Below are 288,358 nucleotides of genomic sequence, written 5' to 3' on the forward strand. Positions count from 1 at the left end.
GTACTGGGAAAGTTTATTTCAAGTTCTGTAAATCCATTACGTTTTGATGTATGCTATGCTTGTGTTGTCTATATGGAATATTGGAGTTTTCTTAGTTTAATTTATTTTGTAGCGTTAATATTGGAATCATGTAAAAGGAACAGCTACAATTTATACAGGTTACATTTTTGAATTTAAATTATATATCTGTATATCTGCTGTATCTTTTGACCTGTTTTGGAACCCCTTTTTTATTTTAACAAATAGTTATTTTGTTATAATGAGGTATCAAGATTACTGACAAACCATCAAATGTAGAATTTAGCCAAACCATTTATAAACATGTTTTCGCACACATACACAAAAGAAGGTTCAGATAGACATGTTGTCGTACACATACACGAAAGAAAGTTCAGAGGGTCATGTTTTCGTACAATTACACGAAAAAGGTTTAGATGGACATTTTGTTGTACACATACACGAAAGAAGGTTCAGATGTACATATTGTCATACATACACTGAAGAAGGCTCTGAGTTACATGTTTTCGTTCACATACTTGCAAGAAGGTTCAGATGGACATACTGTCATGCATACACGAACACATGTTCAGATTGACATATTGTCGTACACATACACGAAAGAAGGTTTAGATGGACATGTACGCATACATGAAATACGGTTCAGAGGGACATGTTTTCGTACACTTACACAAAAAAAGTTCAGATGTACATGTTGGCGTACATACACGAAAGAGGGTTCAGATGGACATATTGTCTTACTTATAAACGAGACAAGGTTTGGATGGATAGGTTGTCATTCACTTGCACGAAAGAAGGTTCAGATAGACAGGTTGTCGTACACATAAACGAATGAATGTTCAGAGGGACATATTGTCGTACACAGCCACGAAAGAAGGTTCAGAGGGACATGTTTTCGTATACTTTGGTTGTCGTCTTAATACTAGGTTGTATTATGTGAAATTGACTTTACAATTCTAACAAATAGCGTTCCTGCGTAAGGTTCTAATTCAGACGCATTCTATACGCAGTCATTTTCAGATTCGTACAATTAGGAGATTGACATTTACATTGTGATGGAAGTACAAATGAAACAGAAATGTCAAGTTTGACATCTGATTTGTTATATAATTTACACCCATATATCGTTAAATGAAATTGGATACCCTGCATTTAATGCTTTTTAATAATATATTGTCAAATCGCTGAAAGACCCCCTCGCAGATTATTGAAAACTATAATTCTGCATTGAAAATAATATCTTGGTGTAAATTAGATACATCAAATCGGGCTAGCGCCCTCATAGGTGTATCTAATACATACATTTATCAATGTTATTGTGCGTTATTTAAATAAGTGTAAAAATATTAAATGTTAAAAATCTTACATGACTCTTTTTTTACTTTTCCCACTATCTATGTAAGTGCTGACATCATGTATTTTTCCGAAAGCAACAACAAAAAAATAAGTTGCCAGTAAAATTTGCATGTTTCCATTTAATAAAGCATACAGTTGTATGACATTAAGGAATACATATTTACAATTTGACAAAAGTAAACTATCTTTTATACTACTAGTATTGTTTATTAACTTATTTTTGTTTAGTATTCTTTGTGTTTATTTATTATTTACAAGGACAATATTTACGAATGATGTCCTTGTACCGATGATAAAATTTAGTAAATGTTTTGACTAGTTTGTGATATCGGAAACCCTGGTATAATTATTTTTCAGTAATACAAATGTTTCTAAATATGTGACAACTTTATATGAAAAAACCTTTTTGAACCCCGTTTGCTGATAGATACTAACAAGTTCAAATGGTCCTTCTTTCGCTTTATTTTGTTGTCTGAATCTTTATCCATAGAATGTTTTATGTGAATTTGACTTTCAGAATTTCTCAAAACCAGCGTATCTGCTTAATTTGATACTGCGGAGCACTTTATGTTTTATGTAGTTTGTTGTAAACCTAATTTCCCGATTCCATACAATGTTGAAATTGACATTTAAGAATGAAAAAAATAATAAACTGTAGACACAGAGATATGTCTCGTGTTTTGCAATTGTGAAAGTATATGCAGTTTTGAAATTAAAATGTCAATATTTAAATATGAAAACTATGCAAATCATTCAAACTCCATGAACAATGACTTAACGGGCTAGGGCAAATAATATCTATGGCCATGAGATGTGCTAATGCTAATACATATGCATACCAGTTATCACTGACCTTCACCTAATGGTTCCCCATAAACTGACCTAATCACAAACTAATACATGTAAGCAAAAGTTTCAAAGTCAATAGACCATGACATTGGGGCAGCGCCGGAAAATCTTCATGGAAATATGGTGTGCCAATACTTATACGCTGCATATCCAATATCATTGACCTACCACTGGTGGTTCCCAACTGCGAAATTACAAACTAATACATTGTTGACACCGACACCAAGACAAAAACGCGAGACAAAAAGGAGTTTTGTTCTTATGAGACGGATATTTTTCGTTTGACGTCTGATTTGCCAGCAAGATAACATTATTATAAAGTGATAACAAATTCAATGAAATTAAAATAAACTATATGATCTTAGAATTAATCCTATGATCTTTGTAAAAGTTATCTACCACTTAAGAAAATTATAATGTGTTATAAATATATATTGAAGTACGCTATTACTTGACTAAATATAAGGCAAATACAATAGAACAATGAATCGCACCTAATGATAATATTTTTTGTTGATAAACGCGAAATCTAACTAACGTGTAATTGATAGACCCTTAGAACTTTCAAAGATGTTTTTTCAAGTAGAGAGGGGTTAGTAATTTTATCGCTAATTTTGGTACATTGTAGAATTAAAATTTCTGTGAATCCCTTAAATTCTTGAATTAATAAACAAAGACATGTTATAAACAATACTAGTAGTATGAAAAGTAATCAAGAGAGGCTAAAAATACCAAAGGGATATTCAAACTCAAGAGTCGAAAACAAACTGACAATTCCGAGGCAAAAATCGAAAACTACGAAAAGACAAACCTTCACTTTTGTCAAATCGTAAATATTTATTCCTAAAAAACCTCAAACTGTTTGTCTAAACTAATAATATACAAGTTGTTTTTTATTGACAAATTATCTTTTGTTGCTTTTGGGAAAACCATTGAAGTCAGCACTTACGTAGATAGTGGGAAAAGGTAGATGGGTCATATACGATTTTTAACACTCTTTTTATTTTTTGCAATGACATTTCTATTGCTAACAAATCAGACTTCAAACCTATACACTCTGTATCATTTTCACTTCCTTCACTTGGAAATGTCAATCTCATTATTGTGTGAAATTGAAAATTACCCCGTAGAGTGTTTCCCAATTTGAACCCTAAGCAGATACGTTTGTTTAGAGAAATGTTGAAAGTCAAATTCACATAAATAAAAGCAACAGTAGTATACCGCTGTTCGAAATTCATAAATCGATTGAGAAAAAAACAAATCCGGGTTACAAACTAAAACTGAGGGAAACACATCAAATATAAGAGAAGAACTACGACACAACAGAAACACAACATTAAAATGTAACACACACAGAAACGAACAATAATATAACATATAAATGGGTAAACCTAGAAAAACGCTTTGGACGCTAGAAATTTATAAAGTCTTATTTCATTCACAATTAATGCATGAACGACATGACGTGTGCCACATGTGGAGCAGGATTTGCTTACCCTTCCTGAGCATCTGAGATCTCCCCCGGTGTTTTTTGTAGGGTTCGTGTTGCTCAGTCTTTAGTTTTCTATGTTGTGTTTTATATACTGTTGTTTGTTTTTTTTTTTTGTCTTTTTGTTTTGCCATGGCGTTGTCAGTTTATTTTCGACTCGTGAGTTTGAATGCCTTTTGGTATATTTTGCCTCTCTTTTACCGATTCCCGGTATTGGATACCAAAGTTAATCTGGTTAAAATATACATTGCAAAGATTATTTAAACAATGTGCATATCATTTACATGCAGTGCTCATTTATCAAATTTTTCGTTACATAGATTTTACTCAATCTATCTCATTAACAAGAGTGCACACGCTGAAATGTCTCGCCTTCTTTACTAACCATTGATTTTATGTTTATAGTCCTAAATATAAAGCTTTACTACAAGTAACACATAAACTTAACATGATCCAAGAAAATGAGGTCAAGGTCAGATAAACCAAACGAGAAATGCATGTACACCTTACAATCATTCAATAAACCAAACATAGTTGACCTATTGCTTATAGTTGCTAAGAAACAGTCTTAACCAAGAAAACTTAACATTGATCAATGAACCATGAAAATGAGGTTAAGGTCTGCCAGACAGACATGTACACCTTACAATCAATGTATGCATTAAATATAGTTGACCTATTGCTTATAGTATCTAAGAAACAAACCTAACTATGAAAACTTAACATTGACCAATGAACCATGATGATACCTGCCAGACAGACATATACACCTTACAATCCTTCCATACAACAAATATAGTTGATATATTGCTTATAGTTGTATGAACCGTGAAAATGAGGTCAAGGTCAAATAAAACCTGCGAGGCTGACATTAACATCATAAAATATTTCGTTACACCAAATATAGTTGAACTATTGCATATAGTATTAGAAAAAAAGACCAAAACTCAAAAACTTAACTTTGACCACTGAACCATGAAAATGAGGTCAAGGTCAGATGACACCTACCAGTTGGGCATGTACACCTTACAATCATTCCATGTACCAAATATAGTAGACCTACTGCTTATAGTATCTGATATATGGATTTGACCACGAAAACTTAACCCTGTTCACTGATCCATGAAATGAGGTCGAGGTCAAATGAAAATTGTCTGACGGGCATGAGGACCTCGCAAGGTACGCACATACTAAATATAGTTATCCTATTACTCATAATAAGAAAGAAATTAACATACTAAATATAGTTATCATATCACTCATAATAAGAAAGAAATTAACATTACAAAAAATGTTGACTTTTTTTTTCAAGTAGTCACTGAACCATGAAAATGAAGTCAAGGACAATGGACATATGACAGACGGAAACTTCGTAACATAAGGCATCTAAATACAAAGTATGAAGCATCGAGGTCTCCTTGCTTCTAAAATATAAAGCTTTAAAGAAGTTAGGTAACTTGAGTTGTGTCTTTTAAATAAATCCCTTTCCAGGAAGAATTAATTATCTGGTATCACAACTAGATATAGTTCATATTAAATACACGACAAAGTTTTAACAACCACAATATCGACAGCTCTGGACGCGGATGAGTACCACCAAAACATCCAGTAAAAGTGTAACTAGAAAAAGTATGTTTGCGTATATTGTTAATGGAAACAATTAAAATTAAAGTCACAATATTAATATATATATAATTTAGGTCCTCCACCATGATAGATCCGTGCTTTACTCGCTTGGCTTTATAATAATTAATATCTATATTTTGTTTTAATTTTCTATTACATTAACTGCATATATACAGTTATGCTACATATCTACAACTCCCAGTTTTTTTGGCTACACGTGCCGTGCTTATCTTTCAAGTCATGCATGTTCAATAGCTATGTAATAGGCGTGTCAGAATCGCATTCGCGATAATGACCAGCCAGAACACACTGTTATTATTTCATTAACCAGTATTAAAAAGATAAATATAACAATTGGCGTTTATATATCTCAGTTAATACATTACGCTCGTGCATGTTCACACTCATTATACGGACTTCATTAACAGTGTTGTGATCCTTACATAAAAGCTATAAAACAGAGTTATGAGGAAGAACGACTGAAATCGACATTACATACGTTTACGGTTACAATAACGAATTGGTTAGACGATACGATATGTGTGTCTCAACTCACTAGCGACATGTTTTTGCGGTATTCAATCTTTATATGAATCCAGTAAAGTTGTCTCGTCTATAATTTAACCGTTTGTTTCCAATTCCCGATTGTGACATTTTGACTGAGTAGTTTGAATTCGCATGGCGGATGATGCATGCATAGCAGGAAACGCTTACCATGTCGACGTACCCGGTCTCGCTTCATATTATGTTCATGCAATACCAACAGATTTTGTTTGTTGCCTTGATTTTGTCACTGTTTAATCAATTTACGAGATTTGAACATCGGTCAAAATATTTTTGCCTTAACTTATGTCCTTCATGCCAATCTGATGAGTCAAGTCCTTTCTAAATGATTTTACAGTTTCTTTTTATGTTGTTCACTGTTCCAGGTTAGGGAGGTTAATGTTTAACACCTACCACATCCTATATGTGCTTATTCAGTACACGAGGCGGTAATTCATTGGTTGTAGTTGGTTGCTGTTTATCATATTTGTTTTCCGTTAGTTTGAATTGATGCTCTTTTCGTCATGTCAGGGCCTATTACAGCTGATTATACGGTTTTGCTCATTGTTGAAGGCCGTAAGGTATCCTTAAGATGCTTAACATCAATTTCCATTTTTAACTGTGTTGGATAGTTGTTTCATTTGCAGTCATATCTCATCTCCTTAAATTGACAAAACTGGTAAAATGTCTCTGAACACTAATTAGTTTTTTCACAGATAACATGTCTTGAAATTACCTTTGTGATTGAATATGTTTTCGTCAGTAATTTTTCAGACTGATAGATTGGATAAGATGGAAATACCTGTTTAAGTTTATTTCTTATTGGTAAAAACAAAAACAAACAGAAGAAGAATATTTTATATTCTATTCGATGGCTTTAGTCGTCGTACAGCCTTAAACCATGAGCAAAACACAGTTACGAGTGCAAACTGAATACCTTCGTTTTTGGATTATAGGGAAGGACTTTTTAATGTTAGATATAAACAATTTGTGCCTTCGTGCAATACAGTTTTGTTGATAATCATTGAGAATATCAATAGATTACGCTTAAATTGAGAATCTTGTATTTGTGTTTGAAACTGAGTGGACAATGCGTCTCACCATTAAGTTTTATGCTTGAACAATATGCAATTAGAGTGCCCCATTGATAATTTGTGTTTGTCGGCATTTAGTCAGAGTAACATTATTAGAAGATGTTTCCATATTATGTTTCTATTGAAAAAACTTTACATAGTAAGGCTCTATTAATTACCAAAAACTGGGGGGTGATCCCAGGTGTTCCGGAAGGGTACGCAGATCCTAATCCACATGTTGTCTTGACCTAGTGTAAGTAATAACCCGGTGATAAGTCTAATTAGGTAGGTCATATTCGGGAAAGGAACAGGGAATTGTGGTTACAGCAATTGGAACATATCCGTCATCTTCTGTGAAACAGATTTTCCATAATGGTCCGTAAAATTTCGAAAGGATGATTACAACTTCACTTGGAACTCTTGGTTTAATAGCTGCAACCCTCTATCAAGGAAATCAATGCAAGCGCTCGAATATCGTATCAACTTGGAGATTTATTGTCTATATACAGGTGCTTCTGGAATGTTCCTACATAGAAATTGAAAATAGGAAGCTGAATTCATTTCTCTTGATGGACATTTTTGTCCTCAATCAACCCTCATGTCAATTTCTAGATGTTATTCAAGATATAAGGCAGACTTAACTCTATCTGTTATACCCTTAATTTCAGGTTCGATGGGATAGATATGTTCAACATAGTCACCAAACTATGAATAATTTAGTGAGAGTACATCAACTGTTTAACGGAAAGGGAAGTTAAAGGATAATGCTAACTTATTTTCGTTCTTCCTGAGAAACTTATATATGAATACAGGAATAAGTCGGCAAGAAGTGGAACACAGTTGGTTCCCATGGGAATGGCGATTATTTTTAATAAAAAACACGTCCTCCAAATGAAAAAAATATGTTGTCAATCTAGATATCAAGCATACAGATGATTTCAGGTTCCGAGAACTTATTGTTGAATTACAGTGATTTTTTTACAAAGTACGATATATCAATCCCAAAGACAAGATACTTGTATCTGCTGTGGCCTTTTTTTTTATGAAACAAAGGAGAATCATTTTTTTCAAATTGTCTTTTAGTTTGGAATGGGGAATACTTGTACAAAGGGTAGAAAAGTCATATGGTTAAAAACGATTGCAAGATGAAAGAGTCTAGATTGTATGTACTCTAACAGATGTATGGAACTTTCAGTATCCACATCTGAATCACGCCGCCTCTAGAATAGGTAGTTTCACAATAACTTTGACAGCCGGCTTTGATGTTGATAATTTAGAAAGAGGTTCGTGGAGCACTTGGAAGACCCAGGAGTATATCTTGTTTGCAAGGACACTTATGTAATTTAGATATCAAATACAGTGAAGGAAGATCCAGTTCTTCATCTTTGGTTGAAATTCCAAAGGAACATAGTACTATGATTACTGTGAAAGTACTTTTACTCGTGGGGTACCAATTTTCGTGGTTTTCCATGGATGGCTTTATTCACAAATTTAAGTGCCCAACGAAATATAACAACTGTTGTACAAATCAAGATATGGAAAGATTCCCATGTAGGTGTAACTACTTCGATACGGGCATATAACTAGAGAATACATCGAATATCTGGAAACGCACTATGAACTATATATTCAACTTCAAACACGATTTTACCCATTTAATCTTTAAAAAACCTAAACTGTACGACATGTAGCCTTTTAGTTCTACTTAAAAAATAGTAATGATCGATAACGGTGATGATATGCGATGACGAAGTGTTCCTTTTAGCTCTTCACGATTTTCATACGAAGAAATATTAATTTCATATTGGGCTTGCTTTTTTATTCCATAAGAATTATTTCTACAATTCAAAGTACATTTGTGGCATTTTTTATATAATCGTTTTCTTTAAGTGATATGTGTATGACCCAATTAACACCTTTAATGATCGTTAATCTGTTGATTATTCGATATCGGGTTAATTAGGTCTTTCCACTTATCTGTGGAAAGACCTATTGTATTTCTTCTGATTATTAGGTCTTTATATCAAACATGTATTGCGCTTTTAAAACTCATCTTGTTAAGCCGAAGATTTTTTTATTGTAAGAGTTATCTTCCCAAACACTGTTTTTTTTTGTGAGTGTATCTCCTTTGTAACCAAAAAAGATAACGACAAAATTCTTTTTCATATTTGTTCGTTACATCCTCCGACATTTTTGGCTATTTGGATCGAAGCGATTCGGTGAAATCTTATTGGAGTTATCTTCCTTTACCAAATAAATTTGTCGTTATGAATTGTAACTCATAAACCGTAAGCCGTATAAATCTAGCGTCTTTTTATTTGAGGTCCTTGTGTCCTAACTTAGAAAATGTGGTCAAAGTCAAAGGTCAAGGTTATGTTCTCAACTTTGACTTTTGCTTGGTTTTGCATTTTCTCTGACACTTTCAAAGTAATATATAAAAGAACTAGTGCAAAATGTTTGCTTTATTGTTATGAAGATATGATATATTTGGTCTGAAACAATCCAATGACATCTTATAGGAGTTATTGCCCCTGAAAAGTTTTATTCTAAGGTAAATTGATTATCACTTCAGATTGGTACATAATTAAGCTATAAGGTCTTTTGCAAAATGTTTGGTGACATATGACCTTGAAAAAATGTTAACTGGTAGTGACTTTGACTGAACCCGAAGTAGTATTTTTTGCACATATTTCATGGAAAGGAACCTTGAAACCATATATTTCTTTAATGGGCATACATAAACCTATCATTTGAAATCGAAAGTGATATTATACAACCGAAAGAAGCAAATTATCTCCCTTATTAAAGGCATACGTATAAACAAACTATCCAATTATATATTTTTGGAATCAGTTTGAATAATGCTATCATATAATACCGGAAGTGACATTTTCTAGACCGGAAGTAGCCAATTTTCTCCCCTTTTACAGGCAAAGATATCTATAAACCATATATTTTTGGAATCAGTGTAAATACAGCTATCATATGAGACTGGAAGTTGCACATTATCTCCCTTATTTTAGGCCAAAGTATATAGAAGCCATATATCCATTGAATCAGTATGAAGAAACATATGATTGGACGCCAAAAGTAACTTTGACTAAACCGAACGTAGCTTCTTACCAATTATTTAGAAAATCGATGTGGAAAGACCTTCAATTGTTCTCTGCACAATTGGTTTTTAATTACTGTTATCATTTCTGATTACACGTGTACAACATTTAAAATGTTTACTTTGCAATTTCCGTCAATCACGAAAATTTGTAAGCATAGATGAATAAGCTTATTTCTGAAAGCAATTATGTTATTAAAAAATTGATGAATGTTCTTAATAACGAACTTAGACGAACAAGTAAGTGAAATTAAAAACCTTAATTTGTAAAGTCCCACAAATCAACATATCATTTTTTTTTTAAATCTTCGTTTCTGTTGGCTTTCTCAATTTTTTTTCAGAAAACTAAAATCCATGAATTTAAGATCCCACGAACATGTAACTTTTGCTCGAACCACGAAAATTGATACCCACAAATGAAAGTACATTCACAGCATCCAGGATTTCCTTCTTCGTAAATGTCGTGGGGTATATGTTGAATATCCGAGTGAATAGTCAATACCTTATGCATTTAAGATTTTACAAACAGTGTACCCATTAGTGGCACAAGGCTGTTGTCTGCTCTTTGGTCGGGTTATTGTCTCTTTGACACACTCCTCATTTCCATTCTCTATTCAATGCAATGTGATTTACACCCGAAGACGATGTTTTTTGGGGCTTTATCTACTGGGACAACGTTCGTGAAATCAAACAATTATTTTCATCGTAAGATTATATTTATATGTTTGATGTTGTCCGATGTTTATTTAAAAAAAATGTCTTAAAGCAAAATAAAGAGTCTCAATTTTTTGGTGTAACGTGATTATACACAATAATTGCATCATGTCGTAAGTCGTCTAGATAGTTGTTTAGAAATTTGTGCACGATTCCAGCTGTTGTCGCAGAAGAAATGACAGATCCTACAATTGGAACAAGAACATCAAACACACTTTCTAATGCCACCAGTGCAAAGGTTGCAAGAAATTTAGTATACTGTTGTCTTACGATGAACGTTATATCTTGGAGCGTTGGCTTTTTAAATAAAAGACCTTTGCACTTCAGCTGACTGTAATCAAAGTTTTGTAATAACTCCATCTGTTTTTCGGATAGCCCAAAAACTTTGATATAGTGTCTTATTTCCGCCACAATAATTCCTATGTTTATTGCAAGGTCGACAAAAGGCAACGGTATTCCTGATATAATGGAAGTTCCAACTGTAACAGCGATGGCACGTTTTTTCAGGGATTTGTATTTTTCATCGATTACTACCTCCGACATTGGGCCAAAAGAAAAGACAACAACTCTAAATTTTTCCTGGTTTAGTGATGACAGACTATCAAGAATATGTTTGTTTAGTTTATCCATTTCACCAATTGAAGGTGTCTTACTTGAAATGAGGAAAATTTCAGCAAATGTTTTTAGTTCTATGTTCTCATCAAGTGTCGACTTAAAAATCTCCCGAATCCGTGTCAATACTTCCTCTTCTGTCTCATTATTTTCCAATCCATGTTTAACGTCTTTGTCGATTTTTGACCTAACAAAAGAAAACGATTTTCCTAATTTTAATAATTGACTCGCTATCCATATATCATCTTCGCACAATACGGTATCAAAGAAAATGAAAAAATAGTCGTATTCACTTACTTTCATATTTCCTATATATGTTTGTTTCGGAAATTTTGTTGTACCTACGCCTGGAAGGTCAACAAATTCAATGTTGTCATTTTCTGGATGGTAGTAAGATGTTGGCGATTGTGTCGTATTTCCTCGTCCAACTGCTGCATATCCTTTATTACCCACCGTAACACCACGAATAGAATTAATGAATGTAGACTTTCCTACATTTGTTTTGCCAATAATTCCAAACTTAACCGACTCTGTTTTCCATTTATTTAATGTAACATCTAGATATCTTTGAAGTGCAGCTGGGCCCTCTGATTTTGCTATTTCGTAAATTTTCTGTACTTCGGGATTATCCGACACGACTGTCGATTGCTTTTGACCCATCTTTTCTTAACTGTTGAAATCTCTGAAATGAAATAACATTTAGTTATTTTATGCTTATTGGACTTTGTGGGTGTTTCTGATTTCATACTATTTCTTATTCATGAAGTTATATAATGACAGTTTCACATGAAAATTACATTACTTTGTTTAGCTTTAATAATTAACAAACGAATGGTGTGGATAACTACATGAAAATCGTCATTTGTGTGTATATTTACACATTAGTAAAAGTAGTATAGAAGTTAGTCCTACTTTAGGTTTCGTTAAATTTAAGTGGTGATTTTGGTTTTCAAATCTTGTAAAATTTGTAAAAAATTCAAATGAGAACCAGCATTTACACATATACAGTTTAGTTCCGCGGTGTAAATGGCTATAAAGCTGGGGAATATCAAAAGTTTTATTTTAAATATATGATAAAACATGGTTTCAGGAAAAAACAATAAGATGGAAAAAAGTAAGATAACAAAATACAGAACTCCGAGGAAAATTCAAAACGGAAAGTCCCTAATTAAATGGCAAAATCAAAAGCTCAAACACATCAAACGAATGGATAACAACTGTCATATTCCTGACTTGGTACAGGCATTTTCGTATGTAGAAAATGGTGGATTAAACCTAGTTTTATAGCTAACTAAACCTCTAATTTGTATGTCAGTCGCATACAATTCCATTATATTGACAACAAAGTGTGAGCAAAACAAACAGATATAATAGGTAAAAACGTCAAAAATAGGGATTTTGCAGTCAACATTGTGTTATAATCTTAATCACTATAAAATTGGAAAGATAGTAAGAATACAAGTGGAAAAAGGAATTGTAAGCGAAGCCCAAAACGTGTAACGATTTGGTAGAGCAAAAACAAAAAGAAAGTGAAGTGTATGGCTGCTTTTTTTCTCCAATTCTCTTCACTTTCTTTTTGCTTTTAAATATTTAAACATGTCAGGAGTCGTATCACTAAATAGACCGAAAGAAAATAGTCATATCCATCTAAGATGAACATTAAATTTAACAAAAGCGATCCGAGAAATACTATTAAAGCAATTCACTAATTAATGAAACAAATATTGATATAACATAAGACAAGTACAAGTTTTCTGACTTCTGACTGTCATACAAGTGGGAGGTTTAGTTAACTATAAAACAAGGTTTAACCACCGGAAAATGTATGTACCAATGTGCTTCCAGGCTTAAAATAATGACCTCCGTAAGGTCATTATTTACCCTGACTAAAATGCAAACTACAGAGTACCTAAACTTTGAATTCGTGTGTTGTTGCAAATTTGGGGTTAACTGTACAATTTTCTATCTTGAACATTTTTTTAAAGTTTAGGAAGGAACAATCCTCTCCTCCGTTTATTATTCTGAAACAAATATCATTTACTCTATTAAAAGACAAAATATTACTATTTTCTATAGGGGACAGACCTGAAGAAAAAAATGTGTTGCCAGGCATCAGAGAGAAAACAATTACAAATGTATTCTTAAAAGTTCGTAAAAAACTGTCGAAAAAATAATCTGCTTTTCCGTGTTAAAAATGTCGTGAAACAATAGAAAAAACTATAGCACCCCCTTTATATAGCTTATATGATAAGTTGTTTTAAATTGACCTGATGTTTTTCATACATCTTAACCATTCATTTGCTTCTTACTTTATGCAATTACTGTAACATTTATGTTGTAACTGGACAGTAATTTCTAACGTTTATATCTAGTTTTATTTATTCATTAAAAATGAGCCGTATGGCGTGTTTATGCCGAAACGCTAAACAAAAGAATATCCCACTACAATGTGAACTGAAAAATAAGATACAATTCCTGAAAATCTTTACAGACAATAATATTTCTTGACAGTCTATATGTCAGATAATGCATATTGTTTAGGTTTTTCATTGGATCAATCATGACACCCCTCGGTGAGTTTTATGACAAGAAAGACCTTAAACTATGCATTTAAATTGAGAATAAAAACATGGGTCAAAGAGACAACAACCCGACAAAAGAGCAGAAAACAGCCGAAGGCCATATTATCTAAAACGTATCAATTTGCAACTGCCTCAATGCAGATCTTAATTGTTTATTGTATAATTTCAAAGTGTATCTGATAAATTTTTATTGTATACAGATAACTTATAGATATTGGAAAAGTCCAAAGTTACACTTGTTGATTACTATTGTTTATAAATTGGGGTTAAAAGTTTATGCATAATAAATATTAAATATCAAATATGTTCTTACATATTTTACTGAAATAAATAAGTATATGTGTAGCTGAATTTAGTATTAAAAACTTGTTTTAACTTCGCTTCATGTAACAGAAGTACCACAAAAAGAAACAGGAAAACATACAGATTAAAGATAAAAATGGTTCCAAGCCAGTTTGTGAAAAAAGCGGATAAAATTTTTAAATTTCATACGTCCGAAGCGCTTTTGTGAATTAACCTTTATCAGGAACGCTCAAAGCCAAATATTTGAAATAAATATTAATGCATCCAAATAAAGTATTAATGACTGATCTTTGAAATGTCTCGGTTGCATTTAGCCTTTTGCATATTATTTAGATACATGGGTGGTTCCATTAGGGCATACGAGTCTTTATCGAAAAGACAGACGGACAGACGGACGGACGGGCGGACAGAAGGACGGAAAGACAGAAACAATAGAAAAAGTATGAAATTTAATGAAAAATTGAGAAAGTCAGGAGGTTTTACACATTGACCAAGCTTTCTTTATCTTATTTTTTAAATTAGTTTTTGCTGCGTTTCAACGTCCACTGCTTAACTTCTTCAAATAATTTTTACTGAACCAATTTAAAAATAATAAGGTATCATTTTAATAGTCAAAGCTAGCAGAGCACACAAAAATTGATCAATTGATAGATATATGTCACTAGTTTTAGAAAAAATATCACTCGAAGGGACTAAAATTCTACTTTGAAGCAACATGTCACATAACCATGGACCTTTGTGCAATATTTTATGGCAAATAAATACAGAATGTAGCCATGGATACACAAAAAAATATTTTTCACCATTTTTACTATTGAAAATGAAATCTATGAAAGATTCAGATTACATACATATGCACATGTGTGACACAAACAATAAGCTTATTTTATCAGAAATCCAGAAAGAAGATAAATTAACATGTTTGTGTGTCAATTCTAATCTTATTTCCTAAATGTGTAGTGCTACCTAATTACATTAACTGTACCAATTTTACTGCACCATATGCACATTTCGACAATAAATGCATCGTCAGTGAAGCTCTAATCCAACAAATTAAAGACCAAAACTAATACAAACGTTAAAGAGCTGTTAACAAATACCAAATTACTGCCTACTGGGCTTTTTTTTTGTGATACTCTTGGGGACTAACAGTCCTCCAAAAGAGGTAACGGCCAATGATAATAATAACGTTAACGTTACTGATTTCCTGCACCAGATGCGTATTTTGACTGGTAATATCTCTTTAATGTTGCTCAAACGAAAAAATTGAAATTCCAAAACTAAATACAAACTTTGAAGAGCGGATTCAACCATAAGGACCAAACCAGATAGCCAAGCCCGACAATGATACAAAGCTATACATTAGGGAGATTCCTTCCTTAATTTTAAAGTTATTTCGTCATTTTAATACAGCAAATTTAAATAGAACAATATCTGTATTTGCATGCCAGTACTAAAGTACTAGCTCCTGGGCTGGTGATACACTCAGGGACTACCAGTCTACAAGCAGAGACAGCTAATTTCTTTTTCAAAATTCGACTTTGCCTAAGGGCGGTTGAACCATAGTTTGTTAGTTATTAATGTTGTAATCTATTTACGGGTAATATTAGAAAAATCATGTCAATCAATACAATAGCAAAGACTACTGAACAGAAGCTACTCTTGTGGACTAACATTCACTATCAGGGGTTTCGACCCTTTGCTAGTAGATGATGAAATCATATATTGAAGGAGTAAAAAGAGATATGAAAATTCTAACAGATGGTCTTATCAATATGCCAGAATTATAATCTTTGAATATACGCAAATGTAATAGGACAAAACTTTGTGGCACTTAAATAATTGCTTGCTTACCTTGTTTCAAAGTCCATCAAAATGAGTCGGAATACAGAGTTAAAGATATCTTACATTTGTGGCATAATGGTTATCTTTTGTAGACCGACCTGCGATTGTGTCTATAATATGACGTAAATTTATCAATATATTACAGATTTATAAAAAATGATATAGCTGAAAATAGAACGATATCTCACGTCTCGTAAATTGAACAGTATTGACATTGATTATTGAGGACATGTTTAAGTCGGTCGCCATCTGTGCGCCTACATCCAATTCAAACAAGGACTGCATCCATTCAAACGGTTAACACCACTCGATCTATCCTATATTATTAATATAGACAACAGTTAAATTACCATGTTTATATATATCATAAATCGATTAAGAAGAAAAATGATGGTAACACGCTAAAAACTGAGGAAATCGCATGAACTCCAAAAGGAGAAATTGGGTGCTTCGACAAGGTATGTGTCTCCTGCTATCCATATATCACCGGACATGTACAGTCGGTAAAATAACAAAATAGACAATTTTCCGGGTATCTAAGGATCTAAGACAGCGAAAACATGTCGCTAATGAGATGAGACACAGATATATGGTATCGGTCAACTAACTCTTGATGGTGATCATAAAACTCGCGTAGTGTCGATTTCAGTAATTCCTTATAACTCTGTTGGAGCAGTTTTTTTTGTGTACGGATCATACCACTACTAATAAAGTCAAATTAAAAAAAAAATCCACGAGAGGAACGATTTTATTAAGAGATGTAAATGCCATATGATTGAGCAGAGAGTATGTTACTGATTACAAATCGGAAGTTAAGAATTGCAAAGTTGCAATCATTACGTTTGTCATAGATTTTAATTTCCATTTGTGTCAATATTGAAGGAAATATCAAATATATAGCAGACCTTCTAGTTTCGGTAATCGCAAATTCACTGGATATATGAAAATCAAGTTTTCACTGAAATGTAGGTTATTGATACCCAATCTATATTTGGCACAACCTTTCGGAATTTTAAGTCCTCAATGTTTTTAGCTTCGTTCTTTATTTGGCCATTAACTTTTTTAATTTAGTGACAGGACATCTGAAAGAGAAATTAAAGAACTGTGCAAGATGTTTTTTTTTTCTTTTTGTCTTTAAGAAGGTTTGTATGAATTCTGTTTCATATAAATACAAATACTAATCGGTAAATAGGAGTGCACAAATAGTAAGCATTAGAATTTCGACAGTCTGCTGAAATATCTGTCCATCAAATTCATCAAATATGTTGTTTATCAAAATTACCAGAATTATGATCTCATCCTCGGTGTATTTGTTTTTGAAATCAGTGTTCTTCACTCTTCACAAAGTATAAAAAATAAGGAGATTGGTTATGATTGCCAATGAGACAACTATCCACCAAAGTTCAAATGAAGTGGATGTAAGCAATTATAGGTAACCGTACGGCCTTTAACAATGAGAAAAATCCATTCCGTATGGTCGGCTATAAAAGGCCCCGACATGAAAAATATGAAACAATTCAATTGAGTAAATTGAGTAAGCTTTTTCATGACCCAAAACATTACAGACGTTGCATTCGATTTTTCAATTGAGTATGGAGAATAGTAGTGTATAGCGTAGAGAAACCAACAGTTTTTTCCTCAAATTTGTATTGAATGTAATTGGAGATATTGCAGAAAAGTTTTAGAATTGTTTGGAATCCAGATCTGATTAATATCGCTACTTACCAAAAAAAATGATAGCTAGAACTTTAGAAAGATGTTAAGTCGATCATCTCGACGACCCGGCTATATGTCGTTCTTTAAAATGATTTCAAAGATTAGAGGTTTTCATTGTTCTATTTGATGTTAAAGTCAAATTAGAGTTTATATCAACCAATATAATATTGATACGATATTAAAGAGTTTGTGTACTTATCATAATTGCGCTGATAGAAGGTTTCATCTTACAAGTAAGCTATGATACCAAGGGTTTTATTAATAAATATGACGTCATCCCTTCGAACATTTTACTGACACCATAATGATTTGATTGACCGTTATCAATTATCTGTGTCACACATTGTCACGAATATGTTCCAATTGTCATATATGTTCCATTCGTCGTAGTCGTATTTCTCGATTATGACATCACCTACTTTTGATTTACAATACGAATGATGACAGGTACCACAAGTGTAACAGAATCTGCTTAACCTTCCGGGGGGAAATATCACCTCTAACTCTTTGATTGTTTTGTTTTTTAGTGTTTAGTTTTCTTTGTAGTGTTTTGTAAACTGAGTTTGTTTTTTCATCACTTTATTTTTTGTCTTATGACTTTTAATAGTCTCCTTGGTCCCCTTATGTCTTTTTGTCACTTGTTATCATCGCCATTTAAGACAATTTCTATCGATTTGTAAGATATGAAAGTCTTCTTTTTGTATAACTCACCATCTAGACAGTATTCCTTTTTTTGTCTTCTTTTTCAGTTGTCTCTGAATGCTGTTAGTCAACGTATTTAGTCCTGTCATGAAGCACCATCACTGGATATCATTTCTTACCATTCCGCCTTGGTTTTTGGTACTCTCGTGTCATTCAATCTTATGTTTTAAATGTTGTTTTACTTTTCGTTCTTTCCCCCATAACAGCTTGTATCTTTTATTGACATATTGAAAATTTGTTTTGCATTGCGGCTTTGTATCTTCTCTCCATTTTCCAATTATCAAAAGTATTTTTCGAAATTCAATAATGAGCTCAATAGACAGTGTTTCGCGATATTGAAATGATCTATAACAAACTTTCTAAAAATTCTCCGTTGATTAATTAAGAAATTATCTAGATACTAAGATTCAAACTCCCTCAAGCAAATTTGACATTTGATGAAATTGGATATTCCTTGTATATGCCTTTTGGTCATATAGCTTCTCATATATTCAGGTTTTTATACAGCATTGGTTTTAAATGGGGTTGAGAGTTTTTGATGAAGGTAAATCCAGAAGGGCGCTTTGGACGGACGAAATTTTTAATTCATGTTTAATTATATTTATGATATTAAAATGTGTAAATTTCACACTTATATATATATTTTGTATTTGATAGTCTACCTTATAACTAATATACTTAAAATTAGCATAAATGATGTAAGCTAAGTAGTCTATTAAAAAAGCATTTAGTGCAATACAAATTATTTAATTAGATTGACATATTGGCAGTGGTTCGATACCATTGCTGGTTAACTATTAGTCACTAATGGTATATTATCAGCTCAGTAGTTAGTGAGTCAATTGTGATTTGATTTTTAACATTTTATTCTAAAATTTTCCGTTGAATAAATAGGAAGTTATTTGAGAGAACAAGGGTTGATGTGGTTTCATTTTGCTAAACCTTTGGTATTTTTATCAGCTTTTCTGTGCGTGTATTAGGTTTTGGATTTTCAAACAATTCGGTTTCAGGGTTCATTGAAAAGACATTAATTTTCGAAAGAAGTATCTGCTACAGTAAAATTTGTTCTTTTGCGCTTTTCTTGATATATAAAGTGTTATTTTCATTTCTTATATGATGTTCTTCAAACGCTTTGAGTACACACCCGTGGTAAATTCGATTATATTCATATATGTCAGCTGATTTATTTGGGCTGTTCCAAATGTACCATTGTACGTCGTATGCTTTTTATGAATGATTTATCTCACGTCAGATGGTGTAATTGACGTCATTGAACGATGACGTTAGATTGTAAGGATTTTACTTGAAAATGCACGAATAAGAAACCGAAAGTCGTCAAAACATTAAAACATAAACAGACCATGGTAAAAATTTGTATGATGTCCATATCTTCTTTAAAAATAAGTGAGATTGTCAATTAAATTAATCCAAATCTGTCTTAGTGTGTTATTGTATATCGTTAAAGAATATCACTTATTCAATTTTGGTCGTAGTTTACGTCAATATTAATAATGTGTTCAATTAAGGGAACAACATACATTTCCCTTCAAATAGAGCGCTTCGATCCAAAAAAGTTGATGTCTTTGTCCTATTAGAATAGAAATAATTCATGGGGGCTTAGATTTATACTGATTTTACCACGGGTTGGCCCTTTATGCTGATTTTTAACCCCTCGCTCTCATTTGTGGTATTTTATTTAGCATTAAGGGCCAACCCGTGGTAAAATAACGATAAGTTAAAGCCCCCAATGAATTATTTCTTAACTTTTGTTATTGATGACTATGTTGATCAATTAATTTCAATTGTATTTTTGTAAAGGGAGGTCGGGGATACCACATCCGAACAAGGAATCAGAATTAGGTATAAGGGAGATGCCTTTCTTAATTAAAACAGATTTCCAAAATTATGTTCAAGCCAGTACCGACGTTTGAAGCCAAATTATGCATCAGCAGAGATATCACTAATCATCAAACTTTGAAATATTCAGTGAAAGGACATCTTCGAACGTAAAGTTATTTGATAATGCTAGCTTTTTCCATCCTTTCTAGAGAATTTTCTAAAGTCTGTTTCATAAAAAAAAAATACAGATCACAGTTAACTATCAAAAGAATGAAACACAATAAACAAAAACAAAAGACGACTACCAAACTACACAAATATGTTGCCCATGAATAAAACTAGCATACGGTTAGTTTCAGAGAATCTTTACAATGAAAAAAAAACTTATATAAAAGGTTCAATCTCATCAAAGATATCAGTCCTATAATGTTGTAGCACCAGAAGTGCGTTTCGTCTAAATAACTCTTCAGTGGATGGTCAAATCAAATACGAAGTTGAGATAGGTCAGCAACACAGATTATAAATACTCTAACATAACTTAGGTTTTTGTGGTATCCACAGGTGAGTAAATGACACGTCTAAGGACTAACAGTTCACCACCCAGTGCTATTAAATGAAGATAAAAAACCACTTTAATTTAGTGCTTTCGATGCGCTTTTATAAATTTACCTTCATCGGGAACACTCAAATCCAATCATTTCAAAGCCAAGGATTATAAAACATAATCATGCGAAGAGTTATCGTATCAAAGGGACACATAAAATTAATTTGAGATCAACTTTGCCTGAGGGAGTTGGAACCTTAGGTTCCTAATAATATCTTAAATTACCAACGGCGAATTTAAGACAAGTTTGTTAAAAGTCATATCACTACAGTAGCACTGACTACTGAGTTGGTGATACTGTCGGGTTTTAACAGCACGCCAGCAGTGCAAATAAATGCCTTAACATTTGAAGGTCATTAATGTATAAGACCTAAATACGCGAAGAGCTGTATGACCAATGGGACCAAAGTTGTTTAATTTTGTTCAAAACTACAAAAACTACAACATAACCTCATTTTGAGATCTTTTCATTAGTATTCAAATATGAGCAAATTACATTTGAGTCACAACGGCACTTTATTATCTTTAACTATATACAGGGAATACGTACCATACGTTTCAACTAAAATGTTAGACGTAATGACTTACTATGGCGACTAACGTACACTCGGTTGGTAACTTCTTAAATTGTATTACACAACCGACACTTAATTGTTTACGTGCATATTGGCATTGCAGCTACTTTACTCCAAGCTTATTGTTTCAACCTTAACGAACAAAGGGATGGTGCAATAGTGGATTCCCCAAAATATGATACCCATCCTTAAGATGGTATTTCACACAAACTCGATTTGTAAATTCGCATGAGTTATAAGAAACAATCAACCCATAAAGACTTCTTTACCTAGGAGAGAAACATGATTTTATTTATCAAAAGAAACTAAAATTGGGATTTAATAACATAAACGATACAAATTAAACCACACCAAATGCGCATTTCGACACCTTATGTCTCCTCGGTGATGCTCGCGGCATCCTTTACAGACACTCTCTAATAGATGAGCAAAAAGAACTGTACTGTAACTGTATATGTAGAATGGCTATTGCGAGTTTCAATCAGAATGTTACAAACTGTGCCACCATGTACACACATGTTTAGTAATTTAATGCTCAACGTAATCCCAATACCAAACTCTAAGAGCCCCAAATACGTTATAAAACTATGGCGCCTCACATGCTCTTGTCAGGAATAACAGCTTTTCTATTTACATTTTATTTATCAAAAGAAACTAAAATTGGAATTTAATAACATAAACGGTACAAATTTAACCACACCAAATACGCATTTCGACAACTTATAACTCCTCGGTGATGCTTGCGGCATGTTTGAAATGTCTTAATCATTTAAAGACACTCTCTAATAGATGAGCAAAAAGAACTGTACTGTAACTGCATATGTAGAATGGCTTTTACGAGTTTCAATCAGAATGTACCAAACTGTGCCGCCATGTACACACATATTTGGCAATTTAATGCTCAACGTATTCCCAATACTTAACTCTTAGAGCCTCAAAGACGTTATATAAACTTTTCTATTTACATTTTCGTCATGGGCATCAGACAACTATTAACCAAATGGTAAAAGACAAAGATAAGGATAACTACATGTCATACAACTACGATATTAACAGTGAAGAAATACAAAATTGTCCAAGGTCTGTTGTAAATTCGTGCATGCAGAAAAGAACAGAAATATATTTTTATGAATTTTCATAACTTTTAATAAACAATTGACAGGTCTTTCAACAATGACAAAACGTATACGGTATATAGTGAGCTAAAGAAAGCTCTGCGTGACAAAATGGAAAGAATTGAAAAGAGAAGACCATCGGCGAATTATGCTAAAAACAATAAGCCAAAAATTAATATGACATATATCAACAACTGAATTACAGCTCCTGATTTGGAACATGCACATAAAGAATGTTGCGTGGTTAAAGTTTTTTTGTGAGCGCTGAATCATCCCCTCTTCTGGGATAGTTGTGTAACAGCATAGCTTAAGAGCAAACTTTAAAAATCAGTTGGAAAAGTTTGACTCATCAGATAGCACTTCTTGGAAGCATTTCACCGATTCTACCCAATTTGAAACGGGGTTAGGTCATCATTGGAAATACACAAATTGATAAGTAAACTGTTCTGCTTGAAATCAGCACGACGATAACTAACATCTTACTTACGGAACCAGAACAACTTCTTGTCTCGATACCATAAATAGCCTTTGAGGACGAAAATCAACTCGTTGGTCAGATAACGACCGAGAAATCAATTCAGCTGTCAAGGTTGCAAAAACAAATGCATACAATTACCTGAGTGTACCGGACTCAATACAAAGTCTGGTGGATTCAAGAATTTCTCTGAATTGAATGCACTTCTGTCACCAAAGGCAAACTATGTAACATCTAATGAGAGATTTTCGAATGACGCAAAATTAGCACTGGAATTAGTACGACTTGAAGTTCACAGGGAAGTATTAAATTGCAAACACCAACCTTTTTCGAAGCAAAGCCCGATGGCCATCCTCGGTCCGGTTTTGGACATGGAATGACTACTTCGGGTAGGAGGCCGCCGTATCATCAAATCTTACTTAAAAAAATCGTATAGTTAGTGAAAAGGAACCATCCTCCAATCTGGGCGTCATCTTATGGTAACGCCTTTTGTCCGACACTGCCATGACAAGATCAAACATCAATGTCGCCACTTCAGAGTTAGAGCAACTAGACCCACAGGATGGAACGTTTTGACGAAACGCTTGATTTTGTCTGATACTCTCAAATATGTGACATTAAGCAAACTCAGAAGAGGACCGAGTACTAACTCTCGTCTGACTAACCATCTTAGACCGTAATTTCCGTTTATCAACATTGGAGGAAATAGTTCATTCCGTCAGAACAACAATGGAAATGAACCACAGATTGCTGCCATCTCGTCGGAGACGTACTTCTGCTAAAGGACAAAAAAACTGTGTCGTACCCAGTTTCTCGTGTGATCAATTGCTAAGTGGAATAGTCTTTAGTTGAGAACCAACATTTCTCATACGACTTATTGTGGACAAGATTCCTGTATATGATATTTCAGTGTTTATAGTGAAGCTATGCATTAAAAAGTAAAATTACAAAAATACCGATCTCCAATGAAAATTCATAACAGAAAGTGACAAGTCCATTATCAGATGGCAAAATAAAAAGCTCAAACACATCAAATCAATAGAAAATAACTGTCGTATTTCTGACTAGGTACATGCATTTCCTTATGTAGAAAATGGTTGATTAAACACTAAAAATAGTGATTTATATTTTGTATTCATATACGATTCATTTATGGAATAGTGATATCCGATGGATATCAGATGGAGAGTAATCTGTAACCTCGTTGATCAATATATATAGTTCGTTTGATTATATTGTCGATCAGTTTACGTGTTCAACGGACAATGCTATCATTTATATTTGACATTTTGTATATTATATCATTTGTTCAACACATTGTAAAATTTAAGTTCATTTTGTATTTTCAGTTTTTTTACCATTTGTTTGATTGGTTCAAAGATTGAACTATCAGCACCTGATAGTCTTATTTTGCTTGAGTCCAATCGTCGGTTATACTTAATGGTCTGGCCATTATAGTGTGTTCAATATATCAAAGGATTGACATAAAAAATGAAAAATGTATGGCCATTTTACCAAGTCTATGTAAACGCGTGCCAATGCGTATGTAGACATTTAATTGCCTTTCAGCCTTCTTACAGATATTAAAATATGTTAATTAAAATGAAATTTGAAATCAATAGTGACATCTAATAGTTCGACCTCATCTTCACATGATAAAGATAAACCACTTGAATCAAAGATGACATTACTCGTGTGTTCTTTTACCAAAAGATCTAGAGATTGCTTGAAATTTCTCTAGATTGGCTTGCATTTAATCCATGAAATTAAGAATTTGCTATCTACCTCCAGTGATGAAATGACTGACTGGAAACATTTATCAGTCAGTTTGACAGAATTTAATCATCTGCATATATAATTATACAAAAAGCATTTCCGTATTTACAATTAGAATAAATAATGGATAATAAGATAATAATATTGAAAAATATGTCGCCTTGAGGTACCCTTTAAAAATGTATGACAAACTACTCAGGTTTTGACCGATTTTCACACATAACTTCCTGTTTGTAATAAAACTAGTTAATGCAACTACTAAAAAGGACTTTGACAGCCCATGTGTTTTTAATTTCAATAATATGTAAATAGCACATAGCTGAGATGATGATAGAGCAGATTGTCACCCCGAGAAAACATTGTCAACTGAGGCGAAGCCAAGGTTGACAATGTCTTTTCGAGGGGTAACAATCTGCTCTATCACCCTCTCAGATATGTGTTATTTAATTTATTATACTGGATGTTCTGTTATTACTGTCTATTAAATTTCAAATTCAACGTAATAAACTATGTCGTCTTGTACATAACAATCATCCGTATTTATTAAAGCACATACTTGAGCAAGCGTCTCCGTGAACGGTAATAGAGTCTTTGTCATGGGATAGAGTTAATTGTCACCCTCGTATTAACCAATCAAAATCTGGAATTTTGACATGAAGTATAATAACAGTAAATGTTCAATCATACGAAAAAGAGTAAACTTACACCCAAATCCTGACCGAAAAAGGCGTTTGAGTGCTAATTGTTGAAGAGCGTACGTTGACATTAACAGCCTTATATTTTGGTCTTTGGTAAATACTTATAGAAGTCCAGTCGACAATCATACCATAGCTCCCTATTTTCATAGTATAGCGTACTGATAGAACGAGTGCCCAGAACATTTTTGCATTTATTACTTTTATTCGACATATGCTTTGAATGGAGATAATTTAAATTAATACTATGTATTACTACTTAACTAAAAAAAAAGATAATAAGACGTTAAAAAAATAAGACGACAGATCAAGTTCATTAAGACATGCGGGCTACTACTCGAGAGCATATTTAATATTTACTTTACTTTAAACGGGCGTTAGGTGTCAAGTTCATGTTCTCCTATTTGACTCAAATTCTCATATATGATTTATAACATACTTAAACGTATATTCAAACTACAAAAAAGTATAAAATAAACAATTAACAATTCATGGACTTGATTAAACATATCAGGAATCCGTGCGTATTAACCATCGAGATGACCTCCGAAGACTGCCGACGATGTTCACTGACATGTGAATGCAAAATTAATACAACAACGTTGGTAAGACATCGGAAAGATACTCAGATGTTTTTATCTGAATGTTGTGTTACTAGTATTTGAACACAAAACGTAATTGTTTTCTTTTATCCTAAACAGAATTATTTTTTTCAAGTATTTTTTATTTTTGTTTATCGGAATATTTGGTTGACGAAATGTGTTTAAAACTACATATCATCTACTTTTTACTAGACATTTTTTTTAAATCAGTTTGAGGTCATCAATCTATAAAAAAAAAAAAAATACCCTTTCACCTACAGTTTACGTTTTTTTTTTTTCAAAATGTGATGTTAACAGCAGTATATGACATTACTGCACAAAAACATCTTCTACTTTGATAACGCAATTATCCTAATTATTGCTTGATTATTTGGATATGAATTTAACAAAAAAAAGGTTTCTGCAAATATTTTATGAAAAAAAAAACGAATGAATATTTGAAAAAAAATGTATTTATAAGAGTGTATATAAAATTATAAATGATTATAAATCCAAACATTCATCACGTGCAAGCTGAATTTCATGCTGAGTATTAATTGATAGAGAATGAGTAAGATCAACATCACGGTGTATCATCTCCACTGGAAATTGGGTATATACGAAGCGGAGTGAAAGGAGAAAAAAAATAAACAAGGTTAGAAATCCTTTGATTTAAACCATTTCTACTGTTTTGGTGAAGTGACCGCTTATGAAACAATTGTATAATAGATAGTGCTTTAATTTTTTATGCCAACAAGTAACAATCAAAGACAAGATTTTGTGTTATGCTTCACAACTGTGTACTTGGTTCAGAAAATGTCGAGGTAAATCGCCCTCCTACCTGGCCAGATATTCAACTGTTTGTCATTCTTTTTCAAGACAAACTTTTAGATTATGATAGTGTGACATCATATTTACCAACATTCTCTATTAAAAAGATGTTTTCTAAAGAATATCGGTAAAAACCAATCAAGCCTAGGGTACGGCAACTTGCTCATGTTTACAGATTTACAGTACTTGAACTTGTTTTCCAACTGTATGGCCACTTGCTAGTTTTAAAAAATGTATATGCCGTCCTTTTCAAGAAATAACGCTATAAGTTCGAGTACCTAATTATGCATTATATTTCTTATATATCCGAGTTTACATCAGATATGAGATACAATGTAATGTAGTCGGTTCTAATACATTGAAAAATCCGTTTATCTTTTCTCTCAGTCATACAATTATGATATTAAAACAAAATTTAAATTAATTAAGGGATTACAATTGAAATTTGAGACATGCAACAACGGATAAATGTTTTGACTTTCTTTTACACTTTTGCTGTGTCTTTGACAGGCTACTCGCGATCGTTTGGTTAAATGTTAGCTGTCCTTAGCATAGCAAATCTAAATGATATTTTACACGCACATTTTATTAAACTCATCTTTGCTAGCCAAGGGTTACGACCCAGTCCGACTAGATCGGAGACCTATAATTGCTTAAATCTGTTTCATTTTGAATCTGTTAGATAGTCTTCTCATTAACAATCATACCACATCTCCTTGTTTTATAAGTATTATTGAACTAATTTTTTTTAACATGACTACAACCAGTATGCTAGTTTAAAGAACATTTCTAATAAAAACAAAAGTTCTTTTTATTTAACAAAAAAGGTACAAGCTCGCGACTTACACTGTTTGAAATTTTTGAAAATAACATGCTATAAACCATTATTTTGAGAAAGTATTGATATCGCAGAATGCTATACAAGGAATGCAAATCCGGCTGCCACTTCGGCATAGACTATTTATATAAAGCCTTATAATAGCAAAGATAGAAGACCTGGATACGCATATCTTGTATTATATACATAACAATTGTGATGATATTTCATAATTAATATGCTGTTTACTTATTTATACACTAGAGCTAGAAGTTATAATTCATCTTTTAAGTTAAAGAAATAGTCACATAAAATCAAATAATGGCATGTGAAAATCAGTTTAGATTCTAATGGTGTTTTTCTTGTAAATTCTTTGGAAAAAATCCACAAAATAGTAAAGATTGATTTTTCGGAGTGGCTATTTGTCCGGCTAGCCGGACAAATAGTGCTGGGGCTATTTGTTCGGCCTTTGCAATGCTCATGTCACAAATTCATCAAGGGCGTGTGTTATATTATCTGCAGCAGCAGCAGGTGTCAGCGTGAAACCCGATCACTGAAATGCCGGATAATGACTGAACACGGCTGTATCAATGTCGGTGATAAATTTCCCAGTTTTTAAGCTCTGAATACGCGAATTCGACAGTATGAACTTCAAAAAAAGATCGAATTCTATAAAAGGGATTCAAGAACAATAGAATCCGCAAGGAAAAGGGGAATTAATAGAGAATTGAGCGAGGACCTCAAGTTTTACCAAATCCGATATAGCTGTATAAACGGCGGAAAAGAACACCAGAGCAAGACTAACGGAGGAAGACCTAAACAAAGGTATATTTATACAATTAAAAAAGTGAAAAAATAAACATATTTGAACGATTTTATGCACACAATAATATTTTATTTCTGATGAGAAAAAAAGGGGGGGTACACCCACCACCCTCAACGACCGACCTGAATCTTATAAAGCTGGTTTTACCTTTTATATAAAGGTTGACGATATTTTTTACGTAATGAAAATGAGTAATTTATCATTTGGTGTTATCCCTGATTTTCCTTATAAAGGAAGCTGATACGGAGATTGTAAGAATAAAAATGATCAACACTGTTGGTCGGTTACTGTTCCTATCACATTTGTTCGCCAAGCCGTTCAGAAGGACCACAAACATAAACCCATTTATAACATTACTTTAAAGAAATTCTGGTAAGAGGATAACCATTTTGTGGAAGATGAGATAGAGATCGTCTGTTCAAATTATTTATAAAATGACCATAAACCCACTTATTCATGGTATGGCATCAATATTTCTGACCTGACACTACGTACTTTTAAAGCCTCATCAGAGGCCGACCTTTCATATGTAACATTGTAGATAGATGTGTGTCTGTTTCATAACAGTTTTTTTTTCTAATTAACTACACGTGCATATAGGTCTACGTTGTAGCTAGTCTTTTTACAGACTAAAGAAACTGACCAAGTAGATCAGCACCTTTGTTTAATTATTCATATATATAATGAAAAGTCTTATTGTCTTTATTTCCGTAATCTAATCTATCATAAATCTACACGAGATCTAATAGAGATAGTAGTTATCAATGCTATATATTGTTTAATTCACAGTAAACTGTCGTGTATGGTTTTAGCACCTATTTGATAATATACAAAAGTCTTCATGTTTAACAATTGAAGAGGTTTGTATAGATACCATGTCGGGTATATGCATGAATATATAAGGAACCATTATATTATCCCTTGTACGTGATCTCTTGAAATAAATTGGCATCACGTCTTTTTACATCTGTTTCACAGTATAATGATTGTATACTAAATCCTCCCGTGGTGGGGTATTGTGAATCCATGTCTTCGACTTAATGATTAATTATCATGTTGCTAATATTCTTATTGTTTTTGAAACCCATATCTGGTTTAGTTTTGAATATTTTTTTGGCAATCGGATCTTTCCGAATTATATACCAAAATTTTGTTATTACCGTTTTAAGATATTCAAAATATTGCTGCCATTTGTTTTCTTATATTTTGTTTCTTTCGAAGTTTTAGCTGTCTGCATTTATGCTTACTTTGTCTATCTTTTTCGTTAGGGTGACACCGGCAAAACATTTTATCTATAGAACGTATAAATACGACTGTTACATTAGTACATGTTGTTATTGTTTCTAAGAATTCTCGTACCTTCAAAATGAATTAAAACAATGTACTATTTCAAATAGTTGTTCATTTTGTTCACCTTCTTTATTAAATATATTAAATCCATCATTTCTCATTCTTTAGTGGAATTTAATATTATTTTTGTAAGATATTGCTTTATTTTTTTGTTTTTAATTATGGTCAAATATAGCAATATCAGATATTTCCAGGGAGGCAACTCTGTCCATTGAAACGCCAACGATCTGTTGATAGTATAATAGTATAACTTCTATAGTTCATTGACAATCATATTAGTTTGTAATGCTACCTTCAAGGGTTTGACATAATAATGAATTATCGATATTAGTTGCTTAACGTCCAGTTGCAAATATTTCATATATGTTTAGGACTATGATATAGTGATGACATAAGGTTGTTTGCTAGTATAATAGTATAACTTCCATAGTTCATTGACAATCCTATTAGTTTGTAGTTAGGACCATGCTACCTTCTAAGGTTTGACCTGATACAGCTATGACTTATTGATTGTTGTTGCTTAACGTCCAGTTGCAAATATTTCATGTATGTTTAGGACTATGATATAGTGATGACATAAGGTTGTTTGCTAGTATAATAGTATAACTTCCATAGTTCATTTACAATCATATTAGTTTGTAGTTAGTTTCCATGCTACCTTTTAAGGTTTGACATGATACAGCTATGACTTATTGATTGTGGTTACTTAAAGTCCAGTAACAAATATTTCATGTATATTTAGGACGATGATATATATAGTGATGACATAAGGTTGTTTGCTAGTATAATAGTATAACTTTCATAGTTCATTGACAATCCTATTAGTTTGTAGTTAGGACCATGCTACCTTCTAAGGTTTGACATGATACAGCTATGACTTATTGATTGTTGTTGCTTAACGTCCAGTTGCAAATATTTCATGTATGTTTAGGACTATGATATAGTGATGACATAAGGTTGTTTACTAGTATAATAGTATAACTTCCATAGTTCATTTACAATCATATTAGTTTGTAGTTAGGACCATGCTACCTTCTAAGGTTTGACATGATACAGCTATGACTTATTGATTGTTGTTGCTTAACGTCCAGTTGCAAATATTTCATGTATGTTTAGGACTATGATATAGTGATGACATAAGGTTGTTTACTAGTATAATAGTATAACTTCCATAGATCACCGACAATCACATTAGATTGTAATTAGTTCATGTTATATTCGTTGGTTTAACATAGCGATGAATTATCGATTGTTGGTTGCTTAACGTCCAGTTGCAAATATTTCATGTATGTTTAGGACTATGATATAGTGATGACATAAGGTTGTTTGCTAGTATAATAGTATAACTTCCATAGTTCATTGACAATCATATTGGTTTGTAATTCGTTTCCATTTTACCATCTAAAGTTTGACATGATATAGCGATGAATTATATATTGTTGGTTGCTTAACGTCCAGTGGTAAGTATTTCATGTATGTTTAGGACGATGATATATATAGTGATGACATAAGGTTGTTTGCTAGTAAAATAGTATAACTTACATAGTTCATTGACAATCATATCAGTTTGTAGTTAGTTTTGATGTTACCTTCTAATGTTTGACATGATATAGCGATTGTATTGATTGTTGGTTGTTTAACGTCCAGTTGCAAATATTTTATGTATGTTTAGGACTATGTTATAGTGATGACATAAGGTTGTTTGCTAGTATAATAGTATAACTTCCATGTTTTAGTTAAATATGATTCGGCATCATTTTCCAGTATATATATATATATCAGTGTCTTGTATGTTATATACATACATTTGGATCTGTATTATTTTATTTTATTTGTATTCATTACTTTATTGTGTTTAGGTAGATCTTTGTTACTTATGTAAATTGTTATAGCTATATAGTAGATCTATGTTATTTACATCAATAGTTAAATATATATTGTATAAGAATTACAGTATTATATACATAAAGAAAGATGTACAGTATCATATACATATAGAAAGATGTATACTATTACATTGTGCATATAGTATAGTGTCGTACGTAGTTTCTCGATCAGAAATACGTCGTACCATAGCATAAATAAGGATAAAAAATTCCATAATTAAATAGAACCTGATTCAACGGGTGAGATCACAACTAGTGAAATATTCACCGTATCAAATTGTTTTATAAAATGACCATAAACCCACTTATTCATGGTATGGCATCAATGTTTCTGACCTGACACTACGTACTTTTAATAATAATTGCTTAATTCTTTAGAATTTAATTTGCAATGCTTCGGGTTCTTTCGGGAATATTCCCAGGTAAACCCTCATCAGAGGCCGACCTTTCATATGTAATATTGTAGATAGATGTGTGTCTGTTTCATAACAGTTTTTTTTTTTTTTCTCTAATTTACTACGCGTGCATATAGGTCTACGTTGTAGCTAGTCTTTTTACAGACTAAAGAAACTGACCAAGTAGATCAGCACCTTTGTTTAATTATTCATATATATAATGAAAAGTCTTATTGTCTTTATTTCCGTAATCTAATCTATCATAAATCTACACGAGATCTAATTATACATAGAGAAAAGGTCATATTCCATGTCAGGAATGTTTGAATCATTTGAATTTGTCGTAACATTGGATCTGAGATTATTTATTTATTTAATAGAGTAGAGCCAGTAGCCCCAACTCACGGACCTGTAAAGGTGTAATTCGATTGGTTGAGTATTTCTTATGCGTATATTGCTAAATGTATAATTTTTAAAAGTATAATAAGAATAATAGTAAAGCTGCTTCAAATTAATAAATATTTTAGCCTCCAATATGTATAAAATCCATTTAGTCCATTTTTCTAGAAATATGTCACTTTTTTCGACCTATTTTCAAAATTTTATATGTGGCGCCTACCCTCGTCCATTGGCATTTTGGTTGCAAAATAAAGAATATAGTATATGAAGAAACAAATATGTGTAGGCGAGTGTAGGCCACTGTAAACTTTTCAGAAACTGTTATAAATTTGCTAAATTATGCAAAAAATAATGTTTTAACGAAATTCACCTTCATTTATGACGTCACAAATACATCACTAATGACGCAATCAGTCAAAATTGTCTGTAACTGAAATAGTTGGATATTCTAACATATGTTTTCATCATGAGTTAGTGAACCATCTCCTTTTCCGTTGATAAGTTAAGAAATCTGGATTTCTAATGCAAGGTTGACCATAGATGGATTTAACTATCTTTTTGGTCTCTTTTGGTCTTTTAGTTCTCCAATTCTTTAAACATTATTTTTTGGTTTGAGTTTTCCTGATGAAGCTTATCCAGAAAATTAGAATATTGAATCTCCATTGTTTTATAGAATTGGTTTATGTTTGTACTGAAATTGTAACCGCATCCCGTCCTCTTTTCTAGAATATAACCTGCCGAATGAGACTTGTCACCGGGTTTGTACTTAAATGAGCAACACGACATATGCCACATGTAGAGCATGATTGATCTGCTTACTATTTAGGAGCACCTGCAATCACCCCGGGTTTTGCTGGGGTTCGTGTTGCTCAGTCTTTAGTTTACTATGTTGTGTTTTGTATAGTGTTGTTTGTCTTTTGGTCTTTTTTCTTTTTTTTTCATGGTATTGTTTACGTTTGTCTTATGAGTTTGAATATCCCTTTGGTATATTTTGCCTCTCTTTAGGAATTGCTGTTTCTGTAAATGTTTATTGTCAAATATCAATTGATAGAAAAGGGAACAGCTTCAATTATTAAAATACCTGTGTTTTGCTACTACAGCGGTATTTTGTTTTGTTTTATTTTTAACTTTTAATACCACCCTCAAAAACGATGTTGCCGAATTTCGTTGGCCCAGAAAAATAAAACGTTTATTTTTTTTTTAATCCTCAACGTGTTTTACTTTGGTATTTAATAGAAAGATACCGTGCAGTTTTTTTTTCGATTCTGTAAATCTATTACTCATTGATACATGTTGTGCTTGTTTTATATATGTGGAATAGTTGACTTTCGTAGTTTTATTTTATGTGAGGGATTAAATTTTGAATCCTGAGAAAGGGTATAATGCAAAAATGTGTACATTTTACATTTTTCGATTTGTCATTCTCAGTGCTGTTTTATTTTACCTGTTTTGGAACCATCTTTTTCGTAACAAATTTGGATTCTGTTATAACATGTATAATATCATGATTGATTGATTGTTGTTTTCTTAAGGTCTAGTGGTAAATATTTCATGCATGTTCAGGGCGAGCACAAATTACCAGTAAATACAATAGGTAGGTCCTGTAATAGATGGCGTCCGGGATGATGGTCAGTGGGAAATATGGACTGTCACTTGAAAATGAGGTTATATTGGATAGGAACAAAAAAGTTACGGGCCCCTCAAATAGTTGTTGCCAGGCTTATTAACGCGTAGAGAGCATGGCAGTCTCTTACGAGGCTTCGGATTAAACATACCCATTGGGCCGGACGTGACTGCATACTTGTACATCGCGCACAGCTAAATGGAAGCACCATTTCGGCATGTTTTTACTGCTGGTCAAGAGCAGGCCAAATGGACATATTTTTATTCCCATTCACCCTTGGGGGTTGTTATAATATCAAGATTATTGACAAACCATTAAATTTAGAATAAGTACCATTACAGTTGTTATTACAAAATCATGTATAAAACATTTATATTGAAAATCACAATTTGCATCTTGTTTAGAAAGATCAACGAAACATGTTGATAGATGAAGCAAAAATTCACAAAAGATGGTTCAGCAGGACATATCGTAAATTTTGGTTTACGTCTTGAATCTTAGGATTTATTTCCCATCCGGAGCACCCCCCGATAACCCCCGAATTTTGGTGGAGTTCGTGTTTCTCAGTCTTTAGTTATCAGTCATACACATACTAACAATACCCAAAAAAGAGAATTTTTTAAGTATTCTGTCTGTATTGTGTTTGACAGAACCTCGGCATTCTGATCAATAACATATTTTTTAGATTACAAACTGTTACTTTTAGGAACAATCACGCATTGTTTATTTTCAAAAATGTTGTTGTAAACATTCTTAATTGAACCATTATTTGTGAAACTGTAGCATTGACAATGTACATTAAAACTGTCGATATCATATAACTTCATTACACCAATAATCGTCCAAAATATTGAAATGTATCTGCAACGTGATTATTTACTCGCAGCATGTTTGAAGACGGTTACCTATCGTGATAATTCCGGATTGCCTTTTTTTTTTTACAGCATTCGTTGTGTGAAACATGATATCAAGCAAGAAAGTAAGTTTGAAAAGTAAGTTGTTGACGCAACCATAACTTTAAACAGACACACTAAAAGGGAAAATGCATAGTAAAAGTATGGGTGTTATGTTTGTGGAACAGATTTATAAATAAAGATTAATTGAGAAACCATTTGGGGGAACACACCACGGATAAAAAACAGAGATGTAAAATCTGCAACATTAACTTTAGAGCCGACATAAGAGCGATATCAACATCTCCCGGCCGGCTAAACGTTAGCTGTGAAATTTCCTTTTAAATGTGTCTGCTTAATTTTTGCACCTTTCACACGTTTATATTATTGATAAGTTATGCTGTAAATTAACGTTATCGGTTATCTTAATGCAGTAAAATTAATGCATACATGTATATGTGCAATATTTAGCTGCATACTATCTACATTGCATTATATCTACATTATTTTCTAAAAGATTGGATTGGTGGAATATTTTTTACCTAAACCTTTTTAAGAATTCAACAAAGAGCCGAAAGCCTGCAGTGACAATAACTACCTCTCAACTTGTGCATAAGAATGTCAAAATATATTGATAAGAACATAATGATGGCGGGCGTGGTTGTTTACCCTACGTTGGTTTTCAAGTATTGTCTGTTGCAAACATTACGATCATTATCCTGTGCATTTTGTTTAGCTTCGTGGGGATGAAATGCAATATATTTTCTTGTTTTTGGGGTTTTTTTTTAACTTAAAAGATCTTGCAAAAAATTTATTTTATGTCGCCAAAGAGGAATATGACAGTTTTGATGGTTGTTTGTTTGTTTGTTTGTTTGTTTTTGTTTTGTTTTGTTTTGTTTTGTTTTTGTTTTGTTTTTTATTTCATTATTATTTATTTATTCTTCAAGTAGATGGCAACAGAAGAATACCAATGTTCAAAATGAATAAATTGGATTCAAAAATAGCTTAAATGCATTAGACATACTATTCTATATGTCTGCTTTTCTTATAATATTTGTAATATTTGCAAGTAGAATATACAGTAAAAAAATGACAAATACATATACATCTAGTTATCCAAGATGACAAAATTCTCTTTTGTTATTTTAACAGTTTATATATTTTTAATTGCTTGCAAATATGTCTTGAATCGTAGGATTTATTTCCCATCCGGAGCACCCCCGATAACCCCCGGATTTTGGCGGAGTTCGTGTTTCTCAGTCTTTAGTTTTCCGTGTTTTGTCTTGTAGACTGTCATCACTCTTTGTTATTTTGCCAATATGTTGTCAGCTTGTACTAAAAACCGCTGTGATATTTTCCCAATGATAGTTATTGAGTTATTGAGTCATCGATACTAAAAGAATAGTCATCTTAAACACTTTAACACAGATGTTAATTAAGGAGCGTTATCAGTGATACACAGTCTAACAATACCCAACAAAGAGCATTTTTGAAGTATACTGTCTGTATTGTTTTTGACAGAACCTCGGCATTCAGGCCAGTTAATGACGACCATAACATATTTTTCCGATTGCAAACTGTTGCTTTTAGGAGCAAACACGATTTTTTTTTTCAAAAATGTTCCTGTAAGCATTTTGAATTAAACCATTATTGACCAAACGTTTGTGAAAATGTAGCATTGAGCATGTACATCAAAACTGTCGATTTGATTACTTAATAATTGTTACACCAAAAACCGTCCAAAATATTAAAATGTATCTGCAACTTGACTATTGACTCACAGCATGTTTGAAGACGGTTACCTATCATGACAATTGCGGATTGCATTTCTTTTGCAGCATTTTTTGTGTGAAACACGATTTCCAGAATATGAAATAATATCAAGAATGTAAGCATGAAAAGTGCGACAATAAGTTGTTGACGCAACCATAACTTAAAAAAACAGACACACGAAAGGGAAAATGCACAGTTAAAGCATGGGTGTTATGTTTGTGGAACAGATTTTAAATATAGATAAAGATTAATTGAGGAATCATTTCCTTTTAAATGTGTCCATTTAATTTTCGAACCTTTAACACGTTTCTATTATTTATTGGTTATGCTGTTTATCACGTCCCGTAAATTCCTAAAATTAAACGAGACTTATCTTGGTAAAGTCGAAGTTTGATTGGAGCTCTATGAGTCATGAGACTCACTGAGGTATAAAATGAGATAGTGCTGCGCAGCTGCGACCTTCAGTTTTGAAACGGATTTTTCTGTTGAATTTTATGCATTAATATATAAATACAGTTCAAAGTGTATCATATTGTTCTTAATAAGTATATTATAACCAAATAAATAACAAACTGCATGACGTAATAAAATGCATTATGAATTACTACTCCCTCTCAACATGGTGGGTAGGGAGGGCATTTTATTCTTCAGTGAGTCTCATGACTCATAAAACTCCAATCAAACTTCGACTTAACCAAGCTGAATCTCGTTTAATTTTAGGAATTTTTCGTCATGCTCACTTCCGGTATAAAATGAGACTTTAAAGGAAATTGATCAAAAAATCTCCCTCAATCAAAAGAAAGTAAAAGAATTAAAAATGCTCGCTGTATTGCTGCTTCAGTACACCTTCTGCAAAACCATCTTTCACAATCTTCTTATCATAGAAATTAGCAAATGTTTTGACATTTGACCATCCTGCTTTCTTTAAGATTTCATCTATTGGAACGGCATTAAATTTAGCTTTAGAAGTAGAGGCCAATCTAACACTGTATGAGCCGAATATTTTAGTGTCTATTCCTGAACGAATAAGGACCACCTTAATCCATCTTGAAATTGTGTCTTTAGTCACATGTTTGTGAGGTTTCACATAGCTTATCAAAAGTCTTGAACTTGAAGAATCACGCATGTTTTTAGTACGAAAACCGTAAATACACATAATCTCCTATTTGGAGGATAAGCTTTACAGGTTATAACTGGCTCATTATAGCCTGGACGACTTTGTTTAACCAAATCGTCAATTTAAAAACAAACTCTGATTTTAACTTATTTACATTATTTATACAAATCATATGATAGAACTGACTGAATTCGAGTTGCATTTGTCAAAACAAGCAGCATAGTTAGCTTTAGTGTTAAGTCTTTTAAACTTATAAATTTTAGTGGTGATAATTTCCTTAAGAAATTCAATACTATCTGAACGTTCCATATGCAAGTTTATTTCGGACGTGACGGACGAAGATTAAACAATCCTCTTAAATATCTGATAATTAACGGATGCTGACCAATTAATATCGAATAAAATTTTAGTCCAAGTGCTGACAAAGCGCTTCTTGTTGTATATTGATACTGATAAACACTAAGCCTTTTTCGAACAAACTACTTAAAAATTAGATAACACCTTCTCTAGACGCTTGACATTGATTAATCCTCCATTTTTTGATGAATGTATTATACTGGTTTTTTTTCGTGGAGTGCTTCCAAGATGACATGAGTATATTTTTTTGATGTATTAGAAAGTCCTCTACTTTCAAAATTTTTCCTGACACTCGACATGCAAGAAGAGTAAGTGTTTTGCCCAACGGATGTTGTCGGTCTAGATGAGGAAGAGTTAGCATTTTTTTCTTTCTGTTGATAACTAAAGAATTGTTTGTTAAAATTTCCATCAATGCTGGAAACCAGACTTGTGTTGGCCTGTATGGAGCTATCATCAGTCCTGATGCTTTGTCTGTCTTGGTTTTTCGAATGCAATGATTCAGTAAGCTAAAAGGGGAAACGTATATATAAAATAAAAATTTTCCCAGTCAACAGTAAAAGCATTTACAAAGTCTGACCGAGGGTTAGGTTGCTATGAACAAAATTTTCAACCTGACAATTCAATCTTGATGTAAATAGGTCGATTTCTGGTTTTTGCCAGATTTCACACAATTTATCAAAAAGTTTCTGATTCAGTTTCCATTCTAATTGATCATTAAACTTCCTTGATTTCAAATCTGCTAGTGTATTTAGTTTGCCAGGTATGTGAGAGCATGAAAACAAAATAACCAAATTTGTTTGCTGACTTTATCGCATGAGATTGATTTAATACCACCCATATTGTCGATGTAACTCACTGCAGTGGTGTTGTCGCAAAGTATCATGATATGGTTATTACTGATCTCCAAACTAAAAGCTTTTATTGCTAAAAATATGGCCATCATTTCTAGAGTATTTATGTGATTGCTTCGTTCTTCAGCTGACCTCTTACCACCTACACTTCTTTGTCCAAGGACAGTGCCCCATCCAAGTAAAGAAGCATCTGTTATTATCGTGACTTTTGTTAACTCATGTCTTATAACTCTATTTTGGTGATGAATATTACTGGACCACCAATTTAAGTCTTCTCTGATGTAAGATGTGATTTTCATGAAAGCCTCAAAATTGCTTAACAATTTTTTAAGAGAAAATATTTTTTCTCTTTCAATGTCACGATAATATAATCTAGCATGGTCGACAGATGAAAAACTAGAAACAATCAATCCTAAAACTCTAGCAACTTCTCTGATTTTTTCTGTATGTTTATTTTGCAACTTTTTACATTCATTTGCTATAATATCTTTTTTCCTCTTGTGAAAGTGAAACTGTCATTGTCTCAGAATTTATTATGTTTCCAAAAAATATTATCTCTTTAGTTGGTATCAAAACAGATTTGTTTTGTGTATAACAAAACCAAGTTTTGACAATTGAGACCTAGTTGCTTTAATATTTTCTGTATATTCATTCTAGCTTTCTCCACAAAGAAACTTATCGTCAATGTAACCAACACTTTTGTGTCTTAGTTATCTCAAAGAAGCATACACTGGTTTCAGAAGTTTTGTAATTAACCGTGGTACACAAGCAATACCAAATGGAAGACAGGTATATTGATATATTATTCCCTTCCAATTGAAACCCAAATATTTTTCGTCTTCTTCTGCAACCGGCACGCTAAGGTAAGCATGTCTTAAGTCAATTGATCCAAAAAATGCATCTTTTGAGATTAAGTAAAGTGCAGATTCAAAAGTGTCCATTTTAAAATGTTTGTACGGAATATATTTATTAATTTTTTTTCATATTTAGAATCACTCTAAATTCTCCATTTTCCTTAGGTCTGACAAAAATTGAGGACAAGAAAGTTAGTTTTTTTTTATTTTGTGCCTCTTTAATAGAGCCAATTTTCAACAAATTGTGAATCTCGTTATCAATTTCTTCATTTTCATTTTCATTAAACATATTCTGAAAAGGTGCCTTCGATTGGCATGGTTGTTTACTCTGAATAAATTCAATTTTACAGTGCTTTATAAAATCTAAAATATTTGAATCTGCAGTGTTTTTTCCCATTCATAAGAATAATATTTCAATCTACCTGCCTCAAATTGCAAACTAACCGCATTACTTTCTAGGTTATGACTCCGGTGGGTTTTTTTTTTTGGAGGTTCATCTGATGATTGGCTACTTCCAGAACGGTAACCACCACCTCTGTGTGAGCCGCGGCCTCCTCTGCCGCCACGTGACTTTCTATCGCCTCGCCCTCTACCGAAAAAGCGAGAACCACCTCTATTGGAATGGAATCTATTATTCCTATATCCACGATTGCCGTCATAGCCTCCAGAGCCAGACTGAATTTTATAAGTGATTTTACTGCAATCTCCAAACAGGTTAGAGGTGTATTCAACTGAATGTGAACATACATGTTTATATTCATTACACTTTTCAGGTTTCATGAGTTCACGTCTAATGATGTCAACTTTCCTGTTAGCATGACAAAGTATAGCTAGTGTGTCATTGCATTCATCTATAGCATTATTATTTTCATCTGTCGATGACATTTTGTTAATAGTCTTTACAAACACGTTAGAAGCTTTGACTATAGCGTTTTGTATTACCTGAATTTTTCTCTCTACAGATTGTGCTTGTGGTGATATTATGTTCCATATAAGTTGATTTGTTTTTACAGTGGCTAAACCTTTTTCAGGATGTGGAGTATTCTCGTTGTTTGTCAGTTCAACGAACTGGTCTTCATTAATGCCGTTACGAAACAAATCTGTAACATTATCAGCAAGGGTTACATCAATTTTAGCACCTTTAGTTTCACGAGTCTTAATTCTCTTTGACACTGAAGCAAATTTACTGAAACTAATGTCATCAGCCTTACGCTTGCTAGGTTGGCATCAACCAGATAATGGACTTCATATGTATCATCATAATCATCATTATCATGATCTTGAGTATCCTCGTAATCATTGTCATAATCTGTCATTCTAGAGGACTTATTTTTAATCTCCTGACCCTGAATGTTCTGAGTTTTTTCTATTCATTTTAGCATCGCTGAAATCTGGGAGTTTTCATTGTTATTGCTATCATTTCTAGGACCATTTCTGGCAGATTGGGTATCAGACTGATCACAGTCAACACGTGGTGAAGGTACAATTCGAAACTCGCTCCCTTTTGCCTGGCTTCTTTTCGTAACCGAAGCTTTACCTTTACATTTGTTCAAGTTTCTTGCCTTTATCTGAGGCTACCTGTTTATCCATATTGTCATCGACAATGGATTTATAACCATTTTTATCTGATCCTTCTTTGCGGATCATCTGTTCCGCCATCTTTTTACTCTCCCTTTGCATTAGACAAAGTTAGACATTATTTTCGTATCTAGAAAATTTTCGTATTTTTAATTTTTACAGCGTAAAAATTATATATAAATGACAATTACTGTCATTAAACTATAATAAAATTATAGTTTCTTTTTTATTTATCATTTAAAGTCAACTTCTTTGACCTAAAAATTTGTATGGTCGCTCGTGGACAACGTCCGAACTCTGTTAGCGACGCAGGCACACTAACAGTCGCAGCACTATCTCATTTTAAACCGGAAGGGAGCATGACGAAATAAAATTAACGTTATCGATTATCTTAATGCAGTAAAATTAATGCATACATGTATATGTGCAATATTTAGCTGCATATTATCTACACTATTTTCTAAAAGAAAAGATCGGTGACATATTCTTTACCTAAAACTTTTAAAGAATTCAATAAAGAGCTGAAAGCCTGCACTGACAATAACTACCTCTTAACTTTTGCATAAGAACGTCAAATTATATTAAAAGAACACAACGATGGTGTAGTAGCAACTATTACAATCATTATCCTGTGCATTTTGTTTAGTTTCGTGGGTTTAAATACAATATATTTTCTTGTTTTTTAAAACTTAAAAGATCTTGCAAAACAACAAATTTATGTCGCCAAAGAGGAATATGATAGTTTTGATGGTTGTTTGTTTGTTTGGGGTTTTTCTTGGCTTAAATTTGTATTTTATTTCATTATTGTTTATTTATTCTTCAAGTAAATGGCAACAGTAGTATACCAATGTTCAAAAATGAATAAATTCGATTCAAAAATAGCTAAAATGCTTAAGACATAATATTTTATATGTCTGCTTTTATTATAATATTTGTGTTCGTCTTAACCAGTCTTTTAACAGAAAGAACAGTGTATATATGTAATATACAAAGCCTTAAAAATAGTTTACTTGAAAATTTACATGAGTCATTGTGTTTTTAACTCGTATGTCATTACGTCATTTGAAGGACATTCAATGATATTAAAAAGATCAAGATGATATTAATGATGAGAAGAACATCACCATCTCTATATTTGGTATTCACCTTAAAACAAGGTAATAGTAACAAAATAGCACGTGATAGTTTTGTCTACCTCAGTGTGGGTTTTTTTATTTTTTATTGTTCTAAATCCTTACAAGACTGACATTTCAAAGAAATGAAAAATAGATATGATTGTGTTAATGTTTAATTTATTTTGTATTTAATCCATTATGTGTTTTGTGGTCATCAAGGATAACCAAAGTATATAAATAAGACGTCATATGATAAATGTCATTATCATTCTTAAATACCATTAGACATGTCTTTCTTAAAAAAAGTTTAAGGAAACATTTAACTGTTTAAAAAATTTGTCTCCGGCCTCTAAATACAAAATCGACGATGAGGAAGAGTTATTGTTTGCCTCCATTAATCAAGGCAACTTTAAAATGGCTAAAATATTGATCGACGGGAAAATGAATGTCAACTGGCGAGATTACTCTGATTCTACACCTTTGATAACGATATGCAGAATAACAACCAGAATTCAGGAGAACGATGACATTGTTGGCTTTGTCAAGTTTCTTTTAGATAGAGGAACAAATCTTCATTTCACAGATATATATGGGAAAAGCGCTTTTGACTACGCCAATGGCAACTCATTAAAACGAGTTATAGAATTGTTTAAAGAATACAATGAATTGTGAGTGATCTGTTTAAGTGAAAACAAACCAAAATAGTTGGAACTATGATTTTCGAATATTGAACACAGATAACGGTTGAAAGTATAAATACATCCACTCAAATCATCTAGGTTCTACATACCTGGGCTTCATTCAGGGCGACCACTTTGAAGTAAGGAGATCAAACACAGAGAAAACGATACCATCAGCTATTTTTATAAAGTAGAGAATACAGCAAAAGGGGACAAAAATATATAAATGTAGTTATCCAAGATGACAAAATTCTCTTTTCTTGTTTTAACAGTTTATATATTTCAAATTGCTTGCATATATGTATTGTTATATATAAATTAATTCTGAAATTACTAAGAATCAAGGGTTCTAACTGCCTAATGCAACGTTGATATCAGTTGGTTTTAGCTATTCGTTTAGATCCCTTTTGGTCTTGTAGATCCTCATTTAATTATACATTTTTGGTTTTGGGCGTTCCTGATGAAGGTAAATCCGGCAGAGCGCTTCCAGAGCACTAATTTATGAAGTGTTCTTATCGGTCATTAGAACTGGAAGTACAACAAATTACTTTGTTTTGTCGCAATACAAGAAAACATGCAATATGTCTTCAAACGGGGACAATGACCTAAGAGAAAAACACTCCGTTTCAAAGAAGATGTCGACGTAACGAGCTAGTAACAAAATTTTCAAAAACAAATTAATTCATTTTTAGAAAATGCACATTGTATAACAGAATAATTAGTCATATGATTGTGCCGGAAGTTAAGTTAGGTTGTTTCTGTAATTTTTTTATTATCAACTAACAATGACTTTATCTGCCTCATTGGTGAAAAAATACTTTAGCATTAATGAACCTCCATATTTGCTACAGCGAGGCTTTCTGTTTGTTTGATAGTTTAATGTCTAAAAACCACTTTTAAACTTGACGTTGACGAATTTCAATAGCCCTGAAAATTTTATTTAATCATCAACGTGTAAAAATTGGTATACAACAGATAGGTACTGGGAAAGTTTATTTCAAGTTCTGTAAATTCTTTATTTTTTGATGTATGCTATGCTTGTGTTGTCTATATGAAATATTGGAGTTTTCTTAGTTTAATTTATTTTGTAGCGTTAATATTGGAATCATGTAAAAGGAATATGCTACAATTTATACAGGTTACATTTTTGAATTTAAATTATATATCTGTATATCTACTGTATCTTTTGACCTGTTTTGGAACCCCTTTTTTATTTCAACAAATAATTATTTTGTTATAATATCAAGATTACTGACAAACCATCAAATGTAGAATTTAGCCAAACCATTTATAAACATGTTTTCGCACACACACACAAAAGAAGGTTCAGATAAACATATTGTCGTACGCATACACGAAAGAAAGTTCAGAGGGACATGTTTTCGTACACTTACACGAAAAAGGTTTAGATGGACATTTTGTTGTACACATACACGAAAGAAGGTTCAGATGTACATATTGCCATACATACACTGAAGAAGGCTCTGAAGTACATGTTTTCGTACACATACTTGCAAGAAGGTTCAGATGGACATACTGTCATGCATACACGAACACATGTTCAGATGGACATATTGTCGTACACATACACGAAATAAGGTTTAGATGGACATGTTTTTGTACACATACATGAAATAAGGTTCAGAGGAACATGTTTTCATACACTTACACAAAAAAGGTTCAGATGTACATGTTGGCGTACATACACGAAAGAGAGTTCAGATGGACATATTGTATTACTTATACACGAGAGAAGGTTCAGATGGACAGATTGTCATTCACATGCACGAAAGAAGGTTCAGATAGACAGGTTGTCGTACACATACACGAATGAATGTTCAGAGGGACATACTGTCGTACACGAAAGAAGGTTCAGGGGGACATGTTTTCGTATACTTTGGTTGTCGTCTTAATACTAGGTTGTATTATGTGAAATTGACTTTACAATTCTAACAAATAGCGTTCCTGTGTAAGGTTCAAATTCAGACGCATTTTATAGGCAGTCATTTTCAGATTCGTACAATTAGGAGATTGACATTTACATTGTGATGGAAGTACAAATGAAACAGAAAAGAAAAGTTTGACATCTGATTTGTTAAATTATTTACACCCATATGTCGTTAAATGAAATGGATACCCTGCATTTAATGCTTTTCAATAATATATTGTCAAATCGCTGAACGACCCCCTCCCAGATTATTGAAAACTATAATTCTGCATTGACAATAATATCTTAGTGTAAATTAGATGCATCAAATCGGGCTAGCGCCCTCATAGGTGTATGTAATACATACATTTATCGATGTCATTGTGCGTTATTTAAATAAGTGTTAAAATATTAAAGGTTAAAAATCTTACATGACTCTTTTTTTTTTACTTTTCCCACTATCTACGTAAGTGCTGACATCATGTATTTTTCCGAGAGCAACAAAAAAAAAAGATAAGTTGCCAGTAAAATCTACATGTTTCTTTTTAATAAAACATACAGTTGTATGACATTAAGGAATACATATTTACGATTTGACAAAAGTAAGGGTCAACTATCTTTTATACTACTAGTATTGTTTATTAACTTATTTTTGTTTAGTATTCTTTGTGTTTATTTATTATTTACAAGGACATTTTCCTGAAAATAAAATTCAAAACTTACAAGATTAACAGTAATTTTGATTCCATACAGTACCACAATTGTCAATAAAATTACTAACCCCTCTCTGCTTGAAAGGTCTAATGGTATCCCAATTTCATTTTCGCTATATTTCGCGTTTATCAACAAAATATGTTTTTATAATTATCTATCATTCATCATTCTGTTGCATCTATCCTATATTTAGTAAAGATGTAATATCGTACTTCAACGTACATTTATACCATGTTATTATTTTCATAAATGTAAGAAAACTTTTACGAAGATCATAGCACTTATTTAACGATAATGTACCTTAAATATGTGAACACCATAATAATGTACAGCGACACTTATCTTGCTAACAAATCAGAAATCAAACGAAGAATATCTGTCTCATTAAAACAAAAAAATCATCGATATTTCCTTCATTGTTGGATGTCAATCTCATACGTGTATGAAATTGAAAAATAAGATATCCAAAATTACTGCATAAAAAAAGAACTTTGCAGTATCAAATCTAAGCAGATGCGCTCGTCAAGAGAAATACTGAAAGTCAAAATTCACATAAAACATTCTAATTATAAAAATGTAAACCAAAATGTACGACAGCATGATCCTTTGAACCTATTTCATGTATAGGTTTAATCTATCAACAAAAAGGGTTCAAAAGAAATGTTTGGTGAAATAGAAAAAGCGAGACATAGACGTGCTGTTTTCGGCATCCGTGGCGTCAACAATGTATAAGTTTGTGATTAGTCAGTTTAAAAGGAACAACTAGTAATAGGTCAATTGTATTTGGCAGTTGTATTGGCATTTGGCACATCTTATTTCCATGAAATTATTTGGAACCGCCCCGTCAGTCATGGTCTATTGACTTTGAAACTTTTGCTTAGTTTATATGTATACGTTTGTGATTGGTCAGTTTAAAGGGAACCGTTACTGGAAGCTCAATGATATTTGGTATGCAGTTGTATTATCATTGACGCGTCCATGAGATTGTTTGGCTCCTTCCCCTCAGTCATGGTCGGGTTGTTGTCTCTTTGACACATTCCCCATTTCCATTCTCAATTTTATCTATTGATTTGAAACTGTTGCTTGGTTTACATGTATTATTTTTTTTGTGATTAGGTCATTTAAAGGGGATCCACTTGTGTCAGATCAATGACATTTGGTATGCAGATGTATTAACGTTGGTACATCTCATTTCTATGGAGATTATAAGACCCCATCCCCTCAGTCATGGTCTATTGACCATAAACTTTTACATAGTTTTCTTTTATGATTATATGTTTCTGATTATCTCAGTTTAAAGGGACTCACCCTATAAATCAACCAATTCATTCTGACATAACAAACACGAAACTAGGGTTTATTGATGTGGATCTGAACCAATTTCAAGATATTTAAATATTATCAAATTGCACGGAATTGGCTGACCCTCGGGGGTTACACTGGATAGCGTGATGTCATCTGCATATGACAAACAAGAAAATACCTGGTTTCAGTTTGGGATCTCAACCATTTACAAGATAACTCAACCATTTGCATTTATTTATCATGCAAGTACATCAGGCAAGGTTGACCTTATATGAATTTAGGCATTTTAGGTTCCATTTTGATTATATAGCTACTTGCGATTCTACGTAATTATTAAGATTAAGAAAACTACCAAAAATCAAAATAACACATATAACATTTTATAGTGATGTGTTTTCTTGTGGGTGGTTTTCCTAATACAATAAGACTTAAACAGTAGCTCTTTTGATTATATACGTAAAATAAATTGAGAATGGAAATGGGGAATGTGTCAAAGAGACAACCAACCGACCAAAGAGCAGAAAACAGCCGAAGTCCACCAATGGGTCTTCAACACAGCGTGAAAATCCCGCACCTGGAGGCGGGCTTCAGCTGGCCCCTAAACAAAAATGTGTACTAGTTCAATGAAAATGGACGTCACACTTCACTCCAAAACATTTAAATGAACTAACATTAAAAAAAACATACAAGACTAACAAAGGCCAAAGGCTCCTGACTTGGGACAGGCGCAAAAATGGGCGAGGTTAAACATGCTTTGATAGATCTCAACCCTCACCCTATACCTTTAGCCAATGTAGAACAAACAAACACACAGTAATACGCACAGTAAAAATCAGTTTAAAAGAAGTCCGAGTCCGATGTCAGAATAGGTAACAAAAGAAACTGAGCAAAATGACAATGATAAATAAATTAACAAAGGACTACTAGCAGTTACTGACATGCCAGCTCCAGACCTCAATTAAACTGATTGAAAGATTATGTCTTCATCACATTAAAAATCAAGCACAATCCCTCCCGTTAGGGGTTTAGTATCATACCATCAAAAATATATGAGAAGAACATAACCCGTATCATGCCAACAACTGGTTTTAGAATAAATGTGTTTATTTCCGATGCAAAGTCCTTATGAGTGAATCAATATTAATTATACTGATGTCAGGTCATTAAATATGGCATATTTTGGTATTAATATTGATTCACTCATAAGGACTTTGCATCGGAAATAAACACATTTATTGTTCAGTGGTCAAAGTTAAGTTTTTGAGTTTTGATATTTTTTTCTAATACTATATGCAATAGGTCAACTATATTTGGTGTATGGAAATATTTTATGATGTACATGTCAGTCTCGCAGGTTTTATTTGACCTTGACCTCATTTTCACGGTTCATTCAATTATGAGTAATAGATCAATTATATTTGTTGTATGGAAGGATTGTAAGGTGTATATGTCTGTCTGGCAGGTATCATCTGACCTTGACCTCATTTAATGGTTCATTGGTCAATGTTAAGTTTTCATAGTTAAGTTTGTTTCTTAGATACTATAAACAATAGGTCAAATATATTTAATGCATAAATTGATTGTAAGGTGTACATGTCACAAACACAACATAGAATACTGAAGACTGAGCAACACGAACCCTACAAAAAAACCGGGGGAGATCTCAGATGCTCCGGAAGGGTAAGCAAATCTTGCTCCACATGTGGCACCCGCCATGTCGTTCATGCATTAATTGTGAATGAAATAAGACTTTATAAATTTCTAGCGTCTAAAGCGTTTTTTTTGGTTTACCCATTTATATGTTGTATTATGTGAATTTGATTTTCAACATTTCTCTAAACCACCGTATCTGCTTAATGTTCAAAATGGGAAACACTCTACGGGGTAATTTTCAATTTCACACAATAATGAGATTGACATTTCCAAGTGAAGGAAGTAAAAATGATACAGAGTGTCTAGGTTTGAAGTCTGATTTGTTAGCAATATAAATGTCATTGCAAAAAATAAGAAGAGTGTTAAAAACGTATATGACCCATCTAGACCTTTACCCACTATCTACGTAAGTGCTGATATCATTGGTTTTCCCAAAAGCAACAACAGATAATGTGTCAATAAAAAACAACTTGTATATCATCAGTTTAGACAAACAGTTTTAGGTTTTTTAGGAATAAATATTTACGATTTGACAAAAGTGAAGGTTTGACTTTTCGTAGTTTTCGATTTTTGCATTGGAATTGTCAGTTTGTTTTCGACTCTTGAGTTTGAATATCCCTTTGGTATTTTTCGCCTCTCTTGATTACTTTTCATACTACTAGTATTGTTTATAACCTGTCTTTGTTTATTAATTCAAGAATTTACAGGATTCACAGAAATTTTAATTCTACAATGTACAAAATTAGCAATAAAATTACTAACCCCTCTCTACTTGAAAAAACATCTTTGAAAGGTCTAAGGGTCTCCCAATTACACGTTAGTTAGATTTCGCGTTTATCAACAAAATACATTATCATTAGGTGTGATTCATTGTTCTGTTGTATTTGCCTTATATTTAGTCAAGTAATAGCGTACTTCAATATATATTTATAACACATTATAATTTTCTTAAGAGGTAGACAACTTTTACGAAAATCATAGGATTAATGCTAAGATCATATAATTTATTTTAATTTCATTGAATTTGTTATCACTTTATAATATGTTATCTTAGGAGTGAATCAATATTTATACCAAAGTATGCCATATTTAATGACCAGACAGAAGCGAAATCTAACTAACGTGTAATTGGAAGACCCTTAGACCTTTCAAAGATGTTTTTTCAAGTAGAGAGGGGTTAGTAATGTTATCGCTAATTTTGGTACATTGTAGAATTAAAGTTTCTGTGAATCCTGTAAATTCTTGAATTAATAAACAAAGACAGGTTATAAACAATACTAGTAGTATGAAAAGTAATCAAGAGAGGCGAAAAATACCAAAGGGATATTCAAACTCAAGAGTCGACAATTCCAAGGCAAAAATCGAAAACTACGAAAAGACAAACCTTCACTTTTGTCAAATCGTAAATATTTATTCCTAAAAAACCTCAAACTGTTTGTCTAAACTGATGATATACAAGTTGTTTTTTATTGACAAATTATCTGTTGTTGCTTTTGGGAAAACCAATGATATCAGCACTTACGTAGCATCTGAGATCTCACCCGGTTTTTTTATAGGGTTCGTGTTGCTCAGTCTTCAGTTTTCTATGTTGTGTTTGTGACATGTACACCTTACAATCAATTTATGCATTAAATATAGTTGACCTATTGCTTATATTATCTAAGAAACAAACTTAACTATGAAAACTTAACATTGACCAATGAACCATTAAATGAGGTCAAGATCAGATGATACCTGCCAGACAGACATATACACCTTACAATCTTTCCATACAACAAATATAGTTGATCTATTGCTTATAGTTGAATGAACCGTGAAAATGAGGTCAAGGTCAAATAAAACCTGCGAGACTGACATGTACATCATAAAATATTTCCATACACCAAATATAGTTGACCTATTCTAATAGTATTAGAAAAAAAGATCAAAACTCAAAAACTTAACTTTGACCACTGAATCATGAAAATGAGGTCAAGGTCAGATGACACCTACCAGTTGGGCATGTACACCTTACAATCATTCCATATACCAAATATAGTAGACCTACTGCTTATAGTATCTGATATATTGATTTGACCACGAAAACTCAACCTTGTTCACTGATCAATGAAATGAGGTCGAGGTCAAATGAAAATTGTCTGACGGGCATGGGGACCGTGCAAGGTACCCACATACTAAATATAGTTATCCTATTACTCATAATAAGAAAGAAAATAACATTACAAAAAATGTTGACTTTTTTTTCAAGTAGTCACTGAACTATGAAAATGAAGTCAAGGACAATGGACATATGACAGACGGAAACTTCGTAACATAAGGCATCTATATACAAAGTATGAAGCATCCAGATCTTCTTGCTTCTAAAATATAAAGCTTTTAAGAAGTTAGCTAACGCCGCCGACGCTGCCGCCAAATCTCTATCCCTGTGTCGAGCTTTCTGCGACAAAAGTCGCAGGCTCGACAAAAACCAGTTGAAATTTGATATAAACAACAACATCGTCTATAATTGTTACGAAGTGACTTAACAGTGTTCTTCATATACTGTTTTTAAATGTTAGAAAAACATAAATTACGAGGATGAGACAATTAGACTACATCTTAACAAACCTGTTACAACCCAGGAGATGTTTTTTTTCTAATAGTCGCGTAATGGTCTTTATTTTTATGCATTACCCTTTCGCTTGTTAACAATTTCGTAACTGTGAAATTTGTAAAGCTATATTACAAATGTGCCAACCTACAAAGAGGTAGGGTCAATTTTTTATGAATTGTTTTTATAAAAGTCTTCTAAATTAACTCTAAGCTGGACTTTTACAGGATTTTGGAAGCTTTGGCTATTTTTCAAACAAATGAATAAAATGGACAGGTTTACCTAAACCTAAATTCAATCGAAAGTTAAAATATGTACTGCCTCTTAGATGTAAAATAAGTCATTTGCTTTTGAATGCTCCTTGATGCTGAATATTGCAAAATTACGTCACATATGCAACATTGTATCATACTTTTCTATAATAGCGATAAATAACACCGAATAACACTTTGATTTTCATATATTTGACCTAATAATTATCTGATTGTGTTTTTGGATTAACTGACTAAACGTTAAATATAATTGTATGTGAATTTGACTTTACCAACTTTATTTTCCTATGTTGAATACATATGTGGCTTTACAAACTCTTTGGTTCATATGAATTTTGTGTATCAAATGGCGCATTTGAATGTTATGTTCCAAATGTTGTAGTTGAATTTTGCGAGAAAAAAAAACTCAATCTTTAGTTCTACAATTTGTGTGTGTTTTTTTGTTACAAACTTGTTCATCGCATTGTTGTTTGTGCATATGACTTAACAAGAGTGCACAGTGACTACACACGCTGAAATGTCTCGCCTGTTTTACTAACCATGATGGATTTTATGTTGATAGTCCTAAAGATAAAGTTTTAATTCAATTATCACATAAACTTAACGTTATCAATGATCCATGAAAATGAAAGTCGAGGTCAGATAAACCAAACCAAACAGACCGTTGGTTTTCCCGTTTGAATGGTTTTACACTAGTAATTTTTTGGGGCCCTTTATAGCTTACTGTTCGGTGTGAGCCAAGGCTCCGTGTTGAAGACCGTACTGTGACCTATAATGGTTTACTTTTATAAATTTTTACTTGGATGGAGAGTTGTCTCATTGGCACTCATACCACATCTTCTTATATCTATGTACACTTTACAATCATTCCATACACCAAATATAGTTGACCGTATTGCTTATAGTATCTAAAAACAGATTTAAGCAGACAAACCTAACATTCACCAATGAACCATGTAAATGAGATCAAGGACGATATCTGCCAGACAGACATGCACTCCTTACAATTATTCCATACACCAAATATAGTTGATCTATTGTTTATAGTAAAGAAAAACAGACCAAAACACAAATACTAAACACTGACCAATGAACCATGAAAATGAGGTTAAGGTAAGATGATAACTGCCAGACAGACATGTACACCTTACAATCGTTCCATACATCACATAAAGTTGATCTAGTGCTTATAATATTCGAAAAACAGACCAAAACATAAAAACTAATCAAAGCTTCCAAATTCTTCACAAATATAAAAATTTGATCAGAAAATTCCTAATCTTTTTTTTTATGCAGTGCTCTCAAAATATGTCCATTTTGTAATCTAATATATTTTTATATAAAAACAAAATGTGGTATGATTTTTGCGCCTGTCCCAAGTCAGGAGCCTCTGGCCTTTGTTAGTCTTGTATGTTTTTTTAATTTTAGTTCATTTATATGTTTTGGAGTTTAGTGTGACGTCCATTTCCACTGAACTAGTACACAATTTTATTTAGGGGCCAGCTGAGGACCACCTCCGGGTGCGGATTTTTCTCGCTGCGTTGAAGACCCATTGGTGGTCTTCGACTGTTGTCTGCTCTTTGGTCGGGTTGTTGTCTCTTTGACATATTCCCCATTTCCATTCTCAATTTTATTTTTATAGTATGTACTTTTATTATTGTTGTTCAATGCTGAATTTTCATTTTTTCTTGAAATACGTTTTTGTTGGATTAAACAGGAATGAGAATGTTTCAAGCCTATAAGTGTGAGAATGTAAAACGTTTCTCCATTTTCTTACTAGTACTTGACTTCAGAATAGTTTCACATGTCAAGATAGTGTCTATTTAATTGAAAAGGACAATCATAAACTTGTGCACATTTTATTTTATTACTTTGAATGTCTAATGAGATTCTCCATTTCATGAAGAATTTAGACTTTCATATATAAAACAAAATATACAGAACATGCCATCACAAGTAGAGTGGAGTGAAAAGAGATATAGATATATTTGTTGCAGTAAACAAAACCTACAATTATCGATATTTATCTTTCAAAATAAAAAAATGATCTTATGTCACCTTTATTTTCAATATAGCAACTAAGATCACTGACACAAAATAAATAAATGACACTATAATAAATAATGTACCATGTATCGACCATTTTTCTTGCAAAAGGAAAATTTTACTTACAATATTCAAATAGCTTTTCCAAGTTTCTAGCTGTTGAAAACAAAGCTTTTTTCAGGCAGAAATCATGTCATTCATCATGCAAAGCAATGCATTTACCTTAGCCTACATGTAAATACACATTTTGATAATTCACTACCCACATTCTCTGTAACCATTTTTTTGTTGTCAAACTATACAAGTGTCTGAAAACCCATCTAAAAGGTTAACCAAACCATGCATACCCTGGATGCCTGCCTACACCGACTGATTGGCTGCTGGTGTTTAACTCCACGTTCAGCACTATTTGCTGTATTGTGTCCAGGTGTTTAACTCCATTTTCAGCACTATTTCCTATATTGTGTCAGTCAGTTTTTTATTTGTGAAGGAAGCCGGAGTGCACAGGGAGAACCACCGACCTTTGGCAGGAAAACTGACACTCCTAGTCAATTAAGATTGGAGTAGAACGCACCTGCTAGTGCGGTATTTGAACTCACAACATCAGTGTTGACAGACTTGTGATACAGTAGATGAACTACTTTGACCACTCAGCCACCGAGGTCCCTTTTCTACACTGAACACTTGTCTCAAGACATAGGGCATGAACACTCTCCAGTAAATCCAATAGTGTATACCTAACAATTGTTTAATCCAACAAAAAAAAATCTAGTTCTAAAGACTTTAGTTTGATTAATTTCTTTGTGTTACTACTCTTTCTCTTTAATATGTAAAAATGCAATACAATGAGAGATAACATAAGAATGGAAACAGTAAATAGATTCAGAATTTTATATTCTTTATTTATCTTTGCATTGTATAATTTTAAGTCACTTGGACCATGTAAGACAGAACTTGATACGAACACATAATATGAACCCAGATAGTTAATAAATTAAAGTATCTTTTTTTTAACACTTCTACACTCTCTTTTCAAAATTTTCTACAACTTAATGATGATTGATCGTTGTTTGCGTAGTGTAGTGTCTTTCCAACTTAAAACTTCTAATACAGTGTATCACAGCAAACCCATATATGTATTGACATAGTTCATGCAATTGGTTATTTAGTTTTATCAAAAGCTATATGTAACATGAGTTCACAAATTAAATTGTCAGGTCAAGATCTCTTTAACTTTGGTCAAAGAAATTGGTCAGCTGCTCATGTCAATGTAAAAGTAATGTTTTTTACATTTAACCTATTTTCAACCTATCATATACAATTTCTAAGATACATGCTAAAAATTTACATGACCTGATGAAAAAAAGGTCAAGGCCATATGGCAAATGGACATACATGTCCTCACAACAAATCAACATACCAAATCATTTATCACACTTTCATGTAGGTATGGAGGAACAGATCTCAATCCTTCAAAATTAACTTGTTCACTGTAGCAGTGTTAGGTCATTAACAACCTCCAAACAATTTTTTGTCATTTTAGATGAAATTAGGGAATGGATATTGAGGTTATTTGCAAATTGTTAATGCTGTTGTCACCACCAGTAAAACAGACAAAAAATGTAAGGTATTGAAACCAGATTTCTTTAGAATTCAGGTAAATATAAGGTAAACTCACCTGAATCAAGCTATTTTATAAGATCAAAACTGATTTCAATATATAATAAATTTGAATAATAGATCTTGATAGTTTAAACTGATTTCTATAGTTGCAAGAAAATCAATTAGGGAATTTTATGCTGTAAATAGCCTGTAAGTGGTGCAACTATGCATGAAGCATGTGCAACAATATCACCTTAACCATTGTCTTGCAAAAAACAATTAAATGAATAAGATCCAAAGTGAAGTATGTTTCATGTTTTAATATAAAAAGTACAAATGGCTGTTATCTTGTGATAAAGGCAAACATTACAGAATTATAGGAATTTTTCCATGATTATTAATAGTAATAAATTAGTAGCAATAAGGACTTTCCCACACAGTTGGAAACTTTGCAAATAGGAAATCAACTTAGCTCCTTACGTTTTCATGTATTTATACATCTTCAGTTTTCAAATGTTTTGATTTGAGTGTTCTTTATAATGGTAAATCCAGGAAGTAAATTAACATTATAAAGTGTTATTTTCATTTTACAGATTGTATGCAAAGTTATTTGGTTGTTGTTTCAATTACATTGACTCAACATTTCCTTCTTCTTTAGTAGCTTTAAAAGAATAAGATTCATAATATTAAGTTACTAATGTTTCAATTGTTTTGGAGATATTTTTTGCAATTTTCAAGATACCTACATTAGTGGTATTGTTATTTTTTCTTACCAATGAAAATTGGTATCACACCAATATTAAGTAAGCCATAATATATAAAATATGACTGACGATGAGTTTTTGACCTCTTTAACTGATCAAATGCTTGTATTCAGTACTTCTTTAAAATAAATGTTTACTTCTATAAACTACAAGAAATGGCAATAGGATATACATCATGTACATGGGTATGGCTTAAGGAGGGATACTTAGGTTAAGGGGAAATAACTCTTACAAATCACTGGTACATTTGTGTCAACCATTTTCATATTTTAATTCTAAACTTCTAAGTAACACAGTTGAATTCTGCTTCACATGAATACTTTAAAAGCATTGATGAAACAGACAATTACAAATGCTTTAGAGATTTAAAGAGTTATTCCCCTTTACTTTGGCTACTCAGTTAAATGAGAAGGTAAAAATACAAGTACAAGAGATCAAAATATACAACCAATACAGACTAGGACGAGGTAATGGTTATTCACCGGTGAAAAATAATATATACAAATCACAATATTTCCTTGTATAACATGGAAAATTTTTAAATTTATACTTTTATAAAGTTCTTCTCTACAGGCAGAAAGGTTGAAATATGATTATTTTAACACATCAGTTACATTCTTTGAAGCCAGTCTGTTTCAATATTGACTTTTCCTTTCTATGAGTTAAGGTCGTAACATAAAAATATATTCAATCTCTCACATTAAAATTCATTTTCAACAATGTTTTAAATACAAAAATTACATTTATATATTAATTTTTCTCACATAGATATAGGAAGATGTGGTATGAGTGCCAATGAGACAACTCTCCATCCAAGTTACAATTTATAAAAGTAAACAATTATAGGTCAAGGTATGGCCTTCACGGAGCATAGGCTCACACGACTGTTCACAAAAAATTGTTTTGGATTGGTTTTTTTTCATAACAATAGAAACTATGCAAAGTAACAATTAACCTCACTGGTTTCCTTCTAATCTCTTTACAATCATTTTCTAATTTACCATTCAAATATTTTTCAGTCGAAGTCTTTTTAACCTTTAGTCATTACTAAATGAACTTCAAATATACGAGAAACTTGCATTTATTCTGATAAACAATCAACATGTAAAATTTTAGATGAGGTATGATTGCCAATGAGACAACTATCTACCAGATTTTAAATGACATAGATGTAAGCAGCTTACTAAGTATTGTCTTTATTATACAACTTCAGAAACTGGAGTTTATTATAATAAACAATATAAGTACTGTCTCACAACTTTAAGATCAACCAAAACAAACTGATTACAGATAAAATCTATTGAAACTAATTGTACATTGATAATTTGTCATGTTAACATTACATTTGTTGTGAAGAATGCACAGTAGGTGGACATTCAAAGACCATAAAAGAGTAGGTTCACGAAAGGCTAAAATTGACCATTTAATTTTTGTTTTAATATCTAGCATTAAAGCCTTTGAAATTGATCCATTTAAGAACCAATTAATAGCCTTTTTGCTATATAATGATAAAGTTGAAATTCAAGGCCATATTATCAAATAATAACCTGGGCAATGAATAAATAAATCTACATAGATCTGTTGTATAACCAATCAATCAATTTTTCAGAATTACTATAATTGTGAAAATCAAATGTAATCATGTGAAGTGAACTTGGCCTCATTATCTAATAAGAATATTGTGAACAAAAAAAACCTACATGAAAACAATCCAAAAATTAGTAAAATACAATTTGTAATAATCTTTGACCAGCAAAATTTGACTTGTGTACAAAACCTAACAATAGCACTTATTTCATCACAAAAAAAAATTATAACAAGAAAAAATAACAATATCAGTTTTGTCTCTCACATAGTTTTCAATTCATCATCCATATACTTTTTTTACAACACTGGAAAAAACTTACTAGTGAGATCAAAAATTGTAAAAGAATACAAAATACAATGTGTATGCAGTTAAATTACCACAGACACTTAATTATCACGATTTTATGCTGAAATGAAACTGATTACTTAATAGAAATTCACTTTTGAAAATGATCAATGATATAAGAATCCACATTTTGGAGGTCATAAACGCACTGATCAGTTACTATGATATGTATAGAAAATTAAGCCATCTTCCTAAAGAAAATATAAAAGCTTGTATTTAGTACTGTCATTAAATGACAGCATAAAATATTAATATATTAATCTTTATAATTCCTTTATCCATTTAATATCACTCATTTTTTAAAGGCTGAATAAACAATAATAAAGAAATTTTAATGTGACGAAATAAATGTCCATGGTAATTTAAAAGTCATTGCAGACATATCAGAAATTGAGCAAATAATTTTTTAAATATTAACAATAAACTACAAATAACTAACAACTATGAAGCTAAATTTGCCCGGGCTCTTGGTGTCATTTTCCGTAATCGTCCCCGACTACTGACAGTGACAACAGGTGTTGAAGGTTCAGAGTCTTCCGAGTCGGATCCTGATTCTGATTGATCCTCATCCAAATCACTTTCCTGAGTATATTTTATTGTCCTTTTACCCTTATTTCTCGTACTACGAACAGGTAACTCGCTGCCATTGCCATAAGTGTCTATTTGTTTAGTACTCCTTTTAGGTCTCCTCTGACTATCGGATGGTCCTGCTCCTTCTTCACCGCCTATATTTGCTTTTAATCTAGGTTTTCTTCTATGATTTGGCACTTTGACTGTAGGAGCTGATTGCACTGTTTTGTAATCACTTAGTGATTCAGTGTCAGAACCTGAACTGTTACCATGAGAACAACGACTGGATGAAGATGACAATGATGATGAGCGAGGTCTAGACTTTTCATTTAAATTAGATTCAGAGTCTGAAGATGATGATGATGAATGTGAATTTTCCTGATTTTTGTCATCGTCTGTAAAAGATCCATCGGCACAATATCTACGAAGTTTGATAGATCCTGTTGCTGCACGAGTTGTGTATGATTTGGATGATCCACCATTTGTTAGTGATGGTTTTGCTGTAATAATAAAATGTACAAAAAATAAACAATGCACCTTTGTTTTCAGTTTAAACATAAATACAGTCATACCTCTTAGTATTATACTTTATTGGCTCAAAAACTTGAGGAAGTTGAGATATTTTGTCAGTCCTGTATTGTCCCTTTTGTTCAATGCATTTCTAACTCTAGAGTTGAAATCTGTTGAATCGATATCTCAGTAAACTTCAGTATATTTCGAAGTCCCCTCAAAGAAATTGAACAAAATTAATCCAGTGTATCAAAGTTCGCTGTAGAAGTAAAATTTGGAAGGAATAGAAATTATTTGGTCCTTTCTATTTCCAACTTATCGAGGTTTAAATGTAGATAGATCCTCTTAGTCTACATTTTGGATTAGCATACAATTTAGAAACCCTCTGTTAGGGAGCTACCATTTGATTTTTATGGGGGACTAGGATGAAAAATTTTGTCCTGCATTTTTTTTAGTTGTAATCTCTGTCCTGCCTTTTTATTTTTCACTCTATTCGGTCCTGTTTTTTTTTTTATTAGTTTATCCTGACTTTTTTTACATAAATTGTCATCCAGCCTTTTTTTGCCAAGTTGCTCATCCTGCCTTTTTTTTAACTCAAAACTCCTGTCCTGCCTTCTTTTCAAATTTCATCCTAGCCCCCGCCCACCACAATAAAAATCAAATGGTAGCTCCCTTAGCTTAAACACTTTTTTTCAGACAAAAAAATACCTCTAAATATCCTATACAATAAAGTGATGTTGAACAAGAACTTATTTGGCTGATATTCTCTTATCCATATGAACACCTGCTTTCAAATTGTGTTTTTTTTATGACAGGGGTTCATAGTTGCCAACTCACATGATATTCGCGTGTAATACACACTTTTTCAACAGTTTACACGCAAGGATTTTGTCACATGGCCTGTACATGCTTTTCGCAACTTTACACGCTATTACACGCTTTTTCGTTGATTTGATTTTTTGGTCGTTAGTGAGATCGCAATTCACGGGTGTTTTCATCAATAGACGATGAATCCCGAGAATTTCGAAGAAATAGTTACGTCGCCATTGTTTTTATTTACGATATGGACGAACAACAAAAGCCCTTCACTTCAGGCAGGAACATATATATGTTCCCAGCTTCAGGTAAGTCTGTTATTAGGTTTAAGATTTTGTTACTTCTTTCTCTCAAATTCACTTTGAGGCAATGACCAGCAGAAAGTGGTCACTTTTTGGACCTGTACTGTCGTCTAAAGAGCCGAGTGCTAAGCGAAAACGATACCAGTGTATGTACCAAAAAAGTTGGGAGTCTGTTAAAATCAATCAAAAGAAAGTGATCGAGGGCCGAACAATGCATTGTGCACCCTATGTTACTCTCATATTTATATTTGATCATCTGCAAACATTATCAATCATTTGCAATCATAACAACATGTGTGGAGGATGTACTAATTGATAAAGCATTCAATGGTATTCAAATGATTTTTCTTTTTTCTTTTTCAGTTTCAAATCTAGCCAACAGATTTCCACAGGCCATGTGGGAAGGGAATATCACAAAACTGTTGGATCAGTTCTCTGAGTACCATCTTTTTTCTGATGAACTACCCAGTTTTGACCAGACAATAGCAACATATATAATTTGTGGGGAGCAATAGCAGACATAGATGACATTTTTAATGGCAAAAAAAATCCATTATATATATGACATTCTTTCAAAGCTTGCTATTTAAACGTTAAAGCTATTTTAGTTTTGCCAAATAACAATTCTGACTGTGAGAGAGCATTTTCAATTATAAAGAAATTTACACTGAATTCAGATCAAAACTCAATGATATATTGTGTGCCTTGTTATCATGTAAACAAACTGGCAGTTATTTTGAATATTTGCCTAGTAGTGTTGTTTTGAAAGCAGCAAAAACAGACCACTGTTGAATGCAATAAAAGTTTACAGTAGAATATTGTTGTTTTATATTAACAAATTTGTATAATGTTCATATTAAAAAGTCAGCAACTACATCACACATTTTCACACGCTTTTTGACATGTCATGTCATGTCATGACATGATTTTTCATTGTCAGAGGTTGGCAAGTATGCAGGGGTTGCTTCTGTCGAGTTGTGGATGTTTGTGCAAGTAGATAAATATACCTCAAATTGGCATCGCATTCTGTTAACACAGAACACATTTTTAATATATCGAGTTGTTTTGCGATTAAAAAGGTAAGGGCTAAGAAAAATAGTTGTCATCTAACAAGAGTACACACACTGAAATGTCTCATCTGCTTTACTGATCATAATTGATTTTATATTCTTTTAACATAATGGTTTTACTACAAATATATCATAAACTTAATGTTTTCTTTGATCCATGTAAATGAGGTTAAGGTTAAATAAACTCTGCCAGACAGACATGTACACCTTACAATAATTCCATACACCAAATATAGCTGACAAGATGCTTAATTATCAAAAAAACAGAAAAAAAAATGAAAACTTAACATGGACTGACCATCAAATCATGAAAATGAGGTCATGGTCATTTGAAACCTGCTAGACAGGCAAGTATACCTTACAATTATTCCATACACCAAATATAGTAGACCGACTGCTTATAGCATCTGAAAAACTAGATATGGACAATGCCCCCCTCTGCTCTACCATATGCATGAGTATAATTTCACATACTTTAGATTTGACAAATAGTGATGTCAAAGTACAACTTGAAATTGGTGTGCTGTCTGTAAGACACAAATGATGCCCCCACCTGACCAAAAGAAATTATAAATTTAACACTATGTATGATGATCTATCTTTTATTTTTATTCTGAGTACAAAAAAATGGCTAAGTCCAAATACCTGGCATTTTGAGAATATTTGAAAAAAATTAAAATCCTGTAGAAATGCACACTTCTATTAAGTGCAGAAACATCCTACAAAGTGTTAAAGCCATAGCTCAAAAACTGTAGGAAGAGATAGCCAGACATATCATGTATCTATATCTGGACAGACTAACAGCAGACAGACGGACAGGGGTAAATTAATATGCCCAACGACATTTTGTAGCGGGGGCATAAAAAACCTAATTATGTAACTTTAATTTTGATCACTGATCGCCGTAGAGGTCAGGTGAACCCTGTCTGAAGAACATGTAGACCTTGCAAGTATCCCATATACCAAATATGATTATCCTATTACTCACAATAAGTGATAAATTCACATGATAGAAAACTTCATAACATAGGGCATCTATTTACAAGGTATGAAGCAATCAGGTCTTTTACCTACTGAAATACAAAGCTTAATACAAATAGTTTATGTCGCTGCAGCCAGATTAGCATACTTAGGTCTTACCTGAAAACAAAATTCATAGGCAAGACAAAAACTAATATTTCCCTTGTTAATGGGAGTAGTAAAACTGACTATTGCACTACTCTGATGAAAATTTTACCTGGAGATTTATTTCCTGCTGTCCTCTGTGGCCTCTTGCTGACCTTGACCTGTTCCTCCTCATCTGTGGTTTCTAGTTCTGTTTCAGAATCATAATGATTAGATTCCACAACTGGTTTTTCTGTAACATAAATTTTGTTTGTAATTGGAAAGAAGTTTCTTCCTGTTCTAAATTTTTATAAATAATTTGGAAGTCTTTATATTCCAATATTTGAAACATGAAAACCTTTCATTATCATTTGCATTTCAGAAAAATCCAACAGGGCAAGAATTTTTGTGGTTATGTTCAAGGATTTGTCCTATTAGCATGTTTTACATTCAAAAACATATGCAGGATGTGAAATTACAGCCATGAGCTGAATCCACTAGTTTTCCTGTGGAGAAAAACCCTGGAATTTATCAGAAATGTTACGGTTAGCTGGCTACACTTATGCTACGCTACAATAATTGGTTTCTGTCCAGTAATGGAAGATCAATCCACCATCAGTTATTTGAGAGAGTTAACAAAAATATATCATAACAAGAGGCTGCCAGTTTGACAGCAAACCGGATTTTCCTGCTTGAAAAAGATGTTTGCAAATCTGGACCCCCAAACAGGATCAAGTTAAAAAAATAAATGAATTTTTGTAACGGTTCAGAAATGGAAAGGCCATAACCAATCTTGACCTATTTATCATCATGATCATAAGTGACATAATATTGGAATTTAAGAAAGTATATAAGTACACACACATTTGTTCAGCAGAGGTGGGTAGGCAGACATCATTAAGTCAATAATGAAAGAAATATGTTTATGAGATTATAACCTTATTAAATATGAAACCATAGAATCTTGTGGTCACTCCAATAACAGAAACCCACTTTCAAACGGTTGTTGTATTGCAATATATGAATGGTTGATGGAAGAATGATTGTGAAATTCAAACTTTGACCTTCTTTTAGTCACCAGAAACAACATATCTAAATTCGAAAAGATTTCGTCAAAGCGCTTTCAAGTTATTGCACGGACAACACTCTAAGTATCACTTTTTGCTACTTAAAGGTCTACAACTCAACAATGATAAAAGCTAAAATTGTGAAAATCCAACTTGACCATCATTTAGTCACAGGAATGAACATATATGAATTTGAAAAGATTTCGTCCAAGCGTTTTCAAGTTAATGCATGGACACTGTTTGGTAGCCGCAAGCCCCCCTGCCGTACATCACCAAATTAATGACCAATATTTTCCTTTGGAAATCGAGTTTATCAAAACTTTCAAATGAGCTCCCCCATTTATGAATTTGATGAAACAAATTCTACATTCCAAAAAAATCTACCACTGTTTTCCTGTTCTAAAAATAAAATCTAAAAATTGCCAAAAGCACCTGATGGGAAATGTAGTACACAATTAATTTTCAGAATGAAACCTATGTACTTGGTCCATTACAATATGTTCATTCTAATTTTTTGTCATCAAATACTTTGGATCAGCCTTTTGAAATATACAATGTATGTCACCATTATACACAAAACAGACCTATCTCAACAGGAAAGACGACTTAAATAAAGTTAAAATACACAGTAAAGTAAGACATATTATTTTGTGTTTATAAGACTTCTTTTTTGACTGACAGACCCAAACTTTTTAGATTAAAAATCTTTAAACCAACAAATTCAAAAACTCTGGTCTTAAAAAGGGGTGTCTTAATTTGTATCCTTAACTTACTTGCAGGACTAGGAGCTGCTCTTGTTGCTACTCTTACACTCCGGGAAGAACTTGGGCCTGTGACATCTACTTCAAATTCAGTAGTACTACTAACAAATCGTGATCTTCTGCCATTACGGAGGGCTGAGGTAGATCTTGAAGGTCCAGGTACTGACACTTTTGTATCACGTGATGTACCAGCTCTTGTTGAGTATGAGGTAGATGGTTTGATTCTGCAAATTTAAATCAAATTTGTTTTGAAATGCTAAAATGTTGCAGTTTTCTCAGGTCTCAAATACAAATGCAAAATTTGTTCATTAATTAATATTAAAACGCCAACTTCTTCAGACAAAGTTGTCCTTAGATGATTTCTGCTGTGTTAAGGTTCATTTGGTTATGACACTCTGAAATAATATGAGCTGTGTCAGATAGAAATTGTCCTTATGTAAATGAATATCAATACATCAGTTAACCTATTTCGATTTGAAAAAATCTATATGCAAAGTCTGTAAAAATTGAGTTTATTATAAGGACCCTACAAAACAGACCAGAATTCATCTTTTAATTCGTTTTTAAATGTCTTAAACATGTACATATATAAGTATACGTGCACTTGCATAAGGTCAATTTCCATCCACCACAGCTCATATATATATATATATTTTGCTTCACAAACTTTTGGTCCATAAGGTACATGATGGTTAAAAACATGTGTTGTGTACAGGGAAGTCTCGATCATTATATTACTTATACTGATACAAGTGCCTTTACTATGTATTAAAGAGCATCATTATTTTCAGATGAGTAGTTTTAAACACTAAAAGTTTAAATTTACTTTTTAGACTGTATAAATCTTCTATATACATTATTATATATATTGCGCTTTTTATCCAACGCAACCATAGGTTTGAACGTTGTTTACAATTTAGACTTGTTTATATTTTTTTGTTTGGGCTTGTATTGTAGTTGCCTTCGGGTTTATATGATCCGTTCATCCTATTTTGACTCCTCAAAATTCAAGAGTCTATACTAAATTGAGGTAAATTGTATGGCTTTTCAAATACCGTTTCGATTCCTAACATCACTGAAGAGACATTAATTGTCGAAATCCAGATATGGTGTACAAAAACCTTTGCACATTTTGTTTGCAGTATATCATCTTTTCCGCAAGTTTATTGTTTTCTGTTTAGTATTAAATTTATAATTAAGATCCATTTATTACATCAGTGATCCGTTTATTTGGCAATCGCCAATGGCAGTCAGCAGGGTTTAAGAACATTTGTTGTTCGACCTGTTAGTCAAATGCGTTTTGTTAAAATATACTTGTTCGCTTTTTTGGTCTTTTGGAAAATATTGTTTGTGCTGTATTTAGACCACTCTAACAAGAAATTTGTTTTGCATGCACACGTATAAAAATTGCGGTTTTTATCCAACGCAATCATAGGTTTGAACTTTGTTTACAATTTAGACTTGCATATATGCATCTATATATTTACACCAGTTCAGAAAATCTAAGAATTCAGCAACATTCCTGAATTTAGCTACTCAAATTTTATAACTTTACTTGGGATTCATTTTTATTATTATTGGAATACCAATTTTGGTTGATGTCGAGAGTATAAGTGAACCATGAACTTAAATGTTCAACAAGCTTTCTCAAGACTAATATACAGACTTTGGCAAAACGGCGAAATCAAATATTCACAAAGATATAATTTTTCTTCAATTCACGAAAATTGGTACACATGAATCTAAATGAATCCACTATATCATTTTTCCTAAACTGGTGTCAATGGAAAATTCTTTTTTGTAACAAATTTATTGACTGGATGAAAAAGTTGTGACAAGTGAAAAATTTGAATACAACATATAATAGTTAAAAATAAGTTGCCAAATTTTGCAACAAAATTCTTTTTTGGCAACATTCCCAAATTCTGAGATTCAATGTGTTTTCTTTAAATGTGATACAAGTAAACAATATTTACCCCTAAATATACCCTATATTTTCAATTTTTTAAACTTTTTAAAATTATCTTCATGATAAAACTTCTGATAATACATTTACTGACAGACCATGCTGACATTAAGACATGATTTCATATACTGTAAATTCAGAATTTTTTGCAATGATTTTATTATTTTGAAAAAATTACAACAGGACAGTTTTGGAATATTAAAACTTGTATTTAAAATTCTGATAGCATTATTTGTATGCAACATTTCCTGAAATCGCAATAATCAATCTCACATTATCTTCCATTGTTAACAATCACAATAAAAAAATGCACGCAAAATTTTAATGAATTTGTAGCATCTCATTCAAGTCTGAAATATTTGGAATCTACAAAGATAATTTACCTTGGAGAGAAACCTCTCGGTGCTGGAGATTTCTGACTTCTCTTTACTGCAGTCTTCCAACCACTTATTATATCCCTGATCTGTTCCTCAAACATGGCAGACAATCTCAAGGTCATTGTGTAGATCTGCCAACAAAATAATGACATCAACATATATCAGATAAAACAATATATCCTCCTCTTTTCTTATAACTAATTCATTCCTTTTATTCATATAAAGATCAAAGTATAAGGTAAAACTTTGGGAGTTCCAAAAAATTCTACGATTTGTAAAAAGCTTCTTCATCTAAAAATAACTTAAAAGACATATTTAGGTTTTTACATATTCCTCTAGAAAGACCTTTTGATTAAAAATAATTTACCCCAGGAAGCCCATGCCATATACACATAAAGTTCAATTTATCATTACAATTTTCATTTTTTTTAATAACACAGGCATATAGCGAAGAAAAACTAACTTTTAGAGTTTTAGTATCCCCCACCACCCATTATTTTTATTTTCATTTGTAACAGAATTGTAATTGCTTCCACCTGTAATATCCAACAAAAAAAAAATATCATGTGGGGTTTAAACCTCTCATTCATTTATTTCCTGGAAAAGCCCTAAACAGTTTTTAGAGCAACTTTTCAGTCCAAAGTTTGTCAATATCAAGTTCTGTTGAATTCAAATACAAATCTGTCACTATCAATGATTTTTCACCTGATATGAATGAATTTCTATGCATAAACAGTCCTTTTAATTTTTACCAATAAAATATTTTAAATGATAGTCTCTTACCCTTGCCCTTTTGTTTGTATTATACAGCTTGGAGTTTGTAAACACCTGGCGACAGTCTTTACACAAGTCCTGTGGGTTGTCGTAATAATCATCCTGAAGTTTCTGTCTGACTGAGACTAAATCCATTGGATTCATAACAATATCAAAGTAACCCTAAAGAAATAGAAACATATAATAAGTCAATATATACATTTTGTACTTATCAGGTAAATGCATGAAGAAATTTCAAATGTACATGTTCATTGCAAGCCTTTTTGTGTTTTGAATTTAGGGATCAATCTCCAAGTTAAACTTTTTGTTGTAAAATACATTTTTCCAGAAACACATGTCTTGTATTTGGAAATCATATCTTTGTTTGTTTTGTTAAAGTTTGTTTTTTACATTTGTACATATGCCATTAGAAGTATATGTCACCAAAATAGTTCTTAATAGATGTGAGTTATAATGATTTGTAGAATTTTCATGGTGTTTGAATTCTTAATTCAATAGTTTCATTTATAAAAATAAATCCAAGAATAATTGTATTGAGCTCAGTCTAAAATCCGTGCTTTTGATAACCTTCCATAATAAAATGCTTTGAGGGGTACAGCTTGTTACAAACACAGAGGTCGAACCCTGAACAGTTGGGGCAAGTATGGACACTACATTCAAGCTTGATTCAGCTCTGAATTTGAAGATTGTGATTAAATATTTGACAAAGAATAGGTTTCTGACACAGAATGAATATGGTCAAAGAACTGAAAAATTTGAAATTGGACTTTTACATATTATGGTCCAATATCCAAAATCTAAATACACAATTAGATTCACAATATCCAAGTACGCCAAGAATTTAATTTATCTATTTATTAATGGACAATATTTAGCTAAGATTTTAAAGGGATTCTTTCATCAAAATAAATAAATATATGTATAGCATTCTGAAAATTATTTTAAACAGAATAACAAACAAACCTAGCACGAAGTTCTTCAAAAAATTTACCAAAAAAAGATTCAGCATATAAAAAAACCCAACAATTCAATTTTTGTTGAAATCAAACAAAGTTTAATTTTGGACCCTTTGGACCTTAATGTTGACCAATTTGAAAATCGGCCCCAAAATCATAAATCCAAATACATAGTTAGATTTGGCATATCGAAGAACACCAAGAATTCAATTTATGATGAAATCAAACAAAGCTTTATTTTGGACCCTTTAGACCTCAATGTGGACAAATTTAAAAACGGGGCCAAAAATCTGAAAATCTAAATACATGGTTAGATTCAGCATTTAAAAAAAACCTCATTGAAATTGGTCAAAAAATAAGCAATTCATAGAAAGTATTAGAAAAGCATTGTTTTGTTTTGGCCCCTTTATCATAAACAGTTAGGGCCATAACCCTCATAATCCTAACCTTCCTTTTGAGGTATATATATGGAATCTTGTGGTACAATTTCATAGAGATCCATACACTTATACACAAGTTTTGTCCTGAAACAAGAAAAATGCTTGTTTTTGGCCCCTAATTCCTAAACAGTTAGAACATTAACCCCCAAAATCAATCCTAACCTTCCTTTGGTATGGAACCTTATGGTACAATTTCATAGAGATCCATACACTTATCCTGAAGTTATTGTCTGAAACCAATTATCTTTGGACGATGCTGCCACCTTCATTGCCTACAAAGTCTTACCATTATATGACTGCAATAATTTTGTGGTCATATAAAAATGGATAGCTAGATGATCAATCTACAACAATATGAAATAAAGTACTCACTGGAAGTTCATTAAGACCAACAGGTCGCCTGAATGGTTCGGAATCTTCACATCGTAACATTGTTTCCAGTAACTGACGACATTGAGATTTCCAAGCATTAGGGTCTGTGATACCAGTTTTTTTTCTTTTCTTAGTCTCTGGCAACTCATCATCAGACTAAAATTCATACAAATTGTAGCAATTTTTGTTTAAGCAAGTGATAAAAAGAATCGTCATATTTGAATCCACCTTAGAAAAGGTACAAACAAGCTGCAGTCTGCATCGGAACAATATTCCGTGAGAATTACATACTTTTAATGAGTGTCTAATCTCTGATCACATAGACAGTAATCCCATATTAAAATCCATATTTGTGTGCAGCTGATGAAATCTAATCAGTTTATTACAACAGTTATTTAAGAAATTGTTAGCTTTTACCATCAAAATATTTCACTTGTAACAGCCTATCTCAAGTGATTTCATCTTGGTTTTGAATATCATTTTGAATCGTTTAAACCTCAAATACAGATCAACCTTCTTCCAGTTTTTGTTCGTCAAAAGTTTGACCTCTTATGTAAGTTTATGTATGTAGTACTAACCCGCTTCCTTTTCCTAGTATCTGCTGTATCCTCTGTGTCAGAATCAGAATCAGACGATCCCCAGTTAAATTCCATTCCATGAGTTAAGTTACTAACTATTGACATTGGATCACAACAATCAGTATCACTGAAATGAATTGTACATATGAAAGCTATAAAAAATATATGAAGAATGTGTCCATGGGACACAGATGCCCCGCTTGTAAATATACGGCAAATTCAAAAAAATTTCAATTTACAAAGGGACATAACTTCAGAACAGTGAAAGTGACACCACCCAAATTCAACCTTGATCTGTGTTTGGTGGAAATAAGCATTGTGTATAACTTTCATATCATTTGGTTGAGGCAAACTTAAGTTAAGTGCAGAAAGTGACACCACCCAAATATGAACTTGATCTGTGTTTGGTGGTAATAAGCATTGTGCATAAGTTTTGTAATATTTAGTTGAGGCAAATTAAAGTTAGAGAACGGAAACTTATTTTGGGAGGGATGGACGGAAGGACGGATGTACAGATGTACAGACGTACAAGGGTAAAACTCAATGCCCCCTCCGCAACAACGGGGCATAAAAATATGAGAGGTACTGTGGACTCATTTATTTTTCGTGGATACCGATTTTCATGAATGACTTGATTGTTGTTAAATTTCTGACCAGTTGAACAGTTTGATTTTATCTGAAACAAATTGCAATTGGGCCAGAATTTTGAATGACTCTTACAATCAAGTCAATATAGCATGTTTCTTTTATATAATCATAACGGAGCTCTCTGGATGTTATATTATAAAAGGAGTAGATCTAGTTTAAATTTCAAATTCGTATTAAAATTGTTATCATCACAAGAATCATAGGTAAAACAATGACTTGATAGAAAATATGATTTAGTTTGAAAATTTATGTACATGTATGAGCGTTCTTATTATGACTTCAAAATTAGCATAAATTTCAATGAAAATAGTCCAATTTCCATAGGTTTTCAGGACTGAAAACATATAGCACATACATAGACAAAAAAACAATTGTAACATAACATTTACAACAAATAACATATCTGAATTGAATATTTAGTTATCCAAGATTCTATTTTTCTTAGGCCTAAACTAGATTAAAATCAAGGAAATTTTGTCAAATGTGAACCAAAATCTATATGTTGCCCTATTTGGTGAGTAAATGTAAAATTTTCTTCAGAAAAATTGAAGACTTCACAAATTGTTCTTTTGCACTTTTATTCATTAACTTTTTTCATCTCATATGGAGGCCAAATAAGATTCTTACCATACCTATCATTTGGTTTACCCTGCTACTTGTTAAAATATGTCTCTTTGACAAAATGCATTTAATATTACTGTGAAAAGACCTGTATTAATGGAATCTTAACATAAAAAGATACAAATTTCAGTGAAATATGACCAAACATGGCTTTTAAATCTCTCATGACTTTCTGCAGTCTTGAAATATGTCCTACGAAACATAAAGGCAAACTAATTAAACAGCTCATACAAAAAAATGTGTATTGGCCAACAAACAATGTACATCACAAACAACAGCATTAAATTTGATTGTACTTACTTAATAAATCTAAGTAAAGCTTCCGTTAAAATTTTAGCACTTTTAACAATAGGAGTACCAGCTTCATTAAACGTAACAGCATTAGTCTCTATGTAACGTACATCAAACTGGAGGGCGTTGACTCTCCTGAAACAGAAATTAGAACTGTCAATTCATGAGTGTTTCAAATAAGTGTTCCATTGTGTATGGAAAGTTTTTTAAAAATTGTTCCTACATATTGATCACTAATAATTCAGTTCAGAAAATAAATCTTTTTATATAATGTTCTTGACCTAATTTGCTTGTTGCTATGAAAATACATTTCATTTTTTTTTAAATATTTCCTCATGGATATGTTACACTTAAAAACGTAGATCTATAGGATGTAATTGGTGAATTCCTCTTCTTCTTTTTTCATTCCTTTTGTTTGTTACTTATCTTTTTTTCTAATCCTTTTTTAAATCTGCTCTTTATATAATGTCTAATGTTTCCAACTTTAATGTATTGTAATTATAATATTTCATATATTACATAAATTCTACCTCCTGAGCAGGAGACAGAGAAAAGGGCAGACAATCCAAGACATTTTAAGAAAGGCTCTCACCAACATTGGGAGAGTTGACATTGATGGTCGATGACATGTTGATTACTTACCTATAAAATCTATTTTCTAATCTAGATTTGATTGTAGTTAAATCCATAGGATATTCAATAATTATTCCATAGATGGGAAATACATTGAGATCAACAGGTGTTAAAAAGGGTTCTGCCACGGAATGTTCCATTATCATTTCCATTCCTCGTATAATTCTGTCACATTCCTGGTCTCTAAAGCATGATGGCCACTCTCCTGCAGAGGGCGTATACATGAGAGATATTATTTCATCTTGAGTAACAGGAACTCCCCCACCTGGGTCTTCAGGCATACCTGAAAAATAGAAAATATCATAGAAAATTGAAATAAAGAAATGACCTATCCTTGGTCTTCAAGCATACTCCACAAAACAAAGTTTCTTAAGTGAGATATGACCTCTTCTGAGTCTACAGACATATCAACTTTTTGATTTAGTGAACATCTGAAATTATTTGTATCAGAGTTTGGATTTTTGTTTAAAGTTTGAATTGTTGTATCAAAGTTTGGATGTTGTTTGTATCAATTTTTGAATTATTTGGATGTTTGTGTCAAAGTATGAATCTTTGATAAAATATTTCCAATGTTTAGCTTTAGAATAAATATGCTATAATACCATTCACTGATGAAATAAATGAAATTCTAAGACTAAAAGAAGACAACTTGGTACTTTTGTGTAAAGTATTTAGCATAATATGGTTCCAAATTCAGAATCCATTGTAAGTTATTATCAACTTCTTAAATATCAATAAAAAAAATTTAAATTACAAACGTTTGATATATAATGTAAATTTTGGGAATTTCATTTTCTACAAATATTCATTAAGATTCATATTCAAAGTTTTTCACTAAAGTTATATTTTCCCTACACATCAATATTTTAACAATTTTTTCCCTTAAAAAGTATTGAAATAATGACCAATTTTTCAATCATGATCCTGATGTATAACAATACATTTTATCTGCAATCCATTGGTTATTCCAAATGCACCGAGCCTTAATCTTGCATGAAAGTTAAAATTATGCATTTTATTGACAAACAGCAAGCAATAAATATAAATGTTACTGTGGCATCCAAAATGACTACATGAAATAAGCTTGTACAACACAAAATTGTGTGAATGGGTGTTTTAAACATTCTAATATACACATGTATTAAATATATAATTTTTTTAAAACCTCTTGTAACAAGTCCTACAAGAGGCTGAAGACTTTTAACATATTGTTACAACCTTCAAGCTCTTAGTGAATAATTGGTTTGAAAAGCTATGATTCCATATTAAATGGATGACTTCTTGAGGAAATCTTATCTACATGTTTTGAATTATTCTTCAACTGTAAATACCTCAATTTCTTAAAGATACCACTGTTTTCTTTTAAAAAAATCCTAGCAAAATTCATGTTCTATCATTTCTATAAAGTATAATGTCATGCTACTAAATCCAAGCACAGTTTTCATATTAAGTGATGTCATTTTTAGTGTCCAGACATTAAACCAAATTTTGAATTTCAATAATTCTCTTCATAAATTCATTTTGTTCCATATTTCAATTACAAAAGTATTTTGTCTGATAAAATTAGAACAAGCCTTCTGAAACATTAATTTACATACATCTGTATTTAATTAAGATTCCTTGGCTTTGTGGCATTTTTCTTTCAAAAGCTAAAATAAATGCCTAATGAAATACTGATAAACTGTCACCTATGATGTATGAAAATATAAATTTGTTGTGTATTAGGCTTTTCTGGATTTACCTCCATAAAGAAAACCTGAAAGCCTGGTGTATAAATACTTGCGGAGCTATAAAACCCAAACCTAAACAAAATAGTAAAAACTGTTGAATGTTAACTTTGCCTTTATAACACTAACATAAAATTAAGAAAAAAGAAAACTTATCTTAATGAAACCCTGTTCTTATAGATATTATCATTATCAGGGTACCTTGCCTTTAAAACTGTAGCATTCAGGACATTGTTAACAGTTTTAGTGCAATAAATTCATTATCAAGTGTTGAAAAAAAAGAACAATTTTGCCTGAGGGAATTGGAACCTACCTTCCTTAAAAATTTCTCAATTAATCAACAGATGAGTACTGACTGCTGATGAACCTGTTTATATAAGCAAGGAATAATTCTTGCCATCAGCTGGTTTATGCTTTAATGCAACTGAATGTTAAAAATTGCAAACAAATTTGGCAGTTTTTGAGGATATGGCACAATTACTGCTTTTTGTGTGTGCTGTAACTTTATGAATACTGGCTTTGTGACAATACTGTACCAAATCAATATATTCAATTGTTTAATTCAATGTATTACTAGTAAGATCAAAATTTATAACAAGCAATGTATTTCACACCTAACCAAAACAAGTTAAAATAAAAAAATAAAGTGAAAGCAAGACATCCAATTCAATTTAATTCAACAGAAAATTTGGCTCAAAAGTATACATTGTATCTATATTCTCTAGATATCTTTTGGATTTTAGTGTAAAGGGTTACTGTCTTATTGATGTTTACCCCTCATCTCTTTTTATTCAACCCTATCATGGCAGGGGCAGTGCGTTCAAATCAATCTTTATTGACTATGCTTGATACATGTAGTATTCCTGTCAAAGGTCATAGTTCTTTCCCACATCGTCCACCAATAAAAACTTGTTACCATGATATAGCTATAAATGCTTAAAGTTGCTTTACACGCCAACTATCAATCACTCAATCTTTTTATTCATATGCTACTTTATAAGCCTATTACTAGTAATATATTTTCTTCCAGTTGGATACACTTTTTCAATAATTATCTGAAGTCTATAATTAATTCAACAAGTAAATGTATTATTGGTCACACGGGTCTAGAAATGCAGTCATCTAAACTTCTACTGTCCTAGAGTAAAATCTCTTCTGAGGGTGTGCCAATCTGGCTGATCGGAAAGTCAAAATACATAGCTATGTCTGATCAGAGTTAACAAAGATCAATCGGACTATGCTGGGAATGTACCAGACTTTTCATGTTTAAGAACCCTGCAATAACTTTTCGAGTCTATATATGATCTGTTTCAATGCAAAAATTTCTTACTCCTATCTATTGTGCCAAATTTTCTGGAGTCAGGTTTAATTTCTGTTCTTAAAATATGTATGATTTTTGGTATTGGATTTTTATACAAACAAAAATTAAATTAAATAGATAATAGCTTATACAAAATTAAGACCAGATCTTAAGTTATGATCATCCATTCAGTTTTGAATTGCTTCTTGGCAAGAATTATTACCTTGAGGAAACTAGTTTATCTATAGAAAAAAACCAACAAAAAGTAACTAGCAAATTCTATCAAGTAGTTGTCAACATTTTGCACTTTCTTATATATTTTCTTGCAAAGGAATACTATCTATGAAAAAGGCACTTGAGAAAGCGAACTCACTGGTTCTTAAATCATGTTCCAATATGGTCATCTTTAAAAAAAAAAAGTGTAATATCTCTTTTATCGAAAAATAAAGATGAACCAACATGAAAATTAAATTGGGAAAACTTTATATTTTTTTAAAAACTTTTTTTAAATTCTCTTTATAGTGTACGAGACTACATCTATTATTGCCAGCAAGACAGTGAGATAAGCATGCTATCTTACCCCTATGTCCTGGTCTGCCAGCTTAAAGGAAGAAAATCTACATTATACTTTTTGTTTGATTTTGTTGACTTTTAGATTGATCATGAGAAATAAATTATCTATATATCGGTAGTTACTGTCTCTTTACAGATTTTACTGCTATTTAACACTGTAGAACTTTTTTTGTATACCCCTTCAATTACAAATATTTATCATAGTTTTGTTGTTCTAAAATATCTTCTAAATATTTATCAGGACTTGTTAATTTGTAAATTTTTTTTATTCCAACAATCATATACTGTAAATTCAGAAATTATTGCGAGGTTTTTATTATTGCGAAAAATGCGACAGAGTTGTAAACGCAATAATTTAAACTCGCATTTTGAAATATTTTACATGAATAAAACAGAATTTTTCTCAAAATCGTAAAAATTAAAATCGCATTTAAGTCTAAAATGACAAAATCGCAATAATAAATGCACGCAATAATTTCTGAATTTACAGTATTTCATTACCACAATTTATGTATCAATCAATGTTTGTGCAAAACCCAAAATTTTATAAAGAAAAAAAAATATCAAAAATTTCCTTAAAGTGTCATTTGTATAACATTCACATTATGACTTCAAAACTTCAAAATCACATTCCATTTTATCCCAAAATCAGGTAAATGCACAAGTTAGACAAAAATTTTAATTCATACTTCTGTATATTCAGAAATTTTTGCAATGTTTTTATAATTGCGAGATAGGTGTTCCAAACATATTTAAAAACTTGCTTTTTAAATTTTAATAGCAATATTTGTATGCAGCATTTCCTGAAATTGCAATAATTAAACTTGCATTTGTGTTGATTGTCACACAATCGCAATAATAAATGCACGAAATATTTTCTGAATATACAGTAATTTTGTTCAGACCAAGGAATTTACCAAAAAATACCCATCAAATATACTTACTGCAATCAGCTATTGGTTCCATGTCCCATGGGCTTATCTTTTCTGTTTCTCCATTATCCCAACTAAAAAAGAAATTGTATTGTTATGTCATGATACAAATCTTGTCGTTAAACTCATCTACAATCTGATGTCTTAAAATTGTAATCATGCTAGTTCTGAAAAGGGTTACCCTTCACTCGAATTTGAAAGGAATGAGACAACAACATATACATCATATCCATGTTGCAAAAAGGTGATGGCAGACATTTAGATAAACAGGTTAAAGATTATACTCTAAGTGGGTATAATTAAACTCTCTTTTAGCTAACAAAAAGTGATTCGTTAATTGTAGCAATTCTTTACAAGTGTACATAGGAGCCTGTTGTTCAGTGGTTGTCGTTTGTTGGTGTGGTTCATAAGTGTTTCTCGCTCTTTTTTTATATAGATTAGACTGTTGGTTTTCCTGTTTGAATTGTTTTACACTAGTCTTTTTGGGGCCCTTTATAGCTTGCTTTTCGGTGAGTCAAGGCTCCGTGTTGAAGGCCATTCTTTGACCTATAATTATTTACTTTTTACACATTTTGACTTGAATGGATAGTTGTCTCATTGGCACTCATACCACATCTTCTTATTTATATATAGAGACTTACTGAACAAGAAAACACTGAAACATGCTGTCTGGGTGTTCTTCTTGGAATGGAAACTGTTCCTTTATAGAACCCATCCACCAGGCATCATCAATCATTGACCTAAATCGGTCACCTGTTTGTAAATACAAAATAATAATAAAACTGTCAATGCACTGCAAATTCAAATGCTGCAATTTGACTTACTTTTATATCATTGTATGTATATTGGAATATGCACCACTTACCATGTATTTTAAAACTTGTCTTTCAGAAAACTTGACATTGGGTGATGTGAACAATCAGTGGATCATGACTTAGGAGTTCGCCTCACAATTTTTTAAAAATGAATTATTCATATGCTGATACAACATAATTCTTAATATTGATGGTCAATCTTTAAAATATATTTTGATTTATTCATATTCCTGACATTAGTGTTGGGTAAAACTTACAAAAGTTTTGTATTGAGTTAATTAACAAATAATTTGCAAACAAACTGACAGGTTGACATGTCAAGAACAAGAAGTTGCAGTTGATGTCATGCAAAAGTATATACCAACTGGCTTCATTGACAAATAATTCCATGCTCATTTGGTCAAAAAGACGTGACTACCAGACAGATCTGGAAAATAGAGGCTGAAGATACCAAGGGCCTGATATTCAAACTCATAAGTTGAAGACAAACTGACAATGCCATGGCAAAAAAAGGGAAAAAAAACAAAAAGAGACAAACAACAGTCCACAAAACACAAGATAGAAAACTAAAGACTGAGCACCAACAACCCCACCAAAAACCGAGGGTGATCTTAGGTGCTCCTGAAGTGTAAGTTCCCAACTAAATATCAAATCATTCATTAATACAGAAGCTGAGTAGTATATTAAGAAACTTAATGAAGGATGAACTGACTGATTGATAAGGTGACTGCAGTATAACACCCACTCTGTCACACAATTTCATCATACATTTAACTCCATACTGCAAATGTCATATTTGCATAATAAAAAAGTAGACCTTATCAACTCTTGTTTCTATACAGTCATTGATTATATAAAGCAATCAGGTTAATATGTTTCTATGACATTGCGAAAGAATGCTGGTTCACAGAAGTTTTACATTGTCCACTTCAAATTCATAATTGTTGCTTTTTACCTTAACTATTTCATTTGGAACAATTTTAAAGAGTTGGTTAAAGACTATACATTGTCTTTAAACAAAAATTTTATTTTTACTCGCCTCATTACAGGACAGAAATGCTGAGCAAAGCTTCATATTCAACCTATTTCAAAGCCTTGTACAAATAAATTAAATATTTTTAGCAAATGTACAGTTATTCTATATGTCTCTACCTTAAAATTCAATACAATTGTTGTTCCCTTTTCATCTGTGGAATTAAAATTTTCAGCATTTCACAATCTAATGAAATCTGGATGATATTGTCAAAAGCGTACATCAAAAATTGTAATTTGCTAACAACTGCCTAAACAATGAAAATTTGATGTAACACTATCTTAATTTGGGGTACAACAAACAAGTTACCCATAGTCCTTTTGATTCGTAAATAATTTAATTTTGGATGTAACATGTCTTCTGATTGGCTGAAAGTGTTTTGTCTATCAGCTCATAGACATAATTTTGTCATGTGACCGTGACGTCACCAACGTTTTTTTTTCAAAATTTATTCCTTAAAAATGGAATTTAGAATTAAATTACCTTAAAAATGGAATTTAGAATTAAATTATAAGGACTGACTGTAACATTTTTTCTGTCTATTCAAAATAACCTAAAAAATGTGGTGCACACTTTTAAATAACCTGCAATGTGGGTTATTCAGTGTGCACCACATTTTTTATGTTATTTCTTCATAGACAGAAAAAATACTACAGTCATTCCTTAAATGTTGCATTAGATAGTGGAACATTATTTTACTAAGACAATTTGGTATACCAGGAATAATAATGAATCCATAGCAGTAGTATTACCTGTTTTCCACTTTCTCTGCATGGCAATGTCATAATTCTGTCTTAGAACTAAGAAATCTATCACATCAGGCATGTCATGATATCTGTAAACATATATATTAGTACATATTAATAGAATCTTAGGGATGTCATTGTATACCAGTTTGAATTGTGAAAGATTGAAGCTTCTACATAATCGGCGTTTTTTTGTGGTTTGTGCTGCTTTAGTATTCTGCTTAGTTTTTGTTTATTTGATTGACCTTTTTTTCATTTTGGTCATGGCATGGTCAGTCTTTCTTGGACTTATGCTTTTAGACTGTTCCCTTGCTTCTTATTCTATATAATAAATGAACATTATTATATACTTAGTAGTAAATACAGATAAATTGTATGTGTAATACGGTCAAAGGCAATCGTGCTGTATCAGCCATTCGTGATGATATCGATATCAGTCACGGTTGTAAAGGCTTTATCACAGCTTGAATCTGTATGATGTCACGTTATCAATTAAAGTCACTGTTGCAAAGGCTTTATCAAACTCCTAATCTGTATAACGTCGTGTCACATAAAAAACATCTACTTGCGATATATAACAAAGTGTATATGATATGGCTTTTTCAAAATCACACACCGTATCAACCCTCAACCAATATAATCCCTCGAGCAGAGCTCTCTATAAATACAATATTAAAATTGTATGATACTGGTAATTCATTCAATCTTTATTGCAATACAACATCTATTTTCAACAATGTAAAACATTTCCTTTAACAAAAACCCAAAAGACAACATGAGGGCAACAAACAGTTTCCAACAATAGACAATTGTCTTTACAATATGTCATGCTCTTAATCGCCAAGAGATTGAAAGAGTTGTCATTAATTGAACAGAGACTATAAAGGTCTGCCATCAACATGTGGCAGGGTTAAACTAGGTAAAGCTTGAACATGAGGGAAACAAGTCTCTTGAATCCAAAATTACTTCCTGAGTGGGAAAGGAACTAACTTGATTGAGATTGAGCCTCCTGTTGGTTTCCCTGTTGCTGGATCAATAAATGCCAGCTTCAAGCAGACCATTCTGGGTGGACGGACTTCATATTTTATTCCAACAACTCTCATTAATTCTTGCTCCTAAAATATATTTGAAATATGTTGAAGTATTTGAAAGATTAGACAAGTTTCCTTTCCTTTTAATTATTCAGTATACATATTTTTTTCAAGAAAGATTGTTTAGGTTGTTCAGGATAAAATTGTGTACAAAAAATGTTAAATTCAGTCTTTAATTTATGCTTCTTTCAAGTTACAAAATTAAAATGTATTATAATTTGAATTCTATGTGACAATAGTTTAAAATACCTACCCTAATACTAGGCATTTTATGCCATGGTAGGTTTTTGTTTGGGTCTATCTTGTAGGCATTTTTCCTTACTACTGCCTGGAGGTAGAGGTCATGACCTTGTCTAAAGTACATAACCTCATCTCCCATCTGAGGAACATATGGGGTTTTACGAGGTTTTGTATCAGTTAGCCATTCTGATGGACGGAATTCTTCAGGCAGTTCTTGTATACCTCCCATTTTTTTAACGATTTTTTGCCTCCTCTGAAAAATAATACCAAAATAAGTGTATAGAACATAGAATATTTCATTTTTTACTGTATCATACTTCTACCCAAGGGAGGTAACTTGGTTGTCATCTAACAATAAGAACTATTGATTGTATATACTTTATTACCTTAATACCTCATCTGTTACATGATATCAAAGTATTATTATTTAACTACTCTGTTATTGAACTTAGTATGATGAAAACTGCCTTTGCAATACAAAAGTGTCAACTCGGCCAATACAGGATTTCGGAACGTCTCTAGTTTTTAGATCGAAAGTCATGATAAACACAAACTTAATGTCAACTGTCGTTTTGAAGACGCAGTTTTATTTACTCACCATAAACATGCCTAAACGTTCATTGTGGCAAATATTTCAGGCTAAAAACAGTCACATTAATTTCAAATAGCATTTTGTAAGCAGAAAATTGAATTATTTCAGGTTTTTGCAACGAGTCTGTAGATTATCACAAAACTCAGTTCTTGTCGACCTCATAACTATTTAAAAAATTTTATCAGTTTAATGGGTGCATTTTGATTTACTGTTTACTTTCGCTTCTCATGGTTTTGTTAGGTATCATATATTTTTCAACCCGAACCGGCATATGGATTGTTGAAGGATGACCAGTAATCTATTGTTCAAGTCTTTGTTCTTTGGTCATGGTCTATGGATAGTTGTCTCATTGGCAATCATATTCAACTCCTAGTTTTATTTAATCCTTTTGTTTCTGAATCTCTCATGCAATGGCAGTACCTTTCCGATTACCATTTATATGTTGCGTCTAAATAGATCTATGTATTGTAACACTTTATAGTGACTGAAAAGGGTTAACAAATCATCAAAAAATGTAGAAGACACTTCCAAAAAGCACCAGATCATTTGACATTGCAGCTTATAAAAGGAAACTCAGATTTGGATAGTTCAATTTGAAGGTAAAACATGTAAATATCTTGTGAAAGGAAATAAAAAACAATAAAAAACTACATAATTGATTTGGAAGCCAAGGTAACCAGAACTAACAGAAATTTCAATTTTGACGGCCCCAAACAGTAAAAATATTTGTCGGTCATTGGGTATGACACAAAGACGTCATTTGCTGGACCCTCTAAAATTCTTCCCCCTAGGTCCGACAGGTCCGATGATCAGCTGCATCTCTGGAAACGCTGTAGTTAATTAATAAAGATATCGTTACATGATTATTTCTGTATTGGCCTTGTTATTGGTCCTCGGCCCACTGTATTGGCCTTCAGCTTCGCCTCAGGCCAATACAGCAAGCCTCGGACCAATAACAAGGCCAATACAGAAATAATCACGTAATAATATCATATTATTTGCAATAAATATGTAGACAGAGAATGTTAATTAATTTCTGTTTCTAATTTTAAAAGCCAGGAAAAAAACATTTCCAAGTCACCAGTTTTACATTTTGTAGACTTAACAACTGTATTATTTAAGTACACCAGTTATACTGCTTTTCAAATTTTTTAACCAGCAGGTTTTTATAATCTTTAACAATACTCAGAACTATAGTTTGAAAAGCCAAAAATAGAATAAATACAAGAGGAAATCAAGAATTGTAAAGGCAGTTCTGTCTGGTTTTAATTTTGCCTTGCCTTTGTAAAACCATCAAGTCATTTTTTTTTTAATTGTTTTCTGTCTAAAATACATACTATCGTTTTCTTTGTGGGCTTAGGTTCTTTCTTCTTTGGTGCAGGTTTTTTCCTCTGAGGACGAGGAACTTTAGCCTGGAATGTTGAGTCCCTAGCTTCATCCTTAGCAACATCATGTAAGTAATCACTATCTATATCTTCTGTCTCAGAAGAACTGATCTTTCTCTGTTTACGTTTCCGCTGAGATGTCCGCTTTGGTGGTTGTAAATTGTTACCCGTGTCTCCCATCCAATCAGAATATTCACTTGATTCACTGTAAAATAATTGTAAAACATAAAATCATCTCAACCTTACACCAAAACCAATGTATAAATCAATTTTCATGCAAGTCATCAATGGAAATCAATTTTTAGGAATAGCTGCTTTAAATAATATCTGATGTTGAAACCAAATTGCTCATGTGTCTGACAGATCTATAAAGTGCTAACACATTACAACTCATCACTGTCAAGCTGCTAACCAAAATGAAGTCATTCTGTTCTGTAGTACCTGAGAAGTGTGTGACGAAAATTTCATTGGATTCTTAGATTGATATAACTACATGAAGATTAATACCCCAATATTTTTTTTCCTATTTAAATTTAAAAAAAAAGAAAGCTTTTAAACTGTTGTTGACAGTCATTGTCATTTTTACAAATGTGAGCTGACACAAGAAAAGGCAGACAAGTACCTTACCCATCACTACTGCTATTCCATAGATCTGACCCTGATCCATCTTCTTCCTATTAAAAATATGTGTTGTTTATACTTGTGTAAATTACTGATGGGAACCAGGAATGAATTTCTCGGTTAATGATTTAAAATTATAAAAGACCTACATATCCTTTTTGATTAGTTCATTAATGAAATAAAATGTATCAAATGAACCACCTAAAACTCAGTCTATTTAAAATATCTATATTAAACCTCTTTTGAGGGGTTAAAACCAACACATAAAACTTTGAAGTTCCTATGAGATGATTTACCATATTTGTACCAATAAAAACAAGATATAGTGTCAAAGTTAATGGGACAACAACTTTACAACATTATATCATCAAAACCATACATCTATTATATAAATAGAAATGTGTGTTTGCTATCTCATGTTGACCCCACATTCTAATTCCAATCCAAAGTATTGGAAAACAGTAAGTAGGTGTCTAACAGGTTCCAAAAGAGCTCACATGATCATTTCCAAGCTGTTACCAAATTAAAGTCAATCTGTTCAGTAGCACCAGAGAAATGTATCAAAATTTTCATATACTTAATGATTTTCGAAAAAGTGGCCTTTTCATACAGACTCCTTTTATTGCATAAATCTATGAACAAAACAATGATTTAAAGGCTAAGCTGGTACCTCTTCTTCAGTGTCATACAAAGCTCTGGTAACTAGTCTATTGGTAGCTGTCTGTTCATTCTCTTGTTGAGCTGGACTAGCAGGTTCTTCTATCACTTTCTTTTTCCCTTTACCTTTCTTTGGTGTACTGGCTGTGCTGGGCTAAAAATAAAATGAATCATTTAATATATTGTTCACATTATTTTTCAGAGTTGACTGGACTGGTCAAGATGAAACTTTACCATAATAATAACCACTATGTGTAGATGGCATTTGCAATTTAAATGTTCAAAATGGCTGCCATTGTCATGGAAACAGCAAAAAAGTGAAAAAATGGAATATTTTCCTAAATAAATGAAATTTTACAGAAACATGACCTGTCATGCATATATGTGCAGTTAGTGTTTAAAAATTTCAAAATAGTTACCATTACAATTGAAACTGCTTGTTTTGATTGACATTCACTATTGTTGCAATTAAAATTCTATATATAATTTCTTTTCTATTACATGTTTTACATTTAATATATATTAATGTCGTCTGCAGACAGAATGTTAAACCACTATAACAAATCAAACTTAATGTTAACAAAAGAATAATGGAGATCTTATTACATAATGCAAACTAGGTTTTTTCTTCCTTTCTTCTAAGAATTTCCTCATTTCTGCTTCTGAGTGGGCTCTTCTTTCTTCTTCATTTTTCCTGTAACATTAATTTATATTTTACATTGTAACTGTATCAAATTCACATTTAAGCCAATTGTAAGTGTAAACTTTACTGGTCAGATACCAGCTACCATTACCTTGCATCTTAAGCAATAATGAACATGTTGCACAAATAAATCATACTGCTGTCAACTTCAGAAAAAGAGGATTGTGTTAAAGAATCTATATTGTTTGATTTGATTAAAGCCAGTTAAGGAGTTGTCTGTCCCTGTATTACGTGGGCAGCTATGCATGCGGGGACAGGCAGTCATTGGTTCATGATTTCCTTGATTTAAAATACAATAACTTATTACTTAGCTTCATCAATAGTTTATTTTTTGTACAGCCAAATCTAATCTTTGAATAATTTGTTCTTTCAAAGAGAAATTAAAGTTTCCATTGAATTGACTCCACAGAGAACAATAGCTATTGTATTTGTTCAATGGGATGGTTCACTTTGCAAAAAGTTAAATAGCCTGAGAAACAACAATAAATGCCAAACTGATTCTAGATCTCTATGAAAATATAAAAAAAAATGAAAATTGCTGGTTTAACCAGAAATACTGTAGAATCTATCCTTGCCATCAGAAAAACTTCATAATAATAAAAAAAAAATATATCCCATTAACAGCTCAATCTACTAGAGCATTGAGTATCCATATCACATCCAAGTTGCCATTTTGTATCAGCTTGAAATATTGAATCTATTTAGTACAATTGACTCATATTTGTAGCTGTAACTGCAGGCATATATTTAATATTAGTAAAACAATAGAAACCTAAATACCTAACAATAAAAACAATAAATTGGTAGAGTGCAAAGTATTTTATGTAAGAATGTCCTAATACTTACGACAACAAAGAAGGATCCAGTTCCCTAACAACTATCCTACGACTCCATGCTGCTATTTCCGACTGTGTAGCCCTCTGTTCTATATTGCTTAGTGATTGTCTTACACCTTCAGTTTCCCCACTTCTTCTGATACCAACTCTTGGCCCAGTGTTCCCAACTGTTAATAACAAAGAATTTTTTTTTCACTTTCACCTTGCAGATGCTATTGATTATATGTTAGAAAGAAAACCTTCTGGTAGTAGAATTTCCATATAAAAGGTATAGAACCACTAATTCAGGCCCGGTCCGAAAGAACATACAAGAAAGTAGTACATATTTTAAACAAAATAGTTCCTACGCATAGCTGTATCTTTGTCAATAGTGGGAATATTTGGGTAGTTTTAGTATCAAATGAAAGCTTGGGGACTTGGGATCACTGTAGAACCCTTGTTGAAAGTTTTATTTGAATAATAAAGAAGTATATGAAATTTTAATAGGAGGGCTCATTTGGCCTGTTGTTCAGATCAGAAGTTCCTGTTTTTGTACTATCAAACTTCCGGGAACCAGTACACTCTAATATGCAATTAAAGGTATGTTGATTTTTTCCGCACAAGTCAGCATAAGGTACAGTTTTGACATGAAATAACTGCCACTTTATTTGAACTTAAGACAAAGTAGCCATTTATGCTTGAAATTGCAGAATTTAACATAGAAAGCAATGGGGCTATAAATTAGTGGTTTTATACCTATTACTGACAGGCATGTGAGATTCTATTTTTAGAAATCATACCCTTTACAGTGAAAATTGGTCACATTTGTTGTCAGAAATCATGTTACATTATTTTTTTTATGTAACAATTATGTTAGTGTCAAATTACAGCCCTCAAATTGCTACAATAAGGTAGTTTAGCCCTTTTTGGTCATTTAGCATGCACACAGTTAAGATTTTACCTGAAATTTAAATTTTTGGATTATCTAACACTGAAACCAATGAAACTTGTATATTATGACTAGTTTATAGTATAAATATTGTTTTTGGTCAAATTATCTAGTGAGTGTTCAAGTTTTATTGTGTTTCTTGGTGAATTATTTATTTCAAGGAAAATTGGTGTATACTTATATAGGAATTCCAAAATCTCTCTTGAAATGCATTTTATAACCATTTTAGCAAGTTGTCTAGCTTAGAAATACATAAATTGCTCTTGTTGATCCATGTTTATACATAAAAGTATGTTTTTTTTACCAAATCACTCTCCTTTTCCAACATGTAGAAAAAAGGGGGGACAAAATTATCAATTATATTTTATGTTTGGACCACTGTATTTATATTCAAGGAAGAATCGCTGATAAAAATAAGACATATAGGTAAAAACACTGTTATTTGAGTAGATATTAACAAATCAGAACTGGTAAAAATTGAAAAAGTGTCATATCTGTCACTATTGGTATCCATATGTAGTTTTCTTTGTTTAACGCATATGTTACTACCAGTCCAATTTGAGCTTGAATTCAGTGATATAGTGTTTTGACAAAGCTTTATGTGTTTTTCTATGCTAGAAATAGATCATAGAAGGAAATTAAGTCAAGCAGAAGTCAATATAACAAGTTTGGTGCTGTTATAGGTATAGAACCACTAATTCAGGCCCGGTCCGAAAGAACATACAAGAAAGTAGTACATATTTTAAACAAAATAGTTCCCACGCATAGCTGTATCTTTGTCAATAGTGGGAATATTTGGGTAGTTTTAGTATCAAATGAGAGCTTGGGGACTTGGGATCACTGTAGAACCCTTGTTGAAAGTTTTATTTGAATAATAAAGAAGTATATGAAATTTTAATAGGAGGGCTCATTTGGCCTGTTGTTCAGATCAGAAGTTCCTGTTTTTGTACTATCAAACTTCCGGGAACCAGTACACTCTAATATGCAATTAAAGGTATGTTGATTTTTTCAGCACAAGTCAGCATAAGGTACAGTTTTGACATGAAATAACTGCCACTTTATTTGAACTTAAGACAAAGTAGCCATTTATGCTTGAAATTGCAGAATTTAACATAGAAAGCAATGGGGCTATGAATTAGTGGTTTTATACCAAAAGGACCTGGATTGTGCTCCTTCATTTCTGTATGCTTTAACATTTATGTCATTTTTCTCTATTTCTTTGTATTTAATTTTTTACTCATTTTTCTCTTTTTTTTTATATTTTAGTACCCCATTAGTCTCTATTCTGTTAACCCCATCCAGACCCTCATATTCTTATGTTTTATATGTCACTGGAAAAATCCTTCTCTAAGTTTATGTACATGTTTGAAGCTAGACCAGAGAATTTCCAGAATTTTTTTTTCAACAAAATCGATTGATATGCAGCAAAGATAGACACATCTGAATATATGTCAGTATGCAATTCCAAACAGACTTTATTTAAATATAAACATTTAATGCAAGTACATCAAGTAGACTGGACATATATGTGCAAAAATCATACCTGCCAACCCTCCCGCTCAAATGGCAAAATTCCGGAAATCTCCCACTTGCCGGTACGTTCGCGCGAGGGAGTACAGAATCTCCCGCTTTTGGATATTTTAACTTGAAAGACCTGTCAACATTAATTACGTTTTTGTGTCACTGATGAGGGTAGTTGTTACCTGTAAATCACAGACCATGGGAAACTAAACGGCTTCACCTGACAGCTTGGGTGTCAAACATAATACTAATTCACAATCATTAACGACTTTTACCTCAAGCTTTGTGTATTTGAAAACACTTCAAAGAAATTTCGGGTAAGATCTATACTTCTATTCAATGTTTTAATTGAAATTTATAAGGAATGTATTGAACTAATGTTATGAAAATGTGAATGTGCATACATACAATGCACCATTAGGTACAATGTGACATATCACTGGAAACAGAGACATATCTTTGAAATTTGCTGGCCTGATTGGACACACATGTCAAAAATGATGAGAGAGGAAATAAACAAACAACACACCTTGTATAGGATATGAAATAAAGTATAACTATTAACTCTTATATGTGTTTTGTAGATGAATAAATAAACAGGTCATATATTGGGTCCCGGTAAAGTGAGAAACGGAACAGAAACGAAACAGAGCGAAACGAAACAAAACATGGCGAAACGAAACGAAACACGACGAAACGAAACGAAACATGTAAATTGAGAAACGAAACACAACGAAACGAAACAAAATCTGTATTTTGAGGAACGACCTATAGAAAATCTTCCTGACATAGCCGAAGATCAATGTGGGTTTAGAGGGCCCTTTTGATTGATATCATCTAATCGTTTGCTTAAAAATCGTCAAAAAAACAACATTGGTGGTATGTTTATCTTTCGGACAATTATGCCTCCCCCTTTCCTTAAACTCTGGATCTGTCTCTGCTTTTTTATATATGTATACAAAAGATCTCGTTTAATCCAAAGAGAACGTGTGATTAACGGTTTATTCGAACACACATTACACACTGGGATTAACTTCACTGATTGCCGCACTAGAAAGAAAGCATTACATACAAGTTCTATTGTGCTTTGTATTTTTCTATGCTTTATAGTCCCACACATTGTTATCATTAATAATATTATGATATATTAGTATGTATAACTTTTCATTCGATCACGTCTGTTAATATCATTGTATATGCAATAATCTGCAATAGATTTTTATCATTTATTGTTTATGAGTTTGTGCCAAGAAAGGTATTTGTTTCATGAATGAAACACTTACATGTACGTATCCCAAGTTGCGCCCCTTTTATAGCAGACTTGTTTTTGTACTGTTATGAATCAGTTTATGACCACACTAAGTAAAGACCCGTCAAAATTGCATTTAACTGATAAATTCAACAACACTTACCTTTATCTTGATGATATTTTTTCGTTAAAAAATCAAGAATTTTCTAAATATGCTGCCGAAATTTACGACAAAAGGGACGATTTTTAGTTCCCGATTGTTATTTTTCCCTTTTTGGATGGTGATGTTCCATTGGCACCATCTTATGGTGTTTGAATTTCACAACTCGTTCGCTATGCCCGTGTCTGTTGTGACGTTTTTGATTTTAACGAACGTAATCTATGTATTACGGGTAAATTATTAAGCCAGGGACTTCGTTACCACAAATTACTTAAAACCTTTACTAAATTCTTCCATAGATATAAAGATTTGGTTTTGAAGTTCAAATGGGATAGCACATCCTAATTTTTTATGGAAATTTGTTGTTTACCGTGCCCGGAAATTTAGAAACGATCCTGGTAAACTTGTCGATCCGTGATATAAACTTATTCTAAAAGGTTACCAATTCAACACTGTAATTAGATCATTGAAAATTGTTTTATTGGTATCAATATTGATTTTGTTGTCAGTAAATTAAAAGCAAACTAAATATTATTGTTATATAATTCATATACACATTCATGGATCTACAATCTGTCAATACCTGTATCTTGGCATTACACAAGGTCGTGTTTTTCCTCTGACTGTTTATGACGTCTATACACTAAATCCATTGGATGTTGGATGCGTACAGATTGATAATTTAGTCTTAGATGCATGATTTTTTTATTACTTGTAATTGGCTTTGAACTAGCTGTCAGTAACTTCGAGTACTCTCAGATCAGTACTTAGTGTCTTTTTGTTGTTGGGATATACAAGTACCTGGCCACGTCCACTCTGTGTTTTTGTTAGATGTATGTTATTTGTATCCATCTGATGAGTTAAGCCTTTTTCAACTGATTTTTATAGTTCGTTCTTATGTTGTACTGTTACACCACTGTCCCAGGTTATGGGGGGGGGTCCCGCTAACATGTTTAACCCCGCCACATTCTGTATGAATGTGCCTGTCCCAAGTCAGGAGCCTGTAATTCAGTGGTTGTCAAATGTTGAAGTTTTACATATTTGTTTTTCGTTCATTTTTTGTATATAAATTAGGCCGTTAGTTTTCTCGTTTGAATTGTTTTACATTTGTACGTCATTTCGGGGCCTTTTATAGCTGACTATGCGATATGGGCTTTGCTTATTGTTGAAGGCCGTACGGTGACCTATTGTTGTTAATTACTATGTCATTTGGTCACTTGTGGAGAGTTGCCTCATTGGCAATCATATGACATCTTCTTTTTTATATTCGCTACATGTACACTCGGTGATATTTTTAAAATTTTATATGGAATTACACTCCTTTCAAAATCGAGGGTCCGCCCCTAAAGGTAAGAGTACTTTTGAACTGTGCAGTATATCTGAGGTAGTAAATGCACAACTTTGCTGTGCATTATCTAGATTATAGCACAGTAAGAACAAAGAGATTTTACTCATGTCATGTGTTAAGTATCCATAGGACAGTATGACACGCTTAAAATATCAAATTTTCATGTTCACTGAATCGCAAATTATGGTTCAAATTCCTAATTTGGCATACATTTCAAAAAGAACATGTCATAATGAACATGTGTATAGTTTCAAGTTGACATGAACACAACTCCATTGTAATTTAATCTATCTTAACAAACAGAATAAACCTAGTATCAGACGGACGGACTGACGGACGGCAGCACAGACCAAAAAAGATTATGCCCCACTACCGTAGGCGGTACATAAAAATCCTAGTCACAAAGGTAAGAATGGCCAATTTTGTTTGAGGCTGATATTCAGACGATCCCCAGTAACAGCTATTCTAATTTCAATGTTCCCTCATTGTTGCACGTGACAAGAAGCCTTGATATTAGAACAGGCTCTGTAGCATAGCTGATGCACCTAAGCCTCACATTTAACAAAACAAGTTGAATAATTGCAACTAATGCACGAAGATACCAATGTAAATGACGAGTAATTTTTTCAAAGTTGAATGGAATATTCGGTGTCTTCGGCTATGCACATATCTCGTCAGGAAGATTTTCTATATGTCGTTCCTCAAAATACAGATTTTGTTTCGTTTCGTTTCTCAATTTACATGTTTCGTTTCGTTTCGTCGTGTTCCATTCGTTTCGCTGTGTTTCGTTTTGTTTTGCCATGTTTCGTTTCGTTTCGTTTCGCTCTGTTTGGTTTCTCACTTTACCGGGACCCTCATATATTTCACTTGAAAATGTCGTTCGTGCAAAATCTCCCCCTCAGCTGTCATAGCTGAGGGGGAGATCTCCCTCTTTGAAGGTTTCAGAGGTTGGCAGGTATGGCAAAAATAGCAACAACATAATATAAAGCTGTTAAAAAAACCAGTAAAACTCTTTAACTGATAATCATTTTTGTAAAATATTTTCCTTTCATTTTTTAACTTGAGCAGACTTATCTTTTTTATTGTAATATCCACAATGAGACAATATTCTTATATTGAAAATTTCCATGACCTTGAACAGTCTGGTATTCTAGAAACGTCTGTTGTGGAAATTAGGTGGGTTTTTGAAAATAGCATCATGCTACGGACTGTGTAAAAAATCTAATTACCAGAATTTGATCTATTCACTCTTAGTTGTGCCCCTGGAGGAGGGGGAGAAGCCAATGGTGCCCCTCCCTGCTGTATTATCCTATTATCTTGCTGCCTCTGTAATTCTCTTATCATTCTATCTATACTGGCCTGTCCAGATGGTCCACCTGGAGCGTGCCCTGAAGAGCCTCCTAGAACATGCCCTGGCAGTCCAGCTGGCGCTTGCCCTGGTGGTCCACCTGGAGCATGCCCTGATGGTCCAGCTCCTCCTGCCTCTGGTTCTACATCTCCTAATACTTCCTGTTCACCTGAATAAAAGATAAATTTCAAAACTCAATCAACAACTCCTTATTTTTTTCTTGTTTGATTCAGTTAATTAAGGTAGATAGGGTGTCTTCCTCCATCTTGGATTTTGTAATACCTGAAAACAATCGGTCTAGATCTTTAATAGAATATGCAAATTTTGAGAGTAGTAGGTAATTCATGTGTAAGAATTTTCATTTCAATATAGAAAATGACATGTTTTATCATATTTATGGTTGTATTTTACAAAAAACAGAAAACTTTTGTTTGATTCAATTTTTTCCAACTTTGCCACATAAGGGGAGGCAACTCAAATGTAAGGGCAGATAATTCAGATAAAGGTACTTTTACAATAGAATGTGTTAGGAATTTACCTATTTTATTATGTAGCAAGAAAACGAGTCCGGTGACCCCATTTTTTCTTTTTCTTATCTGAAAGCATAATATTAAAGCTATCTTCTCATATTTTATCTCAAAATTCTATGGTGTAGTTTTCGTTTTATGGCAGAAAATTGGGTTTTCCATGCATAATCTATACAAAATCTGTTAATTTTGAACAAGCTGTAGCGTGAAAATAAGCCCCGTGACCCATTCTTTTTATCATTTTTTTTTAAAAAGCTTGATATAAACTACATTTTGGCAAATTATTAAAAAATTCTATGGATTATAATTTAGACACCCCATCTACCTTAAAATTGTACGATCAATGCTTTTATAAAATAAGATTTTTTATACAAAATAAAATTCAACAATACATTTTAATGTTCTTTTTGTCTTAAGAAATGTACACACACATTTGGTTTTAAGTCATCTCTCGAGAGACCAACTTACAACCATTTTTTACACCATGCACCTAACATGTAAAGACAGAGATGCTAACCACAACACCAGATTAAATCCTCAATAAAGGAAGTTTCACTGAGGTAGTTTTACCTTTGCTTGTCATGAAAGCTTTTTAATTAGCACCTGTCTGTTACATGCACTGTGTTTGATGTGATCGGGACCTTTTGTTACTATGGTTTAAATCTACTGCAGGCATATGGATCTATATTATGAAATCAATAAAATTTTGAATTCTTATATAGATTTTCTGCCTATGAAAGTTTATATGTAATGAATCTTGACAGTTCATCATCAAATCTAACCTAATTGAAAACAAAACGTAATGATGTAAATAAAAGACAAAGTGGAAAATTTATTCTACATGCCACTTAACTTTCTTATAAGGATATTAGTTTCTTATAGGAATACAATTACATTCAAGCAAAATGGTTTATACGCTTACCTTCTTCATTAACTCCCATCTGGGGAATTAACTGATCGTCCCTGTTATGTTCCCTCCCTGGGACTAGTTTCTGTAATCTGGGAGGGTAGGGATTACCATCGATATCAACGAGGAAGGGAGGAGGCATCAGATGTGGGGGTTGTTGGGTCTGCTCATCCAGAACATAATTATTAGCATCCCTCATTAGGGGTCTATAGTCTGTATGGAAAAATAATTCTTGAGGAATCTGAAATTACAGAATGTATGAAAAAAGTTCTTGAGGAATCTGAAATTACAGAATGTATGAAAATAATTCTTGAGGAATCTGAAATTACAGAATGTATGAAAAGTCATTAATTGATCCTGAAATAGCAATAATAGTAAAATTCTTCATTCCTTTTAAAATTATGTGATTTAAGTTAGTAAGTGAGGGCTGTTCCATTACATAGTACCCAGGGAAGGCACTTTGAAAATGGGGTATACTATAAGGCAAGTTAAATAATTTCACATACTTTTTCATGGTACAAAAAAATATTTGACAACCATGATAGTTGAGGTTCCAGGGTCCTATGTATGTTTGTATGAAACAGTACTGAATAGCTGTATAGGATTATACAGTTTGGTCATTTAAGTGAGGATATATCATATGGGATGTAACTGTAATGTCATAATTGACAGATTATATAAAATAATTATCATAAACTGTTATCACAGAGATATGTCTCGCCTTTTTGTAATTTTGATAATGCAAATGTTGAAATTAAAATAGCAATACTTTAACATGTAAGTTATGCAAATATTCAAAGTCGATGAACCATGACTGAAGGTACATGGCTAAACAATCTCCATGGAATGAGATGTGCCAATGCTAATACAACTGCATACCAAATATCATTGACTTATTATAAGTCGTTCCCTTTAAACAAACCTAAACACAAACATTAACTTGTAAACTATGTAAAAGTTTCAAAGTCAATGAACCATGATCAGGGGTGGGGCTATATAATCTCCATGGAAACGATACTTGCAAATGCCAATAAATTTGCATACCAAATATCATTGACTTAACTTTAGCAGTTCATCTTAAACTGATCTAATCACAAACTAATACATGTAAACTAAGCAAAAGTTTCAAAGTAAATAGACCATGACTGAAGGGGTGGGGCCAAATATTCTCCATGGAAATGAGATGTGCTAATGCTTATACAACTGAACACCAATTAACATTGGCCTACCACTAATGGTTCCCCTTGAACTAATTTAATCACAAACTAATACATGTTAACTTAGCAAAATTTTCAAAGTCTAAACACCATGACTAAGGGGGCGGAGCCAAATAATCTCCATGGAAATGAGATATGCCAATGCTTATACAACTGCATACCAAATATCATTGACCTATCACTATTGGTTCCCCATAAATTGACCTAATCACAAACTAATACATGTAAACTATGAAAAGTTTCAAAGTCAATAGATCTTGACTGAGGGGGCAGGGCCAAATAATCTCCATGGTAGTGAGATGTGCCAATGCTAATACAACTGCATACCAAATATCATTGACCTACCACTAGTGGTTCACCATGAACTAGACCTAATCACAAACTAATACATTGTTGACGCCGCAGCCGCCGGAAACAGCATACCTATGTCTTGCTTTTTGACTCCGTCAAGGCGAGACAATAAAAACCAAACAAAACTAGAAATAAATGAGTTCTTCTCTTTTAAGTCTCACCACTTCTCCCTATCAGTTTCAAAAAGAGAAGTCACTTCTCCCTATGATTCTGATGTAGTGTGAGACCTGCAAGGTCACTCCTTTCAATGTTTAAAATGTTACCTTTTTATGTATTTCACTACCACCAAATCCAAAATTTAACATATGACCATGAGAATCTGTAGCAGCAAAGCTTAAACCATCAGGACTAAACTTACAGTCAAACATAGACCCATGCCCTTGGCCTTCAATCTACAAAAAATGAAAATATTTAACAGTGATAAAATTGATTATATCGATTGATACAGAATCCCAAGGAAAAACATAATCCTTTTAGTATATCACTACCAAAATTAAAGTTAACAAAATCATTTTATACCACTTTAAAATCTATTTAAACAATTATGGTCTATCCTAGTATCTGCAAGATTCATTCACAGCTTTTCTATGATCAGGGAGATTGAGAGATTGACATATGGTACAAACACTTGTTTATTTTTGAAAACCATATGTTGACCTCTAGGAGATTTTTCTGTAAACATGGTATGTTGTGTCATTGATTGCTGCCTCATTGAAGTATATCCCTCATCTCATATGTATATTAAAAGTCATGTTCATCAGTTGTACAGGAAACAAACAAGCACTTTGTAAATTTCACAAAAAAATCAAGACCCTATTTTTAGGAAACTCACCTTTTCTGTCCAAATAGTTACCAAATAAACTTGTAATCAGTCTTATGTAGACAAAACATGCATCTGGCATACTAAATTATAAGCCTGGACTCTTTTGTGAGTTTTTATTAAATACATACCATTTACAAGCAATTAATATAAAATGCACCAAAAATAATACCAATTTTTAAGACAAAATCTCGTTTTAATCTTTATAGTTCAAAATAAACTGACATCAAATACATACCATATTAAAGAAACTTTTGATTTTAACCCCTTTCTGAATATCCCAGAGTATCACATGACCATCGTGACCAGCACTGAGGATGACTCTAGGATCCCATGGGCTACATTCCAATACAAATACTTCATCTTCATGGTACTGAAATATAACAAGCAAGTAATGTAAAATTGGTATGTATTTGTCTACATAAGACTTATTAACATTAAATTATTTTTACAATTTAATATAATCCTGATAATAGATGAAGGCCATCTTTAATACAATGCACTGTTCATAAGAGGATGCTGATGATGTTTTTACCCTCATATTTCAAAAACTATTTTAAATATTTTCATTTTTCTTCTGATATACTATAAATTTAAAAAAAAAAAGTCCATGCATTAACTATTGTGATTGTTTAACAAAGGACAAAGATGCAAAATTAATTATTGCTATGTAAGAAAATGCTGCATACAAATAATGCTATCAAAATTCAAAAGTTAACTTTTTAAAATCCAGTCGCAATTTTCCCAATTATAAAAACAATGCTTAAATTTTTGAATTTACAGTACTACTTTCCTTCTATTGTATTTAGAAAATACAAAATCTAGTTTGGGAAAGGCACACCCTTTAAGTCGTAGCTATAGAGTTTGTTCACTTAACATGATTAGATGATGATATTGTCAATAGTGCTTATCTGTTGTCTTAGCTGATTGTATAACATATTGTCAATTCAATTAAGAAATTAAAGAACCTTTGTGAGCACGCTCACATACCCCATGCCCCCACATTGACATTGAGCAAACAAAATCTCACGAGATGCCTAAGTGTCACAGACTCATAATTCCTACAAAAATCAATTGATAAAAATTTCTTGTGGATATGCACATTTATATTATGTCCTTATTATCTACAAAGTTTCATGAAATTCTGTGGTGTGGTGTCAGATGAGTTGCTGTGACAAGAACAGGACTGACGGACTGTAGTATATTGAGGTCACAAAACAGGACTGACGGACTGTAGTATATTGAGGTCACAGTCTCACAGAACAGGACTGACGGACTGTAGTATATTGAGGCCAAAAAGTTCAAAGGGGCATAACTCCTAGAAAAAAAATTGAATCATAATTTCCTGTCGATATGCACATGAACATAGTATGTCCTTATTATCTACAAAGTTTCGTGAAATTCTGTTGTGTAGTTTTAGAGGAGTTGCGATGACAAACTGTTGCAGTAGTATATTGAGGACAATAAGTGCAAAGGGGCATAAATCCTAGAAAAAAAATTGAATCATAATTTCCTGTCGATATGCACATCTACAAAGTATGTCCTTATCATCTACAAATTTTCATGAATTCTGTTGTGTGGTTTCAGAGGAGTTGTGATGACAAGAACAGGACTGACGGACTGTAGTATATTGAGGCCAATAAGTTCAAAGGGGCATAACTCCTAGAAAAAAAATTGATTCATAATTTCCTGTCCATATGCACATCTACATAGTATGTCCTTATTCAGTCAGGGGACTTATTGAAATAAGTGATTTTTAAATCACTTATTTAAGTAGCAAATTCGAAGTTTTGTCACAAATTCTGATTTTGTAGTTTTACCAAAATTTTAAACACATAGGTTTAGATAATATCTTTTCATTTGTAAAATTGAAAAAAATGAACTTTTTGCTTCTTTTAAGCAGCAAGGTTTATGCCTTTGATGCAATCATTTAGAAGCAAATTCTATTTTAGTTGAAAAAATGCTATAAAAATGGCTGTACATAATGAACTGATACTTTCTTAACAGATTTTTCCCAGCAGTGGGAGTATTTTTCCTGTAAAATTCAAGGTTTCATCTTATAGATTATGTAATAAAATTCTACTGTTCGCGATCAAAATTTCACTGTTAGGGGGTGTTGAAATTAGTGGGGGTTATTAAAATAATGATACTTAAAGAAGTGATTTTTTGGAAGGAAATTGAGGTATGATACTTAAACAAGTGATTTTTATGTCATTATTTTCGATTTAGTACAAGGTCATCACCTGACATGACCCGGTCATCCTATCAACACAGATGTTGGTTCTGATAATTTTAGCAACATAATTAGTCCCTGGATCATTAGTATTCTATATTTAAAGCTACAATACAATTAAATCACTTAGTCTAGTGATTAATTTGTACTAATTCAATAGGTGATTATTAAAGAAAGACAACTCTTACTTCCAACCTTTATGGACATAATGTTACTTGAATCAGTGATTTAGAAAATCACTCATTTAAGTAAGTCCCCTGACTGTTATTATCTACAAAGTTTCATGAAATTCTGTTGTCTAGTTTTAGAGGAGTTGTGATGACAAGAACAGGACTGACGGACTGTAGTATATTAAGGCCAATAAGTTCAAAGGGGCATAATTCCTAGAAAAAAAAATTGAATCATAATTTCCTGTCGATATGCACATCTACATAGTATGTCCTTATTATCTACAAAGTTTCATGAAATTCTGTTGTGTAGTTTTAGAGGAGTTGCGATGACAAACTGTTGCAGTAGTATATTGAGGACAATAAGTGCAAAGGGGCATAAATCCTAGAAAAAAAATTGAATCATAATTTCCTGTCGATATGCACATCTACAAAGTATGTCCTTATTATCTACAAATTTTCATGAATTCTGTTGTGTGGTTTCAGAGGAGTTGTGATGACAAGAACAGGACTGACGGACTGTAGTATATTGAGGCCAATAAGTTCAAAGGGGCATAACTCCTAGAAAAAAAATTGATTCATAATTTCCTGTCCATATGCACATCTACATAGTATGTCCTTATTCAGTCAGGGGACTTATTGAAATAAGTGATTTTTAAATCACTTATTTAAGTAGCAAATTCGAAGTTTTGTCACAAATTCTGATTTTGTAGTTTTACCAAAATTTTAAACACATAGGTTTAGATAATATCTTTTCATTTGTAAAATTGAAAAAAATGAACTTTTTGCTTCTTTTAAGCAGCAAGGTTTATGCCTTTGATGCAATCATTTAGAAGCAAATTCTATTTTAGTTGAAAAAATGCTATAAAAATGGCTGTACATAATGAACTGATACTTTCTTAACAGATTTTTCCCAGCAGTGGGAGTATTTTTCCTGTAAAATTCAAGGTTTCATCTTATAGATTATGTAATAAAATTCTACTGTTCGCGATCAAAATTTCACTGTTCGGGGGTGTTGAAATTAGTGGGGGTTATTAAAATAATGATACTTAAAGAAGTGATTTTTTGGAAGGAAATTGAGGTATGATACTTAAACAAGTGATTTTTATGTCATTATTTTAGATTTAGTACAAGGTCATCACCTGACATGACCCGGTCATCCTATCAACACAGATGTTGGTTCTGATAATTTTAGCAACATAATTAGTCCCTGGATCATTAGTATTCTATATTTAAAGCTACAATACAATTAAATCACTTAGTCTAGTGATTAATTTGTACTAATTCAATAGGTGATTATTAAAGAAAGACAACTCTTACTTCCAACCTTTATGGACATAATGTTACTTGAATCAGTGATTTAGAAAATCACTCATTTAAGTAAGTCCCCTGACTGTTATTATCTACAAAGTTTCATGAAATTCTGTTGTCTAGTTTTAGAGGAGTTGTGATGACAAGAACAGGACTGACGGACTGTAGTATATTAAGGCCAATAAGTTCAAAGGGGCATAATTCCTAGAAAAAAAAATTGAATCATAATTTCCTGTCGATATGCACATCTACATAGTATGTCCTTATTATCTACAAAGTTTCATGAAATTCTGTTGTGTAGTTTTAGAGGAGTTGCGATGACAAACTGTTGCAGTAGTATATTGAGGACAATAAGTGCAAAGGGGCATAAATCGTTGAAAAAAAATTGAATCATAATTTCCTGTCGATATGCACATCTACATAGTATGTCCTTATTATCTACAAAGTTTCATGAAATTCTGTTGTGTAGTTTTAGAGGAGTTACGATGACATGAACAGGACTGACGGACTGTAGTATATAGAGGCCAACAAGTTCAAAGGGGCATAACTCCTAGAAAAAAAATTGGATCATAATTTCCAGTCGATATGCACATCTACATAGTATGTCCTTATTATCTACAAATGTTCATGAATTCTGTTGTGTAGTTTCAGAGGAGTTGCGATGACAAACTGTTGCAGTAGTATATTAAGGCCAATAAGTGCAAAGGGGCATAAATCGTAGAAAAAATATTGAATCATAATTTCCTGTCGATATGCACATCTACATAGTATGTCCTTATTATCTACAAAGTTTCATAAATTTCTCTTGTGTGGTTTCAGAGGATTTGCATTGACAAGAACAGGACTGAGGGATAGACAGACAGACGGACGGAAGAGGCAAAAACATTATACCCGACCCAAAAAATTTCGTGCTTATTGGGTGGGGTATAATAATTTACTAAAGAATAAAGTTTATTAGAGATTTTAAATGGGTAGGCCATATTTTCATGAAAATTTTACTCTAGGGGAGAAAAATATAGGCTCTTTAAACTGGTAAAATTAGACATAAACCAAAGCATGTTAATTATTCCGATTGTATAAGCAAAGTTTCTTAAAAAAAAACATATACAAAAAATTTACAAAAAACACACATTAACAATTAAGAAGCAAAAATATGAGATTTTTCTAACCATAAATTAGTAATTATATTGAAACAAGAAAGCATCTTCTACCTTAAGTATATGTAATAATTTTCCAGAACGAGAGTCCCAAACTTTTAATGTACAATCTGTAACGGCTGTTAAAACATATCTGTCATCTGCATTCCATGCTACCATGGTTACACCATACTTAATTTTATCTTCTTCTGAGGTAGGTCTGCAACATAAATATGGTTAAAATACTTGCATTATATCCTTAAAAATAACACTTGTTTGAGGCAACTTAAGTTAGAGAACGGAAACTAAAAATTTTGCATTTTTTTCCATTTATAAAAGGGCATAACTGGAGAATGGTTAAAGTGACCCCTCCAAATTTCAAACTTGATCTTTATTTTGTGGTAATAAGCATTGTGTATAGAGATTTTAAATGGGTAGGCCATATTTTCATGAAAATTTTACTCTAGCGGAGAAAAATATAGGCTCTTTAAACTGGTAAAATTAGACATAAACCAAAGCATGTTAATTATTCCGATTGTATCTTGATCTGTGTTTTGTAGTAATAAGCATTGTGTATAAGTTTCATAACATTTGGTTGAGACAAACTTAAGTTAGAGAATAAAATTTGGTTGAGGCAAACTTAAGTTAGAGGACAGAAACTAAAAATTTTGCAATTTTTCCATTTATGAAGGGGCATAACTCTAGAACGGTTAGAGTTACGACACCAAAATTCAAACTTGATCTGTGTTTTGTGGTAATAAACATTGTGTATAAGTTTCATAACATCTGGTTGAGGCAAACTTAAGTAAGAGAGTGGAAACTAATAATTTTGTAATTTTTCCATCTATAAAGGGGCATAACTCTAGAACGGTTAGAGTGATGCTACCAAAATTCAAATTTAATCTGTATGTGGTGGTAATAAGCATTTTGTATAAGTTTCAAAACATTCAGTTAATGCAAACTTAAGTTAAGGAACGGAAACTAAAAATTTTGCATTTTTTCCATTTATAAAGGGGCTTATCTCTAGAACAGTAAGAGTGATGCCACCAAAATTCAATCTTGATCTGTGTTTTGTAGTAATAAGCATTGTGTATAAGTTTCATAACATTTGGTTGAGACAAACTTAAGTTAGAGAATGGAAACTAAAATTTTGCATTTTTTTCCATTTATAAAAGGGCATTACTTGAGAATGATTAAAGTGACCCCACCAAATTTCAAACTTGATCTTTATTTTGTGGTAATAAGCATTGTGTATATGTTTCATAAAATTTGGTTGAGGCAAACATAAGTTAGAGAACAGAAACTAAAAATTTTGCAATTTTTCCATTTATGAAGGGCATAACTCTAGAACGGTTAGAGTGACGACACCAAAATTCAAACTTGACCTGTGTTTTGTGGTAATAAACATTGTGTATAAGTTTCATAACATTTGGTTGAGGCAAACTTAAGTAAGAGAGTGGAAACTAATAATTTTGTAATTTTTCCATCTATAAAGGGGCATAACTCTAGAACGGTTACAGTGATGCTACCAAAATTCAAATTTGATCTGTATGTGGTGGTAATAAGCATTGTGTATAAGTTTCATAACATTTAGTTGAGGCAAACTTAAGTTAAAGAACAGAAACCAAACATTTTGCATTTTTTCCATTTATAAAGGGGCTTATCTCTAGAACAGTAAGAGTGACGCCACCAAAATTCAATCTTGATCTGTGTTTTGTAGTAATAAGCATTGTGTATAAGTTTCATAACATTCGGTTGAGACAAACTTAAGTTAGAGAACGGAAACTAAAAATTTTGCAATTTTTCCATTTATAAAGGGGCATAACTCTAGAATGGTTAAAGTGACGCCACCAAAATTCAAACTTGATCTGTGTTTTGTGGTAATTAGCATTGTGTGTAAGTTTCATAACATTTGGTTGAGGCAAACTCAAGTTAGAGAACGGAAACCAATTTTGGGACGTCTGGACGTACATTGTACGTACGTACATACGGACAAGGGTAAAACTTAATGCCCCCTCCGCTACGGCGGGGGCATAAAAAATTACACATATCAAATAGAATGCATCAGCGTTAGTTTGAAACTACTTTTTCATGTTTCCTAAACATCAAGTCTAGTACTCAAAAGGTGTTAGATGGAGTTAAAAATCCTTGTTTAAATCAATCTCATTTTGTGTAACACATTTTTGCCATTTTGGCAGTCTAAATAATAAGTTATCCAATATAACAGAAAACAAATAGGAATTGCATGCATGATCTCAATATAAAATAATTTTGTTTCTCCAACTACCATTTTAATGGAATAACCCTAAACAAAATTATAAAGTAGTTTAAATATTGCAGTAGTAAAAAGGTCATTACATTAACTTAGGTTAAAGAATGGCAATTTATACTCACTGTAACTTAGTTGCCATATTGAGTATAATAGACTTCCATTCCTGCCTATCATATCGCCAAATTCTGGCTGTGCCATCACAACTCCCACTGACAAATCTCTCTCCTGTATTACAATAGCATATACTGTCTACCCTCTCCTACAGAAAAAAAGGCGCATTATAATAATAACTCAATTTTCTACTTGTTGATTTCTGGTGCAACATATTTCATTTACCATCCTTTCTAACATTGTCTAAAGGCATTAATAACCTCAGTAATAAGGTCTCTATGCTACAAGGATGAGATTGTATTTGAGATTAGTCAATTCCTGAAAACTCCAGATTTTGAAACAAGTTATATACCTTCCATTGGAGCAGTATTTGTTCACTCTCGTGGTGAGCTATGCAAAAAGTAATTATTCCCTCTAATTACCATTTCACATTGTATTTCAACTTCTAACTTGTTATCCAACTCAAGTAAAAGCTGAAATGACTGTTTTAAAGGGTAACATATAACTTGTTAATGATTTCTTACCTGCTATGCAGTTAGCTAGTACAAACTCCTCTTAAAGGGAAGTCGAAATTTATCTTATGAGTCCATTAAGGGTTCATGAAATGCCTTATGAAAATAAGCTATATATATTATCAGTAAAATAAAAGACAGAAAAATATGTCCACAGGGTGAATTATCTCCCTTTGATTGTAGGCTTAAACACATTTTTTCCAGTGATTCTTGAAGTGTAAACTGGACCAATTCCCTCACAAACTTACAAAAGAAGTTTGGTGAACATGCTTTATAAAAAAAAAAATAACCATCAGAAGCACATGGAACTAATCATAACATAGATATCTTAGTAATTATTCAAATCATATAAATATTTTTCAATTGTATTTTATTCCCAATTCAAATATTTTTTAAATGGATAGTATCAAAAATAAAGATCATATTGTCTGTTATATACATGCATACTAACTGTATGAGCCTCTAATTCACAAATCTTCTCTGGAGTTTTTCCATGAACAAAATAAACTCTAACAACATGATCAGAACTCCCTGTGGCAAGGAATACACCACCAGGACTAAATGATGAACACAACATTTGAGCTCCAGCTCGAGACTTTTCAATAAACTTTCCTGGTTTTGATCTGAAGTAAAAACAAATGACATTTTATTGAAAAACAGTAATTAAAGAATATTTGATCAAAATTTATTACTCTGTATGAAGTTTGGATACTGTACTGTAAAAGATAATCTAACTGACAATAGAGTTCATATTCTTAAACCATCTAGCTGAGAAAGACACAAAGTATGCTATCAAAAATATATCAATGAGGGGATGGACAGGGGTAAGGGAACATTGGAATGAGGGGCATGAATAGGGAGTCAGTGGGCAGGAAGTAGGAGTCAGGGGGAGGGAAGCAGGAGTCAGGAGGTGGGAGCTGAGGGAAGAGGGGGAATGAAAAAAGGGATATGCTGGGGAAAAATAGAAGAACAAGAATATTGTGAAATTGGGTCGAATGAAAATTTCGTGCAAAAAAAACAATTGGTATTTCAATAGTTACATTCCATGAAAGTATCCTAATCTTGAAAATTATGTTTCAAATTCTTGTGTACATGTAAATGTTCCAGATTAGTTTCAGTATCATACTTTATTTGAAAAACAGCATGAATAAAATGCTTCGCTGGGCGCAGCTTGATACAACCGCAGAGGTCGAACCCTGAACAGTTGGGGCAAGTATGGACAACATTCAAGCTTGATACAGCACTGAATTTGGATTGTGATTAAATATTTGACACAGCATAGATTTCTGACACAGAATGTGGTCTAAGAACTTAAATTTTTTTAATTTACCTATTCAAACCATATTATTATTATTTGCTTTTATATATAAATCAGAAATAACAAATTTAAAATGGAAAATTTTAAAGAAAAAGAAGAAAAAAAAATCCCTCCCCCAAATTTTTTGAACCCCCATCACCCCCAAACTCAATCCCAGCCTTCCCTTTGTGGTATGGTACCTTGCAGTACAATTTCAGAGAGATCCATACAATTGAACACAAGTTATTATCTGGAAACTAGAAAAATGCTTGTTTTTTGGACCCTTTTTGGCCCAAAATTCCTAAACGTTTAGGGCATTTATTACCCCCAAACCCAGCTTTCCCTTTGTGATATGGAACCTTGTAGTACAATTTCATAAAGATCCATACACTTACACATAAGTTATTGTCCTGAAACTAGAAAAATGCTTGTTTTTTGCCCTTTTTTGGCCCCTAATTCCTAACATTTTGAGGCAATTACCACCAAAATCAATCCCAACCTTTCCTTTGTGGGATGGTACCTTGCAGTACAATTTCAGAGAGATCCATACACTTAACACAAGTTATTGTCTGGAAACTATAAAAATGCTTATTTATGGCCCCTTTTTGGCCCCTTATTCCTAAACATTTTGGGCAATTACCCCCAAACTCAATTCCAGCTTTCCCTATGTGATATGGAACCTTGTAGTACAATTTCATAAAGATCCATACATTTACACACAAGTCATTTTCCTGAAACCAGAAAAATGCTAGTTTTTTACCCCTTTTTGGCCCCTAATTCCTAAAATTGGAGTAAATTACCCCCAAAATCAATCCCAGCCTTCCCTTTGTGGGATGGTACCTTGCAGTACAATTTCAGAGAGATCCATTTACTTGAACACAAGTTATTGTCTGGAAACTAGAAAAATGCTTATTTTTGGCCCTTTTTTGGCTACTTATTCCTAAACGTTTTGGGCAATTACCCCCAAACTCAATTCCAGCTTTCCCTTTGTAATATGGAACCTTGTATTACAATTTCATAAAGATCCATACACTTACACACAAGTTATTGTCATGAAACTAGAAAAATGCTTGTTTTTTGCCCCTTTTTTGGCCCCTCATTCCTAAAATTACGGCAATTACCCCCAAAATCAATCCCAGCATTCCCTTTGTGATATGGAAACTTGTGGTACAATGTCAGAGAGATCGATACACTAACACATAAGTTATGTCTGGAAGTTACAAAAATGCTTATTTTTGGCCCCTAATTCCTTAACTGTTGGTACCATAACCCCCAAAATCAATCCCAACCTTCCTTTTGTGGTATTGAACCTTATGGTAAAATTTCATTGAGATCCATTCACTTAAACTAAAGTTAGCGTGCGAAAACCAATGTGTCTTCGGACAACGACGCCGGACAAGGACGACAACGCCAACGTCATACCAATATACGATTTTTTTGCAGGCTGTTTTCTGCTCCATGGTCAAGGTTGTTGTCTCTTTAAAACATTCCCCTTTTCCATTTTCTATTCCAACATTAAAAAATAATTCAATACATCTTTTTCTTGGTAACATCTAATACATACTCAAATTTGTTAGTTGTAACATTCCAGAACCAAAAACAAACACAGCCATCACCTCCTGTGGACATTAATATTCTATTCTCACCATGTGACTGTGGACAAAACTGTAACAGAAAATATAAAATAGTGTGTGTTGTGTACTGTTGTGCACTATGTGTAATTATTATATCTTGTGGATTAATTATTATTCCTGAGATACAACTTTTTGTTTATTCCGTGGATAAACGAGAACCATGAATTTAAATGTTCAAAGAAGGACAAATTTTTATAGGCTTGTATGCAGACTTTGCCAAAACTACAAATCAAATATCCACGAAAAATTGGTACCCATGAAAATTACTGAATCCTTAGTACACAAATCAACATACCGAATACTACTAAAACTATTTGTGTAGCTTTAACAACATAGAATCAATTTTTACGTGTTTTGACAACAGCTGCTATCTGATTTCTCAAATTCTTTGATTTCTCACACACTTTGGATGTCATTTTAAATGTACATTCTGACTTAAGGACTGCAATTAAAGGTCTGTGCTTGTTTTTCATCAGAATTTAGTTAAAGTGTAAGGTAGATAGATAACTAGCAAGGTTGGGCGGTAAATACCACCCCCGGTATTTACCAGTGGTATTTACCGGTATTTACCGCCCCGGTCAATACTCCTCAAGTGGTCAATACTGGCAAATATTGGACAATTGAAATTTTCATGGTTCTTTTGACAGATTTTACTATCAATGTTAGTTAAATCTTAGTTGATAGGGGAAATTATTTTAACTTTATTCATATGGCATGATTCAGTTTATAAAAAGGATTGATATTGGTATGTTTTATCAACTATTAGCATGAATAATGACTTATTCAGTTCTTATGGGTAATGATATAACATAGTTTAGGTATGGATATAAAATTGCTATATCAGTTATTTCAACATGTATAAAATATATATATATTTTTCTTGAAAAGGTTTGATTTTAACAGGTAAATAGAATTATCAGGGCATTACCTATTATATGGCAAGCAGGTGTCAAAAGTTTATTCAATATTACAACTTTCCCCAAATAAATGTTGACATAACAGGAAAAAAGTCATAAAAGTTATTTTTGAAGACTGTTTAAAACAATTAATTTATTCCTGACTATTCAACTGCATGATAAATATCTTCTAAAACTAAATACAGAAAATGGAAATTTTGAAGGATCTATACTTTGGCTGCTGTTTTTCTTTTTCTTTAATTTTATTCTAATAATCACTGTCCTTGATGTGTTCATGTAAAATTTCAATTTATATAAGAAAAGATAACATTAAAAAAGTCTAATTTTGACTTGAAAACTTTCATATTTTCATGACTAACAGTTATTGAATGTAGGGCTAAATATCACAGGACAGAAAGTCACAATGCAATTTTGAAAGAACTGTTTCTTTGATTAAGAAAAGACTAATTTTTAAGACATTGTTTTATTACATTTTATGAAATTACTGTTAAGAAAACAAGCTGTCATAGCCTTTTTCTTGACTGGCTTCATGGTACCAAGAAATATCTTTTGTAGAATTAATATTTAATAAATCTTCATTTAACCATGTTCATTATCAATCTCATAAACATTACAATGAATTTATTTCAAGGATTTTCCCTTACATATTCAAACACTTGTTAACTAATTAATTGTGACTTTTTGTCCTTTACAATGTAGTAAATAAGTGACTTTCTGTCCTGTGAATATATTTGTCCATTTACCCTGTAGTTGACCAGGTAGGGACTGTATTCAATAGTAATATCTTATCAAAATTTCAATTGACCAGTATTTGCCAGTATTGACCAGTATTTGCCAGTATTTCCCGGTATTTACCGGTATTTACAGCCGGCCTGGTCAATACTAGTATTGACCGCTTTTTTGCCAACCTTGATAACTAGTAATTTCATCAATATGACCATATATATATGGTCCAATAACTCACGGGTGCATTTAATTTAAATACAACACATATCTATATCTATATAAAATTAATATTTAATGTGAAAACGTAGAATATATATTAAACTATAAAACTATTTGGCAATCACTACCAATTTTTTTCATTTTAAAGAAATATTCTCAGGTACAGATGTGTCTTATCTAGGAAATTCAAAATAGGTGTAAGATGGAGTTCCAAAACAGAAAAGGCCCTCTCTCCTTTGATGTGAGAAATAATGTGAAAATATGATGAGAATGTAAAGAACGTATTTGCAAACATACTTTTTCTTTCTTACAAGAAAAATCACATTTAGATATTTTATACATATAGATCTCCACACTGCATCAAGTGTGATGATACATTATTCTCCTTCTAGACAGTTAAATTTTCAAGTTTAAAATGTGAGGCTTGTCAAGTGTTTAAAATGTCAAAATTTAATTGTCAAAGAGTTGAGAAATATTGTCTACTGTGGATTTATTACTATTCATGAGCTACAAGTTTCCTTGATTTCATGGATATAGGGTAACCATGAATTACAATGTTCAACATAGTACAAATCTTATATAGGCTACAGTGACCTATAGTTGTTAATTTCTGTGTCATTTGGTCTCTTGTTGAGAGTTGTCTCATTGGCAATCATACCACATTTTCTTATTTTCATAGTATGCATAATTTGGGAAAAACAAGATCATACAGCAACAATAATGACATTTTCAGTTAACTCCACAAAAATTGGTACTCCAAAAAAATTACTGAATCAAATATGTTGTGGTGGAATCTGTTCATCTAATGATTTTTAGATAAGTGAGCAAAGTTTATCTTTCTTTTTCAATTATCTGTAAAATGATAGTGTTCTTTAGTGCGATGTCATCAGGCAATATGGCCTTTTTGGTGACATCACAATACCGAATTCAGAGGAAATAAAGAAAATTGACATCATGACAGAATTTGACCAATAAAAAAGTGAAACCAAGCAAAACAAACTTCGATGATAAAAAAATAATCAAATGTTCGAGGGAAAGCATAAATCATCTAAGAAATAAGAAAAAATTCAATAAATACCTGTAAAGATGTTATCATTCCCGTATGAGCACTTAAAACAGCCAAAGGAGTTTTTGTTCGTAAGCACCAAACACGAATAATTTTATCACAACTACCAGATGCTAATAAAGTATTTTCATAATTAACAGCAATGTCAGTTATTTCAGAATTATGTCCCCTTAGAGTTGCTAATAGTCTACTGTTTTCAGCATACCAGATTTTTATTAAAGCATCATCAGCACCCTGAAATATATCAAAATGTAAATGATAAATGAATAGTATCAAAAATAACACTGAATTTCTTTTCTGTACATGAAACTGACAATTTCAGTTGCTAACTTATACATCATTTGGTATGTAGTGGATAGTTGTCTCATTGGCAATCATACCACATCTTCTTATTTTTCTAATGTTTGTAAATTTAGAATGTATATACAATGCTAAGTTAATTTTTCTTATGAAAGACTTAAAAACAATCTATTAATTCTTTACTTAAATGAATGTTTTACATTTGAATCTACAAATGTATTTTTGGAAAATGTAAGTTCTAAGCCAGGAACATGACAGTGATTTTTAAATTCATTTAATCTTTTAGTCATTATGATATATATTGGAGTTTGCAATTTTCGATGTTTATGGACATAATGGCCTTTGAAATTACCTTTGTATTGGTTAACATTGCTATTTTCAAATCTCATTCAAAGACCTGTTAGTGATGGTGTAGATATTATGCACCATTTCAAATGAAAGCATGTCATTTTTCACTAATAATACCAAAATATTTTCTATCATTCCATGTAAAAACTAAGCTGCACTATAAATTCTAGTTACGAATACTACTTACAGTAAATATATATTTTCCTGTTCTATCAAATGCTACACAATAAACTGCCGCCAAGTGGCCTAATTTTCTGGCATGCAGTGCCACTTTGACATAGATATGATTTGAAAAGGTATGGTCCAATCTTGAATGTCCAGACATCTCTCTGCCTTTTAATACATGGCCTGTACAAAGCATTAATATCATAATAACAAATAAAAATCAAAGATAAGCAATATTTTGAAAAGTGAACAACAAAAAAATCTTTTGTGATTGTGCTTGTATGCAATTAGAATATTTCTATCACAAGGCCTTATGGTAGTATTCTTTTTGTTAAACTGTTCATTTAAATAAAGTTATAGACACAGGTACGCTTTGATTCCCAAAGCTTTTCAACTGTAATGTCAAGAGTAAATCAATGATAAAAAAAAAAACAGTTGTTTATTGTGACTGAACGTACATCTACATGTCAGATGTAATTGAATGCACAATTATTGCAAGTATGAGTTTTTCATCAAACAAATAAAAAAATAACATGATAAGAGGAATACTAAGGTTTTTTAGAGGTTGAACCTAATTCTGATGGTATATATGTATCAATATAAGTAACTGGTGGTCATCTGGATTCCATATTGATATGAAATATTGTTTATGATTTTTACAATTATAGTTCTCTATATAGTTTTATTATTTAAAAAATTCGTAAGGGTTCCGCGGAACCCAGTGTCTCGTCTACTTTTGCTGTTAATCGCAGGCTCAACAAAAATGAGGAAAAAAATTAATTATAATATTCCTCTCTATACTATCTTTTGATTGTAAGTAGCTTCTGTCCAAGTTTGGTAAAAATCCAGGATAGTTTATGAATCTAATAAATGTTTTAAAAACTTAAAGTGCAGACTGTATGTAATGTTAACTGGAAGAAAAACTAAGTCCATTTATAGGTAAAATACGGAAAAAATGGAATTTTTTTTTTACTTTTTTACAAAATTTACTTCTGGATACTATCTTTTGATCATAAACAAGCTTCTTTCCAAGTTTGGTAGAAATCCAGGATAGTTTAAGAAAGTTATTAAAATTTCAAAAACTTTAACCACAGAGTGAATGTAATGTTTCTTGGCAGAAAAACTAAGTCCATTTATAAGTAAAATACGGAAAAAATGGAATTTTTTTTTTTTACAAAATTTACTTCTGGATACTATCTTGTGATCATAAACAAGCTTCTTTCCAAGTTTGGTAGAAATCCAGGATAGTTTAAGAAAGTTATTAAAATTTCAAAAACCTTAACCACAGAGTGAATGTAATGTTTCATGGCAGAAAAACTAAGTCCATTTATAAGTAAAATACGGAAAAAATGGAATTTTTTTTTTACAAAATTTACTTCTGGATACTATCTTTTGATCATAAACAAGCTTCTTTCCAAGTTTGGTAGAAATCCAGGATAGTTTAAGAAAGTTATTAAAATTTCAAAAACTTTAACCACAGAGTGAATGTAATGTTTCTTGGCAGAAAAACTAAGTCCATTTATAAGTAAAATACGGAAAAAATGGAATTTTTTTTTTACAAAATTTACTTTTGAATATTATCTTATGATCATAAACAAGCTTCTGTCCAAGTTTGGTAGAAATCCAGGATAGTTTAAGAAAGTTATTAAAATTTCAAAAACTTTAACCACAGAGTGAATATTTGTGGACGCCGCCAACGACGATGACGCCGACGGAATGTCGGATCGCTATGTCTCGCTTTTTCCACAAAAGTCGAAGGCTCGACAAAAATGTCTAAAATTTGTTGCAAAAAATTACACTTGATATTATAATACACTTACCAACATTTGGGATAACAAGATTGTTTGGAGGTAGAAGTGGTCTCTGATGATGCATCACAACATGAGTAACTGGTGGCCATCTTGGATTTAATATGGCTATAAAATATTATACCAAGTATAGATGTATAATATATCTATGGTGTCAATATAAACATAGTCTAAGAATATCAATCTCAAATGTAAATATAAACCTGTATGCAAAATATGACTGTTTTTGGACCCTTGATGGAACAAAACATACTATAATCATTGTGATTGTGAGCATTGAGAGGGTTAAGATTGCATCAATTTGCACTTAGAACTTAAATTAAACATTACACTTAATATTTTAAAGTCATCCAGAGCTCATACTTAAGTTCTTTTTTTGTTTCTGACTTACAGAGGTCAAATTATGTAGTATGATAAAAATGTGTTTACAATTTTGGACTTGTCCAATTCAGAAAATGACAGATTTGTTTACAACAACTAATATTTCATTTAACGGGTTTTAAAACACGTTATATGACTTTGAGTCCATCGTATATCACCTATGAGAATAAAATTTCTCAGAATTAACGAGGATCTGTGCTTTCTATCATGTCTATAATTAATGATCTTATAGAACATTTTACTATAAAATCCAGTTAAAAATCAGTTTTAGAGGGTTTTAAATTTTCTCTGTTTTTATGCCTCTCACTCATATTTTCCAGCAGAAATTAAAGCTTTGCCTAACAAAGTTGTCACAATTTCATGTAGATGCATGACCATTTTATATTTGTACATGGGGTCTTGAAAATAATCAACTTTGGTAAGATATTGTCTTGAAGAAGTCAATATTCGCACAATATATTGATTCATATTAATCATTACATGCTTAACATTTATTGACATGTTGAAGTCATTTTTTGTTTAAATATAAAGGGCAACAACCATATAAACAAGTTTAGACAACTATGAATCAAAAACAAGACTTATTTATCATGTTTATGTCTGAGATCTGACTGTAATTGTAATGTGTTGAATTGAGTTATTTCCCTTTGTCCATAAAATTTTAGGTATAACTGATTGATTGTTGTTTGCTAAAAGCATGGTTTTCAAGTTTGAAAAACAAGATGTACACATCATTACTTACCCCTTACAATCTGTTTTACAAATGTAAATTTCTCATTATAATTTTTTTTTCTTACAAAGCAAATTATAAAGCCAAATTTATTGGAATGTTTTCAAGTCAAAAAAAAATCAGTAATTGGACAAAATGAATCTTGTCTTGCATATTTTGTGGCTTTGCCATTAGTAAAATATTGTTAACTGGGAGTAAAAATATAATTTATCACACTGATCGAATACTTAAAGCAAGAAAATTGTTCTTATCTATATCTTTTTATCATTCTTTGAATCACTGATGGATTGATTTCATGTATTCACAATAACATTTCACATTCCTCTTAGGCAATATGTTTATTTACTAATCTGCAATGATGTAAGGAGTGAAAATTGAAAGATTCTAATTGAACAGATTTTCATTCTGATCTGCACATGAGGCATATTTCCAGATTCATAAAATTTGAAGGTTTTAAACCAAACAAGGTGCTTTGAAAACTCTGAATGAGACTAACATGTGTCAATCTTAACACCTTTAAAACAACCACTATGAATGTAAAACTGGTTGAACCCAAACCCATTTTGTAACTGTGTCAAGCCAAGCTAACTGGACCATGTGTAGTCCAAAACTTCTGAGCAATCACGAATTAGACCATCTGTTGTTTATCTTTGTTTTTGATTACATGTATTCACAATAACATTTCACATTCCTCATGTTCCTCTTAGGCAATATTTTTATTTAGAAATCTCCAATGATGTAAGGAGTGAAAATTCAAAGATTCTATTTGATCAGAGTGGCATTCTGATCTGCAAATGAGGCATATTTGCAGATTCATAAAACCAAACAAGGTGCTTTGAAAACTCTGAATGAGATTAACATGTGTCAATCTTAACACCTTTAAAACAACCACTATGAATGTTAAACTGGTTGAACCCAAACCCATTTTGTAACTGTGTCAAGTCGTTCATCTTTGTTTTTTCACTGTTTTTTTAAGTCAAGTGTTGGTAGTTGGTGTGATCTCTTGTACCATACAATATTTTTGGTAATGAAAGAACCTTAGTGAGCGCGCTCACATACCCCACGTCCCCACATTATCATTGGAGAAATAAAATAAGTGTAACATGTGTAAGAAAAAAAAATTGTATCAAAAAAAAAAAAATTGAATCATAATTTCCTGTCAATATGCACCTCTACGTAGTATGTCCTTATTATCTGAAAAGGTTTCATGAAATTCTGTTGTGTGGTTTGTGAGGAGTTGCGATGACAAACTGTTGCAGTAGTACATTAAAGTAAATAATTTCAAAGGGGTGTAACTCCTAGAAAAAGAATTAAATCGTAATTTCCTGTTGATATGCACAACTACATAGTATGTCCTTCTTATCTAAAAAGGTTTCGTGAAATTCTGTTGTGTGGTTTGAGAGGAGTTGCGATGACAAAAGGTTGCAGTAGTATATTGGGCAAATAAGTTCAAAGGGGCGAATCTCCTGAAAAAAAAATTGAACCTTATTTTCTTGTCGATACGCACATCTCATAGTATGTCCTTATTATCTGAAAAGGTTTCATGAAATTCTGTTGTGTGGTTTGAGAGGAGTTGCGATAACAAACTGTTGCAGTAGTACATTAAAGTAAATAAGTTCAAAGGGGCGTAACTCCTAGAAAAAGAATTGAATCATAATTTCCTGTCGATATGCACAACTACATAGTATGTCCTTATTATCTAAAAAGGTTTCGTGAAATTCTGTTGTGTGGTTTTAGAGGAGTTGTGATGACAAAAGGTTGCAGTAGTATATTGGGCAAATAAGTTCAAAGGGGCGTAACTCCTAGAAAAAAAAATTGAATCATAATTTCCTGTCAATATGCACATCTACGTAGTATGTCCTTATTATCTGAAAAGGTTTCATGAAATTCTGTTGTGTGGTTTCAGAGGAGTTGCGATGACAAACTGTTGCAGTAGTATAATGGGCAAATAAGTTCAAAGGGGCGTAACTCCTGGAAAAAAAATTGAATAGTAATTTCCTGTCGATATGCACAACTACATAGTATGTCCTTATTATCTAAAAAGGTTTCGTGAAATTCTGTTGTGTGGTTTGAGAGGAGTTGCGATGACAAGAAACAGGACTGAAGGACGGACGGACAGACGGATGGACAGTTGGACGGGTCAAAAACATTATACCCTCCGCAACTCGTTGCATGGGGTATAATTACTGTCATTGTTTTTTATAAGTTACTATATATATTAATTTCAGCTATCCTTTATCTATCAAAGTAAATTTATGTATGCATTTATTTCAACTGCCTCTTAATCATTACTGATTACATAATTTGCAATAATTCAAAATATTCATTTCTTAAAATCAGAAATCCTTCTTGTAAAAGTAAGTTAAAAATTAATCCATTTGTTCAAGTATTTTAAATTATCTCCCGTCAGTTTTTCCTTTCAAAAATTTACTTTGATAAAAAAAAGCTTAAACAAGTCAATAATCAAGATCTTTGAGCCTCTGGTGTGACCAAATAACATTTTACACTAATACAAGTTTTCCATTTAAGATCAACCTTACATAAACATTGTAGCAAAAATAATGTAAGAGTCCTTTAAGAGAGATAATTTAAATTATCATCAAAGCCTTTTGTCTATAGGGACTTCTAAACATCTTGGCGCATAAATTAACCATATAAAAAAGTGTCAGTGGTAAGTAATGAAAATTTGGCTTCTAGATTCTGCAAGTCAAAAAATTAATATACATAATGATATAAGTTTTTTTTAACTTGTACAAGTCAATAAACTAAGGGATTTACTTGAGTTCAAAATGTTTACTATTACAAGTAATTTTTTTTATTGTTTGTGCAACTGCTGATCTGAAAATATTTTATAAAAATAAAGTTCTATAAGGCACATCCATTCTTAACATGATATCTTATTAAATCAGTGATTGTTTATTTTTTTCCCAAATCTATAAATTAATTACAATAAGAGTTATCTCCCATCTCTTCATATTTTACAGTTGAAGTACTAAAAAATAAAGACAACATTTGACAATAAAAAAAAATGATGCATGTTTATATAAACATCTGTTACCTTGTTACAAAAATTTTATGTGTTTTTAATCTAAAAAAAATGTTCGACATCAAATATTTATAAAAGTCTATAGTTTCACTAAAAGTTATTTATGTATCTGATATTCAAACTTATGGGTTTTTTAAGGGTTGTAAAAGGTGATGTTGGGTATATGACAATAAGATAATAACACAAGACATTTTCTTTATTAAACTGTTCAATATACTTTTCCTGATTCTTTTTCTGAGATGTGGAGTAAACATTAACCAAACAACAAAAGTCAAAGTTTCATAAATGTTAATATATATATATATATATAATATTAATGATCAACGCCTAAATAGATTGGATGTTGATTGTTGCTATTTTTAGACATTATATAATATAAATGATATATATATTTATGTTATGTGCATTTCAATGTGGTGTTTCCAGTTTTTTATATACAATTTCTGTTTTTCATCTGACAATAGACTGTATATGTACAATAATTGTAATATAATTGGCTATGTACTTTTTCTGCAAAAAAAAACATGTTCGTGTCAACTTTTCAATTCTTTGAATTGGGAGGTCCCCTTTAATTCAAGAATTTTTTAGAGTTAAATCATTTCTGTACTTATTTATAGCTAAAATAATAAATATATAATAAAAATATAAAATAAATAATAAAATAATATATCTAGTAACTTGGCCACTCTATGTTGTATTCACAATCAAAGTTAAGCAATTTGTCAATTTTTATTTTAACTTTAAAAACCCTGAAATAGTCAAGATAGATATTGGATCTTGTTTTCTGCGAAGTGAGAGTTTTGATGTAACCCTTAGAAGACTTGTCAGAAAACAGTGATTTCTTAATCAAAAACAAAAGTAGAAGGGTCCTACCAACATCTATACATGCAAACAACAATTAATTTCACCATAGGCGACAACAGTAGCCTTTTTCAAGATACAGACTTTGGAAAGTCGATTTTTAGAACGAAACCTTGCTAGAATTAAAGAAAAATCATTCTGACAATATTTTTAGTCCAAAAAATATAGGTTACCGTTGCTTTTCTTAGCGGAATTTGTTCTTATCTCCCTTGCCTTGAGTGTACGAAGTATCTAGTAATAAAAAATATCAGCTGCACACAACGACCAATCAGGATTAGCCATACTCTTAATTCTGAATACCATGACATGATGTTATCTTCATAAAATGACTGCACCCGTAAAATCTAGTGGTTTATTGTAACCTGGAGTGTTGAAAACTATGACATCAAGAAATGTAAAACTAATAAAGGTAGATAACAATTAAAACCAACCAGATGGAAAAACATGTAAAACATATGCAACCTACCGTCTTTTGTCCTCAATAAAGAGTTGCTACCAGAACCTAGTAAAGACTGCACACCACATACACTTGGTTTGATATCTTTGTCTAATAATGGACCAAGTCTCTGACAAATGTGTAACAAATGGGTAGATGTAACATGACGATATAATTCAACCTGCAAAAATCATAAATCAATTAAATTTCCTTTAGTTATTACAATCTTATTTTACGATAACAAAAGAAACTTATTTACATTGCCAACTTCAGTATTTAGAAGATACTGTAACAGACAAATGAGTTTTAAATTGTCCATGAAATTCTACTTTTACAGAAAAGACAAATATTGCAAATTATTGTGAGGTTTTTATTATTGCAAATAATGCGACTGGGTGAGTATAGCAATAATTAGAACTCACATTTTGAAATCTGATACATATATTTGTATGCAGCTAATTCCTATATTAAGTCATAATAATTATTCTTACATTATTTTCTGTCGATATCGCATTCATAAATCCACAAAATAATTTCTTAACAGTATAAAAGACAGACAATGAATTTAACACTCAATTAGAGCAAAATTCAAAAAAAGAAGATCTTATGACTTCTTTCACCTATACATATAAGCTGGGACTATTATTTAATTAAGTATATTAGAGTCCCTGATAAAAGAAAAAAAATCTGAACGTCTTACTAAGCGATATTACTCTACATCCAAAATTATTAACTTGTACCAGTAAATAATTAAAAAAAACTTGTATATGTATTACCCCTGTGGGCTTGGACAGCCAGTATTGCAAAAATTTTTATATTGATTTTTCTACTATATTAGGGGCTTCATTCTCTGTAAATAGTTCTCTAAATGAGTATTTACCACTAAAATTATATTGTTAAATTACAAAAAGAGTATTTTTTCTTTTCTTTTTCTTTTAACTGAGAATTGCACATTTGAATCTGACAAGATTTCATGATGGAGATATTTCAAATTATTTATACTATAAAAAAAAAAAAACATTTTTTTACTGTTTTTGAAAGAACACAATTTAAAAAGTAATGTTAGTACATTTTTTATGAATATTTTTCATGTTTTGAACCTTAAATTGTTGAAATTGATTTTGAAGTTTGTTCCCAATCTATAAACAGAATTTTATATTTGCCAAACAATATATATCAGGTGTTACACCTATGGTCCTCAACAGAGAAACAACGAAAATAAGAAAATAAACTTTAGATGCGCAATGATAAGTCTAGAGATATTCAGAAGGAATTTGCTAAATATAGCTTGCTTTTCTCTCATTGGTTATAAATCTGAACCTGGGGTCAATGACATCACACATGACCTTGTGCATTAGATATGATAATGGCCTCAAAGAAATTATTACAATTTCAAAGCAAATCATGGAAACAATTGATTTTTTAATAAAACTGACTTAATTAAGTGAAAATTACGAGCATCACTAAATAATATTAAACAGATAAGACACATGAAACAAGATAAAGTAAAAATCGTCTTGAATATGGAAAAAGTAAAAAATGTCAATTTCTTGTTTTTCGAAAACTTACCAAATTTTCAAAACTTCTTTCGTGTTCCCTGCCTTCCCAGTCAATTCTTTTTGGCAAAAGCTACAAAATTTCAAAAATTCATTATTCCAAAAGTTCCGTGGAACAGTCCGTTTTCAATGACAGCAAGTAAATTCCGTTATAATTCTACTTAAATTTCAACATGATATTGCCGTTTTTTACCCGTTTTCTACCGTAAAAGCGCGTAATTTGGATTGGAAACATGTTCAATTTTCGCACACTTACCTTGTGTTTTTCTAGTTCTTTGCGAAGTGCCTGGAAAAGAAAAGGGTTAATTTAGTATGAGATAAGTTCAATGAACCCTTACGAACATAATAATGTCAAAGACTTACCTGTGCGGCATCGGAACAGGGTCCAGAAGACAAGAATCTGGCGATGAGGAAATATAACTCTGAAAAGAAAACAGAAAGACTGCTTGTACATTGGAATCAGTTTTATTCGTAGAAAATACACATGAATTCATAATGAAACCATTAATTTACCAGCTTCTATTGATGATATTTCTCTGTTTTCTTTACTTGGTCCAGGCTTCATCATTAAAACTTAATTAAACAATGAACTGTGTGGGTTATTCAATGAGCGATGGCGACGCCATTTTCTGTTTACTGCCATGGATCGAAACGCGGAAGAATAATATAATGGAAATATAAAATCTATTTTGTTTTGTAAATATGAGTATAACTTTATTCTTTAAAAGCATTATTTTATTTTCTTTATTTTAATATTATAAAAAGTGGTCAACAAATGACCAGGTAAAACAGAAATATATCGCACTATTTCGTTAATGTTTGAAATTTAGCCGAATTACAACCCGGTGCTACGTCACACAGATGGGGATAGCCCTCGCTTCGTGATTCCCTCACTTGTTCTCAGCATTTAATTAGTCTGTTAATAGCATCGTATATTGTTGGTAAAGTATTTTGTAAATTTATTGTTTTAAAAATGTTTTTGTACATCTGACATAAATTCATCATATTTACACATGATTTCTTGCAATACACTCAACACTAATGTGTATACTATACACAATATTAAGCAAAGTTTTAAATATTTTAATATTGTAATGTACCCCTTTCATAGTGCAATCATCCAACAGTTTAATAGTTTAATCCCTATTGGGAATTCCAGTTAAGAACTGTGGACAACAGTGTCAGAAAGAATAGGGAACAATTTTTATAATTGAAGTTCATATTTTCAAGTCAACAATTTGATGACATGATAAAGGTATTTGATGTTATGAACTCCAATACATTAAGAACTAGAAAACACAATGGATAAAGAACCCCAGAATCAATGAACTTAGTGACCACAATACTCATATGTAATATGTAATATGTGTACTATATAAATATAAGAAGATGTGGTATGATTGCCAATGAGACAACTCTCCATCAGAGACCAAATGACGTGGAAGTTAACATCTACGGTTCACCATATGGCCTTCATCAATGAGCACAAATTATACCGCATAGCAAGCTATAAAAGGTCCTGAAATGACAAATGTAAAACAATTCAAATGAAAAATCTGAAGGCCTGATTTATGTACAAAACAATTCATGAAAAATAAAGCAAACAAACAACAAGCACTGAATTACAGGCTCCTGACTTGGGACAGGCACATACAGAATATGGTGGGGTTAAACATGCAGGCAATCAAAAAAATTAACCCTCCCCAAGTGTTGTTGGCAAAATTAAAAAATCAATAGAGTTTGTTATTTATAACTCAATTAATGTAATTTTTTAACAATCTTTTGGTTTTATTTTCTATTTTAAGACATAATGATACTAGAAAATAGAAAAAGCAGATAAACTAAAAATTAGCCATAACATTTGGGCAGATATAAAAAGTGAAACTGTTACTTTACCTACTTTGTCAACCCAGAAACTGGCATCCCACACATACTAATGAACCCTACTTGACCAGAACACAACAGAAATTCGCATTTAAAGACTTATGTATATATCCACCTTGCTGAACAAAACGCAGTCTGAGAAGTATATATTGGAAAGTCCTTAATGGTCAAACAGTCCTTTTCAGGACTAACCAAATCGTACAAAAATAGTCTGAATTTGTTATGCATCTATTAAAAATCCATGGGTTATTTCCCTTGAATAGACTTTATCATAAAAAAAGTACATTTAATTCAAAATAAACTATAATAAAGAATTTTTAGATACAAAAATGAATATTAAAATGTTTCTCTATTTTTACAGTGGAATACATATTTTTAAAATCAATGCATTACATTTGAATTTTGTTGAATAAACGCAGCTATAATTGGAAACTACTTTAAGGTATTTTTATACGACCGCTTTTGCAGTCGTATATTGGTATGACGTTGGCATCGTCGTCCGAAGACACATTGGTTTTCGCACTCTAACTTTAGTTTAAGTGAATGGATCTCTATGAAATTTTACCATAAGGTTCAATATCACAAAAGGAAGGTTGGGATTGATTTTGGGGGTTATGGTACCAACAGTTAAGGAATTAGGGGCCAAAAATAAGCATTTTTGTAACTCCCAGACATAACTTGTGTGTTAGTGTATGGATCTCTCTGACATTGTACCACAAGGTTCCATATCACAAAGGGAATGCTGGGATTGATTTTGGGGGTAATTGCCTCCAAATTTTAGGAATTAGGGGCCAAAAAAGGGGCAAAAAACAAGCATTTTTCTAGTTTCATGACAATAACTTTGTGTGTAAGTGTATGGATCTTTCTAAAATTGTACTTCAAGGTTCCATATCACAAAGGGAAAGCTGGAATTGAGTTTGGAGGTAATTGCCCAAAACGTTTAGGAATAAGGGGCCAAAAAGGGGTCAAAAATAAGCATTTTTCTAGTTTCCAGACAATAACTTGTGTTCAAGTGTATGGATCTCTCTGAAATTGTACTACAAGGTACCATACCACAAAGGGAATGCTGGGATTGATTTTGGGGGTAATTGCCTCCAAATTTTAGGAATTAGGGGCCAAAAAAGGGCAAAAAAAAAACAAGCATTTTTCTAGTTTCAGGACAATAACTTGTGTGTAAGTGTATGGATCATTATGAAATTGTACTACAAGGTTCCATATCACAAAGGGAAAGCTGGGTTTGAGTTTGGGGGTAATTGCCCTAAACGTTTAGGAATTTGGGGCCAAAAAACAAACATTTTTAAAACTTGTGTTCAAGTGTATGGATCTCTCTGAAATTGTACTGCAGGGTACCATACCACAAAGGGAAGGCTGGGATTGAGTTTGGGAGTAATGAATCATAAGGGGGTTCAAAATTTTTTTTTTTAAATTGGTTATTTCTGATTTATATATAAAAGCAAATAATAATGATATGGTTTGAATAGGTAAATTAAAATTTTTTAATTTCTTAGACCACATTCATTCTGTGTCAGAAACCTATGCTGTGTCAAATATTTAATTACAATCCAAATTCAGTGCTGTATCAAGCTTGAATTTTGTGTCCATACTTGCCCCAACTGTTCCTGGTTCGACCTCAGCGGTCATATCAAGCTGCGCCCAGCGGAGCATTTTATTTTTTATATTTTAAATATAAACGAGTATTGTTGACAATACTAGTATAGAAGTATTGTGATGGCAAAGTTCAATTGATCCAAACTCCTTTAAATGTCCAGTTTGTTTGTTGGCCTAAAATAAAGGATAACAGCTTCCCTATGCCTTTTTTGTGCACTGTTCTGCCTTTTTTATCCATCCCTTTGTGCATTTAAGTTTTCGAATGCAAAAAAAAACAAAAACATTTTAACTACTGAAAAAGCGTTTTTGCAGGCAAAAGATATTATAAATAAAAGGAAAATACATTAACTTATTCAAAATGAAATATTTTAATTTTTTTTTATCAATCTAAACATGATCAACCTGTCCCTATTCAGACTAGTAACCATGCTAGCCTTGGTCTTGAAAACTGGACCCCTCTGCCCATAAATATCACTGAAATCCTTAATATAACACTGATTAATAGTTATGGTTAACTTTACATAAGACAGTTTCAACTTAGGTAGCAATTTAATACTAAAACCGGCTCCTGGATGGATCATACTATTTTCTAGAGGTATCAAACAAATTTAAATACTGAAAGTAAATAAAGGACTCATAAACATGATATAAGTGGATAGTAAAAAAAAATCCAAAAAAGGAACTTCTCAGGAAAAAGCTGGCATCATAGCATACCTGCCAATATACACAAATTAGGCATACACTACACAATTTTGACTCCTTGTCCTAATTGCTTGATATATAGTGAGTGTGAATAGCCATAAAACAGGTTTCCAATTTTAAAGTTTTCTCACATGTCTCAAGAAACATCCACAATCAACTTCTACATCGATATCAGAAGTCCTTCACAGCTCATGATCAGAACACTACCAAATTTGTTAGTACTTATTTGTACCTCCAGACAATTAGCAACTCAAAGAGGGTCAAGAAAGCATGTTACAGAACTGTTCATAAGACATTTTTATTACTATGAGTTAAACCAGACTGTTAATAATATAAATTTAGATACAAGTCAATGATGTGTGCCTACTTTGATACAATTTGAGCTGCAGTGCTACCATAAACATATTAAATAATAGCTTATCTGGACATTATGATTATTGTTACTGATCCTTGTATTGTTTTCAATTTAGTCTCCCCTTGACAAAGTAAAAAAGCTAGACTTACAAATAGGAGTGCTGTTTCCAACGGCAGCAGCGTCAGCAATTAGTTAAAAGTTTGTGATTATGTCAGTTTATGAAAAGTCAATAATATTTGGTACATATATGTAGTGGTATAATCATTGGCACATCTCATTTTCACGGAGATTATTTGGCCCTACTCCTCAGTCATGGTCTATTGACTTTAAAAATTTTGTATATAAAAATAAGAAGATGTGGTATGATTGCCAATGAGACAACTCTCCACAAGAGACCAAAAGACACAGAAATTAACAACTATAGGTCACCGTACAGCCTTCAACAATGTGTAAAACCCATACAGCATAGTCAGCTATTAAAGGCCCCTAAATGACAAATGTAAAACTATTCAAACGAGAAAACTAACGGCCTAATTTATGTACAAAATAATGAATGAAAAACAAATATGATATACAGCAACGAACGACTACCACTGAATTACAGGCTCCTGACTTGTGACAGGCACATACAGAATGTGACGGGGTTAAACTAGTTTGTTGGCGCCAAACCCTCCCCCTAACCTGGGACAGTGGTGTAATGGCACAACATTAGAACAAACTATGCAAAACAATAAAGGAAAAACAAATGTGAGAAAGAGCAAAAACCGACAACCACTCAATTACAGGCTCCTGACTTGGGACAGACACATATAGAATGTGGCATAGTTTACATGTTAAAGTTTGAAGGGAAACCACCTATGATGATTCAATGAAATCTTATTTCCACGTAAATATTCAGTAATGGTTCAATAATTGATCACAAGTTGTTTTTTAAATGAATCTGTAAATATAAATGTTTCATTATAACAGCTTTAAAATGTCAACATGGTTTCCTGAACAACCTAAAGCATGGTACCACAAGATGTGTATAAGGATCCTAGAGTTTGGACCAATTCCTAAACATGTAGCAGTCATAATGGATGGTAATAGAAGATTTGCTGTGAAAAACAGTATGGATAGAGCTGAGGGTCATCTGAAAGGTTTTGACAAACTTACAGAGGTATTATGTTATATTGGACTGATCATGCATGAAATATTTGCCACTGGATGTTAGGCAAACATCAATTAGTTGAAATGAAGAACTTATGAAGAATTATCTTCTATATAAGTCCAAATTAATTAATAAAACCAACCAACAAATTTCATATTCAAATCAAACTTTTTGTTAGGCAATATTCCTGGTGAGCATGGTGAGTAGAGTAGTTGTTCAAAATTGCTCCACTTTCACAAAATAGATAGATAATCACTGGAATTGGATGATAAGAATTATTATTAATGCACTGCATTTGATTCATACAAACAACATTTCACCAGCAATTGACTGAAACTGTTCACCAGTGGAAGTAGATCAATATGAAGAAATGAGTTAAAACTGCAACTTGGAAAAACATTTTGGCCATTTGGTATTTTGAAAGGACACGGTTTTAAATGTGTATAAGTAATAAAAAGATAAAATGGCATGTCAAATGTTTCGATGGTATCATAGAAAGAGTCCTGAGAGGTCACAATTTTGAATGTTTTTTGTAACATGTAATATACAAAGATGTTGGTAGATTTTTAAGTGGCTTTCAGACTAACAGATAATGAGCCCATTTGAGAAACAAACAAGATACACTCTACATAACCACAGCGTTTTCTATATATAAGCTACACTGTTTCTACAAATATTTAATGTGGTTTGATATTTCCAACTCTCAAAATAACGTGCTAAACATCCTAAAACTACAATGAACTAAGCAATTGTTTGTTATTTGTTGAAGAAATATGAAATTCATGCCACCTTAAACATGTTAAATTAATGATAAGTATTCATAAAATTTAAAAGACTTTAAATTTGAAGTAAGGACTCTGCACATGCATATCATATTTTGAATGATATTGTACATGTATACAAATGTACATAATTTTTTTGTCCAAATAAGGACACAAACACACAACCCCTAAGGGCCTTTTTACATTTGTCTTAACATAAATCTGTTTTGAAATTTTATAGGTTTTAGAATGGTGTTTAGACATTGGAATCACAGAGGTAACTGTTTATGCCTTTAGTATAGAGAATTTTAAAAGATCTAAAGAGGAGGTTGATTGTCTCATGGAACTTGCCAGATTAAAGTTTAAAAGACTAATGGAAGAAAAGTAAGTTTTAAGTTGACATTGATATACATAAGGTTCACTGCAAGGACTTTATTGACACAATTGTGATTTAAAGATGTAGGGGAGATGCGATTCCTGCTTGGTTCACAAATTTAAACATAGTATTGCTCTTACCAATACAGAGAAAATAATGCGTTACTGTTTATGATTTAGAAAATAAATGATAAAATTGTAGTAAATCTGTAAATAGTGTATTGACTTCACAAATGAAGTCATTATAACCCTGGTTTTGAAGGAAAAAGGTCAAAAATGAACCATACACACGATTGGAAGGAGTTAAATATGTCAATTTTGTATCTGTTTTTCTTTTTTTTATAAAGAGTTGAATCTTTTAAGGAGAAAAATAAAAAATATGAGGATGCAACCCAGTAATAGATTTAAGCATTTAACAAGTATCATTTGATTTTCAACATACAAGTATTGCCTTTGCTTATAAATAGGTTTGCAAATTATTTAGCAAGCTCTCATATGATGCTAGAAAATTGGCATGTCAGCTTAGAAAATCAAATGTCTTAATACATGTATTTTATGATTATATTTTAACAAACATTTTGAGAAATTGTAATATATGTACATGTTTTTGTTTTTTAGAGATAAGATAAAGGAGTATGGTGTATGTGTGAGGGTGCTGGGGAATGTCAGTTTATTACCCAGTGATATACAGGAAATCATAGCAGAAGTTGTCACATTCTCTAAAGATAATAACAGGTTTGTGCTGACTTTTACAAAGAACAAATGCTTTTAAACCATAGAAACCAAATTAAGTCTCAATGGTGTCATGCTTCAAAATTATATCTGTTTTTGTCACCGAAAAATAGTATATCCCTACCATTATTTAAAGTACGAAAAGAATGTAAATCAATAGAATTAAGCCAATTGCTACCAAAAGTAGGAATCTTGATACATTTTTTTAATCTTTTAAGAAATGTTAGTGATGATTGCAACTGCCATCAAATATGTTTGTCACTGTTTTGAAAATAGGGAAAATTTACTCAAATCAGCTTGCAATCAAGATGGCTAACATATTTAAAAGAAATACTTTGAAAATTATTATTAAATAATTGAATTGAAAATTCTTTTTGAATGGTTCTAACATGATTCATTTTCAGAATTTTGCACTTTGACCCCATGAGATATACTATATTACATCACAGTGAAACAATATTTTACAGATATATTCATTGTGGAAATTAATGTATAATACATATATTTTGTATACTTGCAGGGCCATATTGAATGTTTGTTTTGCCTATACCTCTAGAGACGAAATGTGTACAGCTATGAAAGAAATAGCAGAGGGTGTATCACTTGGATTGATAAAAGACAGGTAGAGTCATGGTTCATGAGGGTCTGGATGGGGTTTAGTCTAGAGAATAATGGGCCAAAATCATAAAGAATAGACATAAATGGGCAAACAAAATAAAGATTAGAGAATAATAAGGTTCTAAAATAGAGAAAATGGCCTAAAAGTAAAGAATACAAAAATGAAGACCCCCTTTCCAGACCCTTGTTCATGATCTTAAAGGAAAAAAAATAAAGAACTGTTCACAAAACCTTTGTATTTTTACACAACCACAAGCTTTGTCTTGAGAGGAGATTTTGTCACTGGGTTATGTTGCTTCATTTTAATTAATATTGATCAGAGGCGGATTTAGGGGGGCAGGGCCCCCCCCCCCCCCCCCCTTTTGTGGGAAAAATTTGGTTGATTATATAGATAATCACTGATGCATGACTGGAGCGTGCCCCCTCTTAGGCAGTCAGTGGGCCTCCTCTTATGAAAATTTCTGGATCTGCCACTGTTGATGATGCATAATAGAATAAAGTTTTTATATTTATTACCATTAAGGAAATTCATGGTGGTGGTTAGTCATCATTGTCAAAATATGGAGTTTTGAAAATTCATTACTTTATACTTTTGATAACAATGATAAAAATTCACAAAAAACTTACAAAAGCGAAATTTATAAAACTTTTGACACTAGCAGAATTGTTGTCAATTAGTATTTTGTGAAGAAATTTTGTCGAGTCCGGACAAATCATCCAAACTTATATTGGATCTAATTCAAAATATATACAAAAGTAAAGTTCCTTTTATTTCTTATGTTGATAAGTTACAAATTGTACAGAGTTCAATGATAAGCTGATGAAAGGGGAGATTATTGTGTAGATATAACCTTACTTTCTGATGTATGATTTTGTTTAGGCTTTTAGAAAAAAGAAATACATCTATCGCTGTCCTGTGTCATGACTTCTCATTATATGTTATGGGTTTAAATTTTAGTGATGTATCAGAAGCATTATTGGAGAAAAGTCTGTATACAGGAAACTCTCCCAACCCAGATCTGCTTGTAAGGACATCAGGAGAAGTTAGGCTTAGTGATTTTTTACTATGGCAGGTAAGCATGGAGTATACCCCAAGAACATCATTATCTTCTCAAGCTTAACATAAACTTAGTTTCTGGTTCTTGATTTCTCTAAACTGTTGCCTCACCAGATACTATTATATTTTAACGTTATCTTATAAACAGTAAAGTAAAAGTTGAGATGAATAAAAGGTTATGTTGGGTTAATGTCAATGAGACAGCAACCAAACAACACAAAAAAATCAAAACTCATTTAGAGGTCAACATACAGTTTTCAGTAACTAGAATTTCTATACAGTAGGTCAAGTTTTGAATTGCATAGTGTCTAGAAAAGTATGATTTTTTTTTAAATTGTTTTTAAAAGAAACATTCAACTTTTTGTGGTTTTGTCTGTCACTTTGTTTTCAGGGTTTTTTTTTCATGGTTTAATTATTATTAATTTGATGTTCATTCTATTATAAATATAGTTTATAATACGTGTGGCACAATAAATAAAAACTATAACAACAGGAAAACTAATTCTTTAACAGTATTTAATGAGTTGATGTTAGTTCTTGGATTGCTGACTTTATATAAACAGAATTGTAATAGTAAGATTAGACATTTTTGAATTATATAGATAAATTGATTTAAGAACCACCTTACACAAAAAATGAAATTTCCATTTTACATTGATTTCTGATTATATACATTTTTATAATAATAGTTGTTTTTATTTTGTTTGTGCATCAAATATTCATTTTTGGCCTGTCTTTGTTGTAGACTGCATATAGTTGTTTGGCTTTTGTAAAAGTGTTATGGCCAGAATTCTCCAGGTGGCATTTATATGGCTGTATTTTACATTACCAAAGAAACTATCAGCAACTTCAGGTAAGATCTTTCTTTTTGCTTTAGGTGGTTTTTATTTTAAAAATAATATATGATGACCTGACACTTTTACCTTTAAATAGAAATATACACAAACCTCTTTAAAAGGATTTTTTTTTTAAACTGAGTCTTATCGTTTTCAATATGCAAAAGTAGAAATGAATCGTTCACAAGTATTGAAATACTTAGGAAAGATGTTTCTAGAAGAAAAAAACAAGATAAAACTACTTTAAGAACATTCAATTTATTAAATTGGTTGTAAAAGATATAGTTCCTTGCATTTTCTATTTTATTTCCATTAAATGTCCACATGCTCAATGTATTAAAAGAACAAATAACAAAAAAAAAAATCAAGTATAGAAAAATATTCAATTGGTGACCTAACAACACTGTTAATCAAAACATGTGCTACACACATTCGTGAAGTAATGTGTTGTCTGGTCATTCGTCAAATAAATTTCAATATTTTAATTCTTGGATTGGTTATTCTGTAAGTAAAAGGTAACATTTTATTCTTTTCTCTAAAGACTACTTTTCAATATGACTTTTTTTAATTGTATCAGGATATTCATTGTTCTTGACCTGTTATTAAGGATACATTCATTTTGTAGATTTAATTATTATTTCAATTGTATATTCCATACCTGAAAGTTTTCTCCTATCCAGTAACTATTTTTGTTAAGTTGCTAATAAGTTTTTTCCTATTTTCAGAGGGCCAAAGAACAGAATGAATCCGACCAATTACGATTACAAAGAGAAAGTGATTATGAAATTGTAGCTCAAGAAATGGACCAATCAGAAACCAAATCTTTACATACACTTGCAAAACAATATGCAAATGACAGGGAAAATAGGGTCAATAATTTTGTGCAATATCTACATGAGAAACGTGATAAGTTCTTCGATGACATAGCAGCAAAAAGCAAAAAAAGTATGACGTGATGTAGGTTAATCTTATCATTAATCCATAGGTGCTAAAGCCACATACACAATCCTTAATCTAATAGTTTAAATCTACACAAGGATTTTGGAAATATAAGGGATAACCTGCAGAAGAAATTGTGAATTGCTTGATCAAGTGAATTCTCACCTTTGCAAAAGTTACATTCTTATTTCTCAATTTGACTGAGATATACCTTCCTCACCAAACCTCTTATGTCAAACAGTTTTTGTCTCGCCTGCAAAATATGTTGCAAAAATGGGAGACATAGGGTATTTATCCAATCTTGGCAGCAGCAAAACAAACCGGTAGAAATACCTGGATACTTCATTTCTTGAACACAGATGCCTTATGTTCTGAAGTTTCTGCCTGTCATATGCAAATTACAAAAGCAATATTTTGTGGGAAACTGAAACTTGTTGATTGCAGATTCAAAATTATATAAAATAAAGTTGGAATATTATTATTAAGGAATTCCTAGTAAAGTAAATAAGAAATGATGTAAGAATACTTGATTTTGGTGATATGAATGTTTAAAATTGTTTAAGTATTGTTTCACAGTTTCTTCAATAAGTTAATACAAGTATTATGTGTAAATGTTTCAATTGAGAATCACTGTTGATTTGTGTGTTTATATTTATTACTATCTCATTATATAATTTATATGTTTTAAAAAAACAATGTTGCAATATTGTTGAATAATGGTGAGAGATCATTAATGTAATACAAAGACATTTTTTATTGATTTATTGATTTAAACTATGCTTTGTATCTGTTGGCTGTGGTGTATTTAATTAACTTTTTATCACAAAAAAAAAACTACTGAAAGTCAAACTATTTTCAGTATGAAAGTATACTACTTAAGATTGGATATTAAGGAGATCTACTCCACATCAAGAAGCTAGTCATATAATGAACTACATTTTATTATTTCATGTAACTTTTCTATATTTTAACTTCCATGTAATAGTAAATGCATAATTTCTGCATTATGTAAATTCAGAAATTTTTGTTATTCTTCTATTTTTGGGAGAAAATTGCAACGGTATAGGTTTCGCAAAAAATAAAAACTCGCATTTTAAATTTTTATAGCATTATTTAAATGCAGTATTTCCAGAAATTATAATGAATAATCTCAAATTTTTGTCCATTGGTCAACAATTTCAATTATAAATGCGCACAAAAATTTCTGAATTTACAGTAATTTTTGATACGGATACAAATGAATGTCCCACCTCATATATCTTAGACTAGATAAAGTATAGTTGAACCTCTATTTCATGCCCCTATCACCTAATATGATGATATCCATATCAGTTGTGGCTAGTAAACATTCCAAATGATTTGGTGTAAACATGATGAATTAACCAGTAGAGATACAGCAAATTGTCTGATATCTTTTCTCAGATTGCATTTAAATAGAATAAGTGATAAGAAATATATATATATTTGCCTTATTTTTGTTGATTTTGCAAGTTATCCATATAGAAGACATACACAATGTATATATACGGTTACTAGATGTAGACTATTTTATATAGCAAGCTTGAGTATTATAATGAATAAGACATTTGTTAAAATATGAAATGTGTTGTCCTTTGAGGAAAATTAAGCAAGAATGTTTTTATTTTCACTAGATCTTTTTCAAAGTAATTCTTTTCACATTAAAAATTGATAAAACTATCTTATTTCCTGCCATAATCTTCTTATATATTTTGACGATGTGCATGTAAAAATTGCTGGTCCTTTTGGTTATTAAAATAGCCATACTAAATGAATAAAAAAGCTTTAGCCTTTGGCTGCATACATCAGAGGTCAAAATGAGAAATACTTTATAATGTGGATTTATTATTACTGGTGGGATACCAATTTTTGCAGATTTCATGGGTGAAGGTGAACCACGAATTTAAATGTTAAATGAATTACAAATTTTCTACCCATGTATGCTTTGCAAAACCACGATATCAAATACCCGCAAAATCACAATGTTTCCTCTATCCTCGAAAAATCTGGTACTCACAAAAATAAATTAATCCACAGTATATTATGCCTGATGCATCTGTAGTTGTATTCACACTTGTTCATATCAAGAAATTCTCATCTGAAGTATTGTCAGGTTTCTTAATGATTGATTAAAACATAAGATAGTTTTTGGAGAAGAAAACATTATCCATTAATTTGGTAAAATGATCTAAAATATTAGTAAAGTACAATATTTGATACTTGGAAAGCAGTGGTTTTGTTGTTATATCCAATTGTTACAAAAATATTAAGAATTACATACAGCTAGTAATATATATTATGAAAAATCGATTTTAATTGTTTTAATAAAAGTTAAATAAAATGTTTTCACTTTTTTGTTTGCCTTTGGCCTGTGCATATTTTGGGCCTCTCACTGGGGTGTTATCCCGTAATCGTAAAATCACATTGTTTATAAAATAATGTTGTAATACAAAACAACATTCTGTTTTGCTCTTGTTGATTCTTATTGGAAATCAAAACACATGAACTGCGTTTGTCTTTCAAATAACATATTCATTAAAATACTTTCAGATGATCAGAATTTGATAGTCCAGATAATTACATTTTCAAAATCTCTATGAAGAGATTAACCTTTCAATATAAGAAGAAGATATATTATGATTGTCAATGAAACGACTATCCACCAAATACCAAAGAATGTGGATGTAAATGTAGACAACTATAGGTCAATGTTAGGCCTTCAACAATGAGCAAAACCCATACAATATAGTTAGCTAAAAATTGATTGATTGATGTTTTACGCCACTTTCAGCACTATTGGCAAAAAAGTCCCCGGTATGACAAAATGTGAAACAATATGAGAAAACTAACGACTTCATTTATTCTATAACAACTATTAACAAAAAACAAATATGTCAAACAGCTGTCAACAACCATCACTAAATTACAGGCTCCTGACTATGGGATGGGCACATAAAGAATGTGGTGGGTTTAAACACATCTCTTAGCCCTCAATCCTCTCCTAACCTGGGACAGAGGTGTATCAGCACAACGATGTGAGAACAACCTGTTGAAATCTGCTAGAAAGGGCTGGACTAAGATCATCATGAAACAGGAAACAACTAACAAAAAGACACAAAGTACTAATCTATGATCAGGTACTTAGTTACTGGAGGCTTATTCAAAGCTTATTACAAATACATTGTAGTAGATAAATCATGTCTTCGCAAACTTAAGTATAAGTTGTTCTAAACGCTTGTAGGGATTAATGGTGATGTTACTGTTGAGATCAATGATAGTGATTACTGGATGACATTACCATTTTAATCGATGGTAGTGGTTACTGATATTATTACTATTCAGAGCGATGGATTGTGAATACTAGATTTTGTTACTATTGAGATCGACGATAGTGATCACTGAATGAAATTACTGTTTAGATCGATGATAGTGATTTTCTGGCAATCATTACTATTCAGAGCTATGATAGTTATTACTGGATAGCATTACTATTCAAATCGATGATAGTCTTCATTGGATAACTTCACTATTCGAATCGATGGTAGTGATTATTCATTTATGGATAGCATTACTATTCAAGTCGATAATAGTGATTACTGGATAACTTTACTATTCAACTCGATGGTAGTGATTACTGGATATCATTACTATTCAGGTCGATGATAATGATTACTGGATAACTTTAATATTCAGATCGATTGTAGTGATTACTCGATAGCATTACTATTCAGATCGATTGTAGTGATTACTCGATAGCATTACTATTCAGTTCGGTGGTAGTGATTACTGGATAGCATTACTATTCAGATCGATTGTATTGATTACGATAGCATTATTATTCAGATCGATTGTAGTGATTACTCGATAGCATTACTATTCAGATCGATGGTAGTGATTACTGAATAGCATTACTATTCAGATCGATTGTAGTGATTACGATAGCATTACTATTCAGATTGATGGTAGTGATCACTGGATAGCATTACTATTTAGATCGATGATAGCGACTACTGGATAGCATTACTATTCAGATCGATGTCAGTGATTACTGGATAGCATTACTATTTATATCGATGTCAGTGATTACTGGAGTGCAATTCTATTCCGATCGATGTTAGCGATTACTGGACAGCATTACTATTCAGATCGATGTCAGTTATTACTGGAGAGCATTACTATTCGGATCGATATCAGTGATTACTCGATAGCATTACTATTCAGATCGATGTCAGTGATTACTGGAGAGCATTACTATTCAAATCAATGATAGTGATTACTGGATGACATTACTATTTAGATCGATGATAGTGATTACTGATATGTTAATTACTGTTCTGAATGTGGTGGGTTTAAACATATCTCTGAGCCCTCAATCCTCTCCTAACCTGGAACAGAGGTGTATCAGCACAACGATGTGAGAACAACCTGTTGAAATCTGCTAGAAAGGGCTGGACTAAGATCATCATGAAACAGGAAACAACTAACAAAAAGACACAAAGTACTAATCTATGATCAGGTACTTAGTTACTGGAGGCTTATTCAAAGCTTATTACAAATACATTGTAGTAGATAAATCATGTCTTCGCAAATCTTAAGTATCAGTTGTTCTAAACGCTTGTAGGGATTAATGGTGATGTTACTGTTGAGATCAATGATAGTGATAACTGGATAACATTACTATTTAGATCGATGATAGCGACTACTGGATAGCATTACTATTCAGATCGATGTCAGTGATTACTGGATAGCATTACTATTTATATCGATGTCAGTGATTACTGGATTGCAATTCTATTCCGATCGATGATAGCGATTACTGGATAGCATTACTATTCAGATCGATGTCAGTGATTACTGGAGAGCCTTACTATTCGGATCGATATCAGTGATTACTCGATAGCATTACTATTCAGATCGATGTCAGCGATTACTGGAGAGCATTACTATTCAAATCAATGATAGTGATTACTGGATGACATTACTATTTAGATCGATGGTAGTGATTACTGATATGTTAATTACTGTTCTGATCGATTTTAGTGTTAACTGTAATGTTATTATTCAAATCGATGGTAGTAATTACTGTGTGGTTTTACTGCTAAGATCGATTGCAGTTATCACGGTGAGGTATCACTGTTCATATCAATTGTACGCAGTGATTACTTTGTGGTCTTACTGTTAAAATCTATGGTACTGATTACTATGTAGAATTACTGTCCATATCGATGGTAGTGATTACTGGATGATGTTATTGTTCAGATCGGTGATTGTGGTAACTGGATGGCATTTCTATACAGACCGATGCTAGCGTTTATTGAATGATCTTGCTGTTGTTATTTGTACTTGATTAACAGATTGGATTGCTGGGAGATTGTGACAAAGATGATGTTGGCGGAAATGAATTAAATTATTTGTATTTGTTGATTTGGTTTGAGCGACTACTTAGTATAGCAAACAAATGTCGTTCATATCTCAGGTTTCTATGTCTCTGCAATAGTTTGTAATAAAACGATGTTTGTTACATTTGAAAGTAGATTACAACCGCATAATAGTTTGATGTATGTTATAAAATAAAATTCAAATACGTCTACGTTAAAAATAACTGATTAAACTATCAATTTACATACTAGTAGGCAATAACATCTGCTTTGATTTAATACAGTAATTATTTTCAGTTTACTATTAATAAAGTAATTAGTAAGGATGATTGTACGATAGCGCTCTTAGTATAGTAAGGATGATTGTACGATAGCGTTTTAGTATAGTAAGGATGATTGTACGATAACGTTTTAGTATAGTAAGGATGATTGTACGATAGCGTTTTAGTATAGTAAGGATGATTGTACGATAACGTTCTTTAGTATAGTAAGGATGATTGTACGATAACGTTCTTTAGTATAGTAAGGATGAGTGTACGATAACGTTCTTTAGTATAGTAAGGATGATTGTACGATAGCATTCTTAGTATAGTAAGGATGATTGTATGATAACGTTCTTAGTATAGTAAGGATGATTGTATAATAGCGTTCTTTAGTATAGTAAGAATGATTGTACGATAGCGTTCTAAGTATAGTAAGGATGATTGTACGATAGCATTCTTAGTAAAGTAAGGATGATTGTACGATAGCATTCTTAGTATAGTAAGGATGATTGTACTATAGCGTTCTTAGTAAAGTAAGGATGATTGTACGATAGCGTTCTTAGTAAAGTAAGGATGATTGTACGATAGCGTTCTTAGTAAAGTAAGGATGATTGTATGATAGCGTTCTTAGTATAGTAAGGATGATTGTATGATAGCGTTCTTAGTATAGTAAGGATGATTGTACTATAGCGTTCTTAGTATAGTAAGGATGATTGTACGATAACGTTCTTAGTATAGTAAAGATGATTGTACGATAGCGCTCTTAGTATAGTAAGGATGATTGTACGATAGCATTCTTAGTATACTAAGGATGATTGTACGATAGCGTTCTAAGTATAGTAAGGATGATTGTACTATAGCGTTCTTAGTAAAGTAAGGATGATTGTACTATAGCGTTCTTAGTATAGTAAGAATGATTGTACGATAGCGTTCTTAGTATAGTAAGGATGATTGTACGATAACGTTCTTAGTATAGTAAGGATGATTGTACGATGGCATAACAACCTCAAGTAGGTAAACATGCCCTAATTTTCGGGCTCACGTGACTTAAATTTTAGATCCCAGTTTATATTCCTGACGCTATTCAACGTAACTACCTGGGACTAAAAAACTAACTAAATTCATCGTTTAATATTCAACTTTTGGTTATAAAAGGTCCCACCAAAAAATAAAATAACAAAAATACCGAACTCCAAGGAAAATTGAAAACGGAAAGTCCCTTAGCAAATGGCAAAATTAAAAGCTCAAACACATCAAACGAATGGTAAACAACTGTCATATTCCTGACTTGGTACAGGCATTTCCTTATGTAGAAAATGGTGGATTAAACCTGGTTTTATAACTAGCTAAAGTTCTCACTTGTATGACAGTCGCATAAAATTCCATTAAATTGACAACAATGAGTGAACAAAACAAACAGACATAATAGGTAAAAATGTCAAAAATAGGAGTACAGCAGTCAACATTGTGTTATAATCTTAATCACTATAAAAACAAACAAATATTCCAAAAAAGAAAAAACAAAATGGCATATAGACAAAGCACATACCCAAAAATGAAAGACTAGAATACAAAAAAATAACGATAGCACCGAATAACACAATGGCGGGATGTATAAGTACCAAGACACGCCAAGAGGATATTACCAAAAATGGACTAAACAGTAAATTAAATAATTTACAAAGACAAATAAAAAAACACTATAACACGTAATTAAGATGATATACAACGTCAGTACCTAGAATCTATACTTCAAGACCATCGTGTATTATTTGTAAAGTTGATACGGTATATTTATCAACAAGGTCTTGGTATCTTCCGATGAACTTTTTTAGAAAAAGAACGAGACGTTCTTTGACATAAACCTGGTTCATCAACTTTCTGCTCAGACACTGGTGACGTTTTATAAAGTCTGAGTAGCAGCTGCAAGCTCTTGAATACCGAATGAGTTGGGAAATGTATATCCCAGGTGAAGTTGGTATATTGCTGCTAAGGTGCATGGGGGGAATTGATAATTTCAAAATTAAAATCGTCTCGTTTGTCATAGATTCTGGTACTGAGATGACCGCTTAAAAAAGTCTAGAAATGAGGCGGAGGAAGCCGTGTCTGTTGTTACTTTAATCTCTAGTTCTGGAGGATATATATCTATATATATACATGTATATACAAGTCTAAATCGAAAACAACGTTCAAACCATTGCGTTGGATAAAAACCGCAATTTTTATACGTGTGCATGCAAAACAAATTTCTTGTTAGAGGGGTCTAAATACAGCACAAACAACATTTTCCAAAAGACCAAAAAAGTGAAAAAGTATATTTTAACAAAACGCATTTGACTAACAGGTCGAACAACAAATGTTCTTAAACCCTGCTGACTGCCATTGGCGATTGCCAAATAAACGGATCACCGATGTAATGAATGGATCTTAATTATAAATTTAATACTAAACAGAAAACAATAAACTTGCGGAAAAGATGGTATACCGCAAACAAAAGGTGCAAAGGTTTTTGTACACCATATCCGGATTTCGACAATTAATGTCTCTTCAGTGATGTTAGGAATCGAAACGGTATTTGGAAAGCCATACAATTTACCTCAATTTATACATGTATATATATATATATTTATAACTAGTAGCCATTTTTTTCACCTAAACTGCTGTACTTTATCACAATGTAGTTATTCTTCGTTTACGATTGTTCTGTTAATTGATACTTAAGATTTAATAGATCCTGTTTGAAGGCAATCATAGATGTAAATCATATTCAATTTGTGTTATCGGTAATCCTCGAAAGCAACCAACGCTTTGCAAATTGATACAAATATTTCATCGATTCGAATATTCATTATATATATTATGGGTTAAGGACACGGTTGATAATACTAGAGATAAACAAATACACTTCTATTTTTAGAAGAACATGTAGATAAATAGGCCGTTATTATTAACAACGAAATGGCGACAAGGACAGTAAAACTTGGTACACAAACGGTGGAGTTTCCATCAGATAGACTACAGCAGCTTAAAGATTGCAATCACTTGTTGTCTGATGTAGAGGCGTTACACAAGGAAATACAGACAAAAGGGTATTGATTTCCTTGTTTTTATTTGTATGTATACATGAAAATATCTATAAGTACTTAAATCAATCATACGCTATGTATACAAACTATTTAACTAATTTTCATTGATATCTGGCTAAGATCGTTGCTACTGTTCAGTCACAAATTACAGTCCATGTTGATTGTGTTATTACATTGTATTGATGATCTAGTACAATTATTTCACTTGTTTAATTCATGTTGTGAATGCGTTTTACACTAAAGATAGGTTGTAATTATAAATCTTGCACAACAATGAATTTATTATAAGACATATTACTTTAATGATGATACGCGTCCATTCTGACGTTAGATCCAATGAACGTTTCAGTTGAATATCACGATCTATATGTGTGCGAACCATGTTCAAGATCCAGAGGCAGACATGTAGATAGCGACATGTTGTAATCACAAAGCATGGGCTTGGACTCACTTTTATCATTATAATTTTTTCTTTATTTTCAATAAATTTTCTTTCTTGACAATCGTCATCGCTTCCTTCCACTGTTGTTGTTTGATTGTTTATTTACCATACATGTTTTTCTAGAAGCATCAACCCATCCTAGATCACAAACTTAAAGTAGCAGAGCATGACAACATTCAGTTGATGCTTCTAGGCTTGTGTTTCACATATTGTATTCGCGTATTATGATCTATAGTTTTATATATACCGACATATATATATAGTGTATGTTACTTTTATTATTCTTCCCTTAGTTTATTTATTTTTGTATTTACATTGTATCATAGGTCAAATTTATTTGTTCAGTGTATGTTCACTGGTGTTAATATGTCCTTTGATTGAGTTAAGCTATTTCAGTTGATATTTTATAGTGTGTCTTTCTATGTTGTGATGTTAAACTATTGTTTCAGAAAAAGGGTGAAGGTTTGGTACCATTAAAACGTTTAAACTCGCTGCAATTGTTTGCACCTATCCTAAGTCAGGAATCTGATGTTCAGTAGTTGTCGTTTGTTGATGTGGTTCATAAGTGTTTCTCGTTTCTCGTTTTTCATATAGATTAGACCGTTGGTTTTCCCATTTGAATGGTTTTACACTAGTAATTTTTGGGGCCCTTTATAGCTTGCTGTTCGGTGTGAGCCAAGGCTCCGTGTTGAAGACCGTACTTTTACCTATAATGGTTTACTTTTATAAATTTTGACTTGGATGGAGAGTTGTCTTATTGGCACTCATACCACATCCTCTTATATCTATGAGCTTTTACGTGTGCTTTTTGAAAAAGGTTACATGCTTAGGACAGCTACTAGTATCAACATTGAGGTTAATCACAGATTATGTCTATATTTAGTTATCAAATATATATGTTTAGGGCAACTAGAAAATAAATGCAAAGCAACACAGCATAGTTTTGTCAGTGACAAATATTACTGTATTTTTTTCAGGACGAAAGCAAGTATACAATACTAGTATGGTAAATCAATCAGACACTTTAACTGGTCTGAACGGGACAATTGGTTAACATGAACCCATCAAAGATAACACTAAATAGTTTATTTTTGCGCCTGTCCCAAGTCAGGAGCCTCTGGCCTTTGTTAGTCTTATATCATTTTTAATTTTAGTTTCTTGTGTATAATTTGGAGTTTAGTATGACGTCCATTATCACTGAACTAGTATACATATTTGTTTAGGGGCCAGCTGAAGGACGCCTCCGGGTGCGGGAGTTTCTCGCTGCATTGAAGACCCATTGGTGGCCTTCGGCTGTTGTCTGCTCTATGGTCGGGTTGTTGTCTGCTCTATGGTCGGGTTGTTGTCTCTTTGACACATTCCCCATTTCCATTCTCAATTTTATACTTTAAAATATTGCTTATCAGAATGAACAGCAAGTTCTTGTAAGAGCTGAATTTCAAGATGCATGCATATAAGTGATACATGTATAGTATAAAACTCTTCTATCACGAACTTTGGATTCAAACGAAACGACAGGATGTTCTGTCATGCCGTTAACGTTTAAATATTGCCAAAAATATAACCGTTTTAGTATAAGTACCTCTTCTTGTGTTTGTATATATAAGGAAACAAGACACATAAACTCTGCAATGATTACCAAAAGAGTCGATATCATGCACTCAACTATAATTATACTTCAAATAATGTGTTCTGAGTGTGTTCACAAGACAAGCATTCCTATAGATGCAAGAACGACAGTTCTCTAATATAATAAGTCGGGACAAACTTATTGTTACACTCTTTTCTGAAGGCGAAGGCAACTTATTGGTACACTCTTTCCTGAAGGCGAAGGCCAGATGTAACACGGAGTGCATACAAAACATGATGGTAAGAAATGTATATTGCATTTATTTTTGTTTTAGTTTTTAAAATCAACCACTTTTAATTCCTTGGCAGATACTTATTTATTCGGGGTTTACATTACCGACAAGAAGTACTTAACGCACGACAAACTGTACTAGAATACGTCAAAGAACAGGGCAATGGAAAATTAGTTGACCCTTGGCCTGAAGGAGTATTGGAGGCTAGATGTGGTCAAGGATGTATTCCTTTTATGGAGGTAAGTCTCGTGTTATCTTAGGGTAAAAGTGTTTAATATTCATATCCTTTCTTTAAGTCTATATCGAAATATAAGAAATTATCCGCCTGAACAAAAGACATGCTCCCAGCACACATCAACCGAAATAAAAGTACGACAGGAAGAGCAAAAAAAAGTTTTTAGTATGCATGGGAGTGTTAACTTCTGAAAGTCTAATTTGCATGTTTTTATGGACATCATCATGATTTGGTTGACCGTTATGGAATTATTTATATCTGTGTTACACGTACATGACCATGAATATGTTTCAATGGTCGCCGCTACAATCTCGTTATCTTTCAGGTGCACCGAATGAGATTTATCGTCGAATTTGTCATGACTATAGCTAACATGATAAACACGTCTGGTGCCACAAAAGGAGCACCTGAAAACACTCCCGGTTGCTGGGATTCGTTTTCCCCGGTCTTTAGTTTCTATGTAATATTTTGTAGACTTGATTGTTATTTCGTAGTTTTTCGTTCTTTTGCCAAGTTTTACTTCGACTTATGATTTTTGATATTCCCTTTATGGTGTCTTCTACCTCTTTTTGAAATTATTATTTTCACGAATTTATGATCAGGCATTACACACCATTTCAACTTAAAGTCGAATACACTGTCCTTTAATCTTCACGACTGACTGCTTTCAAATGTTTTCTCTCAAAACCAAAAACATTATCTGACAATTATAATATTTCTTATTCTTGTGAAGAACCACTTTTACAAAGTTTTGTTTAACAGAGAACAGTAAATTTACAACAAGAGCAAAAGCAGGTGTCAGTGTTAAAACATTTACCCAACACCAACACATCTAGACGTTAACAAACGATTTTCAACAATAGACAAGTGCTCTATACCCATGTATATGTAGCTCTAAATCACACAGATTCCAGAACAGAGACTATATAACCGGGGGTTTTCCGACTATAGTAACTCAAAGACGGAATACCAATACTTTAAACTTTATTAGCAAGGTCCGGACAGTAGCAGACCTAAGACCTAAACTGACTTCAAAATTACATACAAAAGTATATATAAAAAACAGTATCTATAGAAAAGGATTGGTGTCCAAAGGACCAACTTCTTATCGTCAAAGTGATTTCCATTACGACAAACATATATTTTACAATAGAATTAATTAAACACAAAGAAATGTAAAAGGTTAGATAAACGGATTAACAAATTGTCACTTTAGCACTTAAAATATATTGTCTGAATTGGCGTTATTTCTACTTCACATGTGTCTAAATCTTCCTGGTTATAACTATACAAAAAATCTGCATCAACATAAATGCTTTCAAAGAAAACAACTAAAATATGACTATAGACATCAACTGACGAGATTCCTGACTTAGGACACGTGCACTAACAAGTTGCAAATGAGTTTTTTAAAGAAATAAACCGTTTCCTTTTTATTTTAGAGGTACATAAAATTAAAAAAAAAAATCAGTTCGTCACAGACATGGAATGATTACTTAGTACATAAATATTTTAACAGGAATTACCGAAAACATTCGACATGCAGCATAACAACCAATCGACTGCTCCGAGACAATGCTTACCCAGCGTTCAAGCAGTATTGAAAAAAAAATGAAATCAAGGATTTGTATAGTAGTTCTTTACAAAGCCTTGATTAAATTTGGGTAATAAAAAAAAAGGTGGACTGCTATTGCTGGGACTAGTGATACAATCGATCTATTGGTATTGCATGAAATATAAGATTACAATTTAGTTAACATATTTAAAATGAGCCGTGTGCATGTAATGTTTCAGGGAGACAGAAAAATAACACACGCAGAAAATATTCAAAAAGTTTTGGAAGGTCCTAGACGTAAGTATATAAACGTAGTGTAATACAAAGACGGCGTGCACAAAGTTGAAGGCAACTGTAAAATGCGCTTTTAAAAGTAGTTTTATACAACCGTGTTTAAAATATATTTTAAATTGGAAGTTTTTATATCATAAAATGATGAATGCTACCCATTAAAATCCACATTACTTATAAAGTTATCAAAATTAAATCTATAAAGTATGAAACGAACATAGGGAAAACGGCAAAATTATGTGAAACTTGTAACAAAAAAATAAGCATAAAATAGAGTTTTTGACTTTAAATTTATACAAATTCAACATATTTTCCCGCATTTTCGTATAATAGAATTTTTCGGATTCGGACTATGACGTCATACGAAATTCACCGCAAAAAAATTCAAAAACGACCATGATGGATGAGTTTGAAATGTAGTTCGTAATGTGTAAGAAGTAGTAATTTGGAAGGATTAATATTCGAAAATGGAAGAATCGGTAAGAAAAAATATTCAATTGCTATTTTTTTATTTCAAAATATCTTAATATTCCAAATGTGCATAACAAGAGGTTTAAAAAAATCTGCAAAATATGAATGATTCGATAGTCCAGGCTGAACACCTGAATTTTTTCAATGTCCAGCTATTATGTTACAATTTAAAGAAATGACGTATTAACGCTATTTTCTGAATAGGGTCCACGACATAGTCGCTTATTATTTCCATTACACTGCTCTTAGCATATATTTATTTATATTTCCAGAATATGCATATGCTGCACTTTGTTGTTAAAAAAAAATATGTTGAACGTGTATGTTTAAAGCTATGTGATAAATTAAGTGTCCAGTGTTTTTGTTACGCGTTTGTTTTCTGGGGGAAAATGCCGACGTCGTAAATGATTGAAATAATTTGAAGACGTTACGTTTGTGGACTCAGTTTTGTGCACGCCGTCTTAAGTATATTTGTAATTCTGTTAGATTTGAATTTCACATCTGTCATGGAAATTGTTTTTTTTTTTAAATATATGAATTGTAAGTTCAACCTTTTTTGGTGAAAACTCCTGTCAAAATAAAATAGAATAGCAGGAAATAAAATTACAAATATATTTTGACTCAGAAAAAATGGGCATACGGAAGATGTGAAAATCTAGAATTATTTCAAATTGTGAAATTATATACTACGATGTTTGCTATGACTTTATTAAACCTGTTATTACATCTCTTTTAACCAGTTTACCATTCCAAAAATATTTTTGAATTACAGCAAAAGATTTCTTCAGAAGATTTTTGGGCGAGGAACCAAGAACTTTCGATTTTAAATGGTTAAGGTATGATGTAAGTTTTCTATATTAAAGAATCAGCCATGATTTATAAATAGTTGTTAATTTTAAGTGTTCTAGCTGTTATTTGGATTTTTATGTAATTCGGAAGTGTTATTTTCTAAATGCTAATTCCAAGCAGATTCAAAATTTAGTTTTGTTTGTCTGTGGCTATGATAGCTTTGCACTCATTGTGTCATTTGTTATAATAATAGTTTTTTTTAAAATCATTTTCCTCTTTTTAATAATTATTTTTATATGACTTACAGAGGTATATACAGAGAGGCATTCACTGGTGTCCACGTTGACCGTGTTTACATGAACAGAGGAACACCAAATCTTTACACAATGTGGACTCCGTTTGGAGATGTAACACTTGAAATGGGATGTTTAGCTGTATGTGAAGGTTCTAATTCTCTAGAAAGGTAATAATTAATGAACAAGTAAAATTATGAGGGTCTGGATGGGGTTTAAAGAATAGAGAATAGTGGGAAGAGGGGAACAAAGAATGCAGATGAAGGGCAAAAAATCAAGAATTGAATAATGGGGTGTTAAAATATAATGAAGAGATGATAATGGACACAACATAAAGAATTGAGAAAAATGGCATAAAATTAAAGAATACAGATGAACAATTATACTGTTTCATTGTTCTTTTAAAGCTCCAATTTCATCTCTTATAAATTAATGCAATTTTCTTTGGAAATGATTTTTTTTTTAAGAAAATGAATTCTAAATGTAGACTGCAGTCACTATTTCACTAATCCTTCAAAGAAATACTACACATGAAAGATTAGCTATAACCTCATATCACAAGAAAATTGCTTATTTAACTGTTTTTGTATTACCTTTCCAGTTTTCAATACTTCCAGAAAACATATGGACATTTAGATGTTGAAGCTGCCAAACTTAAAGGTATGTAAACTAAGTTTGTAAATGTTTGGTTTGTAATTTATAATGTGTTTTATAGATATTATACAGATAACTTTTATACTTAATTAAAAAGCCTTATTTGAGAGGGAAAATTAGACTCGCTGCAAAATTATATATCACTAGCTTCTTTGATTTAACTTGTGTAACATCAATTATTTCATGTATATTCAGGACTGCAAATAAAAACGTCTTTCATGAATAATTCTTACTATACTTATAAGAGAAACAATTTTAAACATGTTCGGTGAAAAAGAATGTCTAACTTGTTTGTTTTTTCTTTTAGTTGCAAACATTTTTTATATTCAAAACCCTTCAAAAATTAAAAACAAGCAAGATCTGATGAAAGAGCTCAAGAAAGACAATGAGTTTTACTGAGATTCTTACATGTACAGAAATCATACTTTTATACTTTTAAATGTAGGAACTGGATGGTTTACTACTGATCCATGGGAAATAACAGAGAAATTTGGAGGACAATGGAAAACATCAGACTTCAAAGCAGGAGATGTGTTAATCTTTACCATGGGGTAAAGCATCTAAAGCATCCATACTTCACTCAATTAATCTACTTTCTAATGTTAATTGTTCAACTCCTTATGGCAGAATTTTTTTTTTTTTAAAGAAAACTAGAACATACCCGTGACATCGCGGGTCCATGACTGAATTAAAGTACCTACACCTTATTTTCAGCCTGGATTTTAAGTATTCATATAATTTGTCATTTGATAAAGTCATGCTGATTATAAGGTGCAGTTTTCTCTGCTTTCAAAATCTTTCTGTTTGAACCCTTCTACCCGGAACTAGTTAATTATTGGTATTATTAATTATGTGGAAAACAAAAGGGCCTGGAATGGTGTAATTTTTAATCAACACCATTGTCCTATATTAATTATATATAAAGTTGAATTCTTTGATTCGTCATTTTTACGTCGTGCCAGCTATCAAATTGGACCTCGTTATTTTAGTAGTATAGATGTTTCTGCCAGCCCCCTTTTTCAAGGCAAAATGTTTTGGCTTGCCCCTCTGAGTCCTACCTTTTCTGTTGAAAATCCTGGATCCACCACTGTGAGGTATGTGTCAATGAGACCTGAAGCTAAGAACACTAAAAATCCCAAAATACATCTTGCAGCATTCCTGCCATTATTCATACTTTCATTAATTTAAATAAAATTCTTTTTCCTAGTTTTGCTACATTTGGTTTGTATAAAATAGCCTGGCATGAAACATATTTCAGGTTGTAAATTTTAAGGAAGTACTAAACAAGTCTAAGCGATGTTTTTTTTTAATTTATTTTTTTATTATAATGGTCTATGAATTAGAAGAAATAAAGTCAAAATATTAACAAGCAACAATAAAATATGTAAAATTTTAAATTGTAGCTATTTATTTTTCAGGGCAGCGCACATGTCTACAGCTAACTTAACAGACTTGCTCAGAATCAGTTGTGATACAAGGTACCCTAATTAAACAATTTAACTTTTTTTTATGTATGAAACATGGGAAAGGATTTTCATAGCAATAATGAGTACATACATTATAAATTATTATCGGGTTGTTGTCTCTTTGACACATTCCCCATTTCCATTCTCAATTTTATTATAAGTCTTGCTTTTAATATTCCAATTCAAGAGATGATATTAATTAATCAGGCATTTAGGTTGGCTGTAAGTAAAGATTCACATAAATTGATGAATGCAATAAAAAAAAACAAAAAAAAAACTATATCATATAAGTTCTGAATTTATGTTGAACTCAGTACAAGTTGCCATTAGGGACTAGGATTTTCTTACATTATTGCAGGTTACTTAAACTGTACATTGTTTTAATAGGATAATTATAGCTATACTGAGAAAAGAAATTTGGCAGCACATGATTTACAATGGGATCAGTTATTTCATATTTGTTTCCCACTTTTTTCTTTGGAACAAAATTGCAGCATGAAATGTATATTAAGCAAATTTCACATGGAATTTATCCTTTAAATTTTGTTCTCAATTTATAAAACTCTCTTGGATACCTTTCAAACTGAATCATTTGAAATCCATACACAGAATATTGTATGCAGATATTTGTGCCAGAATACAGCCACATAACAAACTACTGAAAACCAAACAAACATAGGTAGTAATATTTCTAGGATGACAAGGCAGACACTCATGTAACAGTATTAATCCGGAACAGAGACACCTCCATATTCAAAACAATGAATATCAAATCCATTGGTCTTTTTCAGATGGCAAAGAGTAAGTGAGAAAGCAGATGAAAGATACATGGGTGATAATTTTGGACAAAAAGTTAAATTTGGTCTACACTTCAAAGATGATAAAAGTGATGAAGAAGAAGTGACAATAGAAAAACTGAAGAAGACCTGGGGCATTTAAAAATGATGCAAAAATCCGCTGAAAAAAAATAGAAAATTAAAAAATAATGCAAAATTAGATGAAATAAACTGCTTTGCTGCGCGCAGCTGGATACGCCCGCAGAGGTCCAACCCTGAACAGTTGGGGCAAAAATGGACACAATATTCAAGCTTGATACAGGTCTGAATTTGGATTGTTATTAAATATTTGACATATTACAGGTTTCTGAATAAATGTAGTCAAAGAACTTGAAATTGGTTAAATGAATTGAATTTATATTCAATTAAAAATTTCTTGCTGTTGTGCAATACACTGTGCTGTTACGCAATACTTAGTAAATCTGTTGTCAGACTATAAACAAATAAAGTTCAATTAATTCTCAATGTAATATTAGAAATTTATGAAAATCAAAAGGGAGCTTACATCAATAGATATAAACAATTCACCAAAGTTTCATGAGAATTACTGACAGCATTTTTGACTTATTGTCCGAAAACTGGAAAATCCCCCCTTTTTTAATGAATAAAACCCCATAACTCAGAAATGTAAAATGTAAAATTTATAAAATTCTAAAGGGAGCTTACTTAAATAGATATAAACAATTCACCATAGTTTCATAAGAACTGCTGAAAGCATTTTTGAGTTTTTGTCAGAAAACTGGAAAATCCCCCTTTTTTATGAATAAAACCTTGTAACTCGGAAACTTAAAATCTAAAATTTATAAAAATCGACAGCGAGCTCATGTCAATAGATATAAACAATTCACCACAATTTCTTGCAAGTTGGTCAAAGCATTCTTGAGTTATTGTCCAATAAACTGCTTCGCTGAGCGCAGCTGGATACTCCCGCAGAGGTCCAACCCTGAACAGTTGGGGCAAAAATGGACACAATATTCAAGCTTGTTACAGGTCTGAATTTGGATTGTGATTAAATATTTGACATATTATAGGTTTCTGAATAAATGTAGTCAAAGAACTTGAAATTGGGTATATGAATTGAATTTATATTCAATTCAAGATTTCTTGCTGTTGTGCAATACACTATGCTGTTGCGCAATACTTAGTAAATCTCTTGTCAGACTATTAACAAATAAAATTTATAAAATTCTAAAGGGAGCTTACATCAATAGATATAAACAATTCACCAAAGTTTCATAAGAATTGCTGAAAGCATTTTTGAGTTATTGTCTGAAAACTGGAAAGTCCCCCCTTTTTTAATGAATAAAACCCCATAACTCGGAAATGTAAAATCTAAAATTTATAAAATTCTACAGGGAGCTTACATCAATAGATATCAACAATTCATCAAAGTTTCATGAGAACAGCTGAAAGCATTTTTGAGTTATTGTCTGAAAACTGGAAAATCCCCCTTTTTTTTTATGAATAAAACCCCGTAACTTGAAAACGTAAAATCTAAAATTTACAAAAATCATAAGGGAGCTCATGTCAATAGATATAAACAATTAATCAAAATTTCTTGCAAGTTGGTGAAAGCATTTTTGAGTTATTGTCCGAAAACTGGAAAATCCCCCTTTTTTTAATGAATAAAACCCCATAACTCGGAAACGAAAAGTCTAAAATTTATAAAAAACGAAAGGGAGCTCACGTCAATAGATATAAACAACTCACCAAAGTTTTATGCAAATTGGTTAAAGCTTTTTTGAGTTAATGTCCGACATGTTGACGACGGACGGACAGACAGACGGACGGACGGACAGACGGACAGAGGTATACCATAATACGTCCCATAAACGGGCGTATAAAAACTGGAAAATCCCCCTTTTTTTAATGAATAAAACCCCATAACTCAGAAACGTAAAATTTCAAATTTATAAAAAATAAAAGGGAGCTCACGTCAATAGATATAAACAATTCACCAAAGTTTTATGCAAATTGGTTAAAGCATTTATGAGTTAATGTCCGACATGTTGACGACAGACGGACAGACGGACGGACAGACGGACAGAGGTATACCATAATACGTCCCGTAAACGGGCGTATAAAAAAATAGAGAATTTAAAAATAATGCAGAAATCAGATAAAAAAAATTAAGAATTTAAGAATAATGCAGAAACCTGCTGAAAAAATTAGAGAACTTTGAAAAACAATGCAATAATAAGAAAAGTATAAAAAGTGATTTAAAAATTGACCAAGAAATTGAATTTTTACATTATTACTAATTTAAACTATATAACAGTTTGACAAAAAAAGTTGTACACAAGGTTTTAATAGGCTGAAGTCCTTTTCAAATTGTATACGCTGAAGAATAGTTTACAACAATAACAAGGATTTTTTCACAAAGAAAAGCAGCTTCATTAATGCTAGAAGTTGAACAAATTCCAGGATAGGACTAACTTTTAAGACAAAAATCACAAAGGCTGTGTTAATTTGTTGCCTTATTTATAAAATCTTTTGCACTCCACTTTATAGGGCATCTAATGATGTGTATATGAATGCATACTTCTTGTGTTCATGTTGTGAGCTATGTTATATATGATATATTATCTCAAGTATAATTACCCCATATCATTTTATTTATATAATTTTTCACAGTGCAATGTAATTGGAGCTTGTATGTAATATATGATTATAAATAAACAGGAATACAATTCAAAATAATCATCTTTAATGTGTATTATTTTACATCTTACTATCAAAGATCAAATAGAACCTATTTACAGTATTGTGTGAACCCCTTTCTACTTGCATTTGAGTCTTTTATACATACATGCATATGAATATTGCCTGTATTGTTATATATAATAAAATTATGCCTTAACAACATTACATATATCAGAAACAAATGAACTCAAGATTAAAAAAAAACAACATGTAGTTCGTACATGTTTGTCAAATAACAATTACAAATTCTATGTAACCTACACTGTCTCGCTTTTAACAAGAAATTCCCAGGTGACAAACTGTGGCTGGAGTTTGAGTCACATTTTCACATTATTAACCACAAATAAATCTATGACAAATGATGTAATAACATGCAACATTTACAATGAGAATGATTTGTAACTGGCCATGCAGTTTAATATGATGCAGATATTTTCTGTGAAGGAGGGTAAAGTAAAATTATGATATGGTCTCTATGCAGTGCTGCCATTTATTATCTAAAGGCATGTATTTACTAATTATTTATACCTACAATCTTTGAAAAAAAAAATTAAAACTCAAAGTGATTCAAAAAAATAACTGGATTTAATTACTGACTATACTGTGTATTGCTGCAACCATACTTTGTTGTCCTTTATATACAAATGATCTTACAATTCTTTGCAATTGAGAAATTTTTGACACTTTTGCTTGAATTTAAATTTCTATAAAGCAACTCTTACATAAGGCTTGTTTTTATTGTATGTCTTTATGAAAACCTCTTTACCAGAATTTTGTAAACACTGATTATTAAACCAAAAAGATAAATCTTTACTTAATTTAATGACAATCTTATTTCAATAAAATTTATAAAGATCGTATTAGTCCTAATAACTAGTTACCAAGGCAATGTCAGGAATGGAATTTGTAAAAAGTCTATGCATTAACCATATATGTAGCTCAATAACCCCACTCCCTCTTATAACTGTCATGTCAAGTAATACAAACCTAACAAAACAAGTTTGTGATAGAATGATTGATAAATTGTTGTTTGTATAATGTCCAGTGGCAATTATTTCATGCATTATAAGTATGAGTGAACAATTAAATGTGCAACTTTTTCCCAAAACCCACATACACTGCCAATCCATTTGATATTGTTAGGTAAAATATTGTTCTTCAAAAATTTAAGTTTTGTTGTGCATTTATCCTTTAACAATAATTCACATCCATAGCTAAGTTCTATTAACGACGTGAAAAGAACTTTAAATAACTATAAATAACAGAAATGAATGTCAAAGAACATAATCTGACACTGAACTCTTATGATATTTGCATACACAATTCAATTAAGTTAATTACATATTGGATTGATAGTACAAAATGGCATGAACAATGAATGAAACGGTTAATTGAATTTACACTTCGAAAAGTCCATCTCTGGATGCTGTTTCATAAATCTGCAAATAGAGGAAATAACCAAACATTACTTAAAAATTATTGCTGTACAGTTATGAAAACTTATCCTGACTAATTATATGTTGGCATTGCACAAGGGAATACTTTTCTCAGACTGTTTATGACCTCTCTACACTAAATCTGTTGGATGTGAACTGATTGATATTTTAATCTGGGATAACATGATTTACTTATTAGTTGTAAATGGCTTTCAGCTAGCTTCCAGTAATTGCGAGTTCTCTTAGATAGGTACTCTTTTGTTGGTTGTTTTTTTGTGCTTCAAGCAAATCTGATCAGTCAAGCCATTTGCAACTGATTTTTACAGTTTGTCCTTATGTTGTGCAGTTATACAACTGTCCAAGGTTAGTGGAGGGTAAAGAGCTTACAAAAATGTTTAACCCTGCCACATTCTTTAAGTGCGTCCCGAGTTAGGAGCCTGTAATAGTTGTTGACATTGGTTGCGGTTTGTTATATTTGTTCATTGTTTCAGCATAAATCAGTTTATTGGTTTTCTTGTTTGAATTGTTTCACATTTTGTCATGTTGGGCCTTTTATAGCTGACTATACAGTTTGGGTCTTGCTCATACGCAACCTACAGTTGCATTCATCCATGTCATTTGTACTTTGATGCGACATTACCACATTGGCAATCAAACCACATCTTCTTATTTACTGTATATATATATTTAAATAACAGTATTCAAGTAATTTTTGGTATTGCATCTTCACCCAATACACTTTCATTATACAACCTGCATTCAGGTTCCACCATAATAATGTACATTTGTCATTTGTAGAATATAACATGTGAAGCCAAGATTATTTATCACTGAAGAGTACTAGAATTTATGTTACTTCTTTAATTTATTGTGTTTTGTTCATTTTAATTGCTGTTTATAACAGGCTTTATATGGGGATATTAGCATGCATTCTATACATCAGTACTTCTACAGGATTTATAATTTACTGCATATTCAAGAGTATAAAAGATTATAATATATTTGTTTTCTTAACTCGTATCTCTTTTTGCCTGCAAAATTTCATAAAAATCCATGAATTCACCCAAAATGTAGATTTATATGAAGTTGATAAAATTTCACAAATGAATTTCATCAAGATGAGACCTTATCATAACTAACTGATGTACAAAGGACAACACAACTTCAATTTCATTGCTGAATTATAATGAGTTGGAAGAGTTAAGAGTAATGTAAGGTTTAAAATAAGAGTGATGTGAAGTACATGTGATAGTTGTATGAAACTTCATCAAGATTTATGTCATTTGATCAAGATTTAAGAATCGATAAGACTGAGATTTAGGGCATACAATACAGTTTTGATCCCACAGTGATTTTTTTACGAAAATTTGCATACAAGCTATTTTCCACCTAGTCAATTCAAATATGTGATAAAAATATACCTGCATGTGCTACTTTTAGAGATAAATGGGGTCACAGTTTTAGACATTTACTCAAAATTTCAGATTCTCAGATATTTCTATCCATTGGATAGACATGCCTAACTTTTTTGTTTCAAAAGATAAAAACAAAAGTTTTTTTTGTAAAATCATTTGGAATATCTTTTTTTACATAAATATGCTCTAAATTTGTGCAACATTCTTTGGAAATAATTCATTTTTTAAATTTTTTTTCATAATTTTAGATAAAAAACAGCTTTTTGGTGGTATATTTATCTAATTTAAAAAAATTGGTACAAATAATATCCATACCTAATCAAGCTAAATGTCGTTTTAAAAAATAGGGGTCAATGCACCTTTTTTAAAGCGAATGATAAAAATGAGTTGAAAAATGCATCTTTTCATTATATGTCACAGTTTGACGTCGTGAAAAATAACACTTTACATGTGCAACGTCATTATCTCCCCTGTAACTGTATTGTATGCCCTTAAGATAAATAGATGTAAAGTAAATATGATAGTGAGGCACTGAGTCCAATGGACATAAACAGTATTTGTGTGAAGGATCATGTCTTATCTTCCTCAGAATAAGTTTCCAAAGTATGAGAATTGTGTGATGACAATTCTTTTACCTTCCTTGAATTGAATTGAAGTGTGACAACTAGTACTTACTTTCCTAAAACATCTTGTTTCTTTTGATCTTCTGATGTAGGTAATCCCATTTCTCTCTGTCTTTGGTCATACATCATTTTCTCCACCACACCTCTGGTTTCTCCATCCAAATCTCCAAGCTGTTATATAAAAGAGTTTGCTCACATTTATAACATTTTTCTTGAACCAGCACACCTAATTCTCGTAGGCAAGACAAAAAGCACTATTTTAAAGTGTTACTGTTTACTGACCATAACAACCTAAAATAGTCTAAATAATGCCCATGGTAATAATATTTGCCAATGCTAATACAACTTCATACCAATTATCATTGTCTTATATTAAGTGGTTCACCTTAACCTGACATAATCACAAACTTTAATGTGTGCAAAAGTTTCAAAGTCAATAGACCATGACTGAGGGGGAAGGGCCAACTAATCTCCATGGAATTGAGTCGTGCCAATGCTTATTCAACTGCATACCAAATATCATTGACTTGTCATAAGTGGTTCCCCTTAAACTGAAATAATCACAAACTTTAAATGTAACAAAATGCAAATGAACTATATATTTTTTTTGAATTTGTACCTTTGAATTTTCTGGATTTACTTTTTTGGTATTAATTTCTGGTTCTGTAGTGACTACTCTACTCCACCATTCCATTGCATTCACCTTACAGGAAAGACAAAACATTAGAATAAACTATTGTTATATTCAACTTAAAAAAACATACTTTTTATACAGTTTTAACTTTTTTCAGACCTGGCATTTCTGGAAAAATAAGTCAGTATGTTTCACCTTAGATCACATAATTATCTCCCTTAGAACAATTTTTTAATCTATTTCTCCAAATTTGTGAATGAAGAGCATTTGTGAATTTTAAACAATAAATTTGATTTTTGTTTTGTTAATTTTTTGTAACTGTATGTTTGAATGCATGGAGTGAAATCTTAAATTTTATTTACTGATTTTCACAAACAGCACCCTAAACAGATTAAGGTCAGAAATTTTAGATTTCAGTCTTTATTGATTTAAATTACAAGTGAAAAATATACCACTAACAGAGTAAATTCTGACCTTTAGAAGTATATCTGTGAAATTCCAATGAAAAAAAGAAAAGAAAATTTAAGACATAAAATGTTGGTACAATGAATGTTTACTCAAATTCTTTACATTGTACTTTGTTCTGATTGTAAATGAGTAAGCCTTCTTTTACACACGAATAAACTCTTACAATATTTTATTTATATCTATATAACTTACCTTCTGTATTGTAAGAACTAAACATTTTCTATCTTCAATAATCCACGTTGATTCTTCTATTTTTATACTATTATATGTTTCACCATCAATTATTGGTGGATGACCTTTTAACCCTGCCTTTAATTTCTGAAAAGAACAAGTATAAAATTACAGATAAGATGCTTTGGCATCAAATATTTGACTGATTGATTTTTGGTGTTTAACAACACTTTCAGCACTATTGGCTATTTCGAGGCAGCTAGTTTTTATTGGTGGAGGAAGCAGGAATGCCCGGAGAGAACTGCCACCTTAGACAGGAAAACTGATAATCCTAGTCAATTAAGATCAGATTTAAACGCACCTGCCATGTGTCGGTTTGGAACTCACAACTTCAAGTGTCGACAGGTTAGTGATACAGTAATTTACTATTTAGACCACTTGGCCACCTATGTAATATTTGTAGATGACTATTTAATCCTGCCTTGAATTTCTCAAAATATCAAGTAAATCTATAGATGAAATGTTTTATCAATTTGTATATAGATGTAGGTGACCTTCAATCTTGCTTTTAATGTCTGAAAGAATGAATATTTTTCTTCGAAAAAATGCAAACATTTAGGAAGTCAAAATTTCAAGATAAATGTATACTGTAGACTATAAATTTAACCTGCAAAGCTATGCAAATGATTTTTTTACACTTTTTGTTCAATTAAAGAGTTTATCACTTGATTTCAGTAATTGAATGTGATTGTAATTTTTAACACTTGCTCCCATAGTAAATTTGAACAAGCCTTTGTTTTCCATGATAGATTGACAAATACAGTCAAATCTGTATATAAAGGTCACCCTAGGGACAAGAGAAAAATGACCTTATAAAAGAAGTGACCTTTGAACTGAGGTTCAAAATGTATATATGTACCAAAGATATGGTCCTCCTTTTGATATTAAACTATGATATAAATACTAACCTTTTTCTGAATATCAACAACAACATCTTTAGGTTTCACTGGAAAAGATACTTTAAATGGTATTTTCACCTAAAAGTAAACAAAAACTAACCAATCAGAAAAGATTCACATGGATAACACTTACAAATATCTAAAGTTACATAATAAATGTCAGTTGTTAAAAGCTTTGTTAATAAATGTGCTTCGCCGAGCGCAGCTGGATACGACCGCAGAGGTCCAACCCTGAACAGTTGGGGCAAAAATGGACACAATATTCAAGCTTGATACAGGTCTGAATTTGGATTGTAATTAAATATTTGGCACATTATAGGTTTCTGACACAGAACAAATGTAGTCAAAGAACTTGAAATTGGTTATATGATTTGAATTTATATTCAATTGAAGATTTCTTGCTGTTGTGCAATATACTGTGCTGTTGCGCAATACTTAGTAAATCTGTTTTCAGACTAAATACAAAGAATTAGCAAAATAAATTGTGACCCCCAATTTTTTTTTGGAACATTGATAATTTCTTATATCTTGAGGGAAAAAAAATTGACCCCCCCCTATTTTTTTTTACCCCCCCCCCCCCCCCCCCCCCCCTTTTCGAAAAAAAGAAATTTTCTTTTTGTAAAATGTGGTACAATTTAAGAGACATCCATACACTTAAACACAAGTTATTGTCTGAAAACTAGAAAAATGCTTGTTTTGGCCCCTAATTCCTGAACAGTTTGGGCAATTACCCCCAAAATAAATCCCAACCTTCTGCTTTTGGTATTGAACCTTGTGGTACAATTTCAGAGCAATCAAAATACTTATACACAAGTTATTGTCCTGAAACTAGAAAAATTGCTTGTTTTGGGCACCTTTTTGGCCCCTAATTCCTAAACGGTTGGGACCATCACACCCAACCTTCCTTTTGTGGTATTGGACCTTTTGGTTAAATTTCATAGAGATCCATACACTTAAACTAAAGTTATTGTCCAGAAACCAAATGTCTTCGGATGACGACCACACTGCCACAGACGACGACATGATAGCAATATATGAACGCAAATATTTTGCTGTCGTATAAAAATTACCACTGAGAACACTATATAATGCACATCTGTAGCCTTCTTTGTTATTAGTTAGAAAATATACCAATTTATATTGGAGATAAAGACCATCCCCTGATTCAAGGAATTCAATGATTTTTTACAATACAGTCAAAATAAGTTCTTGATTGGTAAAACAATTAGGCTTAAATTAAAATATTGTTTGTTTGCAGTTTACCGACCAACCCTCGAAAATCCGCCCGACTGTGAAAATTTTATTGCTTTTAATTTGAAGAAATTATTTTTATTTTTCTATTGACCCAATCCGGAACTTCTGGTCGTTTCCAGAATTGATTTAAAGTCTGGGTCGATTACACGTTTCAAGTTCGGTTTTTCTTACCTTCTTGTCAAGCGTACATGGGACCGTTTAATAATAAAGCACATGGAGATAGCCTGGGATTCTGGCCAACTGCTTGAGAGTAGACCTATCGACGAAGTATTAGATTGGGTCAGGATGCCAGGCTACACATGGAGATTGTTTACAGGTATCGATGAAGACATGGAGGAGTACTTTGCACTGTCGTTTTCTGTCAATTTTAAAACAAATAACAACCAAAAAAGTTTAATAGTAAACTGTTTATACAGATTCAGACGGATATCATTGACGATTTGAGAACGCATGATGCAGCGGATATTCATAAAACCGACACGATAACCATTTCCATCTCAAACAGATAGGGTACAGAATCTCTTGAGCCTGACTTTATGGAACCAATATCAGTGGTTAAACAATTTGACAGCAGCCTGAACATGCTGAAGTATGCCATAGTTTCTATAAAAGGTTGTGAAGAAAACAAGGGTGAAACCACTTCTCCATGACTTCATGGATACCTGTAAACACGCCAGGAAGTGTGCATTTGGAATTTATAATCGATAGACAATGCCAAATCTATAAGAAGCCACAGAAACTACACAAAGATGTAAAGAAAATTAATGGTTGGCTTGTAAAAATAAATATACTTTCTCTATGTTAAATCTATCTTCTATTGCAATGAGTATGCTCCTTTAGGATAAGGGGAGCTACCCCACTCATTGCAATTCTTCTCCCTTTTACAATATTAAATATACTCAAACAGTGTGGCTTGTGTGAATTGAATTAAAACATATCCTTAGGAGCTATGCTGCCAATTTTTTATGCAGTCAAAACATTTCAGTACAGACCATTTACTTTTAAAGGGGTGCTATTGATTTCACCCTGAAGTCTAAGATTTTTTTTGGTTTTAATTAAAGCCTGATCACATCAACATATCTTTCAAAATATAACCTTATTACATATAATTAAATATTGTTAGATCTATGAAAACAGTCAGATGGCAAATATATTTTTTCAAGTTTCCTTTTTTTTTAATTGAGAAAGATTCAACATGTTCAATGGTTAATTTTTTTATTGATAACAACACTCTTTCATTGTCTTATGAATCTTTGATATCTACATTTTCCTAATGAAAATACTCTACTCATGAAAACTTTCTAGTAAAGAAGCATATGTCAGTGAACAATTTCTTTAAAACAATTCTAGTCATTCTTTGTTTATAAGATCTTATAAGTGTTCCAGTACTAGTATTCAATAATGTCATAAATTGGATAATCACACCATGTTATAGTTTCAATTTTGGTTGAAAAGTTTTTATCTGAAAATGCCTGTTCATTTCATGTTGGTTTTCAGTGTTTGTTGTTTTAAAAGAAATTTCTTCACAAGAAACTTGGTTTGTGTAACTGCTTGTTTAAACTTCATTTTGGCTGATAAAATAAAATATTTTTCCTACCTACCGACCCTTCAGTCTGAAGGTACAGTCGGAAAACTGCAAACAAACATATTTTTAAGGTTGGCCTTATGTTATTCTATAGGCTTAACAATGTCTTATAATCCTTTGCAGTTATAGATCTGAATAAAATTTTTGATTTTCTTGTAACTACTGTAAATTCAGAAATTATTGCGTGCATTTATTATTGCGATTTTGTCATTTAAGACTAAAATGCGATTCTAATTTTTGCGATATTGAGACCAATCCTGTTTAATTCATATAAGATATTTCAAAATGCGAGTTTAAATTATTGCGACTATAACCCTGTCGCATTTTTCGCAATAATTTTTTTTTTAATATACATTCAGTAGACCAACATTTTTCTTTTCTTGCACCCTGCTACTGATAACCCTTACCTCAACTTCATCTAGTGTTTGTCTCCAAGAGTAATTTTCTAAGTCAGCACCATTTCCTGCATTGGGTTTTAACTTCCCTTTGTCTTTCTCATCTTCCTCATCTTCATCTTCCTAAAATTCATTTAATAGATAAAAAAAATCTATTCATTGTCACTCTCAAAACATTGATAATGTTTCATGACATAATAAATATACAGACATGAATTTTCCCGTTTGAATGGTTTTACACTAGTCATTTTTGCGGCCCTTTATAGCCTGCTGTTCGGTGTGAGCCAAGGCTCCGTGTTGAAGACTGTACTTTGACCTGTAATGGTTTACTTTTACAAATTGTGACTTGGATGGAGAGTTGTCTCATTGGCACTCATACCCCATCTTCTTATATCTATGAAATAATGCACCGACAAATGTACTGGTGCCCTACTTTTTGTAATCTTATATCTAGTGCTTTCCCATACTAATTTGTATTGCATGTTTTTTGTTATGTACCTTTTGCTTTTCTACTGATCTAATATAAATAGGCAATGAGATCGACATGTACCTGGCTCAAGTCAGTGATTGTCTTAAGTTATATCTTAATGTTTTTGGTTTTAATGGCCGATCTTTCACAGTCTCTGTTTAATTCATTCACAACATTTCTAGACTTCGAACTTCACATATTGCATAAACACTTGTCTGTTGTTGATGACTGCATATGGCCCGTTAGACATATTTTGGCTTTTTGTATTGATGGGTTGCTGTTTTATTGGCATATTACCATCATCTACTTATATTCATATGCAAACCTGCTAAGAAATAATACAAAGCATAACCTTTACCCAAAAAGATAACATGAGGCAGGATTCGAAATAAGCTGTCCACTTGACTGTGGCTACAAATTTATTTCATGAAGAGCCAGTAGCTATTCAGCCAATCAGGGACATCTGCATTCATTTTCCGAATTCTGTTTTAAGCATTGATTGTTTTAATTATTAAAAAATTATATTTTCACCCATTTTGTTTTTGACAGCAATGTTTTTATGTTCAACTGCTAGCTTAATGATGAAATATGACTGACAAAAACAACTAAAGCAAATGGCTGCTAACCCTAAATAATTTAATTTTGGATGTAACATGTCTTCTGATTGGCTGTTAAACTGGACCCCCTGTTGTGTTCACTTATCACTACAATAACGACAGGTATGGCATAAATCCCGCGGTCAGCTTTCGGTCTACGTGACTTAATATATTAGACAAGACTAGTGCATTATGTGATGTGTTTATTATGTATTATATTGACAGGAACTCAAATGAGAAATTAGCACATTCCTATCCCTACTGAGTTCTCAAAGAAATAAAAGATACCGGCTCAGTTTGTCAAGAATGTGATAACACGCTGGTGGGGCATTTCATTAGTTTTCAATTATTGAAGCAAATTTTTATCACATATGATAACTGTGGTTAAATGTGAATCTTTTAAATCCAATAGTTCTTTGTTTCTGCTATATAACATGTACAACTTTTCTTTTGCATACATAATCTAGTGTATAGCTCTATAATGAACACACCTGATAATAGATGGCAGGTCTCATATTTAATAATCTTACCTTTTTCTCTTCCTCTTTTGTTTCTTCTTTCTTATCTTCCTCTGCAGGTTTTTCTTCTTTTTTATCATCTTTTTGCTGTTAAACAATTTACAAATTAAATTCAGAGTTTGCAATAAGTCTTATTGAAGAGTTTAATTTATTAGGTCTTAGATAAAATATCTAACTAAGAATTTGCCGAAGAACCTTAAACCAAAGATATGAAGATTTTCAAATTCAACTGTCACTTCAAGGATAGAACAAAGATATGTGCACAACAGTGAACTAAAGGTTTAAATCATAAGACTGAAGTCTAGTATGAACAATCCATTAAAATTTCAGTATACATGTAATACTGTGGAGTCATTATTATTTTAAGGATACCAATTATTGTTGATTTGATTCTGATTTTTGGTGTTTTAACGCCACTTTTAAGCACCGCTTTTGGGCTATTTCGTGGCGGCCAGTTTTTATTGGTGGAGGAAGCCGGAGTGCCAATTATTGTTGATTTTGTTTGCAAAGGTAAAGGACGCATTTAAATGTTCAACAAAATACCCATTTTCTATACTCTAGTATGCAGACTTTGGCAAAGCCACGAAATCATATATCCTGGAAAAGACCATTCTTCCATAATCCACGAAAATTGGTACCCACGAAAACAATTGAATCCACAGAACCATCAATTAATACTTTTAATACATCTTTATAGACCATGTTAAGCACCTGTTCTATCTCTTGTTGTATTTTTTCAGCTTCTTCATCTGTAATTTCTTTAATTTTTGGCTCTTCTTCCATTTTCTTTCTCTCTTCCTCTTCCTTTTGTTTTTTCTTGGCAATTCTCTCTTTCCTCTTTTGTTCCTCTTCATCTTTTTCTTTTTTTATCTCTGCTATTTTTTGTTCTGCCATATCCTGGTAACGTTTAAAAGAATTCATAATCATCTGAAATAAAAGAATGATAGACTTAAAATCTGAAAACATGTGTATTCAACTTTTAAAAAAATATTTCAAGACAAAGAACTGTGTAAAACAACTTATGCTACATATCATGTATATGTATATGTTTTTGTAAAAAAAAATAAAAATTATGACCTCTGTATTTTTGTTTTTGTGAGAAGATCATTTATAAGGCAGCTAGTAACAATGTTGATAAATTATGTCCATGATGAATGTTATATTTAGACATCAATTTAATTATACTAACACAAATAATGGTAAGAAATCACTATAAGGGGGTTCAAAAGGAAATCTTTCCCAGATAATTACTCTTACACACTGTAGCATTTATGTTAACTTACAAGCTGTCCTAATGGCAGATCTATATATTGTTATGTCATGATCTGAAGGCTAATCTAGGACATCTACTGAGGCAATATTCACTTAGTAAATAGCTCACAAAATGAGGTCCAGTAGCAAAAATTGACATTTTGTAGCAGCAAAGTATCATGTGCACATTTAAATTATTTCATGAGTTTTCAACACTTCTTATTGCCCTGGGTCTTTAATTTTCTCTGTTGTGTTTTGTGTACTGTTGTTTTTCATTTTGTCCTTATTCATTTTTTACCATTGCGTTGTCATTTTGTTTTTGACTTGTGACTTTTAATATTCCTTTAGTATTTTTCACCTCTCTATTTCAAAAGATAAGTTGTTCATCAATCCCAAATATAACTTTCAGCAAAACGCAAAGAGAAATACTTATTTAATTCCTTTCTTATCTTAGAAAAAAAGGATTATTTATATGAAAAATCTAAAGTCTTACCTTTTCACCATCTCCTCTCAGTCCTCCGGTGTAAAAGTCTGTCTTTCTTAATAAGAAACTAAAGAAGGCACTAATCAACTGCAAAATATGAAAAAACAAATATAAAAACATATATGTACAGTACACAGTTACACACTAAATAATATTGCTCAAACAGTCAATATTTTATGAACAGTTTTTGGAAAATCATAATAACTGAGCTAAATCAGGCTATTAGTTTTCTCCTTTGAATTGTTTTATATTTGTCATTTAAAGGCCTTATATAGGTGACAATGCGGTATGGGTTTTTCTCATTGTTAAAGGATATAGCCAAAAATCATAACAAATAAGAGTTAGAACTCATTTTTTTCCAATGCCAAAACTCTAGTTGTCATAAAAAGTTTAATTAACTTGCTGTGGATTTATTTATTTTTTCATGAATTGTGGAAAAATTGTATAATGGTGGATATTTGATTTTAATGTATTAGCCAAAGTCTGCATTAAAGCCTACAGAAAATTGTACTTTGTTGAACATTTAATTTCGTGAATCGCCTTAACTCTAGCTATCCATGAAAAATTGGTACTCCATGAAAAACAAGAATGTGTCCATAGTACACGGATGCCGCACTCGCACTATCATTTTCTATGTTCAGTGGACAGTGAAATTGGGGTCAAAACTCTAATTTGGCATTAAAATTAGAAAGATCATATCATAGGGAACATGTGTACTAAGTTTCAAGTTGATTGGACTTCATCAAAAACTACCTTGATCAAAAACTTTAATCTGAAGCGGGACAGACAGACGAACGAACAGACGCACAGACCGAAAAACATAATGCCCCTAGCTGGGGCATAATAAGAATCCACAGTACTACATAGCTACTAAACTTAGCATTGAAATTATATCATGAATACAGGGCTGTACTTGGCCGAATGAACAAAACTATTCCATTTTTTGTATGGAACAATCTGAGAAACAAAACAATTTTTATGCAGCACAATTAGATGTGATTGACCAAGATGTATGATGAGCTGCAAAAGTTTCTTGTCTGTGTCAGACTTTACCTGGATAGATGAAAGCTCCATGGAGCTAGTTTGTCTAGCATAATATTGCATTTATCATTTATCACGAGGTTGTAACACAGTACATAATATATTATGGCAAGTAGCAGATACCTTGCAGGTCAAATGTTTATTTTAATTTGTCTGGTGTACAAGATGATAATTTTGCTGCTTTCATGTCGATCCGGCCCCAATTAAAAAAATATTTACATGTACATGTATAAGGGATACAAAAATATATATATGAATTATAATAAATAAATAAATAAATAAATAAATAAATAATTTTATGAATTTTATAATAATAATAATATAAAGGTGGACGGTAAAAAGGTGTGCCTTTGACGAATATTTAGATATTTAATTTTCATTAGATGACACATATCTTTATATTAAAATTTCATGTAAAATATTTTATCAAAATCGTCAAATTTGACTTCCGTTGAGTTTCAGGGGAGTTTTGGGGTGTAAAACTGACCGAAACACTCTTCTAAGATTGAAAATCAGAAAAAAAAATTTTAAAGTTTAATTCATTCCACCCCAAGAGATTTCTGGAAAATCAGCCCCCAGGCATTTTCGAAAATTTGCAAACATATGCAAATTATATGCAAATCAGTTGACTGTTGATGCTGTAACTGATGCTGATCTATTAAACTATGTAGTGAGATTTGGGGGCGGATGGCATGGGAGGTGGTATACATATTTTCTGGTGGGTTTGAACCCACCCTTACTGAAAAATGGTAATTTTCAGTCGATTTTTCTATTTTAATACGACTTCTTTAGCTCAGTCAGTTAACGCGCTGCCTTGTAACAGAGGTCCTGGGTTCGAGTCCCGGTGGAGACAGGCGATTTTGTAATGAAAATCATGCTCTCCAGTTACATTTGGCGCCCAACAATAAAAAACCAACAGTTAGAAGAATTACATAGCCAGGGAAGTGTTGCAGATATCATCATTCTAGTATATTGACTCTTGTGGAGGAATTGTTACGGGATTGCCTCCCTTGGTATGATAGTAGTTACTTAGCCAGCTGTAAGCGGATTAGCTAGGGAAGTACTTATTTAGCTAAGTCGATTAACGCGCTGTCTTGTAACACAGTGGTACAGGGTTTGAGTCCAGGTGGAGACAGGCGATATGAATGAAAATCATGCTCTCTGGTTACATATATATATATAAACATTAAACAGAGAGAGAGAGAGAAAGGGTGAGAGATAGCCAGGAAGAACATTCTAGACCATTTCAGATCTTACTTCCAAGCACAAATTTCTTCATGTTACCCAATATTTGTGTAAAATGAATTGCAGTACCTCCTGTATTCCACCATCGCACTGCTGTGCCATAGCAAGCAACATGCCATCAAATCTTTGGGGGTCTGCCATTGATTTATTTGAGTGATAAGTGTTTATTGCAGGTCTTCTTTCGCTTTCAAAATCGTTGAACGGAAATGTGCATGTCCACACCGGAATTCTAGGTGCGCTTGAAACTTGTCTGTTCGTTCAAATAATCGGTTGCTTAGAGCGGTTCAGAGATTCAGATGCATTGCTTTGCACTTCGCATGCGTCGTATCCAACTATCTACTTCCGTAAACAAAAGAATTTCAGCATGCGGGAATTTACAAGAAGCCGACAATTCCTAAATCCCGATGAAGATTTTGTTTTGCACGGACAGAGAGCTTCATACAGGTCTTTTTACAAATTAAACTGAATATACGTACTCAACGGTAGAAGACAATGTTCTTTACAATAATAATTTAATGGTCGAACAAGTGGAGATAATTCAAAACATCTAAGTATCAATCGCCACCAGTCTTGACAGGCCTTCGACTGTTAACTAATGTTTTTTGTCGAACTGGTTTGGTTTGATAATACTTCATCCCAAGTAGATATAACTAACAAATAACAGGGGCGTAGCTAGGTATCCAATATACTGTATATTTGTGCCTATTTATAGGCACAAATTGCGGCAGGGGGTCTGTGTACAAAAAAACATAAAATTTACTGATAATTTTATCATGATATACATGAAAAAAAGATTGAATTATAAATAATTTTACAATAACATCTGACTGATAAATTGACGCAGTACAATCGGAAATCTAAAAAAAAAATAGAATATGCATTATAATTGCCCACCGTAGATCAGCGTAGCCCTTTAATTAGGCAGTACATCCTATTTAGTATTTTCATATCTATTCCTTTCTGATTGAGGATAATTGATATATATACGTCAGTTGATAGTACATTTTGAAGATCCTTCATAAAAAAAATAGGCACCTAAATACTGAGACTACTATATAATAATACTATCTTTTGAGCTAGACATCGACCATTCATCTTTTGATTCTTAAACCTTGACTCTCCTCGGACACACATACACATACAAACACACAGTCGATGCCTAATGAAGCCAGAAGTTCGGTTCTGTTCATACTATCTAACAAAATTCCAGAAATTCATATTTTCTGATATCCTGTACTGTAAAATTCATACCTAAGGAATTTGAATAATTATGGTCAATACACGTTGACCTGAGAGTACTCGAAGTTGCTGAAAGCTAGCTGATTGATTAATTGATTGCAAAACGTCCAGTGGCAAATAGTTCATGCATGTTCAGGACAAAAACAAATTTACAATTACTTAGGTTGGTCCTGTACTAGGGGTCGTCCAGGATGAAGGTCTGGAAATTTGGAAATGACATATGACCATGAGGGTTTAGTGGATAGGGACAGACCACCTACGGACCAATCAATGAGTTGTTGCAAGTGTTCTTAACATGCTGAGATCGTGGCATTCTCTCTACACTAGGCATCAGATTTAACGTCCTCATTCTGTCCAGACGTGACTGCGTATTTATACATCCCGAACAGCCAAACAGACGCCCCACTTGGCAAGGGTTTTATTGTAGGTGGGATGAAGACCAAGTGGAAAGCTAGTTGAAAGCCAACAACAACTAATAAAAAAAAATCATGCATCTAAGAATGAAATGTCAGGTTTTTGAGCATGACCATGTTGAGGTTCATTCATGTATTTGTTGATGGAAGTGAAATGATCTGAACCAAAGTTATAATATAATGTACATACAATTCTATCCAATACTCCATTCACTAAGGATGATAGACTAGTGTACAAATGACATTTGATAATTAAAGAGTTTTGACGACTTCACGTGCATCTACAGATAACATTGTCATTATTCTTTTTTTAGTAAAAACAAAAACATTTGTGAAAAAAAATGTGTAGGCACGTGCCTAAAGTGCCTAACGGCAGCTACGCCCCTGAATAAAACATTACAAATATATTCAGGTTAAACAGCAGATTCAGAAGAAGGGCTGTGTATATTATAGTATATGGTGGTGCCCTAGTCCAAATAATTATGACGTTTTGCACGGCTTACACTTTGATAATTTAAAAAATATATATAATATTTTGGCAAGGAATCCTCTGGTTTATGGAATTACGCTCCCCCTTAAAAATTCTGGATCAACCCTTTTATACTGTGATGGGATTGCTTCCATTAGTATATGAAGTAGATACTTAGCCAGCCATAAGCGGTTGACAATAAAAAACCAACGGTTAGAAGAGTTACCTAGCCAGGGAAGTGTCGAAGATATCATCATTCTAGTATAATGACTATCTACAGCCATAAGCGGTTGAGCTATGGAAGTACATGATACTTGGATGTTTTGAATTATCAACACTTGTTCGACCATTAAATTATTATTGTAAAGAATATTGTCTTCTACCGTTGAGTACGTACATTTTATAATGATAAGAATTATGCTCTCCGGTTACAATGCTATGTACAATCTTTCCATCTACAAACAGATAGTGCAGCCTTGAAATCTTCTGATGTAGGTGACCAGGGATCTCCATGGCCTGTTTGATGATGTTACACTGCATCGTCAAATAGTCTCTGCATTTGTTAATTTCTGGCACCCATCATGGTTAAATATCTGCTGTATTTGAAAATTGTAGAAAATTTGTTTTAGCCATAGCCATTTTTGTTTTGCATTACCCTTTTTAACTTAATCCAAAGGGTCCAAATTATTGTTTTAATGATCTGGGGAAAGGGCAAGTAAGCTTCAAGTCATCAGAAATAAATCTATAATATAAGCCAAACAGATCAAATTACACATTTGAGCTAGCCACACTTAAGTAAGCAATACTTTGTTGATGAATGCATAAAATAAAAATTAAGTTAATTTAACCCAGTTGCAAGCGACATATGGGTAGGTAAATAATTTTTCAACAATAAATTTCGAATGTGCAGCAAATCCTGAAACAAATATATGTATATGAGCATCCTATATGATATCCAGGTAATATGCTAACCAATCAAAATAAAGAAAACTCAGAAAAATTCTTCCCAGCAAAATGTAAACAGTGATTCATGTGGTAATTATCAATTTTTATACTAAAAACATTCACAAGGAATCACAATTTATTAGAGTAGGCATATATATATACAAGTCTAAATTGAAAACAAAGTTCGAACCTATGATTGCGTTGGATAAAAACCACAATTTTTATTCGTGTGCATGCAAAACAAATTTCTGGATAGAGGGGTCTAAATACAGCACATACAACATTTTCCAAAAGACCAAAAAAGTGAAAAAGTATATTTTAACAAAATGCATTTGACTAACAGGTCGAACAACAGATGTTCTTAAAACCCTGCTGACTGCCATTGGTGATTGCCAAATAAACGGATCATAAGATGTTACAAAATGGATCTTAATTATTAATTCAATACCAAACAGAAAACAATAAACTTGCGGAAAAGATTGTATACCACATACAAAAGGTGCAAAAATTAGTACACCATATATATATATATATATATATATATATATATATATATATACAGTGGAATCCCCTGTTTCTGCGGGGTCGGTGATATCATGCATTACCTGATTTCGTCATATCCGCAATATTACACAAATATTACACAAAAAGAATTGTATTTGTAATTGTTTTAGTCTTCCGAAGGGACAAAAATTTTTTAAATTGAAGTTCAAGCATAAATTTATAATTGCAATCCCATGATTAACCATATTTAGCCAATTTCTCAAAAACACATCATCAGATAAAATTGATTTCATTTTAAAAAATAAGTCAAATTTTTATCAAAATGAAATAAATTTTGCTCTGCATCCTTGGCAGTCTGTTTGGTTCAAACTGAACTATATTTCGTGGTATAAAAATCTTATCTGTATTCAAAATAAGCTATTTTTAGAAAGCATGCATGAACTCACAGGACATTAGAAGAATTTTGGACACACATTACATAAAATCTTAAGGGTGAAACCATACATAAAGAAGATTTTAATGAAATTAAAGTATGTCATGAATTTGTTAACACAATATTATCTGATTATTGGTTTTATGAGAGTGAAGCCAATAGTCTTAGATACACCAGACTGCTCCATATACTGTGAAAGTACTTTTATTCGTGGGTATCAATTTTCGTGGTTTCAGCAAAAGTTACATGTTCGTGGGTTCTTAAATTCGTGGACAGTTTTCTGAAAAAAAAATCGAGTGACGAATTTGAAGACTTCAGAAACAAATATATTTGTTATATTAATCATATGTTGTTTTATAATGATTTGTGGGACATTGTAAAATAAGGTGTTCATTTTCAATCACTTTTTTCGTCTTTCATTACTAACAAAATTCATCATATTTTTAATAAAATAATTGCTTTTGGAAATAAGCTGATTCATCCATGCTTACAAATTGTCTCAATTGAAGGAAAATGCAGTTAAGACATTTTAGTTGTTACACACCTGTAATCAGAAGTTATGACACTTATTAACTCGAGATCGAATGATAAACAGATTAACGATCATCAAAGGTGTCAGTTGGGTCATAAACATGTCACTTAACGAAAACGGTTACATATATAAGAAAATGCTACAAATGTACTTTGAATTGTAGAATTAATTATGAATTAAAAAAGCAAGCCCAAATCGAAATCATTATTTTTTTTTTTCGTATGAGAATTTTGAAAAAAATGAACACTTCATTATCACATATCATCACCGGAAATCACTTTCATCAACTAAAACTTATTTCTCATGAGAATTAAAAGGTTAATAGTTGTACATTTTAGATTTTTTAAAGATTAAATGGGTATAATCTGGTCTGAAGTTGTACAAAAAAATGTATATTTAGTGAATAGTGCGTTGGCTCATATAAGCTGCACCATGCTTTTTAAATGAGTACATGATATAAGACTCTTAATGATAAAATGTAACATAATTTCATGCCAAATAAGACTCAAGTACAACAATCATCAGTCATATCGATCACTTTACTAATATTACATGTAACTGCCACCTGATAATAAATGTTTTAAAGTTTAAATCTATTTTAATTCAATTCTCTGTCCTTTCAGTGAAAAACCCTTAGGTTTGAGGAACTCTCGATTGACAAACACAACTTCACGATTAAGTCAACACATATTAGATCAGGAGGATAATTACCGTGACAGAAGATATGCGGAGTCACTTGGAGATCTTGCCAAAAGCTTGGAAAATACTAGCAAAAATGTAGACAATACATTGAGAAGAAGTGTAACATTTTCTGGTCATCACTTGCCATACAGTTTGAGACACAAAACTCCTTTAGAAGAAGAATATGACAAAATTCGTGATCGGAAGTTATTCACAGAATCTTTTGGGGGTCTTCCTGTTGATGATGGTAAGGAATTGTGGTATACAAAACCTGTTCACTTAAACCGTCAGGAATATTTCTTATCGCCACGACATGGAGCATCATCAAGATCAAGGTCACCTCATAAGAACAGTGGCACAATAGGTGCTGCCCTTGCTCTTCAAGATTCAAGTCGGGTTAATTATGATGAAAGAAATTTGTCATTGTCATCTAAGGATTCAATGGGACTTAAATTTTTTCCAGTGACATTACAGGCCTCCTATGAACTTAGTGATTTAGACAGGAAGTTGGAAGAACTTGAAAACAAGCCACGACCTAGAACAGCGAATTCATATGTAAAGACTAGCTATGAGCCAGATAGTGTCAACTCTATGTACCTATTGGGTTCAGAGGCTCCTGTAACACGTAAGAATTGTTCTTTCTTTCTTGTTATATTAACAACTTTGTTTCAATGGAAATACTGTTTACTGCAAATGACCTCCAAAAAATAAAAACTTCTTTCAACTTGCATGTTTTAAACGACTTCAGAATCCATAAATTTCATGTTGAATTAGTTGAAAAAAGATATTATTACAGATAAGATTTTTGACTATATAATTACATGTACATGTATTTGTCAAAATTTCTGTATTACATTTCAAAATTTGATATTTTTGGATAACAGCATTCAAGGTAAAAATTTACTATTTTTGGACCATAGAAGGTAAAGAAAGACCCTTTATATACTGTTAATTCAGAAATTATTGTGTGCATTTAATATCGCGAATTTTGTAGAATGGACTAAAATGCAAGATTAATTATTGCGATTTCAGGAAAATCTGCATACAGTTATACATGTATGTATCGGATATAAGAATGCAAGTTCTTATTATATACTCAGCAGTCGCATTATTCGCATCAATAAAAACCCCGCAATAATTTGTGAATTTACAGTACTTTATTGAAGAATAATAAATGCAATATGTGAACAAAAACTATTTAAGAAATAATTCTTTCATGTAATGCCGTATGCTCGTTATATCAAGGGTAGGTATTCTATTTCTCTGTGCCAAGCGAGGTGTTAAATATTGACAAATATAATGCCTACCCATGTTAAAATTACTATAGAGTATCAAATATTTCTTAAACAGTTTTTGTTAACATTGCATCTTTGATTCTATAGCTTTAGAAATTTTACTATAAATCATGTAAACTATCATAGATATACATTGCAGAGAAAAAATTTAACAACAAAAATGATCAACTAGTTGAGATCTATGATTGACCAAGTCAAATAGCTGAAATTGTCAATGAACGACTCCTAATTGGAGTTATTGCCCTTAAATGATTCTTTTTTTACCTATTTTAGTGTTTTAACCTAAAATTTTGAAAGAATGTAATAGATACATGTAGACAAACTGTCCCTAAATAATAGATACATGTAGACAGACTGTCCCTAAATACAATGTAATAGATACATGTAGACAGACTGTCCCTAAATAATAGATACATGTAGACTGACTGTCCCTAAATAATAGATACATGTAGACAGACTGTCCCTAAATACAATGTAATAGATACATGTAGACAGACTGTCCCTAAATAATAGATACATGTAGACTGACTGTCCCTAAATAATAGATTCATGTAGACAGACTGTCCCTAAATAACAATTTTAGCCCATTTTTGTTTTAATAACTAAATAGTGTAGAATTATTCTTACAGAAATATTAATCTATACATCTATATATACATTTTATATGTTGCAGGCAAGTCATCACCATTATACACATCTCCATATGTATCTGACTTGTCATCACTAAGAATGGAGAGACTACGCATTGAGGAAGATAGATACTTAGAACTTAAAAGGCTACAAGAATTGGAGAGACTAAGGGGACCACATAAAAAATGGTAAGCTCCTTATAGTCTATCAATGTCAAAATAAAAAATAACCATTCAAGATATTTGAAAAACTTCAAGAGCAAATAAATGCTAAATAGAACGTATAGACTGATGTTTCCCTATATTTTACACTTTATCTAGCGTTTGTTACCTCTGAATTTAGGAGTTTCTTTTAGTACACATTTGTGTGGGTTTTTTTTTACCTGTTTCGGCTTCAAAGCCAGACACAGATTATCTCATAATGTTCATGACATTCAGTAGTTTGTCATCCTTGGATAACCTTGAAAGTTGGTATTGGAAAAAAGTAAAATAACAAAAATATCGAACTCCAAGGAAAATTCAGATCGGAAGTCCCTTATAAAATGGCAAAAATCAAAAGAGCAAACAAATGCAAAACAACTGTCATATTCCTGACTTGGTACAGGCATTATTTCAGGATGAGCAACTATAAATAGACATCCTTTACACTAATGTTGAACTTCCATTCCTTCATCACATTTTTGGTTTTTGAATTATCTTATTAATGTCCATATCTCTCAAACATAGGCTGTGTTCAATTTTGGTGGATTTAATATTTTACCACAAAAAGTGATAGTCTTTGAAAAAAATTGTATTGTATAGGATTCACTGGTAATCGTGAACCAAAGATTACCTCACTTTAATTTCATGTCATGTGCCATTACTGATTGTGTCATATCTTAATCAATGACTGATTTTACTACCTACATGTAAATAATGTAAATAACCAGACAAGAATTCTTTAAACAAAACTTTTTTTAATTTATTTGTTTTTCAGAAATTGACACAAAATGAATATGCTGATTCTGGTAAAAAGCATGTTATTGTATAAAACAATGTATATCTTAATTTTAAGATTAATTTTAAGTTGCATGTTATCTTGATATTAATATAGTTTTTATATACATATATATATATTTCCATTTTGTAATGGATAATTAGCTAAAGATAGAAGTTAATCAGTTTATGATTTCATCAAATTGAAGTTGACATTCACAAAAAAAGAGGGATACCACCTAGCAATCAAAAACCACAAGTTGAAGAAAAACAGACATCATTGCTAAAAGAACATTGATATACAGACAAACAACAGTAAAATAATTACACAGAAAACTAAAGGCTAAGCAACAAGAAACCAACTAAAAAGGTTCCTGTGCCACTCTGAATAGAATATCATTTAGAAACTGATAATACTCACTTAATCTGCTTTTTTTTTTTATTCCACAACAAAATTGCACATGCTGTTAACAATTACTCCACTGACACAGCTATCTCAGTGAAGGTCCACGTTTCATTAGTACCAGAAGTTCAGGTAATCTTCAGGTAGATAAACTGCATATTGTTAGATGCAGTCTGCTTTTTTAACATGTACACACTATATTTCAATTCCATGGATATTTTTTGTAGGTATGAGTCAACCGGACCAGATTTCCATTATGAATCTCATAAAAACACAGAGATGATTAAAAGTGAGAAACATTTTGACAAATTACTACAATACAAAGAAGATTTAAACAGATCATCGGCAGATTGTAGAAAGTCTTATGAGGCTATTTGTGTATGACGTATGATTTTAAGTTAGTGTTTATAGAAAATATATGGCAGTTAGTGTAGTGACACAGATTGCATGTAGAGAAAACACCATTATGTAATGGCTTTCTTTGTATTTCGTATTTTCAGAGTAATTGATAGCTTTTTTTTTCTTTTTTATATATAGAATATTTACATAGTAAAAAGATGTTAACTATCACATTGTAAAGTCAGCAGAATTTTAACTGACATACATGTACATGTTTGGATAAACAGGGTTGCCTTTGAAACTGAAACAATGAAGAATCCCTGATACATATAGATTCTACCACTGCATCGAGTGTGATACAATATTTATCCACTCGAGACAGTTAAATTTTCAAATTTAAAACGCGAGGCTAGGGGGAGGGTTTGGATCCCGCTAACATGTTTAACCCTGCCACATTCTGTATGTATGTGCCTGTCCCAAGTCAGGAGATTGTAATTTTATATATTTAAAATTTAATTGTCGAGAGTTTTGTTAAAAAAGCAGACTACAAGAAAATTTGACGTCATAATTGGATTTTAACCAAAGAAGAACTGAGATCAAACGAACCACACGTTGATTAAATTTTTTTATATACAATAGGTGCAGAAAAGGATAAATTGACGAAGAATTAGAGAAATACAGATACATGATATAGTAGATCAAACTTTTAAATTCTTCATATTTCAATTTATATTGACTAAGATGTATGCATGTTCAATGTTTATAGAAATGCAATTTACCTGTTTTTGATATTAAGCTTGCAGTGAAAATTATATAACATTTATATAAGTAATGAGTAATGTACAAGTCTAATCAATTTAATTTATCCAACATATTAAACATGTATATATTAGTTATTTCAATAATTCTATTTAAAAAGTTATTTTATCTAGTAGTTTAACTATTATTATTTTTTTATTATTCTGTACCAACTATATATACATGTTTGCTCAGGAATTCTGCCAATTTAAGAAAGCAGGTCACTTTCCACTTTTGAATTTCTTAGCAGCAACTTGGTTCCAGACCTTCCATTCTTTGCAGCAACCTTTGTTTATAACTGTTTATAAGATAAATTCACCATTCAAAATATTGAGGACTGTAATTTTTTAATTTTGGCTTCTCTCTGCCTTTTGTATAAATTTAAGAGTATGGTTAAGAAGCCATGGAGATAAAGTACATGCTCTTGCTTTATTGTTCTAGTAGTAAAGTAAAAGTCATGGATGAAGACTATTTCTCATTATGAATACATGATGGGCCAATGATGATAGGCAAATGATGCTTGTTAAATTTGTATGAATAAAATGAGATGTTGGGTATTCATCAGTGAGACAGCAACCCAAGGACAAAGATGACCAAAAGTCATCTACATGTAGAAGGGAATATACAGCTTTGAACATTAAAGAGATGTCTATACCATATTTCAAGCTCTAAATCGTCCAAATCTATAAAAGTTAAAGTTAAAAGATAAAAACAAACACCAAATAAAAAAAAACATTATAATATGACATAAGACAAACGCAGATGCCCAATAATGTTTAATGTTTACCCTTGTGTTTAGGGTAATTATTTGGCATTGACCTCATTTTCTTTGAAACTTTAAAAAAGAGTAAACTCACAATATGAGTAATTTAGATTTGATGTTTTTATCTAGAGGTAATGTGATTTCATTTTCAAGATGAATTAAAAAAAAATGCTACCTTCATTGTTCTGTATTGGACACAATGCAAACATACTGCGATTAGAATATCTGATGTCAGTTGTCCACAGATATTTAATTGAAATTGTTTTTTTTTATGTATTTCATTAAAAATTGTTATAAATATGATCATTAAAGCTGATTAATATTGTGATTTAATATTTCTTGAAACTTTTTGCCATGCAATATTATGTATGATAAATGATGAAAGTGTCACTGCTCAAAACAATTGTAATTTTACAAAAAAAAATTGAAAGATAAAATGTTAGAAATTAATGCATATTTTCATTAAGGCAAATTTCAGATTTAATAATCATGTGACATGTGACTGTTCATTCATCTAAGGTAATTAGTTTTGTATGAAGTTTGTATGTATGAGTCTAATTATACTAATCTTCACTGAAACATTGAACTTATCAACATCAAGAAATTGTAAAATTGTTTTTAGAGAAAATCTTATTCAACAACAGAAAACAATAATAATATTTGTCACATTTATAATTTTTATAACATGAAGGTGTATTATCTTTCATTTTTAATTGTAATTTAGAAATTGACAAGGAAATATGTTGAAAGAAATGAAAATGAAACTGATTTTTTTTACAGTGCAACATCTAGAAATAGGTACAATTTGTTATCTGACATTCATTTGTTCAATATACTAGGTCTGATGATATATGTGTGGTTTCATTTAAAAAGGGTTGATTTGAAGATTTCATTGTTAATGGTGTTGTTGAGGTTGTAATAATGGTTCAAATCAGAAAAAAGTATAATTATTATTTTTGATTGTGTTTGCCATAACATTTAGTGAATATATAACCAGTATTATGATGTATATAAATACGTTAAGTATTATTTCTTTTTACACAATTTGTGTATTCCTTACATTTTGTTATTTAAATGTGATACAGAGCTTTTCATATTACAGCGTAATAAAGAAAATATACCAAGTTTTGTTTCGTTGCTAAATATACTATTGTAGAAAAATCTTACATGTAAGTAGGATGAAAGTTTATTTAGAAGGATAATCAGACAAGGATTTTTAAAAAAAAGTTCTAATGGAACAAATCCTGTGTATTCTGATAACAATTCTGACTACTAGTCCTTTTGTTTTATACATTTAGAGATAAGTCCAAATGAAAGTTAGATTGATCTGCCCAAATTTACTTTTATGTGTTGGTTTCTAAAGGCCTTTTTTACCAATGTCTCTATAGGCCAATCAAGGTCAGGTGACAGGTCCACTTCGTTCATCATCCAGACTCTTCTGGTCAAAACACATAGGAGTTACCTTGTTTGTGTTAAGCTTAGCATAAAGAATTTTCAATCAACATTATTCAAAATTTGCACAATGATTGATAATGTGTAAAACCTGTTTTGGACAGATTTGATTTTTGTTCTCATGTGTGGAACTGCAAAAATGTGTCCTTCAACATTCTTTGAACCTTGCACAGTGATTGCACACAGAGCCAAATGGGATTTTAATCTCCCCTGCGACGAAGTCCCATAATGCAAGACATAGGGATTACAATCGATCCATAGAGATAGTGTAATCCATTTGTATAAAGGTTTATATTTCAGTAGGTAGAAGACCTGGATGCTTTATACCTTGTATGCAAATAACTTATGTTTTGACGTTTCAGTCTGTCATATGTCCTTAGTCCATGACCTCATTTTCATGGTTCATTGACTGCTTAAAAAAAATTAGTTAGTTTTTGTCAAGTGAAATACTCACTTATTATGAGTAGTAGGATAACTATATTTGGAATTTAGGTTCCTTGCAATGTGTACATGTCCATTAGGTAGGGTTCACCTAACCTTGACCTCATTTCATGGGTTAGTGATCAAGGTTAAAGTTACATGGTCAAGTCTGTATCTCAGATACATAAGAAATTGGTCAACTATATGTGGTGTATTGAATAATTGTAAGGTGTACATGTCAAGTGGCAGGTTTCATCTGACCTTGACCTCAATTTAATGGTTCATTGGACAATGTTAAATTTTGGGGGTAAGGTTTCTTTCTTAGACACTATAAACCATAGGGCCACTACATATGGTGTATGGAATGATTGTAAGTCATGCATGTCTGACTGGCAGGTTTCATCTGACGGTGACCTAATTTTCATGGTTCATTTGACAATGTTTGGTTTTCGTGGTTTTGTCTTTTTCTCAGATACAGTAAGCAATAGGGTCACTATATTTAACGAATGGAATGATTGTAAGGTGTTCATGTTCGACTGACAGGTTTCATCTTACCTTGACCTAATTTTTATGGTTCAATGGACAATGTTTAGTTTTTGGTGGTTTGATCTATTTCTCACATACTATAGGCAATAGAATAAATATATTTGGTGTATGGAACGATTGTAAGGTGTACATGACTGGCAGGATTCATATGACACTGACATTGATTTCGTGGTTTTGTCAGTTTCTCAGATACTATAACAAATAGGTCAACTATATCTAGTGTATGGAATGATTGTAAGGTGTACATATCTGTCTGGCAGGGTTCATATTACCTTGATCTCATTTTCATGATTCATTGGTCAATGTGAAGATTTTGTGGTTTGATCTGTTTTTCAGGTATTTAAGCAATAGGACCACTATATTTGGTGTATGGATTGATTGTAAGATGTACATGTCCGTCTGACATGGTTCATCTGACCGTGAATTCAATTTTATAGAATGATAATGTTAAGTTTATGCGATACTTGTGGTGAAACTGTCATATTACAGACTAACAATATAAATTCTGCCCATAAGTATAGCAGGCGATGCATTTCAGCGTGAGCACTCATATTCAAAATTTATGGGATCTTTAACAGACTATTTGCTTTTTAACACTTTTTTAAGTGAATAGTAATGGTAATAGTCTTCCCATTGGATCTCTTACTTGCTTAAGGTTGAGGTAAACATCTGTAAACTACTGAATGCATTATGACAAGTTATTTTGCAAAAACCCTACACACAATACAAATTTCGCTATAATAAGTAATATCCTGCTTCAGTGATATAAAGATTAAACTATTTCTAACACAGAAAATGTTCTTACTTATCATATTCATGCCTTTTCAATGGTTGCACTTATGCAATTGACTTTAACCTTACACCTTGGAATTTTTCCATTTTATAACCCCACCATACTAATTATGTTTAGACACAGTATTGGTCTTGTTTGGTTTGTGTTGTGTTGTGGAGTTGCTGTTTCATTGTCATATACCCCACATCTTCATTTGTTTTTATTTATGTTAAATGTTGGACAAGTTTTTTTCAAATAACTCATTTGACATCTCAGGAAATAAAAACTGAAATCATATCTGATCTGGTAATTGCAGTGTCTGTTTTCCATGTTTATATCACTTATAAAACTAAAAATTAGCTCCCCTTAAAAAACAAAATTTAACAGGACACATTTAATTGATATCTTCATACAAATTCGATGCATCCGTTTCATGTAGCTATTAAAGGCAAACTGATAAAGTCAAATTTATTTTACATGTAAGTTAGTCTAGTAATTAAAGTCATTGAACTTTTTTTTATTTCCACCATCCCTTCGATAGTTTTTTTTTAATTCCGTTATTATTTGGTTAATATTTAAAAAATATCTGTGTCACAGATGACCACAGAAAGGTTCAATTTTTGTAGTCACAATCCCGTCTTTTTTTCGATTGTGTCATCACCAAATTTTTTTCTTGTCACGAGCAACACTACTATTGGAGCAGGATCTGCTTATCCTTATGGAGCACCTGATATCACACCTAGTTTATGGTTTGGTTCAAATTGCCCAGTCTTTAGTATTTTATGTATTGTTTTGTAGACTGTTGTTTTGTCGTTTATCTTTTTGGCTATGGTATTGTCTGTTTTCCTTCGACTTATGTTTTTTAATTGTCCTCTTCGTATTTCATTCTCTTTTTTCATTATGCAGACGCTTGATATACTTCTTTGTCTGTTGGTAACATGCAGTCAGTCTTCGGTGTGGTTTTGCTGGTAGGGGCCAATAGTGTCGTAGCATATATTTCATTTGTAGTCTTCATAATGCTCTTTTAAAGTTTTTTGAGCTGATGTTGAGGTTTCGATGTAAGAATCGAAAGTTTCGAACGATGTTTATATGTTCACCCCAATCTACATCACCTTTCGATGGTACAACTGATTTTTGCTTTTTCATGAAAGCGAGGACGCTGCATAATCTATAGGGTAAAACTCCATTAAAAAAAACTTTCCCATATTGCAAGTTTGAATAGGTCTCGAGTTTATGGCAGTCGTTATTAAAGTAAATGTTTTATTGGACTTCATTATCGTTTTAAACAGTCTGACTGATGTATTAAGGCCTTGAGGTAGATCGTTTATATAAAAGAGAAATAAATCCGGTCCTTAGATTCTTTCTTCACTCTGATGTTTCGCCTTTAACAACAATTACTTAGTGAATGCTTTCTGTTGACTACCTATATAAAATTAAAAAGAAGTGATATTATTGCCAACTATCCACCAGAGACCAAATGACAAAAATATATTATAAAGCAACAAAGTTAGCCTATTTATTTATACCACCTTCCTTTTAAGAACACTTAACCATCATGATGTTGATAACTTTTTTTTTACAAATTGAAGATAAATGAATTTTTAAGTTTAGTTCTACTTTTGAAGTTTATGTCTACATTTATGCCATCCGTTTGATAATATTTATCTGTCTTGATGCTTTTTACATATTTCAGAAATATGACTGCAGAACATTACCATTATCTTCACAAGCAATTAAAGCGATTTTTTTGTAAGGTCTGGTAATATTTTTTTGTCTTTTTCTCAATGGCTGTTGTCTGGAATTTGTTATAATAAGTGTTAATTAAATTTACTGAAATCTAGTTTATCAGCTCTAAGCTATCAGTCACTAAAGCATTTACAACGTATTACTGTCATAAAGACTAGGCTACTGTATTACCATCAGCATAATTATAAATCATGCTATTGAGTACCTAAAATATAAGTCATTTATGAAAGCATAAAAGAGTTAAACGAAGAATGAACCCGTCCTGGACCAGAATTAATTCAAACTGGACCAAGAATTAACACTTCTGTTACCATTTTAAACTTATAGTCTAAATCATTGTTGAGAACTGTAAATTTTATTTGTTGAATAAAAACGATAACGTTATTTATTAACCCAAAATTAAAAACCTTAATGACTTTATCTTAAATTCTATTCGTCAAACTGCCATAGAATGAAAATAACACTTTATAAATTTGGTGCGTCTGAACGGCTTACAACATAGTGTTCACATCCATGAAAAGTCTGAACTTACAACATAGTGTTCACATCCATGAAAAGTCTGAAATTACAACATAGTGTTCACATCCATGAAAAGTCTGAACGGCTTACAACATAGTGTTCACATCCGTGAAAAGTCTGAACGGCTTACAACATAGTGTTCACATCCGTGAAAAGTCTGAACGGCTTACAACATAGTGTTCACATCCGTGAAAAGTCTGAACGGCTTACAACAAAAACAGTGTTCACATCCGTAAAAAGTCTGAACGGTTTACAACATAGTGTTCACATCCGTGAAAAGTCTGAACGGCTTACAACATAGTGTTCACATCCGTGAAAAGTCTGAACGGCTTACAACATAGTGTTCACATCCGTGAAAAGTCTGAACGGCTTACAACATAGTGTTCACATCCGTGAAAAGTCTGAACGGCTTACAACATAGTGTTCACATCCATGAAAAGTCTGAACGGCTTACAACACAGTGTTCACATCCATGAAAAGCAGTAATGATGATCCAAGCATTTTGATAAAAGGCAAATTGAACACTTCTACCAATTGGCAAAATACATTTCATGTGCACGTTCAGATAAAATAAAATACAGACGGAATGCGCGTCTGGCCTACAAAACTTTATTATACAATGAACGTAAGAAAGACATTAATCATTGTTTTAAATTTGACCCGTTACTGCCTTAATTAATGACTTAAAAGCTAACGGTTTTATGAATCAAACACATGCTTTATCATGTTTATGCAAGAGATTATCATAAGAGAACGACAATTTAACTTGAATTGGGTGAGGGTGGGGTTCTGCAAAAAGTATTCTGATTCCCATCTTTAAAGAAAAAGATATTTTGATCAGGAAGAAGGAAAAAAATGTTTCTGATTAAGAGTATTTGCCATTAAATTTATTTTCTATTCTAAAAAAAACCCACCAATTTGATACTTATATTGTCCGAAAAAAATCAGGAAATTAATAAAACTACTATACCCCCTCAAGGTTAAATGGTCGTTTCCAAATGTCCCAAACAGCATATTTTATCAAAATGATATAATGTACAATGTAACCGGAATAAGTAATATCATGTATTAATGTGACAAACATTGTCTTACAAACACACTTATTGTATTTGATTTTCCTTCAATATTGTTCAAGCTTCTGCGTAATTATAAGATGATATATGGGAAAGAATCGACTATTTTGAAATAATAACAATTTTAGCTGCACACTAGTCAACTCAACTTGAACTCTTTATATCTGACTTTCCTAAAAACAATAAAATAATTAAGAATGACATTTATTTAGTTTGCACCCTGTTGACTGGACACAGTCACTTAAAATATGAGCATACTTATCAACCGATAAAACAATGTATATACTGCTTGGAAAAATTTGTTTCGTATTCTAACACAATGTCTAAGTATTTCTGTAAATATTTAAAAACTTCGGGTGAGCTAATGTGCTCCTGTTCATCTGCCGCCACCAATAACGGTGCTCTTGACACGAATATTTCATTTTACATGAGAAAAATAACTGAAATAGTGTGAATTTTTAGATATGCCCGAAAATATTATTTGCTGATGTCTGTCAAATGAATTTTGTTCATAACCAAACTCTAGATATACGAAAATCAATACTGACAGTTTTATGTTTTGTTTGGATCGTGATAAAATGGCTGAAAAAATTCTACATCTTTAAAATTTAGAATAACGGAATAGTTTTTGCGATAAGTAAATTTATTTATTTCATTGAATATAAAGTAGACACTACCAGAAATGCTTTTCTTTGCGTTCTCACTGCATTTTGGAAACATTTTTGTTTACAAATGTGAAATAAAAGATTATTAATCAAAAGTAACATTGTATCGAATTAATCAACTTAAAAATTCTCGTCATAGTTTTTATCTTTAGAAAGGTGTTCTTATAATACACAAGATAATGGAGTGTGTGTCCGACACTATTAAATATTTATCTAATTTTTTAAATTTATGTTGATTATTGTCATTCTGCTTAGTTTCTTCTGTTACCGTTTCTAAAATCGGACTCGGACTTCTTTTGAACTGAATTTTACTGTGTGTTTGTTTATTCCACATTGGCTAGAGGTATAGGGGAGGGTCGAGATCTCACAAAACATGTTTAACCCCGCCGCATTTTTGGCCATTTCTCGTAGATCTTCATAAATCATTTTCTCTGAAACTTCATTGTAAAATGATTTTGAAATTTTAGCAGAATGGTGGTTGGTGACCTTTAACTCTGTTTACAATACATCCTGATTCTAAATAAGTATTATAAATATATCGAACTCCAAGGCAAATTCAAAAAGGGGAAGTCCATAAAAACTAACAAAATAAAACGATACCAACCAACGGAACTAGTGGAAAACAACTGTCATATTCCTGACGTGAGGTCGTCCTCAAAACGTTGTGTGCATTATAAATCTGTTATAGGTATTATTTGTTTATACAACTACCACTTGATCGGTTTTGCTGCTGTTTGATTGCTAGTCACTTAGTTTACCATTCCTAAGTATTCAGTTCTATGAAATTGGCATCAATTAAATTATAAATATGAGGTTGAGGTGTTTTTTTGTGAGGGTCTTCATTTCTGTATTTTAGGCCATTGTTGCCCATTATTTTCTATTCTTAACATTTAAGAACGACATCAGATTCTATACCTTTTGTCCCAATTTTCTCTCCTTTTTATACGTATGGACTATTATTCTCTATTTAGTAAACCCCATTCTGAAGCTCTTCAGATTAACTTTTCATATTATAAATCATGTTATTGTGTTGCAATTTCCTCAATCAATGTTGAATGGTATGATGAGTTTATCTGATGTTTTAGGCTGTTGTTTAGGTCTTCATTTTGATTTTGAAGCTTCCATGTGGTTTATGTACTTGGCATCCCAAATTTATAGAACTGTGCAAAGTACATTACACGCACATTCTTGCTATGCCTAGTTGGAAATATCCATATTAATGATTGCGGTAAAGGAAAACCAAGCTGTTTTCTATGAGGAATAATGACAGAAATGATCCACTTAAAAGTTCCGTTGGACGCAATGTCGAAATGATTGGCGTTACATTGAGAATAATGTATAATACAATCTGTATTACATGCTTCATAAACCCTAGTAAACAATATCAGCCAGAGGACCGAATGCTCGAGGGTTGATATTGGTGGAGCATGTATTACGGATTGTATCATGTATTAATCACTTCATCATATATTTAGACAGAGAAGTTTAGTTTTGCCAATTTTATGTCTCCTTCCGCAAATAATATTGGTTGAGGGTTGATATAGCATTCAACATGGATTTGTCATGGATTGTGCATCTTAATGTTAAATAAACAATCAAAATGTACTCGAAAACATTGATTTTTCTTCTTTTGAGAAGAACGATGGTTTTTTTCATACTCTAATAGTAAAATGTCTTTTACCAGAACCTTCATGTTTTTTTTTCCATTTCCACTGTCCCCGGACTGCGGATTAGTAGCACACGATACAGTTTTGATCCCAGGGTGATTTTTTGCCGACAATTTGTATACAAGCTATTTATCACCTCGACAATTCAATGGCTTATCGTTTGTGGTTTGAATTCTATATTTTAGGTACATTTCACATATATCTTATTTGTCAGTATAGTCGAGTTACTCGTGGTTCGTCTACTGTGTTTTTGTTTTATGTTGTGTGTTTTCCAATGTGTTTACTGTTTGGTCTTACATGATCTTGTCTTATATATCATTTATTTTATTTTAATTTTCTTTATGTATGCAAAAGTGAAAATAATTAATCAGCTATTTCATTATATGATTTTTAGTTTAAAGCAACTATATGCACAGGATTTTTTTGTTTATACACAGTATTGCAAACTCAATTCCATTTTCATATTCTTGTCATGGTTAGAAAATACATAAAAATAACACCATTACAAACCCAATCTTATATTCTTGTACGTTTTTACAATGAAACAAATCTATTCTATTGTTAGAAATTTACCTGTGATAATTTAAACGTCACAAACAATACGTCACTTTTTGTGGCGTTGATACACTCATGTGACGCACAGTTTATAATTCGTTTTAGGTGTCCTGGTGTGCTGTCGTGCTTCTCAATGTTGCTCGACATAACAAATTTGAAATCCGAATATTGTAAATAGGATGCAAAAATCTGTCTACTGAACATCTATGCACGGGAAGGATATCCTTAGATGGTGACCATTTTTGCCTCTTTTGTCCACTGATTGTTTTTTTTAAGAATTAATATCAAAATAATGTCTTTCCAGAGCAAATGCAATGAATAAAATCATGTGATACCATTGGAAAGTTGCAGTGCAACTCCAGTGACATCAAATCGGTACCGGTAGTAAAAAGAAACATTTATACCGCTTCAAAGTTCCTTCATACTAATACTGTTACAATTTTGATACAAGTTCAATATTTCTGGTACAATATTAATTAACTTTAGACCGATCATTGAAATCGAACTCCTTGACTGACGTAAAAGATAGGCGATAGATACCAAAAGGGATATTCGAACTCATAACTCGAAAACTAATTGACAATGATCAAAGGACAAACAGTTTACAAAACACAACATAGAAAACTAAAAACTGAGCATCAAGAACCCTACCAAAAGAGGGGCTGATATCAGAAGCTTCGGACGGATACCCGATGTGTTGCCCATGTAAGTAACAATACTACGATAAGTCTAATGTGGTTGGTTACATTCTAGACAATCGGAGCATACCCATTGTATCTGTGAAACAGATATTCCATAACGGTCAACGAACTGGTGATGGTAAAATGTAAAATGCTTTATATCGTGAAATTCCCTAGACATTTTCAAATTTGTTTAGTTTAATCATTACACCTCTCAATTTTTTACCTGCTACAGATCATTTACCTTTTAAATAAACACTTTATTGATACCAGAACTTGTGTACGTCAGAAGAGCGTTTAGTCTACACTAGACCCCATCGTTTATTTCTTTCGTGTACAGTCATCACAAACCCACATTTAAGTGAGAGCTTGTATTTTATATATTACCGTGATAACGAAACTTGTAGGTCTATTTCATATCTTAATCTTTTGCTTATGATTGACTTTGATAGGCGATTGTCAATCATTGACAAATTGAAGCTTTCCTATTGTTAACTTCCTATTTCTCAATTTATAACAAACATATTCGGCGTTTACATATCTCAATTAAAACTTAACAAGATTATCTTCTGTTCCCTACTGTAACATTTTTTTTGTAATTGTGGATTCATATGGAGGTAATACTGCATAATAGGAGACGCTTACACTGTTGACAAAGCCGGTCTCGCTGCTGCGTTTGGTATCATGTTTATCTATTGTCATAAAAATTCATAGTATTGAATAAAATTAATAGATTTGGCAAACTAAGTCCTTATAATTGAATAAAGTAACATTGATTTTTAGTGGAAAATTGTTTTAACGTTAATTAAGCTCCAATTAAAAATTGTGATTAATGTAAGATAACTCTGATTAATTTTTCCAACATTTTATGATTATGGGGAGATAATCAAATTTGGTTTTCATTTATAGTTTTTTTCAAAAAAGTTCAAATGCTTTATGTAGGTTTCAATCATAATTTCTCAATAAAGCATTTCACATAAATTTGAAGTTTCTGGAATACAGTGGTCGTTATGGTGTTCTGTTTATGTGTTTGTGCGTATGTATTATATCTTGTTTGTGTTTGTGTTGGGGGTGGGGGTGTTACACAGCATACATGTATGTGCCTTTAGGGAATCAAGTAATGCAAATAAATCAAGACAATATGTCTGCTTTTTTAGATGCTGACATAAATATATACACACACGTATTAGATTTTAGCGAGAGAAATTTATGTATTACTGAAAAATTATTACACCAGGGTTTTCGATATCATAAACTAGTCAAAAATCATCGTTATAAGGACATCATTCGTAAATATAACTCAACATGCAGACATCTTATACGTTCGGGTATTTCACATCCAATCTTTTATGGTAATATTCTTTACAAAGCACAAAAATGTCAGTATTCACCTCAAAAGCTAACAAAACCTTTAAACAGACTTATTAAGAAGGGATATAGTTACGATACTGTTGTCAGGTCATTAAATATTGCATATTTTGGCTTTAATATTGATTCACTTATAGGGTCTTTGCATCGGAATTAAACATATTTACTCTAAAACCAGTTGTTGGCATGACACGGATTATGTTCTTCTCATATATTTTATGATGGTATAATACTAAACCCCTAACAGGAGGGATTGTGCCTGATATTCATATGATGAAGACATAATCTTTCAATCAGTTTAATTGAGGTCTGGAGCTGGCATGTCAGTAACTGCTAGTAGTCTGTTGTTATTTATGTATTATTGTCATTTTGTTTATTTTCTTTTGTTTCCTATTCTGACATCGGACTCGGACTTCTCTCTACTGTTGTACGTTTGTTTTTTCTACATTGGCTAGAGGTATAGGGGAGGGTTGAGATCTCAAAAAACATGTTTAACCCCGCCTCATTTTTGCGCCTGTCCCAAGTCAGGAGCCTCTGGCCTTTGTTAGTTTTGTATCATTTTTAATTTAATTTCTTGTGTATAATTTGGAGTTTAGTATGACGTCCATTATCACTGAACTAGTATACATATTTGTTTAGGGGCCAGCTGAAGGACGCCTCCGGGTGCGGGAGTTTCTCGTTGCATTGAAGACCCATTGGTGGCCTTCGGCTGTTGTCTGCTCTATGGTCGGGTTGTTGTCTCTTTGACACATTCCCCATTTCCATTCTCAATTTTACTATTTTAAAACGAGAAATGTATATTTTTGCAAGTAACAGGCTCAATGCTGTTAGAGGTTAGATGATGCAGACAGCAACTTAAAACAGTGTATTCTTTACAGCAGAATAACTACATGTGTCAAATTAAACATGTGTTATTCGCCTGAAAAATTTACCTCAAATTAAAAGTAGACAGAATTCTTTATTTATAGTGTACATGTATTACTATAATACGGCTTGAAAAGTAAACAAAACAAATAAATGAAATTATAGAAATACATAAATGTCTTTAATAAACCAATAATAAACACATGTAATAAAATCTTTTAAAGTTATAAATTTTGTAATGCTTTAAAATTAAATCAGATAACTATACGTAAAGATGAAATTATGAAATTATGAACCTGTTCAAGGGAGACAATAAACGCATTGATTCGATAGACTTGTTAGAATTGAAACATAGTACAAAGGGATGTCACTCTTGCATACAAATGACACATCAAAAGAATAAATTAACACAACATTCGTGCTCCAGCTTCTATGAAGATTCTAAATTCTCAATATAACCAACAGTTGTTATTCTATAAGATAGTGACTACTAAAGAATGCTAACCCACAGTAAAGTATATTCCTTTGAAACTTTTTAAAACCTACTCAGAAAAATGCACGAACTACTTAATTTTCATAGCTCATAATTACACATGATTATAATATAATCGTTAGACATTATTTGCCTCTAACAGTATAAGACACAATTGCATCAACTTACCGAAAAAAAGATTTAATTAAAGCCTGAACATTTTGACATTGTTTATTTTTTTTTATCAATTCGGTTTTTTAATATTATCACAACTTCCTGTTAAGATTTGACTGAGTACCCATATCCCGATATCGTCAGGTAGAATCCCTACGTTTGGTGTTTAAACGATCTCTTTTGTTTATTTTTTTTTCATTCTGATTTTTAGATTTTAAATAAATTGGCGAAATTTCAATATTTTTGGATTTTATTGTATTTAAAGATTTGTACTCGGAACGTTTATAGGTAAACACATTATATCCGTATCGTAATTCGAAACTAATTCATTCTGTCAGGTATAATAATATCTTGAAATAAGTTTCCAACGATGTATCCAGTAGACAACAAATAAATATTAAATATAATCAAGCAAAAATAGAAAAATATGACACTGAATAAGTTTGATTTAAATGTTAATGAAAATGATAATATTACACTGAATAAAAAACCCCAAAAACCTTAATCAATTTAAAGCAAAAAATTAAGGAATTTAGTGTGGCCATTTTTCTGGACGGTTCGACATATATGGAAGGTGTTATGCAGCTATCTAATGATAAATATAGATATAAAAGATGTGTTTTGAGGTCTTTAAATAAAACAATTATCAAATAATTACCTCCCGTCGTGTATTTACTATCGCTGGATTTCGGAAATAAATTCTATATAAACTTTTTAAAATAGAAAAATAATAAATAAAACAAATTCCACTACTAGCCGTTTTGCGATGATTTTAAATACAACTATATGCATGGAACGCTTTGTTGTTATTTAAAGCAAAATGTCTTTTTAGTAAGGTTTTAATAAAGTCACCAGTGACATTTTATCAGAAAATTATTTGCCAAGTTCAAATTTATTCAATAGTAACAGATTGGTAACTTATATTATAAATATTATACAAGTCCGTAAGAAAAGGATAGTAACAGCTAAACGGTATAGTGTGGCAAAACAGCTAATATTTCAAATGGAATCTTTTGCTGCTAATCATATCTTCCGGGTAGGTTATCCCTTTCACAACATGAATATTCAAATCCACATCAATCTTATTGTTGCGTTTTTTCTTTATTTTTCTTTTCTGCTTTGGATCTATAAATAATAAATAAATACAAAAATAGAAAAATAAAATGTTAAGAATTCCGAAATTTAAACATAAAAGATATGACAAAAACCACCAAAAACAATGAAACAAGACTGCACGCGTTGTCGTACTTAGAGTACACCCACTCGTAATCCAAAGTATTGGAAAACAGGAAGTAGGTGTCTGACAGATCCGAAAAACGTTATAGTCACCAGTGCAAATTTCAACTGTAGTGTTTAAGCAGTAGATACTTTATTCCTTGCTACAGATAATTAAATATTAAGGTTACACATTTTCACAAACTCTGAATTTTTTAATCTATTGAATGATGAGTTCAAGTTTCATTCTCTGTGTGCAAGAAAAAAATTAATAAAAATACCGAACTTCAAGGTAAATTCAAAACTAGATTATATCAACAAATGGAACGAATGGAAAACAACTGTCATGTTCTTGACGTGCGTTGCACCTTATATTATAGATAGCTAACTAAACCTCCTACTTGTATCACAGTTGTGTATAGGTCCGTTATATATTGACAAAACTGTGTTTTGTATATGATATTATGTACTAGTACTTGATGATACGATTGTAAGTTTAGCAAAATGTTCGATTAAAAACAAGTTATGTTTTTGAGCCATGAGCACGGAGCTGGCGATTAGGAAAATTAATTACGAAAGGAGATTGTTTCTCGAAAAAGTTAATGCAGTTTCAGGCGAATTAATAGTATTGTCATCGATAAGTGCTTACTATGCCATCAAAATCTTACACCAGTAGTACTATTTGACATTAAACCCGGAGATCAGACAAACATTGCTAAAAGATGGGAACTATAGAAAAAGACGGTTATGTATTCTGTAATTGCTTCAGGAATAAATCATAAAGCACAGACACGAGCATGATGTCAACATTCAACTGGGTATGATGTGCAATACATGTTTGACACTTTAGATGTTGAATCCACAATTACGAAATGAGATGAATATTTTAAACCAAGAAAAACCCGCCATTTTTTGTATATGTTAAGAAAGGCAGAGAGACTATAAATGCATATGTGACTCGTCTGAAGAAATTGGCAGAAACATGTGAATACGAAAACACGAAGCCCACGAAACTGATCTCAGGTGATCAGGGAAGGTAAGAACATGTTGCACCCGTCGTGTTGCTCGTGCAAGTAAAAACCCGGTGTTAAGTAAAATTCGGCAGGTCGTATTCGAGGAAATAGAGGGGTTGTGGTTACGACAATTTACACATATTCCATAACGGTCAACCAACTTATGATTGCGACCGTAAAATGAGATTAAGATATAGTACATTTGATCCGAAAGGATTATATGGAATCTATTAGGAGTTTTTGCACCTGAAATACTAAAATTTATGATGAATTGATAATGAATTAAATCTGGTATATTATTAATCCATGTGTTCTTTCGGACAATGATTGGATGCATGTGACCTTGACAAACGGTAACTGAAAGTGACTTTGTGCAAACCGGAAGTAGTTTTGCTTTGAATTTATTTAAGGAAAATCGCTTGCCACCATATATTTTCGGAATCATTAAAATAAAACAAATCACACATAAATTAGTTAGCAGCAGAAAACTCAAACTGTTCTTAAGAAAATAGTTGTTAAGAATTGTTAAAATTAACTTAATTATAATCATCTGACATTGTATAATCTGCATTGTAGAGGATAATTTATATACCTTTGTATATTATGCATTATGTATTTTGAAAAAAATAAAATAAATGTATAAAAAAAATATTTTCTTAGCTATCTTATGACATTTGAACTTACTTTCTCGAAACCTAAAGTCGATAGGTATCTCTCATTACCTCCCCCCCCCCCAAAAAAAAAAAGTACCTAGAAACCGTATATTTTTGGAATGAGTTTTAACTGAAGAATAACTAGACACCGGAAGTGCCTTTATATTAACCAGAAAATGCTTATCATTCTCCTTTTTCATATGAAACTATTACAAACTTTATATTTTTGGAGAATCAGTGTACGGTATTCTATCTCTCAAAACCAGTAGTGAGTTTTTTCTGGATTTTTCTTATTTACAGTTTATTTAAATTATTCTCTGAACAATTGGTTTTTAATTTCTATTATTTCTTTTCTCCAATACAAATCTTTATGATAGTGTTTCGCTTTTGTTAATATATGTTCTTGAGAGGTAATGAATGCAAATACATTCAAACAGCCCCACTGTTTCAATGTTGATTTGATTCAACAAATAATAAAGTATTATAAAGTATTGAAAAATAGTATACACTTAATTACTGGTTATTGTCGGAATAGCTAGTAAATAAGTGTTTTAAACAGAAGGAAGCTGGCATATATTTCGAGAAAATGTATGCTTATTTTTTTAACTCTTACAACTCTTCCAAATGAAATATTTAAGGCAAACCATCATTTTGAAATTTGAAGCGGATGACGTAAAATTCCGAGAACCCATAATCTTTATTGACTTCCAGTATTTCCAGTTAAAAGACTATTAACCGGCAAATAGTTTTTTTCGGATAATTTCGGATAATTTCGTAAAATTGGTGAATTTATTCATCTATAATTTTATAAAGAACATACAAACTGAGGTATAATAATCTAGTCTAGTCATCCTATACAATTAAAGGTTATTAGTAAATAATTAAAAAAAGTGTTTAATTTTCAAATTTTTCAATGGCAACAAACCAAAGTGAATCTTTTTCTAACCAGTGAACTTCTTTATATAGATTTTAATACATTTAAAAATTAAGATAAACAAAAATCTAGTATATAAAATGTGTCAGTAATGAACACTTGCTAATAAATATATATAGAATATATAGACTCATAAGTCGAAAATAACCTGACAACGCCATGACAAAAAAGAAAAAGATCAAAAAACAAACAACAGTATACAAAACACTACATAGAAAACTTAAGACTAAGCAATACAAACATCACCCAAAAACTGTGGGTGATCTCAGGTGTTTTGGAAGGATCAACAGATCATCATGTAGCACCCGTCGTATAGCTAAGTACAAACCCGGTGATAAGTCTAATTCGGTAGGTCATATTTCCCTAACAGTCGACCAACTCGTGATGGCGTTTGTAAAATTTATGAAGGAATGAACTTCACCACTTGAAACTCTTGGTTGAATAGCTTCCTTTTGAGCAGCAATACTCTATCATGGAAATCATGAAAGGAAATGACAACACTGGAATATTGTACAGCTGGGAGATACTCCATATGCAGGTGCTGTTGGAATGATGTTACAAAGAAATCTCATTTTATCGTCAATCATAATTGATGATCAATTAAAATCACTAATGGTATGGAATTTTTCTGTTTAAAATTTACTATTTTACAAAATTTTGTTTACATGCATTAAAACATAAAATAATTTTTCAAACCAAAATTTCAGGTTTTTTTTTACAGAACTTTCCACGGAATACCTGTACCAAGTAAGGAACATGGCAGTTGTTTTCCATTCGTTTGATGTGTTTGAGCTTTTGATTTTGACATTTGATAAGGAACTTTCCGTTTTGAATTTTCCTTGGAGTTCGGTTCTTTTGTTATTTTACTTTTTTCTACAGAAACTTCCACTGTCTCCCTTTACTCGCTTTATTGTGCTAGAATTTAAAAAAAAATCCAATAACAATAAGTCACGTTTTAATAAGATTGCAAAAAATAGTCCATAAATGACTTCACAGAAAACCAAAAATTAAGTAATACGAATCAAGTAAAAACGGAGGGAAACGCATGTGCTGCTGAAGGGTAACCAGTTCCTACAGTTGTACTACATCAGTGGCATCCATTTTGTTTGTGATGGTAAGTAAAGACGGTGTTGAGACGCAATTAGGATCGATTAACAATCAACCAAATCATAATAGCGTTAGCAAAGCTTCAGAAGAGATGACTTCAACTTAACCATTTAAACCCTTGGTTCAATTGTTTCCTATTCAGCAATAACTCTCTTTCTAGGAAATCATGATAGGAAAAGCAATTCCTGGAATGTCATATCAACTGGAAGATAAATACTCGAATGTACAATGAAATAATTTGAATTTGTTCTGAACCAACCAACGTCAAATTTTGGATGTGTGTCAAGATATGTAATCTTGTCATACTAGTAATAATTGATAATTTTGGGCTAAGCTTAACGCATGAATCTTATCAATGATGTTAAAGAGAGACGAAGGAATTCAAAGGAACATCCAAATTCAGAAGTCGAAAACAAACTGACAACACCATGGCAAAAAAACAACAAAATACGACCAAAAGACAAAAAACAGTATACAAAACACAACATAAAAAACTAGAGATTGTTCAATACAAACCCCACCAAAAACCGGGTTTGATCTCAGGTGCTCCGAACGAACCTGCTCCACATGTGGCACCTGTCGTGTTTCTCATATAAGTACAAACCCTGTGATAAGTCTAACTTGGTAGGTCACATTTGAAGAAGAGAGGACGGGATTGTGGTTACGACAATTGGAACATATCCGTCGTCATCTGTGAAACAGATCTTCTATTAAGGTCAAACAACTCTTGATGGCGTCCGTAAAATTTTCAAAGGGATGATTTCAACTGCACCACTTGGATCTCTTGGTGTAATAGCTTCCTTGTGAGCAGTAACACTCTATCAAGGAAATTTTTATCGGAAATGCAAACTCTGGAATAGCGTATCAACATATGCAGGCCCTGATGAAATGTTACTACATAGAAATGGAAAGTTCACAATTGCGTTAAAATCCATTGGTGGCCTTTTGCTGTTTTCTGCTTTTTGGTCGGGTTGTTGTCTCTTTGACACATTCCCCGTTTCAATTCTCTATTCTAATCAATAAAAATATTTTTCTTCTTATTCAAAAAAAAAATTTGTAATTTAAACTTTTCATGTAGTTTTTCATTAGTACTCTCATTGATTACATAGACTTATCTAAAAGCTCTTTCTTGCATTTTCCCCAAATTTAAAAGATTTTTTTTCACAACAGTAGTACCAGTTCACATACGATTATGCTTTTCAAAGACTGCTTATGACGTCTTTACACTAAATGCGTTGGAGGTGCACTAATTGGTAGTTTAGCTTCGGAAAACACGGTATTTTTATTGGCTAGAATTTGGGCTTTGAAGTAGCTTTCACCAACTGTGAGTAATCTTAGATCGGTATTTTCGTTGGTCTTTTGTCATTCCCTGCTTAATTCCGGTCTGTTGAGTCACTACTGATATAAAAGAGTTGAGATGGATAACATTCTTTGTAAATTAAAAAAAATCTGAATTATTTATAGAGAGAACATAATCTATTTGCATAGTTTCAGGTCAACCCACAAGTTCTTTTTGGCATAGAAAATTGTCATCCCTGAAGTTTTTCAGTAAAACCTTTTCTAAAGTGGGGCGTTGAACTGGTTGCACTGGATGTATAATTACGCAGCCACGTCCAATCCGTATGTCAAAGTTACCTCCAAAGTCCGTATAGCGTGATTGTCGCAGTTTCGTAACGTAAAAGAAACATTCCAACAACTCTACGAAGGTTCATTACGTCACCTGTTGCATAACAAAAGTCTATCGTTATCCAGAACGCTATCCTGTTCCTTTGACAGTTTAAATTTCCAATCCTTTATCCCGATCGACGTACCCTACATAACCTACATATTGCATTAATTGTTAAGTTGTTCTCGTCCTAAATATTTGTCACTTGACTGTAACGAAGCGACAATCATTCAATCGATCGTTAAAGTAAGATGAGTAGGTATTCATCAAATAGTGTGAATACTGCATGCAAAATAATGTATAAGTACTTTTAAGTAAGCCAAACTACAATTGTTGATTTTAGCAACAACACAAACCCACAATAAACAACAGCATAAACATAAACTTTAAAGCAGATTTGCATGAATTGTCCAAAAAGGTGGTTCAACGAGGCACTGGTTAGCGATATGATCCCAGATTTGTGAAGAACTAATGTGAAAAGATTTCAACTCATACCCAATATTTCTGACTCTGTTTTTGACTGTCGTTTCTTGTCATCTACAAATATAGTTCTAAGTTTGAATAAGGAGAAAATAACTTAAGATTACTTGAAATATATTCTTAAGTTTTATGAAAATAAATTTTGATTTTCCAGTAGGTTTTATATAAGTACTACAATATGTTCTATAGATAATCTTAGAGATTTTTCTACTATTTTTTCTTTTCGAAGGATATTTTTTCTCACTACAATTTAATCAATGAACACAAATTCATGTTTTCACACACTGCCTATGAAGTTTTTACACTTAATCCGTTGAATGTGTACTGATTGACATTTTAGCCTGGAAAAACACATGGTCTTTTTTTTTTGCTGGAATTCGGCTTTGAATTAGCATTCAGTATCTATGAATGCTCTTAGATCTGTACTTTGTGATGTTTGTCATTTTCTTTGTTATTTGAATCATACTTCCACAATAAATTTCTTAATGGCTGGTAATTTTTTTTTTTCAATTTTCCAGTTGCAGTTCAAGTTTCATAAACTTCATTTCTGTCGTTAGCCCTTACAGATCCTGTATATTGTACTCATTATTAATTTGCTGTCGTCCCGAATATGCATGCAATATCTGTCACTTGACGTTAAACACGCACCGATCAATCAATCTTTGAAGTCAGACTTTTGAGAAGGCATAAATCACCAAATTCTACAAATAACAACATGTTATCAGTATTCTAATGTAGGAAAACAAGTTTGTTTAACATATCCTCAAGGCGAATGATGTTTAAACAAAATCGTTCCTTATCCAAGATATTCCCATTTTCCCCAGAGGCAGTCTAAATTCTAAAACGTTCATTCCTGTCGACATTCCTTGCAGTACTAATAGTTAATTTGTTCTCGTCGAGAATATGTATGACATATTTGTCACTTCACATTAAGCACGCATTAGTAAGACTTTTGAGAATGCATGCATTTAGTTGTGTTAATAGTGAATGCAAAATAAGGTGTATATGAATATATCATTTTAAATAAGTAACATTATCAATGTAAATGATAATAACAACAAACAAAAAAAAAGACGGTCCTCCGCGACGGTGAATATGCAACTTATTCCAGATTTGTGAAGAATTATAGGACATATTTCAAACCACACCTGAAATTGTTGACTCTTCCTTTGACTGCTGCCCCTTATGATCTACAATCATGGTTTTGAATTTTAATATTATCTAAAAATATGGGTAAATACTTGGAAACTTGTTATTAGTTTTCTTAAATGTTATAGTATCAATAGTTTTCTTCGAGTTTTTAAACATAGTTATTTAGATTTTTCCAGTGGATTTTCATAAATTCTATAATAAATAACATTGATGAATCTAAGAGCTTTTTCTTGTATTTCACCTCATGTTAAAAGTATTGTTCTAATCTTTAGTAGTGCCAAGTTACAAAACAACAGTTAAAATTTGAAAGAATAAACGCGTTAAAACTTGTTTATTCACCTATATAAAATTGAGAAGACGTTGATTTATTGCCAATTACCCTTTAGAGACCAAGTGATATGAATGTATTATAAACCATCTATACTAGCCTATTTATATATTCCACTTTCCGTTTTAGAATAATTAACTATCATTATAAAGTCTAAATCGATAGTTATGCAGAAAGTTCAAAACAATTCCATAAAAACAATACTCCAATATGAGTAAAATTTGTCACTGAAGTTTTTGATTGAAAACTATAGGAGCAGTTGATAACACAAACTTTCTTAAAAAATTGATAGACAAATGTTTCGAAGTTTAAAAAAATAGGAACATTTTCATAGAAAAAATCCATTACAGCAGGGATACACTTCAATACGAGGATCTTATTACACAACATTATCTTCCACTGCTTATTGCCCTTCCATTTGCCAGGCTTCTTGACCACCCACCCGGCCAACACCAACTTACTTGGTTTTTTTTTAGAACGCCCGTAACACCCAATAACAATAGCTCCAACACCACCAGACCCCAGTATTCCAGTTATAACACCAATAAACTCCGCAATTGTTCTATAATAAAAAAAGAGTCGAATGATGAATCTTTCATCAATAAAAAGTTGAGGTGGAAAACCCTAACTTAATTATGATGATTATGTAATATATTGCAAATATGGAAATTTTTTCTTGACTCTATGTGTTTCTGACAAGGAAGGTCAATAGAAGTCGAACCCTGGAATTATGTGACTTTTAAAAAATGTTATAATATGACATAAAGGGGCACCAAAGTTGCCCTCTGTTTATGGTTCAATGATCAACGATAAGTTTTTGCATTAAATTTAGTTTTGTGGTTACAAAAGTATACAAATCAATATTTGTTCGATAGAATTGTCTTTAGACATTAAGTATGAAGAATTTGGTGGTATACGTTAATAAGACAGCAATCCTAAGACACAAAAAACCAAACCACATATGTGTAGATGTCCGTCTGTAAGGGTTGAACTTACCTGGACCTCATTTTGAGATTAAAATGATAAACCGCAATTTTTTGTGCTACGGTTAAATTTTAGGTTACTATGGGTAATATACCAGTGGTAGCTTATAATGATATGGTTCTAATTATAAATTAACTGATTATAAACTTTGAATTTGTCGAAATACTTAGGATTTTCTACCCCAGAATTAGATTACCTTAGCTGAACTTGACAAAACCTTTTGGAATTTCGTGTCCTCAATGCTCTCCAACTTCGTACTAAATTTGGCCTTTTAAACTTTTTTGATTCGAGCGTCACTGATTAGTCTTTTGTAGCCAAAACGCACGTCTAGAGTACACACATTTTATTCTGGTATCTATGATGAGTTTATTTATTAACTGTAAGGTGTACTCTTGTATCTTCTAAACTTCAGCTGACTAAGACATCAATTCATGGTTCAATACTAAATATTCATTTATCATGGTTAAATTAGTTTTACAATATACAAGTTAGACAAGTCTTTCTTTAGAATATTCAGATAGATTGTAAAATGAGAATAAGCGTTAGTTTTCTCGATTGAATTTTTTCGCATTTGTCATTTCGGGGACTTTTATAGCTATGTGGTATGGGTTTAACTTGTTCATTGTTGAAGGCCTTAAGGCAACCTATAGTTGTAAATTTCTATGTCATTAGGTCTCTGGTGGAGTGTTGTCTCATTGGCAATTATATATATAGGGAATTTTTTAACGACCTTGACTGGTTATACAGCCCTTGCACGGTCGGACAATTATACGAAATCTTCTTCTTTTTATATTAATTCGACCTCATTTGGGTCCGTATGCAGTTGACCCTGAGGTGGAGATCGGTTTTGCATTTTCTCAGTCTGTTCGATTGTTATAAAGAAACGATTGTCTAAATTGAAAAAGAAACAAGGGAGCCCTGATTGAGAACAATATCCTTGACTGACAAAAAAAATCTGCTTGTCATATATATGATTATATCGGGTCACATGACAATCGGCAGTCTTTGGAGGTCATTTCAGTGGATTATTTGAATAGCGCTAAGTCCTAAAATACGCACAAAATTTGAATACTAAATTACTATTTCATTCATTGTTTATTGTTTCTTACGGATCTTTTTCCTCTTTTAAATGTAATTTATATATATATTGTATTGCAAATGTACAATGAATTCCCGAATGTATACAACTTGTTCTCTATGCAGTAAAACCTGATACTTTATACCAGTTTAATGCGGTTTTATATCCATTTTTATCACATTGGTGTTATTATAGTTCTTGAAATGTCATGGCGGTTAGTAAGGCTATTTGAGAAAAACGTGAGTACCCAAATTGAAACATCGGGCTTAGAGAGTTATGTGATAAAATAGTATCATATATCTACATGAAGCAACATGTTTTACACTAGAGGCATATTTTTGGTTTTACAACCGACCTTCATTGTCAATATCAATATATTCGTTCAACATAGTCAACATAGACAACAAACTTAGAATTACCAAGTGATTAAACATCGTCTTTATAGTGGAACGTGATGTTAAAGGATATAATTCTTCATGAGAAGATCCCGTATGAAGTATGCCTCACATGAATAAAGGAACAAGTTAGCAAGAAGAGGAACACTTAGAAATACCGATTGTTTTGGACAATAACGTCCTCCAAACGTTACAAATATGTCATCACGAAAAAATTCAAACATCTTTGATTATGTCAGTCTCATAGAATTATTTGTTTGAATCGGATAGTTTTTCTTTTTTCAAAGAATGATTTATCACTTTCGAATACTAGCTCTTTGTATCTACCATTGTCTACATTTGCCATTTTTTCCCAATGAAACAAATTAGGACTTATTGTTTCAATCTATCAATAACTCATAATTGAGAATACTAGTGTAAAGGGTAAACTTTTTGAGAATAAGTGGAAAGAGACTTAGATTATATGTACTCTAACAGATCTGTGGAGTTATCTAGTATCCACATCTGAATCACACCTCCCCAAGAGTAGGTATTTTCACAGCAACGCTGAAGCCTGGCTTTTATCGCTGATATACTTGGTGTTTATAGTTTGGAAAGATGTTTCGTGGAGCAATATAAAGTTGTTTGTATGTACACCTATGTAATTTTGGTGTCCAGTACTGTAAAGTAAGATCCAGTTCTACATTTTTGGTTGAGCTTCCAAAGAACATACAATAGACCTATTTTTGTTCAAGATTTCCTCTTTTGTGACTGTCGTGGGAATGTATGATGAGTTTTCAAGTCAATAGTCAATATCTAATTCCGTTATCAAGCAGTTTATGTAATGTCATTTACACACAAACCCAATGTTATTCGGGGATTTATCTGCTTTGTCTTCATACTGAACATTATATATGATAAAAATTGACCAAGCACACGGTGATTTAATGGTCGAGTAGGATTTACCCGGCATATCTATTTGGAATGTCCTACTCATATTGAATTATATAGGTAAATACGTTCTGACACATTATTTCATTCAAAGTAGTATTCTGCTTTGCTAGAATTGTCTGCACATTATACGTATACTTTTTCAATAAAACAAAATTAGAATCGCAAACTGTATTCACATTACATCATGTGTATAATTAAGATTCCTAATTGAAAGTTGTGTTTTGATAGAGAAATGTTTGTTTTGCCTAATAACACTAATAAGTTCCTTTAAAAAATTTTGCTGAAGGAGAGTCTGGATTCTCACGAGTTGTTAGAACATACTCACCCATTATCGTCTAATGGAAAATCAGTATTTTCCATTCTGTTTTTCATAGTACATGACTTTCCATGAACTATAAAATGCTATACATGAATAAATTTTCATTGTGGATTTATTATCAAAGTGAACTACTAAAAACTGCACTAACAAAGGGTATAATCCCCTCGAGGCAATTTCCATAGAAAAAGATAAAAAGAAAAAAATCATGAGTACTGTTGTTTGTCTAATTATTATAAATGAAACAGGAGAAAAGATAATAAAAAACATTTTAAGTTGAGATTTCAATATTGTAAAGCTTATATAATGGTACATTATACAACAAACAGACAAAAAAGAATTGAAAATTCGACAAAGGTGTTGGTAAAATAAATGTTAATCTAATTTTTATACGAGAACTTAAAATCAGTGTTTTTTTTTTTTTATAGAAACAGTGTTTTTTTTATAGAAACAGTTTTTTTTTTTATAGAAACAATAACTGTTGATATATAGAGCAAAGGAAGTTTTTAAACAAAACACAATACATTCATCAGTAAAATAATAAACATCTGCTGTTGAAACGATTGTAATTCAAAAATCAATTGATAAAGTTTTGTCATTATTGAAAATTATGCAATTTTAGAAAAGGTGATTTATATAACATCGTGTGCTTTTTAAAATGAAGAAATTCAGATATATACGTATTAAATTGTACCTGAAGCAGAAGAACTCTCCAAATTTGAATAATTTATCCTTTTTTGTTATCACAAAACTTTCTCATTGCTATTTCATTCTATCTGTCGTAATGACCATTACCTATGATTTACATCTCTTTTACTAAACATTTTAACACTTAAAGTGAGTTCATATTAAGGATTGATTATTACAATGGATAGGCTTATTTTGTTATATCACTCAAAGGTGAATATGTTTTAAATTGGTCAGATAACTCTTGGTCATGTTTTATGAACATTCAAAACCCTCGGCTATGCATCGGGCTTTATATATTCATAAAACATGATCAAGTATTATCTAAGTTATACTTAAACCTATTTCTCTTATGAGCAGCAGAATCGTTGATCTAGTCTTTTGCACTTACCATTGTGACGACATATGTCCTGTTCCGGCGTCAAAGTTTAACATCAGACATTTTAAAACTTTTTGTACTCTGCAGAATGTAATAAAATTTGTCAAAAAGAACATTTCCAGGTTAAAAGTGGGATAGTTTTGTATATTATTGAAGAAATCACATATATCCGTTGCCATGGATGAAATGTGCATCGTCTTAACCTTTGAAAATTATCAATGACCCAACGAATAGCCAATGGCAATGTCGTAATATTGTCTCATGATGCTAGATAAGCCAATCAAATTAACGCAGTTTTCATATCACTTTTTCGTATCACATTCCATGCAGTGTGATACGAGAATTATCCCTTAATGCAAGAAATGGATAACATGCCACAACCATAAGATAACTGAATGTATGGATTAGTAATATTTGTTTTGTATTTCATTGAAAATAAAGTAAACACTACCAGGAATTATATCTTGTTTCTTTGTGTTTTGGGAAGATTTTTGTTCACATACATGTATGTAAAAACAAAACATATTATAAATGAGACGTAACAGTGTACCATTATTAAACCTATGAATAACTATTTCGTCATAATTTATATTTGGAAAGGTGTTCTTTAAGGTAGCACAATACAAAGATTTTATACCTCCAACTCCCCAGTTTTAAAATGCTGTAACTTTCTTTATAATGCTTGAAAATTTATAAAAGTGGTATTTATGGATAGCTAACAGATTACTCTTTCAAATTAATGTAATGTTAGTATTATATAACAATTAAGTAATTAATTATAATTTTAACTGTGTCTACAAAATTTTACAAGAAATTTCCACTTTCAATTGAAATTAGCTTCTTCATGGATACCCCGAGAGGATTGATTTTATAATATGTTGTTCCTAGAGCCATTATCTACAAAAGGGGTCTCAGATTTTGGATAGAATGTATAGATCAAATTTTACACCTAATAAAATAATCTCTACTTTTATGTGGTAAGGATGTTTACACTAATTACAGATTTATAAGAGAATGGAATACGATAGCGATAATTTGAGACATCCTTTTGTAGCTCCTGCTGTGTTGATTAAGATAATGTTAAAATTTCTTGTGTAGTTATAGAGATGTCAGAGCTAAATTCATTTAAGTGAACTGACCAAGATTTTGCCATTAATTGCATAATAATTGATTACATAATGATTGCATAACAAAAATATTGCATTCATTTAAAAGATTAATCTTTTATCTATCTATATATACCTCTTTTATTAATTTGTATGCAGTCATAAGAAAGAAACATCATTTTAAAGGTTGGAGATTGGAAGTAAAAAAATCTTTGTATTGTGCTACCTTAAAAGGACTAAAACGTTCGTTTTATGAAGAAATGGATACTCACAAAGCCTCTTCAAGACTTATTGATGCTCCAATAGGTACAATAGGTTCGCCTATGTCAATGGTGTCATTATATGAAAAAGAAAAATAGTAACAATTTGAAAACATTCTGTTTGTTACAAGGACTAAATTTGAATGTGTAGGAATAATTTATATTATTATCATATACATATACAACATTAAACCTGAGGAATAACTTTGCTTTGAGATATCTTTTTTGTTAATTGTTTTATTTGTTCTCCCGCATGTGTTGAAACATTTGCTACTGGCCGTTAACCAATTAATCAATTCATTGATAGATTTTAGCCTATAAAACTCTCAAAATGTGGAAAGAATCAAACTTTAAAAAACGATATTATTTTTTATAAACCGTACTATAGCTATTATGCTGCTTACATAACTGCATTATTACAAAGTCATAGAAATTCCTAAAATATACAATAAAATAGAAACAAAACAAAACAAGTCTTCTGATATAACAGACAGAAGAATTTTCGGACATTTGTTTCTCTTATTTGTAAAATCAGGTAAAATTTCATGATTTGAAACACATAAGAAGATGACTGTCATGTACGTCAAAACGATAATTAAAAAAAGTATTATTGCTAATGGTATGAACAACAAATTTATTTATTTTGTAAAGAATATCTCCATACTACTAACAACAAAATTATTATATTTAAATTTACCTGTGTACGTTATTTTATTTGTCCAAGGTTATAGTTGTCTTTTTGACATTGTTTCACATCCCCTCTTTTTTATTTAATATTGTATTTATATTGTGTCATAGATCAAATTTATTCGTTCAGTGTATGTTTACTTGTTTTTGTTAATATGTCTTTTTGATTGAGTAAAGCCATTTCAATTGATATTTTATAGTGTGTCTTTCTATGTTTTAATGTTACACTACTAGTTCAGTTTAGGGTGAAGGTTGACGCCTGTTAAAACGTTTAAACCCGCTGCATTTGTTTGCACCTGTCCTAAGTCAGGAACCTTTTTCAGTGGTTGTCGTTTGTTGATGTGGTTATTAAGTGTTTCTCGTATCTCATTTTTTATATAGATTAGAAGGTTGGTTTTCCTGTTTGAATTGATTTACACTAGTCATTTTGGAGCCCTTTATAGCTTGCTGTTCGGTGTGAGCCAAGGCTCCATGTTGAAGACCTTACTTTGACTTATAATTGTTTACTTTTTACACATTTTGACTTGGATGGAGAGTTGTCTCATTGGCACTCATACCACATCTTCTTATTTCTATATACATAGATAGTATGGATCAATGGTATATGGTTAATCTGCCTGCAGCAAAAAAAAAAAAACAAAAAACAACCAAAAAACAACAAACAAAAAACAACAACAACAAAAATTAAAACAAACAAAACAAGATCTAACTTTGTTAACTTTCACGATCTATAAATAAGTTGAGCAAAACTTTGCTTAATCTTCAATCAGAGAGTGGAAAATATCAGGATATAATTCGGTTCATGGGTATGGGGAATGAGGAAATATATGGAGTTCATAAAGAACTTAAAACATTAGTTTCACGATTTATATAATATTTGTATAAAAAGTATAACAAAAATACGGACATTAAGGCAAATTCAAAAAGAGGAAGTTCATAGAAATTTGACAAAAAATCAAACGTTTTCAACCAACGGAACGAGTTAAAAACAATTAACATATTCCTGACTTGGTTCATGCAAACACGAATTGTCTGTTGTGCCGTTTTACATTCATGGAACTTATTCTATGTATAACTGGTAAATTACTTAGTCAGGAATTTCTTTATCACTAATTATTTAAAACCTTTACTAAATTCTGTCAAAGATACCAAGGATTGTTTTGGAAGTTTGTCTATACCTTCGAAACGGGATATCACATCTTAATGTTAACGGTATTTTTTTGTGGATTCCGAAAATTGAAATACGATCCATATAGACCTCTGTACGTCACTATCGAGTACAGTGTTATATATATCAACTTTCTTCACTACATAATTATAACAATAAATGAACTTACCACAGTTACCAGAGAACAGAAAAATATGGTCCAAAGCAATATCTCCTTTGTAACCACTTCCATCGATACCATTAAAAATAATCTAGAATATTTTATTATTATAATTGACATATAACGAAAATCGTACAAACAATTTCAAAACATTTCAGAAAGTCTAAATCCACAGGTCAATATGCGAAAATGAAAACTAATGGCAACGAGATAATGAAATAACCTCTCCCGTGAAAAAAAATACTTCTAATTAAGAAAAAAAGAAACAAAACAAAACAAAACAAAAGTGTTGTTATGATCAAACATGTATTGTCCGTTGTGACATTAAAATTTCATAGAACGTAATCTCTGTATAAGTGGTAAATTATTAATCAGGCATTTCGTTACACAAACTACTTAAAACCTTTTCTTAATTCTATCAAAAATACAAAGATTTGATTTGGAAGTTTGACAATACCTTAGTTTGACCTTTTTAGCCTTTTTTGATTTGAGCGTCACTGATGATTCTTTTTTCAGACGAAACGCGAGTCTGGCGTACACAATTTCAATCCTGGTATCTATGACGAGTTGATTTAGAAACCGGATATCACATCCTATAGTTTTTACGGTGTTTGTTTTTAAAGATCCCAAAAATTGAGATTCGATACATATAAACTTTTTGATCCTTTAAATTAACTGATTCACAAAGGTTATTAATCTAAAACTGTAGTTATATCTTTGAATATTGTATTTATCGGTACTAAAAATCACCAAAGATACCAGGCTTATAATTTGGTACGCTAGACTCGCGTTTCGTCTACATAACATTTACCAGTGGCCGTCGAATCAAAAAAGTTCAAAGGCCAAATCAAATACGAAGTTGAAAAGCATTAAAACCATAGATTCCGTAAAGTTGTGCCAATGAGGCTAATGCCATCTATACCCGGGGTAGATACACTTATTATGTATGTGCCTATCTCAAGTCAGAAGCCTGTAATTCAGGGGTTGTTGTTTTGTGCTGTCAGTCATTTTCGCCTCGTTTTAAATGTTTGACATTTTTCATGTTGAGGCCTGATTTGAGTTTTGCCCATTATGGAAGGCCATATACATTGACCTATTATTGCTAACGTTCTTTTAATTTAGTCGCTTGTGGATAATTGTCTCATTTGCAGTCATACCACATCTTATTTTCACATACATACCTCTAATGTCACATAATACAATAATACAAAGATTTATTTTCGGATGTACTTCGATTTTTCTTTGTAGAGAAAACTGGCTTACGGTCTAGAATTAAAAGTGAGAATAGGGATTAAAACGATTAACAGTTTTTAGGTGTCAAACCACCATATCACCCACTTCAATTTAGAACATATGTAAAAGAAGCCCTTCCCTGACAAAAAAAATATTGCTTTTGATGTCATTGTCTACTTAAAATACAAACAAATTAGCAGAGATGAAACTTTTGATGAAAGAGAAATATATGTAGACCATTTTGAATCAAAATTTACTTGTCCATGATTTTGCGTTAAATTGAGGATCAATGCGCTCCATAGTAAACTTATTGAAGATTTCCAGAAAACCAGGGGTTATCGTTAGTAGCGTTTGACTTCCGAACGATGGTGTTTCACTGCAAGACTTTAAACATTGGTTGAATATTGGCATATATAAAGGTGATACATGTACAATTCAGACTATGCCTAGCTTCTATGAAGTTAAACTTAAGGTAGACTATTTAGAAAGCTGTGAAAATTGAAAAATTTATATAAGGGCTTGAACTGGTGGTCTGACACCTTTTGATGATGTCATTGCGCGCAAACCGAGTTTCTGGAAAACCTATACCAGGTGTGATGAAGTCATCTAGTTTGTTGAAAAGTTTCTTATATAAAACATTTAAGAGCGTTTAAACCAAATTGGTATAAACCAATTTTGACAGAAAGTGTTGCAATCTAAGTTGGTTTAAGTACTGTTTTCCAAATTTATAGATTGAAAATTAACATTTACTTTTAGAAGTGACATACACTCATATTGTTAATTAAAATAAATAGTGATATCGCATCTTAGAAGGACGTACTAAGATATCATTCAAATTTCAACATATTTAATATTTTCAAACATAAATACCAACACGAAAATAAATGTTTAAGTCAAAAGACGACGAATTCTATCATCTTTCTACTATGTTCAATTTGAAGATAATGCAATATCACCATTGCGTAAATCTTGCTGGTATTAATGTAATGATTAATTTCACAGCAGGCATTCGTATTTTAATCAATCCCAAAACTAAAGAAATTTTTTAAACTTAGCCTTATTAGATACAAACTTAATGTGATAGTTGTAAGAACTCATTTGCTACCCTTTGAAATGGACCTCAGTTCTTGTAGGTTTTTATACAATTGACATAGGTTGATGGGAGGGTTGATCTCATAAAAAGATATACAACCCCGACATATTCTTCCCGTGTCTGTATCAAGCAAGGAGCCACACATACAGTGGTTATCGTTGGTTATTGTCTGTAATAATTGTTTTTTCGATAATGTTGTTTTAAAAACCTGTGCCGTTAGTTTTTTCTTTTGAATTGTTTCATATTATGTCATTCCAAGGCCTTCTAAAGCGTACTGCGCAGTATGGGGTGCAATTAATTTTGAAGGATTAACCCAGTGACCTGTAATTATTCACCTTTTTGTCCTTTGGTCTAGTATTGATATTAATCTAAATAGCAATTATACCACATCTCCTTATTTTATTTTTTACCAAATACTACTAGGGGGTGTTTAACGCCCTTGACTACCCAATGTGGGTCCCACACGGTCGGTCATTTTTACCAAATGACCAATTATGTTTCAGAAATTGAAGTGACGTATGCATTGTCTTAAGAAGCACACATAAAGACAGCGAATATTACGTATGTACAATAGAATAGCATAGAAATACTTTAAACAGAAAAAAATGTGCACAAACTTTAAAAGCTTTTGCTGTACATATACATGCATACCTGTTACTTTGGGTATGTATTTCGTTACTTTAAACAAATGTAAATTAAAATAAATATGAACTGAAAAAGCATTTGCAATAATATAAACACAATATTTTTTTCTACCTTGATTGTCTGAACAAACAGTACATTTACTAGTATTCTCAAATAAGTAAAAAACGCACTTTATCTTTACGAAAAAGTATAAACGAGGTGCAATACTACCAGCAATTTTATCATAACAGAATATTTATTTAAAGAATGGTTTTAGATGTTCTTTTTACATAGATATTGATTTTACCAAAATGAACGTTTTAAAAGTCATTTTACAAAATTAAGCTTATTTGTGACGACAAAATGATTAGATGCCAAATTATAGTCACTGTGGCAATAACAAACCTGAAATTGATTTGCTGGTTGCAAAAACAGCTCCTTGTAATGCCAGTAATTTCCTTGGCTATTTGACTTTCTAAAGATGATCCGATTTGATCCTGAAGTATTGATTATCACCTGCAATTCTCCGATGCTGTCCCCAAACATGTGGTAGTAGAAAGACAAACATAGCTGTGTGTCTGCAAATATAATTTGTATAATAATAATACTTTATTCAAAAGTAATACAGCTGATGGGATACATACTTGTACAATAAATATTCTTTGAATCAGCGTCATGTTAATAACAATCATTACACAATAAACACATATGGCGGAGAATGACAATAATCATATGATGAATAAGGAATAAAACTGCATATTACAAATTGGTTCAATAATGAACAAAAAATTACCTAAATTATTTAGTTCTTTCACATTTTGAATTGAAAACAACTGTTTAAGTTTAAACGTTGATGGTTTTCACTAATAATATTTGTTAATATTTTGTTTTCGAACATCAATATATCTGTTGCATTCTAAAATAAAATGGTATTCATCTTCAATAATATTGCTATTGCACACAGTATAGTACATAACCTTTTTTCTCTACATTGTAATATCTTCCTGTCTCTATATTGATACTTTAGGCAGATATACGATATTGAACATATATAAGGTTCTTACATTTGATTGACAGGTCTATATTTTGTAGTCTACATGGTTGGTAAAGTGTATTTTATCAACCACATTTCTCAAAGCGGACACACATAACATTTTTGGCTGGTATTTATCTTAGTGGATTGATTAATTGATTAATTTCTTTAAATGACAAGCAAACATAAATGTCTTCCAGTTTGGAATATAAAGAACCTCGCAAGGTTAACCATAACACAAAAAATAAACGTTTGTGAGAGATGTAAAAATACAAAAACTTCAAACTCTAGATGACCGAAAGAGACTTAAAAAGAACAGTCGATTTTATCAAAGTACAATTTTGCCTAAAGGTGTTTGAACCTTGGTTTCTAAATGATTTCTTAATTTATCAATGGGAAATCACAGCCATATAATTCTCTCATTCCAATTATTACCCCGCAGTTATATACCGAAGCACACATTTAATACGATATTATCAACATCACTTCTAGGTATGCTATATAAACACGATGTAAATATAATATTGTCGACGATATGAACGACGCAAATGCAAGGTAGTAGATTATCTATATAATATAAACACGATGGCACAGTATTGACAAAATTGGTATGTCGAACAATGTGAACGATGTAGACGTAAGGGTGCAGACTATGTAAACAGTACGTGTAATCATTATGTTGACATGATATTGTGAACACTGCGATTTCGACGGTTTTAACTATGATAACACAATGGTGTACAATAGATATACAATATAAACTTAATTTTGACAAGATATTGTCAACATCGCAATGTCAACGATGTGAACGATGTAAACACAAGAGTATAAAATTGGTATACAAATTACAAACATGATAATGACACGATATTGTTGATATTGTGATGGATAAAAGTAGTTTTGAAGAAACGGAACTTGATGTAGAATCGATGTGTACACGGCATCGTCGACAATTTGATTTACAATATCTTTGAAACTTCGTCCATTGAACATCGCTCCTAGAAGTAGTAATAACTGGATTTACCGATACCAGCAATCATTGACAAAGACCATGTTTCGGGAATATTTGTTAATATGTTGGACATATTTGGAAGAATTGGACATGTAAGGACTAAGCAGAAACGTTTAGAGGAAAGGATATGCTTGCCAACAGTTTATTTATTTTACACATGCATACAATTTACAAATAAAACAGTATAATTTGTTTATTCAAGCATAACCTTTCTACTTAGCCAAAAGACTTTCTGGACTGTAAATACCTAATTGCCTTCTCCATTAAACTGTTTAGAAAACGTTAATGTAATTACAACCATTGGTTCGGTGTACCTTTGCTTGTCCCTATGGGTATCACCAGCAAGTAGCCAGTGCTTTGGGTTCTGACACGAAAATACAGCTATTGTTTTATTGACATTTTTGATTAAAGATTTGGTGGAACATTCAAGTGTAAGGATTGTATCTCCATTATGCATAATGCATAGCTCTTATTCATTGCAGGTTCGGCTTTTCTTTTGTTTCATTTTGAATTTATCTGCGCTTCAGCTTTTATATTTTGTTTTGGATTTTCAAGTATTTTTGCTTATAGCATCACTGCAGAGACATAAATTATCGAAATGCGCATCTGGTGCAATAAATTGGTACCATTATTGTATTATCTATTTCTTTTATTAAATCAGTTTTTTTATGCTTATGTATAATATATTACAAAAGAATAACATGAAATACAGGAATGGTGCTGGTGGACTATCAGTTCCTCTAGTAACATACGCTCAATAGACTGTTATTTGGTACTGGTATGACTTTTAAAAAGTACAAAATACCTGTAGATAGCAAACTGGAAATGAGACGTGCATTTTGTCCTAAATTCATAGTAGACGCCTCAATATACATGTAGTATTTGCCACCTATGGCACTTTCAGGTCCTGTATCCTCTGATGGTGTTTTGTTCTGAAGATTAAACAATTACAGAGAGTCAGATAAACTAAAAAATCCGAAAATTTGGCATAACACTTACATTCATGTCAACTTTTGATATGGGAAAGTAAATTTTCGTGACAAAATTGTCAATCCATTTTCCATTTGGACACTTAAGAATTTTTTGTAGACACTAAATCATTTTTCTTTTGGACATTTAAATATATTTTTCTTTTAAACATCTAATAAATTCCGCTTTTGGACACTTAATCATTTTTGCCTTGAACACTTAAATCATTTTCGCTTTGGACACAAGCATCAATTTCCTTTTGGACACAAACATAGTTTTCCTTTTTGACACATACATATTTTCCCCTTTGGATACTTAAAGCAATTTCCTTTGGACACATAAATAGTTTTCCTTATGGACACATAGATATTTTTCCATTTGGACACTCAAATCATTTTTCTTACGAATAGATGATTCCTTAACCGGTCTAATGCGATATCGATGTACATTTGAACAATGGTCTGACCATGAGCATCACTGAAAAACTTCATACTGTTGAATAACACTTGCACTTTAAATTCACACATTTATTATTTATCTTTTGTTATCACTTGAAATTGGATAATGTATTATTGTTTTAGTATGTCCTATAATTGAATTAAACTAGTAAATAATACCAACATGTTACAGGAAAGCGCTTTGATTTCTGTGTTTCTTTTACAATTTTATAATCATTTAAGAGTTGCTGAAGTTCTAATAGTCAATGGTGTAAACGGGAGAAATCTGACAAAAAGTCACTTGATTCCTATTTAAATGAATGTCTGAATATTGTTGATATTCGCATATCACATTTCGAAAATAATTTAGAAACAAATAAAAGAGTAAGTAATACTCCCATTTCTAGGATTAAAAACAAAATTCAAGTACTATCAAAGCGTCTTGTGTTCATACCGGCCGACAAAGCAGCCAACAATGTGGTGGTGGTATGACGTAAATACTACACTACTAAGAATGAAATTATACATTCAACTACATTCGAGGCCGTACGTTCCACAGAGAGTCAAATAGTAAATAATTATGTCACTACCACAGCTCAGCTTAAGGCCTCCTCTGAACATTTGAAGGTCTTCACTATGTATTGGTTACCTAAACTACACAAAAAACCCGTAAAATATCGTTTCATCTCGGCCTCTAGTAAGTGTTCTACTACTAATTTTTCGGTGCTTTTAACGAGTTCCTTAAAACATACGAAAACAGTGGAATTAACCATTTTAGGAGTGTAAAAAAATTCTTTGGATGTTTTAGATAAATTACGTGCTTTGATGGTCTTTTTGATTCGGTTGACAGTTTTGACTTTTCCACTCTTTATACTACACTTCCACACAATCTTATAAAACAAAAATTTTCCTATCTAATTAAATGGTCGTTTGATAACTTGATTGCAAATTTATTTGCTGCAACTCATATAAAGCCTTTTTCTCTAATGAGAAAGGTAAATATGCCAGATATACTTACTGGAGGTGTGAGGAGATGAGTAAAGCACTAAATTTTCTCCTTGACAACATTTATGTACGTTTCGGCAATTAGGTTTATCGACAGGTTGTAGGTATTCCTATGGGCACCAATTGTGTCCCTTTAATAACAGACTTGTTTCTTTACTGTTATGAATCACATGTTATGGCTAAACTCAGTAAACAACGTCTAAATTCCATTTAATTGATAAATTCAACAACACTTACCGTTATCTTGATGATATTTTTTCGTTAGATAATCAAGAATTATCTAAATATACTGCTGAAATTTACCCAAAGGAACTTACTTTAAATATATCAAATATTAACAGCAATATCTGTCCTTTCCTAGATTTAGATATTTGAGTATTACACAAGACACTCTACACACAAATTTAAAAGGGATGATTTTTCTTTCCCCATTGTTAATTTTCCTTTTTTGGACGGTGAGGTTCCTTTGGCACCGTCTTACGGTGTTTAGATATCCCAACTCATTCGCTGTGCTCGTGTTTGTAGTAACGTTTTGTATTTCAATGAGCGCAATCTATATATTACTATGTCGGGGCCTTTATAGCCGACCATACGATATGATATTTTCTCATTGTTGAAGGCCTTACGGTTGCCTATAATTGCTTACATCCACTTCATTTGAACTTTGGTGGATATATCATTCCACATCTCCTTTTTTATACTAGTATCAGTAGCGTTCTAACGGAGATCATACAAAACATTGGAAAGTTATATTTACAAAAAAAAGGGGACGCGTGTAATTTTTGCCACTAGCGTTTTTACTGTATGCTTAACCATAAAAGTCATATGAAGCGGTTTTCAAGTAATTATAATGTTATCGAAATTATTGAAACAATCCATAAAATTGAGAATGGAAATGGGGAATATGTCAAAGAGACAAAAACCCGACCAAAGAGCAGATAACAGCCGAAGGCCACCAATGGGTCTTCAACGCAGCGAGAAAATCCCGCAGCTGGCCCTAAATAAAATTGTGTACTGGTTCAGTGAAAATGAACGTCACACTAAATTCCAAAGACTAACAAAGGCCAGAGGCTCCTGACTTGGGACAGGCGCAAACATGCGGCGGGGTTAAACATGTTTTATGAGATCTCAACCCTCCCCCTATACCTCTAGCCAATGTAGAATGAAGAAACACATACCAATACGCACAGTAAAACTCAGTTCAAAAGAAGTCCGAGTCCGATGTCAGAATAGGTAACAAAAGAAACTAAGCAAAATGACTATGATACATAAATTTACAAAGGACTATGCATATATACTAAACTAAGTCCTGCATGCACGTTGTTTTTACATTTATTACGAATCCATAACGTATTATCGACAAATAATATTTCTTTCAGTGATTGTTGATCGCAAGCTACTTAACTTTCGAGTTTGTTGTCGAAGTTTTCCGGATGGTGACATTGAAAACAATCAACCTATAGCACGTGGAGCACTTGAAAAATAAGTGAATTTATATACCCTTGACAATTTGTTTATATTTGCTATGCGTTCGCATTTGTCAATTAAACTTTTTCTTAACAGTTGTTAAATGAGTTGGGGTATTTAATTTGTTCTTTAAGAAACATTTGTTACTATTTACCTTCCAGTGCATATTTGTTTACATCCTTTCATCACAGTTTTCCTCTCGCACTCGCGCTGTGGGGGGTCGAAGTTCTAAAGAGAGGTCTCGTAGTTAAGGTCACTGCATACGGGAAAATATCGGCGAATAAGAGTATGGGAAATCAATAATTTAATAGCAGTACATTTATGAAGATTTTTTTTTATAATATAACGGATTTTATTTTACAAGAAAGTCCACTTACACTTGTTTTATAGTAAAACTTAGCCATTCAAGTATATAAAACATATTCAACTTTTTAATGATTTGCAGTTTCATATGCGCTTGTGTCTTGTTCAAGATCGTTTGCTATCTCATTGACGTATAATACACCAATCGTTTGTTCATTAAATTTTGAGGGTTTTATGCGAGAAAAATTATCACAATCTTTTTCATTTTTATGTTTACTGGCATTAACACTGATTAATGAATTAAATCATGAAAACATTTGCTGACTATAAAGTCTCATTACTAAATTCATCAAAATGTGTGTGTCAAGTGCCTTTAAGGCAAATATGAAAATACATACATATCGTCTTGAATTACTCACATAATATTTAATCCAGTCTGCATAGTCTAACCCTGACCTGTCATTGTAGAACTGACATTTTGGTTCTTCAAGATATTCATATGTACAAGCACTGATTACATCTACAATACCAGAAAAAGGCTACTTTTACCAACATTGATATCATCAAAAATATTTTCTTGTAGAGATAATACATAAATTCCTTGTCGAGGAATAGAGCTCCATCTACCATACATTATTACAATAATCTAAAGGTGCGTTTTCGGGAATAAAAACTTAGTTTCGCATGTGAAATATCGAATTGATGGCTTTTAATTGTGTTCTTGTTATATTTTTTCTCATCATAAAATATCCATTTACATATCATCTAAATATCTGCAATGTTTCATTTCAGTTTTATCTGCTTTGTCACGGAGTTTGTGTAATCATGATGGTTTATCAGTTTCTTTCTCTTTATATTCACAGAAAAAAACCTCAAAGTGTATAATGAAAATTCAATCGGTCTCATCGCTGTTTCATTTCAATGTTGTGTAAAAAAAACTCTGATTAATTTTTTTTTATGTTGCTACAAAAAATTGCACTGGACCATTAAATGCAAGTTAAAGTCGATTTTATTACTGTTCAAGGGTTATTATCTAAAGAATTGAATTGGTTAACAGACCTCGTATTAGTTTTACTAAAAAATGTTTTTCCATTAACGGTTATGGAAAGATTTTATTTCTATAATCATTATATCTTTACACTTACATTTAATGATTAGAATAGAGAGCTGAATTTCGTTTAATAAATGATGTGCTTTATGCTTTTTAACAACATAGTGGGTTATTTATAGTTTATGCATACATGTTTTCTTTAGTTCGATATTGGCGTATGTATTGTGAAGTCGTGATGGTTTAGCAGTTTGTTCGTCACAGAAAAAATCTTCGGAGTGTGTATTGAAAATGTCTGTAAATTAATTTAATCTTATCGCCTTTTGATTTCTATGTTTAGGATGTTCGCTCCTCTGTTTAAAAAAGCTTTTTAAAAGACTGTTATAAATTAAAAGTATATAAGTAATTGATCTTATAAAGTAGAAAAATAATAATTATAAGGTATAATCAATTGAAATTTTGGCGGGAAATGATTCTCTCTGGACTGTTCATACGTTTATCATTGGCACCTTTTTTCTTTAAAAAACTTTGAAAAAAAATAACAAGGATTTTATATGCTTTCAAAACTGAATTTTTTAAACTATACGTGATAAAGCTATGAAAAGAAAAGTAGGGGTAAGCGGGAAAAATTTGTATTTGCACTACATTGATAAAAGTAGAGGATTCCGAAAAAAAGTAAAAAAACAAGAGTAGCGAACATCCTTAAAATGTGTTGATGTTGCTACAAAGGATTGCAATGGACCATGAAATGCAAGTTGAAGTCGGTTTTATTATAGTTTGGATAGACTGTTCAAGAGTTATTGTTCCTCTAAACATGAAATTAAAAAAAATGAATTTGTTAACATACCTCGTATTAGTCGACATTTTATCAATTCAGTTTCTGTCTTTGTTGTATTCTTTGTAGCAATAAGTTTTCTTTAGAATACATATATTTGTAATGAAAATTCATCACACAATTATAAACCAAGGTTAAGGTGTTGAAAACGAATTCTATCATTAAGAGAAATCGATACAAATTCAAATTATATTGTCATTTTTGTGATAAATGGAAATGTACATATATCGAAAGTATATATGGTTAACGTGTTATTCTCTAAAAAGTTAAAAAAAAAATGCTACACTTTTATAAATCTTTTCATCTAAAACTGGTTACCAACTTGCTCTTTTCTATTCTTCTAATTTACAATCAGTGATTTAAAAACAATTCCTGTTTTCAAAGGGGTTGTTTTCTATAATTGTCACCTAGTCATTTTAATTGCTTAGAAGAATGTACTGCAGTTGTCCTTCATTTTTGCAAAATATGTCACAGCTTACCTGTGGACTTCATGGCTTTTGACCAAACACCTAAAACAAGATTTTTTTGCAAATAAAATATATAAATGAGAATCTGTCTGAATTTTTCGAGTTGGTATGGTGTTAATTTGAAACATAACAATTATCTCAAAAGGACAATATATATAAGTTGTTAAATGTAAAAGTGTAAGTACTTATACCAGAGGGGTATACCCCTTTGTAAGTACTTATAACAGAGGGGTATAACCCTTGATACTCACAGTTATTCATCTACCTATCAACTGTCTAGAAGGAAACTACGATGTTATCTTATAAAAGCTATAAAAACGCTTGAATTTGTACAAATGACCATTTATCCTGGAAACACTCTCACTCATGATCACATTCGGAAGGTTAATGAATCACAGTGAAACTAAGCAGAGAATATTCAGCCCTACCATGTAGAAAATAGTAGGTTCACGAAGGGTCAATATTGACCCTATAATTCTGTGAAATTTAAATTCAATAATAAATGCTGTGACCTATAGTGGTTTGCTTTTGTGGGTTTTGACTTGGATGGAGGGTTGTCTCATTGGCACTCATGCCACATCTTCTTATGTCTATTAACAGTTAACATCTGATGACAAAATATGTAAAAATGTTGGACAAATACAAAATCAACAATATCAGACGCATAAGAACTCTTATTTGTTTTTGTCGAAGGGTGCGGCCAAAGTTTTTTTTTAAAAAGAATTAGAACTTAGATATGCATGAAAATAAGCAAGCTGGCTAAATCCTGTAAAATATCATACCTTTGAAGCTGTCAGATTGATTAAAATGAAAATCAGACAGCAAAAGGGTCTAGTTAATCTAAATATTTAAGATCATAATTATGATTTTTTGCATATGATATTACAAAGTTCAGTTTTAGGGTCAAGGCTTTTATGGCCCTACTACTTTGAAAAAAAAACATGTTTATCGTTGACTGTTCACGGGGAGTCATATGACAACGTGTTGACATCTTTGATAGATACGGAACAGTAGGGATATACGAGCGGAGATACAGGTTAAGACATATTACTCGCAACAGAAGTTTCAACAAAATGCTTTCTCATCTAATTCCGGCGTGGTAACTTTCACTAGGTTTCAAGTTAATTTTAAAGTACAACTGTAATTTACGTAAATCACGTCAGAATTCCAAAGACAGTGTGATCCTGAGTAAATAATAATTATCAATGAAGGAATATATATATTTTGTTATCGCAAACCTTAAGATGCAAAATATGTGCAAACTAAATGGCATATATAAAAATAATTAAAAAGTAATTTACCATTTTAAATGCAATCTATATAACAATAGCTGCAATAATCCCAAAACAAAATAATTCACACCAATACATTAACTTTAGAATTATAAGGTTTAAAGTAATATTTCACAAGAAAAAATGTATGTACTGTATGTTCTACCAACTACACAAACTTTTTTTGTTAGATTTATTGGTATATTTGCTTGATTTTTTAGCCAGTTGTGTTGTATGTCTGTGATGTATGTTTACACAGTTTTTGGCTGCTAAATGCCAAATGTTTTCACATTAATCTGTTATATCTGTTTGGGTTGATTTCACAGATTTGTCAATATAACGTAACTATAAACAACTGTCATGCATGTGGGAGATTTAGCTAGCTTTAAAACAAAGTTTAACCCATCGTTTTCCTCGGAAAATGCCTATAGAAAATGCCTATACCAAGTCAGGAATATGAACAGTTATTTACCATTCGTTCCGTTGGTTGATAAAGTCCAACGTTCGATTTTGTCAGTTATGATGGACTTCCCTTGTTTGAATTTACCTTGAAGTTCGATATTTTTATTATACATTTTTCACATAGTATGATGATTTTAACCTTTTTGTAGTAGTACTAATTGTCTTGAACAAAACATCAGTTTGGCCGAAAAAGTTACAGCAATACATGCATAGTCCAGCTATTTTGTACAAAAACCATTTAAAGTCAATTCATTTCAGTGGCTGCAAAAATGTCCTAATCCGACATGCCGTAGAGTATGTTTTAACTGTATTTACGGTTTTGCGTAATTCAAAAATACATTTTTCCATTAGACAAAGTCCGAGCAATTTTCAAGTATATATTTTTGTAGAAGTTATCGAGGACACAAAGCTAGTAAACTCATATCAGGTTTATGATTTAGTACGCAAGACGCGTGTTTCGTCTCCCCACGTAGGCTCAATAGAATTGAATTCAAATAGTTAAATTGTTAAATAAAATTTCTGTTTAGTGTATCCATGGCAACAATGTATTTATTTATTATAACATATTGCTAAAGAGTATGTGAAGATGTCAAAGGATTTCCTATTTTCAGTCGGAAATAGCTTTTTAAAAAATTTCCTTTGAATGATACAATTATAAAAAGCATACACATGTATATATCAAGCGATTGAATAAAAATCGCATGCTTTTCACATCATTTCTTTTCTAAATTAGAGTAAAAGACTTCGTGTGAAATAAGTGTTAGTAAACATTATATTAAATACTGGACTTATAAACAGAATAAATATACAAATACGGACTGTCAAGCAGGAAATAGCCAATAAAACATACAAAAACTAGCTTGATGTTCATATAAACCCACTTTGAAGGCTCACAAAAGAGCTATTGAACAAAGAGTTCCAAGTTGTAAAGTTGCAATCATCCGTTGGAAAATTTTATGGACGCCATTTCGAGTTGGTTGACCATTATTGAATATCAGTTTCACAGAATACGACGCAAATGTTCCAATCGTCATAACCACAATCCGTTCCCTTTTGCCCCGAATGTGACCTACCGAATTATACTCATCACCGGGTTTGTACTTACATGAGCAACACGACAGGTGCCACATGTGGAGCAGGATCTGATTACCCTTCCGGAGCAACTAAGAACAACCCAGTTTTTTTGGTGGGGTTCGTGTTGCTCAGTCTTTAGTTTGCAAACTTTCAACAGAGGCAATTTCTTGGCATGAATGCATAATTACTTATTTAGAATTTTTTAGCATTGTCAATGTATTCGAAACTTTACCTGAATAATCGTATTTAAGACATAAGTGTTGATTGAAAGATACGTTATCAATCGATTAAAAATCTTTGCGAGGTAATGGAAATCTCATTAATGTTAAGGTCGTAAGAAAGTCTCTAAATAGTGAAAATGTTATATGAAAGATTTGAAGACTTAAATGTTGGTTCATCATATATGAATCTTTGTTAAGATGTTATTTGATACAAATGAAACATCAAGTATTATACTCTTTAAAGTACTACTGAATACGTTCAATTTCGAACTTGTTTCACGATGATAGCGTTTTCTGTAAATCTTTTTTTTAAAGTAATGTTTACGGAAAAAAATTACGGACGACCTATTATGTTCTGCAATTTTACAAGCCAAGACTGTTGGAAAACTACCATATCTCCTTAACTGATCTAATTGTATTACCCTTGTACTATTGTTGCCTTCCGTGTGTATGCTGTCTCCAAAGCTTTTTTATGAATTGAATTACAATTTTAGCAGCTAATGATATGCTTGATACATCAATATGATTTTTTTAGAAAAGCTAAACGCTTGGATAACAGTCGTTTGTAAAATGTGAAGTTGGTTTATGAAATAAATGCTCTTGCAACAGATATGGCACAAATAAAAATGAATTAGATTGAAATCAAATTTAAAACAAATCTGAATTTTTATGGAAGAATTGATTTATATGGACAGTGCACAAAAGGAAAGTTATCAAATTTTGATTTGCTTAGAACTGACGATGAAATACGACAGCGTATTATTTTTCCTATTAATAATGGAGGACTAAATAGCTACTCAATCCAACCATGTATGCACAACTGAAAGCTCGTTTCAAAAATTGTAGGTAGTAGTCAATAAGGGATTTCATAACAAATGATGTTTTCTTTATTACTGCACATATATCGATAAGACTTTGTTAATAAAGATTTTATGAAATAATGAACATTTTTAATCAATAAGGCAAACATTTCGAATTTTCCCCATAATAGCTGTTGTAACAGTACAACTGAATCACCACAAAATCTCACTAAACACGTTCAAAATTGTTTTTGTTAACGTTTATCTTTCAAGCTTCAAACTATCTCTTTTTCTAAATTTCAAATGTATCTAATACAAAAGAAAATAAGTAAAATGTGTAGAATTCAGTCATTGATTACAAACAAAACAAATCGGTTTGCTGTTATCTTTACAATAGTCGTTACAAGAAGCTGTGTTTTTCAGTCTTGCAAAGTGATTGAGTTGCTAAAAGTGTCTAGAATACTTCTTATTATTTTATTCTAATAATATTTAAATTGAATACTTGTATTGAATAATAACTATTGTTATAGTATCATTTACTGGAATTTTATCGGTAGATCTAAAATAAAATGTGCAAGGTTATCAAAATTAAATAAACAATATACGTCTAAAAAAAAGAGTTGTAAAGACAATTGTGCACATGTACGGAAAGGGAATCCATCAAACGATTTTGTAAATCACTATATCATATATGTTTCCCATAAATGTCTCAATATAAAGATTTCATTTGAAGTATATGAAGCATCTTTGTAATTCTAAAGTACAATTCAATCTGATAAATTATGACATGTTTAACAACAACATATTTTGGTAAATGATTAATGCTTTTTGTTTTTATTTTCATTTGAAAGTGTTACGGCCACACAACTAAAAAAATGATTACAATGACCTAGGATATGTTATATTTCTTATAGCTCAAATTCCATTACCCCATTCATGAATTCGACGTATGTTTACTTGTAAAGATTAACACGATGAATACCACCAGTATAATACGAGCTGATTACCCCCCAGGAACGGTTGAGTACATCCCCTGTTATGCAGGGTTCATGACTTTCAATCTTTAGTTTCTTGTGTAATATTTTGTGAACTGGTGTTTGGCTTTCTTGTAATGGTATTGTTTGTACTTCTTCGACGTTCACCATAGAAACGCTTATTGAAAAATAACTGTACTCATTTTTTTAAAATGTTTCTTATGAATAAAGCAAACTACAGGGGGTTCCTATTCATTACCCTGAGGGATAATGTAGCTTTTTGGAGATAAATAACATCGCATCGTAGCAAACGTAAACTAATGATAAACGCCATCATCATCACTGTATGACAGTGAAAGATTGTTATATTTCAATGTGTAGGACTCGGAGGTGCGATGGTCACGCTGAAGTGTGATTGTCTGCGCCTATGTGTGACGGTTTTCCCGCTGATGAGCGATGTTTTAAAGGACGTGTGATTGCTAGGTTAAAATCAACAGATGTGAAATAATTATGAGAAGTAGATTTTTTTTATTAGTTAGTATATAAATTTTCATTCATTATTGTCTGTTAAATATTTATGGCATTTCGATATCGATCGATGATATGTATGTTTAGGATTGAAATAAAAGAATCGTTGAAAGAATTATCATCATAATAGTTAGATATAAGAAGAAGTGGTATGAGTTCCAATGAGACAACTCTCCATTCTAGTTAAAATTTATAAAAGTAAACCATTATAGGTCAAAGTACGGTCTTCAACACAGAGCCTTTAATTGACTCACACCGAACAGCAAGCTATAAAGGGCCCCAAAAATTACTAGTGTAAAACCATTCAAACGGGAAAACCAACGGTCTAATCTATATAAAAAACGAGAAACACTTATGAACCACATCAACAAACGACAACTACTGAACATCAGATTCCTGGCTTAGGACAGGTGCAATAATTGCAGCGGGTTTAAACGCTTTAATGGTACCACACCTTCTCCCTTATCTGAAACAATAGTGTAACATCACAACATAGAAAGACATACTATGAAATATCAATTGAAATGGCTTAACTCAATCAAAAGACATATTAACACCAGTGAACATACACTGAACAAATAAATTTGATCTATGATACAATGCAAATACAAAATAAATAAACTAAGGGAAGAATAATTAAAGTTACATGTTATACCGCTGTGAAATGTTAAACAATTTAAGAAAAACAATATGCGTAAAATAAAAATATCAGACATTTGCAATTACTTTAAACACAGGTAAATGAAAATAATTTTGTTGTTAAGTATACGTGTACAGTTCAAATGGAGAAAGGAAATATTTTTACAAAATAAATAATTTTGATGTTTATAGCAGGAAGAAGTGAAAATTTATTGTAATACCAAACACTTATCAAAGCTGGTATATAGACCAGATAAAACCCTGAATAAGTAAACATTAAATAACAAAACAGCATTACAATTAGTATCAATAGGTCAAATAAAACAAGAAAGTACGATTTGAGAGTACTCGCAGTTTCTGACAGCTAGTTAAAAGCCAAAAACAATTAATAATAAAAAATCATGCACCAGAGACTAAAACCAACTAAAATATATCCCAGGGATTTAGTATTTTAACGTCATGGACAGTCAAAGAAGACATGACTCGTGCAATGCCAAAAATAAATGTATCGACAGGCAGTAGGATAGTTAGGAGTTAACCTCTTTATAGATCAAAATGAACGTGGGTGTGTCTTTGTACATCCCGTTTAAAAAGAATACACATTTAGTTATGTTTTAGTTTGCTGGTGACAAAATCGATAATAGTGCCAATGTAAACTATATTCAAAGATCTAATTACACCATTGGTAAGATAACCTTTACTAATAAGTTTGTTTAAAGGTTCGATGAGTTTACACGGATCACATAGTGATTTCCGCGCTTTAAGTGCAATATTACCGTAAAATTTAGGATGTGAAATACCGTTTTTAATCAGTTTTCTACAGGCACAGCCAAATTTACTAATCAATTCTTTGTATCTATGAAAGAATTTAGTAAAAGTTTTACGTAATTTATGGTAACGAAATCCCTGATTTAATAATTTACCAGTGATGCATTGATTACGTTCGTTAAAATCTATGACATCACTACACACACGGGCATAACGAACGAGTTGGGATATATAAACACCGTATGATGGAGCCAAAGGAATATCGCCGTCTAAAAAAGGAAATTAACAATAGGGAATGAAAAGTCGTCTCTTTTGTCGTAAATTTTAGTATGGAGTTTTCCTTTAGAGATTGAAATGTCCAAATCTAGAAAAGGACAACTACTGCTGTTTATGTTAGATTTAGTTAAAGTAAGTTCTTTTGGGTAAATGTCGGTAGTATATTTAGAGAACTCTGGATTATTTAATGAAAAATATCATCCAGATAACGGAAGGTATTGTTGAATGTATCAACCAAATTTAACAATGACGTGTCTTTACTGAGTTTGGTCATAAACTGAGATTCATAGCAATACAGGAATAAATCTGCCATTAAAGGGGCGCAGTTAGTGCCCATAGGAATACCTACTTCTTGTCGATACACTTTATTGCCGAAACGTACATATATGTTGTCCAGGAGAAAATTTAAAGCTTCAATCATATCTTCACATGTCCAGTAAGTGTATCTAGCATACTTTCCTTTTTCGTTACAGAAAAAAGGCTTTAAACGAGTTACAGCAAATAAATTGGCAATGCGATTTTTCAAAAGACCATTTAATTAAATATGAAAACTTTTTCTTGATAAGATTGTGTGAAAGTGTAGTATAGAGAGTAGAAAAATCATAACTGTCAACAGAATTAAAAGGACCATCAAAAGCATGTATTTTATCTAAAACCTCTAAAGAATTTTTAACACTCCAAAAATAATTAATACCATTATTTTCATAAGCTTTATTACAAAATTTAAAACAAGTTCTTTTATAGTAGTAAGGGAGGTAGTTAGAAGCACTGATAGATTGGTATTAGAACACTTACTAGATGCGGAGATGAAACGGAATTTAAATGGTTTTTGTGCAATTTAGATATCCAGTACATAGTCGGGACTTTAAAATGTTCGGAAGAGGCTTTAAGCTTGGTAGTGGCAATGATATGCTTGTTTACAATTTGACTCTCTGTGGAGCGTACGGGCCTGAATGTAGAAGAATTTATAATTTCGTTTTAGATAACTTCCGTGTAGTATATGCGTCACACTAACACTACATTATTTGCTGCTTTGTCTGCCGGTACGAACACAAACCGTTTTGCGAGTACTTGGAATTTATTTTTTATATCATGGACCCTATTACTAGTTTTAGAATTGTTTTCAAAATGAGATATACGAATATTAACAGTATTCATAATTTTATTCAAATAACTGTCTAGAGATTTTTTATCAGATTCTTCACGTATACACCAATTTTTACAGTAGACAGACAGAGCGTCTTTAATGACCTGACGACACTGTTTCCAATCTATTTTAGATGGAGGACGATACTTCAGTCCTTCCTTAAGAAAATTTATGACCCTACGGTCTTCGACGATGTTGAGGTCTCCTGGCCTGTAAGGACATGACCATAGGGAACATATCTAAAACTAGATGTTTCACAGTCTCAAGTGGAAGGAACATAATTTTCTATATTGACGTCTGATGTAACTGACGTATAATTAAAAATCAAACTTCTGCTGGTTTTTTTTATAAGAATACGAAATAATAGGTGGTTCTATTTTATCAAAATATGGAGGTATTTGGCTTTGGATGGTAGAGTCATTGAATATACTAGATAAGTTAATAAAATCAACACCTCTATTCATATATTTTGATTTAAGAAAATGCCGTTTATGATTTTCAGGTTTATCGATACTAGGAAACAGCCTATGATGACAAAAGGCTGTAATAATACGGGTGTATTCATACATTGGGCTAAAAAAAGAAATTTTATCACACTCCAGAAAAATAGCATATAATTTACTTATTGGTATATGACCCAGTTTGCATGATACTTGATGTCTGCCATTATTTTTTATTATAGATAACAGATCAGCAAGTGTATAATTTATACGATGTTTAATACGTTGATTACGGTTTTTGCGTTTGCCATGAGACCTTTTATTTCTAAGTCGTTTATCGACAATATTAATGACATCGATTAAAATTTAGTTATGTTCCCCTGTCCTAATATTTTGTCATTAAGACCGAGAGGATAAGCTGTTTGAAGTCTTTTTATCCAAAATAATTCGCGAACTTCACGTGATTTTTCAAATTGCTTGTGTGATTCTCCTGGTTGTTTCTGAACGGTTTCAAGTGGTTGGAATTTTATAACTTTTAGATTGTGATTATGCTTATCTAAACTTTTGAACTTTTTAGGTCTACGAAAGCGGTAAAGGTGTTCTTGATTTCTTTTGTAATACTCTCTGTTTGAATAGCATCTGTAAGAACCTACTATTAGTTCCATCTATAGGTTTAATGTACGTTTTTTAAACGGTAAAATTGAAAATGGAAATGGTGAATGTGTCAAAGAGACAACATCCCGACCATAGAGCAGACAACAGCTGAAGGCCACCAATAGGTCTTCAATGCAGCGAGAAACTCCCACACCCGGAGGCGTCCTTCAGCTGGCCCCTAAACAAAAATGTATACTAGTTCAGTGATAATGGACGTCATACTAAACTCCAAATTATAAACAGGAAACTAAAATTTAAAATGATACAAGACTAACAAAGGCCAGAGGCTCCTGACTTGGGACAGGCGCAAAAATGCGGCGGGGTTAAACATGTTTTTTGAGATCTCAACCCTCCCCCTATACCTCTAGCCAATGTAGAAAAAACAAACACACAACAGTACGCACAGTAAAACTAGATATATAAGAGAAGTCCGAGTCCGATGTCAGAATAGGAAACAAAAGAAAATAAACAAAATGACAATAATACATAAATAACAACAGACTACTAGCAGTTACTGACATGCCAGCTCCAGACCTCAATTAAACTGATAGAAAGATTATGTCTTCATCATATAAATATCAGGCACAATCCCTCCTGTTAGGGGTTTAGTATTATACCGTCATAAAATATATGAGAAGAACATAAATCGTGTCATGTAACAGTTGAAATAGTTCTTTAAGTTTCCCGTTCAATCTTGATAAATGAAATACCCACATGATACATATAAAATATTCAACAAAAATCTATACCTTTAATGTACATCTCATTAAACGGTGTTTGTAAAATGTGTAATACGAGTTGAAATAATTCACTAAGTTTCCCTTTCAATCTTGATAAAAGAAATATCAAACTGATACATATTAAACATTCTACGAAAATCAGTCCCAAAAACAAATAAAAAACCCCAATCTCTAGCTCTTTTTCATCAGTATCACAGAAGACAAAACACTGGTACATATTAAACTTAAACAATACCGAATTATAACATATCAAAGACAGCATTCACTGAAAACAATCTTTTAGTATTCAAATTATTGCTGTACAAAAATAACTCCCTACAATTTTAAGTACGTTTCTCTACTTGGGGATAGATTCTATGTAATATCCAACGTTCATGTTTGTACAGTTGTATATAAAACTAGCTATTCATTCCTGATACAAGCTGTAAATACATTGTAAGCAAATTTGTTTTCTACCAGTTTTTAAAGATTGCACATTAACATGGTACATTGTTAACATGGTTAAAGAAGCGCAGCTATACTTGTATTTACTTGAACTTTTATGAAAATAAGTGTTGCTTAAATAAAAAAAAAATAAAATTTCGTAGTCTTACCGGACAATGTCTTTACAAATAGAATAGTTAAAATGGTAATTTTCATTTCGCTGTAAATTCATGAAGTAATTTTCCCATCAACACACTTATTGCGAAAGAAATGATACTTTTCCACAGATAAACTTGAAGATACTTGTCGATTTAAAGTTTTGAAAGTTCTTTTGTCCCATTGCATAAATGCAATAGCTATTGTTCTCTGCGCAGTCTATTCAATGCGATCTTACATTTCAACACTCATTGATTATGTTACCTGCATAAAAAATTGAACTCCTGGTGATTAAAATACATGTCCAATACTAAATAAGGAAACACAAAACTGCATGTGATGTATTATTTATTCAATATTAAATAATTTTAGTAGGCTACTAGGTACTATGTATAAGGGAAATGCTGACTGCTTTGGCAATTTGCAATAGTAGCCTTAAGTTCCATAATAAACTGATCTACTTTATTTGCAATATGCACCAATTATTACTAAATTGCATATTTTAAAGAATCATTTCTTTCGCACTAATACGATTTAATCAATAAGCATTAAATCGATTTAATGAATTCAGAGTTTCGTCTGTTAAACAAGAGTTAACTTTTCTTTAATTTTAATGACATGAGCGTCTTACTTTTACTTGGGGAGGAAGTAAATAATCAGATCTACTCTAACATTGTTAGGTTGATTTTCTAGGCACTTTATATATATATATATATATATATATATATATATATTTGACTCCTCAAAATTCAAGAGTCTATCCTAAATTGAGGTAAATTGTTGGGCTTTCCAAATACCTTTTCGATTCCTAACATCACTGAAGAGACATTATTTGTCGAAATCCGGATATGGTGTACAAAAACCTTTGCACCTTTTGTTTGCGGTTTATCATCTTCTCCGCAAGTTTATTGTTTTCTGTTTAGTATTAAATTTAAAATTAAGATCCATTTATTACATCGGTGATCCGTTTATTTGGCAATCGCCAATGGCAGTCAGCAGGGTTTAAGAACATTTGTTGTTCGACCTGTTAGTCAAATGCGTTTTGTTAAAATATACTTTTTCACTATTTTGGTCTTTTGGAAATGTTGTTTGTGCTGTATTTAGACCCCTCTAACAAGAAATTTGTATTGCATGCACACGTATAAAAATTGCGGTTTTTATCCAATGCAATCATAGGTTTGAACGTTGTTTTCAATTTAGACTTGTTTATATTTTTTCGTTTGGGCTTGTATTATATTTGCCTTAGGGTTTATATGATCCGTTCATCTTATTTTGACTCCTCAAAATTCAAGAGTCTATCCTAAATTGAGGTAAATTGTTGGGCTTTCTAAATACCTTTTAGATTCCTATCATCACTGAAGAGACATTATTTGTCGAAATCCGGATATGGTGTACAAAAACCTTTGCACCTTTTGTTTGCGGTATATCATCTTCTCCGCAAGTTTATTGTTTTCTGTTTAGTATTAAATTTAAAATTAAGATCCATTTATTACATCGGTGATCCGTTTATTTGGCAATCGCCAATGGCAGTCAGCAGGGTTTAAGAACATTTGTTGTTCGACCTGTTAGTCAAATGAGTTTTGTTAAAATATACTTTTTCACTATTTTGGTCTTTTGGAAATGTTGTTTGTGCTGTATTTAGACCCCTCTAACAAGAAATTTGTTTTGCATGCACACGTATAAAAATTGCGGTTTTTATCCAATGCAATCATAGGTTTGAACGTTGTTTTCAATTTAGACTTGTTTATATATATACGTTTGGGCTTGTATTATATTTGCCTTCGGGTTTATATGATCCGTTCATCCTTTTTTGACTCTTTCAAAATTCAATAGTCTATCCTAAATTGAGGTAAATAATATGGCCTTCCAAATATCGTTTCGATTCCTAACATCACTGAAGAGACATTAATTGTCGAAATCCGGATATGGTGTACAAATTTTTGCACTTCATGTTTGCGGTATACCATCTTTTCTGCAAGTTTATTGTTTTCTGTTTGGTAATAAATTAATAATAAGATCTATTTTGTTACATCTTGTGATCCGTTTATTTAGCAATCGCCAATGGCAGTCAGCAGGGTTTAAGCATCAGTTGTTTGACCTGCTAGTCAAATGCATTTTGTTAAAATATACTTTTTCACTCATTTGGTCTTTTGGAAAATGTTGTTTGTGCTGTATTTAGACCCCTCTACCAAGAAATTAGTTTTACATGCACACGTATAAAAATTGCGGTTTTTATCCAACGCAATCATAGGTTTGAACTTTGTTTTTAATTTAGACTTGTATATGTTCGGCAATAAGTGAAATTAGGCATAAAGCTTAAATCCTAGGCAATAAGCTAACGCATAGGCATTAAATTATTGCCTGAAATTTTCAGGCATTAATCTTATTTCCTGAAATCTGATGATGATTATTCAACCTATTGCCAAACATCATATCAGGCAATAAGTTAACTTTGGGATTTTTGTTTATCTTCCAAATACATGTACATATGGTGAATTTTTCTGATGAATAATATTTAAAAAAAATATATGCCAAAAATTAATATAAACTGATTTTAAAGATCTTAAATCTTTAGTATTTTTTCGTATTCAAAACAGAACATACTCGTATTTCCCAAACGAAAAAATATAAACAAGTCTAAATTGAAACCAACGTTCAAACCTATGATTGCGTTGGATAAAAACCGCAATTTTTATACGTGTGCATGCAAACAAATTTCTTGGTAGAGGGGTCTAAATACAGCCCAAACAAGATTTTCCAAAAGACCAAAAAAGTGAAAAAGTATATTTAAACAAAACGCATTTGACTAACAGGTTGAACTACGGATGTTCTTAAACCCTGCTCACTGCCATTGGCGATTGCCAAATATATATATATATATATATATATATGTATGTCTGCCTATGTGTAGTGACAACTGTAAATTATACCTTGTCCATCGGATTTCTTATGATTAAGAAATGCCAGGCTTTAGAATATTTATAAAGTGCCTAGAAAATCAACCTAACAATGTTAGAGTAGATTTGATTCTTTACTTCCTCCCCAAGCGGGCTGGAACCTGTACTTTTCACTTCATACTTCTACGGCAACACCGCCTAGCATTGCGCAGACGCCTTATCCCCTCCTCTAACTATAGCTGATAAAAATCAGCTTTCGTTTCGGGAGGTGTTACCTTCTCGTAGGAATTAAACAAGGACATCTAGACGCAATACACAAAGTATTTAAAGTGTACAGAAATGATCATCTACTCATCTCTTTAGTATAATTACAGGATGCTGTTCTATTTTTAGAAGCATACAATCACTGTAAATTTATATATATGTATGTCTGCCTATGTGTAGTGACAACTGTAAATTATACCTTGTCCATCGGATTTCTTATGATTAAGAAATGCCAGGCTTTAGAATATTTATAAAGTGCCTAGAAAATAGGCAGACATACATATATATAAATTTACAGTGATTGTATGCTTCTAAAAATAGAACAGCATCCTGTAATTATACTAAAGAGATGAGTAGATGATCATTTCTGTACACTTTAAATACTTTGTGTATTGCGTCTAGATGTCCTTGTTTAATTCCTACGAGAAGGTAACACCTCCCGAAACGAAAGCTGATTTTTATCAGCTATAGTTAGAGGAGGGGATAAGGCGTCTGCGCAATGCTAGGCGGTGTTGCCGTAGAAGTATGAAGTGAAAAGTACAGGCTCCAGCCCCGCTTGGGGAGGAAGTAAAGAATCAAATCTACTCTAACATTGTTAGGTTGATTTTCTAGGCACTTTATAAATATTCTAAAGCCTGGCATTTCTTAATCATAAGAAATCCGATGGACAAGGTATAATTTACAGTTGTCACTACACATAGGCAGACATACATATATATAAATTTACAGTGATTGTATGCTTCTAAAAATAGAACAGCATCCTGTAATTATACTAAAGAGATGAGTAGATGATCATTTCTGTACACTTTAAATACTTTGTGTATTGCGTCTAGATGTCCTTGTTTAATTCCTACGAGAAGGTAACACCTCCCGAAACGAAAGCTGATTTTTATCAGCTATAGTTAGAGGAGGGGATAAGGCGTCTGCGCAATGCTAGGCGGTGTTGCCGTAGAAGTATGAAGTGAAAAGTACAGGTTCCAGCCCCGCTTGGGGAGGAAGTAAAGAATCAAATCTACTCTAACATTGTTAGGTTGATTTTCTAGGCACTTTATATATATATATATATATATATAAGTCTAAATTGAAAACAATTTGGAGTATCTTCTTTTCATAAGTATGCTTTAAATTTGTGTAACAATCCTTTGGAAATAATTAATTTTTATTAAATGTTCATAGGAAGGCATTTTTTGCTGTATATTTATCTAATTAAAAAAAATTATCGCTGATTGAAAAATAAGGTAGTTGCTTGAAATGAAAATACTAATTGATTAGTCAGATCCAAACAAAATAAGCAACAAATATAATCGACTGCTGTGAATGAGAGCAAGGTATCAGATAGATCACCGTTTTTCTGCAACTGAGGAAATAGGAAATGTTTGGTAGGAACACACAATTTTCTTTCCTTTCTATTACGGTCCCATAACGAATCACCATCTCAAACAGTACATCCGTGTCACATGACATCGATCGGAAACACAACTCTCTTATTTGCGAAACAACGAGATCAATTATAGATCGATGGATGTCTGATATTCAGATTTCAGTCGCAAATATTTTATGCATATTCCATAATACGATAATTACATGATTCTAATTTGTATGGTTAACAGACTTACTGAAGGATGACAATTCCGTTAACTATTACTTTATTTCAACCATACACATACAAATCATCGATACTGAAATGCCATAAATGTTTTATAGACAACAATAAATACAAATAATATTTATTGCACATCTATAGATTTTAAACAAGCCATCACATGTCACATAGACCATCCCACATCAGCGAAATGACCATCACACTTCGGCGCAGATCACGAGTATATTAAATACTAAAATTCAGATTATATGCAGCGAATTCTGCCATTAAACCAGAATCTATTACGATGCTTAAAGTCTAAATAAAAGTCACTATCATGCTAAATTTGCACACCAAGTTAACAGCATCGTTGCCATTATCAAATTATCATTGCCATCGACTGGAACCTGAAAAATAACTTCAAAAACAGCAGTTTCGTATACAAAATAAAAAGAGCGGGTGGGTGGGGTTTTCAAATTTTTGCGAGCTACAACTTTAACAGCTTTCGTGTCTTGAATTATACGAGTTCAAATCGCGCAGTGCTATCAATTTTGGACGGAAATCTACGCAGTCTCTGTTGTCAATACTTTTAATAGCTTACGTCAACTTTGAAATTTTAGATTAAGGGTCAATCATTTGATTCATTTTATATCATACTGATGAAGGATATATGTTATCCGAAATATTTATTGATAATTGTATATTTACTGTTTCCTTTTTAATGTTGGTTTTGTTTTGTACACTTTTTAGGAATATATATATTTATCATATATATAAGATTAAAATTAGCAAAAATGCCGGTTTCAATATTCTTAATTGCATAATTAAATTTCACTAAAATCAAAGATAACGTCCATTGTCCTACCGGTTTCACCTTCAATCATCAGGAATAGTAACCTTTAGGGAAAGTTTATTGACATTTATTTGTTTTTATTCATATATATATATAAATATATATATATGAATATAGTCAGCAGGGTTTAAGAGCATCCGTTGTTTGGCCTGTTAGTCAAATGCATTTTGTTAAAATATACTTTGTCACTTTTTTGGTCTTTTTGAAAATGTTGTTTGTGCTGTATTTAGACCACTTTACCAAGAAAATTGTTTTGCATGCACACGTATAAAAATTGCGGTTTTTATCCAACGCAATCATAGGTTTGAACGTTGTTTTCAATTTAGACTTATTTATATTTTTTCGTTTGTGCTTGCATTATATTTGCCTTCGGGCTTATATGATCCGTTCATTCTTTTTCGACTCTTCAAAATTCAAGAGTCTATCCTAAATTGAGGTAAATTATATGGCCTTCCAAATACCGTTTCGATTCCTAACAACACTGAAGAGACATTAATTGTCGAAATCCGGATATGGTGTACAAAAACCTTTGCACCTTTTGTTTGCGATATACCATCTTTTCCGCAAGTTTATTGTTTTCTGTTTAGTATTAAATTTATAACTAAGATCCATTTATTACATCGGTGATCTGTTTATTTGGCAATCGCCAATGGCAGTCAGCAGGGTTTAAGAACATGTGTTGTTCAACCCGTTAGTCAAATGCGTTTTGTTAAAATATTCTTTTTCACTTTTTTGGTCTTTTGGAAAATGTTGTTTGTGCTGTATTTAGACCCCTTTAACACGAAATTTGTTTTGCATGCACACGTATAAAAATTGCGGTTTTTATCCAACGCAATCATAGGTTTGAACGTTGTTTTCAATTTAGACTTGTTTATATACATATAACTGATGAATAAAATCTGTTGTAGAGTCGTCACTGGTTCAGACGTACTTATAATATAATTATTTATGTGACTGCATCTTACATTAATTTGTAGGATCCTTTAGAATAGATAATTCAGCTGATCTGTAACAATTCCATCTTCATGCCTTATATATCATGTACTGTAATACGACGCTAGATAAAAACTGACGAAGAAAAGGTAACACCCGGCCACCGAAAGCTTTATTATTATAGAGCCTAGGTGGTAGAGTGGTCTAGCGCGTCGGGCATAGTGCAAGGCGATTTGGTGCGACGATACCTCAGTAGCATGAGTTTGAATCCCGGCCAGGGAAGAACATAAATTTTGCTTCCGCAAATTTACAGATCTAACATTGTTGGGCTGTTGTTTAGACGAATTATATATATTTGATGGATTACAAAACTAGGTAATAATCTAAAAATCACATTGTGCATGATAAACATGTGAACTAAGTTTGAAATTAATATGATCATAACATCATGGTAAAATACCTTGACCCAAATCTTTAAATATACACAGAACGGACGAACAGACGACCAAGTACATGTGTATTTTACAAGTGATTAAGTAGAAAAATCGCCTGGATTTAAGAAAAGTAGAACATTATTTTAACAGAGAATATAAAAGATCAACAACAAATTCCCCAAAATGACAAATTAAAAAAATCAACATTGAGATATATGATTGAACAGCCACTTACGAGTTTGATGACTTGGAACAAAATATGAATCTCTGGCTGAATAAAAGTAGTTTTTAGATAAAAAAAAAAACAAAAAAAAAAACAGCGAAAATACCAAGGGAGAAGAAAGTGGGGTGGCAGTCAAAATAAAAACATAGACCAAAAAGGAAAAAACATTCTACAAATTTCAAAACTAAACTTAAAAATGAGCAACTCGAAACCCACTAGAAACTTGTAGTGAACTTAAGAGCACCGGAAGGGTACTAATTCCTGCTCCAAAAGTGGCACCAGTCGTGTTACTTGTTCGAAGTAAAATTCGGTGATATGTGGCATACATGGATATCATAATCGAAAAAAAAGAGGAAGACATTGTAGTTGCGACAGACATATCCGTCGCCATCTGAGACACAGATATTACATATAATAACGGTAAACAAAATCATGATTGATATCGTAAAAGTCTCAAAGGATTGCTTCAATTTGACCATATTGGGGCATTGGTTCTCTAGTTTCCTTGTTATCAGCAAACATATACCACACAATACACATCAATATAGAAAAGCACTTACTTTAACTGAGCGATATATAAGATACCAAAAACACATGCAATAATGATGCTATGTGGATAAATGTATCGGTTTTCAAGAGCTAAATTGGCAGCGCGTCATCAATACAATGGCTTTCATTTTTACGATTATAAAAATTAAGTGGCGTAATGGGGAGATAATTTTGGCGAAGTAGAATCCTGACTGAGTAAACATGGTCAGAGCGTATTGTCAAGCAGTAGTTTTAAACTTTAGATGAATGTAGAATTTAGTTGAATGTGCAATGCACTCCTCTACTATGTTCTATTATTCATTATGTTGAAAACCGAGACAGTTTATGATATTCTTCCATGAGGGTCTGGATGGGTAGGGTGTCTTCATTTTGCTATTCTTTACATTTTTGCTCATGATTATTTCAAGATTCTCCAAAGAAATAATCATCATTCCGAAACGATGTAATAAGAGAGACAACCTACATTTACAAATATTTAACATGGGAGACAACTCTAAATGCCTAAAAGTTGTATCATACAAATTTGCTGTTCACTGCACTGTTTTTGGAGTTTTCAATGTGTTAATATATTAATCTTGTAGTTTTAGATGGTCGAATGTTTGTACATTATTTTATTAAAAAAAATACTTTCTTGTAAATCTATTTACGGTTACAATACATGTATTAAAATATGTAATATTTTACCCAGTAATTTTGCCTCAGTTGCGTTTTCTCTCTAACATATAATATTGGAGATGTCAAAGTAATTCCCCTATATAACGTTTTTGTAGTTAGGTTACCATGATTCCAACATATTTGAACATTTTCGATTAAAGCGCCATTTATGTCATACATAAATTCTTCTTTTATATCAAAAAGTCCTAACAGATTTATATGTAGTTAATCTTTGCAAATTCAAGAGTTTAAAATGCTATGTGCCTCTGCCATTAAAGCTTCTAAAATAAGTTAATAGCCTTTTTATGTTAAAAGCGCCTGATTTTAGTTTTTTATATCATCTAATCTTTTCATTTAAGTGGAAATGGAAAACATCTAATAGTGATACCTGTACCATTTGATCCGTTTACTCATGTCTCTCGTTTGTTTACTTTCTGTATCTCATACATACAAAGGATTAAACTGTGCTTTAGTATGTGTAAAAGTGTGATCACTATGTACTAGGACAAGGAAAGGAATCTCGAAATGACATGATTTTCATACACACAATACGTCACAGTTCATGGAATAACCTTCATCTGCTACGTTTGTGACCCAACGTTTGGAACGCCAAAAATATAAGACAGCCTAATTTCATAATAATGCACTTGGAATTATTAAATAGTCCATTTTCCTATTACTTTTTGTTCATTTAGCTCCTAACGTTTCTGCGTATTTATACATCTCTGGCTTTCAAATGTTTATGTTTGAGCTAAATCCAGAAAAGAGCGTTAGACTTTTTGGCAGAAGAAATCTATCGACATTCCTAAGCAAAGGGTATGTTTTGATGATTTAAATATATGCAAGCTTTTTGAATTTTTGATGCAAAATCACTTTTTTGCAATCCCATTATGCCATGAATATGTACTGCACATACAAAGTAAAAATTAAAGCCAGATCCCATACGACACCGTGCTCATAATTCTTGGTTGGGATATAGTTTGTCTAAGCAAGGTGTTATTTCCCGTTGCCAAGACTATTGTACCAGTACCGAAGTACTACAAAGCTTATGCATCAAAATACATGCTTCTTATATCTTTTGTGCTTGTTAAATTATCATCTTCTCTAAATTGCTTACAATCTTAAATAGAAAAAAACTCGTGGCTCCTGCAAAGTATAAAGTCTCTTTGCATATAATTATTGCAAACAGGATGTTAAATTTCTTTCAAAAAATTAAAAAAAAATATTCATCGATCCGAAAGATCCACAGTTATTACGGTGACATTCAATGAAAGTATACATACCATGATTAAGGTGTTTTAGTGTCTGTAAGGGTTTAATGCATGGATATATTTGCGATCACTTAGCATAAAATTTCATTTATATAAATACATTTGTATTTCAAATCTTTCACATACAGAGCTGATGCATGTAAATAGATTACATGTTTTGCTGTATAGTTATAAAAACGAAATGAATCTTGTTTTTCTTTTTAAATCCCGAAAATGTTCAATAAATGCAAATTTCATTTCATAAACTTGTTGTCTAGTTTTTTCTTAATGAATAGTTTTTGTCGTTTAACTGTAAACCATTTTATGATTTCTCAAAGAAAGGGATTTGTCTCATGTCTTTGTTATATTACCAGTATGTTATACTACCAGTATATCATAAACTATCTCGATGGCCCATATTGTATTACAATTTCCCAAAACACATGATCAAAATTAAAATTAGGCAAAGAATGAAAAAACTATTTTGATACTTATTAATCATTTGATATAAATTGTGATTATGATATTTTATAGGATAATACGACAAGCGTCACTAGTGGAGCAGAATTTGCTCACTCTTCCGGAGCATCTTGGATCACCTGCGGTTTTTGGTGGGTTTCGTGGTGCTCAGTCTTAATTTTCTATGTTGTGTTTTGTGGACCTGTTTTTTGAATTTTTTTCCCATGGCGTTGTCAGTTTCCCTTCGACTTATGAGTCCTCTTTGTATCTTCCACTTTGACTTGACCAACTAGACCAATGAATCGCTCAAATGCCCCGGTTAATTACTGTCAACTATAGCCATATAAAAACTATAAATACAGAACAACAAAATGTAAAAATCCGTTTATGTGTTTGAAGCACACATGGGATTTTCTTAAAAATCAAAATATATATATCATGCTTGTCATATCATGGAAGTTGAACTGGTATATGTTTTAACCTTTTACCTTATATTTAAGTGATGTGTTATTTGCTACGAGTATAAAATCCTATCATGTCTTTTCTGTTTTGTAACGATATTTTGGTTTCTGTCCATTGAAGTATAATGAGTTTATTTTGGAGTTTTCGTGCACTATCTTTATATTTATGTTATATTACCGCCTGTGCACCACCCTAATGATATCTTAATTTCGGTCACCCTTCGCCTCTAACGTTTGAATATAAGGTTAAATTGATTTGTTCGACTTTTATAAATCCCGATTTAAAAACTTGTTTTATTCAAAGATTGTCGTCGGTTGCTGTCTGTCCTACTAGTATTTGTTTTCGTTGATTGTTTTGTCATAAATAAAACCATTGGTTTTCTCATTTGAAATGTTTAATATTTTGTCATATCAAGGCCATTTATAGCTGACTACAGGGTACAGATTTTGCTCATTTTGAAGGCTTTACGGTGATATATAGTTGCTTAAATCTATGTCATCTGATGGATAGCTGTCTCATTGAAAATCTGGATCAAGTCACGTGCTGTTCGTTGTTTGTTTGTGTGTCTCTGTTTGTATATCTATATACTAGGTGATGTCGGTGAGTGGTTTGGTCTGTTTAACTGTCCGATATTTGTGGTAATTTTTGTTATCTTTTAAATGTAATCATGGTTGATAAAACTAAACTTACTACATTTTATCGATTTTCTATTGACAGATGAAGGTCTATTACGGTCTATCTGGAAAGTTTTTTTCATTACCTTTCCGTATATAGTTTTGTCTACAAACAAATAGCATTAATATGTAACACAAATGAAAGTTAAGAATATTTTATTATCTGTCAAGAAAATATATTTCATAAATAGTACAAAATAACCCAGCAAGAAACAGAACTGCTGTCAGCACCAAAACAAGAACGGTATGCAACACGGATCAAATATGTGAACAAAATCACATGTCTTGCTTCTGCAAGTCATTTTTATATTTTTCACATTTTTTGACATATTCTTCCACGCATGTATCATTTTGTCATACCCTTTGTGCAATTAGTAAAGGATTAATACTTATATAACTTATTTTTACGCAGTTAATTCTTAAACGTTTATTGGTAACTTATTAAAAACGTTCTTAGCCACATTGCCGACTTGAAAAAGTTTTTTAGGTTCTTGACTATTTTTGCTGGTTACATAAACCATGAAAATGTGGACGGAGTTAAACAACAAAATAAGAATAAAATGTATTAAATGTAACAAAAACAACATAAAATAACAATTTAAGGCGAATAAATCGGAAGGGATATCACAAAATATTTTATCACATTTTTCAAAAGGTTCCAAACCTCTTGTACGCATATAACTACAATCCATGCTTTGTTGTCTTAACATTCTGCACACACACACTTTCACAATCCTTTCTTAATTATATATCTTTTGTTGTATTGAAACATAATAATAAGATGCTTCTCAATGATTTTAGTTAAACGGGAAAATTTCTATCATTAGTCCTACAACTCTATAAAACAAGAACACCATAATCCAATTGTTTTCACAATGAAGCCTCGTTTTGATAATTGGACACCTGGTGCAGAATTCAAGTATGAGACATGTGCTTTCCAACAAAGCGTTAAGATAAGTATCCATATAAATAAAGATCTACTGTTCACTATTTTCATATATCTAACCAGGAAAAACTAGGCCGTTTAGCTAAACTTTCTTAAATTGTGTATAATTGAGCATTTACATTTCTGAACTATTTCTGATAAATTCATCCACGCACTATTTCTTCTCGGTATTTTTTGTATGCTATTGGAACTTCCTTTCTGTTCGGATTGAATCTAGACTTTATATAGAGAAACTTGTCATCATTTGCGTCACGGGGTATTTCGTAAATCTTCAATGGTGTATGATGATTTCTATGGTGTTCAACTTTCATCCAACCCCCACCAACACGTACCATATGTGCCTTTCCTTTAAGCTGAAACAGAAAAAAAAACTAAATAGATATATTGGTAATAAACTAGACTTAAAATTTTGTACGCCAAATGCGCGTTTCGTCTAAAAACGCCTCATCAGTGATACTCGAATCAAAAAAGTTAAAAAGGCCAAATAAAGTAAAAAGTAGATTAGCATTGAGGATCCAAAGTTCAGAAAGTTTTTGCAAAATACATGTAAGGTAATCTATAAGACATGTAAAAGTGAACAGTGATTGATAATAATTATTCAGTAGATACATGAATTTGAAATTACCTTTTCGTTCACATATCTAATTCTGTTTTCATATTTGGTTTTGTCTTGGAATAATTTGTACTTCATAGATTTAAAATGTTTCAATACAAGTCATTTAAAAGTCTAATTCTTATTTCATTATAATATACAGTCAAAACAGTAAGGTATACCATGTAAATATCTGCGTTAAATACAAGCTTGTAATATAACTAGGTTTTGTAAAAGCTTGAAAAATGATAAGTTCATTCGATACAAACTTGAAACATAACAATGTAAAGTTTATTGCAAGGTTCTAATAAACTACTACATTCCAGCCTAACAACGTGGGGTTACTAGCTACACATGATAATAGTAAACAATGCCTTTTGGTAAAGGTCAATAAAAGCTATATTTACATCAAACGCAACTGTGATACCAACGAAACCAGTGCCAGTGTATGAACAAACACATCGTATATTATTATGTGCATATTCCTATTTGATATCTGTTATTGCACATTATATTTATACATGTTGTTCATACCATCATTCTTTTCTATGTCTTATCTAACGTAACAAAAATCATACATTGACAATCTACAATGATTAGAGTTAAATAAACAAAACATTTGATTTTGTTAACTGTGTGTTATATTCAGTCTTAATTAGACTATTTTCATATTTGCGACCTTTGACTCCGGATTATATATTTTTTCGACATGTTACCTACTCTGTGGTAGAACATTCTGGTACTCGGTCAAGTCAGAGCAACTAAAAGAAGTAAAATAAAGTTTACAATCGGTGCAATTTGAGGAAAGACATAACTGTTTTCCAAATAATTATGTTATGTACAGAACCATAAAACAGTTCATTTTGTACCCAAATTGCACATTGATTTTACTTCATCTGATTACTCTTACTTGACCGAATACCAGAATGTTCTACCACAGAGTAGGCATCCTGTCGAAAATTATATACTCCGGAGTCAAAAGTCGGTAAAAAGAAAAATTCTATAGCTTTATGAGTACTACGTACGGTATACCGTTTTTTTAAAAGCCAAATTTGCAAGGATGTATTTTGTACACATTCGTTTCATACATGTACATATAAAATCGAACATGTTTTAAGAGTTTATATCGTGGTACATGTGTTGTTCCATAAAATTTTGTGCAGTGAACCTTGCATGCACTAAATTCGTATTACCTTTTGCTTTTTTGGTTTTTCCTCTGTTGTTTTCTTAACCTATTGTTACAACAAAAGTTTTTGCAAATAAACTATATTATATAATAATTTTGTACAAATAAAATGTTAAACTTTAAGGGCAATATTTGCTTTCAGCATTTATTTTCGTCCTCGAAAATGAGGAATCAAGATATTTGTATAAGTTTTCTCATATATTTTTATTGATATTCAAGCTTCTGGCAAACTTTAAAAATTGTCATTATACTGTTAAAAATAACGTCTATAATTACATACATAATTAGTATTCTCTTTGATATATGTAGGTATAGACCGTTTTAAATGAATACTTAAAAATATTCTGCTAATACTTAGATATAAAAAAACAAGAATCTAAAAGTGCTGTATACAGTATTATAGTATTATACATTGTTATCTTTTTTCTCTCTCAATATCACAGAATTTACAATTTTCATATATATTTTTACAATACCATGAATTATGACCATGCAAGCATACATATAAACATCAAAACATGCAACATAAACAATCAATAACGTGGATAGCATATGCAACTTGACTATAAAGTCATGCACTTCTTACAATTGTATGGTAGGCGTTAGCGCTATCATGCATTGTTTGGGCTTCAGTCATGTATTAATTCGCGCTACGGAAGGTTACTTTGACTAATTTACTATGGATCAAATGGATATTCTAGCTATATGCATATGTAACTAACAGCAGCTAAACATTGTCGGCAAGCAACTAGTAACAACAACAAACATATTTGTAAAATTCGTGTATTATTGTACTAAATATATTTTGATTTATGTAAAAAAATAATTTGTAGAAATATTAAAAAAATCATATCTGTAACTTAAAAACTACAAAAAATAAACGTGTTTAATATTAAATCGTTGAGAGGCTTCAGTACAATATCTTAGATATGACTAAGTATTTGTTCTTATTTTTTAGTAATTTCTAAACTAAGAACTTACCATATTTTATAACATTTTTACTGATATGATTTTTTCATACGAAAAAATACAAAGTTACAATAAATCAAATTTTTCAAAAGTGCATATATTTGCGTAAATAAACATGCAATAAGCTCGTGTGTTGTTTTACCCATTTGTCTGTATGTTGTCCATGAGAAATCGGAGTTAAGTACGTGTCATCCATGTCAGACTGACTTTTTAAACTCAGTTTTCTTCTATTCGGGAACTTGGAATCTTCCACTATAACTAATGGGTCATCGTCAAAATGTTTGGCAGTATTGTCGATCACATCCTTTATTTTAGGTTTAGAATGATCGTCAAACCCCGGAATCACTACATATCTAGGTTCTTCTTCCTGTTCGTTCCACTTTCGTTTGTCTTTGATCTGGGTCTCTATTTCCCCGGTGTATTTCAAAGGTTCTACGTTTTCCGTTTCTGGATTTACATATAACAGGGTCGAATGAGTACTATAATCGCCAGAAGATTTAAGTTTACCATTTTTACTGTCATTCATATAAAAGGAAGGACCATGTGATAGTTTGGCGCCATATTCTTCAATCTGTACATGACCACGTGTTTTCTTCTTCGAATGGGTACCAGATTGTTTAAGTGATGACCGTGGAATATTGCCATAATCATGAATTAGAACAGGAACCTTTTTTAAGTAAGTTTCAACCTGGGGCGGAGCAGAATCCTCAGAAGTTTTTCTAGACCACTTTGCAACATGTGGGTGCTTCTTCCTCTGTCGTTTTGCAGTTTCAACATATCGTGGGCGTTCATATGTAGTCGTTTGTTTTCGTTTCTTTCTATTCTTTGACGATTTTCGTTTTGGAGGGTATGTGTTTTCTTTTTTGAAAAACGGTCCATAAAATGTTGTGCTTCCTGTCAGAGGTACAGTGTAAAAGTTGTCAGCTGTTTTAACTCGCTTTAAAATAACATTAAAAATGTAAATAGGCCTTTACAAAAAGGAACAATGTAAACACTAACAAACACCTGCACCTAAAGTAAGTTTTAAGGAAAGAGCTATAATTGCAAAATTTGTTAGATAAGACTAATAGTTAGAATCATACGTATTTTTTCTGTAAGATTGCTCAAAATGATAAAATTAAATTATTTGAATATGTTTCGAACTAAAACAGCAGTTACAATTTTATTTGTTATGTAAGAACCAAGATTTCTCTTAAAGCTCAAACTATATTCTGTTCATATGTCAAAGCTAACATACTCAAATTACATATTAATACAACTAAAACTGTATTAATATTCCCATATTAGCTCAAGGAGAATTAAACAAACAACAGTGTAGTCCACAGCAAATTCTTTAAAGTAATCAACTTCAAAATTTTAACACGCATTAATATTCTTGAAAGAAATCAATTGTTAAGTACATGTAAATATATGTAGAAATATTTTCACATCTTAAATATATACACATGGTTTCATAAATTTGGAGTTAAAACACATCTAAAGCTGTTTCCATGCAAGTTAAATCATAAAATTATATAATTTCCACACTTCTCAATGAAAGGAATTCATACTTAGTGAATAGTTTGCGTGGCCTACAAAGATTATAGATTTATTTTTCAATTTTGAGATCATGAATGATTTTACTTTTATTTTTATAAACATGTACTGTAACATATTAACTGAATATTTGCAGCTTTGAGAGTTTTAAATATGTTTGAATTTTAGCCAAAATTTAGTGTGTATGAGCATGTCGTAAGCGGAATTATATAACCTTTAGCTAAAATGTAAATGGATTATATATTTTAAATATAAGTATTTAATAAACCTCTGTGTATTGAACTTCGAGAACCTGTTTTGCAACTTATAGACTCCCACGTTAGCAATTGACAAACACTTACATCTATATAGGCAAACCGAGATTGAATATAGTAACCTATTATGCCTGCAAGGTAATAAAAGCCACATAAAACATGCACAAAATGTATTCTATTCTAGATATATTTTTAGGCTATAACAAATGAAAATTAAATAAAATCCCCGTTACTAGTTAAGTTCACATTATAATGCCTATTATACTTGGTATTTCTCCGACAAATACTGTGATGGAAGAGTTATCTCATCTTTAGGTGGCGGTACAGGATTAGAAAGGGGGCACAGGGGATCAGTAGACAAAATGCAGTTTCCCCTCGCTTATTAGCTAAATAATATAATTTTAAAACTATCCTACCAAAATGTTTCATTTTATTTATTTCATGTCTTTTTGTTGGTCTACACACAAAATCTGAAACCATTTTGATTCTCTTTAGTCCTGTAATTATAAACATCATAACCCTTCTTTTGAAACTTATGATACTAAACCAATGATTGAACTGTTACTAGACTTCCAGGATTATAAACCACTAGAACACACCCGCGAAATCGCGGGCATTTAGAGCGTGGTTGAAAGTATGTAAACTGTTGCAGGATAAATTTTTGTAAAAGATTTTATGACTGGAGAATTTCAGGAAAGGTATCAAAAGGCATAGGTACTTGGGGACAGGACACATTTTTTTTTAGCCCTCCCCCTTTTTTTCAAAATCCGTTATTTTTTGTTTTCTATTAATTTCAATTATTTTCGTGTTTTTCTGTATACTATGAACATACAGATACTATAAATAAAGTGTATTTGCTATTTACTATCAATTCCAAGTTTACTATCCACGGTGGTCACTGATATATTATATATTCAAATTTTTTTTTATTCTAGTATAGAGACTCTCCATATAATATCAGTGACCGCCGTGGATAGTAAACTAGGAATTGATAGTAAATAGCACTAACCTTTATTTAAAGTATATGTATCATAGTATACAGAAAAACGCTAAAATAATTGTCCTGTCCCAAAGTACCTATGAAAATAATGTGTAATTTTAAACAGTCCTAAACGGAAGTCTTGTCTATGACTTAAAAGTCCGTCCGATGACGGAAACAATACCCGGACGCCTTTATTTTCGTTTTCCTCCCAAAATAACCCAAACGGAATAACCATAAGTGGATGACAAATGCGACTATGCATGGAACCTATAGGACACAGAGGCATGATGATTAATTTATTGTGGAAGGAAGAGAAGCGACACACAAAATGAGGTCTTTTCGTTTAATAGTATAGATAACATTCAGGGTTAGACTGTGAACTATCGGAATAGTAACTAAAAGATGAAACTCCTGGATGACTACCAGAATAACCTAACCATGAGACCATCGTTATCTGAATATTAGGACTATTAACTATGAAAACCAAAGTTAAGCAGTAGACAATCAGAATTATAAACTATGAAATTCAGGAATAAATCGTCGACTACCAGGACTAGGAAAGTAAAAATTGGACCGTAAACTAACACCATTATACATCATGAAATTCATGGTTGAACTTAATCCTACCAAGTTTATAATACATGAAAGCTATTGTTATAATATTTTAAAATGCCATGAATTTTGAAACCAAAACAAAAATAAAACTGAAATATTGACGATAAATCTTTTCAAAGTGCTTTTTTTGAATGACCATGCAAACCTTTATTAACTGTTGACTACCATGGACACTTAAGTTGACCTATAGACTATTACGAAAACCGAAAGTTAACTGCAGACTACCGAGTAAACGAGGTTAAAACTGTTCACTACTGTAGTCTAGTCATATCTTAAACCATTCTTTTATATGTATGTTACAACACTCAGTAAATGCACACTTAAAAATACCATTGAAGTTGATTATCTGATATAAGTTATACATATGCATGTAGTAGATCATAATCTTGATCTTTAGTTCTATCGGACAGAATGAACAAGTTTCTATTTCCGTGAGCGACAAGGGATACAGAACAGGAGACGCTTACCCTGTCAACACATGTCTCGCCCTATTTTGGAGTTCATGCAGTTCTCTCAGGTTTTTTTTCTGTATTTATATTTTCAGAATGGATTTACGAGACTTGAACTATTATTGTCTCTTATTAAATGAATAAAATTGCTTTGAAGCTTGTGATATAGAGCTGAATAAAACATTTGTTAATCAATCGCCATAGAAACGTTTTTAAAAAATGTATAAAACCACAAGAGCTAATCGGATAATGAACTTCAAAAGGCAGTTTTAAACTTGTGTAATTACAACTGACGCTATATTGAAAACATGCAATTGATATTAAACTATTTTACATTTCTGTAAATAATATTGAATATAAAGCAAATGTTTGGTATATAATACGCATTGTAGGTTTTACCTCGTTGTTGCTCGAACTTCTACTACTGGAAGTAGATTCCGCAGTTATGTCCTTTAACCAATAATAATATAGTTTATGTAATATTATACAAATCTCTGTACACATGTTAATCAAAGTAAAAGTAAAAATTGACTTATTTAAAATCATAATCTTTTGAGCAATATACGTGCATTATGATGTCTTTTTAAAATATCATAAATAATGCAGTTATGACTTGGTCTGTCATCCGAACAATTAAAAATTTTAATATCTGTGAAAGAAATAATAATGTAACAATCCAGTTAAGTTATTGTCTTAGTTTTTTTTGTTAAAATACTAAAACTATCAGAATACTTTTCAAGGGTCTACTATTAAAAGGTAAACAATTGTAAAAATAGCATGCATACAAATACACAGTCGTACAATAGGAAAAATATTGGAATACTTGTAATTTTCGTATCAATTTCCTATTACAAGTGTGCTAATCACACGTGTGTAAATTATATCATACACTAGCTGTAATTAATATAATATACAGATCTAGACATATTTAAATTCTATACTAGTATTTGGTGAAAGAGATTTAACTACGAGTTTATTTAATGACGTCTGTATCATAATACAGATCCATTTACTTGGGTCTAGAGCAATTATGAGTTCGTAATATATACTATCTAAAAATAAGGAGATGTGGTATGCTTTCCAATAAAAAATGTAATATGAAAAATAGGTAAATCATTTCGCTATGACTAGAAAACTATAAATCTGCTTCACTTTTCTTATCCACATGCATATGAATGTTTTGAATTTGGTTTATGCTAGAGATATCAGTAAGGTATGCAATTAAAATAAATCCATGCATATTTCTTTTCTTTATACGAACCAATTTAACATAGAACTTGTCTGGGTTTTTTGTTCTATAGTAATCTAAAACCCGTAGTGTAACCTTGGACGGTACTATTCCTTTTACCATAGACTGGTCCTTTAATTAGTTATAACATAATAATAACTACCCACTTCACAACACACTTGTATTGTTCTACGTTGACAATAATAAATACAAAGTTTGTTTATTCTACATTGGCTAGAGGTATAGGGGGAGGGTTGAGATCTCACAAAACATGTTTAACCCCGCCGCATTTTTGCGTCTGCCCCAAGTCAGGAGCCTCTGGCCTTTTTTAGTCTTGTATGTTTTTTTTTTAATTTTAGTTCATTTATATGTTTCGGAGTTTAGTGTGACGTCCATTTTCACTGAACTAGTACACATTTTTGTTTAGGGGCCAGCTGAAGCCCGCCTCCGGGTGCGGGATTTTCTCGCTGTGTTGAAGACCCATTGGTGGCCTTCGGCTGTTTTCTGCTCTTTGGTCGGGTTGTTGTCTCATTGACATATTCCCCGTTTGCATTCTTAATCTTAAATTTATTTGCATGTACTGTACATGTGATACTGCCTAACCATACACGATATGCCTTTTCATATATGCATTGTAATTACCATTGGATCATAGGTTTAAGTGGTTTAAAGCCACCGTCTTCCACAAGTTCCCCCTCCCCAGATAAAATATTTTTGCACTAACGTAAAATAAACACAAATTCACACTGTCAACAGTTTTTTTTATAGCTCAAACAAAGTATATTTTGTTAGCTCAAATAAAGTATTATAGTATATATCAACCTTACATATAATTTTAACCCCTCCATGACAACAGATCCTTTTATGTTCAGGTGAGAGATCGAATACCAATCAATGACTTTAGATAAGTTAATGCAACATTTTTCAAAATTTTCTTCCCGTTACCTTTATTCCAAAGTTTAATTAAATCGATGTGATGCAGCTTTATGACGCAAGTACTAATTGGGCTTGCTTGTAAACCGCAAAATGGACTATAACAATCCAAGTGACGGTATTTGTATTATTATTTTCTGTTTAAGATTTACAAATACATGTACGTTTCCTTTTTTGTTTCTACGATAAAAAAAAACGAGAAAAAATTGCTTATTAGCACTAAAAAAGGTCTTCTGTGACCTGATCTTTATTTGCTACCTTGAGCAAAGAATAGACTAATCAGATTGTTTCTTAAGACAAGAATATTAAAACCAAAGAAATCTAGCCAGCATTACCGATTGATTTCCGCCGTAGAATATGGTTTTGAATCCGTCATTACAGCAAGAGATTGTTTTTGAGATATTTCGTATCACGAATTACTTGAATATGAAAGGAAACTGCCAAAACATAGTGTTCCTTCTTCTCAGAAAAGATAATAAAGAAATCATAGGAAACAGGTTAATTTATTTGTCTGTTACCAACTATGGTATACCTATTTCGGACAGTGCGACATTGCCCTCATTTGAGTGATATTAAGAAGCATATTAAGTCACTTTGCATTCCTCAAAAGTCTAAATGGTAATTTAATGAAGATTTATGAAGATAAATAAGTATATATATATTCTTAGGCAGCTAAACTGTATTCGATTAATAGTGTGTTATCTACAGAAATAAGAACGTTTACAGCCGACTGCATTGAGTGTGTAGGTAAAGGTAATATATTTGGTTAGCTTGCTTGCTAGCTGAACCGTGCAGTCATTAAAATGTAAGGTATACTACCCTCCTTTCGAAGTAGCCTAATCCTGCAGACAGATAGATTGGTTATCTGTCGGACCAGTCTACTCTTAAAGGAGGGTAGTTTATCTTACCTAATAATGACTACACGGTTCAGCTAGCAAGCAAGCTAACCAAAGATATAACTTTTATCTACACACTCAATGCAATCGGCTGTAAGTGAAATTGATCGTGTTCAATGCAGGACGTGACAGAGATATATATCTGCATGTTTCAAACATTGGTTTTAGTACACAGTATCAAGATCTTTCAGGACTAAAAATAAATATGAAGCCACACTTTTTGGGATATGTTCAATATAGACCATCGTCTTTTCATTTAATTACACAAGGTTGTTTACACTCATTTGCTAGAAAAACTGCAGCATGTTTACTTGAGTAGGCATGATATATGAAAAATGAAGTTAATTTTGCTTCTTTGGCAGTTGAACCACGAAATCAACATTTCCTTTGTTTATAACTAATAGAAAGAGAAATGATTCTTATCTTATCATTATTCAATCATGGAAAAGAAACAAAACAAAAAAAAAACTGATAAACCTGTTTGACCGGTTTGTTCTTTATTTACAGTGACTAACATTGTAAATAAAAACTGATCTCGCATCGCTCCCGTTTTCACGCGCGACATATCAGAAAGAGGGAGCGATGCGAGATCGGGTTTTAATTATATTGACTGGTTCATAAAGAACTCATGGTTCACCTAATAAACAAGCAACTTAGATCCAGTATACTAACTACAAACTCAAATAAATTAACTTTAAGAAAGTATTTTTATTTACCTTTTCAGTGGAAACAATTTTCTTAGACGCCGTATACTCCGAGGGTTCGTAATAAGCATATCTTGGTGGATCGGGCTCGGGGTTCTTAATCAAATGTTCTTTCTTTTTAGGTGCTTCATAATAAATTTTGGACGAGCCAGCTACAACTTCTAAATCCTTAAACAAAAACATTGGTTTATTACTTTTTATTTGTAACTTTTTGGGATTAAAATGTGCAGAAAAAGAAATAAGGCATGCATAAGTAATTAAAAACGGCATTGAGTCGAAACATTTTAAGAAGATAATATATTCAAAATATTTAACAGATGATTTATTGTTCAAGTATACAAACATGTTTGTTTTAAAGTATTTTTCTACCCCACCCATTCATACGATGTTTGGTTTAAATGGTTCGCTAATTGTTGGGTGTACTGGGATAAAAAAAAATACAAACGCCTATTTCTACATCAAAGAAACTTATTTTAGATGAACTAAATTCTGTCGGTATAAGATTTCTTGGGAAATGACCCATCCCAGTTATCAATTATTTTAATTTCGGATCAACCAAAAAAAGGGGATGACAATGGGCAATGTCGAATTTCATTTCTCCAGAGGATAGATCATAATATTATGACATTTATATTGGTAGTCAGGTAAAGTAAAAATGATTTCCGAATGTATCTTTAAATGATAACGACTACTTTCATTTTATTATTCTAATGGATTTTACGAGGTCAAATTCTTTACAGGTGGGTGATGTATACTTGATCTACTTTTGGGATAGCTTTTTCTCAATGTTGAAATACACCATTTAATTCTACATGTAAGCCAGTTTTCGAACAAATATTTATTGAAGATCGATTGAGCAACTCTCAGTGTTATTTGGAAAAAATCCAGACATTTAACTCATTTTGGAAAGGGGTGTGTGATGAAAAAATAAGAATATATATTATGTGGATGTGCATGGGGTTAACAGAATAGAGAATAAGGGGTCTTCAAAATAAAGAGTATTGATATCTGTCCTCACGTGGCTAAGAAAAAAAAACTGTATTTTATGGATAATTGAACAAATAAGGCATTTTGTGAAAACAAGACCAGTTGATTTATTATTTACATTGGCAATTTTTCTGTTAATTTTAACATCCTTACCCCATCCCCGTATCGAAGGAAACACAGAATAGGGAAACAAAACAGTATATTACAATGGCACTTTTATCCATGCCTAAAAAGAGTCGGTAAAAATCCGTTTGATCCAAAATTGCATCCTTTAGCGCCACAACTCATTTGTGCCAAAAATACGTGTGAGTCAACTCTTAGATAAAATCGTATTTTAATTTAACACAATGAATTGAATGCGGAATTTGTTTTTAATTATTCGAAATGAAAGCAAAGCACAAATCACATTTTGCATAAAGGTCAGAGTGAAATTATTTTATCCTGTCACTATATTTGACTTTCTTCTCTCATTTTTGCATTTAATGGTTAGAAAAAATATAAAAGGAAAAGTTAATGGACGTAATCTTCTTTCTCCTTTGCTTACGTTAAAAATCAGTAGAGTGTGTTTATAGTGGACGATATCATATATAAATACATGTAAACCTAAGCTCATTTTTGCTAGATAGTATTTCATGCATCTATACATATTGACATTTATGATTGACAAACATAAAAAAAAATGCCTTGAAATTTATTTTATGTAAAAATCAATGTTTTACAAGAAATCCATTCCAATTAGCAACTTGGAAGTCGCATCGACAAACTTGACGATCATAATTAATAGTAGGTTAATATTGATTTTGGTTGCCAACCGATGATATTATTATTGAAGAAATATTTAGTAAATATTGAACTAATGGTGTGTTAAAGTGCAATTATCATATCCATTAACCATAAGAAGAATTATGATTACAGGTGCATAAAAACATATGGTTAAACAATATGTGAAGGTTAGAATAAAGAGTTATCGAAAAATGATCGGTCCTTCAAATTTTCTAAAGAAATTTATTCCATTTTGAAGTCGGCATTTGCAATTTTCGTCAATAATAAAGAAGAAACAAATACAGTCGCACATTAAAATTATTTGGTTTTGTCTTAATATTTCATAGATAAGCTTGGGCTCATAGTTTTGAATAAAACAGTGTCCCCGTAGCACCTGTCTCTCTGTTTTTGTAATCTGTCAGTTGGATAGCTGTTACATGTAGATGATAGAAATCAAAATTTAGAAAATACTGAGTTAAAGGTTAATAATATTTCTTTATAATATATCAAATAGAGTCTAAAATGAAACTGCATCATGCTTTTAAGAATATGCACTCGAATTCTTTCAATCAAGTATTCTTAAACAATCAACATTAGATAGCATTTTAATGTTTGAAAAATCACTCTCTTTGTGATAGCTTACAAACCACCAAATTAAAAAAAGCATTTTTTTCTACAAGCGGAATCAAAATTTACCTCCACTCTGTCATAAACTGGTTCGGGAAGATTTGGTTGCTTAACAACCAACTGCATTTCTTTCTCCTATGAAAAATAAGGTCTATGGATATAGTGATAATATTACTAATTTAATATAAAAAATGTCCGTTTTGTTGTTGCATCATATAAGTGACAAAACATAGTAGAGATGGGTTGGTATGGCACTGTCGGGAAGCAGTAACTGTGGATAAACTGATTTCATTTTCCATAGAAACAATCCTGGTTTTCCAACAATCTGAACACACTCAGTCTTTTGATTTCTATAATGTTTATGTTGCAAAGAAGCCAGAACTGTCATATTCTGATTAAAGTTGGCCCTCAAAATTGGGTAGATCAGTTGGCTACCTTAGACCAACATTTTGTTTTTCTTTTACAGACATATGCTACACAAACACAGACATATGTTCCCTAAGAGGTTTCTGTCGACAAAACCACCGAGCACTCCATGATAGAGACTGAAACATTCAACAGCTCCAAAGAGTCTGGGACACAATACTTGTATGGATATATCTTGGAGAGTATTCACTATTCAATACTATAATTGTCCGATTTCTTCACAAGGAGCGGATGAGGAACAATTTTTGAAAGCTAGCCCAAATTAACAAAGCACAACTGAGCTCGTATTAACGTTTAAAATAGAATAAAGTAAAGTAATGGGCTAATATATCCTCTATATATACACATTTATACATGAAATTCTTGCTTTTTTTTAAGAATGAAAAAGGAAACAAGTTGTGAACGCGGCATAAACTGGTGTGAACATCCTTTTCATTGAACTGTGACAGTACCAAAATATGACCATATTGCACGCGTATCTTTTTTTAATATGCCAAAAAAAGTCTTAAAACTATTGATTTTTATATTAATACAGGTTTTATATATGTGAAAGCAGAAATGTTCGTTTGGTTTTAAATTTCGTTTATTTTGTTAGTAAATATAACCCTTGAAATTATAAACCTCCAACAAAATTTCACCTACAAAGATTATTACTTTCACATACTTGAAACCATGAAAAATATTCCCTATGAAATCAAATTCAGAGACAAAACCACGACATGTTCACCCACAAAAATTAATTTTTATTTTTATATCCATGGCTTTGTACATCAACATTGTATTATCGTAACAAGAAATGTTTTAGATTTCTATTTTAAATGTACCATGGAAAATACTCGGTTGTTCGTGTCACTGTGAATTCCTTTTCGTCATTTTGCTTAATGCCAATTTATTTTATGTTTCGTGGGGTAATGTTTTGCTTAGTAAATAATGGCATAAAGTTACAAGTGCTACATGAAAAGAAAATCTACAAGAAGAATATCATTAACTATTTTTCTACAGTTAGAAAACTTAGTTCCTATACTAAAAGATTAGAAATAAAGGAACAGTAATTTACTGACAATGTACTCGTTAGTCCTGAAATGACGTATGTACTGTATTCATCTATATAACATTCATCCTGAGTTGTACAAAAGTAAACTTTTCATTGCCTATTAGGTCAGTTTTACAACAGTGTAGAATTATACAACTAGATCATGGTCCTGCAACATATGACTCCGGGTCATAAAACATGTATTTATTTTACTTTTCCTTTTTTTCTTCCTACTTTTTAAAGCAGTTTAAAATTTTCAATTTTCAAAAATACAGAAAATGAATATACCAGCCAGAAAATATTGAATATTTAATAGATTCATGTAATGCGACGCCGTTTGATATAGGACGAGGTTAGAAAATGATACTAAGTGTATTTTGAAGCCACATTCGTTTGTTCTTTGTATTCTTCAAAATTTGAATGAAAACCTTTTCATACAGATTTTTTTTGACATTTTTGAGCCAGGAAAGAAATAAAAAATTACCTTCTTTGGTTTCTTCTTTTTAGGTGGTTTCGGTTGTCTTGGTGGTTCAGGCGTAAGAATTCGCGGCGGTGGCGGCGGTGGTGGAGTCGGAGTTCTAGGAGTAGGCTCCCTTGGCGTAGGTGGATCCGGCTCATTTACGACTTCCACTGTTTCTCGTTGATAATAAGTTTTGATTTTTCGTTGCTTTGGCTTCTTAAAAGTCTGCGTTTGTACATTACGTAAAAGTTTTCTCTGTTTTGGCTGCGGTTGTATGACGTAATTTGTAGTCATCTGACAACCGACGTCGCGCGTTGGCGGACGTTGAATTATATATTCTTGTGGGTAATCTATATATTCTTGTCTTTTCAAAGCCCTTTCCTCGGCTACTTGTTCTTTCGTAACATACCCAATAGGTTGTCGGTCTCGAAAGCTATTCCTAGTAACGTATTTTACATTTGTTTCTTCAGATACTGGCCTTTTAACATACGTTACTCGTTCTTCGGATCTCGGTCTTCTGACAAGCTCTACATCTCTGTTATCTATGATTCGTTTTTCACTAGAAGGTCGACTCCTTACAACATAACGTTCACGTAAATTTGAATCATCCACAACTCTTCTTGTTACCACACGTTCACGTGAAGGTCGTACAAGTACTTCACTAGCTGGTCGTCCTGACCGTACAAACAATTCCTCACGATTATTCAAAGTATCATTGCGCCGGACGACATAATCACTCGCAGGCCTTGAACGTGAAACGCGTGTACTTCTCATTGTGTCTCCATCCCTGGTCCTTAGTACGGGTCGCTCATCTTCTGCTATAGCTCTTCTCGTTAGCACACGTGGTCGTCCTTCCACTACTCTTCTAGTTGAAGTATTTTGTCCTTTTGGACGTACTGGGACCATATATTCTGAATCAGCTTCACTAAGAGTTTCATATTCTGTTTCTTCTTGTTGGTATTCTATTTTTTCCGGTCGTTCACCGCGTTTCAATTCACCATCATCCATGACAACGTATCGCTTTGAATGTCCACTTTTTCCAGATGTTCTATAAATCCGCCTACCTTCCTCATCGATATAAACATTGCCTCGTCTACCCTCGGGAGCATACTGAATATGAGAAGCTTTCATTCTAGGTGACCTCACCTTATGCTTAGATCTCGAACGTTCAGCCATTTTCTTATTATACCTATGTTTTAATTGGTTAAATCCAGAAAAAATATCACTGTCGACTATTTCAACACATCCATATGTTATTGATTCGTTCTGTTGTCTGTTCGTGTTTTGTTTTAACGGTTTGTTTATATTTCCTTCGCTCTCACTTCATCATAGTTCTGTGTGTCGCTGTGCTGTCTATACCTGCTCATTACAGTCCATTGAACCGTGTCACATATAAATTACCTTGTAAAAACACCCACCGGATTAAAAATAAATTTAAAGCATTTTTCTTTCTATACACATTCGTAGTTATAATTACTACATAGATGTTAATCCGTCAGTCAAAGGCTTTACTCCCTAGTAACCAGCTTTGTATGGCCAATAATAAGGTTGAAATATACTGTCACTTTCTCTACGTCACACGCTGGTAATCATGTGGATGAATACCTCATCAAACAAACCGCTATAAAAATGCAAACAGTCAGAAATTATTATTTACACTTATTCTCAGGAAAAGCCTAGGTCACATATAAACGAATATGAATAACGCTTTAAATCTACACGCATATATTGAACCAACGTAACGCCTGGCTAGTTTTTGAAATTTAAAAAATGGATCTTTATATTAGATTGTTTAATTGCGTGGAGTGTGTTTTTCGAGCCCAATTGTTTAGGTTCATCGCGGTTTGAATTGATTTTAAACTGATAGTTTTTATCATACTCGTGTAACTTTAAAACAAATAACATTTTACGAATCTGTATAATAAGGATTATTTGGAATAACACAATCTATATGTAGTTAAATACACATTCAAATTAATATAAATTATTTGGGATTATTTTCTTAAAAGCGACTTCTATCATACTAAATACAAAAGGACCTTGACTATTAAAGGTTTTCATGGAATTAAGCTTAAATTTTAAATACACAAAAATGCAACAGTAATTAAGTTTTATTCACAATTCCAGCAGATAAAAAGTATTAGACTAAGTACATTTTTTCCATCTAAAACGAAATAATTTTGTAATCTAATTAGTTCTAATTACAGTAAGATTTAATTGAATTGCTTTAATTTACAACTGCACATTGTTGTACCGATGCATAAATTTAATTAAAATCCTTTGAAATCACATTCCTGGCAGGTAGATAGATCAGAGCAATCGATTTTATTGTATGTGATACAATGTGTAGTGTCACATAGATTCGAGATTGATTTACAAAGCGAATCAAGACCTAACACGTGACAAAACACCAAGAAACAGTATGACATCCATATTGATTCATTATTTTGTAAAACACAGATATCATTCTGATTTACAAGTGGCTTCATATTGATAAAAACACAGTAATGAGCACGATTTTTCATTTTGTTGTTTAAAATGAATTTAAACGTGAGTTCTTAAAAAAAAGCAATCAATAATGATTGTGATTATCTTGTTTTGTCGATAAAGATCTACATTATGTCTTCTTTGCAGATCTAAAATTGGAAAACAAATAAACCAAACGAAAAAAATATTCTTTGTCTCTTTGACACATTCCCCATTTCCATTCTCAATTTTATTCTTGTACCCAAGAGTTTTAAAAATGTCATACATATAAATTGATTTGACATGTATCAGTGGTTAGATTTTTGTTTCCATGCAGTAAATTTTTGCAAGTATTATGAATACTTAGTCAAGGAAAATGTCTGAATGACAGAAATTTACAACCTATTTATTAGTAACTACACCAACATTATAACACAGCGACACCCGGATGAGACATTACAGCACACACTGATTTTTTTGTTCAAACTGCACTAAAAAGCTAAAAAGTTTAATATTAAACAGCGCTTGCATTGATGTTATTAAATTTGAAATCACCGACGCATGACTTGTGATATACACGTTTAAGCGTTTAAGGTAGGCGTTAAGTATTTCACCTAATAGGTATGTTATACAAACTGATGAATAGAACACATTTAAAATAGATTGACACGGTCTTTTATTATGCAGTGAAAATAATTTTCATTTCTATACATCAAACCGCAGTTAAGTATTTGATAATTCCATTGAGAATTTAAATAGCAATATGTCGATATATACATGATACATATCTTTGAAATCAAATTAATGAAATTGACATTTGCAAATCAAATCAATTTACCCATTAAAGATTCATTAAATTATCAAATGATCAAACCACAAGTCTCCTGTTTTACTGTGAAGTTCATCACTTGTTAGTTTACAAAAATGAATTAAATATATTTGGCCTGTTAATAACTTGTTCCCATTGCAAAAGATTTTCAACTAGAGGTACTGCTAGCAAATCTCACAAAATCATTCCAGACGGCCTTGCAAAGTCTCCCCCCCTAAAAAAGATACATGTAAAAATAGGAGGTGCACAATTGCATAATTTGGACAGAAGAACAAACTTATATAAAAGAACGAACGGACAGACTCCCCAATCACTTAATACCACCTGCTTAAGAAAACGAGGGTAAAATATGCTTGAACACAATTATAATCGCCAATTGATGCATTAAAAAACGAGCTAAATAAACCTGTGGGATACCGTAAATATCTATACGTTGATACTTTTCAAAATAGTAAATAGTGTAAGGGGATCTTTATTATCTAGGTGCATGTAGGCTGATTTGAACCCCATCTTGCAATAAATTATGGATACTTTGAATGAATTCTAAACTTAATCGTGTGAATCTTATATTGTTATTTGTCCACTTTTGATACAAATGAAGATGGCTATTTATTAGGTATCCGAATGTAATTGTCTATCTCCCTTTACAACTGTAATACAATATTTCTACACTCTAAGAGTTTTTGTCAGAACTATACTGTTCTATCAACACACTCCCATTGGATTATAATGGCTGATTCATCTAGTTAGTTCAGAGAAAAAAATATTTTAATAGTGTTGTATCGCCACTATTTTTCAGGTATGTTTGCTGTAAAGTAATGGTTTCAAAATTTTCTTAGTAGTGCTATGCTTAATTGTTTGCATGATTTGAACTAAATCTATTAGCAAATCCAGCAGTCCAGAATTGGGAATATTAATCAGATAAAAAATATATGGTCTATCTCCAATAGAAATATAAGGACACATTTCTAAAACAACATTGTATTCTATCTCAAGAAAAGGGATTGCTTTGTTTATCTAGGTTGCTTGTCTATAAAAAAGCAAAACAAAACAATAGAACAGAGTTATACTGTTTGTGTACGTAAATTTGAATGCTTTATAACTTATAGTGTCCCAGGCAAATATTGATGATATTTTGCTTTTAAACTTAAACTTAATTTTAATTTTTACCACTATTACCAAATGGAAAATACATCATTATAACATGGATTCAAACGACGACTTGTATACTCGTCGAGTAATCATGGCAAGATACTGGAATATATATATGTGTACAATTTAATGAAATTAGGTTGTGATATTGATGATAATAATTATTGTATAAAAAACAATTACATGTACATGTAGAGTAGTGTAGTGAGCCGAAGGATATGATTCTGATCTGTTATACTATTTCGATGAAAAAAACTGTTATTGACAAGCAAATTTTTAGTCGATTGATTGATTGATTGATTGATTGATTGATGGTTGCTTAACCACGTGATGGCAAAATATTTCATACATATCCTAGACGAAAGTAAATTAACAATAAATACAGTATGAAGGTTCCGCATTGTGAGTCGATATGGATGAAGTACAGGAATTTCGAGGGGCAGACATTTTGCCTAGCAACAGGCCGCTCATGAACACATTAGAGTTGCTGCAAGGGTTGTTTAACGTGCAGAGTTCACGAGACTCTTAGGTTGGTCTCCTCCGTAAAATATCCAGTATGCCTTCGTAAACTTGTCAAATAACGACCAGGTACCAATCTATGACTCTTTCAACTCGAGGCATCAGATTTAACGTTAGAACATTGACAGGACGTGGCTGCGTATTCATACATCCCATACAGCCAAACGAATGCACCTCTTACTAATGAGTTTTACAGCCAGTTGGGTAAAGTCCTGTCAACCCTTGGACTGTGTATGGGACGCTATTACGACCTTTAACGTTATTATTAAGAAGGTTTCGTACCAAATAAGCTAAAAATATTAAATTTTTAAGAATAATTCGAAACTGAAAAGTATATATTGCTAAATCTAAATTACATCTAGACCAGTTTATAGCTGTTACGGGCTGAGACCGATAGATACGTCGGTGAACGCTACTAAGCTGGACTCGTCAGTATGTAGATTTTGTATAAATCAGAACATTGAAAAATTAACTCTATTCTTACAATAGTATTTGTCCTACATTATTGGCTAACTTAATTGTTTTTATTTACGGAAGTTGTATCCAAGAAAGGTGGCAAAATATATACCAAATATACCAAAACTACAACGAGTTGTTTATAGTTTACATGGGTAATTTACAACTGTCCTATACATTGAACTACATATTTCTATTTACATGTTCCTAGCATTCAGAAAGACATCATTAATTTTGTTCAATATTGTTCTATTATAATCCCCAGTATAAATTTTCTATCTTATTTTGAACAAAACCCGTGGTCTAAATAAAATATAAAGGTATGAATAAAAGGAAAGTTAAGAGATACGTCAATATTGCTCTATATATAATCCCCAGTATACATTTTCATTCTATTTTATTTTGAACAAAACCCGTGGTCTAACCGAACGACACAGAAAAGCCAAAAGACATCCAGAGGTCAAAATACAGACTTCAACAATAAACAGAATCATTCTATACAGTATGTTAGGATCTTAACAATTCCTTGTCTCACTCTGAAACCACTTATAAAAAAAGTACAAATGTGAACCAATGACGAGGTTCATGACTTGGGACAGGTACATAGACTTACTGACAGAAATACCAATGTTCAGTCGATATCACATAATGCTAATAAAAAAAGACAAAAGTGATTATGTCAACCATCGATATTGCAATAATTCTACAGTGGCGGATCCAGGGGGGATTTTGGGGGGTGGGGGTCCGGGGGTTGGAATCCCTTTCTTTTACGATCAATGCTTTTGAATGGGGACATATGGTTGGAACTCCCCCTTTTAAAAATCCTTTTAAAAATGTCTGGATCCGCCCCTGTTCTTAATGAAATCAGATGCGCCAACAAGCTTAAACATCTCTTTCAGGCATGCATGCATCCCTTTCACGTCATTCATGCATTACCCATGTACCGACAATAGGCACAGGCAGATATTTGCTAGCTACAACTCCAGCCTTTTTCATGAGAGGACTAAAATGAAAAAAAATATGGATAAAAGTCACGGACCATTTTTCTGCTTCTAAGATTTATCAAGACTTTTCAAATGCAATATATGTAAGGAATTTAATGTAAAAATTCAGGCATGTATCATCTGTGAGAAATTGCATAGCAGGAATCAAATTGTTTCATAAGATGAAACAACGAAGATGTTGATGATGACGACGATACAAGATCAGTAACGATGTTGATCCAAGGATAGTAAATCAAAGTAAACCGTACAGTTTTCGCTATTTATTTTCTACAGAGATTTTTACAGCAAAATAGGACAAAAGTCATGAAACTTCTATTTAATTTTATTTTCGGAGTAGAATTTAATTTGATTCTTGATTTACATAGGGAACAGTGTAGATAGAAAAACAAGGTCGGGGCTTTTTGTTAATGGTTCCGGCTAACTGCGGAGACACGACATATATGATTTCCTGAAGATCGGAAACGTATCATTTAAATCTTTGTAAAAAGAAGAGGTTTATTTTTCAATGTTAGATCGAAAATAAAGGCATGAAGATTTCATATACGGAACCTGATGTTCAGTGGTTGTCGTTTGTTGATGTGGTTCATAAGTGTTTCTCGTTTCTCGTTTTTTATATAGATTAGACCGTTGGTTTTCCTGTTTGAATGGTTTTACACTAGTCATTTTTGGGGCCCTTTATAGCTTGCTTTTCGGTGTTAGCCAAGGCTCCGTGTTGAAGGCCGTACTTTGACCTGTAATGGTTTAATTTTACAAATTGTGACTTGGATGGAGAGTTGTCTCATTGGCACTCATACTACATCTTCTTATATCTATATAGTATGCTAGTCTCGCGTCTTTTATAATGTATATTTTGCCTTTAATCATAACAGGTTGGTTATAATTCGATCCTAATTATACGTATGATCTGTGCCACAGTTTTGATCGTCTTCACATATTTGTGTTTGTTTTTGGTTATATCTGCTCTCAAACATTATCTGTCAACATGGCTGAAATATTGCTAGATAAAACTTTCCGTGTAACTTTTCTATTTGTCTTGGTATGGTACAAAACATGGTATATATTTATGTTGTTTTGTTGTGCATCAACCATACTTGATGTGTTTTTTTGAGTTTTCACGGTTAATAAAAAAATAAGGAGATGTGGTATTATTGCCAATGAGACGGTTATTCACCACAAACTAAATCACGTAGATGTAATCAATTATAAGTTAACGTACGACCTTCAACAATGAGCTAAACCCATTGCATAGTGTAAGCTATAAAATGCCACTGAATGACAAAATATGAAACAATTCAAACGAGAAAACCAAATGCCTCATTTATTCCGAATTCAACAGTACATATAACACGGCTGTATATGATTTCCCTTCATTAATATATACTAGTACCCGATATCTGGTGGTATCGGGTCATCACATTGTTGAAAGTTAAAGTATTTTTTCTATAGACTTTGTAAATGTCACTGTATATAATACATCTCATTTACACAAACATGATTTCATTTAAAATTCAGGTTTATTTTTACGTTGAAACATCAGTATAAGGATTAGTCCTCTCTGAGTACGGCGAACATTAATAGAATTTAAATTATCGTATCTGATAGATAAATACTTCAGCAAAACTGACATACAGTACCATACACTGCCACAACAGAACTAATTTTGGAAACAAAAATAATTGTTTTTTTACTTTACTGGTCTAAGGGAATAGTTTTTGAGTTATTTGCATGTATTCCAATGAAAAGTTATAATAAGATTAGATTGCATTTCTAAATTTATTGATATTTTGTGCTAAAATCAATCAGAAATAACAATAGCTCTCGACGTCATCCAAGACTTTTCCATATGTTGCCTAATTGTCAGTCACATCCGGTTTCAATTCATACTCTACAACTGTACAACTCAATATCCAATTTATTTCGATTTAGAAAATATAAAACAAGTTAAAAAAGTAGAAAAAAACCCTGAATGTTGTTATATTTAAAAAAAAATAGCAAAAACGATGTAAATTTTAACCTTGCTTTTCTTGTTAATTTAGTTCTATAGATTTTGCATTTTCATAAGTAAGTTTAAAAATGAAATACAGCAAAAATATTTTAAAATTAATTTTTACTTCCCCCTTTTGTTAACGTCCGTTGTTAATTATGCCCTTTTATGTAAGACAATTGAGAAGGTACGATAAGGTCGCTATTTTGACCCCCTCAAGTCGAAAATCTATAATTATAAATATATCAACTAACATCCTTTAGATGTGCACAAGACAGCAGTATTTATATCCTTGGATACTGTTCTCCATCTTTACTTAAGGTATTCAAACTTCTGGCATTAAAAGTAAAAGCGCAAAAAGAAGCATCATTTTAACATCTGGTTATTAGTATATTACATGTTTAAATATAGCAACAGCCTTACCGAAACAGACATTCTGCCATACGATGTATTATATAATAAAAAAATATATTAGGGGGAGTCTATATCCATTTTGGGGGTATTAGTAAGACTGTAGGTACTAATTGTACACTTTACCCGAAACTATGTATGTACCAAGATGACCCTTTCATGTCAAATGTGTCAATATTGACTCATCGATATTTATGACGTCACATGTGCAGTAACACACTTAATGTTATTTCTGCATCAAAGTGACCAGACAATATTATTATATTTATTTATCAATGTAACTATCAAAACTATGAAAGGATAGCAAAACTTTACTGTTTTTTTTTTCTATTGTAGTAAGGTCAAATAATAGCTCTTACCATTCCTCCTACATTGTACGAGATGTCCTCTGAAAATGTTAGTATCAAATGAACCCAAAGAAAGCCATAAAAACGAACAAAGCTAGAATGAAATAGCAAACAGTTAAATATCAAGAACATTCTTGTGGTGAACGATTATGATATTGAAACACACACTCCCCAACACACAATGTCTCTACCTTTGGTTTTAATTTTCTTTTGTGGTACTTTGGCTTTGGTATTTCATCTTTTAATACTATCTTCTCGTCATCACTTACGTCAAAATAAGTCCTCATAGTACGACCTAATGGCTGACGTGGATATTCCTTGACTTGGAGACCTTGCACACGTCCTGTGACAACAACGACAGCGTCCGGTTCATCTCTGTTTTCTTCGCCTAATATTGTAGCAGTTAGATAAAAATCGGATTCAAAATTATCATCCGGAGCATATGACGCCTTCACACTAAGATTATCGTCATCTGACGCTGATTCTACGTCATCTGACGCTGATTCTACAGACACGTCCTCTTCATTAACTGAATTTAGAGACTTTAATATATCGGTATTTAGAAATCTCGTCTTTTCTGTCTCAGCAAACCGTTTTCGTTTCATGACCACATACACATCGAAACCATCTTGAAATTGATCTGACCTAAGAGGTTTGGTGCGAATATGTTCATTTTTGTCTTCAACTGTTTTCGAATCGCATTTTTTTGTCCTTTTCTTGACTTCAAACGATGGAGCGGCTGTCATTTGTTTGTTGTTTGAGTAAATCTTGTCCATTGACTCGGTATCTACTTGAGACTTGTTGGTACTGTAGTTTGTACTCCATATTTTCTTTTTTACAGTTTTATTAGGTTTTTGCTCGAGACTGTCATACAAGTACTTTTGTCTTATTTCATTTTGCACAAGACTATTAATCTCTTCGCCATTGTCAGTAACGACTGGAGCTATATAATTATCCCTTGGATAAAGTGGCGCTGGCGTCAGCTTTCTTAGATTTTCCTTCGGATACTCATTTATTTGTTTGATTTGTTGAAAGTTTTCTGTAATTGCATTGTTTGATTTTTGAATATGAACATTTTCATTTTTAATTGAATCAATTAATCGATTATTATCACTTCTGTGTTCAGTTCGAGTGCTCTGTTTAGTAACACGTGCAGAAATTTCCCGCTTGCTTTTACGCGACTTGTGTTCACAAGATGAATTCAGTTGAAGCGACATTGAAGTTGCATCAAAACTTACTTTGGATTTTGATTGACTTGCAATCGATTGCAACTTATGTAGTCTTCCTTTTCTATCAAATTGTTTATTATTGAATTCTAAACTATCATACACCGAAGAACTTCCGGTTCTACTTGTTGCCTCAACTTCTTTTTCTGCTTGTAATGGCATAACATTATCATCATACATTTCATCGGAATAATGAATTACGTCGTTATTTTTAACTCTCTCCTTTGACCTATACTTAGCTCTAATGTTGCTTTTTCTAGTTCCAGGTGATATTCCAGTACAGCAGATAGCACTTTCACTACCGACTTCCGGTTCTTTTTGTTTAACTGTTTGAAATGTTTTTTGATTCATTTCCTTCGGCCTTTTCACTCATTTGCATCTTTAAACACAATGAATCGAAAAACACAATATACCGATCATTTTTACAGTAACGACATTATTTTGTAAGGCTGGTTTACAACGTTTCAATGCATGTGTTACATTCATGATAGCGTGATAAAATTACCATAAATAATACACAAATTGTTTATTGTAAACAAATAAGACAATATGTTTTTCAATATTACGACAAAAGAATAACCAAATATAATTAAAAACCATAGCCTATTCAATTATTCAATGAACCACATAACACAAATACAATGCATCAAAAATAATTACTGATTTAAAGTTTTAAAACTAATAATGTGTGAAACACTGTGACAGTTATCTATTATCTCGTGAATTCTTTATAATGCATATATTTATGAGTGAAGATCAGACTACATTTAAAAATTACGGACGGAAATATTTGTGCATTATGATCATAATAGAATTATTTTGACTTTGAAAATGATTTGTATCCTTCACGTATTTTTTAATCTTATGGATACAATCTATCTTTAAGCGATATCTGACTATTAAAAATGAAAACAAAACAAAACAAAACAAAACAAACAAAATTAATAAAGAACAAACAAATAAAAGAAATATAAAAAACAAACAAACAAACAAACTTGTGAATATTAAAGTATTGCTTATAATTTTATCTGGACCTAACCCAAATAATTCAGTCGTTAAATTCCGCTGCTCTAACGATGCCAAGTAGGAAATATCGATTACGGGGATGGATGAATTATTCGGGTTACTGGTAACCAGGACCATAACTGTTCACCTTTCTCCTTACATCTAGATATTTACTGACCTAACCACACGTTTGCAAAGCCTAATAAAACAATCTTATTAATATTAAATAAACAGTAATAAAAACAAGCATGCTGACTAGCTCTTTTACAACCGTATAAAACATTAGCATCATGTTTTGTGACGAAGCTTAATATATGATTAGCGATTTTAGTTGAGATTTAAAGTCTTTAGAAATCTTGGATAAGCTACGTTCCTATGAGGATCGATTTGCCACTAAAGATTATTAGATATCTGTACTCTTTATACGACACTGCCACATAATCTAATCGGTGTATGCATAAAAATCTTCTAATTTTATAGAATAGCTATTCTTTAAATATGGGTATGCCAATATCTGTTGTAGTCGTAACAATTTCTTTTTAACAATGCGACGTAAAAAATCCTTTAATCGGACTTTCGAAGATATGATTCAGGCCTTTTGTAATAAGCTTACTGATACTAATAATATAAAAATAGGGAGGTGTGGTATGATTGCCAATGAAAAGTTGTCCCCAGATTACAAATGAAGCGGATGGTATCAACTATAATAGGTAAACATACGACCGGCCTTCACCATTGAGCAAAAACCATACTGTATTCAGCTATAAATGGCCCCGCCCGACATGTCAAATTGTGAAACAATTCTAATTAGAAAATAAACGGCCTGATTTATAAACGACAACACAATCAACGATGAACAAATATTACAGGCAGCAACCAACAAAAACCACTGAATTAAGACAGGCATATATACAGAATGTAACGGGGTTTTTGTGAGCGCTCAACCTTCCCTTAACCTTGGACAGTTATGTAACAGCACAACATAAAAACAAACTATAAAAATTAGTTGGAAATTATTATACTGAACAGATTGGTACGGTTTTGGAAATCAAGTAAACTGTCACATAATTTCTTTTCCGATGGGGATAAAAACTGTGCCTCTATCATCTCAAATGAGTTCCGTTTATGCTATAAATCTTTTTCGACCTTGGTATTAAAATTTGTTACGGAAATCTTTTCTCTTGTTGTTAATCGATTTCGTATAAACTAATGAAAAAAAAAAAAAAAACACATCATTCAATAATTTTCTATCAACTACAACTTTTTTGTTGGCAGCTTTGTTTTGCTTGAATTTTTTATTCAGTTGTTTCGTTTGTCTGTGATGTCTGTTAACACAGTTTTGGTTGCTGGATCCCAATCATTGTCACATTATCCTATTGTGTCTGTTTGGGTTGCTCACCTTATTTTGTCAATATAGTGGAATTATAAACAACTGTCATACAAGTGGGAAGTTTAGCTAGCTATAAAACCAGGTTTAACCGACATTTTCTTCTAAAAATGCCGGTACCAAGTCAGGAATATAACAGTTGTTTTCCATCCGGCTAATCAATATGAAAAACAAATCGCCACATATTATTATGCCTTTCGTCAGCCGGAAAAATTTTGCCGGTTATTGTTTTAAGTTTGATCGCAGTAGTTTTGTGTTTCTTTTAAGACTTTGGTTTTGGTTGTAGATCTTGCTACCCTGTTAAAACTATTTACGATTCGAGACAAGTTATTACATATTTTTTTGTCTCATTTCTGGTGATTTAGAGCTTGATTTATGTCATAGACACTTTTCTAGTATTGAATATTATATTATGCTGTCCTTGAAATGGTTGTATTAGATTTTTGTATCATTGGGTTGTTGTTTCATAGACAAGTTCCTCGCATACCATGTCATTCATATACTTTGTAAATCCAAGAAATATACTCCAGAATGTACCGCGCAAATTACTTGGCCTCGGTTTCAGAAGTCGAAGGTTGAAATTTTGAATTATTCAGATTACACGTTCTCCTGTATTCCCCCCTTCATTTTAGGTAGTTGTCAACGACAGAAGAAACTAATCAAATGCGGAGAGACCCTAGTATTAAAGCATGGCGTTGAGGTTATATGCATATAGATTCCGGTATATAATGAACCTATGAAATTCGATAAGATATATCTAATTGATTCACTTAATAACTTTCGTATACAATTTTGCAACTAATATCTGAACAATTACTACGGGGTGTACATAACGACTTTGACTACCAATGAGGGCCTCGCATGATTGTCCTTTTCAATCTAAATATTATACCAAGGTCCAATGATCATTTGACGGAATATCAAAATGGTAAATCCAAACATATGCTCTTTAAAAAAAGTGCTCTTTAAGGTATGCGTCAAACAAGATTATGTTTCCATTCAATTAATATAGCTTGCTTTGTTCTATTGTGTCCAACTATTATCAAATGTCAATAAATGACACTTGATTTACCTTAGCATTTTGAGTAACCTAGTGCAATAATAATGATAATAAAAAGAATGGCCAACTTTGATAAAATATCTTGTTTGAGTTCTCTGTGTATTGTTTTGTGGACTTGTTTGTCTTTTCATCGTCTTTCGTTTTTTTTTGCCAAGGCGTTGTCAGTTTATCTCAACCTATGAGTTTTGAATGTCCCAATAATATCGTCTGTCTCTTTATAGTTTGTGATTTAAATGCTAGCATTCTCCAGCTGCCCTTGCAAATTGATTCGTTGTATACTGCCATTAAGAACTGAATGTAAATGTTATAAGATTTAAGCGATATGAATGCAAGTATCACATTTTGCACGAAGTATGGAAACTAATTCATGTGCTTTCTTATTAGTTATGGCATATTAAAAAATATAAAATCTGCTGATTAATTTCCCCCTAGCAACGTCATGATCAGTACAGGAAAATCATGTGATTTTTTTGTAATGCTCAATTTGTATGAAAACAACCGATGTCTTTTTCTTTTAACAAAAGTGTTCTTTCATGCACTAGACAAACAAAATCATTATGTTTCAATTAAATGAATATTGCTGGCTTTGTTATTTTGTGTCCAAATATGAATACATGTCAATAAGTTTGGCACCAAAATTACTTTTGTTTTCTAGAGCTATTTAGTGCAGTATCAGAGGACATTTATGTTTACATATTATTTGCACAGTTCTGCTGCCTTTGTACATTACCTCGTTGTTTGCTGAAACGAAGAACTGAATACTGATTTTGTAAGATCTAAAAGAGATGCGAAAAGTACTAAAAGGATATTAAAACTCATAAAGCGAAAACAAACTGACAATGCCATTGTAAAAAACGAAAAATGATGAATTAAATAGGTCACATTAGAGGAAAAGAGGACGGCATTATGGTTACGACAACTGGCTCTCTTGATATTCTTGTTGATATAGTCAGTATCAAATTAAAAAAATATTCCTTTTTTCTAGTTAAGGGAGCTACCATTTGATTTTTAGGGGGGGGGGGCTAGGATGAAATTTGCAAAAATAGGCAGGACAGGAGTTTTGAGTAAAAAAAAAAGGCAGGATGAGACACTTGCAAAAAAAAAAGTCAGGACGACAATTTAGGTAAAAAAAAGCCAGGATAAACAGGTTAAACAATATCTTGCTAATAAAACGAACGAAAGGCTTGATTTAACTCGTAATTTCAAAGTTGTCACATAAAATGTAATTATAAGAATTAAATACTTAATAACCCTTTGGTATCTTTCGCCTATCTTGTAATCCGTGATTTGTATACGGTTGTAAAAGCGTTGAACGTTCGCACATTTTTACTATGAAACGCGGAAGTGTGCTTCGCTCAACGCTTTTAAACCACAATAAAATTACAAAAAGAAACATGCAATCCTTAAATATGCCATTGACTACATGGTTTATGATACTCTCAGTCACCAGCCGTGGTAATGAAAAATGAAAATAAACAAATTATAAATTTGGTGTGTCCGAAGACCTTTTCTATAATAACATTATCCAGGAACGCTCAAACCTCAAATGTGTAAGCCAAGAATGTATGGATATTTGAGGAGCTATAAGTAAGTGTCTTGTAAATTTTTCTGAAATCGACCTACATAAATGTATGTCGTCACCTATTGCAACTTGACTTTGCTTTGTGTTCTTATTAAATGTTATATGCGTCTATATTTATTTGATAACCTTTTTTTATTTGATAATCTTCACAAGCACGAATTGTAACATATACGATTTGTGCAAAAATAATGACGTCCCAAAGTGTAGTAAGAATATAATACGTTTCCCACGTTTAAGAAAAGAAAAAAAATCATAAAATCTCATGAATATAAAATATTTATTCTAAGATAGACATTGTTCTTGCAATTTATGTTAACCTCCTAAAAGAAATGAGCAAACTAGTGACAAAATTTCCAAATTCTGATGATGAATATTAAAACAAGCCGTACATGTATGACACGAATTGACGTTTTTCTTAGATTATCAGGTAAAGTTCTGTTCAAAAGTAAGAAATCGTTACGATCTTGAATTTGTATCATCCATTCCAAGACATCAAATGTTTTCCATTCTTCTTTTGTTCCATTGTTGTTGTTATGTTTGAAAAGAAAATATTTAAATAGTATTTATCAATACGCTTCTACCTGTACGACCCAAGGGTCAACTGGGGTATACAAATACGGTCACCTGCACTTCCGCCATCCGGCAATAAACCTCAAGCTAAAGAGGGACGTCAGTTTTGCACTGCGGAATGTATGAATATGCAGTCACGTCTTGTCAGAATGAGAGTGCCACGCTATCTGCACACTAATGTTCCCATTAAGCTTGTAACAACCCTTGAGGAGCCCGTAGATGGTTTGCTATGATGCAAAGTTTCTTCCCCTATCTATCATGTCTTCATTTTCAAGTCGCAGTCTAAATTTTCTTATCATATATCTTTGACAGCAGAGCTTACCTTTTATGTTACATTCAGTGTAAATTTCTTCTCTTCCTGAATATGCATGTCGTATTTGCCAAAGGACGTGAGGCAACGAATTATCATTCATCTAATTTTTGAGTTGTCATTCATAAAATTTGTCATTCACTTAAGGTTTGCAAGTGATCGCTGTGAGCAGTGGCTAAAACTAGCACTTCTTTAGTGTGTGAGGGGAGACAAATCTTGTGCCTTTAAATGTTCAATAAGAGACAGACTGTGGCTTAGTTGTTGTCTATTGATAAAAATACGCCTATTCATGCTTTTCATAATTGATTATTAGGAAAGTCAACGATAGGTATTCTTCCGTTCCTGCTGTCTTAACGTTTGGCGTTGAGCGTTTCTAATGAAGAGTGTGTAATATACGCACATTGAAAAATCGTTCGTTTTGCTTTAATAAACAGCTGAATTTCGTCTTTTATCAGGACCTACGCTTAATTGGCTTGCATGGCTGGAAGAACAACTTATATTTGTAAAATAAATAAACAATTTAAATTCATTTAATATTGTAAAGACTAGCACGGTTTCTTAATTTGGTTCTTGTTAACTTAATCATAAAATTTCAATTCAATGTAACTTTTTTACTCGCAAAATCTTTAACTTTTGAATGATGTTTGAGTTTTGGAGGACATTTGTAATGTGACTGGAAACTAAGGTATGATCGTCCTTTATGGTTGCTTGACCTGTTGTATTCTCTTCTTTTCACCGGCACATGTCTTTTATAGTAGTCATTAATATTACTCCATCCACCGCCTACTCTTACCACTTTGTTTCGATCTTTCTGCAGGTAGAAAAGTTAAACAATGTAAAAGATTATGAATAACATAACAGTTAGCTATAGCTTTAGCTAGCTAAATGTATAAAACCAGGTTTATTCCGCCATTTTCTACATACGGAAATGCCTGTACCAAGTCAGGAATGTGACAGTTATTTTCCATTCGTTTGATTTATATGAGATTTTGATTTTGTCATTTGATAAGGGACTTTTCGTTCTGAATTTTATTTGGAGTTCGGTATTTTTGTTATTTTACCTTTTATTATAATATTTGTTTTTAAACATTCAGTTTTTTATATGAATAATTGGTTTTTTTTTCGCAAAAATATTATTTTTATTTTTCATTCTATATGTTTCAATATTTTTAAATAAACAAATAAGAGATAAGAAGTAAATAGACACTGGTCTTAACATTTCATACAACAGATATTACTGTAAATTTTGAAATTATTGCGTGCATTTATTATTGCGATTTTTGAAGAATTTACTAAAATGCGAGATTAATTATTGCGATTTTAGGAAAATATGCATATAGATTTATGTACCGGATATCAGAATGCGAGTTTTTATTATTGCGATACTCATTCAGTCGCATTATTCGCAATAATAAAAACCTCGCCATAATTTCTGAATTTACAGTAACCTCTCGGAATTACTATGAAACTGCCATACTGGAATATACAGATCAATTCAGTTGTATGTGATACTTATATCTGATACCAATTCGATATCAATGTAAATAAGTTTGCTTCTGATTTCTTTCCCCAGAAATAGGAGTTTTTTTTTACTATTAGCCATACATCATTAACGCAGGGTCCATAAGCCGTGAATATGTGTTAAACTTTGTTGAAAACAACACGATACACAATTCTAATCTTTAAAACATAACAATCCTTTCAATGGTTGTGTTTGCACTATTTGTTTTGTACTTTCATTGGTTTTTATACAAAAAAATAGACATTCAGCATTATTTCTATAATGATTATCAATTTGACATCATTGTGCATTTCTTATCTCTGAGTATATTGTTAATTTGAGCCAATTGCCTAAAAAAATACTAACAAAAATACAAAACACCAAGGTAAACCATTACTTTTTGTTAATGTTTTTATTCAACGTTTACTTTGTTTATTGGAGATATTGTACATCCACCCCATACTCTGTTATTTGGTGACATTTTTTTGGTGAAAATCTTTAAAGATATTAGCTGTAAATGTTCATATGTTGTCTAATGCATCAACATTTCTATCTATTCATTTAAATACCCCAATATTTGATAACGTCGGCAATGGAAACATGTGTTATAAAAAAGTCAGTATAACACCATAGTTATTGTGTTCGAAACCTTTTCATTAGCTTTTTCTTTTACTTCTTCATAAAACATAAGTGCAAAGTTTTAGAAAGTTAATGATACATGAACAAGTTAAGTGATCTATAATTAAACGGACATTGATTTGCTTAATCTCAAAAGTCTTACTTTGCCGCAGATAGCAAACGCATATTTTTGTAAAAATAATATAAATTTTTACAACGATACTTGAATAAACGAAATCGATATGGGAAAGTGAAATTCAACGTAGTTATTATTAAATTTCATGAATTGCTATTTTCACCGAAATGAAATTAGATCACTATCATTCAATTATGTGTTATTTTTATCTTCTTCTTTGGAATGCTTAAAGTCAGGGTTACTAGAATTCTAATTGAGACTTCTGGAGATTTTTCAATAAGAATGTATAGCTTTGTTTTTTTTTTAAATCATTGAAATATATCCCGTTTTTAAAGTAAACGGTATCTTATTTACCTTTGACGGTACTCTGAAATATTTGTCCACCTTTTGCTGTGAGTGATGTGGAGGCGAAACATTGACACCAATATCATGTATATCAACGACGGACTGTAAAAGATCATTCTTTCCCCTGAGATTTTCTGGTTTCTTGTTGAATTTTTTTACCATAGGAGAAGACACATCTTTGTTTTCATTATTCCAATCCTCTGCTGAATCTTTGGTCTTTTCACTGTAAACTTTATTTAAAGTCTTGTTTATGAATTTCTCCTTCTTTTCAGTTTTGTCCTTCTTTGCAGTGTTAACCTTTAATCTTTGTAATTCATCGTTTTCTTTGCTGACTAAATTAACACCTTTGTCATCATTATAGGCATTACTATTTTTGATAGGGTTACAAAATGGCTCTTTGGATTTTTTTTGCGCTTTTGTTAAATCTCGATTGAACGATGCATTTAGTTCTTGTTGTCTGTCTTTTTGGTTTAACTCATTTTTGATACGAACCTCATTTATTCTTTCGTACTGTTTTTGAATTTCAATTTGTACCATTCTTAAAACTACGTCTTTATCGTCATCCTCTGAATAAAGGCAACGATTTTGAGGACGACGTGCTGCTCTGGTTATTTTTTCCCTATATTTATTATTCCTTGTATCTCCATCTGCTACCTGTTCGTATGGTGCCTCAACAGTCCAGGCATTGCATCTGGGCTTAGACACTCGTGAAATGCTATTTGCTTCAGTGGTGTGGCTAATATTCGTGTTCGTTTTTGTCTCATTACCTTTACTAGTGTTATGTCTCCTGCGAGTTTTCAAATTGTTATCATTTACTTTTGGTTCATTGGATTTCAGCTTTTCGTTATTTTCGTCTCGATCATGAACGTCAGAAAACCGGTACTTCTGTCCCATACGCCAATGCAACTCATCTTTATTGTGCGTATGACAGAGAATATTTTGATAAGAAGAATACAAATTGGCTGGAGATTCTTCATTTACCTTTATGGAACTTGAGAAAACAGATATATTAGAATCTGTCTTGTACAAGTGTCTTTTATGTGGTGTAGAGTGGGACGTTTTAGTAGAATTTGCTCGATGAAATTTTCCGTTTTTCATTTCATTTACGGGAAACCAATTATATTGTGAGGATTTTCGTGGCTTACCTTCATTTTCGTCATGATCAGAATCGTGTCTTATAATGAAACATTTGTTCGATTGAGTATGCGTTGGTTTTCTTGATTGTTTATAGATATCTTTGACAGGAATATCCTCGCAAGTATTTTGGGCTTTATTTTTCGGCTGCTTTTCATTTTCACTACGATGTGTGATTCCATCTTTAACATGTATTTCATTTGACGATTTCGGCATCAGCTTACTCTCATTCTCCTTATTTGTATTACGTTCATTGTTATGGTCTGTTTTCAATGTGTACGTAGTCTTTACTTTACCAGTCTTTACGTCTTCATTTGTTTTGTGTTTAGATAAATAGTTTTTCTCTTCTATTACCAGTTGGTCTTTTACCTTCATGCATTCTTTGTTATCTTTAGCAACAGTCGTGTCAATATCAACAGAGTCCTTGTCATTACGGCTAATGGTTTGATTATGTTTTTGTCTAGCTAATTCATATTCAAGTCGCTTTCTGAGTATTTCAGCAAATTTCACATTTTGGTCCGAATGTATTACCTCTTTCTTTCCCTTTTTATGTTTTTTAGTTTCCTTTTTCTTTTTCTCAGCTAACATAAGTTCTGTATCATTTGATACATTTTGCAATTTTTCCGGTTGATCTTTTGTAGTTTCTGATGTTTGTAAAATATTTTTAGTAAGTTGGCGACATTCATTTTTTGACTTGGCAACTGTTTTTCTTCTTTTTTCACCTTTGTTATCTGAATTATCCATTCGGTCTTTCTTGTTTGTTTCTTCTTCTTTTGAACCTGAGTGATCAACAGTTCCAACGCATGATAGTTCATGAACTTTGCCACTGCTACAACGAATACCATCAAAAAATATTTTTTCCTCGTTTATCGATAGGTCAGGCTTTTCACTTTTCGTTTTCTTTTCTTTGTTTGTTGATTTTGATTTTTTATAGGTTCCAACATTCGTTAGCTCCCCGTCTTTACCATTTTCACAACCAATTGAATCAAGAATATCCTGATGATTTGATTGTTTATTTGTTTCATTTTCTACTGACATTACTCGTACTCCTTTGACGTCAAGTGCTGAGGTTCTCTAGCACATTAATTTTTAATGCACAATTTATAAAACGTACATATTAAAATAAACTGGTGTTATTAAATGCATTTAAACAACTTAAAAATCTAAAAACGTTTTCATTCAGATAAAATTTCCATTTAACATTTAACATTTCAAAAGAATCACTGTAAGAACAAAAGAATGCATACCTTTGAATGCATGTATACATAAAGTTTAAGACAAGCTATCAGATTTGGACATTTAACTTGTATAGTTTACGAAAACACGTCTAGGTCCACAACCTATTTAAACACTTATTGATTTTACGCATTATTGCTGACTTGGGGAATAAAAAGATAGTAACATGTGCTTATGTATATCCACATCTTTCTTGAGTATCTGATATCAATCCTGATTAGAGTTATAATTTCCACAAATCCTAGTGTTTTCTTACTTCATTTATTCCATAAATTCCTTAATGAAAAATGATATCACAGCAATCAATTAAAGATATCTCTTTTCAATAAAATTTGTCAATAAATTGCTATTGATATAGTTTAGATCAGAATATTGAATTTGTAATTTATGATCGCACAAAGATAACTAACAACATTATCATCGACATTTGCAGCTTACTGGACAATTTTACCCAAACTTGATAAATTGGTAGGACTTATTTATGAAAGGTCTTCTATAAATAATACGCACTTATGTCTAATTGAACTTACACCATGGCCGGTAGAGACAATATTGAATGAGAGGCCTCGGTGGCCGAGTGGTCTAAGTAGTTACTACTGTAATCACTAGTCAGTCAACATTGAGGTTGTGAGTTCGGACCCCGCTTGTGCGGGTGCACTCGACTCCAATCTTAATTAACTAGGATTGTCAGTTTTCCTATCGAAGGTCGGTGGTTTTCTCCGGGCACTCCGGCTTCCTCCACCAATAAAAACTGGCCGCCACGAAATAGCCCAAAAGCGGTGCTTAAAAGTGGCGTCAAAACACCAAAAATCTAAAAAATCAATCAAAAATCAATATAAGTTGACGATTGGTCAATTTGCAAAAACATCTCCTCTGAAATTACAAAACGAAATGTTTTGAATGCAGGTGATTAGTGAAGTTACAACAATTCGAAGCTAACTTTGTCAAAATACTATTTTTCTTCTTAAAATAATTAAAAAAAAGTCACACCAATATACTTTTGACGTTTGGACGACCAATCTTAAAAATTGCTCTCAATGTTTTAGATTTAAAAATATTTCTGTTCTTTTTTGAAGTAATTGAAAAACACGGGACCCTACCATATCACGTGATATTATAATGGTTAGTAATTTTAGGAAACGATATCAGAAATTTACACAGTTTTAGTGCTTCATGTTTTTATCTATCTCATATCCTAGTTCTTATATTACCCTACTCAATTTGTTTTCCAACACCCTGTTGAACTTTTCACAACATTACTAGTACAAAAAATGTTAACTAGTAGCAAAACCTACAACTTTGTGAAGTCTGCTCAAATAAAGATCCTGCAGAACATGAAAAAAGTGCTACAGCTTTAATTTGAACAGGCAGACATCCATGTTTGATGTAAGTTACAATTGATGTATTATAAAAATAAGGAGATGTGGTATGATTGCCAATGAGACAACTATCCACCAAAGTTCAAATGAAGTGGATGTATGCAATTATAGGAAACTGTTCAGCCTTCAACCCATACTGTTTATTCGGCTATAAAAGGCCCTGACATGAAAAATATTAAACAAATCAATTGACAAAATTAACGACCTAATCCATAACAAAACAATTTACGAAAAACAATTTGACAGGCACGAACCAACAACAACCAGTGAACTGTGTACATGATCCTGACTTGAGACAGGCACAGATTGAATGGTGTGCTGTTTCAAATAAACGTATGCAAAGCATATATGCATGCATAAAGCTTTTGTATACATTTGTACAACTATACATATTTGTGTATTTATAAAGGGCTGTCCTTCAATAACCACACCAAGTTATACTACTTTGTGTTCAAATGCATGCTATATATATTAACTAAACAAGAAGATAGTTTCAGTATATTCAATTTAGGGTGTATTACCACCAAATTATAGTACGTCACGTCCGGTTTCATACGAAAAAGGGTCGAAAAAAATATTCCTTGAATTTGACAACTAAGGAAAAGTTTCAAAGTCAATATACCATGGCCGAGGAGGTGGGGCCAAATAATCTCCATGGAAATGAGATGTGCCAATGTTAATACAACTGCATACCAAATATCATTGACCTACCACTAGGGCTTTTCCATAAATTAACCTAATCACAAATTAATTCATGTAAAATAAGCAAAAGTTTTAAAGTCAATAGACCATGACTGAGGGGGTGGGGCCAAATAACCTACATGGAAATGAGATATGCCAATACTTATGCAACTGCATATTAAATATAATTGACCTACCCCTAGTGGTTCTGAACTTCTCCATAAACTGACCTTATCACAAATTAATACATTGTTGACGTCGCCGCCGCTGGACACAACATACCTATGTCTTGCTTTTTGACTCCCGTCAAGGCGAGACAAAAAAGAGATGAAATTTGATTGGTTTACTTCCGGTGTTGGTTATTATCTTATATGCAATGAAATATTATGTGAAATTTTCATTGTAGTACTGGACAGGATGAAACTTTACTCATTTCAAATATTTCTTTATTTGAAACAAAGATAAATTCTGCATTTGTTTTTTTTTAAATGTCAATTTAACAAAGACTTATAGGAGAAAAACAATGGTGGTATTACTTCTTAGTCATAGCTTTGCTTAAGAATTTAATTGAAATTAAATCTTTATGTATATTGGGATATTGCTCTGTGTTAAAGGCAATACCTTGAACTTTACTCTTTACTGCCATCCTGGTTGCTAACCTCAACAAATGTGGTCACTGGTGGAAAGTTTGTCTCATTGACAATCATACAAATTCTTATTTTTAGAAGATTTGGAAATTGTTAGGTTGGGTGCTGTATTATATTCAATTACCACAAAAACTTGCTTATCAAATTCTATGCTTTATTATAACTTTGTAACGATACTAGCAAATACAAATGAAAGATTCAAGTAAAAAACCTTTTAAAAGTTAAAAGTTAAAAATATAATAGTTTCATTGCGTGCCCTTTCATTGTATGTTACACCTTTTCGGGATTTAATTTCATTCTTATGCCTGTTATATTGTCATAATTTGGGTCTTTCAATTCGGTGGCGGTGCAAGGAGCACTTCAAACAAATCGGTAAAAGAATTGTCCAAATCACATTCCACTGCTGTGTTTGGCAGTAAGGTCTTTGCCTGCGTTTCCACTGTTACCATAAATATTCCACTCATGACGTCGTACATTTAGAAAATATATCATATTATATTTAGCCACAATAAACGTTGTGAATGTTAGATCTAGATCGTTATTGATGCCAATTTCCGTGTTTGTAAGGCGTTAATTTCAAACGCACAACTGATTAAAATTTTTGTAACATAAATTTAGAGACGGAGGTGCGCGGTTCCGTTATGGACGCGGGTTTTTTTAAAAAGTACTTTTTTCTCGTCGACCTTTTACAACACGCGGGGAATCAGACGAACGAGGTATTGATTTTGGCGTGGCAATATATACAATATCATATGTATAAGTAAAAGTAAAAATCATAGAAATAAGATTACAGCTAAACATATTATGCGATTATTCCAGTATAAAATTTGTATTAAAGTTCTAACCTTGAACTTCTACCGATATTGGTATCATTAAAAATTTAAAACAATACTTGTAGACTTAGACTGTTGAGACTGTTCCTCAATGAAGAAATGCAAAAACTAAGAAAATTGTACATATATTTTGTTTTTGATTTGTGTCAGTTGCGTGTTGTCCTCTATATCCTTTCTTTTTTTATTACAATAGATCCAGTAATTCGCACCTTATAGATAATATTATTGATAACGACAGATTTACTCATTTTCATAATTTGAAAAAAGTGACAATCAATGCATTAACTTTTTTGGAATAACCTAATTCGCCGTCCAACACAGCCTACCCGTCCGTTTCGGTGTAGAGTGGCATGTTTTAGTAGAATTTGCTCGATAAAACTTTCCATTTTTCATTTCATTTACGTTGTCTAGAAACGGATTATATTGAGAGAATGTTCGTGGCTTAACTTCATTTTCTTCATGATCAGAATCGTATCTTATAATGAAATATTTGTTCGCTTGAATATGAGTTGGTTTCCTTAATTGTTCGTGTACATCAAAGACAATACACTCCTCGTATGAGTTTTGATGTTTATTTTGCCAATAGGTATGGTTTTTACTTCGATGTTTGATTCTGTCCTTTTCATGTACTGTATTAGGCAATTTTTGCATTTGCCCTTTTCCATCCTCTTCCCTAACATTGGATTCTTTGAAATTGTCTTTTTCCTTTGCGTACGTTGTCTTTCCTTTATTAAACTGAACATGTGTATTCCGTTTGTTTGTAGTTGAAGCTTTTCTGACTTCTATAACGGAATCGTTATGTTTTAATTTCAAGTCTTCCTTTTTTTCTACAGGAACTACAGTCCTGCCAATATCAGCTGTATGTTTCTCATTAGAGCCAAGGTCTTGATTGTTATTTTGTCTAGCTAATACATCTTCAAGTCGCTTGATAAGTATTTCCGCAAATTTCACATTTTGTTCTAAATTGTTTTCCTCTTTGCTTCGTGTTCTAGGTTTTTTGGTTTTCTTTTTCCGTTTTTTCATTGACACAAAATCTGTATCATTCAATACATTTTGTAACTTTTCAGGATGCTCTTCTAAAGTTTCTAATGTTTGTGAAATATTCTTAGCACGTTGTTTACACCTTTTCAAAGTTCCGTTAACTTGAAGACATTCGTCGTTTGAGCTGGTCACCGGCTTTCTACTTTCTTCATCCGTGTGATCTGAATTATTCTTGTTGTTTTGACCTACTTCTTTTGGATCTAAGTGTTCAACAGTTCTATAGCAATAAGGTTCCTGAACATTGCCACTGTCACAACAAATAATACCAAGAAATCCCCCATCTTTCGATTGTTCAGACTTTTCACTTCTCTTTATTTCTTCATCTCTGCATGTTGATCCCAGTATTTTATTACTTCCAAAGCTCATTACTTCCTTGTTTATACCATTAACACACAAACTAAAATCACGTATATCCTTATTTTTGGTTTGTTCAATATAAAAAGTTTTCTTCTGACATTATTGGTTTACCATTGAAGTTTATGAGTTTGTTTTAGCACATTACATTGTTATGCACAATAAATAAAACGTGTGTACCAAACTAAAAATAAACATGTGTGAATTTATGCATTTAAACTTAACCATCCGTATACAGTTGTTGTTCAGATAAAATTTCCATTTAAAATTTCAAAAGAATCAATATATAAACTGAAGAATACATGCCTTTAAATGTATTTATACGAAAAATTGAGAATAGAAATGGGGAATGTGTCAAAGAGACAGCAACCCGACCAAAGCAGAAAACAGCCGAAGGCCACCAATGGGTTTTCAACACAGCGAGAAAATCCCGCACCCCGAGGCGGGCTTCAGTTGACCCCTAAACAAAAATGTGTACTAGTTCAGTGAAAATCGACGTCCATTTAAAGCTACAGGATATCTTTTTGAAAATTTAACTGGGATTGTTTTCTAATACACTTTAGGTCTTCTACCGATTTTAACACTTATTCATTTGTTTCATTTCCTATTTTGATTATTTTAGTAATAAAAATTTTTCTATCATTCTGGAGCATCTAATTGATATCAATCTCATTTAGAGTTTTTTTCCCCACAACTCTTATAATACAACCAGGCAAATACGAACCAAACTTGGTAGGAATAATGTGTGGAATGTATTTGAAACCATATGGAAAAAGTAAAATTACAAAAATACTGAACTCCGAAGAAAAATCAAAACGGAAAGTCCCTAATCAATTGGCAAAATCAAAAGCTCAAACACATCAAACGAATGGATAACAACTGTCATATTCCTGACTTGGTACAGGCATTTTCCCATGTAGAAAATGGTGGATTAAACCTGATTTTATAGCTAGCTAAACCTCTCGCTTGTACGACAGTCGCATAAAATTCCATTATATTGAGAACGATGTATGAACAAAACAAACAGACATAGTTTTACTGTGCGTATTGCTATGTGTTTCTTTTTTCTACATTGACTAGAGGTATAGGGGGAGGGTTGAGATCTCACAAAACATGTTTAACCCCGCCGCATTTTTGCGCCTGTCCCAAGTCAGGAGCCTCTGGCCTTTGTTAGTCTTGTATGTTTTTTAATTTATTTCATTTATATGTTTTTGAGTTTAGTGTGACGGAATATTTATCAACAAGGTCTTGGTACCTCCCGATGAACTTTTTTTTGAAAAAGGACGAGACGTTCTTTGACATTCCCCTGGTTCATCAACTTTCTGCTCAGACACTGGTGACGTTTTACAAAGTCAGAGTAGCAGCTGTAAGCTCTTGAATACCGAATAAGTTGGGAAATGTGTATCCCATATGCAGGTTGGTATATTGCTACTAAGGTGGGGGAAAATTGATAATTTCAAAATTAAATTCGTCTCGTTTGTCATAGATTCTGGTACTAAGATGACCGTGTATGTCAAATTCGAGGTATAAGTCTAAAAATGAGGCGGGGGAAGCTGTGTCTGTTGTTTCTTTAATTTAAAGTTCTGGGGGATATTTTAATAGAACCCAATCAGAAAATGTTGGACTGTTTATGGAAAGAATATCATCAATATATCTGATTGTTAAATTAAATGACCTGGCTTCTTTGAAATTCTTGTTTTTGACAAGTGTCTGAAGGAACTCCGACTCATATCAAAATAAGAAGAGGTCGGCAAGGAGAGGCGCACAGTTCGTTCTTATAAGAATGTCGACAATTTGTTGGAAAACACACATTCATATCCTTCTCTAAACTTTTTTTTGAGTATAGTTGTCCAATTTTATCCGAAATTGGTCATGTTGGTAGAACTGATGTATGAAAAGATTTTTCGCCAATAAATCTCATTTGCCTCTAATTGAATTAAAAACATGACCGGAAGAGACAATCAATGATTCTGATTGGCCCCTTCATACATATTATCTCCTGAAACTACAAGCCTTATGACGAACTATTTTAAATTAAGGAGATTGGTAAAAATACGGTCATCGAAACTGAATCTGTAAAGAGTTGTCTTCTCTCGTTAAATTTTAAAATCTTACAGGATCATTGTTAACTATTATGCATAGATACCAGGTGTGCGATATGGTAACAAAATGTTACAACAAATCTAAACCATATTACAACTTGATCATAATGGTTGAGACTGAAGGCTTCTGTCTGCTCTTCCTACAAAAGTAATTATAAAAAACGCGTCACTTAATTCTACCAATACTGACACGATAATGATTATTAGTGTAAGAAAATTGTTAACCTTGCACAAAAAGTAAGAAAAAATGAAAAAAACAACACTGCATAAATTTAATTCATTCAAAGCGCTTTTTCTAGATTTCATCGGGAGCGCTCAAAGCCAAATATTTGAAAGCCACCAATATACAAAAACTGCTGCAGAGTCATCGACCAAAAAGAGACTACAAATATTAGCATAATTCATCAAAGGTCAACTTTGCTTGAGGAAGTTGAAACCTTAGTTTCTTGATATTTTCTAAATTTATCAACGGACAATTTAAAGAAAGTTTTGTTATAATCAATGGTACCGAGGTACTGACCATTGAGCTGATGAAACCCTTGATGACTGATAGTCCAACAGAAGCGGTATCGCTACAGTGACCTATAGTAATTAACTTCTACGTCATTTGGTCTCTGGTTAAGAGTTGTTTCATCCGCAATCCTACCACAACTTGTTATTTTTACACTTATTAGCATACCAGTTCGTCTTCTTTATTAATAATATTTCGTACAAATTTGAAGTGCTCTTTTGGTGATTATCTTTTTTTATGTACTATTGAAGATGAGGTTAATTCGTATATCAAAATAACATTATATTTTAGAAACTTGTTGTCTAGAGATCACCAGAAAGAACGACAAAGCCTGCTTTTGTGTATGTTAATGCCACATGTGGAGCTGGATCTGCTTGCCCTTCCAGAGCACCTGGGATCACCCCCAGTTTTTGGATCGTGTTGCTCAGTCTTTGGTTTTCTATGCTCTGTTTTGTGTATGTTTGTTTGTATGTTGGTCTTTTTTCTTTTCTTTTTAGACATGGCGTTGTCAGTTTATTTTCGACTTGAAAATAGTTGGACAAATAAATTCACTTCCGTAAGATATTCACATATTTATTTCAGATATCGAAAACTACCAGCAAATCTCGTATGGTAACATATGAATCTAAAATGTCTCGCCTTCAGAATTGTCATGTCTCATGTGACCAGTGCTAGACTCTTTATTTGGTAAATAGTATTAACTTACAATAACCTTCACTCCAGAAAGTTGAGAAATGTTAAAAACATTAAATATCTGGGAGCAGGAAAACCACACCAAATCACAACAGAAGAACTAAAACTGCATATGACTTACTTAGAGTTGAAACCTTAGTTGAAACCTTAGTTTAAATACGAATATATAGTTACAAAATAAACAATTTTGATAAGAAAATAGCATGTAAAGATTAGACAGTGGAGACCTCGCAAATGGTACCAAAGGGACTAACAAGCAGCGGTCCGGACCTTAAAATATCAACAATAACATAAAATGTAACTTAAAGTCCTGAAAAAATAGTTTTTGATTTATATAGTACGATGAGCTCGATTATATCGTGGTGACTTATAAGTTGACCTAAATCCATAGTACTTTTTCTTTTTTTCCGGTAAATCAGAGTTTTTTAAATGCTCTCTTTCATAAACGAATCTTATCACAGGTTCATGTCTTTCCATATAGTCATTCATTGTATTCCATCCTCCACCAACCTTGACTGCATAATCGGCATATCTTTTCTGAAATAATGACCGTGGAAATATTAGTAATCGTAATGGCGGCAATGATAAAAGTAAAAGTTTAAATTTTTTCCAATACTAGAAGAATTTTTTTTCACACTTTGCATTGCATTTGTATGTTGATTTATAATATACATGTCTTGGCATTGCACAAGGTCATGTTTTTTTCTGACTATTTATGACGTCTTTTCGCTAAATCCATAGGATGATTGATGTGTACTGATTGATATTTCAGTCTCAGATGCATGATTCTTTTTATTAGTTGTTAACGGCTATGAACTAACTGTCAGTAACTACAAGTACCCTCAGATCTGTATAGTACTTATTGTCTTTTTTATTGGGGTGTATACGTACCCGTCTATACGTCCACTCTGTGTTTTTGTTACATGTATTTTTATTTGTAGCCATCTGATGAGTTAAGCCTTTTTCAACTGATTTTTATAGTTTGTTTCTTATGTTGTACTGTTACACCGCTGTCTTAGGTTAGTGGAGGGTTGGCGGCTTCAAACGAGTTGAACCCCGCCACATAATATATGTGCCTGTCCTGTCAGGTTCCTGTAATTCAATGGTTGTCGTTTGTTTTCGTGATAAAATAGATGACACAGACAAGAGTACGGCGGGATGGTTGAAAAAAAAATGACAAAAAGACAAACAACAGCTTAGACTAGTAAATGCAGCCTTTTGGTCATATCATCAGCTGAAATTGAATTACTAAGTATTTAGTAATGTTCAGTCTATACGACAGGTGTTCAGACTATTCCACTGTGGTTTATTTAGTACTGTTTAGAACATTTGCTAAGAGACAAGTTAGTACGAATTGTTCAGTGGCTTTTCAGACAATTCAGTATATTGTTGATTTGTACAAGTAAATACCAACTTTTAACCAGTATGAACATAGAATGAACAGATTGTTAATGACTACAACAATATGCAAGCAAAATATTTGACCAGTTTTAAATTTACCGCAGTAGCTAAGTCTGAAAATTTACCAAAAGACTGAAAATATCTTATTTATTTATTGTTCAATATAAAAAGAAGGAGAAGAAGTATGATTGCCAATATACACCTATCCACCAAAATTCAAATGAAGTGGATGTAAGCAGTCTTTGAAGATCTGTTCGGATCAAAATGACCGTTTCTCGATCACATTGATTTACTTATAATAACGATCTGGCCTGATTTTCAAAATGATACATTGAAAACTTCGACTGAGCAACACGAGCCCATCAGGATCCCGGATTGATCTCAGGTACTCGGAAGGGCAAGCATATCTTGCTGCATTAGTACTGTTCATTACAAGTACAAATAAGGTGATAAGATGCATTCACTGATGCCACTATCGAGCAAAACAAGATGGGATTGTAGTTTCATATAAGATATTTTGAACATAGCCGTAGTCATCTGTGACACATATATTTCATACCATTCAACCAATGCAAATCATATCAGCGTCAAAAACGTGCAAAGGAGAATTCAAGTCTACCATTATGATGTCATATTCTAAAGGGCTTCCTTGTAAGTAGCAACTCTCAAAAAGGGGAGGTTTAAGGATAGTGATAGCTTCTTTTGATTCTATTTAAACATTTGTTAAATGATTTATTTTAATCTGTATTTTTTTCTCGATATCTTACCTTATGCTTCTTTTGAGGTACGATATGCCTTTCAAATACGTCAAATGGTTTTGGTTTTACTATTTCTGTAGGTGGTCTCAAATCTATATAATAAACTAACTGGCAACCTTTTTTACGTGGCTTCGGATACATTGATTCAAAATCTTCATCGTAATAGATCTTTACGTCAATATTATCAGGTGCTTCGTCTTGCTGGTCAGTTATTGTATTGGAGTTGTTTCTACAGTTATCCAAATTATAAACAAGAGGGTCCTGTTTATTATTATTTAAAATTGTTTCACGATTGTCAAAACTGAGCTCAGGTTTTGCCCATACTTCTAATTGATTGCGTCTCTCATCTCTTTCTTTCCTTTCCATATCAATACTAACTTTCTCCTTAATGTCGTATGTTTTCTCTAGCTCATCCAACGTGCTTGTCCCCTTTGTATTACTAGGAAGTGGTTTTGTTTTGTTTTCAATAGTAGCGGTTATACATGAATCGCCGGTAATGTTTGAGCTAAAACGGGGTTTGTTTACTTCCGTTTGAACTAAACTTACAATATGCCTTTCCTGCGCATGTCGACGTCGCTCTTGTTCGTATATTCTCTGTTCTTCTCTAGATTTTACTACTTTCGAATAGTCAACTAGAAGACATTCTGTCTGTGTTGACCTCGTAGAATGAGTATTATATCTGTCATTTTGTTGAATTTCAGAACTGTCAGTTGTATATCCATCACTACTATCTGATTCGGAATTTTCATATGAACTTGTATACGAGTCACTTTCTAAAGACCCTTCCCATTTTGTTTTGTTTGGGAAAGATTGCTGTATATCTTTGACAGCCCTTCTGTTATCAATTATCTCATTCTTTCTACGAACCTCACTATAGGGTCGGAGAAAAGTAACACCATCATTGTTATTGATTGCCAGTTTGGTTTGATGGGTCAAGTTGTGTCCTTGTTTATGACCTCCAGGAATTACTGTTCGAGGAAGAGTTTCCTGCTTACGTTTAACAAGATTATCGGGTTTAACGATTACTCTATCAACCATACGATTTTTTGAAGATACAAGTTTACTCGCTTCATTCCGATCTGTTTTTCTAATAGAAGGATCTTCAATGATGTGATAAGTTATGACACGTCTTGGAGATGAATTTGAAAACCTCGTAGTTTTCATTTTTGACCTTTCGATACGTGCTTTAGTTTGAGTACTATCACTTTTATCAGTAGAAGATTCAGTTTCACTTTCACTTCCCGAATTTACCCGGCGGATAAATCGGAATGATGGAGACGAATACGAATTTGTTTCAAGTTCTTCCTTTTTAAGCAAATTTGATGTTGTATTATTCCGTCTTCCAGTTGGCTTTGATCGAATGACATGTACTTTATAATTTGTGTTATCTCTGTAATAATCAGAAGAAGATCGAGTTTCACTTTCGGTTTCGTAATTTGTTCTCCTGACGATATGAGATGATGGATACATAATGCGGACTCTTTCTGGCTCTTTCTGTCGAACACTATACCTTTTAATAATTCTGTCATCACGCTGTTCGGAGGCTGTCCTTGTTGGTACAAATCTTATTAAGCGTCTCCTTTGAGGATAGCTGTAATAAACTCGTTCATCTTTATCTGAATTATAGTAATCATCACTATCTGGATCACCCGTATCTGGTAAATATCTATGAGTCCTTTTGGCTCTGTGCATATTACTTACTGCTGTAAAGTTGTAGTTTTATATTGGTTCTATATCATTATTTCCGCTAAACATACTACCTAGAGAAGGTGAATAGGACCTCTTAAGGTACGAATTCTTGGTTTTCCTCGGCTGTTTTAAAAAAATCGAAGCTCACTAATGACACTCGTCTACGAAGATGTACAGAAACACCTCAAGACTGATTGTTATTTTTCATTGATTAACTGCGAAAATCCAACTCAATATTTGTTTTGCCTATTGTCAGTTTAAATTGAACTATTGACGTTTTATTTGTCTTTCAACATTACATAAAAGACATGCTTACAACTTATTGTACTGGTAAAGTATACCGTCCCCGTGTGTATTGAAGAATATTGGCATGTGACCAAATTATGACTTAACTGAAACACTATATATATATCAGATTACGGAGTGGTTTGTTTCAAACATCAACTATAGTTTTTAATCGGCTTTGTAATAAATGGATGTGTAGTAAACTGTATATGTCTTTGGGTCATTATCTTTTATGTCAAATATAGGATATAAGATAAATTTAATATAGATTAAAATTTACTAAATCTCTTTGTTAGAAGAAATATAATATTTTATTTAAAAGAACCAAGTATTAAACTACATGCTTTTACATTATTTACATTAACTAAATTAATGTTTGATCTTTGAAATATTTTTAATTATATATATATGTTTATATACCTTCTGTTAATCGGTTATTACTGTTTATCTGATTTTTACCTGTTTTATACTTTTAAGGACTGGTGGATTATGGTTTTGTTATCAGCGTGCGCATGGGGTTTGTCTGATCTCAATTTTTCATTCGTCAACATTCAATGTTAACATCCAATTTCCTTGCTTTCCTCTGAATTTTCTTGTGTGACGTCACAAAAAATGTGACCATGCATGATGGCGTTACATAGAAAGAAAACATCGTCTGTAGAGAATTGAAACAGAAAGATAAAGAGTCGAAAAATTATTAGAGAAACAGATTCCACAACCAAATCT

The 288,358-nt window shown here is 32.0% G+C and overlaps 9 protein-coding genes and 2 long non-coding RNA genes across 26 annotated transcripts; 3 read left to right on the plus strand and 8 right to left on the minus strand.

Moving 5' to 3' along the window:
* Positions 1-10,811: 10,811 nt before the first annotated feature.
* LOC127724008 (T-cell-specific guanine nucleotide triphosphate-binding protein 2-like) lies at positions 10,812-16,243 on the minus strand. The gene is made up of 2 exons (XM_052230743.1): positions 16,132-16,243; positions 10,812-12,074 (listed from the first exon to the last, which is right to left on the minus strand). Exon 2 carries the CDS (start codon positions 12,050-12,052, stop codon positions 10,847-10,849), a length of 1,206 nt encoding a protein of 401 aa, XP_052086703.1. The 5' UTR covers positions 12,053-12,074; positions 16,132-16,243; the 3' UTR covers positions 10,812-10,846.
* Positions 16,244-53,852: 37,609 nt separating this feature from the next.
* Positions 53,853-119,741, minus strand: LOC127724004 (bromodomain and WD repeat-containing protein 3-like). Of its 2 annotated transcripts, XM_052230736.1 has the most exons (36): positions 119,581-119,741; positions 119,431-119,489; positions 119,324-119,353; positions 119,081-119,140; positions 117,542-117,692; positions 112,070-112,165; positions 110,272-110,432; positions 109,449-109,670; positions 106,439-106,539; positions 104,029-104,200; positions 103,077-103,213; positions 100,758-100,902; positions 96,074-96,208; positions 95,279-95,407; positions 93,463-93,688; positions 91,895-92,182; positions 85,470-85,626; positions 84,527-84,614; positions 83,934-84,074; positions 83,270-83,316; positions 82,595-82,847; positions 80,679-80,918; positions 80,325-80,449; positions 79,341-79,423; positions 77,382-77,493; positions 76,753-76,814; positions 75,816-75,836; positions 72,218-72,491; positions 71,585-71,710; positions 70,016-70,142; positions 69,438-69,593; positions 67,679-67,831; positions 66,902-67,026; positions 64,565-64,776; positions 62,858-62,977; positions 53,853-59,422 (listed from the first exon to the last, which is right to left on the minus strand). In XM_052230736.1, exons 1-36 carry the CDS (start codon positions 119,633-119,635, stop codon positions 58,794-58,796), a joined length of 5,418 nt encoding a protein of 1,805 aa, XP_052086696.1. In that variant the 5' UTR covers positions 119,636-119,741; the 3' UTR covers positions 53,853-58,793. The 2 variants fall into 2 exon arrangements, with proteins under 2 accessions (XP_052086696.1, XP_052086697.1); XM_052230737.1 differs by lacking the exon at positions 75,816-75,836.
* A 164-nt stretch (positions 119,742-119,905) lies between these two features.
* LOC127724011 (dehydrodolichyl diphosphate synthase complex subunit DHDDS-like) lies at positions 119,906-132,447 on the plus strand. 2 transcript variants are annotated; one of them, XM_052230748.1, is made up of 8 exons: positions 119,906-120,008; positions 124,586-124,775; positions 125,769-125,911; positions 126,521-126,637; positions 127,155-127,256; positions 128,211-128,325; positions 129,055-129,162; positions 129,871-132,447. In XM_052230748.1, exons 2-8 carry the CDS (start codon positions 124,593-124,595, stop codon positions 130,099-130,101), a joined length of 999 nt encoding a protein of 332 aa, XP_052086708.1. In that variant the 5' UTR covers positions 119,906-120,008; positions 124,586-124,592; the 3' UTR covers positions 130,102-132,447. The 2 variants fall into 2 exon arrangements, with proteins under 2 accessions (XP_052086708.1, XP_052086707.1); XM_052230747.1 differs by having other exon boundaries at positions 119,912-120,020.
* Positions 132,448-138,633: 6,186 nt separating this feature from the next.
* LOC127724017 (uncharacterized) lies at positions 138,634-147,841 on the plus strand. The gene is made up of 9 exons (XM_052230752.1): positions 138,634-138,832; positions 141,210-141,372; positions 143,163-143,220; positions 144,458-144,521; positions 144,782-144,937; positions 145,369-145,427; positions 145,867-145,972; positions 146,840-146,899; positions 147,679-147,841. The coding sequence occupies exons 1-9, from the start codon at positions 138,702-138,704 to the stop codon at positions 147,824-147,826; spliced, it is 945 nt and encodes a 314-aa protein (XP_052086712.1). The 5' UTR covers positions 138,634-138,701; the 3' UTR covers positions 147,827-147,841.
* Positions 147,842-150,413: 2,572 nt separating this feature from the next.
* LOC127724016 (nuclear migration protein nudC-like) lies at positions 150,414-165,212 on the minus strand. Its single transcript, XM_052230751.1, has 10 exons — positions 165,040-165,212; positions 162,694-162,771; positions 161,661-161,876; positions 160,962-161,036; positions 159,379-159,489; positions 156,142-156,210; positions 155,195-155,320; positions 154,520-154,603; positions 153,953-154,071; positions 150,414-151,865 (listed from the first exon to the last, which is right to left on the minus strand). Exons 1-10 carry the CDS (start codon positions 165,109-165,111, stop codon positions 151,814-151,816), a joined length of 1,002 nt encoding a protein of 333 aa, XP_052086711.1. The 5' UTR covers positions 165,112-165,212; the 3' UTR covers positions 150,414-151,813.
* Positions 165,213-165,266: 54 nt separating this feature from the next.
* LOC127724015 (uncharacterized) lies at positions 165,267-176,513 on the plus strand. The gene is made up of 4 exons (XM_052230750.1): positions 165,267-165,414; positions 170,129-170,811; positions 172,155-172,299; positions 173,716-176,513. The coding sequence occupies exons 1-4, from the start codon at positions 165,335-165,337 to the stop codon at positions 173,870-173,872; spliced, it is 1,065 nt and encodes a 354-aa protein (XP_052086710.1). The 5' UTR covers positions 165,267-165,334; the 3' UTR covers positions 173,873-176,513.
* A 20,883-nt stretch (positions 176,514-197,396) lies between these two features.
* On the minus strand, positions 197,397-205,144 carry LOC127724839 (uncharacterized). The gene is made up of 3 exons (XR_007992752.1): positions 205,072-205,144; positions 203,060-203,108; positions 197,397-197,471 (listed from the first exon to the last, which is right to left on the minus strand). It is a non-coding gene; the product is annotated as an uncharacterized LOC127724839 (long non-coding RNA).
* A 3,279-nt stretch (positions 205,145-208,423) lies between these two features.
* Positions 208,424-214,745, minus strand: LOC127724840 (uncharacterized). Its single transcript, XR_007992753.1, has 3 exons — positions 214,658-214,745; positions 210,863-210,989; positions 208,424-208,590 (listed from the first exon to the last, which is right to left on the minus strand). It is a non-coding gene; the product is annotated as an uncharacterized LOC127724840 (long non-coding RNA).
* A 23,789-nt stretch (positions 214,746-238,534) lies between these two features.
* LOC127724018 (titin-like) lies at positions 238,535-264,856 on the minus strand. 14 transcript variants are annotated; one of them, XM_052230754.1, is made up of 8 exons: positions 263,340-263,479; positions 254,005-255,601; positions 252,131-252,196; positions 249,698-249,853; positions 246,324-246,374; positions 242,231-243,025; positions 241,127-241,165; positions 238,535-239,694 (listed from the first exon to the last, which is right to left on the minus strand). In XM_052230754.1, exons 2-8 carry the CDS (start codon positions 255,154-255,156, stop codon positions 239,485-239,487), a joined length of 2,469 nt encoding a protein of 822 aa, XP_052086714.1. In that variant the 5' UTR covers positions 255,157-255,601; positions 263,340-263,479; the 3' UTR covers positions 238,535-239,484. The 14 variants fall into 14 exon arrangements, with proteins under 14 accessions (XP_052086714.1, XP_052086713.1, XP_052086716.1 ...); XM_052230753.1 differs by lacking the exon at positions 263,340-263,479 and having other exon boundaries at positions 254,005-255,927; XM_052230756.1 differs by lacking the exons at positions 249,698-249,853; positions 263,340-263,479 and having other exon boundaries at positions 254,005-255,928.
* Positions 264,857-269,668: 4,812 nt separating this feature from the next.
* On the minus strand, positions 269,669-275,286 carry LOC127724020 (asparagine-rich protein-like). The gene is made up of 2 exons (XM_052230768.1): positions 272,898-275,286; positions 269,669-271,099 (listed from the first exon to the last, which is right to left on the minus strand). Exons 1-2 carry the CDS (start codon positions 275,058-275,060, stop codon positions 270,881-270,883), a joined length of 2,382 nt encoding a protein of 793 aa, XP_052086728.1. The 5' UTR covers positions 275,061-275,286; the 3' UTR covers positions 269,669-270,880.
* Positions 275,287-283,363: 8,077 nt separating this feature from the next.
* On the minus strand, positions 283,364-287,687 carry LOC127724026 (uncharacterized). Its single transcript, XM_052230776.1, has 2 exons — positions 285,668-287,687; positions 283,364-284,036 (listed from the first exon to the last, which is right to left on the minus strand). Exons 1-2 carry the CDS (start codon positions 287,348-287,350, stop codon positions 283,830-283,832), a joined length of 1,890 nt encoding a protein of 629 aa, XP_052086736.1. The 5' UTR covers positions 287,351-287,687; the 3' UTR covers positions 283,364-283,829.
* Positions 287,688-288,358: the final 671 nt, after the last annotated feature.

Source organism: Mytilus californianus, unplaced genomic scaffold (assembly GCF_021869535.1).
Source record: "Mytilus californianus isolate M0D057914Y unplaced genomic scaffold, xbMytCali1.0.p SCAF_14, whole genome shotgun sequence".
NCBI lineage: Eukaryota > Metazoa > Mollusca > Bivalvia > Mytilida > Mytilidae > Mytilus > Mytilus californianus.

Coding starts and splice junctions, on each gene's coding strand:
- LOC127724020 (XM_052230768.1), bottom strand. CDS start 275,060: ATGTCAGTAGAAAATGAAACAAATAAACAATCAAATCATCAGGATATT. Junction 271,100..272,897: donor ATTTCAGAGTACCGTCAAAG/GTAAATAAGATA, acceptor TTCTACCTGCAG/AAAGATCGAAACAAAGTGGT.
- LOC127724011 (XM_052230748.1), top strand. CDS start 124,593: ATGTCAACATGGTTTCCTGAACAACCTAAAGCATGGTACCACAAGATG. Junction 127,257..128,210: donor CTTGGATTGATAAAAGACAG/GTAGAGTCATGG, acceptor TTTAAATTTTAG/TGATGTATCAGAAGCATTAT. Junction 129,163..129,870: donor GAAACTATCAGCAACTTCAG/GTAAGATCTTTC, acceptor TCCTATTTTCAG/AGGGCCAAAGAACAGAATGA.
- LOC127724016 (XM_052230751.1), bottom strand. CDS start 165,111: ATGGCAGACCCCCAAAGATTTGATGGCATGTTGCTTGCTATGGCACAG. Junction 162,772..165,039: donor GCGATGGTGGAATACAGGAG/GTACTGCAATTC, acceptor CATATTTTGCAG/TTGATTAGTGCCTTCTTTAG. Junction 154,604..155,194: donor TAGTTCTTACAATACAGAAG/GTAAGTTATATA, acceptor CTTTCCTGTAAG/GTGAATGCAATGGAATGGTG.
- LOC127724018 (XM_052230754.1), bottom strand. CDS start 255,156: ATGGCTGAACGTTCGAGATCTAAGCATAAGGTGAGGTCACCTAGAATG. Junction 246,375..249,697: donor AAATTGTTTCCACTGAAAAG/GTAAATAAAAAT, acceptor TATTGGTTAAAG/GACATAACTGCGGAATCTAC. Junction 243,026..246,323: donor GAAGTTCGAGCAACAACGAG/GTAAAACCTACA, acceptor GTTATTTTAAAG/CGAGTTAAAACAGCTGACAA.
- LOC127724008 (XM_052230743.1), bottom strand. CDS start 12,052: ATGGGTCAAAAGCAATCGACAGTCGTGTCGGATAATCCCGAAGTACAG.
- LOC127724026 (XM_052230776.1), bottom strand. CDS start 287,350: ATGCACAGAGCCAAAAGGACTCATAGATATTTACCAGATACGGGTGAT. Junction 284,037..285,667: donor TACCTCAAAAGAAGCATAAG/GTAAGATATCGA, acceptor TCATTATTTCAG/AAAAGATATGCCGATTATGC.
- LOC127724015 (XM_052230750.1), top strand. CDS start 165,335: ATGCGGGAATTTACAAGAAGCCGACAATTCCTAAATCCCGATGAAGAT. Junction 165,415..170,128: donor GGACAGAGAGCTTCATACAG/GTCTTTTTACAA, acceptor CTGTCCTTTCAG/TGAAAAACCCTTAGGTTTGA. Junction 172,300..173,715: donor AGGGGACCACATAAAAAATG/GTAAGCTCCTTA, acceptor TATTTTTTGTAG/GTATGAGTCAACCGGACCAG.
- LOC127724017 (XM_052230752.1), top strand. CDS start 138,702: ATGGCGACAAGGACAGTAAAACTTGGTACACAAACGGTGGAGTTTCCA. Junction 141,373..143,162: donor GATGTATTCCTTTTATGGAG/GTAAGTCTCGTG, acceptor GTAATGTTTCAG/GGAGACAGAAAAATAACACA. Junction 143,221..144,457: donor AGTTTTGGAAGGTCCTAGAC/GTAAGTATATAA, acceptor TTTGAATTACAG/CAAAAGATTTCTTCAGAAGA.
- LOC127724004 (XM_052230736.1), bottom strand. CDS start 119,635: ATGATGAAGCCTGGACCAAGTAAAGAAAACAGAGAAATATCATCAATA. Junction 95,408..96,073: donor TCAAAAGTTTCTTTAATATG/GTATGTATTTGA, acceptor CATTTTTTGTAG/ATTGAAGGCCAAGGGCATGG. Junction 92,183..93,462: donor GATGGGAGTTAATGAAGAAG/GTAAGCGTATAA, acceptor TCTTTTATTCAG/GTGAACAGGAAGTATTAGGA.